Raw genomic sequence first — 288358 nt, 5'->3', positions numbered from 1 at the left:
GTCTAATAAATACCTAATTAAGTGCTGACTGAGTGTATATGTTGTATACTGTTCACAAGTTCAAAAGAACCATGTTGACTACTTATTCTGGTAATATTACACAAATGAACTTGAAAACACCAAGATTTAAATAGTCAGTGGTGTGATATGATTTTGCTGTTGTTTAATCAGTTGTTATAATTAATTATATTACTGGCTTGAATCAGTGTGGAAAAATTCAAGGAATGTGGAAGGCTGAAAAAAAAAACATGATATCTCCACAACCACAGTAGAATTAGTTTGTTTTTATGAAGAAAAAAAAATTCTGTTCCTATTTTTTTTTTTTTTTTGGTGTTCAGATTTACTCATTTGACTTTTTGTCTGCTGCTTACTTTTTCCCATCACGATATGGATAATATGCACAAAAACTAATTGAAGAGCTGGGTTTTCCATGGGTCACTGCAGTTATGCATATAATGCCTCATTGGACACAACAACAATGAACCACACAAAGCTGACAGAAAGCCAAATCATCTGGCTGCCTTCCACATACCATATATACCCCCATCACATTATAACATTATTCAAGCTGACATACTTGGCCTGTCTGGGGGGTCATGGACTTAAGAGGATAATTCTGCATAAGGTGCAATCATCATATAGCTATAGAAGCACAATATTCTCTGGCTGGTGACTGGCAGTAAAACCGTGAAAATAGTCTGCGGTTTTACCATCCAGCTCAGTTGCTCTAAACCAGCCTGTGGTGCCAGGTGAGCTTGGAAAGGAGACGGAAATCTCTTTGAAGAAGGAATAGCATTAGAGCAGTACTGTTTTCAACCTTTCCAAGTCCTATGGAGGGTTGTGCTGAGCATGTGGCAAGCTTACCAAGGACAGGATGTAAGGAGGGTCAACACCTTGGCCAAGACGCCAGTTCACCACAGGGCTTAGACACACAATGTAATGTTTTATTTCTTGATGGGAAGGGTACTGGCCATGTTGCATAGAAATAATAGGATCATATGTCAGAGTTTTGGGACACCACACTTATCTATTATTACTTATCATTTGTTTTACAAACCGGTTTTCACATAATTATATTATTTATGTCTGATCAACTTCATTCATTCCAGAGTACCAAATTATTTTGCCATGAGAGTCATGGGATGGGAGCATAGATGGCATCAATATGTGTATTTACACTCCTAACCACTAGGACATGCAGCTAGAGTGCTCATGCATATACAAACATAAACAGTGCATCTACAAAGAACAACATATAAAGTGAATGTCAGAGCATGAACACCCAGGTACCTGCAACCGGGTGATAGTGTTACCCACACACTGTATCACCATGCAGCTCAATTTTCTTTATTGAATTTATATGTTTTCAAATCCATGGTTCATTCACACCTGTCACATACTTAATGGTGCTGTCAGCAGGTTTCCAGGATCTCAGTTGACATCCGTTGACATCCAACAATGTCTTGGCAATTTGCCACAGCTGTAAATGTTGGTCACAACATCAAACATTGTGGATATTTACAGACAAAACATGACAGAAAACTTCAGAAAGATTGGTCAAGAGCAGAATGAACTTGAGCCAAATACTAATAGCTATCAAAAATATAATATTCATTGATAACTAGGAAAAGTCACCTATTTTGTATGATATCAAAGGCAGCTAACAGCAATTTCACATAGGAGTTCACACAATATACAATGTTGATTGCCAGGTAGCTACATTTTGCAAGATAGCAGTATATTTAGATGTACTCATCACTGTTTTTTTCTGATCTGCCATAGTGCATCTGGAAAAGTAGCCTATGGGCTGTTTTTTCCCCTCTCATTAATTATGAATTTGTAGCACCTGCTCCAAATGGATGCCCAGGAACAAGCAGATTGCAAGTAGAAAAAAGTCCAAAATATATCCATATGTGTTTGTTTATTCAACGTTCCAGTCTATAATATATAATTTATGATTTTGGATCCATATGGGAATACTATAGTTCCCCTTGGCACCAGCATATAAGAAAATGTTTCGCTGCCCCCTGCTGTATGGTAGAATCTATTCCTTTATATGCAAGGCCAGAAAAAGGTATGAAGCATTCACACTTTCCTGTTTCCTACAACCATTAACAATCTTGCAGCCTTGAATTGCTGGAGGCAGACCTGCCATTGTATATGTAGCTTAAAAAATGGTCACATGTGATCATTTAATCCATTAAATTGCTGACAGAATGTGAACAGTTCGTTATTTTTGTTTTAGGAATTAAATCCTGATTCGAATGACAATTCAGTTACACATGCCACCTTTTACAAATATATAAGGCGTATATGTTAACATATGAGATTGTATGGTGAGAAATTAGGATTATGTTTGATGCAGGACAGAGAAGCCTCATAAACTCAGACTTTGGGGTTCCTATAACATATACATATTTTAGTGTCCTGGTATTATACCATTGCAAGTTTTATAAATATCTGAAATTGAAATGTGAAAGCAAACAGCAGTGGAAACTAAATCAGCAGTTTCTCACTGGTCACTATTTTGAATCCGAATGCATTACAAAACAGTATTAAACATGTAATGAGCTGTATTCAGCATATACCAATTAATTTATTCAAAATGCAATACACACATTACATATGATAGTTATATTTTAATTTAATTGTAATGCATCACTTAATCCAACTTCTCAAACTGTAGCATTACTCCTAAAAGCATAATTGTAATAGAAACATATTACTGTAACAACATTCCATGTTTAGATCATGAATTTTTTAGGATAAAGAAATCTATTGACACCAATTACTAGGAAACATGAACCTATTTTATTACATTATTGTTGGATGTAATGTTTTGCCATCATCCCTCACCAGACACTGTTCCTATGGTTGCATGTTCCACTGTTCCAGACAATGTTTTCAGATGTGACAGTATGTATGCAGGCCGTGATGTGATGGGGTGGGACCATGTTAGATACCCTCATGCTGAAGGCCCAGCCTCGGTTTAATACCGTTTCCCCCATACTCTCCTTTTCTCCACCCGACTGAGGAATTCTTCAGCATGGTGGTGGAAGGTTTGCCACCCTCCTTCAGATCATGGATGATGCATGCGGTGACATCACAGCCTATCGCTTTATGCCTTTGCCATGGGAAAGGGTTTTTTGCAAATGAAAATATCCGTTCTGATGTGGATGAGAATCTATGGCCAAATCCACAAGATATGCTTGATGGAAATAACTAACCAATTAATGTAATTTTTTGTTTTGTTTTTCACTGCCTTTGAGGATTGAGAAACACTGCAATTAAAGATTTTTCCCCACTTTGCAGCTATAATTATTTGCTGTGATGATTCAAACCAACCTATGTTTTAGGCCTAAATGCATTTTTTTCTTTCTTTTTTCTGTTTTGTTCAATCATTCCACTCTCTCCTACTGTCTCTTGTCTCTACGATTCCCTTCATTTATAACCACAAAAAGAGCCATATTGAAACTTTACTGCAATAATTAAATAAATAACGAATTTGTGAGGTTTGCGCCAAAGTGATTGTAAAAAAGAAGAAAAGAAAAACCTTTAATAAAGGTGTTGGCTGTTTTGAGGGCGAAGTGTCCCTTTATTTCTAATTTGCATCTCGAAATTCCGTCATAGGGCGTGATTTCACATTCGACCACAGGGCGCAAAAAGTTGAATTCGTAGGTGCTAATTGGTTGCGAATGGTCTGAGAGTGTGGGTTGGTTTTAGGAGGCAGGTTGAAGGGTTGTAATGAAGGAGGTACACAAACCAATTTTACTTCGGACATGGTGTGTTAAGAGCACAGCTTTATTCTGATTTTTTTATGGTTAGGGCCTATATGGAATTTCCGTCACCGGTCGAACGTGGATTTTAAATTTTTAGTTCAATTGGATTGTCTGAAGCGCAACATGGACCAGGAAAGGTTTTTCAGGTAAACTATATTTCAGACCAATCGAATTTACTTGCTTCACAACACAGATTGCAATGTCACGCTTTATGCCTTTAAGTTTGTTTTAACGAGTTGATCTACGCAATAAACAATGCTATTTTCTTTCTCTCAGATTTCTGCTGTCTGCAGTGGTTGCCTCCCATGCCCTACATATTGCAGCAGGTATGTGCGTTTTTAGTGTTATCATCTGGAGGCCTCGACACATATTAATCCGCAGTAATAGGCAGTGTTTAAATGAAGCAGTATTTATTTAGTTTTCAATTTTATATTTAACTATACTTGTTCCATCTAATTCAAGGTTGCGATGGATCAGGATGCAACAAAAAGATACTCGCTGGAAAAACCACTCAACGCGCTGAGTACCTCAACCAATTTAATGAAATGAACTCTCTCTCTGGGGAACAGAAACGCCAAGATGCGGAATCCGTTATTCCATTCGTTGGTCTCACTGGAAGTAAGTTAAGCAAGTTAAATATTATCAGTAGTTTTCTGTATTTATCTCTGAGTCCACAACAAGTATCAATCGAAGTTGGTCCTAAGCTAAGGTGGTGGTATAATTACCTTTTCTAACTAATCTACGACCTGCTTAGTCTATGTTCAACATTAAATACAAACATGAGACATGAGAAGTCAGGGGGCCAAGCTGTTCATGCTACAACATGGCAGGAATTGTAAATTAATGTACACGTGGATCCAAGTCTAGAATGTAATAAAGTAAACGAATGTTTTTTTTACATCAACTTGATATTTGTTTTCCCTTCGTAAGGTGCAAAGCAAAGCCGAAGTTGTTGTCAAAACGGGGGAACCTGTATTTTGGGAAGCTTTTGCGCTTGTCCGAAGCACTACACTGGAAGAAGCTGTGAATATGATGAGCGCATCAGGTATGCCTGTGTGGCGTTTATATTAAACTCTGTTTAATTGTCAGTTTAATTAACTGTAACCTCTGCTTAATTTAACACTGTAGAGTAAAATCAAACTATTTTATAAAAATATTATGTGTTCTAACGATATATTTCCCCATTTAGAAATTGTGGTGTCATTCCTCATGGAGAATGGGTGCAGAAAGGCTGTTCATACTGTAGGTGTGGATATGGCATGCTCCACTGCTTCCCTCAAGTCTTTCAGGAAAACTGTGGTAAGTGGGTTATTTATTTCCACATATATATATATATATATATATATATATATATATATATATATATATATATATATATATATATATATACGTACAGTAGTCATAAAGAAGGCCAAAGTAAGGTGCTGGTAACTATAACCAAGGCCTGCGATGTCACTTATATTTTCTGTTAAAAATATTTAACCATTGAACATTTTACATTTTATTTGGCTTAAGCTATGTTCTAAATAATGAACATAGCTCAAGTTATTCAATAGTATGGTGTCATTATGCTCATCTGTAATTCTAGCAGCTATATGATATTCTGCATGTTTTTCTTGTGAAATGAATCTGGGAAAGGCTGTATGTGGTTTTGGCACCCAGAATGTGCATGGAACTGGTGATATTTCTGTAACTGCTTCAGTGTCTTTATTGAAACTGAAGTGCAGCATCTCCATTTCTACTTGCCCTTATTTGCATTGATAGGTGTTCTGCAGATGCTCTGCAGTTTCCTATGGCTTGAGGCTTCAATAGGGTGTGAATAGACCCTGTGAACTGTCTTTCACACCTCACTGGCTAACAGGATGGAGGGAGGCCTGGTGATCATCACAGATACAGGCTCGGCAGTGTTGTCTGTCAGAGATTATTCAGTGGCTGGGTTTAAAGTCTGAAGATGTGCTAACTACGCTCCCCCACTTCCCCAGGTTTAAATGCAACCCATTCCATCACATCTTTCTAATGCGGAGTTCTCTTTTCTCTTGTAGATGACTCGCAGGAAGTTGTGTGGTTTCGTTCGTATGGAAGCAGGATGGAGCAGCCAAAGTACATTTTGTGTCTAGCACTGCTTGTTGTCCTCTTTATTTGATCTGTGAGGACTTTTCCTGCTCCAATTTCTGAAACAATCTCATGCATGTTAATCAGGCAAACCTGAAGTCCATACGTGGCACTAGCTATGACCTGGCAACTGGACGCAACATGTACTTTCGGGAATCATGAATCTGCAGAACAGAGATGAACCTTTCTTCCAGTGGAAGTTTATTATGTCCTTGTTGCGTGATGCAATTTTTATCTCATGTGGCTATGTAAATAAGATTTAAGTGGAAATATACATTTTATCTTTGTTTTGTGAATAATTTCAGATTTTATGGTTTTTTACCAAGCCATGTACAGTTTTATTAAAATAGAAGCAGCCTGCTTGGTGTATATTTCTAGAAAGCCAACTGCAACTCAAACTGCTTTCATTGGGATATTTTTGGTTCTGTTGTCATTACTTTATCACAGGTTATTTGATGCAATGGTTGGTAGCAGTTGCTAATGTAACTGTAATCAAATCCTTTTTTTAAACTTTCCTTTTTTAAATTACAAACAAAGTTTACTGTCCAAGTAATCATGTAAAGCTGGACCAAATGGAATATTTCACAATGGCTTTAATCCCTGTAATAAAAATAAAAAGGCTGCTTTCTGTTAATTTTGAAGGTTTGTTTATTTTTAATTATTTTTATTTATTGAGGCACTGGTCCTACCAGAGGGGAGTGTATGATAAAGCAGGAATGACACTTGGTTTGTAGGCATTTATGTTTAGCTTAGCTGTCCTATATCTAGCCCCTTATCTAACACACAGTCCCACTCACCATTGCATTAGTCATTGATGTCCTGGCTTGTCCTCGTCATCTGAAGTCAGTTGTTTGTTTTCATTCTGATGGAATTTTATCTGCTTTAACATTATTAAAATTCCCACCATAGCCATATGCTTCAGTCTAAAAGCATTTCAAGTTAGTTATAATCAGTGAAAAATTCAGCCAAAATTAAGTGCAATTGGTGAAAAATTTATATCTGAGTGCATCCTGAAAAATGTTCTATTGGATAATTCTGTATCTTTATTTCCTTTATAAACACAACTTGACATAAACTTGACTATTTACTGACATACATACAAACTTTTATATAGAATTATTATTATTATTATTATTATTTTTTCCACAGACATTTTAATATATACACTCACCGAGCACTTTAATAGGAACATTTTTACTTTACACCTACTTATTCATGTGATTATGTAATCAGCCAATTGTGTGGCAGCAGTGCAAGGCATATAATCATGTAGATACGGGTCAGGAGCTTCAGTTAATGTTCCCATCAACCATCAGAATGGGGGAAAAATGTGATCTAAGTCAAATACCTAATAAAGTGCTCTGTGAGTGTACACAGTGAGTACTTTTATCAGGTATTATACTTATTTTTAAGACTTCTACTGCTGTAGCCTATCCACTTAGAGTTATGATGCATTGTGTGTTCAAAGATGTTCTTCTGTATACCACTGATGTAATGTGTGCTCATTTGCATTACTGTCACCTTCCTGTCAGCTTTGACCAGTCTGGCCATTCTCCTCTGATATCTCTCATTAACAAGGAGTTTCTGTCTGCAGAACTGCTGCTTAATGGATTTCTTTTGCTGCATAGCTCTAGAGACTAGTGTGCATGAAAATCCCAGGACATCAGCAGTTTCTGAGATACTCAAACCATCCTGTCTGCCACCAACAATTAGTCCATGGCCAAAGTTCGATCAATTTTTTTCCCCATTGATGTAAATGTTATTTACAGTGATTTTCCTGTAATTCTTAGTCATGTACTTGGTTAGATGTGAAGAGTCTTTGGTGAAATTAGCCAGGATTTACTGGTCTGTGCCAATATTGATTGCGTGTAAAAATGTAAATTAGGTCATTGCCTTTTGCAGGCCTTTAATGAATTAAACTGAGCTTTGGTCTAATTTTCTGAACAAACAGACCACAGAGTCCATTTGTCTGCTACTCATGGTCCACATAAAGAGAAAATGACTTTTTATGTGAATCCAATCGCACTTGTCTTAACTCAGCTATCCAATTCCTGCACTGATGTTCTTACCCAAAGTGATTTAGTAGTGGCAGGTTAAATAGAGGTGTCAGTGCAGACAAGTCTTTTTAATTGAAATGATTGTACTTAAACTCTTTGTCCAAGTAGATGGGTGGGGCATGTGACATTTACGCCTGTGTGCCACCACTAGGAATTTAAGAGCTCCTCCTTAGCAGTTTCCTGAGATCTCAGCTGAATGTTTATATCCATTAATGCACAGCAAGTAAGGCAACGTGTAAAGCTGTGACTACAAGCAAACTCTTGATCTGATTGCTCAAACCACAATATCCCCAAAGTAGGGTTACAACAGTGAAAATTCAACACAATAAGGGTATGCTAGCGCCACAGTTGGCCTAAAAGTTGTCCCTCTGCTGTTTAGGAATGTGCATTTGAGTTTGTGGTAAAACGAAAGATCCATCACTCTGTATCATAGCAAGTGTAAATAGGACATTGTGATTACACATAAAAATCCCACTTTAGGACATCAACCCAATTATTATTTTACTTAAGTAATTTTGAACAAGTGAAATGGAAAGTGATTCATTTTTTCTTATCTGACAACCCTTTAAACAACAGCTTAGAATGCTAGGTGCATTGAGGTGTGACATTTCTCTTGAATGATCTCTACACAATAAGTGCTGTGCTTACTTGTAGATAGAAAATAAGTTTCCTGGCATGCATGCCTTCATATTTCATTAGAGCAATTTAACATTAAACCATGAATACAGTCCAGTATTTTTCACATGTTCAGCATTTTGAGTTTATCTCAGTAATCATATACACTCAGTGAGCACTTTATTAGGTATTTATTAGACTTTTTTTAAACGTATTGGTCTTCTGCTGCAGTAGCCTGTCCACTTAGAGGTTTGATGCATTGTGTGTTCAGAGATACTCTTCTGCATACCACTGTGTGGTTATATGTGTTACTGTCACCTTCCTGTCAGCTTCAATCAGCCCTTCTCAGACCTCTCAGTAACAAGGCATTTCTACCCGCAGAACTGCTGTTCACTGGATGTTTTTCGCACCATTCTCTGCAAAATGTAGAGTGTTCTGAGTAAAAATCACAGGAGATCAGCAGTTTCTGAGATACTCAAACAACCCTTTCTGGTACCAACAACCATTCCACGGTCAATGTCAGTTACATTTCTTAAAAAGTCACTTACATTTCTTCCCCATTCTGACATTTGGTCTGAACAACAGCTGACCCTCTTGATCACTTGTGCATGCTTTTATGCTTTTCGTTGCTGCTACATTTTTGCTCACTGAGTGTATATAATTATAATAATATAATTATTTTTGTAGAAAATGTGTTTTTTGTGCATTGCCAGTCGGGATGCCAATAATTCTGGAGCCAATTGTAGTATATTCACAATAGCACAATATTTGTTTAGTGTTTTTTTTCTACTTTTAATGCAACGTTAAATGATATGCAGCTAGTATGGGTATACATTTGTTGATGAGGAGACAGGAAAGGCTTTTCCATGTAATCCCTATATACTCTAAACTGATTCAGTGAGTGCCTCCTGTGTAGTTCTGGCACCACTGTTTACTGACCTGGCAGAGAAGAAACACAATCACCAGTTATATAGATCCACCCTCTCTTTGATGGAGTGTAATCCCATTAAAGGCTGGCCTTGTAAATTACAGCCAATCATATATGCATTGTAGATTTCTATTATTCGGACACATTCTCATTTACCCAATGGATTACCAAGTTAACAATTCGTAACACACCAATATGGACAATAATCCCTAAATAAATCCTTGCTCCCGGCTCAGATCCTGCACCCTACTGGCCTTGTTTCAATATAATCAATAAAGATTTACAAACAGGAACTGGTTAACACGATTTTTGAATAGCTCTGAATCCCCTTTTAATTTTGGAAGGTTGGTAGGATAATTATGGGAAAGGATTAGCCTGGTTGGAAACAGAGCATGCAGTGAAGTTGCTTTCAAAAGATCAGAAGCTATCGCTATTACACAGGTAAATCAAACCCAGGAAATACCACAGCCTCGACCCATATTAAATCAGAGTGAACATTTAAAGCTAGAGAATGAGAATGTGCCAGAGAGAACTTGCCAATAATAATAATAATAATAATTTGTTATAATCCAAATAATATGAGCTAATCCAAGATTAATCCAGCACTTTTAAAAGAAAATAATTTAATATAAGGGGTAGATGTAATATTTTGTATGATAATAAGCAAGCATAATAATTAATGTGCCAATATAACAATGCATTGAAAAGTATAACATTTAAGTCTGTTGAATCACATTTAGAAATGAGGCATGCACTTTTAATAATACTTTACACATTTTTGATAGCAATATAAAAAGACTAATTAACTAGAATTACCCAGTTATTTTTCAAAGCATTGGGATAACCAGCTCATTAAAATTAATGATGGAAAAGTTTTAAAAACTTCAAAGAACTCCCATTAGCCTAGGTGTGCAATTTCTCTGCTGTGCCAAGGGTAGACTATAAGTTGAATTTCAGTTTTGGTTCTGTTTTCTACTTCACAGATTGTTCAGATAATAATAGTTTATAAAAATGTCAATTTACAGCAGATATGCTTAAAAGTGAAACATTCAGATTCGATCTGTGAAAGCTTCTACTCACCTAATTAAGATCAGATAATTGTGTGAATTCACAGTTCCTATGCATAATTATATGTTTGTTTATGTATGTAATTACTTTTATATCACTTTTATATACTTTTATATATTTTCTTTAGTGAGATGATTTACAAATTCACTATGTTGTTTCAGAAAGCAAAATAGATTACTGTGAATTTTGCTTCCATACTATAAAATCCTATGTATAGATTCTATAAAAGCATTTATCACAATCACACTCTGTTTACAGCATTTACATCATTTATACAATTTTAAGAAATTGTTTCACATATTTTGAGAAAAGCTTTGTGAAGAGCTAACTGTCATGATGAAAGTGAGCATGTACTAGACAAATCACCAGTGGTCAGTACAAAACTCACACTGGCAGTTTTACACATCAAAAACTGGCTTGGCTTGGCATGGCATGCACCATGTGAGCCTTCATCAAACTTGTGCTGTTTACGTAAAGGTTTGTCTAAATTCTTGCTGTTTGGTTCCAAATGCTCCTTTTTAGCAAAGGCCTTGTTACCAAGAATACCTCTCTGTTTCACATCAAACTGACCACTGACAGTGGCAAATGAATCCAGATTGTGGCAGTAAACACAGTTGAAATCAGTCAACAGGGTATGGCCATTAGGGTCTTCTCAGGAGAAGGCATTCCAGCTGGATGCAGCAAAGGAATCTAAATAATGGAGGGGATACAGAGTGGTTTAGCGAGACTCACACTCACACTCCAGATTTGGGGTGTGTGTGTGTGGGGGGGGGGGGGGGGTTCTTTCTTCCTCCCTCTCCCTCTCTCTCTCACACACACACACACACACACACACACATACTCACTGTCCTGAGGTCTGAGTCAACTCCATGGGGCTATGTATAGTAGTTATCATTTATATATGGCAAAACCAAAGTGTATAAAATAGGTTCTAATAAAAGTTGGGAATGTGCACTGTAACCACATGTGAAATGTTTGATTACTTATCTAAAATTGTGGAGTTGAGAGAAAAATCAACAAAAATATGTTTAATAATGTCCCAAGATCAGTGGTGCTGCCAGTATTATGCAGCTTGCATCATTTCATTAGACTGTGCCAAGCAGGTTTCCCCACAACATATTGCAGATAACTATGTTTTGTTTCTGTGACATCATGAACATACACACAATATATTTATCTTGTATTTTAATAAATAATCATAGTACAGGGATCCACAGATACAAAGTCCATGGGCATAAGATACAATTGAAACATGTAAATTATGCAATCCTATGATTCCTCTCTGATTTTGCAATCTGACTTCAAATATCTTGTTCAGTCAGATAAACCTTTGTGAGATTGTGATATATCTTTGCAGGACATTGTCTTGGGTCTTAGTTTTTTAACAAAGTACCTTTAAAGAAAATGATCCTCTTCAGACAAAACACTGTATTGGAATTCATGTGTGGATAGATTTTAAATTCAGTTTCCAAAAATAGGATGTAATGTCAAACAAATACCATAACAAATGCCATAGCAAGTGTGGAATTTAATAAATGTGTTTTTTGTATTAATAGTAGTCCAACCTGATGTCGATCCAAGGTACACTTCAGACAATGAAATTATAGCCTTCACACACTTCTTAGACTTTTATTTAATCTTAAATGAGGCAGACTGCTAAAAATCATTTTAATTAAACTTGGGGAGGAAAGTGATGCAAAATTAAGCATACTTTGTTCACGTTGAACAATGCAATTAAAGGTCTGAAACTGATTAATATACTGCTGGCAGCACAAAATAGATTCAGTGGAACTCCATTTGATTATGGTGTACATTATCACAGCATATGGGTGTGATGTAAATAAAACATATTTTCTTCCTACATCTCTATACACTAAAGGTTCCTAAGCATATTAACAATGACTACATCACAGATCAAAATAGCATTGTGTTCCAAGGAATTGATAAGAGATAGTCCAAATATTTTATGACAACCTAAATCTGGAATGAAATGCTTAGTTTTTCAACCTGACCCTCATTTTTATGCAGCTCAAGCTAAAAGCAGAGTGGGTTGCCTTTGTAGATCTGTTTCTGAAGTATTCTACAGTCAAGTAGTCACTGACACATCCACGCCTCCTGAAGAGTGTTTCTGGTTTTGGGGGGTTTTTCTTTATGATGACGAGCATTTCTTCAACTGTAGGGATCTTCCTTGGCCTACCAGTCCATTTGCAATTACTGAGCTCACAAATGCTCTCTTTCTTCTTAATGATGTTACAAACAGTTGATTTTGGTAAACCTAATGTTTGGCCAATGTCCCGCCTGTTTTTTTCAGATTATTTGACTGTCATTAGCATCGCTTTGGTCCTCATGTTGACAAACTCCAATAACAGACTCCAAATGCAATCAAATCCTACAATCTAGATGACACAATGAAAGCTTTCTTATACCCACACTAAGGAAGTGATTGAATACACCTGACTAATGAGAAAGAGCTGAAAATCCAACTGTCCAATCACATTTTGTCTCCTAAAATGTAAATACCCTCAAATTAAAGTTGACAGTCTTTTTTTTTTAAAGATATTTTTTAGGCCTTTTTCAGCTTTATTGGACAGTATAGTATAGAGAGAGAGGAAGAATGGGAGCGAGAGAGAGGGAAAGACATACGACAAATGTCAGACGGTTGGATTCAAACCGCCGACGTCGCGGCTCGCAAGGAGCATGCGGTCAGTGCTCTACAGGCTGCGCCACCGAGACACCAACAGCCTGCACTTTAACATTTCATAGTTTTATTTTTAAAATCCAATATGCTGGAGCACAGAGCCAACATAATGGAAATTGTACCACTGTCAAAATACTTATGGACTGTATTGTACATCCATCCATCCATCCATTATCTGAACCCGCTTATCCTGATCAGGGTCGCAGGGGGGCAGGAGCCTATAGCATACATTGGGCGAAAGGCAGGAATACACCCTGGACAGGTCGCCAGTCTATCTCAGGGCACACACACCATTCACTCACACACTCATACCTCCGGGCAATTTAGACTCTCCAATCAGCCTAACGTGCATGTCTTTGGACTGTGGGAGGAAACCGCAGTACCTGGAGGAAACCCACGCAGACACGGGGAGAACATGCAAACTCCGCACAGAGAGGCCCCAGCCGACGGGGATTCGAACCCAGGACCTCCTTGCTGTGAGGCGGCAGTGCTACCCACTGCACCATCCGTGCCGCCACCTGTATTGTACAGTATATAGAATTTTCTTGTACATTGAGAGGGACATTGTTTTACATAGTGACTGCTTTACCAGTACTGATCAGAGAACCTAATACCTGGGCTAATCATGTTCCGATACAAAATGTAGATAATGGCATTCCAGGAACTTTGGTACAAGTATGCAATGGAAAAAACGGAATGTGCCCTGATTCCTATCATCTGTGGGTTTCCAAAATGCAGAGAGATGAGGTCCCCCCACACTTGTTTTGCCACACCACTCTGACCAAGCTATGGGGTTAAATTCAGTAAAATTAGTCAAATCATTGCAGAGAATAGGCCATACAGAGCTAAAGCCCTCTGCTAACTACAAGAAAACGTAAGTGATATTTCATGGTGCACCATTCGTGGTGCTCTATATCTAGTACTGTAATGGTTGCAAATATAGTATATACAGTATTTCCCACAAACTCACTGCAGACAAGGCCTGTACTCATGTAAGAATGGGCCTAGTCCGCATGAAGTTGTAATTATGTTCAATATATCTATTTTAGCTGTACTTGGCTTAAAGTCTGATTTAAAAGCCATAGGCAAGGTTTAAAAAAAAAAAGGTTAACAAAAAACCTTGTTTGACAAGAAGCCAGAAATCATTGAAACTTCAGTTCATGGAGCACAGATTGAATTTTAAAGGAAGTGAAATTCAATCTGTTGTCTCAGCTGTTAAATAATTATAGATCTATTTTTTCAAGGGTGAATTGACTGTGGTTAAGATTAGATGTAAAAAAAAATGTTTAAAAAATCAATAACTTTATGCAGTTCAGTCAGCTCCCTGCTTCCCCTGACTTCTCTGAAAGTATCTACACAAAAAGCAAATACTGTACACAAAACCCTAACCCTAACCCTAATCTCTTAACAGGGGTGTGCACAGGAATTGTAAATCAACCTCTCGTGGGGGGGTTACGCACAAAAAAAAATCACAGCATATTTAACATTAATTAGTAACGTAGATTCTGAACAGAACAACAGGGAAGCAGCTGTTTCCACCGGAAGTTAACGTCTGCTCAATGGTATTTTTCTACTGAGGAATGTAGTTTATGATTATGGTTACTTGTTGACTATTCCAGACACTGAACCACTTTGATTTATGTGAATTGGACCAATAAGTAGGCTATAGAGAAAACAATAAATAACTACACAACTTCCCTGTGTTCGGAAGAATGTGTTAGCTCACAATGTTTTGAACACCTGTTCACAATGTTCCGAACAGCACCAGATGCACAACTACTACAGTTTTGCACAGGTTGATTTGGCTGAGCCGTATAAGCCTGCCCAATTCATAGCCTCTCATTGGAACCGCTTCCCCTCCTCACTGTCACAGGGAAGCACCATTACCTTGTCTAAGGAATTAGACTACACACACACAAAACCAAAACTGATCAGGAAGTAATGTCTTAATTATTTGTCATGAAAGTTGCACTGTTCTTCTGAATGCACTATTCTTGCACTGAATTTGATCTATAAACATAAACTCGGAAATCTTATAGTCCTGAAACAAAGCATATTACTACTCATACTAATATAACTGCAAGTTCAACACAATCACTAAACACAAAAACAACTAAATGTGCCTGGCCAGAAACCATGGTGGTTTCCACACTTAGTTACTGGTGCTATGTCATCAAGCTGTTGTCATGAAAGAGCGCAGACTCAACATTACACAGTAATCACATTCATTAAGATCAGCACTGATATCATATTTAAATTAACAGTGTTTTCATACTTATAATGGAATAAGTTAATAACAAACATAATTAAAACTACTGATCATTTACTATGTAGTCTACATGCAGTCGTTTTTACAAATACACATGCTAATATATGTTTATGATAGATTTAGGCAGCTAGCTAAGTCGATCAGTTTTGCTACTCACATTACTAGCTAGCTAGACAGCACAGCACAGCACAGTGATTACAATTATTTCATAATATTGCATTTGGTATGAATCGCTTTTTGAAGTTCATAGCCTATAGCCAAGCGCTTGGCAGTTAGTGAAACTCTGCAAAGAACTGTTCAGTTCAAAATGTTTTGGGCAAGTTTAAATGAATTGTTTGTATTTTTAACCTCTTCATGCTTTATGTCGCCTCAATTAAATATAAATTTTTGTAATGAATAAAAAACGGTCCTCCTTTTTTCTCGTAATTTATCGAAAATCGGAGGTTGCGGTCATTACAGTGAGGCAGAGTTTTAACAGCATATGTCACTTGAAATAACATGAATTTGTAGAACCATATAACATGTAGCTATCATATCTTATTTCTGTGTTGATTATATTGTATTGTGCATGGACTCTTTTTGTTTGTGTTAAAGACCTTCACCTGCTGACTGTTTAGTGTAAATTCACAAGATTGATTGATTGAAAGGTTGATTTGGAGATAGAACGCATACAGTTAGCCAGATAATTTTATGGATAGCTAGCTAATTTTCATTATAATTTTGAAGGTTTGTGAATTTGACGGGCTTATCATTAGTGTTATGAATGCATGGCTACAACACCAGACCACACATTTGGCACAATGTACAACAGAGCATATTCCCAAAATGAAACCTGTGTTCTTATCTGCAGATCTCCTCTTTTTCATGACCTCGAAAAACTGTTGCATTGCATGTTCTATTTGCCATGGTCCACAGCTTGCTAATTTTATCGGGGTACTGTTAACTAGCTCTCGAAATGTAAATAGATGAGATATACTTCACTGAACCCTGTCGGGTTATTTGTCCTCTGCATTTAACTGATCCTAGCCAATGAACAGCAGTATAAATACCAATTTCCACATAATCCCTCCGTCCACTCCCCTTTAACTCAACTGCTGATATGACATTAAGCATTAGAGCAGCTGCTTATTTCAGGTAAGGATGTTCCCTTTTGTGGAATTAATGTGTTTGTTGTACAGAATTGCCTGTCCAGCTTTTCCAGTTTCAGTTAACAAAGGGGATGGCACTCCCCAGCGTTCAGTGACAAGTCAAACCCTGGTTTTGTCCAACGAGAATCATATTTAGTTTGGTCTATTCCCAATTTTTGTAAGAACATATTCTCTGTCAGGTTCAGTACATGTTCGGTGCACATTCAGTGGCATATATTTAAAATAGTTCATTATATTGTTTGGACTTTTGAACAAGTTACATGCATTGTCCCATTTTGTTTCCTAATCACTACTTCTGTTTAATAGAATTTTTGCCCAGAGTTTTCTATAAATTAATCTGTGACTTAATTTTGTGAACATGGCATAGTCATTATTTAGAGTTAATAAAAACAGTCCATCTGAACCTTTGTTTAAGTTATATTCTTTTTGGCAAAGAGGCTTCAGTAAGATTTATTCAGGCACTTGGAAAATCTCTGGCACTAGCTGAAAGGTCAAGCACATTTAGAAAATGGATAGTTGGGGCAGACCACAGGCAGGATAACACACCAGGAAAACAATTGCCATTACAGGCAAACAATTGGTACATGCCAGAGAAAAGTTTCAGGATATCCCCACTAACAACTATTATTGCCACTGTGTGCACTTGAGTGGGGTCTGGATTACCCTGGTGACACAATGCTCTCACACTGTCTACACTGTGGGTACTTTTCCCTGGCTGAATTGAGGCTGCATTTGCTTCTGGCCTATGAGAATGGAGTACAGCTATTACCCCAAAAAGGACTTTCACAATGATTGCAAGCCTAACAGTGAATGCAGATATAGAGGGAGTTAAAATCCTACCTGCTAGTTATTACTCTGCCACTGTGGTTTGAATTGAGGGTATAAAGGGTGATTTCATTGGATCTCTGCCTGTTATTGATACGACAGGACATGGCTTTGTGCTCTAGCCTTTGGACACCATCAGCAATATTAGCATGCAGACTGCAAAGGCCAGTCCAGGGATAATAGAAGAAACATGTGAGTGTAATAAAAATTGGTGCTGGGACTTATCAGAAATGCTTAGTTCTTTCTGTGTCAGTCACTTCTTTTTTTTTTTTTTCAATATCAATTTTTTCATTGTGGATGCTGTCAATTGATTGATTTTATCCGGCGAGTGCTGGAGAAATTGTACACCATTTCAACACTTCAAATCAATGGTTGTTAATCCTGAAAGACATCCTGCAATAAGTGTGCCAGCTCACACAGTTATCAGCCACCAGACTGGCATGGAGAATTTACTGTGTGAATGTGCTCTGGTTTCAAAATGTTGTACAAATTCACTCAAGGCTCTAGATCCTCATGCTCTTGAGTAGCAGGACAGTGATAAGATAACAGCATCTTGTGCAATGTGCCCAATGTGCAAATTGGGACCATACCATTTGGCATAATATTATCTCCAACTAAACTGTGCCAGAAAACTTTTTCAAGCCAGCCATGAATCCTGGATTGTCATCGCACAGAATAAAGACATGGACACATTTCTAAAAGCCATACCGAAATGCCTTTTCAAGCCCAGTTTTTCTTCTATCCACTTGTGGATTTTGTAATCATTGAACTTGAACAAATGGTTCTCCCACCTAGAAGTGCTTTGCTGCCGATCTGGCTATCCCTATTGTCAGACACATGAGCGCAGTCAAGAGGGGAACCCTGGATGAAGGGCCATGACATCAAACTTGAAATTCCTGATAAGGATGGTGAAAAGATTGGCCCTTGAAGTGCAATCGGCAGTGAATAACCTCCCCAGCCATGTTTCCACTCCGTTGCAGATTCTCAATTAGGAGTAGAGAGAGGACGTGCTGAGCATCGTGCAGTATCTGCTCTTGGCTGCATGGTTTCCTGTCGCCCCTGGCGGCCAGGCATTTCAAACAAAACATGTCTTCCGTCCTAAAATAATACAAGAGCAGCCCCTTGGATTTGTACATGTTGTCATCCCATAAAATGTTTGCAGCACCTTGGAGTGTGATCAAACTGTGGTTGTTTCTGTTGCTTCAGTGCAGAGAAAGGAGTGCTTCTAAAAGTAGTCTGAAGTTGATTGTTTATCTTTTCACCACATGTGCAATGTAGAAAGAACTGTTAATGATTTTGGAATTTTGTTTTAGTCAGAAAGCGAATCTTTGCATCTGTACCAGTTGTACATGGATTTATGGTATTTTCATTAATCCCATTCCATTCCAATATCTACTCTTATCTATGATTTATGATCTATGATCTATGAACTTATCCAGTGGATAGGCATCACATCCTTGAATTTACAGTACATGAACAAAAATATTTTAAACAAAAATACAATAGTTATTTAAATAAGCTTTATTTTCCAACATGTATAAAGTAGCGTGTTTCATTAATGAGTCAATGGAATCAACCATTTTCAAATAAAGAAAATGTTTCCCCAAAAAACAGGTTCCATAATGGCACCCCTGGTTTCTACAAATTTGAGCAAAATCTGATGATCCATGCTATCCCGACATTATTTGACAATGTTACAAAGAGCATCTTGTGATGTTACTGAATACTTTGCTTTTGTCAGCCAAGTGTCTCCATAAATATTCAATGGAGTTGAGGTCAGGTGATTGTGGATTGTGCAGCACTCCTTGCTGTTCTTTGGTCTTCAAGTAGTTATTGCATACCTTTGAAGTCATTTAAATTTGTTTTACATTTTTCTAAATCCTAAAACTTTGTTTATTTCCACATGACAAATAACTCCCAGATTTTCAATGTGGTCTCAGACTATATTATTTGTTATATGCTGCCTTTTTCCCCATTAAAATATAAGTTCCAATAATAATGCATGATTACTGCATATAATGCAATGCAAATCATGAAGAACCAAAACACTTTTGAGGAAAGTCATTAATTAAGGGGGAAGTCACTAAAACTATAATGAAACCAGAGACAGGAAATAAGACATGGGCCTCGTGTAGACTGACACAGCTGATGCAGCTATCCAGTGGAGGGTGAGGGTAGCTGGCACCCGTGTATCGTAAATGGCTACATGAGGAGTTAACAACCTATAAATGAAATTTCAATGATGCAAGGCTCTCTAACAGGAATACACTATGAATACACAAAATCAGCTTACCATGGACAACTGCCTGACTAACTATTTATGGTCATTAGCCTTTGTTATTTCAAAATGAAATCTGACATTTATTTACTTCGGGAGAGAATGTATGATAATTTTTGTAGAGTTGTAGTCATATTCTTTACAGGTTGTCAATCTGAACTCTGTGTGACTTGGATTTTGGTTATACTGAAGCAGTCATTCTACTGGGAATTCTGTGAGCCTGATGGATTGGCAAATCTATGAGAGGACACACATATGCATGGAGAAAAGGAATCTCTCCAGAGGAACAAAAAACATCCCTATGTTTCCCGTCAAACAACTGTATTTTTTATTTATTTTTATTTTTTCATTTTTACATTTTACATTGGATTTATGAGGATCTTTTACCAGCTTTTTAAGTGAATCTCAAAGTTAGGACCCCTGAAATCGAGAAAACACTGACAAGAATATTAACTTTGATCCGCAGAACACTGTTGTAAACGCAAGCCTTAAAATTTCCTATCAAGATTCAGGCTTGGTTACAAATATACAAATATATATATTTTAATTCAGGATATTGTTGGAAATTACTGATTGATGGTAAACATTTTTTGTGCCATCTTATATTGTAAAACATAAATTCTTCCTGTGATGAAATGCAATTCTGACATTTGCTTTTGAAGGATGCCAAGTCTAACTGAATGAGTCACATTCTCCATTATTAAATCCTTTCTTATAAATAATTCCATGCATATTGACTTTAAACATATAGCATATGTTAACCAATGGAAATGTTTACTAGCAGTCCTAAGGAGAAATAAACATTTCTCAGCGTCACTTTCAACTGTCTTCTACAGACAAATCTGTATTTGCGCATTCCCCATTTTAAAATAAATACATAAATTAAGCTGGTTCTGTTTGAAGTGTTCCACAGAATCCTCTTTACAGACAGGAAACTCTTTCTCATGGGGTGCATTGAATCCGAAATCTGCAAGCAATGTCAAACTAAGCAGTCGATAACCACCCACTTCTTTTCCAACTCTGTCTACCTGTGAATCAATACAGCAATGTTATCATTGTTGTACCACAGCGTTCCAGTAATCCCATCCATTTGCCTCCTTCGTTGCATAGTGTCTCTGAGTACACATCACCCTATATTACCTATTTTTGTTGTTGTATTGCGGGTAATAAAATACAAAAAACATCTATTTGATGATGATGATGATGATGATGATGATGATTATTATTATAATTATTATTATTACTATTATTATTATTTTTTTATTATTTTTTTATTATTATTATTATTATTATTATTATTATTATTATTATTATTATTAACCTTTATTTATACATAGTAAATTGATTGAGCACACATGCTCTTTTGCAGCAATACCCTGTTCATGCCCCCCCGAGTAGCCTAACCTGCATGTTTTTGGACTTTGCACATTCTAAAGAGAATGTTCTCAGCAATGTACCCAGCTAACTTACAGAGTGGTAATCCCATGCCATGTTGAAAATAAGTGGGTGTTGAAAAGCACTGTAATGACTTCAAGTAAGACTGCTGTGGTACTCATTTTGAATTTCCCTGCATTCGCAGATTTGTCAGCTTGCCAACATGTGCTTTAAGCAGTTTTTAACTAGGAATATATTTCTGTGTAAACTGGTATTTCACCATCCCCATCAGAACAGAAGAAACAACATATAAATCAGGGAGGTACCGGTTGGCAGGTCATCATGCAGGTCATTGTATGTATGTATATGATAAACGCAATAATACTTTTCAAAGCGATGACATAGAATAACTTCATTTCAGGAATCAAGGCTTGGTACTCCCAAACAATGAGCACTCCCTAACAATGCAGTTAGGGTCTATCTAAATAGGTTATTACAATTACAGTATATAGACTAAACACAATCTAGGCTAATTATTGGATCCATTTTACAAATTTTACAGCTCACACCCAGGGCAAACAAACAAACTCGTCCCCAACTTAGAAAAAAGGCTTCTTATTCTAATTATTGTCATTGATTGCATCTATTGATTATATATTGATGTCTACTGTATAAAGTGCTTCAGTGATGTCAAACCACTTTAAAATGATGGGGAGAACTCATGTGAATCACTACCAATTTGTACCACCCACCTGGAAGTAGCAATGGAAGCTACTTTGGGTACAAATGCTCAACACACTTCAGCTGAGGTTGAGAAGAAGGGAGTTATTGATCCAATTAAATGGAGAGAGGATTAGGTGGGTGGTTCAGACAGTCAGGTTGGGATTCAGGACACTAACCTATATATACACTCACATTCCCTGCCAATACTGCCCTCCACCCCCAGGTAAACCTGTATTCGTGGTGATATGGGATCCTTAATGTTCTCAGAGAGTCTGAACCTAAGGTCTCCTATACCATAGTGCTGCCTTCGCTGTGCTCTGCAATCATGGTTTATTTTTCCCAGGGGGAAGAATGTCCCCTAGCGTCCCACTGAGACTGCTTCCACCAGCAGCTTGGTTTTCTCAGGTCTCCTATCTTTATACAAACTAAGCCAACACCTGTTTCAGCAATGTGTCATCTGTAGGGTGTCCGGTGGTATGACCGCTATTCTCAGCTCTAATGCTCTCTTTAATTTCCAGTCTCTGCAGCATATACTATACCTTCCATAACTGTGTGGACATTTAAAAGGTCAGTGGTTATCAATCACCAATGCTGGCTAAGTTATCATCTAAAGGCTGACCACATACCAAGATTCCAGTTCTAATTATACTTTACCATGCATGTAATCCAATTATCCTCATGTTACAAGCCACAAGAGCTCCCCATGTTCACAACAGGGGCTCTCCAAAGGGCCGAATACTGTGTAAAAGGGGAAAACAAACAACAAAACAGCAATTAAATGCTATGATTAAAACATTATAACATGTTATGAAAAATATCCTGGGGAACTGGTTTTGCACAATATGTATGGGTGTTACCTAAGAGGTCACATCAGATTTATATAGCATTTTTTACAGGAAATTCTTATCTCTTATATTCGTACATTGTAAGAACACATCCACCTGAGCATTAATGTGTGCATTAGTGCCAGAAGCAGACGATTCCGAGATTATAACGCAACAATCAAAATGAACAGAAAAATGGGCCAGTCACATATGCTACAATGAAAAAAAATACCTGGTCTGTTGCCACCCCTGCGTCCAATGTATCTGTCTAAAAAAATTATAATTCATGTTTCTGTGAAGACAAAGGATTAGTGTGCTAAATGTGTGATATTGTTCCAGCATGTGAGGTTTTTGGCATGGAGAGGAGAGTGCTGAATGAGGTGCAGGGGTGTGCATAATGTGTAAGACTATGCATCTGTTGTGTGGTCCCTCATCACAGTTGACTACAAATGAATTTTTACTAAATGTTGCCATCTAGTGGAACAGAGTGCATTAATGACTGTGCTCCGTGCCTCATTTATATTGTAATGTCACTGTTGAATTCAAAGGAGCTGGTAGGAATCTGATCCCAGATTCGGTTCAGTGCCCTTGGCACTGTGCCACTGAAACTTTTAACAACACGGAACTCGAGACTAAACCCCTGGGGCAGAATCTCAGGTCATTCTGAATTCCCCAGGCAACATGAGGAGCAAGCGGGTCTCAGTTCAAATTCATGTGTCAAGCGTAATGCCAGTGTGGTGGGAATGGACCTGAACCTTGCAGAGTATCGCCAGAGGCTTTACATGGTTGTATAGGCTGTACACAAATCACTCAAACAGGGTTAATAAAAATAAAATAAAAGTAATGTTACATGTATGTTTGAGTCTCACAGTCTCGCAGTTTAATGATTAGATGTCGAATTATTATGTTTTAAATCAATTAACTTTTAAGGATTAACTTTAAAAGATTTTTTTCAAGAACAATAACATTTCTTGATATCTTCAAAAAGACATGATTTGTATTAAATTTTTAAAATGGTGGAATCTTTGCTTCCCAGTGCATGCTTTTATCTTTTTTATATGCTGTAATATGATTGGATGACAGACTTTATGCTCTTTATGCTTGAAACACTTGTTTTTCATCAAAGAATGGCATTGTTTTCAGAGCGCCTTTGGAATGGCAGCGAGCTGGAGAATTCACAGGAAACAAATGGAATAATTTGTCTATCATAAGGGGTCCTGCTTCACAAGGAGTGGTGCTATCCGTGGGGAAAAGAGTGAGTGTTTTAGGGATGAAAGTCTACTCATTCTCATTTGTACATAAAAAATAGTTGAACTGACAAAATTTAAGTGCATTTAACTGTCGCAGGCCTTGTAGTTTGCAGCTCAATACTGCCTTCTAGTGTTTATGGTAGTCAGAACATGCCTATTCTTTTCAGTTAGTTCCTGCCATCAAGTTAATGTTAAAAACTGAAAATGAAAGGTATTAATAAATAAATAAAGGCTATTGTCTCATTTGCAAACCATGGACACTCAGTGTGATCAGTGCCTGCAAATTTCAAAGAGGTGTTGTTGTAAAAACAAAGAAATATAATTTATTCATATCCTTATATTCTGTAGTGATCAGTTCTAATTTTGTTCAGTTGTGAGGGCACTATTGAAGTAGAAGGTTGGGAGGGAGGAGGGCAAGATAATATATCTATGAGTAAACAGTCTGAAATATCATCAGGCCATGCTTGCCACCTCTGGCCAAAGTGTCGTCTCTTGCATCTCAAATAGTGCAAAATAGTCTCAGGCGTTTCTTTTCCTTTCACTCCAGTGATTGTTTTGTTGTTTACATTCTGAGGCCAGGCTAGTGGATGTCTGGGCGGGCAGGGAGGACTGAGGATCTATCAGTGCTCCCTGATTAAAGCTATCACTCACCTCTCCCATCACGGCCGTGTTTGTGGAGCCAGTCGTTTGTTTATCAGTGCCCATCACCAGGCTGGCTCCACCTATCAGTAAGGGCCCTGTGTTGTCATCAGCATCTTGATTGGTGCTATTGGAGCCTTCCTGTTTTATGTGGGGGAGGGGGCAGAGGAGGGGTTATATCTATAGTAACCTTTCCCTGCTCTTCAATTTGAAGTCTGGGAAGGCAAAGCAGTTTATGAGTGGGGGCAGATTAGGGGAAATAACGAGGGCAATGACCTACACTATCCATAATCTAGCCATCTTTTAGGTCCATGGCTCAGGTTAAATATACTCACCCATGGCATCAGGAATAAACAGAATTTTTTTTTCCATCCCTGTTGGAGAGGTGAGATATTGACTTTCTATTCCTAGTGGTTTCTCTTCTAGCCTAGTGGTTAAGATGCATGACTGGGATTCACAAGGTTGGTGGTCGATCCCTGGTGTAGCCATAATAAGATCCGCACAGCTGTTGGGCCCTTGAGCAACACCCTTAGCCCCACATTGCCCAGGGGGGGATTGTCTCCTGTTTAGTCTAATATAAGCAGGATAAAAAGCCTCAGCCAAATAACATGCAATGTAGTGTAATAATGGCCATTCATACTAAATGCTTAAAACACAACATTTTGTGAGGGGAAGAAAAATGTTGTGCTTTTTTTCCACACATAAGTGATTCACACATAAGCACACAATAATACAATAATGACTTCTTAATCCCTGAATAGGTGCCTATTAAAATAAAATAGCTTTAAATATGAAATGAACATGTAAAGCCTTACAGCCTCCCTGAGCACTTTACTAGGTAGACCTGTACGCCAGCTTGTTAATGCAAATATTTAATCAGCCAATCATGTGGCAGCAACTAAAGGCATACAAGGTTCAGCTGTTTCTCTAAAGTTTGGTGCAAAAAATCAAGTGAGCAGCAGTTCTGCGGGCAAAATCACCTTGTTAATGAGAGAGGTCAGTGGAGAATGGCCAGACTGGTCAAAGCTGACAGGAAGGTGACCGTAACACAAATAACCACACATTACAACAGTGGTATGCAGAAGAGCATCTCTGAACACACAACGCATCAAACCTCTTCAATGGATAGGCTACAGCAGCAGAAGACCAATAAGTTAAAAAAATAAGTCTAATAAATACCTAATAAAGTGCTCACTGAGCGTATGTCACAGATGCTCAGATGTTCTGAAATATTGCGCACTTCAACATAATCTATTTAATTTCATTGTGTTATCATTGTTATCATACAATAACAACGTAAAATATAAAACGTTGATGTCCACAAAGGGGTTGTACGATATTCTTACACTGAGACAACAAGAGGTAAATAATATTTTGCTAACCAGGTTGGATTTTGCCCCAGATAATCTCACAGTCTTCCTCTCTGGTTTCCTCTGGTTCTATATTTCAGGCGTAAAAGTGCATGGTATGACAGCCGGAAAATAAAGACGCAATGTGTAATATGGCTCCCTACACTCCTCCCTGTGATTGCCAGAGACACATTTTATTGGTCTGCAATGAAATTCCCATGCACTGTAAAGCTGTGAGCTGCTCCATTTCTTGGCTCCACCAGTGTAGCAGTAATCTTCCTCATATTAAACGTCCTTTCCAATATACTGCTCATGTAGAAGGGTATGTAGGCCTGTCAGAGGGGCGCAGGCATCACTGAAGTTATCTGTACAGGAATAACACATTATTTCGGAGAATTTCTGCTTTCTGCGTAAATTAGATTTGCAGCTGGTTGTAAACAACATAAAGCTTGTTATTTAATTATATAAGTGCTTCAGTCCTCCAAGACAGTGCCGAAGAAATGCAAATGAATATTTTAAATTGATTCCAGAATTGTATACTGTGTATTTGCACGGGTTGCTTAACCCATTGCTCACATATAATATAAGTTTGTTTACTTCATGAGTCTATTCCTTCTGCAGTCAAAGAGACCTGAATCTAATCAATGGCAAGGAAGTATAGAAACATGCTATAAACCCAATGGAATGTGTGTGCAGACTAATACCTTTACCGCTCCGCATCCCTTGCACATATTTCCATACAATATATTTTAGGATTTCCCCAGCTGGTACGTTTTGTACCCAAGTGACTCTCCACAAAATCCATGCAGCAGCTGACCACTCGAATGCCAGCACATCAAACAAGGGGTTTGGCGTGCCTTCCGTGACACTTTTGAGTCCGGGGGCTTTAGATAACACTCGCACTTTAAACAACTACCAAAAAGAGAGGTCAGCAATCCCCCGCGGTCACACATTGTGCTCCCCTCTGAGGTCCCTGCTGATCTGGTTGCAAAATGATTGTGACAGGGTCTGGGTCTCTGGACCCTTCACCACATGTGAGAGATGCCTGGAATGTCAGTCCCAGAGGAGATGGTCAGTCTGCTGCAGATGACACTGTTTATGGCCTGAGGTGCTCAACGGTACCCCTTAAATCTCAGCCACACTTCACTGATCTCCTACTCAGCAGACTGCAGCCTCCACCCTCAGTTTAGATGCTGCGAGGGATATATCCATCCCCGCTTGCTGGCTTTGCTTTAAGTTGCACACATTGCAAATCACTAAAGATTATTTTTAATTATTTTTAAGTCTGCTCATTTTACACTCTTGAGATGCTGTTTCACAAGGTTAATAAACAAAATTAATACACTTTTATGCAGAGATTTTATATTGACCCGGACAGCATTCCCCTCACTCAGCAGAAAGTGCTGTTTCATCTGTACCTGGCTCTCTTCTGTGTTTCCTGAAGTTTCTCTCATCTCCATCTGAATACATTTATATCTATGGGCTCTTTAGAAATCTGGGCATCACTATCCATGCTATTTCTGCAGACCCATTGATCTTTGGTGTACCTTGTGCTTGACTTTGTACTCTTACCTTGCTGATGATACTAATGTTTCCTGGAGTAATTCTCAGTACACACTGGCTTGCTAATTCTAGTGATTAGTGTTCTAATCAGTGTTTTCTTATTTTTAATTTGTATTTTTTTTTCCATGGCTTCTCCTGACTTGTCATGCAGAGGATTCACGCTTGTTTAGCTCCTATGTCATTGTGCTTATCAGGTTTCCTTTTGGAATACATTTCAGAATGGGCTCTTGAAGATTTAATCTAGGTACTTCCCCATCAATTTCATCATGGCCATTTTAAACTCAATTTTCCCTATTTGGCTATGAAATATATCACTCCATTGCTTTAGCTTGCAACAAAACTAGAAACCAGACATCACTTCACTCTGCAATATACAGTGATTCTTTCTTTGAGAGATTTGTAAGTCTTTTTATATACACTCATATCTCCTACAACATACTGTATTTCATGCAACTCCTTTCCAAATGTTTCTTGTCACAATCTGAAAATCATACATAACTCTTGGTATGCATATTGTGAGGAGGAAAGAGGGCGTTTTTCACACCGTCCTCCCATAGATAAACAGCACCTCACATGGCGGTTGGTGCTTTTTTTGGGTTGTCTTAATGAAAGGAAATATTACCAGTATTAAGAGGTGTTGAGCAGGCAGTCCATGACAGCTATTTTTATCTTATCTTTATGCAGAGTCAGGTGGTTATTTACTCACTGACTGCTCATGCTCCTCAACTACTAGCTGCTCAAATAAAAGGTGGAACCAATTCAAGCAGCCATTTTATGTACTGTATGAGCTTCTCATGGCTTTTCAGGAGTAAATCTGGAGACAACAAGCAGGTGAATGCTGTACAGGGCCCTGTCACCTTCACGTGTTGTTAGGGAAACATTACCTTTACAAATTAGCTTAATTTTTTTCTAATCATAGAACTGTGAAAAGTAATCTACTTTTTTAAAAGTAATCGGCACAGTATCTCTGCTTTCCACCAAGTAGGTATATTGTCATGTTATTATGGCCGCAGAATAATTGTCATATCAATGACTGTCCTGACAACGTGTCCTCATTGTCCTCACATGACTCATCATTTAAAAATAGGTAGTGTTGGAGTTTGCCGTTACCATACAACAGTTGCCTTGATAATACTGTGTACTGCACCACATAAGGGTATTGGCTAATTAGCCGCAAGAGCACCTTGTGCACAAACTGGAAAGCATAATGGTCCACTGTATGCAAATTTATGTAAATGTAATGCCAGTGTGCATATGCACAGATGTGAATGTATAATATGTATTTTGTTTATTTATTATTATTATTATTATTATTATTATTAGCCTACCATTTCACAGCACATGTTGCCTTTTGTAATTTCTAAATACTGGGTCTCTTTTATTATTATCTTTGAAAGTTTTATGACAATTAAGTTTTATCTAAAGAGGCCAGGCAGCCTGTTATCTGATAGTATTGTAGCTGAATGGTCTTTAAATAATGAATTAATGAAGACAAGTACAAACATCTTCAAATCTTCTTTTACTATAAATTTAATATAAATGGATATTACACTATCTATTTGCCCTTCATTTTTTCTTCTTTTTTGCTTTCATATTCATTTTCTCGTTTTTTGGGATTCACATCACCTGTTAAAATATTTTTTGGATTGCTGTTTTTATTGCACTAATATAAATGACCTTGGATGCCCTTTCTGTGTCATTCTGTTCATATTAAGGCCCCGGTTTAATATTAATGGTCCATGAAGGCCAGATAAAGCTACTCTAGTGTGACCACCTCTAGCTGTTAAGCAGTCCTGTAGATCTGCCCTGCCAGCTCTCCTCTCTACTGTCTTAAATTATGCTGTACTGCGCCCCTGGCTTCCCTGGCCCTGTCTGTGTGATGCATTTACAACTGATTTAAATAGCATGCTAACGGAGATACTTAAATTCACAATGAAAGTTACTGCAGTTATCTCAATCTGCCTGCCCTTGGGAAAGTTTCATGATTTATAGAAATATGATGTTTTCAGAGTTCGGTGTGTGTGTGTGTGTGTGTGTGTGTGCTAGAACTATACAGGGCCTCAATGATTTTGCATTTATTTATTTAACATATTACTTAATAATAGTCTACTATAATATTGTGTCTGGCTTTATATTGTCCAAAGCAAAGAGTAAGCCATTGCAGTTTTGAGGTTTCATCAAACAGGCTTTATGTACCAGTGTGTAAAAAGCTATGACAGACACATATTGAAATTTTAATTGCAGCCCATTCTCATGGCACATACACTATGTACCTCTGAGCACTTTTTTTCTGAGAAATTATTTCTCACTATGTGGTGATGAAGTAACTCATCTGAGAAAGATCTGAGGAAGATGAAGAGTATATATCATACATACTAATAATTGTTTCATGTTGCGATAAAAATGAGCATTAAAATGACAAAAACAACAGTTATTTTTTTATTAGATTTTCATTGCAGATATATACAGGTAGTCGTCGACTTACGACCGTAATTGGTTCCGTCCGACCGGTCGTAAGTGGAACTGGTAGTAAGTCGGCCTATGTTATAATTACCTTACATATATTATACTGTGATACTATGATATTATAATCATCTTTAAGTCATATTTTATCAATATTTTCTTTGTGGTCGCAGTTGTAAAGGCAAACGGTCGTAAGTTGCATAGGTCGTAAGTCGACGACTACCTGCATGCTCAAAATATATACTTGTATTTTGTGATAATAAGCAGTTTGCAATGTTTAGTTTCCTATATGATTAATGAAACAATAATAAAAATGTTAAACATTATTAGTAACTAATATGACATATAAAGACATTACATAAAACACTAATAATAATAATAATAATAATAATAATAATAATAATAATAATAACTAAAAAACGTTCAAGATGTTTTTGGTTCGCCATGAACGTTAGCTAACGTTAGTTAACAGTTCGAAAAGATGGTGCACAGCGAACAAAAATGGCTGCTGATGGGGAAAATGCAGAGAACAAAAGTTGACAATTATTTGGCTGTTATAATGAACTTTAATCAATGTGATATTGGTTCTTACGTTACAAATTAAATAACACGTAAGCAACGAATTTCACTTGTCCCTGGGTTTGATTTGTACTTCACTGTACGTCGCTCTCGATAAGAGTGTCTGCTAAATGCCTGTAGTGTAATGTAAGTCGCATCCATTTGTATTCAAAATGCGTTGGTGGTGAACTAAATGGAATATTCATTTAAAATCGTTCAACTGTAACAAACATAGTTTGCCGTGAACATTCGCTGTCTTGAATGCACGTCTGATTGTCTATGTGAATGGAATGCACCGCCACTTCAGTTATTATAGATTAAATGACCAATAAAATATCCCCATAACCAGTCTGCTCACCATTTTGGCTTTCTGTATACATGGAGCAAAAATGGTCAGATTGCTCACCATGTGTCAGTAGGTTCCATCCTTTTTACCATCAGCACCTAATGAGAGAGTAAAAAGGAAGGAGTTGTGTTTCAGGAAACAGCAGGGAAAGTCTCAGCTTTGCAAAAGATATACAAATATTTAAACATCTGTGAAACTGGTGTGATTTCAATATACAACTTATTCATTTTCCAAGAACCTGCATATGACAAGCAGGGTCTAAAAAAGGTATTTATGCCACAGGCATAACAAAGGATAAAGACTATATGATTTTTACTACAATATTGTGTAAAGTGCAATTAGTGCAAAATTTAAGTGCAATTAACAGTAGTGGTAAGGATATAGCAATATACTGAACATGCTAATATACATGTACAAATCATGTACATATACATTAGTATGCACAGTATATTACTACACTGCACACATCATTGAAATGTTTACATTTTTAAATAAGATTTACGTTTTGACATTTCTACATTTTACAGATTTTTTTTATATAGACATACTTTACATTACTTATACATGGATACAAGTGATTCCATTATTTCATTTTGTCAAAACATTTTTAGTTAAATTGTACTTTTTCATTCTGTACATTGACTGTTAAGTATTTTATCCCTCATTAGAATGACCTTTATAGCTGTACCAGCATGTCTGTGACAATACACTAAAGGAATAATGAATATCAAGCAACACTAGTACATGTGCTGCGATTTCAGCCCTGGTTTATCTCTTTTAGTAACCATTAAGGGCTCTCTGCAGTACTAATTGAGATCCCGTGGGTGTGCTGAAGTGTCAGGTACCTATGTATGACCATACTTGCTCTTCCTCCCACCTGCAGACTGTGAATTGATGAAGCTGTGATTTGAGTTGAAGGTTGCAACTTTGATCAATTCCTGTTTTAGTGAAAGGCTGCGCAAGCAATGGTCCAGCCGGTGAAAAAAAACGAATGGAATAACCCTTTATTGAACATTGTGCCAAAAAAAAGAAACTTTTTTTTTCAGGAGATTTTGAAGGTGTGTTAAATGAGGTTCCCCACTCATTACTGTAAAGCAATGTCAGATGCCCAGTGTGAAAAGCACTATATAAATGCAATGAATTATTCTTATTATTAATATGCTTTCATGTTGAACCATGGAAAAAAAACTGAGAGTGCCATGGAACGAGTACAAATAATTGCATGCAAAAGAAGATTCTACCAAGCAAAAGCTACATTGTGGAGGACGATAAGTAATTTACTGGGCCTTGACTGAAGTATGGTGGTTTATTTAATCCAAGCCGAGACATCTCCTATTACAAACAACAGAAGCACAATAAATTGAAAAGAAAAACTGGGTCTCTCTGAAGACAGACAGTTGGGAACATTGTGTCATGGAGTTCAGAGCTGTATAATCTTATAAGGCAGCACTACACATTAGCGCCTATGGTTAGAAAATCGATGGCAAGTCCAGAGGTGGTGACACTCTGAGTGAGTCCAAATTTTGTTGTGGGTTAGCTCCACCAATTCAGCAGTAACCCACTCACATGGTTCAGGTTCACTCTCACAATACACTTCCTTGTGATTTAGAAAACTTCCAATGCCTGTGCAAGGCTAAAGGAACATTTGCTATGACAACAAGCAACTATTTAGAGCTGTGTAAAGAAAAATATTTTTGTGCTTTTGTAGGTATTTTGAATATATAAATCACCCGTCTCATCTCTTTTGCCTCCCTCAGTTTTATTGTATCTTTAGCCGTATTATACTGTCAGAGACTCTTCTGAGCTGAAAACAACTTCTTAACTTCTATTTATTTAAGCCGAAAGCAACAAAATGACAGAGCACATTTTAATGATCTTTCTGGAACCCTTCTAGCAGTTGCATAGGGACACACAGTAGCAAGCAGAATATAATTAATTCATATTTATTGTTTATGTTTATTTATATATTTAAGGTTTTGGAATGAGTATGGAGTTATGGATTATGCAAAATGTTAAATGTTAAAATTTAAATTGTCTGCACAGTATGGTGTTTACATTATATGATAAAAGCAATAGTATCCTATATTACTTTGAATTTTCCCTATTTTCTTGAGCTTCCTCTCACAATATTCCTGTCAGGTAAAAAAGAAATCGTAGACTAAATTACATAAACGCAATCAAAAGTATAATAGGTAGACTGCAGTCACTGGATAAGAATTAATGTGGTTAGCTGTTAGCTTTTTTTTTTACTTTTTAATGCAGGTTGGACCACAAAGACAAAATACTTATAGGCACATTACATCTACAATACAAATACTACATAAAGCTACACATAGCTTTGATTCTGCTTCATCGCTGAGAGGCTATGCTTGGCTTACTCATAAAATACTCAAGATGCTATTGCAGATGTGCATTTGTAGACATAAGGACCGTTGTGCATGGGTCATGGGCTCGTTTACTGATAGTCTACTCTAAGAATGAATGTTTCTGAACCACAATGCCTCAACTAAAGTACAATCTAGCTGTTCATGTACTGTAAAGAGGGCCTCAGAGAACTCATCAGAAAAAAGAATGAATGTTGAAGGAGAGAGGCTAGAGGCAGGAGGGCTGGGAGAAAATGGTGAATGTAAGGTTTATCACAGAGTGATGCTAAAGCCCTGCAGCTTGAAATGTGAATGGTAGCATAAAATGAACATTGAAATGTTTTCTATCTCTACAATGTCCCTCACATAGTATTTCTTAATAAAACGTTGAGAAATGCACATAAGTTCTAATTTCTATTTTTTTCTGTTGAATTATTATTTATTTTATCATTTTACCATAAGTGTCCACTATGATTAAAAAGTAAATGTTGTATTTACTGGCTGTTAATTCTGTGTAGTACACCTTTCTGTCATTTACTTTCACATCAGAATGAGACGTTTGTTGTAGCAGTGGCATGGAGAGTCAGTGAGCACTTTATTAGGTCGACTTGTACACCTGCTTGTGAATGCAAATATTTAATCTGCCAATCATGTGGCAGTAACTAAATGCATAAAAGCATTCAGACATGGTCAAGAGGTTCAGATGTTTTTCAGACCAAATTTCAGAATGGGGAAGAAATGTGATCTGCGTGACTTTGACAGTGGAATGATTATTAGTGCCAGACAAGGATTGAGTATCTCAGAAACTGCTGATCTCCTGGGATTTTCATACACAGCAGTCTCTAAAGTTTTCAGAGAATGGTGCGAAAAATAAAAAGTCCAGTAGTGCAGCAGTACTGCGGGAAAAAGCGCCTTGTTAATGAGAGACGTCAGATGAGAATGGCCAGACTGGTCAAAGCTAACAAGAAGGTGACAGTAATGCAAATAACCACACACACAACACGTCAACTACAGAAATGCTACAGCAGCAGATGACCAATACGTCAAAAAATTAAGTCTAATAAATACCCAATAAAGTTCTCACTGATTGTATGTCACCTGGAAAATTTGTAATAGGGATGACGACATTGATGTGTGCAATGTGAATATAACATGGCATCAAATACAACATATTTCTTCTGAATTTCTGAAACTCTTTGACTACACTACATTTTTGTAACTTCACTTACACTGGGCTTCTGACACCTCCAATGCATTACATTGCTTAATTATTTAAGTGCAATTGGTTTGGACTGCAAGAGTCCAGTCTGTGTTTGTTCTTCAGAGACAAATAATCGGCAATGATCCGTGAGAAACCTCTGCATTGTGTGTCCTGGACTGACCCTGGTTTGAATGTTCTCATTAATCCTGGTTCCCACTCCTTAGAGTATTGACCGTGCCAGGAAAGACCACTAATCCTGGAGATCTTGATTTACTATATCAATCACTCACCATGTGTATCACAAGCCTCATTATATGACCTGAATAGCTTCCTCATGGGACATTCTCAATTTAGGCAAGAGTACTGCGGCACATTGTTGGATTTTGCCAATGATGTGTTTGCTCATGGGGTATCAAGAACAGTGCCCATATCACTGCCTCTTTTCCCTTTTAGCTTCTATTTTTCTCATAACACCATTTTGTATGCATTCAGTGACTACTTTATTAGGTACACCTTTCTAGTACTGGGTAGGACCGTCCCCAGTACAGCCTGAAAAAATTGCAGCATGGATTTAACAAGGTGCTGGAATACAGTACTTAAATTTAATCATTCCACAGTCAAAGTCATTTAGATCACATTTCTTCCCCATTGTGATGTTTGGTCTGAACAACTCAACCTCTTGACCATGTCTGCATGCTTGTATGCATTGGGTTGCTGCCACTCGGTTGGGTGATTAGATATTTGCATTAAAGAGCTGGTGTACAGGTTTACTTAATAAAGTGTATGTATTGGACCGCATTATTTTCAATTCATTATCATCTTTATAAGTGCTCTGTCTTTTATTTGCTTATGCTGCTACACATCTATTAACTGGCAAAAATATGATAAGTCCTTGGACCAGGAAGCCAATAGCCACAGGCAACACTATACTTATTGCAGCACCTTTACAAACAGCAGCCTGAGATGGTGCTGCATATCTGACAGGCATACATTGTATTTTTAATGACCTCTGACGTTGCTCAGGAGAGGACAGACATGAAGGTGCTGACCAGATCCTGACTTGTGTCTAACTGATGTGGTGCACAGTACAATGCATGAGGAGAATGGAACTGTAAAGTAACAGAGGCAGATTAGTTTACTTTTATGTGGTCAGGTGTGCCTAAAGGCATTTGTACACTACTGGAAACCCCCTGCAGGCCAGCAGAACAGAGAATGTGAATATTTCCTTGAAGGCATACTATATCAACAAGACAACCACAAAAAGCAACAGAAGAACAGTAGCTCAAAGACAGCTGGATCTAGTGTATTGTTTTGTTTTCTGTGTTGCATCGGAGGAGCCTACATTTTTAATGGAGAGATGTGGCCTTATGAAGCTGTACTGGAAACAACATGGTTTTTACAATGGTCTGCAGGAGGAAAAATTTAGGAGACAATTTATCAATCCTTCTGAGTACTTATGCGAACTGTTAAACAGCATTTGTGTTCTCTGACCTCTCTTCCCACAGACTGAATCAACAAAAACACCCTCCCTCATTTTAGACCAAAATGTTTGTGAAATGCCATGCCATAGAAAATCAATTTTCATTAAGTATATACAATTTCAAGCAATTATTAACAAATCTTCTTTAAAAAAATCATAAATCTCATCCTACTAACCATTGACGTATTTTGCCTTTCTATGTCTTGCAAAGAAGCAATATCACCCTGCCAAGAATATAATCTACAAATAATAATGTAATAATCTTTAAACAGAATATGTTGCCTTTCTTTTTTTGCTTTCACATCTGACTGGCAGTTAGTTATAACTATTGACAGCAGTAGCTACAAATAAACTAGTAATTGAAACTTGCTTTAGTGTGATTTGCAGGTGTTGAAATCAGACTAATTTGAGGTTGTTGTGATCTTAAGTGTTACATGCATTTTTATTCTGCTGTATGTTTTCAATTAGAAGAATGTGAAATCATATCTTTATTACATGGTATGCATGGTATATGTGATGTAAAGGGCATGCTACAGCTGATGATACAGTGCACTGGAAGATATTTTGAAATTTGATCATTAACATATGGAATTTTATGGCATGAAAAACATCCATGCTTACTAAACCTAGTCATTAGAGTAATATCACCATAGATGAAAATACATTCTGACAGTCTTACATTTTCTCATGATCTGAAAATTATAATGAAATCTGCAATGTAGAAAATGGACTTCAGATTAAATATAACAAGAAGTCAATTTGATGTCAACCTGAGTAATCTGCTACAGTTAACAAATTGTTGGTTACACATAATGAACAACACCCATAACGATCTATATTTTATAGTTATTGTATACATGCGAGAAAACTATATACTTTTATTTCCATAGATTTGCTCTCATGTTTAATTGTCATTTTTTCTGTATTTTAATTCTGGTAACAAGCATTCAAAATCCCTTTGTCAACCATCAGTATGGGAAAAGTCATAGAACTGTCAATTGAGAAGACACAAATGGTAATTGACCATCCCAAGTCAGGTAATGGATACAAAAAAATACATAAACGATTAAAATAGCACCTCCATATCAGCAAACTCTTTTGAAGAGTGGACAGCGTCTTCAGTTTCCCAAACATTGGAATTATGACTGGAAGAGAGTGCTATGGTCAGACCAAAATGTAATGTTTTTCGGCTATACACACCATCAACATGTTTGGCGGCAAAATGGAATACATACAAGGAGAATCACCTCATACTGTACCTACTGTCAAATATGGGTCATTGATGTTTTGGAAATGGTTTGTTACCAGTGCTTCAGGGGCAACATTTGAGATCAAGGACACAGGAAAATCTCGTACCAGGAAATGTTGGCCGAAAATTTGGTTTCCTCTGCTAGAAAGCTGAGTCGTGGTCATAAGTAGATGATAATGACTCCATGCATACATCAAAAACCAAGTAAAAACAACAACCATGTTCAGCAATGGCCATCTCAGTCTCAGGGGTGCCAATCATTGTGGAACCACAATGTTTTTTGGGAACATGTTCATGTGAAAAATGTAAGACTTTGGTTGATTCCATTGCATCATTAATAAAGTGCACTACACACATGTTGGAAAATAAAGCTTATGTCAATAACTGTATTATTTTTTTGGTTACAGCACTTTGTGATGGGGTGCCAATAATTTTGGAGCCCACTGTATGTTATATACAGGGCATGTAAAGCAGTGCAACATCTAAGCATACTGCATATGTGGTGTGAAAAAGTGTTTGCCCCCTTCCTGATTTCTTATTTTTTTTGCATGTTTGTCACACTTAAATGTTTCAGATCATCAAACAAATTGAAATATTAGTCAAAGACAACACAAGTAAACACAAAATGCAGTTTTTTTTAAATGAAGGTTTTTATTAAGGGAGAAAAAAAATCCAAACCTACATGGCCCTGTGTGAAAAAGTGATTTCCCCCTAAACCTAAGAACTGGTTGGGCCACCCTTAGCAGCAACAACTGCAATCAAGCGTTTGCAATAACTTGCAATGAGTCTCTTACAGCGCTGTGGAAGAATTTTGGCCCACTCATCTTTGCAGAATTGTTGTAATTCAGCCACATTGGAGGGTTTTCGAGCATGAACCGCCTTTTTAAGGTCATGCCACAGCATCTCAATAGGATTCAGGTCAGGACTTTGACTAGGACACTCCAAAGTCTTCATTTTGTTTTTCTTCAGCCATTCAGAGGTGGACTTGCTGGTGTGTTTTGGATCATTGTCCTGCTGCAGAACCCAATCGTTTCAGCTTGAGTTCACGAACAGATGGCCGGACATTCTCCTTCAGGATTTTTTGGTAGACAGCAGAATTCATGGTTCCATTTATCACAGAAAGTCTTCCAGGTCCTGAAGCGGCAAAACAGCCCCAGACCATCACACTACCACCACCATATTTTACTGTTGGTATGATGTTCTTTTTCTGAAATGCGGTGTTACTTTTACACCAGATGTAATGGGACACACACCTTCCAAAAAGTTCAACTTTTGTCTCGTCAGACCACAGAGTATTTTCCCAAAAGTCTTGGGGAACATCAAGATGTTTTCTGGCAAAATTGAGACGAGCCTTAATGTTCTTTTTGCTCAGCAGTGGTTTTCGTCTTGGAACTCAGCCATGCAGGCCATTTTTGCCCAGTCTCTTTCTTATGGTGGAGTCATGAACACTGACCTTAACTGAGGCAAGTGAGGCCTGCAGTTCTTTGGATGTTGTTGTGGGGTCTTTTGTGACCTCTTGGATGAGTCGTCGCTGCGCTCTTGGGGTAATTTTGGTCGGCCGGCCACTCCTGGGAAGGTTCACCATGTTTTCGCCATTTGTGGATAATGGCTCTCACTGTGGTTTGCTGGAGTCCCAAAGCTTTAGAAATGGCTTTATAACCTTTTCCAGACTGATAGATCTCAATTACTTTCTTTCTCATTTGTTCCTGAATTTCTTTAGATCTCGACATGATGTCTGGCTTTTGAGGATCATTTGGTCTACTTCACTTTGTCAGGCAGGTCCTATTTAAGTGATTTCTTAATTGAGAACAGGTGTGGCAGTAATCAGGCCTGGGTGTGGCTAGAGAAATTGAACTCAGGTTTGATAAACCACAGTTAAGTTATGTTTTAACAGGGGGGGCAATCACTTTTTCACACAGGGCCATGTAGGTTTGGATTTTTTTTCTCCCTTAATAATAAAAACCTTCATTTAAAAACTGCATTTTGTGTTTACTTGTGTTGTCTTTGACTAATATTTAAATTTGTTTGATGATCTGGAACATTTAAGTGTGACAAACATGCAAAAAAATAAGAAATCAGGAAGGGGCCAAACACTTTTTCACACCACTGTATGTATTTTTTATGGCCATTTATGACAATTTTGCAGTGCTATGTGCTCTTTCATAAGAGATTTTTTACCTTTATAACAAATGGCTGCTGTTGACTTTTACATTAATGGCAAAGTCGTTTGTGTACCTATTCGTCTAGACTTCTTATTGTTTTTCTATTAATATATGGTACCATATGGCATTTCTATTTTTTTTTTAGATTGGTAATATGTTAATGAGGACAAACCTCAATCTGTTCACCTTCTATTGTGACCAGTTAATGTATGCATGCTTGTGTTTTGTTTCCACAGTGCTGATCCTGCTTGCATCAGAATTCATAAAAATCAAGCCCATTTGGAGTGAATAATATCATTTATTCTGATGTCAAACAGATCAGGATCACAGCCACAATTGACATATCCTTTGTTTTTGCCATCCCAATGAATCTTTTGCAGAACATTACATTGTGGATGAAAACTGTTTCCAAACTTAACTCAATTTTGAATTAACTTAAAGTTCCTTTAAAACCAAATTCAAAATGTGATAGTGACCCCCAGTTGTCAGGAATTAAGGCACCCCCTAGGTTTCTACAATCATGTGGGGCACACATCATTACTGAACCATTTGTATGTGCCCACATGCTCTCTCAGAACATTAAACTTCATTAATGTTAAAAACATTTCTCCCAGCTCATAAATTCAGAGCTCCCATGGCACTGGATCATCTCTACACTGCACTGGCTGCCCATACTTTCCAGTGTAATCTTTAAAAGTCTTCTCCTCCCTTTCAAAGCCCTCTGTGGCTCAGCCGTATCTCTATCTCATTGAACTTCTTCACTCCTACAACCCTTGCCTGCTCCCTCAGATGGTCTTCTGATGGTTCACATTACCAGCCTCAGCTCCATGGGAGACAGAGCCTCTTCTAACTCTTCCCTCCTCCATTCGAGGTCCTTCCCTTCCCACTCAGGGATGCACAAACTTTCAGTGCCAAGGCTTTATTAAGCAAACTTTGACAGTGTAATGAACCTGTTTTCATTATTCTTGAATTATTTGTTTGCTTTACCCATTTTACCATGTTTTATTCTGGCCATTGAATTTTACTGTTTCGTTTTTAAAATCTATCTGTTCAGCATTCGTCCCGGGAAAGTGCTGAATGAATTATTATGGAAGTGTACAGTCTAATGTATAGTGTATAAATGCATAGTTTAATTAAGCCAAACAAATGTTGCCCATGTTACTGATTCAATTATTTTTGTATCATATATCTTTAATATCACGTCAGCATCTTATATGATATGTAATACTTGCTTCTATGACATTCTCAATTATCTTTTTGTGGAGAATGTTCTTTTTCATAGCATTATCTAAACACATTAAAAAGTTTTCTTTTAGGAAAGAATATCCAATTTCATGGACATAAAGTGATATAAACAAAGTGGTATGAGAGCAGTAAGTATTACTTTGTTTTTGTGTAATGATTCACACATTCTCGGGAGAGTTGCAAGTTCAGAAAATTGCAAATATGCCAATATTTTCCACATTTTACCATACTATATTTCTTCTCTCCTGAGAGACATAATCTTCCAAGCCATAGAGACCATTTTGGATTAAATAAACAATTACAATTAAATGATTGTTCTTTTAGAATCCTTTTTCAAATCCATTTAACCTCCTTTCTCCACAATTTGAAATGCTCACTCATCCTCACACTACATCTGCACTACTCTTTATAACTTCTGTTGTGGATTTAGGGGTTTTGTGATCAATTATTTTTCATTTGTAAAGAGCTGGTATCAATATCATCTTCACACACTTTGCTCATAATCTCCAATTGACTAACATAGGTAGTAACCTCATAAAACAACAACACTCAATATCTTAAGCCTTATTTATCTTCCATCTTGTGATTGATGGCATACACAGACTAAACACATTTGTTTATGTTTCTTTTAGGTATCTGAATCTGTTGCAACAATTCTCTTCCTCAAAAATACACGTGTCTGTGTTCTCTTGTCTCTATATCTAAGGCCAAAATCTGGTTTGTGTCCAGTTAAATGTTTCAGAACATTTATTTTGTTCAAACAAACATAAATAATCTCTCAAGCCAATCATCATCAATGGTATGAACAACAAAATGGCTCTGTAAGATGATAAATACTACAGAGCAGACATCTCCAAGCAAGTCTGTCTGTCTATCTATCCCTTTCTCTATCTGTATATCTATTACCTTCTTTTTCAGTCCTGGTCTCTCTCTTGGCCTGCATTTCTTAGTCTGCTTTGTTCTTTGCTATTGCTAATTAGCGCGTGTCAGTCTCGTAGATGTAAATCGCTGTTAGACAAAACAATGGCCATGGTGATTAAGGTATATCAGGAGCGATGAGTCACCCATTGCTGTGACGCTGGAGCCTCCATCTCCAGAGAGCAGAAGCAGCATATTTCCAGGCCGATGAAACCCGCAACAGCCACGGCACACCTTGGTCACATGTCTCCCTCAGCACCCTGACAGGTCGATAGGCATGTCTGTGTCAATGTTCGGCATGCGGTTGTTTCATTTCAGGGCATATATGAAAATCTGATATAGGCCTCAGTTGTTCAGTGGGGTAATATGAGCTACATGACTAGACTCAGTTATACCACTGGTACAGAGTCATGGGTGCCAACATTTGGGAACCTGAATTGAGTCCATAACATCACATTAAACTGGATGATGATGTGTGCCTGACACTCTGGGGGGGATCATTCTCAGTGTTCCCAATGGCAAAATGGAGCGTGGCCTTAAGCCTGTGTGCCACCTGTTGGTGGGCATAAACCAAAATGTTTCACTTTTGCTAAGCCTAGTGTCATTAGAAATTAGCACATCACACACACACAGAGGAGTGGCAAAATTCCCCAATGGGTTTCAGAGATCCCAGGTCACTGGGCTGTACATAACCACACATACAGTAGAGAGAGTTTGGGGTTTGCGGTGGGGGGGGGGTCCTTTAGTTAGAATCAATTTGTCCATCACACCTTGTGACAGCGAGGCAGGGGCCAGTACCCCTCTGCCACTCTGAATCTACGGAGACACCTGCTTTCCCTTCCCTCAGTGAATTTTACCCATTGCAGTAAGTTTTTCTCTGTGTGGCTGTTTTTGTTTATGCTGACATTGGCAGTCTCATTACACATGAGGAGGCCTTAAGTTTGCAGAGGAGATTTGTGGCTCACAGCTGAGATACTGGCTTAGTGTGTATAAAACCATTCTGAAAGTGCATGTGACAATACAATGTGATTGCGTTTGTCATCTCTCTCTTTCTCTCCGTCTTTCTCTCTCTCTCTTTCTCTCTCACTCACTTTTCAGGATTTATCATGAGTAGTGAATTCCTTTTCATTGAAAAGGAACAATTTATGCCGTAATTAATGTTTATGTCTTAACATTACCAGTTGTTCCAGTTTAATCATGTTATTGCCACAGCATTTCAAGAGAGACATAATCAGTTTCATCATCAGGTGCATATCTGTATTTTAATTGGCAAGTGATAAGATGCATGTGTTTTATCAGTCTTTCTCCAGCTGTAGGTTTTTTTCTGAGACATACTATGCAATTAACCACTGAGCTGTATGTAAATTATATCAATATGTCATGGTAATTACTGGCTGTAACATGTAAGAGCCTTCTAATTATGAAGGTATTTTGCATGAATTCCCTGGACATACTGCCGGAGAGTAATACATTTTTAAAAAAACTTCCATGAGGTTGCCACCCATTTCACAATAAGAAAAAAAAAATGTTTTTGCCAGTAATTAAATTGCAATTAAATGTGCCAATTTTCTATAAGAATAATTATATAACATGAGAAAATTAGGCTTGCAATATACTACGTTTTTTGTTTGTTTTTTTCGTAATTTCACATGGATGAAAAATTTCACATTGTAAATCATAAATGACCTGTCCACTCATTTTCAGCAAATGAGTTTGGCACGGATTCATGATAAATACAGATTAAGAAAATTCTGGGAGCAGAAAATTGACAATCACTGCCAGATGGTGGGGAATGAAGAATCCAGGATGAAGAGGAGTGCTTTGTCTAAGTAGGTGTTTTTGGCATGGTCGGAAAATGCTGTGCATTCAATCAAAATGTTTTTTTCTTTAACTTTGATGCAGATGAATGCGATTTTTTCTCCAAGCACAAATAAATAAAAATAACAGCTAAACAATAACCACGGAAAGAAGAAATAAATAACCGTAAAGAAAATGTTGCATTTTACCCATCCAGCAACAATGTCCATAACACTAAAATACAGTTGAAATAGATTTTAGGTAGAATACCTTTTTCATATCTTAGCTAGATTGATTAGATTGATGATTATGAGGTTACACAGTATACAAGTTTTGCATCCTAGTTGTTGGTGTTCTTTACTTTTTTGTTCGCAATATTTATCCAAAATATTTTATGATTGATCATTTGCATTCTAGGTCAGGGGTACATAATCCTGGCCCTGTGGTGTCCTGGTTTTTTTCTCCATCCACTTCATAACTCCATAACTGGATTAATTTTAGTTAATCAGGTTTAAGGAATGTTGGTGACCATGTGCTGGAGCCACTCAGACTGTTGAGCCTGGTCTTACACTAATTTGATGACAGGTGACGGAATGTTCTGACCACTGAAATCAACCTCTGTGTTTCAAAATCTGAACATCTGCCCCTAGCGGTTGAAGTTAACAGTACATTAACTAAAACTGAGGCAATGCAACGCAATCCAAGCTCAGCTGGAAGAAAAAACAAAAATATCACAGATACTCCAAGGCCAGGGTTGCCTACCCCTGGTCTAGATGTATGTGGTCTTGTGTATACTGGGTAAAAGGTGATTTTATAACCAGAAAAGATCTGGCATTTTTCAGGGTTTTATTTCATTATCATACATTTAGGCTAAAAATGTCAGTGTTAACTCTCATTTACAGTGTTAACTGCATTGCTCCATACAATATACATTTTTATATTCAATAATATTGATGCAACAGAGAGAGACAGCCTTTAAATTATCATATTAGAGAAGGCAAACCAATACCTTTAAAAACTAATGAACTATTAAAATTAATGTGTTCACATGCTGACTCCAACTGCTGCTAAATTCTATTTAGTTTTTAAATAGTTGGAAAATGAATCCATATTTTTATATTCCCAGTATTTATCAAGCTCACTGTAAGTTGAGGCCAGCTAGTGTCCTAATTAGTTCAAAAAGTACAAGAGAACTACTTCCCATGAGTAAAATCTAACAGTGAATGCTGTTGCTTGGATGAGATCAGTGAAGGCATATTTTATCTGCAAATAAAGTCTAGAGTCTAAGTTTATTTCCGGATAAAGCTCTCTTTAATTAGCAGCTGTTCTTCTTTATATATGCATTCAAGTGACAATCCTAGTTTCCATGGCAACTGAGCACATATCCAATTGAACCCATGCTTCCTCGGAGCTTAATCGTGAGTAACTGTTAATCCACCTTATACAAAAGCACAGATACAATTCAGCTGAAACAAAATGTATTGTTCCTTTCATTGCAATGTACTTGATTTAAAAGTGGAATCTGTATTAACTGAACCAGACAATTCAGAGTAATATGATGTGATAATCTGTGACTCGGATCATTTTTAATATGTGGCTGTTCCAGACCTGTCTTACTCTAAGGAGAGTGAATTATCGTAGTAGTAAAAGTCCAACACCAAGTACAATTGCACATTAATCCCCTTTATTTGGTCTTCCTTCAAATCAGTAGTCTGTTAATCACAAAAAAAATATGTTTTAAGGGAAATGTTTGCATTTGCCTCAGAAGAAAATTAAATTGATCTGCCCTAATGCTAACATCAGCCATGTAACCACATATCTTGTATCACTCTTTCAACATAGCTTGCCCACAAGGTAGATAGATAGATAGATTAATTGATGCATCCTGCAGTAAAGTGTACTACATTGTAGAGTGTATTGCTCTGATATTGTTTTCAAAGAGTGAGAATTAGTGTAAGTTTTACTAAAAACAAAGTTACAGACGCTCAAACACAGTGGAAGTGGAAGATTGTTTTCTCACTGAAAAGATTTTATGTTTATGTAGGATACAGATTATTGTGGTGGTGCTGGTGCACTTAGAAATACAATAGAGCCACAGCCAAAACACTGGACAAACCCGCTTTCAAATTTGATGACAATATCTCCAAAAATGAGAATTATGCAGTTTCTCTAAGATATGTCTCGGCAGTTTTCCAAAAAGGACATTTTGTGAGGTACTGTTAAAAGAACCCAAACACAGAACGCTGTCTTTAATCAGTTCAATATCAAGCCAGGTAATCAGAGATCAACAATGCCAGAATTGAGATGCAAAAGAATAATCAAGAAACAAAGCAGGGGTCAAAAGATATGTGAAATCAAAAGCTGAGGTACAAAGGGCTAGGCAAAAACAAAGGCAAAAGGCAGACGAAGGCAGAAGGAAAAAGTAAAAAACCAAAGTCAGATGTTCAAACAAATCAGGAAAGGGTAAGGCAAACTGAAAATCAAGGACCAAGGATATCGTTCCAGAATCTCAAATAATCAGGCTTACTAGAAATCGGCAACTGAAAATTGATCAATGTTCTGATAAAGAATAAAGCAGAGACTGGGGTTTTAATACATGAGGGGAAGTGACATACTAGGCGGGGCACGGGAGTGAGGAGGGCTAAGCAAATAAACAACAGGTGAAGAACATAATTCGGAAATGAAACAATAACGAAGGGGAAACGAAAACGCAGACTGGATACACATAGACCAACACGGCTCCAGATTTAGGAGTGGACAATTGCATAGAGTTAAGGAACATAGTGATAGTGAGAGGCAGGTGCGAACACTTCGCTGAATCAAAGCAAGTAATCAGTGATAGAATAGAGAGGCGGAGTTACAGAGCAGACTCAAAACTGGAGATAACTTTAGTAAGTTAGTTACGTGATTAAATATAAATTACCCAAAACAAGTAACTGTTGGTTAATTAGTTAGACAGTAAGTGCGTTAATATAATTAGTACTGCACAATATCTATGTTAGTTGTTATTAATAAGTCGTGCTGTACATCATGAACTAGTGAGAAAGCAGGAAGTAAGAAAACGTGAGGCTGAGAAGGAATCCTTGAAACCTGGAAATTTCCGAAACCACCCGAATAGTGCAACACTCAGAGAGGGGAGTGACTTGGGCTCAGAAACATGCTGACACAGACATAACAGGGGATGACGAAATGTGATGAACAGTAATGGATAATAAACAGAAAACCAGATATGAGAACGAAAAATAATAAATTACAAAAAATAAACAAATAAACTAACAGACAGAACTCGGAACATAACACATTTGGAGACTCCAAAAGGACATATGGAAACTAAATAAAATACTGTATTTTGCTTACTAAAGTATACAACACCTTTTATCTTGAAGAAAAAGTATTTTCACTTCACCCTACCCGTCACCCTCCCCCTACCTCTCACCAGGGCTGGACTGGGGCAAAAAATAGGCCCTGCCATTTGGCTCAGACCGGCCCACCACAATCGGTCGGACACCGCCCATCACTACAACATCCTTGCAGTCTGTTCAATATGCATATGATGGATATCTACCATTCATCAAATCATCAGTGTCATGGACAGATCAAGTATACCAATGCAAGTGTGGACCAGTATATTCACTCACTGTCGACTTATTCCAAGGTGATGAGACATGGCTGCTGAGCAAACAATACCCATACTCATACTGTTAAGTAATTGTTAAAGAAAAAGCTCTGCTTAAAGGAGAATAGGAACATAGAACATTTGTGTAATCTTTCTACATTTTGAGGCATCCTCTGCCAACTTTTGGACTTTCTTGTCTCTAATTTTCTGGGCACCTCCTTTGCGCTTTCGATCCATTTCGATCCATTTCTCAACTGACAACAACTTGACAACAGGGAGGAGGGGTCAGGGTTGAGCCTACCAGATGGGAGGGGTTGGGCTTAAGCATGTGATTGGGCCGGCCCACTGTCAGTATAGAATGAGCCAATGGGCCGCTGTCCATTTTTTGGGGGCCGCTCGATAACAAAAACATTAAAAATATATATTTTTTTTTATAAATAAATAAATCATACCGGCCCAAACCGGCCCAAAACTAGACCGGCCCACATGCCCGCGGGCATGTAGACTATATAGCCAGTCCAGCCCTGCCTCTCGCTCTCTCAGACAGCAACAGGTCAAGAAGATTGTAAAAATAAAACAATAATAACAAAAACTAATATATTGATTGAGGTCCGTTGATTGAAGTTTTGGTGAAATACACAACGTCCATCAACATGTCAAACACATTCCTCAATATCACATGCTTTTTATCACTCAAAAGCAGGCGTGTTCCTAATTTATAAGCATATTGAATAATAAGAAAATATTTTAAGAATTTATTTAGATGCTGACTGATATAAAATGAATCGATCGATGAAAATATTGGAGCCAAAGGTGTTTTCAATGTCTTATACACTTGAGAATACTTCAGAGGCTAGCGAGACGAGAGATTACAACAATATTTTTTGTTGTAAAATGTCAACCTTTTTGGCCGTAAAATCTCAAGAACAGTTTTTGATTTCCAAAATGCAGAGAAGGTGAGGTCCCCACTTGTTTTGCCACCCACATGCTACAAAATAAGGAACTGTTGTCGCTAAAGCTATGGCATCTTAAAATAGGTTATATAGATATAATCATGAGTTTTAACGCTTTCAAATGGTGTAACCCATTACCAGAGTGATTGAAAATTGCACTGCGAAAAAAGGAATTAGGCTAATGTAAAAAATAAAATAAAACCTAAACCGGCCCTGGGCCGAGGAATAGCCTATATTATTTCAATGAAGGGTAAATACCAGTAGACTAGTCTACATGCACGTATTTAGAAATGTTTCTGTTTGAAATGTGCCTTATAGTTTTTATTTGATTCATCTTACAGTAGTATCATATTAAATGATCAGAAACTACTTTTATGAGTCAAATTAGAGTTAGTTAACTAGCTGGTATTAACGTGTAGCTAGCGCTAGCTGGCTAGTAAACTCACTTTGTTCGTGTTGATGACTTAGCTAACATTAGCTAATAAATTAACATAGCTGGCAATTTATCTGTAAGGTTTCTGTTTATGTATGCTGACCTAACTAGTAGCTATAACTGTTATGTTATAACTATACCAAAACCAGTAGTTGGCAAGCCTGTTGCCATTGTAGTTGACCTGCAAAATGGCATTGAGATTTAGAAATGGGTAAGATATTGAGGATTCAATTTTGAACTTTTCAATTGAAAAGGCAACCGATGCAAACATATAGTGAGCTCACTATACTGAATTAGTTAAAAATAGAGCAGCAGAGTGTGCCTATAAAAGCTACCCTCCAATCAAGAACTGAATGTAATAGGTTGTTCTCAGTTGAACAAGTTAAAGGCAATTCTTGGAATTCTATCTTAAAAGGGGAAATGAAAAAAATTTAAAACATTTCCTGAAATATTGTTAACTGTTGACTCAGCATATAGTATCATTGGGCCTCACTCAGAATATTTTTTTGATTTTGAAACCTTTCATTTTGAGTCTAATGCATTTGTATCAGAGGATGAATGCCAATTGTTTGTTACTTGAATGTGCGTGCCTGTTCGTGTTGATCTGCATAAGGAAACCCTAGCAATCCCTTAAAAGGCATACCACCTGTAGGGTTGTGCGCAGCCATTCATCACTCACTGAAAAAGTAACTGTGCCTTGTATATGTGGTCCAAAAAGATGTGCTACCTCCCCAGGGCACGATTAGCCAAGTAAATCAAAAGCAACTAATGCACAGCATTTGGTTGCATGTTCCTGTGTCTTTATAGATCATTATCAATCATCACAGTCACTTTCATCAATAAATTAAATTAATTTCATGCAGTAAATAAAAATGTGAAAATGAAACTAAACTAAAACTACCTGCCTTTAAAACTAAAAGCTGAAACTGAATTTTTAATTATTTAGATACAGTAGGTAAAGTAGATAAAATTAATAGCATATTTTATATTAATACTGTATATCAATTATATTGATAAACACTCAACACAAGGTCTGTGAATACATAAAGTGACTTTGCATGAATAAAGCATTCTAAATAGGAGGGTATGTGTATGCCTATAAGTGTTTCCAAACATTTAGTTTTACCATAGAACAAATTCTTATAAGAAAAATGATTTTCTGAAAAGTTTGTGGAAATGTTCATAACCACAGTTAACGATCAAATTTCACTGTACACATTTTTCCGTGAATGAGGCCCATCGCCACTATTACATTACCTCTCCACAGATTGCGGGAGGAGTGGATCAGGAGACTGGAGGCTCAGACCATGCACCTGAAGTGCATTAACGAGGAGCATGAAGAGGGCTGACATAACATCAGCTGACATTTGCAATCCGGACTGACCCACCCTGGCAGCTGATGCATGCTGACGCCAATTAGAGGTCTTTTTCTTTGCATTCCGATTTCCTTGGTGGCCTCCAATTAAGGGTGTTATTTGACTTGCTCGAAACTTAGTCTGAAATAAAACAAAACTTTTTGGCAGACCATACCTTGTTATTCATAGCTTTTTAACTGACCTCTGGGAAGCCTGATCGTTTGCATTTATTTTAAACTGATATTAATTCTTGCAATGAGGAAAAGTGAACATTTGCAGCAATATGTTGCATATCAGTTGCAAAATAAATTGGTCTTAACTGGTGTTTGCTTCTACATGGCAGCAAAGAGTATGGAATCTGGCAGTATGGCAGAGGTTTAGGAATTGGGTAGACAGCAAGGGCCGATCCGCTTCAGGATTTTGTGCCAACCTCTGCTCTTAATTATTTAATTAGCTAAATAATGTCTTTATCAGATATTTGTATATGCACCAGCTACAGCTGCAGGCTGCAAGTGTGTCCTAAAGATGTTACTCTGCTTAAGTACAGGAGTGAACCAGCATCATTTCTAGAGCTGTCAGAAAGCAGCTCGTAGACCAGCCCTCCAGGACTGGAGTTGTGCAGCCTTGCCGTACATTGACTACTCTTATCAAGAGCGACGTACAGTTGATTAGACTAAGCAGGAGACAGTCCTCCCCTGGAGCATGCCATCATTGGACTCAGCAGAAAATGAAAAACATTTTTATATCCATCTGGATCAGGGAACAAGGGGCAAGTGGTTAAAATATAAAGACCTGTTAAAAACGGACAAGTTAAAAAATGGACCTGTTAAGACACGGAGAGACATGGGCCCTCCTAAACCACAGGCCCCGGTGCAGCTGCACCTGCTGCACCGCCTGTATCACCGCCACTGCACACAACGCATCATAACTCTAAGTGGATTGGCTACAGCAGTAGAAAAAATAATAATTCTACGTTTGATAAATACCTAATAAAGTGCTCATTGAGTGTAAGTGACTGCGACACTGCTTACCTCACCACAAGATGAAAGATTAGTCAATGCACTTTTCATTATGTAAGGAATCACCTAGAATTAAGACTACAAAGACATTGCATGAGTAGTAAAACAAGCACATTTCAAAACAATATCATGCAGAATATTTCCATCATACTTTTCTTGAGGTACTACAGAACACAGATATGGCCATCTGACTAAGAAATAGAGAAATACAGCGACTCTGCCAAATGTCTTCTACAAAGGAATTCAGGTGAATTAAACAGCCACTGTCTATGTTTCATTCTCTGGTGATGCAGAAGAGATACAGTATATTTTGTATATTTTTAGAGATCTCGAATGGTAAGTAGACAATCGTTAAACACAAGTCATGAAAGAACAATTTTCTACTTTTCCCTATAAAGCCACAAAATATGTTGTATCTGTCACTGCATGTTACTCCACCAAAAACAGTGCATGCCCTAGCACAAATGCGCCATTACCATGGATATGACCTTTATTCAAAAGTAAGAGTTTGTTTTTATATCACTATATAATAGAAACCATAACAAGGAGACTGTATTTGTTTGCCTCTTCATCAAAGGAAAAAAATACAAAATCTTCAGGAGATGAAAAATATTAACGCTAAGGGAATTTTTTGCAGGACTGATTGAGAAGTTGAGAAGGGCCTGCCTTTTCAACAAAGAAGAAAAGAAACTGGAGATGACATATTTAAGTCATCAGTTGAATAGAACGAAGTTTTACTTCAAAATGGTCTGACAGTAAACTTCTGAAAACCAAAGAAATGTGAATAGCAGGAGACATCTGAGATATTTTCATTTCGTTTGAGGAAATTTGCCTTTGACAGTAACTTCTTACAGTAAGATGCATTGTTCAAAGAACATGTTCAGTTCACTTGAAACATTAAGGCATTTGTTCTCTATTAATTTGGACAAAGAAAAGTAGGGTACTTCAAGCAAACTACACTTGAACCAGGCAAAATGCAGTTATTTATTTATTTATTTATTTATTTATTATTAGCACAATAAGACAACAATAGAAGTACAAGGCAAAGAATAAAACAAATTGTGCAGGTGACATAAAAATCCCATGGGGGATTATAAAGGCATCTCACCCAAACACATTATGCAAGCAGTAATGAAACAAGTCATTATAATGTAACATCATATAAGACAAGACATGATAAAAAACAACAAATATGCACAGACAAATACATATATACAGTAGTTGTGCTATACCTGTACACACAAATCGACAGAAAAACCAAAACGTATGACAACTTAAGTATTACACAGCTTAGGTACTCCACAGTCCACATACCTAATTTTAGGCACCACAGTCATGCCTTCATGAAAGACCCAAAGAAATTAATAAATAAATAAACCAAAGCACAAGTGCAATATTTACCCTACCACTGAAAACAATGCATTTCATTTCATACAGTTGCTGATAATCTGTTTACTCTGTTTACTGTTTACAGAAACTTTACTCTCGTTTACCAGCAACACTCTCATCCAGAATAACTTATAATGCATGGACTCCATGCATGGAAATTATTTTGGTGTGTGCTTTTACAGGAAAAGGAAAGCCTATCTTTGGGTGCGTACCATTACTTTTCACTCCCACACTACTACTATTACACGTGAAGCATGTGGAGTATGGTGACTCGATTACTGAAATGAAAAACAGGGTTCGGTGGTCAATATACTGCACGTGTATGTGCTTATTCATACTACTACATTGCATTTAAAAGTATTATGTAAACATTGTGACATTTCTCAGAGATTTCACTTCACAAAAGGTCTGCCATCTATTTATGGAATCAAGTCTCCAGTTACTGACACAATGTTGACAGCTTCTCAGCTTTCACTGAACCATTGACCCTGATACAATCTCTTTTGGAAAATTCTAGTGAGCTGCAAATGTGTCGACATTGTGACACACATAAAGCCAAAGTTAGCAGGAGTTGGATTTTCTGCAGGGAATCACATGCTCTTATTCATTTCAAGTGAATTATCTTTGTTCTTGTAAACAGTCTATTATATTTGTTAATAAGCACAATTATAAACAATCAGCTTTCAGTCAACTTATATAATGAAAGATTTTGTTCATGATTCATTATTTTTGGTTCCCACTCTAGTTCACTATGTTAAACAAATGTTTGTCTTCAGGTTTCTGAATATTTATACATTTCTGTTTTGTATGTACTTCAGATCCTGCTATTGTCAGTATGTTTTTGATTATATGAAGATATTTTATTTTAAAGTAACTTAACTATTTGCCCTGGTATGTACAGTGAGGTCCCTGATTATTTGGACAATGGTAAAATGTATTTTCTTTTGGCGCTGTGCATTGGCCTTGTCCTTTAATTTGAGGGTAATTACATCAGTGTAGCAATTCCATCCTTTTTATACATGGTCCCCCCATTTTAGGGGTCTAAAAGTAATTGGACGGTTGGCTTCTCTGCAGTTTCTAATTAGTCATGTGTATTCAATTGCTTCCTTAGTGCATGTATAAGAAATCTTTCCGTATATCGAGTCTTGATTCTTGGCTTTGAGAGCTATTGGAGTCTGTTATTAGGGTTTGTCAACATGAGGACCAGAGTTGTGCCAATTAAAATCAATTAAGCCATTATGAGGCAGAGAAATAAAAAATAACAGTCAGAGACATAGGCCATATAATATGTTTAGCAAAACAAACTGTTCTTTAAGAAGAAAGAGAGCAGTGGTGTATGTTTGGAATCACGGATTTGCTGTGGGATGAAGCACCATCAAAAAAGTTTGGAGGCATTTGATTGACCTTTTGCAGATTAGATGCTACTGTACTCTTCGTAAATTAATTCTACTGCTTCTACATAGTTATCTACACATTATCAATGAAGGCAAGTGACGCAGCACCTGTGGCAGCCATAAATGCCTGAATATATGCTTATAAGACCCCCACCACCAAGCTTCACAGATGAGTGTGGGGGGGGGGGGGTATTTTTGTTCTTGGGCAGTTACTTTTAGCCTCCAGCATGCTTTGCTCTTGCCATCACTCTGAAAAAAGTCAATCTTTTCTCAGAACTCTGCAATTCTTTTAGATACTTCTTAGCAAACTATAATTTGGCCATCCTGTTTTTGCCGCTAACTAGTGATTTGCATCTTGCAGTGTAGCCTCTGTAGATCTGCTTTTTGAAGTCTTCTGTGCAGAGTCGTGAGTTGAGTGTCTGCACTTTAATCTCATATTCATGGTTTCATTTCAAATCCAATGTGCTGAAGTACAGAGCCAAAAGAACAGAAATTGTACCACTGTCCAAAAACATACAGACCTCACTGCGTGTATTGCCATACATTTAGGTATTTATTTACCCTCATCTACAGCAATTTACATTAAATTGCAGTAAAAGAAACATACATCAATTTCTAGTAGTTGCTGAAATAATTCAGGTGAAGTACTTTGCTCAAATGCCCTACAGTATCATTCCAGCTGACAATTTAACCCACACATTTTGCACTGGACCATTATGCTACAGTCTTCGATCCAACATGGAGTGGTAACATTTTATATTGTGTCTTTGTGAGTACTAAAACTGGGAAGTGTTGATTATTTCTCAGTTGGGTTTATTGGGAGATGAAGGCAAAACTAAACAGCCTGATAGCACATGGTCAGGTAATTTGAGTTGGATCGACCTCTCTTCTCAAAACTCCATTCCTCTTCCTCCACAAGCACCCTTATCTATTTGACAAAATTGACCAATTTCTCTTGGCTGAACTAGGTACCCATAGTTTGATGTTAGGATGATGAAAAAAACTTAAAAATGAGCAAAGAGGTTCACACAAGCTGCCGGATGGACAATAGACAGGTTGATATTCGTTGTATTAGCACATGTTAATGATTCCAGGTAAATAAGCAAGAGATGCTAGTTATTATAAATCCATTTTACAAGGTAGCTAGGTCCAATAATGAAATCAATTGTCCTCCACAAAGCACAGTGAGAGGCAATAATATGGATTACATTGGTCATATGTACATTTATAATCCTTACACCTCTGGCTTGACACCCAGAGTGCTGCTAATGACAGACCTGCAGTTTTTCCACAATATGTCTGAAGATGATGTAATGTACAGTATTTATGGAACAACGATAAGGCACTAAACCAAAGAGTGGATGTGGTTTACATGCTCCTGACTGGCCACGGTCTGGTACACTCCAGGATTTACTGAACAACTGCAGCAGCACCACAATGTGTTCACCATTCTGTCAGAACTCATACAGTCTGCTAGTACAAAGCTCATGAGGCTTGAGATGACAGCTGATGTCATGAGACAAAAGCACCTCTCACACACTGTGTGTAAATCCCATTGCGTCCCCATCTTCTCATTTTGTGTTGAATATTGTGGTGTAACAGGATAACACAATGCCTAAAGTCTATTCTTGGCAGGGAACTAATGTCATCAAAGAGCCGCATTTCTCAGCATGCCGTGAATACAAAAGGTAACACAAATGAGGTTAGAGAATACAAGCCAGTCTTCCTTTAAAGCTCTTTTTACATTGAACTCACTGAGAGGGTACAGCACACGTTGTGCTCATTAAACTTTGAATTGTTTATAGTGTTTTTTTCTGTTGTTTATTCAATCATTTAGCAATCGCAATGAAAATGAAGAGAATCCATTACATATGAGACCTGTTACTACACATCAGGTGAAATGGGAGAAGCAAGGATTAATTAGTTAATTATATTGGGGGATGTTTAGCTGGCCAGGGCAGGAATTTTGGAATTAGCCTCTGAACTCACCATGCCCAACTCTTCACAAAGAGCATCACAGGACCTAAAATAATCAGGGTCAGCTTTTTCCCCTCCATAAGTTATTTGAAAGATAGGCAGGTTAAAACAATATTGTTCTTTATTTTTCCCTAAACAAATGCCTCAGCATTTTGTAGACCATGTACAAACATTAGGTTGAATAAAGTAAAATTGATACAAAAATAAACAACTTTGTCATTTCCCATTTCCTGCAAGAAATGTAAGCTGTCTTTTACAACACCTGTCAGGTTTAAAAAAATGTATATGCCTGTACAGATTTCCTCTTGTCAAAAATTAATCAGTACTTACAATCTTCTGTTTTGTCTTGATTTAGAAAATAATAATATAAACCGGCTCATGGACATAATCAGTGGTGTTTATAAAGAAACCCTTTTTTTTTTTTTTTTTTTTTTTTTTTCAGTCTTTTTGAGTATCAAATATCATAGCGGTTCAAGTCAATGAGACAGGGAATATAATACTATTTGTATATCATCATCACAAACATAGTGTGATATTCTATTTATTTTTAATGCGTCTGGGAGATCATAAGACCAAAACAAAGGTGTTTTTCCCCCTCATTTGTGGTGCAATGCATCTGAATGTATTCTTTGTCTCCACTGAAGTCATATACTGTATGTTTGCAGTACCCCAGCACCATCAAGTGGTCACGTAAAGTGACTACAAAATGAAAGAAAGTGTGGAATTAATGTCCGCAGCCCTCTGATTCTAATTAAGCATGAAGGTTTTCTGAAGGAAAACACATAATGTTTTTAACACACTGCACATTTTCTGCAATATACAAGAACTGGAGTAATAGCAATATGATTAGGTTAGAGTGAGAATACTGCAATCAACAACTTTGATTTACAGCAGAAAAGGGCATCTTATTTGTTTAATATTAAATCAGCAATAGCAAGAGATTTAATAGGCTGATAAACTTGGAGTTTACAATTAGCTGTTACTTGTAAATGGAGGGCACAGGATACCTTAGATTGGAAACTACATTATAGACTAAGGAAGAGATGTTTTTTCTCTTAACTGCATGAATTTTTATTTTTATTTTTCCCTCAGGTGGCATTCAGTTTGTAATTCCTACTTATCTTAATATTTGTTTTTAGGACTGTGTTATGGTCACCGTTTACAGCGTAACTTCAGGGCTATGAGTAAAATATTTTCTTGAGTTATCTGGCAACTGGACTTTCTTCCTGTCTACCCAATATAATTGCTGCTAAGTGCAGATGTCCATGAATGCAGAAGTGATTTCACAACTTATTTAAAAAACAAATGTGACAGACAAAGAAAATGGAGAAAATAAATACAAGAGCTGAGAAACAGGAACAGAAATTTCAAAATAGACCAATAGAGGAAGAAGTTCTGAGGCTTTTAATGAAATGTAAACTTAATGTACATGTGGAGGGGTGACTTGGTTATGACGCCATCTGCAGGCAGACATGGAGCGGTTTAACCGGCATGTATACTCAGAGGTAATTTTATTAGGTAGACCAGTAGACCAACTTGTTAATGCAAATATTGAATCATGTGGCAGCAGCTAAATGCATACAAGCATACAGACGTGGTGAGCTGTTTTTCAGACCAAATTTCAGATAGGGAAGAAATGTGATCTAAGTGACTATGACCGTGGAATGATTTTTGATGCCAGACAGGGTGGTTTGAGTATCTCAGAAACTGCTGATCTCCTGGGGTTTTCATGCACAACAGTCTCTACAGTTTGCAGAAAATGGTGTGGAAAACATCCAGCGAGCAGCAGTACTGCAGACAGAAACGCCCTGTTAATAAGAGAGGTCAGAGGAGAAGGGCCAGAACTTACAGAAATGTGACAGGAACTGACAGGAAGGTGACAGTAAAGCAAAAAACCAAAAAAAGACCAAATGCCGATTGGGTTCATGGGTTTATAATACAAAGCAAATAAGCAAATACAATCTGAAAATGCATATAGGATTGAAAAGAATGCACCATGAGAATGTTCAAATACATATTAGATATTACTCAAAGATACAAAAGAAAATTAAAGAAAATACAGAGTAAAACAGCAGCACCTCCAAGCAGGGTATATTTGCTCAAACGGGATGGCTCATTACATTCATAAAAGGGATAAGACTGCTGTTGGCTCCTTTAAAGTATAACAGTATTATATTCTTATTGTTTCACCATGCACTAAAGCAGTGACACTGCCTAGCCAAGGCCTTTCTGTTGACTGAGTATTTCAAGTGTTGAATTTTATTTATTTATTTTTAACACATTTATAACCACAGGAAATGCTGCATTAGATATGATTAAACCAGCACTGGATTTGACCTTGACTTGAAATAGTTTTGCAGTGAATATTTCAGTGAATTAGCTCCAGTTAGTTCTGCATTAGCACTGCGTGAGCTTAAAATGACAAGGTTTTAACTGTCATTTTTTCCAAAGAGTTTGTTTATAGGGCATTAAATTAATGTGTGAGGTTTTATACAAAGTATAACTAAAAGTTGTATCTGCTTGGAGACATCCAATTGGGTGATAAACTTGACATTTACGATTAGCTGTTAAATGGATGGCACTGGATACCTCAGATTGGACTGGATTATAGACCAAGGATGACATGTTTTTTTCCCCTCATAACTACATTCATAGTTTTTTCCCTCAAGTGCCATTCATTTTGTAATTCCTACTTATTTTAATATTTGTTTTTAGTCCTGTTTTATGTCCACAGTTTACAGAGTAACCTCATGGCTATGAGTAAAAAATTTTGTAGTGTCATCTGACAACTGAACTTCCTTCCTGTCCACCCAATATAATTGCTGATAAGTGCAGAAGACCATATATGCAGAAGTAAATTGCACCATTTGGCACATTCGTATGTCTAAACGGAAAGGAAATAATAATGGAGAAAATAAACTGAAGAGGCAAAAATCTCAAAATAGAGCCATAGAGAAGGATGTTCTAGTGCTTTTTATTAAATGTTCACAAGCTTAAAAACACCAAGGTTTTGTTTACTGCATAATGTTACTTTTCATTGGACAGCAGAAAAGTACAGGAACTTAAGCCAGCCTATCACAATAAGGCCATCAGTCATGAAGAATAACATTCATGTTTATGATTGAAGCAAAGATTATTTTTTACTCTTCTAATCATTGCAATTTAAGTTTATACAGTACACGAAATATAAAATGGGCTACTCCCCTTTGATTATCTGCTCCTTTGTTTGCAATTTAAAACCATTGAGTTCAAAATAATTATGAAAAGAAACTTACAGGTACACTTTATAAACTTACAGGTATGTTTAGATTTACAGCATGGTGATTTTGTACTTTTATCTACAGCATGTGCTCACCCATTGTTCTTGCTACATCATCAGCAATGTTCCAACAAACCAGTTCTATAAACTATACAACAACAGTGCATTTAATGGTAGTGACATACTGTCAGTATGACTGCCAGTTATTTTGTGTCACTTTCTTCTATTCCTGGGTTTTCAAAGCTGCACTTCAGATAAATGTGTGGCCCGTGATGGTTGTTCTCTGGAGCACGATGTGGATTTAGTCACATCCTCGTCGAAAGCATTCTCCAGGATACGTCTAAGAGAAAGCCGAACCTTCTCTTTGAAGTCCTGACCCATGAACACATACAGAATGGGGTTCAGACAGCTGTTCATGTATGCCAGGGAGATTGACAGTGGATCAAGGGACTCCATAACAGCATGATCTAAGTCCCCTCCATACTCTAGTATCAGTCCAACCACATGGTATGGGAGCCAGCACACAAAGAATGCTACAATGACCCCAAGAATGAGCTTCATGGCCTTTTGAGATCGGGCGATTGAACTCACTTTTCTGCCGATAAGCGAATAGCATGCAACAATGATAAAGAGAGGAATCACAAACCCAAACACAAACCTACTGATATAGATCTTTTTGACAAAGGATTCTGTCATGAGGCTGCCATACATACAACGGGTCTTGTCGGTAAATTCACTGAAATCCAATTCTCTATAGATCATGGAGGGTATGCTGAGGAGCAGAGCCGCAATCCATGCAGCTCCGCATAGCAGATAGGCCCAAGAGAGCTTACGGTGATTTTGAGCCCAAACAGGCTTGATGACCAGAGCAAACCGGTCCAGGCTGATCAGAGTCAGTGTGAAGACACTGGCAAACATGTTGAGGATGATGATCGTAGGAATGACTTTGCACAATAGGTTTCCGTAGGGCCAGTGGTACTCCAAAACTAATTCCACAATTGAAAAAGGTATGGACAAACAGCAGAGGAAATCTGCACTCGCTAGATTCAAGAACCAGACAGTGTTGACCGTCCTCTTCATCTTGAACCCTGCTATCCATATGACAAAGGCATTGCCAGGGAGACCCAAGAGACACGTCAGGCTGTAGAATACAAGCGATACACTAGTCATGGAGTGGGTGGCATTGTTTGGATCACTTCCATTTAAATTGTTGAAAAGATAATCATATTCCTCATAATTATTGGTTGATTCTTCAGCCATAGCTCTGCAAAAAGAAAGGAGATGTTTTGAGAATGTGTTCTCACACCTGCCCTGTCTTTTTTATTATTTTAGTAAACAGCAGTATTATTCAAAGTAATACTGTATCTGAAAGTGAAACATGCCATTTCGGTTCTTTAAACTTATTTTATGAAAGTTGTGGAGGATGGGTGCTGAGTCAAATTTGTCATCTATGCTTTTAAGATTCAAGATGCTTGTATGAGTATGTGACAAAGTATGTATATTGAAATGCTGGAGTGACAGAATGTGGAATAAACATAGGTAGTAGTTAACTAATATGTAAATTCAGTCATAGGGGAAGGTACTGTAAAAAAAAATAAGGAGTTGGTAGGTAAAAAATATATACACAAAAAAAAAACCATGTTTGAGCTAGTCTTCAAAGCACACTGATGATGATCACCTTAGGTGGCTATGTCAAATAAGTAAAAATTTAAATAGACTTCAAAAGAATTAAAGTTGCTCTGACGATTACTATGCCATTTACAATGCTGACTAATACTATGCCATATGTACCCTCCTTCTGAATGTTTAGTAACATTGGTAATCAATTACGTAATTTGTCTATGGAGAACTGAAGCATTTCTCACATTTCTAACACAGTAGAAGTGTGATCACTGTCATTGTAAGTGGTGAATGAAGACAAATTACAGCAATATAATGCATCATTGTGCCGATCATAGAAACAACAAATTGTTGTAAAACAGTTTAAGTTCTCTCTACACATTAACATCTTTGCTTCATTTTATATCTTACTGCTGAGTTTCAACAGTGTGGTAAACTTACAAATGAGAAATTAGAAAATATAACTTTAAATATAAAATTGCCCACAAAAAAATAGTAGTATTTAGTAGGACTCACAAAGAATAAGGTCAAACAATTTTTGAACAGTAAATATGTGTAACTCCACATTGTATGAATCAGGTGTATAAAATTGCATTTTTGTATGAATGCCTAAATTCAACTAACTGTTAGAATTAAAATCAAACTTACAAACTTACTTTGTTCTCCTCTTCCCACTTGGCCGTGTGTTCAAAAGGATTTTTTCTCAGAGAAGTGAAAAGAACAGAACAGCTCAGAGAACCCAGGAAGCAGGAAGCAGCCAGCAAAAGGAAATGCATATTAAGCAATGCATAAACAGTGTACATTACAGAACATTTAAAGAGCTGCCAAATAAAAACCGCCAATGAAAATATCCAAATATATGCAAACAGTCAAAAAGAAAAAAGCGCAAGTGTATTGAAACAGGAGTGGTGCAGTGAAAACCTACACTCAACCTGAAACTGAAATCTTCCAAGTTTAAATTCCAGATGCTGTATCTGACAAAAACATTCAACATTGGTATCAACATTGGTATCATTTGGTCATTTAAAGTAGGGGAGACCAGGGAACAACAGCAAATATCAGCCAATCATGTGGCAGCAATAAAAGCATGCCGATGCGGTCAAGAGGTGACTTTGACCATGTAATGACATTTGGTGCCAGAAAGGGTGATTTGAGTGTCTCAGAAACTGCTCGATCTCCTGGGATTTTCAAACACAACAGTCTCTAATTTGCAGACAGGAAGGTGACAGTAATGCAAATAACTACACATTACAACAGTGGTATGCAGAAGAGCATCTCTGAACACACAGAATGTCAAACCTTTAATTGGGTAGGCTACAGCAGCAGAAGACTTAAGTCTAAAAAATAAGTCTAATAAATACCTAATAATGTGTTTACTGGGTGTATACACATAATAGAGCAAATATTTGTCATCCAGAAAGAAGATACATGTCTTTGCTATGACTATAGGCCATTGGTAGTTACAGTGCTCAGCGTAAATGAGTACACCCCCTTCGAAAAGTAACATTTTAAACAATATCTCAATGAACACAAAAACAATTTCCAAAATGTTGACAAGACTAAGTTTTATTTAACATCTGTTTAACTTATAACATGAAAGTAAGGTTAATAATATAACTTAGAGAACAACATTTTCAGTTTTACTCAAATTAGGGTGATGCAAAAATGAATAAACCCCACTGAAAGTCTCTGGAGCAAAGCTAAATTTTAGACTACAAATGTCTAATTTAACAATAATAAACCACAGGTGAGTCTCATTATTCATTACACAGGTGTCCAGCAGACTGTTGACTATAAAAGGGTGTTACTTCCCTTCCCATTTCATGTTGTTAGCAATGGCACCACATGGAAGAGAAATGTCGAGAGACCTGAGAAAGAAAATAATTTATTTAGACCGCAAAGGTGAAGGCTACAAAAAGATCAGCAAAGCTTTACTTATCAGTCAGAATACTATAGCAAAAGTGATACAAAAATTTTAAAAAGATGGAACTGCAACCATCTCACAGAGACATCTAGGCCGTCCATGGAAGTTACCACCTCGACAGCAGCGTCTTCTAATGAGAAGGGTCGAAGAAAATCGGCATGCAATTCACTGCAGTTATCTAAGGAAGTAGAAAGCCAAACTGGGGTGACTATTTCTCGTGACACAATACAGCGTACACTGCAGAGGAATGGCATGCGTGGGTGCCGTCCACGAAGGAAGCCTCTCCTAAAGCCCAGGCACAAAAAAGCCCGCCTAGAGTTTGCCAGGGCCAATTCTGACAAAGATGAAGACTACTGGGACTCTATACTATGGAGTGATGAGACCAAGATGAATGTTTTTGGAACTGATGGCTTCAAAACTGTATGGCCTCGCAAAGGTGAGGAATACAAAGAAAAATGCATGGTGCCTACAGTGAAACATGGTGGTGGCAGTGTCCTTATGTGGGGTTGCATGAGTGCTGCTGGTGTCGGGGAGCTGCATTTCACTCATGGCATCATGAATTCACAGATGTATTGCTCTATACTGAAAGAGAAGATGCTACCATCACTCCGTGCCCTTGGTCGTCACGCACTTTTCCAACATGACAAGGATCCTAAACACACATCTAAGGCCACTGTTGGATTTCTGAAGAAGAACAGGGTGAAAGTGATTCAGTGGCCAAGTATGTCTCCTGATCTGAACCCAATTGAACACCTGTGGGGAATTCTGAAGAGACATGTTGAGCATCACTCTCCATCCAGCATCCAGTCTCTAAAAGAGGTCATTCTTGAAGAATGGAAAAAGATCAATGTAGCAAAATGTTGTCAACTTGTTCATTCCATGCCTAGAAGACTTGGTGCTGTCATTAAAAATCATGGGGGCCATACAAAGTACTAGATGTAGTAGTTTCTGTTGTGGGGTGTACTCATTTTTGCATCGCCCTTATTTGAGTAAAACTGAAAAATGTGGAATCTAAGTTATATTATTAACCTTACTTTCATGTTATAAGTTAAACAGATGTTATATTAAACTTGGTCTTGTCAACATTTTGGAAATTGTTTTTGTGTTCATTGAGATATTGTTTAAAATGTTACTTTTCAAAGGGGGTGTACTCATTTACGCTGAGCACTGTATAAGACATTACTGCCGATTACAGTCCAGTCGAAAGGAGCAGGAGTGCAATAGACTATGGGGGAAGTTGAAACTGTTTTCCGACATTTCGGATGCTGACTGGAAAAATCCAAGTCAAAGGTTGGTGAAACCATTTCTTACCATTTACATTTTTCATTTGATAATTATCCTGTAGGAATGGTCTGCATTTTGTCTAAACAAACCGCATATAGCAACATTAATATGTAATTAATGCCTGGGATGAAATGGAGCGAATGCTAAATAGGACCAAATAAGTGGAATATGAGTACACATGGAATATACAATGTTACATTAAAAGTTATTGTGGCTAATTGCTATAATAATGGGTGACTTTTGCTCAGGCGGTAAGAGCAGTCATCTGGCAGTCGGAGGGTTGCCAGTTCTAAGCCACCATGGGTGTGTCCCTGAGCAAGACACTTAACCAAATTGCTCCTGACGAGCTGGTTGGTGCCTGGCATGGCAGCCACTTGGCATTGGTGTGTGAGTGTGTGTATGAATGGCTGAATGAGAAGCATCAATTGTACAGCTCTTTGGATAAATTCCAACCATTTACCATAATAGGGGGCATGTTGGAACACAGCATGTGGTGCTAGTAACGTGCAAAAACAATACGGTCTTATAACTCACAAGAAAATGATTTAAATTAAAGGTACAATAGGTCATTTTGGACTACTAACGGTCAAGAGAGGAACTGCAGCAATAAGCACCCTCAAAGTTGACAGTGACAAACGCGACAGAGCCTGCCGTCTTTTCGTAGTGTTCTAGTAAGAAAATGAACAGGTGACTTCAGTGTGCTGCACAACACTATTTATGTGTTTTGTCTTTTTGAAGTTTTCACTTTAGCTAACCAACTATATTATGAACAAGCAACTTATTTGGCTATGGCACTAAAGCTGGCTATATAACTAACGATGCAAACGATGCAGAGGTTTAGCTAAACATTACATTACATTAATGGCATTTGGCAGACGCCCTTATCCAGAGCGAGGTACAGTTGATTAGACTAAACAGGAGACAATTCACTCGTGGAGCAATGCAGGGTTAAGGGCCTTGCTCAAGGGCCCAATGGCTGTGCGGATCTTATTGTGGCTACACCGGGGTTCGAACCACCAACCTTGCATGTGCCAGTCATGTACCTTAACCACTACGCTACAGGCCACCCGGTTTAGCTAAACATGCATGATTCAACACGTAAAGAGATAAAAGGAATGTGTAGCTGCCCAAATTGCACTCCAGACAAGCTATCACTGAAACTCTGTATACTACAGCTTATTATCCAAGTGAAGAATACATATCCATCCATCCATTATCTTAACCCACTAATCCTGAACTGGGTCACAGGGGGGCTGGAGCCTATCCCTGCATACATTTGGCAAAAGGCAGGAATACACCATGGACAGGTCACCAGGCACACACCATTCACTCACACACTCATACCCAAGGGCAATTTAGACTCTCCAATCAGCCTAACCTGGTCAGTCTTTGGACTGTGGGAGGAAAGCCACACGAACACGGGGAGAACATGCAAACTCCACACAGAGACGCCCCTGCCGACCGGGATTCAAACCCAGGACCTTGCTGTGAGGTGGCAATGCTACCCATTGCACCATCTGTGCTACTCACTGCACCATTAGTTAGCTTGCTAACTTTACAAATATCCACCTGAGACACAATGCATGTGCAACAATGCTTGCTACTATGTTTGTATTGTTCATATTGATATTGGTTAATTCGTCAAACCATCTATGGCTAATTTGCTTTCTGATACCAAGAGCGAACTGGTGATAGCTTGTCTGGAGTGCAATTTGGGCAGCTACACGCAAACAATCTGAATAATCCCCCACGCCATTGGCTGTGGCAATTAGAACCATTTTTCAACCAATGAGCGTGAATTATTGTACAGCTGTGCAGAGTGATGGCCCGTCAACAGTATATTTTGAAACCAGAATTTAAGGACTACAAACGCAGGCAGAGGGTGAGTCTTTTTCAGCAATATGAAGGGATTTAAAATGTTTTAACACAGAAATCTTACCAATTGTCCCTTTAAGTATATTTGGAATCTGTTGCTAAAACACTTATAACTCCTTAAGTTTTCAAATCGCCCTGCCACTCACACACTATAATCGATTGCTATAATACTGAGGTGAAAACAAACCCTTAATTCTTGTGCAAATGCATCTACGCAAAATCATGTTTCAACATTACATTACATTACATTAATGGCATTTGGCAGATGCTCTTATCCAGAGCGACGTACAATAACCAGGGATAAGTGCGCTGAATGACTAGAGGGAAGTACAATTTCAACTGCTACCTGTACAACAAAGATAAGGACCAGGGCCTATTTGAATTTATTTTTTATTATTTTATTTTTTATAAACAAATAAACAAACAAACAACAAAGCAAAAGTGACCAAACTTAACTATCCAAACACTGCTTACCTAGCCAACTAAAAATACCGATACACAAAGTAAATCACAGAAAGAGAACAATTAAGGTTCACAGGGAGGTAGGGAGGGACGGGGAGAGGTGCTGCTTGAAGAGGTGAGTCTTCAGTTTGCGCTTGAAGGTGGGGAGAGATTCTACAGTTCTGACCTCAACGGGGAGTTCATTCCACCACCGTGGAGCCAGAACAGACACTGCCCCGTGTTAGTTTGTGCCCCGGTCTCCCCTATGATAGAAAGAAGGCACTGTGGTCAAATTAAAATTTCAGTCAGATACAGCATCAGTATATTTGGCGTTGAAACAGAGATGCATAAAAGGAGATGCGCATCATACCCACGGTGAAATTTAGTGGTGGGTCAGTGATGTTTTGGGGCTGTTTTAATTCCAGAGGTCATGGGGCACTGGTTAAAATCAATGGTATAATGGATACCACCAAGTATCAGGCAATTCTGTCTTTCCTCTACCACACGACTGAGATTTGACTTTCCAGCAAGAAAAGGACCCAAGCATACCAAAAGAATCCATGTTGTTATCTTTTCAGAGGTATGTACACCAAGCATTGAAACCAGGGGTGCAAATAATTACGTAACTTTGATTATGGTGAAATCAATTTTTCATTAAATTAATGTTTGATTTTGGTTTGCTCCATTGAAACATTAATAAAGTACGCATTTTGAGATCGTCGGTAATCATATTTGTTCGGCTCTATAGTCCACAATTCTAGGCTGACAATCCAGCGAAAGCAGTAACATTTACAATAATTGATATTGTAAATGTTATATGGTGTATTGCCGTTCTTCACTTCAACAGAAAATTTGCAGCTGCACAAGATCACAAGGAAACAATGGGAAGCTCTTGCCCCTCCCTCAGCCTAGTACACTTGAGCGACCTGTCATAGTGTGAACACAGGTGTAGGTACATTTGTTGAATCCGACACCGCACACTCGTGCAATCCCTTTTTTTCAAATGTTCTTGCATGAGGCCCAGCCCAGTACCTAAGGACCACTGGCAGAAAACACCCCCAAAACATTAATGACCCACATACATATTTGACTGAAGGCATGAGGTGCTTCTCCTTGAATGCATTCCTCTTTTGCTGGTGATGTTTATGGTCAGTTAAATTTTGGTCTCATCTGACCATAGCACTCTCTTCCAGTCAGTACAGTAATTCCAATGATGTTTAGCAAACTCCAGGTTGTCTCTTGTGCTCAATAAGGGCTTTCTTCATGAAACCCTTCCAAAGAGTTAGTCACTATGGAGGTGGCATTTTATGGTTGTTTTTGAGACTTCATAACGCCAAGATGACCCCAAGATGCAATTCTTGAACTGTGATCCTTTGGTTCTGTATTGCCTCCCTCATCATCTTCTTCACCATCTGTGGGGGACAATACCCACTTTCATCCACCTCCTGGAATGTTTGTATGCATTCCATACGTTGTAATAATTTTGTTATTATTGCCCTTACAAGTGTTATGTTGAACTGTTTCCGTATATTTTGTACTCATTACCAGACGGCCAATTAGTATCAGTTTCTATGTTACGATGTTATCATTTATATACCCTAGTGAAATGAATGGAATGATGCAATATAGTTAACTTAAACTTAAAATAAACTTAAACATAAATTGCCAATAAAATGTTACTTGATTGATTTTAATTAAGAATAAAATCAATATTTAGGGGTGCATAACATTTTGATATGGTTTTCTGAAAGAAATTAGACTACTTAATAAAAATATATAGCTGGGAGAAAGGGGACCCATATATGGACATGAAGCCCAGTTTGGCCACTCGGTCACAAATCACGCTCTGAAAGGGTGGGGAGGGGGCATGATGTATGATGCAAAGAAGGAAATGATTTATTATAAAATTTGGCATTAAACCACAAAAAACATAGTATTGCACAAAAAGTCTTAGTGTTTATTATGCCACTTTACAGTTTGTAGTTTGAAACATTTCTTAAATATCCATCCATTCACTTTATTTCATGAAAAAAACATGAACTTAGTTATTGGCATACTGTATTTCCATTTTTGGCAGTACAAGACTGATCATATGCTACAACAATGCGTGATTAAAGGAAAATGGAACATTAGTTTTTCTTTTTTTAAACTCAGACCAACACTAAAGCCTACAGTAATTTAATGAATGTTCATTTAGTCCTTCTGAGACCCATTAAAAGAGCAGCCATCGCACACCAATTAACAGAATATACAAGTTAACAGTTTAGCAAACAGTCTACCTTATGATAAAGTCTATGTTCATAGTAAAATAACTCCATTCAAGGGATTCAGAGGTTACACTCAATTCCTTATTTTCAGCACACATAAGTGTGAACTGTTATACTACACCTACCTATAAACATCATGTGACCACAGAAATTATCATTGTTACTTCAAGAAACCAGCAAAAATGGTTCATGCAAGAGCTTAAGGGGAATGTTTAAAATGTTTTTCAGCAATAAAAATTGTTTTATTCTAATGATCTAATACAGATTCATAATTTCTTTAAAAATCAAGGACCAGTTTCACAGACAAAGATTAAGCTTAGTCCTGGATTAAATATATTTTTGTATTTCTAATCTCTATTAAACTTTTTGTTTGGTCAAAAACTACAGTAGGCTGAAACTGTGTCAGTTAAACTGGCCCCATATGTATTAGTAGTTAAGTAAATTAAGTGTTCTTATATCCCAAATTTGTCATTTAGGTGATTATCTTTGTCAAGTCAAGCAAGACACAGGATCACAAGAGGGATTTAAATTAAATACATACATAGTCAATCTATACAGTACAAATACACTTACAATCACCTTCAAACATATCTCCTCCTGATAACCAAGTGTGCCAGCCACATTTATACCAGCAAAGATACTGTGCCTTAAATAAGGCTTTGACAGTAATGCTAAAAAATTATAAAATAAAATATATATTTACATGCTGTCTTTTCTCCACAGTCAACAATGTAGTTGTAACAAGGTATACATTAGTGATCATATCCTTAATCATCTTCCTTTGAAAAAGAAGTTGAAATTTGTGATTTTAAAAAAGTGAATGTGGGATAATCAATAAAGGCATCTGGATTTTCCAATTGGCCTTCAAACAGAAGTCACAATGTATGATCCACTGGGTTCAGCACTTTCTCCTTTGGAGTCTCTTTTCTTTGAGCTGCTGGTCACAGGTGTCGGGATCTGAGAAGGCCGAGCAGTGATGCCGTCTGCACTACTCTTTCTGGGACTTGGGTTGTAATTGAAAGGGGTCACCCTTGCAGCAACAGCACCACTGGGGGAACTATGCTTACTGGAATTTGAGGAGCTAAAAGGAGTGCGTTCAGAAACTGGAATTTCATGAATCTCTGAAGTGGTATTCTGACTACTCAATACAGGCTTAACATCAACTCCTTTGTTATCAAGAGCCTCACTTCTGAGCAAATTCAAATTGTTTTCTGAAACAAGAGTGCAAGCAGTTGTCAAACAATTCTCATTCACTTTGGATTGTTTGTGTTGGGATTCTTTCACATCCAGATCTGCAGCAGGTACTTTGTCAATCACAGAGCCAATGACTGGGGGTGTGTTGCTTGTTGGAGATTTTCCAGAACGGGGGTTGTTTATAGGACAGTCCTCAATTCTCACCCACACATCCTCAGTCTTGGACATTACAGGGATCATCTGATGGAGCACTGGTTTTGAATCTGCATCACTGGATGAATCCTGTGGTTCATGAGCAATTTCATTCTCCTTTACTTTCCGCCATGTTCCCTTTAAAGGGGGGTGCACAGTTTTTTCAGGGGGACTCAATGTTTGCCTCTCATCTTCACTTCTTGCTTTTTCACTTGACTCTGAAGAAGCTGAAAGGATGGATGAGGAGCTCCCTGTTCTTTTCCAAGTGCCAACTCTTGGCAGAGAAGAAGAAATCTTACTATTCTCACGTTTCCATGTCCCAGACCTGTTAACTGGGGGTCTGGACGGGCTTTCAGAATGAGACCGTGCAATGTCATGTTTTCTTTGAGACCTCCCATCCCCATTTTCAGAAGAACTTTGACTTTGAGAGGACTTCTTCCAGCAGTTACCTTGGTCAGGCAAAGTTAATGACATATCTGGCAAAGATGGACTTGACACTGGTGTCTGCAATTGGGATTGATTGGGAGATAAGGGCCTTGATGAGGGAGACAAAGATTCTAATGAAGCAGACTCTTCCAATTTTCTCTTTAGTGTTGGACTCGGAGCTTCTTTAATGAAAGTTGACTGACGAACTAAGGCAGGTTTCTCTGAACGGTCAGACTCACTTCCACTAGACTTTGAGGAAGACATCCTTGATAATTCTGCTCTTTTAGAAGAACTTGTGGCTCCAGACAGATTGAGACCTTTAGAAGCAGACTCACTCCTTGGGATCCCACTTGTACTTCTTGGCAAACCACTTTGCTTAGTTGGATTTTGTTGACCCAAGTGTCTCCCTGTCGAAGTGTATGGCATTCTTCCTGACCCTGAAGATTTTGTTGAAGATGCGCTTGGTGAAGATGTTCGGGGCAACTGAGATAACTTGTTAGATGGACTGATACCACTTCTTCCAGGTGAAACTGAGGTACGACCTGGAGATTGCATAGGTCTGGTTAAAGGTTGTTGAGCAGGTCTAGAAGGTGTGGAGTCTCTTGAGCCAGATCTAGAAGAGGCTTTGCTTGATCCTCCTTGAGAACTTGGCTGCCTACTTGTAGGGCATGGATCTGATTTAACAGGTGTTTTCATGTTACGAGGTGAATTGCAAGAGTTTTGCCCTTGCATAGTTTTTGAGGCAGCACCTCTAGGTGGTGTCTTTTTGGGAACTGGACTAATGCTGGGCGAACTGCTTCTAACACCTGGAACATGAGTAACTGTCCTTCCACGAGAGATCATGGAAACTTGAGCTTGCCTCTGCTGAGAAGAGGCACTGTCAATGTTTGTCCGTGGCTTTCCCGTTATAAGACTTTTATAAACTTTCTTCCCCCCTTTCAGACTTTTAACTTCATCTTCTTTCTTCTTTGACTCCAAAGTGCTCCTTTCCCCTGGCTTCAATATTCTGGGCCCTCTGGAAGATACATTTTCTTCTTGATCCTCAGTAAGATGAAAAGGAGATCCTATCGAAATACCAGACTTTAAAGACAAGATTGAATCCGAATCTGAAGAGCCTTGTCTTGAAAGGCTAGCAGCTGCTTGGTGCAAACTACTCACTATAGAATTGGCACCTTCTTGAATAGCCTTCCAATCAAAAGATTCTGAATCCGGTGAAAGGGCTTGTTCTGAAATAGGACTGTGTGTGTCAGTGAGATCCTGTATTAGATCAGGCTCTTCAGCCAAAATGCCACCCATACTACCATCATCCATTCCATTGTCATCTCCTTTATTTTTAAGTTTCTTCTTTTTTGGCATTGCAGAGCTAATGCATTCTTGCAAAAGATCATCTTCTGAATCAATGCTAAGAGAACTAAGTGAACTATTTCTAGAAAAACAGACAGGGGTATCCTCAACATGAAAGGCCTTTGGGGCATAACCAGAGGCTTGAGGTTTAGGTGTTTCCATAGGACTTGCATTTTCTTTCTGATGGATGTCTTTGTTGTTATTTTCTTGGTCAATGTCACTCAATGAACTAAGGGATGAATTTCTAGAAAAACACACTGGTGTGTCTTCAATGGAAAAGTTTTGCTTCTCGTCAGTGATGGCTCCTGCATTTTCTTTGGGCGCCTGTGGCATACATCCTTGTTTCTGTAGCTGTTTTGAAGGAACCGACGGGAATGTATGTCCATTATTGGCACCAGTGTTTTGAACAGGCTGCCCACCACCACTTTTTGTTTGAGTTTTCCCATGGTCTTTTTCTTTTCGGAGTTCAGCTTTTTCTTTTGAGAAATCAAGATCATCATCTTCAAAGTCTAATGAGCTTAAGGAATCGTTACGGGAAAAGCAATAGGGAGTGCCCTCTATTGGTGTGTAATGGTGGGGTGAATCAAAAGTTAAACCAGGGCGCACTCTCTCATTGATATTTTGAGGCTTATCTGAAACCTTTCTGGATACATTTTGTTGTCGTTTTTTGGCATCCTTGTTTTTATCAGGGCAGGATACCCCAGAGGCAAAACTACTTGCAGGCTCTGGCCGCTTAATCATCCTTGCTCTATATTCACTGCTTTGTGGCATTGGCTTAACAGGGGATGTAGGCTTCTTCTTTTCAATTTCTTGTTGGACAAGATTACCGGGAGATGTAGGTGGGTGCTGCACTTGGTCAGTCATCTTAGTCACTCTAAAAGGCTTGTAAGTTTTGCCTTTTGGCATAGCAGAACTGATGCACTCTGCAAGAATATCATCCCCTTCATTTTTCTCATCCAATGCAGACATTCTTGCAGTGGGACTTCTCCCCAAATCCTTGCCTTGTGCGCTTTTGCCCTCTGGAAAGGTGTCCCTCCTTTGAATAGAGTTATCAGCACCTGGAGCCAGGTTTTCAACATTTTCCAACTCATTAGGAGGAGAATCAATAGTAAGATCACTGAGAGACGTTGCAGTTGAAAAATTAATGGGGGTTCCCTCAACACAATATATTCTTGGCATGTCCTCCCCATGGGTAAAGCTGACATGTTTCTGGGGCTGTCCTCGGTTTTGTGAAGGAGGCAATTTATAAACAGGAAGCTGACTAGGTTTACGGGCCACGGGCGGAGGTATTCGTGAAATGGACGAAGGAGACTTTTTTGGTTTTCTAGAGGACTTTGTAGGCATAGCGGAGTTTATGCAGGCTTCTAGTATTTCATTATCATCATCATCAGAATCATCTAGTATGTCTTTTTCTGGATCACTGGATAACTTGGTCAATTCTTGACTCTTGATTTCATTAGTGTCATCTTTCTCAGGCTCACCCTCATTTCCAAGATCATCTTCTTGAACTGGTGGCATAACTTGAAGCTCGATATCTTTTGGAATGAAAGGTTCATCAAGGCTGAGTGCACTTAAGCTTGAAGCACAAGAGAATCCATCGGGGGTACTTTCAGTGGCAAAATGTAACAGTGTGTCATTATCTGGAAGTACTTGGACCTTCTGAACAGCAGAATTCACATCTGAATGTCTTGGTGCCAAGGCTCTCTTTTCATTGTGAGGCAGCACCTTTGTTTTATGCTTCATTTGGGATTGAAGTGGAGGTGGTGGAGTTTTGCTTCTGCTTGGAGGCATTGTTTGCCCAGGGCTGTCGGGAAGGTCACTTGGACTAATGATTCCACTGACCATACCACTAAACGGTTCACTCTGTACTGAACTTGCAATGGAGTGACTCTCAAAACTGTCAAGGGAGCTCACTGATGTGCATCTGCTGAACATGAGAGGTGTCTCTTGGACATAATGTTCTGGAGGACTTTTAGGAGTCTGTGCACCACTTTTGGATGGGGATTTGGCACCAGATGAAAATTCAACAGCTTTGTGTCTTGAACAATCTGCAATGGAACCCTGGTTTCTCTGTGGCTTCATTCGAATGTACTGAGTATTTGTCTGGTTCTTATTCATGCGCTGATTTGCAACAGTGTCAGTAGACTCTTTATCACAAATTGGCAGAGTTGGATAGTTATTTACAGTGTTTATGGATTGATCACAGCCTTCAATTTCATCTTCCTCAGACGATAAAGAGGATAAGGAACTGCCTCGAGAGAAGCAGATTGGTGTGCCTTCAACACAGTATGTCTGTAGTGTTTCTTGATTAATGGAAGGAGCCTTACATGTCGATGTCTTCGGGAGCATCCCAGTTGGCCCGGACTGTCTCTGAGCTGATGCTGGTTGAAGCTGCTTTTGTCTATTGGAACTCTTTTGTGAGGTTATGGAAGGTGTGGCACCAATCTGGTTCAGATGATCTTTTGCAGAAGTTTTAGAAGGTGACTTTGAATGGCTGAACATGGCCTTTTTCGCAGGGCTTTCAGAATATTTCAAGCTGTAGTCAATAGGCTGTTCGACATGGTGTTCCTCACTGTATTTGATGCTGTAATTTGTTGGCCGGTCCTCATCATGTTGCTCCTCTTCGGAGTATGTCTCACTGTAATTAGTTGGCTTTTCATCACCATAATCCTCAACAGCGCACGTAGTCTGGTTAGCATTTTTAGTAGTCCCATGGCTAGAACTACCTCGACTTTGCTCGGAGCAATTGGAACTCCTTGATCTGAACCCTCCGCAAAGCTCAGGCTGCACGAACCTAGGTTGGTATTTATTGTGTTTTTCCTCAGCATCACTATTGCTTTCGGTGTACATTGGATATCCTGGGCTTTGAGATTGTGCAGGTTTCTGATCTGACCTTTTGATGTCATCCTCAAGATGTTTAGGTCGTGCCCACCTTTCATTCTGACTGGGACTCTGCCGACCAGAATTCAGCTGTTCATCAGAGTACTTCAAGCTGTAATTTATTGGTGTATCCAGATCACCATCATCATCTTCCATATGATTGGCACTGTGTATTTTGTGGGCCAGATCAGCAGGATATTTCCGATAAATGCAACATTTCCCTTCATCTTCAGAGTAGGAGTCAATTGAGGGTTTCATCTGACCTCTTTTGCCATAGCCATCATTGCTGTTAACACTGTTCAGACTGTCATTTGAGGCCCTGTATTCCATTTTTGGCATTGGGCACTTTCTGTTAGGGTGCTCGGTCTTGCTGAAGTTAAACACATTTGAATGAGCGTGTGCAACAGTAGTACGCCTAACACCACTTATTTCATCCTCTGCACAATGCTTTCCTTGTTGCGTTGTTCCACCATTTCCGTCATCTTGGCTTATGTGCATGATTTGCACTTCTTCCATTACCTTGGTAATCTGTGCTGCAGTTGTTATCTGCTTCCCCATTCTTTTGGAGGGGTCATCTGAGGGATGGAACCCCCCAGGTACCCCAGCTCTCCTGTCCCTGTCAAGACTCCGGTCTTTTTCAACCCTGAAACTTTCTCTGGATGAGCTAGAGAGCACTGGAGTGTTCACGTAAGGAGAGAGGACAGTCAAGTTGTTTGAATTAAAGCTCTCTGCCCTACAGACACCATCATCATTGTGACGACCAGGCTCTAGAACATACTCACTGTATATGTTCTGTTTGTGTCTTGGCTTGCTCCGATGTTGAGCTTTTGGGCTCAAATTGTCAATGTTGTCAAATGTCTCTGACAGATGCTGTGCATCTAGTTCCTCAATTAAAGCCTTTTGTTTCCTGACATGGAGAGATGGTAAACTGGACCCTGGGGACATGATGTTAGCATCCTTGAATTTAGCAGGTCTATTAGCCATGAGGTTCCTTAAAGCTGCTGCACTGCCCATTGCTATCATTTTGTGCTTTGAGTGAATGAGGTTCTTCAACATGCTAATGGCTCCCATTTCCCACAAGCTTTCCTGGTCTTTTGTATTCCGAGCTGAAAGGTTCCAGAGAGTTCCACATGCATTGCTGACAATTGTCAAGCTGTGAGACTTCAGGTGCTGAAGGAGGGTCTGGAGACAATTGTTCTCTCTTAATATTTGCCTGGAGAAACAAGAAATTCACTCAGTGTCTGTATTCCATTTAACATTATGAAAGCCACAAAAAACATTAGCAGAGTAAAATAGGTTGCGATAATGCTCCTAAATGGCATGGTTACAGTTAAAATGCTGTGATGCAGTAATTAAATAAATACATGCCTGTGATCTTCATTTGTTGCAATGAGACTGGAAACATTCCGCAAGATGCCTCCACCACTTTCAATAATAGCCAGGGTGTTAGTTTGGCTTCGGTATGTCAGAGTGCTGACCAAGAAGGCCAATGCTCCCTCTACAGCACATATATCAGCTTTGTTTTCAGTGCAGTGTGCTGACAAGTTCCACAGGGCACTAAGAACACTCTTTAAGGTGGATTCCTGCAAAGGGGAAAAAAACATTTGTTTCATCATAATGTGTTTATGCCAGTGGAAATGAGACTCAAATCATATTCACAAGAAAGTGTGAATACTAAACTTGTATAAAACATGTGAAATGGCCTGTTGGGTCTCACCTTCTTGACATCCAGAGCACATTCCATGAGCGCCTTCACACTCCCCACCTCACGTAGCGTCTTCTTACTGTTGACGTCTGCACGCCAGGACAAGTTCCTCAGAACACTGGCAATTACCTGAAAAAATACATACCAATGGAAAATAGGGCTTGTGTAACTCAATCACTAAAAATGAGATATTTATTAACACCATATTGTATATACAGTACATATATACTGCTCACGCTGAGAGAACATTACCTGCTGTAAATCCTCACTGTCTGATTTCAGCTGAGCCACCATTGCCCTCATGCAGCCTTTCATTGAACATAAAGTCGCCTGAGTGTTTAAGAGAGACAGACCGAGGTAAAATTAGTGTATACATACATAACCACTCTGGGAACATCAGTCCTGGCAAACCACCCACCTTATTAGCCACATCCCCGAAGGTCAGGTTTGTGAGGGCCATTCCAGCATACCTCCTCAGCGTTACACTGTAGTGGTCACTAGTCAGCCCGTATATCTCACAGTCAACCTGCAGCAGTTCTCCTATTGCCTGGAGACCACCTAAGATGAAGAAAATTAGAATTGGTAACTAATATACAAGCACTAGTGCACTTATGCTGATACAGACAAAGGCAACATTTGTCCCAATGTCATTTCTTTCGAATAATGCAATTTCCATTTTTCCCCCACCTGGGTAACAGCCTGTAGTAATGACATCATGCCGTAAACACAGAGCCTGGCTATTTTTTCAAAAGCACAGCTAATCGCCAAATCTATGCAAACTCATCACAATCAGAGTTCATTGAGATTGCTTACCTAGTTCATTCATGGCATGCCTGTGTTCCTCATCAAAGGACAGCTTCATTAGCACACAAACGGCAGGGCAGATCTGGTGCTCCACAGGAGAGGGCACTGAAGCAAAGAGAATTAGCCCAATTCAATTCAACGCAAGCCCATTTGGACTACCAAAACAGCATGCTACTAATATCACTGGAAACATTTTAAGGCATGATTAAGGAATCAACAGCAGCAAGGCACATACTGGGGTTTTTGTCTTGGTCGACCCCTCGCTCGTGGGTTTCCTGCCAATCCCAGCAGGTCTCACAGTAGGCCCGAATCTGCTCCAGGAGGTGCAGCACGCGGATTTCCCTGCGCCCGCGCTTGTCGTCAGGCTGCGAGTGGATGATGTTGTGGAGGGCGGCACTGGCCCGGGCCCGGGCCTCCTTGCTGCCCCGTGAGTTTCCCAGGAGCACGGAGTCCTTGTCATTACCATGGAGCAGCTGTATGAGCAGAGGCAAGCAGCCTGACTGCCGCATTGCAATGCAGCTGTCCTGGGAGCTGGACATGGCCAGCAGGGTGCGGGACATATCGTCTTTGTCGTGAGTGCCCAACATTGACAAAAGTGAATACACCATCTCCACCTGAGGGGAAAACACCAGCGACATTAGCATCGTGTTGTCCTCATCAGTGAAGAATCAACTACCATTACAAAAATAATAAAAGCATATGAACCAGTGAGTGGTTCTGTGTTGGCTAACGTATTGTGAAAATGGATTATATGAGGCCAGTCATAAACCCTTTCAAGTACTGTATTAGTAAAAATGTTGTGCAGCAACCTGGAACTTGGAATCTTCAGTTACCTTGGTCCCCAGGTGACTTGTCAGTCTGCGTGGGACAGAGTAACTACTACCACAGCTCATATCACTGGTTGCCTCATGGTCCATTTGAGAAATTGAGCCCTGAAAAACAAATAGTAGGTAGAAAGAAATATAGACAATGAATGAACTTAATTCATACTGAAAAATAATAATACTGGATCTGAATACGGGAACCATAATATACAAGTTCATACAGTCTGCAATTACAGATGACATGTCTTTTGAATAAATAGAAAATTAAGGAATACAGTAGCTCAAGAATTGAACTAGGCATATAAATATACATTTTCCCAGTTGAAATGATCACAGCAATCACAGCTGCGTGCATTTGAAGTTGAACCATCTGCATTCTATGAGTTTGGGAATTTTGCTTTATGAAAACACAATAAATATAAAATGCATTTTAGGTTACAAGATCAAGGTGTCACTAGCAGCAAATAAATGTGCATGCATACTAATCAGCTACTATGTTTAAAAAAAATAAAAAAAATAAAAATAAAACTAAGTTATGCTATATCATTTGAATGAAAAAAGTCAAAAAAGACTGAAGACAGCGAATTAAGTGAATAAGACATCTTAATTAAATACTGCTCCTTAAGAGTAAAGCCAAATATGATTTTCCAATATCCCTGGAGGGGAGGGAGGTAGGGACTGCTACCCCGCCAAGAGGATTAATCACATTCACAGTCATGGGTCCCCCCCATCCATCTCTTTCAGTACCAGTTCAGACAGGCAGGCTAGGAAAGCACCTCAGTGAGAGCAGAATCAGGTCACATCAGCAACATGGCGGCCCTGCAGCTGTGGATCCTGTACAGAGTAGACCGGAGAGGAGCACGTTGGTCCTTACCTGACCACACCCTGGGGCAGCCATGCAGGCCTCGCTGGATACCGGGGTTCCTTCTCTCGACTGCTCACCGTCGAGGGAAGTGGTCTCATGCTTGCTCTGTGACGTCTTCTGAGGGAGGGGGAGGAATGAAGGAGTTGCAGGGTGTGTCGAGCAAAGAGCTGCTAGGCTACAGCCAAAGCAGGAGCATCAAGCTCTCTGCGTGACCTAAATAAGCTACAGATCAGCCTCAGGCTTTACTGGAAGGGAGGGGCAAATTAAATGTGTCCAATGAGCTTTATCTTCACACACATGGCTGGAATCTCTCTCCTCTCTAACTCAGAAATACAATCTGTTCTGTGCACTTCCCCCTCCAAGGGGCAAATCTACTGAAACAGAATAAAAAGGACTCCCCTAGACAGGCTGTGCGCCTGTCAAACCATTAAAGTCACATGAGATGCCTCCATCTCTAAAGGCAAGGTGCTTATGCAAGGATGCACAAAAATGAAAGTGCAAGGATTGAGTGTTATGACAAGAAATTAAATTCCATTTAAAATGCAAAATGTTTTAAATTCCATTTAAAATGTAAAATGTGATGTGCCTAGGAAGTAGGGTCTTGGTTTTAAAGATCACAGCTGTGAGCAAAAGTCAATTGTACTGAAGAAAATAGTGCTGGGACTATGAGGCAAGATTCCACTGACATCGGGACTTGTTATGCATGACTGTTAAATGGCATAGGCCCTTGACAGCCAGGCCAATCTACACAAAATCAACATATGCAATGGAGTCAGTGGAGCATTTAATGGAATTAAATAACAAAATAAATTTAGATTCTCCTTTAGTGGAGTAGATCCTCCTTTAGCGGCGTAGGTTCTCCTTTATTGGAGTCGATTCTCCTTTATTGGAGTCGATCCTCCATTAGTGGCATAGGTTCTCCTTTAGGGGAGTAGGTTCTCCTTTAGGGGAGTAGATTCTCCTTTAGGGGAGTCGAGTCTCTTTTAGGGGAGTAGATTCTCCTGTGGGGGAGTAGATTCTCCTGTAGTGGAGTAGATTCTCCTTTAGGGGAGTCGATTCTCCTTTAGGGGAGTCAATTCTCCTTTAGGGGAGTCGATTCTCCTTTAGGGGAGTCGAGTCTCCTTTTGGGGAGTAGATTCTCCTTTAGTGGCGTAGGATCTCCTTTAGTGGTGTAGGTTCTCCTTTAGTGGCATAGGTTCTCCTTTAGGGGAGTAGATTCTCCTTTAGTGGAGTTGATTCTCCTTTAGGGGAGTCGAGCCTCCTGTAGTGGAGTAGATTCTCCTTTAGGGGAGTCGATTCTCCTTTTGGGGAGTCGAGTCTCCTTTTGGGGAGTCGAGTCTCCTTTTGGGGAGTCGAGTCTCCTTTTGGGGAGTCGAGTCTCCTTTTGGGGAGTAGATTCTCCTTTAGGGGAGTCGAGTCTCCTTTTGGGGAGTAGATTCTCCTTTAGGGGAGTCGATTCTCCAGGCACGTACCTCGGACTCGCCCGGATGGGACTGCAAATGTTGCCGGATCCGCAGCATGTCCTTCTCAATCTGCTGAATCCGTGCCACTCTTGCCTGAAAAGCACATTTCAACAAGGAAAATTGAATCATGCAGGTCTATGTGAAATTAAAGAACTGAGCACTCATAATGAAAAACTTGGTAGACCTAATACCTTAACTTAGACTAAATATGGTTTTGTTTCATTAATGTCTTTTGGGAATAGGGGTTCTAATTTGCAGAAAATTACAATAAAGGAAATGACTAAAATGCTTGCTCTGTCTTTTGGGACACATGTGATTGCTTTGTGCACTTTAATCTGGAGGTACTAAGTACAGGACACCATCCTGGGGCTGGCTTTTGACCCTCTGTTTCCTTGGGGAAGCCAGCAACATCCACTTGTAATTGATGTGATGAAATCATCATCCATACTCTGAGACCATCTAGCCCATGGGTGTCAAACTCTGGCCCGCGGGCCAAATTTGGCCCGCAGTGTAATTATATTTGGCCCGCGAGGCAATATCAAATTACTATTAGAGCTGGCCCGCCGGTATTATACAGCGTATTACTAATACTACAAATCCCATAATGCTCTGCTGTTGTTTTGGCGCGTCAATCAGGACAGGACCCAGACATGCCCTCTCCTCTGTGTCAGTAGTGATCCGTGCTTCGGCAGGAAAGCCCCCGCTCACCCCGCCTCCCCGTGCCTCTCTCCCAGACCACGCCGCGACCTCATACTACAACTGTCACCGTGTTACCCCTTCCCAAAAATGTCGAAAAGAAAGGCAGAAAACAGAACCTTTCTGGACAGGTGGGAGGCAGAATATATGTTTACATATGTAAAAGACAGACCTGTTTGTCTTGTATTAGGGAGGGCAAAGTGGAGCTTTAGAATGTAGACCGCTGTGTGTGCACGTGAGCTCGCCAATACATTTCTCACAGAAAACGTAATTTGTCCACTTTTTTACTTCATAGTAGAGGTGATCAAACTTACAATAACTAAGTGCTAGTGTGTTCTAAGCCTTTACTGGTCCCTGTACGATGTTAGCATGATGTAGCTAGCATACGCGAATAGCACAAAGCCATACAATTTGCTTTTTAACGGCACTTGGTCATTCGAACAATATAAATAAAAGCATTCGATTAAGTTCGACGGCACCGGAATTTTCTGTCGTACCGTCCATAAATGGCAAAAGTCCCACCATCGGATTTATTTAAATCTTTAAAAGTTATACATTTTCTGAATCGTCATTAATTCATCCTGTTTCTATCAGTGATTCGGCGTGATCGGACAGTTCTGTAGCTATGTAAATGACGTCAGAAGGATACAGCACTGTTATTTGCTACCTAAACTTTGACGCACGCTCGAGAGCGTTAACATGATTTAAGTCTGACATGTCTATTGTCAAAATCCATTGAAACTATTAAAAAGTAACCAGGGACTTTGGACTTATAAGGCTGGACATACCGAGTACCCAGCAAAAATATTGACCTGGCTACAGTCACACTTTTGAGAGTTCGAACTGCCATCAACTGCCATGTATGAGCGCGTGAAGTAAACCAGTTAAAGCCATTTTCGATCTCCATAAATGTAAACAATTGAATGTCAGTGAAATCTGCCTGTTTTTCGGTGCCGTCGGGGTCCAGCATTTAACATTGATGGAACCGCCGTGTGTGCACAGTTTGCTGAAAAACTCGGTGTACTCGGCGCTGAGTTTAGCCGGCGATTTGCCGACTTTGATGTCCAGAAATGTAGATTTTGAACAACCTCCAAATGGAGCTGATTGAACTCCAGTGTAATGACACGCTGAAGTCAAAGTATGATGCTGTTGGCGCCCCACAGTTTCCACAGTTCATCCCTGACACAATGCCTCAGCTCCGCACCCAAGCTGCTCAATTGCTCTCCATGTTCGGCAGCACTTATCTATGTGAACAACTTTTCTCCTTGATGAAGATGACGAAAACATCTCACAGGAGACGTCTGACTGATGAACACCTTCGTTCGATACTGAGGGTTTCCTCAGCTCAGAGCCTGAGCCCAGACATTGAGGAACTAGCATCCAAGAAAAGATGCCAGGTATCTGGCTTGGGCACATCAGATTAGATCAGTGTGTCGCAAACTGAGCAATAATTAACGTTTTCTTCATGCACTTTTTCTTGCTACTCCAAGGCCTGAATGGTTGATTCATTCATTGTTGTTATTTTATTTTCAAATTTATTAGCCTGTGGAAAAAGTTTATTTTGATATTTACCTCAGAAGGCTGCAAATAGAAAAGAGGCATACAATTTTTATTTAAATTTTATTTAATATGCCATTGATATGTTTTTTTATTTATTTGAAATTCGAAGTTATATAAGCGTTGCTTGTTCCATATTCAATGTTAAAGCAAAACTTGTTGGGGTCCATATTAAAAGGTTCATTTGTTCAACGTTGGCCCGCGGCTTTGTTTAATTTTAAATTTTGGCCCACTGTGTATTTGAGTTTGACACCCCTGATCTAGCCAGTTAAGCCTAGAGCAAGTGCACACAAGATACCAGATTGGACATGAATTGGTTCCAGCTTGATCATTACAGAGCCACCCATTTGTGCGAATGGTGCCAGGGATCTGGGGTCACATTAATCCAACACCTGGATTTGTGCTAACACAGTGGGAACCTTTCAAGGGCAGGCAGGGAGAAGCATAAGAAGAAACAGTGCCTGCACATCATAAATGGCCCTAAAAACAAACTTGTTGACTAAGTCACAATCAAGTGGCCACTTTTAGAGATCCACCAAAACCATGTGATTTACCAGTAACAGGCCATAAAATAGGAACTAGTTATTCTGAAAATGCTTGTGGAAGCTTGTTCCTGGTCCCAAAGTTGAATCAAACAAGAGTACATTTGAATTCCATACTGTGGCCAAACAGGAAGGAAAAAGAGCCCCGGCTGACCTGTGCCCTCTTTTCCATGTCCTGGCAGGTACCGAGCTGCTCCTCCATGGCAGCTCTGATCTGCCGGGCCTCGTACTCCAGCTGCCGCCGAGTCATGTCAGTCTGCAGAGAAAACTACAGCACAGCCTTGTATGATTGCGGCTGTTTGAAGCCATAATGCTGCTGAAGACTACCAAATCCCCCCACCCACACACACATTAGTGCCTCATCCTTCTGCTGGAGACAACAGCAGATAACTCTGACGTCTCTACGATTAGCACTTTCTAAGCTAATGGGCCACTCATGGACTTATGTCCATGACAGTAAAGCATTCATTTAGGGAACAGAAACATATTATGTGCATATTATGACTTGTTTGAAACAGTGGTCTGTGTTTACATTTATAGAGCTGACTGAGGGACAGGCACACGCTCGCTCACTCACTCACATTTTCTGTCAGAGGAAGGCTGTCGATCCTCTTGGTGAGGTTCTGGAGTTGTGCGTAGTACCAGTCTTTCTCCTTCTCCTCTTTCTCCAGCTCTGCCAAGAGCAAAGACCTACAGGACAAAGACCATATCAGTTAAAAACAAAATCACAATTTATGAACAAGATCATCAGAATAAAAGCCCTATATAATGCCCTGTAATTTAAAAAAGTAAATAAATGACAATTGGATTTCGGGGAATTCCATTGACCACTTTCTTTCAACAACCTCAAGAAAAAAAATAAAATAAAATCGGGCCAACTTTTGTTGGCCATGACCGTGGCCAGAACTTGCCTCAACAATGCATCAAAATCAAAAGAGGACAGCTGATTCTGAACCCAGACTGGAAGTCAGGGAGGCATGTGGCCTGCGAATATGACACATGTTCGACTGCAGTACAGAACCTGACGAGTGATGAATCTAGAAATCCACGTGCCAATCAGCTTAACAAGGAAAACAATGCTCGTGTGGAGTGAGGAAGGGGATTTCCAATGGAAATATATATTGTACAGCACCATAAGATAACGCAATGACACAGCACTAAAAGTCCATGTCACTTAATATTAGAATTCACTTCTATTCAGAAATGCAATGTCGTGTTTTCTTTTTTTTGTGAAGCCTGCAATGCTAAATAAGAACTGATAGATTGTAAAAGTGTAAAGGGTTCAGATCACGTCTTCATCTTGTGCTCACGTGGCCTATAATCAGCCTGATTTGACTATACAGGTCACGACACACCAATGATAGTGCAGCAGGATCTAGGCCATTTTGTAGAACTTCCCTTTAGATCCAATCAAAAGCACTGAATGCAACAGTTAAGTCGACAACACTATTGCATGTTATTGTGGGCCTGGAAATGGGACCAAATTCTGCTCAAATGAAACTGAGCAAAAATAAGACTAACATCTTAAACACATGAGCAAAGGGCTGAGATCGACACAGACACTAAAACCTAAGAATAGACCATCAGTCAGAGGAGGCTACACAAAGAGCACATCTCTGTCATCTGACTGACCCAAACATAAATCTGACCAACACCCCAACAGACTTTGAAGAAGCAAGTGTGTACAAAAACAGTGAGCAGCCTGTTTGGGGATGACGCTGGCATGACTAAATTAGCCGATAACAGCGGTGGAGCACTATGCACATTCTTCCGGGAAACCAAGGGAGAATGAATGACCTAGTCCCATGGAGAGAAAGGAGGACACTTAAAGCTGACTCACAGCACAAAGATGAAGCCAAAACGGAGTGGCCCGGGAATGGGCAGTCTCATTCTGACTCATAGTATACTCATACGCTTAGGGTCAACAAAGATATTTAAAAGGATCTTTTGGTTATGAAGTGCACAAAAATGCTGAGATTGAAATCTACATTTCCTGCACAGTATCTAAATTTATAAAAACAAATTGACAAATTGCAGAGTAAACAACAAGCTGACACATCCCTGGGAGGGAAGAATATTTTAATTTCTTATTCCTGTATAATGATCCATTTACTGTCAGAAAATGACATTGCTGTGTAGTTAAACATAGCAATGTAAAATACAGATTTTTCCTGGATTTAGTCCTGCATTAAGTGCACTGAAAAATCAGTTACAACAAGCCTATAACCAATAAATGGGAAATAACAAGCTTACCCTTTACGTGAGCATAGGCATAGCGGATGAACAGAGATATGCTTTCACCTTCTCTGCAACTGAACAGCCAACTCCTTACTACAAAACTGCAGTTTTGAACACTTCTTGGCATTAGTCAAAGCTACTCTGCACTATTAAACTTGATATATGCCCGAGGAAAAAAAACAAACGAATGCGATGAAGAATCATAACTACTCCATGTATCCAGTGCTGATATCCAGGGCTAGATAAGAAACCAGTGCACTGCAAGAGTAACAAGGGAACTGACCTCTCTTTCTCCAGCTCTTCCAGGTAGCCGGTGCTCTCCCGGCCCCCGTTCACCACCACTCTCCTGGGGAAGGAGCCAGTGGGGACGGGGCTGCTGCCTCCGGACCGCCCCGATCCAGAGCCCTCACGGCTGTCGTAGCGCATGGGCACTTTGGGCCTCATCTTCACGGCAGGGAAGCTGCCGGGATCTAGGTTCATCTCTGCGGGGATAAAGCGGAAATGTGCGGCTTGATCAGATTCTCCACTGCTGAAGCTTTACATGGAAAAGAAAGAATGGCTCAAATCAGGGCAGTGTCACTCGCACACATTGGCAAAACACCCACTTATTTACTTCCTGATAAACAATAATAATGAAATCTACCGTAGAAAGTTTGTTTTAAATTTTTATGCAAAAGTTAAGTTGGGAGGTTGAGGTGTAAACGGCACACAAAAAAATATTAGCCAAATAAATTACTATCCTCTTTCATGAAGCTACAATTAAACCAATTTTGCTTTTATGATTTTTCAAGGATACTCTAGCATTGCCTGGTACACTGACAGGATATTAAGGCATTTTTATTAGTGAACTTGATAATAAAGCTTAGAAAAGATAATTATCTGGAGTATTAGGAATGCATTTGTCATGTGGCTACTAGATAAGTTTTCATTGAAGGAAAATTACTGAAATAATTTGCCAGTATTATACATTGTGGAAATTCCTAAATTTCAAATTGATGCATTAAAAAAATAAAAAATGAGCTATGCAAAAACAAGAGACATTATCCAGTAAATTTGTTGAGGAATGAAAAGGCAAGGGGTAAATTTGGGAGAGTGGAACATGGAAAATCCTCAACATATCAATCAAACGAGTTCAATCGAATATTTCATTGAACGCATTTTCCGAATCGCTATTTATTCACAATACAATTCAGTTTACTCTGGCCTAAACATACCACAGAAAGAGCCAGAGGCTACAAGGGTAAAGAAAAACCTTCCCTCACAATGCCTTGTGAAAGTCAAGTGTGAGAAGCAATTTGCCCTTTGAAATAAAGACACCAAATTGCTGCTTTTCAAGGGAAGCAATACACGCCACTGTTCTAAAATCATCAGTGTTCTATGATGAAATGGGGCCAATATTATCAACTCTGTATAGCCACTTCTATAACCGACGTATAGCTAGACTTGCATGGTAAACTCTTACTAAAACTAATGCACTCATCACTGCTTATACAGGGATGTCTAGAAAGGTAGGCAATGAACAACTACAAATAAAGAATACCTATGTTTATGCCATTCCTAAACCAAAGTGCATACATTTCCAGAATAAAAACATTCAAACCCCTACCTTTAAGTCTCTCTAGAAGGTCAATTTGCCCTGAAGACTCACTGGACTCTTCTTCAACGTTTCCTTGTAGCTGTTTCAGCACCTCCTGGAACAGATAATGAAGCACATTCAGTATTCCTCACTGTGGTAACAGACAGCTGAATGCATTTCTACAGCTCTGCACATGAACATGACTGGCTCACACACGACACCACTTTTTGCAGCAATGCCTGAGCCACTAATGATGTAGTCAAGTGTCATTTCCCCCATTTTCTTGTCCTAGTAGCCTACTTGCACTATGTGCAACAACAAAGTTGATTCTTATTCTGGGGGGGGGGGGGGGGGGGGCAGTATCCTGCCTACTTCAACACACAATTCCTGGCAATAGACATCAACTCCCAAAACTTAGAGTAAATCTGCATCTGAATAAGAGCCAACAATCGTACATTCTTCATGATAGCTCAATAATGTTCTAGAGGAACACCCATGACTAGAACAAGATTGTACTACCAGAATCACAAGGGAGTTTCTGTCTCTTCCAAGGTTCTTAAGGTTGGTGGCACAAAATAATACTCTTAAATGCCATCAAACGACCTCCCTAACAAGCAGAAGCACAAAGACCCCTGAACTGAGCAGATGTATGCGTCCTAAACCTTCTGTTGATCTTTTGCCGCCTCTGAGGGCAGTGGGCATTGATCTTGCTGTCAAAGCTTATTTCCTTTTATCCTGCATTAGACCGTGAACACAGATACAAAGAGATTCAATATCTTCACCATCAAGTTCATATTGCTGTGTTTTGGGTTTAAAGCAAATCTTTGTTCAGAAGGTGGCTGTTATTTCACTGCTGGATATTTAAAATACAAAAACAATTCAGGTGGTGGACAGATTTTACAATTTTATTAAAGTTGTTCACTGTGTAATCAGAGCTTATTCCATTTCAATGTCAAAGTGATGCACTGAAAAAATCCCATCTGCAGGAAATGATGGGCCTGGCAGACAAAACCTTCAATTACAGTCATCAATAACAGCTTTCAACTTAATGGACTTACAATACTGCTTTTGCTTCTTCAATATTTCATAGATGGTAAATGTACAGAAATTGTCAGGAAGTGATTAATGTTGGAGAGTATCACACTGGAGTATAGGTATTTGAAGTCCTTAAATACATAATTATTTTTGGCAGAGACGGATGGTGGTATGTTCAAGCAGAAAGCATCCATCTCAAAACTATGTTAAAAGCATACGAGACAAAAGATTTAGGGGGGATGTATGGGTCCACAATTAAGGGCTAAGCAAATTGCTCACAAATGTCAACTCCTGGGCCTTATTGACAAAAAGCTTAAGATGCTTCCAATAATTTCCCAACTCGACGGCACCTACCTGGTCATATAATGCTCAGGAAAATTGAGATTTTCAAACAATGGGGAACATTGAAACAAAATCTAAAAATGAAACAATGTTTTAATGACTTTCCTTTCCCCATTGTAATTAAGTGAGGAAGGTAGGTCTATTGTGTGACACAGGAGGTTAATGCACAGGAAAAATACTGTTCATGCCAAAATAATTAAACCAGACCCTACTAGCCTGTCCCGTAACTAAAATGCAGGTGATTAAAAAATATTAAAATAAAATATTTCACAGAAAATCATATTGTCACAAGAAATTCATAATTTCTAAGCTTCAATTAGGCTACTTGGGAAGGAGTTATTGTTGAAGGCCAAGTGCTAAACTGTTAACCGTTCTAAAAACATCAGAAGCCCATTTTAAGCCTGGACTGGGACTTTGTTCCAGTTCTGATGCCATGTATTCAACAACTCTTCTCCAATTTCTCGACCGATGATGCGGGTGACCTTCAGTGGTTGTTAAGGGCGCAGTATTACATGTGAGCGAGATCAAACCGTGACCCCATGACAAAAGAGATGTGAGAAAACTAAGCTCCCATCTCTCGCATCTTCAATCCTGCCAGGGGTTGCAATGTCCCTGCAGCCCTGTTTGATGTGGCTGTGACTTCCCATACATTTTTAACCACAAAAGAAAACAACCCTCTTTAATCTCCTGGTCTCTTCTGAAATCCTCTCCCATTACGAGACATCTACTTCATTATTCGCTTTTCTTACTGAACCCGTTGAACATAAAAGTCAGAACGCCCAAGTCTTTAGTTTGCTCTAATCCAAAGGCCTTTTAATGTCAGACCTTTAACAGCCAATTGGTCCGGTAACCATGGAAACTTCAGCCCCCACGAAAGAAGCACCATATTAGTCCCGACATTTCCAGTCCGTGTCAACAACTGCCCATTAAAATCAATGCATCCAAAAGACCCTATTGCACAGAGCGCACTGCTGTGTGACTTACCACGATAAAGGCATGGCGGTCGCTGCAGGCCACGTTTCTGAGAAAGAGCCTCATCCCCACTGGGCGTCCGCAAGATAGCTCTGGGTTGCGAGCTGTGGAGCGGCTGCGGTCAAACAGCGCGGTGTATCCCGGCGATAAGAAGCCGGAACGGCGTCCAACACGCGATCCTCATTCAGGAAACCGGGTGTCATCCCACCCAGCTCCGAACCTATCAGTCTGACGCGCAAGGGAAGACGAGGCGGCTGCAGCCGCCCCCCGTTAACCCAAAACAATACTGCTCCCAGATCCCCCCCCGGGCATCCTGCCCAGGCAATGTGCGAGATGACCTATGGCTGCCTGCCTCAGACATGCAGAGGGGCTGCCCTAAACCTGGACATGTATTCCTACTGGGGGTAATACAGGGGTCACCTTTTATTCTGTGCCTAATGACACCAGGAAATGCACCCACCAGCCATGTGACTGTGGGAGTTTCTTGGGAGGAGTTGTTCAGTGACCAGGCTGGTGTTTATCCCAGAGAGAAGTGACATCTGGGCTGGGAATTGATCGAGCACAATGGCTTTATTATTGTGACAGACCACGAGGTATAGTCCCGCGTTTCTGGTATGATTCACGGCAGAATACAAAGACTAATCAGTAACTCAGACAAAAACAGTGCAGAGAATGTCGCAGCACTAAAAATACAATGTTTCAGTTTCAGTGATGCAAAAATGTTCACCAACAGCTGTTCAAATGTACAAAAAAAATTTAATCTGTTTACACAGTAATTGGAGCCAGTAAATCCCATTTATGTCTGAAAAAAGCCCATCTGTTTTGCAAGTTTAACCAGTTAAGCCCAGTCTACATCAGACTTCAGACGGGTCTAGACAGGACTAGACGGAAGTTAAGTTTAGAGTTTAGTATAGTCTTAGCGGTGTGTAGTGTCGAGTTTTACAATGTCTGATCTTGACGGCCAGCGTTTTCGAAACGGACCATGGCAAGTCTTGTCTCAAGTTGACTTTGCTGGTTTTAGAACATAACCAATCACAAAGCAGCACAACTGGAAAAAATTGTCAAATTTGGACGACAGTTATGTTAAGTTGCTTAAAAAAAATAAAAAAATGAAAAAACATGGTACCAAACAATAAATAGAAAATACAAAGTTAACGTTAGCTAGCTAAACAAAATACACATATAATGGTCACAAGAAGAAACAAACTGTTAAGCACACTGGGTCGTTGGAACCATTTGTTTGTTTACATGGAGCTTTGGGGTGGACTGTTTTTACTTGGACATTCTGAGCTTCCTTCCATCTCGTCTCGTCTCAAGTCCGCTGTTTGATGTAAACTGGGCTTTAGACAAACTGAAATAACTAAGTGCAATATTTTCAGATCAGTCTCTGACTGATTGGATAATTAGGTAATGTTATTCTTATGGTTAATTGTGTTTGGTGTACTTAGAAGGGTCCTAGGTTGTATGTCGTGTGCTGAACTTCAGGATAACTGTTAAGGGCTGCGCTATGCAATTAGTTATGCCTGTATTGTAACTGTTTTTATAAGCTGTAGTGAATCTCCTCGGATATCGCTCTGAAATTGTGTGTCTTCCAAATACATAGTGCTTTTATTCATATAATATATATAATAAAAGCAAGCGATAAGATGGATGCTGAAATATGAGGGCTAATGGCTTAGGCCTATAAGTAAACCCAGCCCACTTGCGAGCGAGATACCAGAGATATCTGAGGCTGGATAGAAGCTTCTTAAAATGACATTTCATACTCCCGGTAACGGAAATCGATGCACTGCCTAAAAAGCATCGGACAAAGTCACAGCCACAACGGATTGCAGGAGTATCCCATTTCTTTCAGCTTGAATTTCCTCTGATCAGACGTCCAAAAAGGCCTCTGCAGCTTTGACCTTCAGCCAGGCTTTTAATGTTCAAAAGGGAAGGGGGTCGGCGGGGTGTTAGGTCCTGCTTTTGTATACTTAAACTGAAGGCAGAACGCCCATGAAACGCAAAACATCACATGACGTACAAATTATGTGAAACAAGAAAAAATACCAACCCCTGTGTCCCAAGCTTGCCAGAGGCCAGAGATCCACTAAAGTTTCTTTTTAAAAGCAAACTGGAACATTGAGTCTAATGTCTACCAAACATGCAAGGACCATTATTGATGGAATGGCAGCACCAAATGTGGCATAGAAACCTCCCTATACATCAAGAATCCTAGTTAGACTGGATTCTGGGTAACAAATCTTCAGTAAGCTAGGATGTCGAAAGATTGAGGCCAATATAAACTGGAAGACCTCAAGTACGTAAAGATTTTTATGAAGATCTTGTCAAATGAGGCTGTTCCACTGCAATATGTGCCAGGAAGGAGTGTTCCAGGGCCGGGCAGGCTGCACCAGACGCCAGGCGGGAAAGTGCAATTCCCTAAACTTGGTCCCATTTCTGCAACAGCTGAGCATATCACTGAATTATCCCCGCTGTCCCTGTTATTGGATCACACTTTCTGCAAATGTGCAACCAGAGCATTCAATGGGGGCCCACAGGTGGCAATCTGCATTATTTTATTTGCCAAAAAAATTCTCCAGCACAGGTAAATATTAATTAATAAAATGAACATGAAGTAAACAAACAACCTGAGCCTACCTTTAAATACCATTTTCAGATCGTAGCTGGGCTTTATGTAGTTATGAACTAACCACAACAGTTACGCTTGTTACAGCATACAAATAAAGGTTTACTGGATAAGATCAGCTGCAGTGTAAACAAGGAATGAGCATTTAAATGATTGACCTTGAATACGAGAGGGGATTTTAATGAAGTACTCAGGGGCTCTTTTACGTTAGAATGCCACTAGAAGTATGAAGTAGCTACACCATCTGTATATGTAACAGTACGATGACAAACTGTTCAGAGGTTAATCAAGAGATCGTGTTCATTTTGCACAATGCATTAGAACTATTGCGTCAACAAAACAAAAAAAGCAGAAATAAGTGGAGATGAGCTGATATCACATACAGAGGATGTCACCTCCTTGTTCCTGTGAATTTCATCAGGGTGGGCAGTGACAGCCTCATGCAATAATCAGTCAATAAACATGAGTGAACTGAATTACTTAAATTAGCAAAATGTTTATCTGGGGAAGCCGATCTTAAAGCAAATGCACAGGAGAGACGTCCGCTGCAGCTGCTGGGCTGTGGCGAGGTTTCCTCGCGTTTGTCCCCAGCCGGGAGGGAAACGCACCACGGCCGGATCTGAGCGGCATTGACAGGGCACAATGGCAGGAAGGAACCATTTCTATAATAAGACACATCCTCCAGGGTCAGAGAGGGAGCTTTTCAGCCTTTGTGCTGGACCAGGTCATCACATGTTTTTTAAAGAGATGTTTGTTTCAGCAGGATACAGCCTTGGGAACCATTTTATGGGGTTGTGACATGCAGATAGGACATTTCTAAGGTCCACACGCCCTGAGAATGCTAAACTGGATTTAGACGCTCCCTATCAGAGAAGGGACAGGAAATATTGAGCTTTGTTAATGATGCCAATTAGTCATCCAGTCTTGGGTCACAATACAGTTTCTGCATAATGGACAAAGAAAACAGACTACACCTGGTATTTACTTGATTGTTTAAAATGGGCAGTTAAGATTCAACATTACATGGAACTGATAAGACTGTTTGCTTGTGTACTTCAGATCAAAAAATAAATGCAAATAAAATGTAAATAATAAAAGATCCTCAGTTATATCTGCAAAACTTCCTGAAATACAACTTGCATTCATTTGACTTCCTTTCTTCTTAAAAAGTATTTCAATGGTTGGACTATCAAGCACAGAGTGGTCACTGAATAGACAGGCAAGCCTAGCTGCATTACCCTCATACTATCGGCAGAGGGAAGCAAACCCTACATAGCCCTCATTAGCTTGGTACATGAATGAAAGGAAATGGAAATGAAGGAATAACACTGCGGCATTGTTCTAGTAAAAATCTACAAATTCAACAAATTACATTTATTTTAAGGGGCTGGGGATTACTGGACCCCACTGAAATTACTAGCTCAGCTCAGAACTAATTAAACCCTGATCCATTTCTGAGGTGCTTTGAAATGACCTTGAAGGAAGAGGAGGTGCTTTCCCTTATTCAGTTAATTGGCTTCTTCTGCTGGTGTCTGAAACAAAAGATTTCATCAACCGTTTCATCACCGCAAACCTGCCTTGATTCACCAGCTATGTATTCATCGCATTTAGCTGGATGTGCAAGTGTTAGACGATACTGAAAACTGAGGCGCTGCCCCTGGGGGAGGAAACAAAGAGAGAGGAGGCAGAATATTCCTCAGGGCAGAGCGGGTAGCACGGCACCGTGCCGTAGAAACGGCCTCTCCAACACGTCCCCCATGGTCTAACCCCGACTGTTACTAACGACCTGCAATCAAACCAGCCGCATGCAGCGGGTGCGGAGAGGCATCTGCCGGTAATGGGGCTGGCGGGATCCCCGGGGTCAGCTCGGCTTCCTGGGAGGGGCCGGCGCCTGGCGGCGTGTCATCGATTCCTCTACGCCGTCGCATTAGCATGCCGGGGATACACCGTCCTGATATGAAACCCTGTCTGACAAAAACAACAGCACAACAGCCTCTTCCCTCTCAGAGCGGGGCCGGAGGGGGCGGGGGACGAGGGCGAAGACATTTGGCTGAAAAGGCTGCATTTAGTGCCAAGTCCTCATAATTACCAAGTAACTAGAGGGAAAGAGCAATGCGTTTAAAAGGACACTGAACAGTGCGTGGAGGGCACAGGCATTGTGAAATCTGCCTTTAGAGGTGATGAATAATGCATGGTAATTAATTTGCTGTAGCTTTCCGCCCAAAATCTGGCTGTATGCTCATTTTCTACAGCCAAAACAAGATACCCAAACACAAGGCCATAACCCGTTCGCATGAAAATGCTCCTTCACTCTGCATTTAACAGCAAACAGAAGGACGAAAATAACATTTCATACATTTCAAGCATTTCGCATAACTGTCATCCTGTAGCTGTCAGGGCTGCAGGAGGTAGCACAGAATGAAATGGTTAGTCTTACCTTGGTTCATCTAAATAAGCTTTTACTACAAGTCAACAGCCTTTCCAACTTGCAATAACTGTTCTTCCTTCTGTTTTCAGCTTCAGCTACAGTACTTCCATAATCAAATCAGTTTGTCCACAGGGACAAAAATGGCCCACCCTCACTGGACCCTGTGTGATAAAGCCGCTTAATTTTATTTTAAGCCCATATCAATATTTTACATGTAGAAACAACCCGTCACTCATCAATAAATCAGTGAATATCCGTTTTCCGACTTCAGAGTCCAGACTGTATTTCTTACGCCTACACCTCTTGTCTTTGCTACAAAACACACATAACTGTGCTTTTATGTGGTGCTTAACTATGATTATGACTTTTTATTTCATTACCCCAGGGTTAAGAGACAGAATAAATAATAAAAATCAATAAAATCAATTTTATTATACACTCACTGAGCACTTTTAGGAACACCTGTACACCTACATTCATGCAATTATCTTATCAGCAAATCATGTACCAGCAGTGCAATGCATAGAATCATGCAGATACGGGTCAGGAGCTTCATTTAATGTGCACATCAACCATCTAAACGGAGAACAGAAAAAGATCTCAATGATATGAACCGTGGCATGATTGTCGGCGCCAGACAGGCTGGTTTGAGTATTTCTGCAAGTGCTGATCTCCGGGGATTTTCACACAGTCTCTAGAGTTTACTCAGAATGGTGTGAAAAACAAAAAACATCAGCCCTGTTGATGAGAGGTCTATGGAGAATGGGCAGACTGGTTCTAGCGGACAAAGGCTACAGTAATTCAGATAACCACTCTGTACAATTATGGTGAGCAGAAAAGTAGCATCTCTGTGGCATCTCAGAATAAGCAACACATCAAACGTCTAAGTGGATAGGCTACAGCAGCAGCAGAAGACCAATAAGTCAAAAAAATAAGTAATAAATATCAAATAAAGCGCTCAGTGAGTGTATACATAATTCACTTTTTCTAATAGAAGAGTCAGTCAAATATCATGCTGAAAGAAATTCCACTGCTGTTAAACTTACAATAAAGCCACATTGACCCTGAGGACAACAAGGAAGGTGAAATCGGGGCTCCAACCAGCAGCACAGAGCCCAAGTAACTTGTCATTTATAGAAGTAATTTATATAGGCTAATAAATCACCCATGCTGCACTGGCAATCTGTCTCACTGTTCACTTCTGCCCAATATTTGCTTATCTGCAGTACCTGAAAATACTACTATCCTGTACAAGTTATGTATGTTTTCCCAGATACTACAGCTTGATTACTACAAACCTAGGTTGCATTTTTCACTAAATTCATACATGGTGAATGTGCGTTAATTCTCGTTGCCACGTGGGTTGGCTGGTAGGCCACAGCCAGGAGGTTCCTTTGCCGACTTCCCCGAATGACTGAAGGGGAAATGTGGAGACCCATCTAGCTACATTAGCTACGTGGTAGTGTAGACATTTACCGCAGTAAATAGACAAAGCTCTGTAAAGGTTGGGGAGCAAATTGACTGGAGCATGTCACTAGAGCATTTTGCCATACTTGCAACTGCTTCACTGGTATGGACTGGTATGAGCTATAGTTGTATTTTTGAAAGAGAGGTGATTCCAGGACTAGCCAGAAGAAAATCTCTAACGTTAAATGTTTTTGGTGGGTGAGCGGCATCTTAGGGGTGTAGGCGAGGTAGAGAACATCGGAGTTATTTTTTGATGGTAAACACAGGAGCGACGCAAGGACAGAAATCTTTCATAGTCTCCTTTATAAACATGACATAGTGTTTGTGCATGTTTCAAAAAAATCTTTTTCTGACAGGTTCAAGTTTTTGGTGACATCTCACTTGGCTTGGCACTTTCCCTTGATTCATGTTTTCCAAACAAAACTGAAAGCTTTCACCCCATCAACACCAGCTCCAGGTCCAAATGATGCATCAAAGCATTAAAATGTCTGAACAAAAAAATTAATAAATTGAACAAATTTTATAATCGTTTTCTAGAAAGGTTTTGTGATGCATAAGTGTGTTGCAATATCCTAATGGTCTAAGTGTTATTTTGAATGCTGCCCAGGAAAGATAAATGCCCCTTTTGCTTCCGCCAGGCAGGCAGTTGCCAAGTTGGGTCCAATTACTGACCACCCAGCCATTTGGCAATTTCAAACCAAGATGGGGCTTGCCAGGGTGTAAGCCTGGAACAAGGTCAAAGTGCGAAGTCCTATGTGTAAAGGGATTCATTTTTACCCAAGAATACTGCCTCTAGTTCCTGAATACTGCCCCTTCATGACTTTATCATTTATTCCTATATCATTGCCTTACTGTTCAATTGTCAGGATGCCAAAAAGTTGTACTTACCTGCCACACAGAATCCTAAAAATCTGTTATTCTGCTCCTGACACAGTGGGAATATTGGCAAGTGAAACAGTGCATCATTCTTCTAGAGCCAAATCAACGTGCAAAATTTGGACCATCTAGAGACGTTCCACACAATAGCCGCAGCCCTGGCTAAGAGCTGGAGCAGGAAAAGGCCAGCTCAGACCCATTTCATCTCCAGTGGCTCAGACAAATCGCCTACAAGAATTTCTGCCTTTGAAAGTGAGACACAAGCTAGGGACATCCATAACACAGTCTTTGCCTCAGTATTGGAGACACTAAAGACAGCCATTTACTCAGGTAACAGATTGGTAGACTGACCTTTTTTGCCAGCATTTCCATCAACACCCTTGCACGCTCAAAGGATTCTGCATGACGTACAGTCACCATTCAGGCCAGCAGATCTTACAGCAGATTGTGCTGAAGTTAGATTTTGATTGGCTTATGTGGCCACTTTAACTGCATCTCTGTCCATACATCAAACTTTGGCTTCTACAATGTGCTTGTTCTAAATATCTACAAAATATAGGCAATATATTAATTGCATACTGCACGTATGGAATGGAAAATGGAATCGCCCTCAACAAAAGGTTTTAGTTACCATAAACTGTGACTGGATGCACATTTGAACGCCCTTCAATTTTAAGGTGCCTCTGAAGAGTATGTCCACCAAGTTACTTTTAAGAAGCAAATGCTTGCTAATGTTAACTCATGTTAGCTAGAACTGGCTAGAACCATGCTTGCCAGTTGTAGCAAACTAATGCTTGGCTGAGACTAATATTACATGAACTCCGAATGAACGGTCTGCCATCATAAGTGACAAGATTCATGATACTTAGATATCCAAATCTGAGTAGGACAAACATACCATGTAGGCTAGGGCAGACTAAGTATTTGGACAGTGGTACACTTTCTGTTCGTTTGGCTCTGTAATCCAGCACAATGGATTTGAAATGAAACAATGAGGTTGAAGCGCAGACTGTCAGCTTTAATTCAATCATTGTCTGTGGAGAGGCTAGCAGCACAAGTCAGCGCAGCTCATCTGGCTCACAGAACTCAGATAAAAGTTTCAAACTAGGCACTGCAGATAAAATTTGAATCAACATTCAGCAACTGCTTATTTCTCGCCTCAAATATTTTTGTTTTGGCAAATGTTCATTTGCCAAAACAAATGAACCACAGTCTACCCAAGAACAGACACCGTGGTAGACTATGTCCCATTGGCCATCTCTCCAACGGAACCCACCAAAAGTACTGCACATACTGTAGTGGACATCTTCACTTAAGACCGTTCTCTGAAGTTGGCACATTCGTACAAACCCTTTGTACAAAGGAAAGTACGAGAAATTTACAATAAATATGAAAATGTTCTTGCATTATGACCATAGAGAAAGTTGGTTACTGCAGCATTAACAACAAAATGCAAAGAATCTATTTAGGATTGAAAATGCAGAATACATTCCGCTTGCCTTCATAGTGGAGGCCTCGGTCTCAAGTTTGGTCAAGTGGTTGGAGTTGTCTTCTAGTTCCTGGCGCAGGTTGGAGTTCTCCATCTTCAGTGCTTCTACTTGCTTCAGCAGCTGATCATAAGAAGCTGCAGCCATCTTTGACTACCTCGTGACCTGAAAATGTAGAGACAAAGATACATTAGTGAATAGCCGCTGCCTGAGTAACATGCCCAATGTGGGGGATAATGACTGAAAATTCTTCAAAAAAATCATGTCACGGTAGACTTAATTGTGCATGTAATTATGCGTTCCGCAAAGTTAACATAGAACCTTTCAATCACAGTCAGAGAATCTTGTATTTTAAGTGGAAAGATAAATCAGTTGATTATGCAGAAAAGCTCAGTGACACCTGGGTGACTCCCATATAAGAGAAATAGGTTTACTGGAAAATAAGCATTTCAAAAGGCTCTAGGGATTGGACCAATTTCTAAAAACATTTAATAAAACCACATACTGCCTTTTTCCACTTTTTACAGCTGGCTTACCTTAGCAGTGTTAATGCTAAATATTTTACTCCAAGCCAATCTCAAAATGTCATTATGTGCCATGAGCAAGTTAATGCAACAAATGGCATGTATGTTATAATTCTGAATACATAAATGCTTCAATAATGCAGACTGCTCAGTCTAAGCACAGTATTTCATAGAACATGAAGTTACAGCTACAAGAAACATCCAGCCTACTCAGATTTCCTCTTCTGCAAAAGCACAGCACTATTGCTTTATAGCTCGCCACTAAAAAAAATCAACAAAGCATTTAAAACAAGGCACAAGTGAAGATTAAGAGCATTAAGTAAACAGACTTATGTCCACTTAAGTATGCAACCAGGCAGTTCTATTCTTAACTAGACAGTCCTTCAAAAGGATAAACATTATCCTCAAGATTAGGCCATGTTAAATGCAGCTCTCTGCAAAAGCTCCAAATGGAGGCTACCGGAAATACTTTGAGATGATAACAACCTCTCGTTCATGCAAGAGATGTTTAAGTGAGTTATGGGAGTCATGACACAGCGCTGTTTGACATCTACAACGCTCCACCCCCTGACTGGCAATCAATCTCACAGCAAAGGTTGGGTCCCCCCAAAATAGCCTACATTTCCATTCATAAGGGCCATTTATCATGTGGGAGGTCATTAGTGGTACAAGCATCATTATGCAATATGCGAAAAAAATCCACATTTGTAACATCAAGAACATAATTTCAGTACATGGTAAAACACCTATTGAATCATTTAAAAGTATTATTGATTTACATGTAAATGTCCTACAGTGAGCTATATTTCTAGGGCCAGGACTTAGCCGACATAAATTTCAGTGGCATATTCAGTGTCATATTTCCACCACATTGCAAGATGCCAAACAGCGTTCTTAGATGACGGTCATTCACAGACTGACAAAACAGCAGTGGGGCATGGCAGTCTTTAAAGCAGACCTGGAAATGTTTGCTGTCAGCCAGCGAGGAGACGTATTGAAAAGAACCAGTACAATGCAGTGAAGACCTTAGAGAGAAAGAACCACAATACACAACAGGCCTCACTGGCAAGGCAGTGCGTGAAAACAGCAGAGAATGGGTAAGCAGAAATAGCATATATACAGACAAAAGGACAAAACTAGGGGAAAGCTGACATTTACCCATTCAAGGACATTTTCAATGAAGGGCACTATGTAGTGATTATGAAAGCAGAGTGCATTTTTTTCTGAAGCGTTGATTTCAGCATTAAAAAAAGAATATGGAAAATGAAGGATGGTTTTGTGGTCACAATACCAAAGATGACAAGTAGTAATTCCCAAAGGTCAGTTCACTTGTCATGGCTGGTAGTGCATAAATAACATTGTGTAGGCTAATGGTCATACGTTACTCTCATTGGACTTTCTCTAGTAGGCTCTCCAAGTGTAAACCCATTCAGTGGTACTACCACTGCACAGTGTCTTTAAATGTATCCCTGTATTCTCCTACTCACTTAGTCAGGATAGGAAAACTGAAACAAAAACCATTCTGTTTGACCACAACATAAGCAGCGTACATTCTGGAGTATGAATTCACATGCATATAAACATACATTTTTCATGCACCCTTGAAAATCACACCCAACATTATCAAGGACCATTACATCTCACATAGCATCACAAAATAAGACGTCAATAAAGGCTGGATTCTTCCCCCTGACAGCAAGTTCTGATGTGTGCACATTCAAAGCAAACGAAAGGAGGGCAATAACACGCTTTAATGCGCGCTTGCACAAGTGGCCCGGTACTTTCTAAATCAGCCTCGGGATGGGGGATGGGGGATGGGGGATGGGGCAGAAGGAAGGGTGGGTGCAGTGGGCCTTGACGGGTGTCCAAAATTCATCATAGGTGAGAAAGCGCACCAAAAGCCCCCCTCCCCATCACCAGCTGATCCCAGCTGCAGGGCTTTTCCATCATGCTACGACCTGCCCATTGGCTCCTGCTTGGTCCCATTTACGCTGCATTGATTTTGTGCAGCCTCGCATTTGCTGGAGGCAGAAAGTATACCCACAGTTAATTAGGCGTGATGAACTGCATCTCAACTGGTTTTAAATGCGAATCCCCATCTACAAGAATTTAGGGTGCTCCCGGTACAGGGCTTTCAACAGTCAGCACTCCAGAATCACTGCTGATGGGGACTGGATTTACTTTTTGGCTTTGACCACAAAGGGCCAGCATTAAGCACCGTTACCGTGGGGAGGAAAGAGCTTTGAAGCAAATGTGCTGGCCTATAATGCATTTTGCTTACAACAGAGAAAGGCAAAGTCATTACATTACATTACATTACGATCACTTAGCAGCTGCCCTCAGCCAGCCTCACAGGAGAGGACATCAGTGTTATTCCAACATATAAAAGGCCATTTTTAGTGTGCCTGGTCTACAGCGGAACTGCTTTGATGAACTGGTCAGCTCCATAAACATCTCTGAACACACTCATCTCACTCCTTCAAAGATGCAGTGTTCAATATGAACATCACTTAATTTCCTAAGGTTTCATATAAAAATTAAAAAACCTTTCCTCTCAAAAATACTATGCTACTTTAAAATGAAGAGGGACATGACACGTCGATACAATTCAGAGAAATTCTCAGTCCTGCACTAGAAGACTACCACAGCAACATCTGTAAGAATTACTTTGAACAAGAGACTCAAGGCAACAATTTTATATATATATATATATTTTTTTTAATGCACACAAGTATAATTGTATAATCATTGTTCCCTTTTGTCTTTCAGGACTGTCTGAGTTCCAGCAGCTTCTGCTATATGTGAAATAGGCCATGCACATCGAAGTGTTGGGTTACTGCAGATCATTTTAAAGTACAAAATGTGACTGAGACTCACTTCGACATTGAGAACTGAAATGTGACGGCAAAGGTCGATTTTGATAGCCAAGCCAGTCAATTATGCATTGGATTCTGAAAATGGCAGCAGGAGAAAAGAGCACTTCTTGCCTTAAAACACACTGACCCATTTACACACTAATTCCGTGCCCTGCATCTACAGCTGTATATTCTAAATGAGTGCAAAAACAATCAATGTTATTTAACACAGCTTCAATTCCTTTCAATTACTATTTCTAAAGGCACATCAACAGAGGTCAGCTATTCTGTAAAAAACAAAAAACAAACCTGCTCTACTGCTGCATTAGGTAACACACTACTACTGCAATACAGACAAAAAAAATTGACATTTTACACATACCAACAACAGTACATTTACCAAAGGTGAGAACATATATCATTAACGCGCAATAAACAATCCAGTTTTGTCTTTCAACTAACACAAGCATTCACTAAGCAAAGTTTCTTTTGTAATTTCAGCTAACAAAGGGTACGGGAAAGAGAACGGAGTGACAAAGGAGGAGGTAAATAAATTATTTATCATGCACAGCGCACATTAAAAATAAGACCGGTTTTGTCCGTCGGATAAAAAAAAAACGGATTGAACAAGCGCACACACCTTTTCCACTGCAACCCCACTTATGAAACACTCGGAATGAGGATGTCATCTTTCCACAGCAAACCCGGGCTCAGTCGGAGAGCGAGCCGAGCGGCGGTGTGCGACTCCCTCCCGGACCACAGCCCTGCAGTCAGCTGCACATCGGGCACGCCGCTCCTCCTCCAGCACAAAGGCACAGTGGGCGAGCACTTACTCGCATTCAGCCCGCGCGGCCGCCGCGTACGGGCGCTCCGCGGAGCAGTTTAGCACGGGATTAAGGACGTTATCGCGGACAAAGGGCCAGATAAAAAAAACACTGCGTTTCCAACAGCTTGCGTGAAAAGGAAACGCTGTAACATCCAGTCTGCTTTGTCTCAGCGCAGCCTGCAGCCCCACGCAACCAAACCACGTCCTCCCCACCTAAACACAGACGCTGCCACCGGTGTCACCCGCAGAAAACACATTATTTCTTCCCTGCGGTCGACTGCCCTTTTCTCCCTACCCTAAAACACAATGCATCCTTTTAGCGTAGCCCAGGCTCTGCACGGATAAAGAGAGCACAGATACAGGCACATCCCCCCACACCCTCCCCAGTTCCTCTTTCACCACCCAGGAAAACAAAAGGCTTAGCTGTGCAGCAGCGCCGGTCGCGTATATCCGCAATTATTTGGCCGTGGACCGCTGTCAGACCTCTGCTGAACCTCCCAGACCCCCTCAGGAGCGAGGCTGCCTTCGTGCTGCCGTTTCGCCTGTGAACCTACCCCATTTCGGTACCAGCGTCAGCCTCCATTCCATCTCCCCTCCGCTGTGGCTGAGCGTAGGCATATCCCAGCCGTCCCGGTCACATGGCCGCGGCCTGGGCCAATGGAAAGCCGGGGCAATCCTGGTACATGGTGCAGTGGGTCGATGCGTGCTGGCCTGCTTCCAGCCGATTACACAGCTGCTTCCCATAGTCAATTACGTCCCTGTGTGGGAGCGGCGGAGGCTGGGGGCGGGGGTGAGGAGGGAACTCACTCTCGCGGATCGCAGGGGCACATGGACGTTCAGCCCAAACGGCTGTGCGGTCACAATCCCCCCCTCCGCTGCCGTCAGCGAACAATAATCATTCATGCCTTCTCAGCTTAAGGCAGACAGTGTCCTTGTGGGGTCAAATACCCCATGACAAAAGGAAGACCACCATTTTTCATACAATGGCCTTGTGGGGGGGGGGGGGGGGGGGGGAGATCACATGTGGGGGAGGTCCTTGGTTTCACAGCAGGTGGCGGATTAGGGATCTTTCAACCCTACGCTCTGGGTCCCAACAGTCAAATGCTAGATGTTATCAGGTAAGTATGCATCCCTGCCTGAGGTGAAAGTAATAGAAAACTGCACCTCCTGAAACCCCAGGTCTCAACATGGTTCTCAGTCATACTGTATGTGTACACACTGCACCGTATTCTTTGCTCATTCCTTTCACATAGCCCAGGAAAGACATATTGGGAAGTAGCCCAAGTGTTATTATTAACAACTCTGAAATGACAAAATAAAAGGATTATACTGTTAGACTGACTGAATAATTTTGTTAATAGGGAGCTACCAATGGTTAATAACGTGACAGACGTGACAGATTTTCTGGCCTACTTTCCTCGTCAGGGGGCGTTAATCATTTACCACTTAATTTACAATAATGATAATAATGGGGTATGAAGCTGAATGAATGTTTCGGCATAATCTCTAAAATCTTTGATATTCACTTTTTCAGCTGCTACTGAATTTATACACACAAACATTGTGCTCACAACAGAATATTACTAGAATTTCTATTACTAGAATAGACTTTAATTGATGAATATTGCTCATCCGTAAAATCAACTTCCTACAATTGTGTAGAAGACGGGGAAAACGGATAACACGGTGTCCTGATGATGACACGATAAATTTGGTTGGGAATCCGACCAAAACAGATAACTGTAAATTTAGTACAGATGGCATAGTCGACTAGTCTAATGACTTTACTTTTATGCCAATGGTTTCTTAACAATTTGTTTATATTTGGCTTACATTTTTAAGTAACAGTCTATTTTGCCAAGACATTCGATTTTTTTTTTTTTTACAGCGCAGAGCAACCTTTAAGGATTTATTTTATGCCAACAATTCTACTTGATTTAAGAAATAGTTGAACTACACGATGCTGGAAAATGTAGGCAAGCCAGCTCTGATCGACATTAGGTATACTAAACAGCAGCTCATCCAGGTCTCTAGCTGCTGAAAGAGTATTTTAGGGTTTGAGAGAAGACATTAGGATGGTAGATTTCCTGAAACAGGGTTGGTTAGCACTACCGTAATAGAGACTGACACTGCTGCCGAAAGTCACTTGTGTGCCGCGTGTGCCGTGTGCAGTCAGTGTGATGGTCAGAAACGGTGAGAAAGCGAAGACAATTCAAACTCTCACGTCGAATACTGTATAACTTATAGCTAATATCGGTAGCAAAATCACAATTTTGGTATCGATCCAACACTACCAATACTCTCTCTACAGAGTTCTACAGTGCACCGGTACTCTTTCTCTTCGGCTGTCTTTCAGGTTTTGAATGGTCATATAATATCATTATGACAGCATAACTACTGTATGTCTTCAATCACTCCCTTGCATTGGCATTTCCCTTGCATTGGCTGGCTATTGTCAATAACATGATCCAATTCTTCTGCCAACCCTGACAAACAGTACTCGCCAACATTCATTCAGAGCAATGCAAACAAAGGCTGGATTGCACTTCATAGCGAACCAGCCGAATAACTGGCTTCTATTCCTTAGCCAAAAAACAGGTGCACAATTTAAAATGAGTGACAAAATTGGTATTTTTTAGAAATTATTTTCAAAAACTGTACACATTAAAAGCAAGAATAATTTAACTCAAAACAAACTGTCAATTAAAACACATTTCAGAAAGTGTTCAGCCATTATTCCAGGAATAGGCTAATTATTGTGCAAATGGCATTAGAATGCGAGTGTGCATACTAATAAACATATAAAGAGGATGAAGTAGCTAAATTGAACAATATTCCAGAGTCCCAGGTTTACAGAATAATTAAAGCCACTGCCACAGCAGCCTACGGAAGAAGCCTGCACTTACACATGGAGCTTCAATGTTTTAGTGCAAGCGGTTTCAAGTTCTCTATTAAACCTTGGGCCAGATGAATAAAGGTGTGTGAAATGGGTGCTTGTACTGTTAAACCATACTTCAAGCAAGCCCTTTTAAGGCAAGACCATGAATGGACTGCCTGTATCAGAGGGAGGAAATATCCTGAATATAAACTTTTTTCATGCAAATAAGGCTGCTTCTGAAAGGCTGAGAAGGCTGGCATTGGCAGAGATCCTTGGTAACTACACTTTGCAGCGTTGTCCTTTTCTGCAATTTCTCACACATTTCACAATTTATGTGGGAAAATGTTTTGTGGATGCCATTCACGGCTTAAGTTCCTGGCAACAGGAGTGTGTGTGTGTGTGTGTGTGTGTGTGTGTGTGTGTGTACGCATGTGGGGGGAGAGGGGGTAACTGTTCCCAATTGAGGAAAGACGAGCTTCGTTTAACATTCAACTGCCAAATTTGGAAGCCTATTTTAAACAGAAAATGTAAATATGCAACATGTGCCTTCAGGAAAATAAATCTTCAAAATGAACAACTTTGTGACCACCCCAACCATGTGTAAATGTTCTTTACATATTCAATAGATTTGTCATTCTAGATATATTGGTTCTTCAAAAAAAGGTGGAGGGTGGGTGGGTGGAGGGTGGGTGAAATTGAGACGTGTGTCGATTTGGAGCGTTATATCTTTGGCATTAAAGGTACAATAGGAGAGATTTTTGTGTTAAAACATTGTTACAAGACCATTGTAAATCCCTTCCTATCATTGAAAAAGGCTCACTGACAGGATGACTCACCCTCTGCCTGGGTTTAGAGTCCTTAAATTGGAGTTTCAAAATATGAAGTTTGTGTGTTGGGTCTGTTTGTTGCTGCAATACCTCTCTTGACCGTTAGAAGTCTGAAATTACCAACTGTACTTTTAAAGCTGGGAAAAACCTGAGAACATGTAATCTGACATAATGTTCGGTCTATTTATAGATTATGACCTCTGGTTTTCATTTTACTCCTCAGAAAGAAAACAAATCACTCAAAATGCCAAATGGTGCTACTTTGCAATTTTGTTTCAATATTTGATGGCTTACTAGATCAGCATTACTGAATGTATGACTTCCAAACTAAGAGTAGGTTGAGAACACCTACAAGGACAATTAAGCCAAATAGATAATCCAGTCAAAAATTTAACAATGTCAAAGTTAAGTCCAGACAGACTATGTCCAAGAAGATTGCATATTCAACTATACAATACAGTGCAGTCCATAACTCTTTGGACAGTGACATGTTTTGTTGTTTGGCTCTGTACTCTAGCACATTGGATAAGAATGAAACAACAAATATGAGGTTAAAGTAAATAATAGTATTTACATCTATAGCCAGAGATGCACGTTGGCATTATATGGGCAATTCCAGCATTATGGATGTGACATCTGGAATTTGTTTGGATAACAAAATTACACCTCTTACATGATAAAAGATGTTAATATTTATTTGAATGCTATGAAACAATGCATTAAGTCTAAAGGATGGGACACAAAAAAAGGGGGAGACTATACACTTTCTAAAAACTGCTGATGACTGATAAATTGTCATCATAATGAAGTCCCCAAACACCTGTCTGACAGATCAGAAACACTCTTCAGGAGGCAGGCATGAATGTGTCAGTGACTATGATGCACAGAAGACCTCACAAACAGAACTACAGAACCTACACTGCAAGATGCAAACCAATAGACAAACAAGACCCAACCAAAGCACCAACCAACCAAGACCCCCCCCCCCCCCCAAATTATTTTACATAATCTTAAAATGTCCCAAAAATGTCCTGAAACGGGGGACTACAGCACAGTCCGTAAGTATTTGGACAGTGGTACAATTTCTGTTCTTTTGGCTCTGTACTCCAGCACATGGGATTTCAAATTAAATGATAAATATGAAGTGCAGACTGTCATCTTTAACTTGAGGGTATTTACAGCCATATTTGGTGATCCATGTAGGAATTACATCCCTTTTTATAGTCCTTCCATTTTAGGGGACCAAAACTAATTGGACAGTTGGATTCTCCACCGTTTCAGATTAGGTGTATTCAAGTACTGCATAGTGCAGGTATAACATTAATGGCATTTGGCAGATGCTCTTTTACAGACTAAGCAGGAGACAAGCCTCCCCTGGAGCAATGCAGGTTTAAGGGCTGTGCGGATCTTATTGTGGCTATCAGGATCTAACCACCAACCTTGCGGGTCCCAGTCATGTACCTTATCCACTACGCTACAGGCTGCCCTTTTAAGAAAGTAAAGAAAGTATAAGAAAGCTTTCAGTATCTAGTCTTGAGTTCAATTGCCTTTGGAGTCAGGTATTGCCATTTGTCAACATGAGGACCAGAGTTGTGCCAATGAGAGTCAAGGCAGTGCAAAAAATTTTTTATAAAGACAGGTGCCTGACATATTGCCATGTGAGGCTCTGCCAGGCTTGTACTGCAGCCATCTTCAGTTCCTGTTTGTTTTTGGGAGATTTTTGCCTTCAGTCTCCTCTTCAGCAAGTGAAATGCAGGTTCAGTTGGATTCAGCTTGGGTGACAGGTTTAGCGAGTCAAGAGCAGTCCCTATTTTGGCCTATTTTGTCCAATGAGTTCTGAGGAATTTGGTCAGATTTGTGTACACTTCTAAATTAATCCTGCTACTGTCAGCAGTCAATAAGACAGTGAGACAGTTTCAGTGACAGCCATACATAGCCATACATACCAAGCTATAAGACTACCTCCACCATGTTTCAAAGATGAAGTGGCATGCTTTATTCCTTTGGCTCAGTTTAACACGCATCTCATCTGTCCATAAGAGTTTCTTGGAGAACTTCAGTGCACTTTAGCAAACTCTAACCTGGCTCCTCTGTTCTTAGAATACCTACAAATTCAAGTTGACAGTCTGCACTTTAACCTCATATTAATTTCATTTGAAACCCTAGACTCATCTCGAATATACTGGATCAAACAGTAAGAAAAAAATTATAATAAAAAAGGGAGTTTATGTAGCTCTCGCTTTCAAGAATAAAAACAGAGCCGACTTCCAAAGAGAAATCAATGCGTTGGACACACAATGTCACCCAAGAGCAAATCTTTTTGATGGAATATTGATGGAACACACATGAATAGCCTATGTAGTCCAAGGGCACCAGGGCTACATGTACGCCTTCCTCTTGTGAACAACAAACCCCGATAACCACTGTCGTTCAATCCAAAAATACATACACCATACACCAATACACCAACCATCAAAAAAAATAAAATGAAAAAATAGCACAAGTCCAAACATAAAAATGAGCGGAACATTGGAGGAGAGGTCCAAGGAGGGGAAGCGCAATAATGATAACTTAGTTTACGATATTATACGTAAATAAATTAAGGACAACAGTTAACGTTGGCTAGCTTAGTTAACGTTACCATGCTTAGACTTGTTTAACAAAGTTAACTTATAGCACTCCGATTCCTTTTGGGGACTTCAGCTGAGGTTGTTTTCAAACTGGTTGATGGCTTCTGGATAGTTAATTAAGTAAGTTACAAGGAATACCATCTTATGATTAGTAACGTTAAGTTAAGTTAAACCAAACCAGTCACGTTAACTTCGCTAGGCTATATGAACTATTTGGCTAACCAACTATATTGCAAACTAACAACCAATCAAAGGCTTGCTAGCTAACTGATGGCTACCAAGCACGTTAGCAATAGCTAAAAACAAATAGCTAGCTAGCTAATGTTAACTGGCTAGCTAGCTGGCTAGCTAATGTTGACGTTAGCCAAGTTACGTTAAGGGAAATAGCATTAGCTAGTTAACCGTTAACATAATGATTGCCCGTTCTTACCTGAAACATCCACCCTCTTCCGTAGTTCACCGCGTGAGAACAATAGTTTAGACGTCTCAAACTTTAAAGGACCATCGTCGGCTTGCAGAACTTTTCCCAACTCTGTTAGGAAAACTTTTCCTTTGTGTCACCCACCGATTTTCTACTCCAAACGGCGATCGCCCTACTGTAATAACGTTAACGCTACGCCATATCACCCGATACAAAAACAATTCGGCGACTGAATGAGTGCAAATCGGGGAGAAATCATTCCATTTGAATAGAAGAATAGGCTCCGTCTGACCGCCTACTAGTTACCTGAGTAGACCCCAGACTGTTAGCTACTAGCTACAAGACAGTAATGAAATAGGTTAAAGTTTAGCTAACGTTAGCCTGTTAGAACAATGATACAGCGGGGTCTCGTAGAGCGCACGCGCCACAAATCGCGGTCAGAGGTCGAGAAGCGAAAAATCAACCGGAAATGTTTTTTACGGTAATAATCGTATGTGGATTTTTAGTGGTCGTCAAGCAATTGGCATAAACACTGGAGTCACTCACCGTGTACAGATATGGAAAAGGAAAAGCTTATATATGACAATGCATGCAACTGTGTGCTAACTTTCCACAGGAAAAGTGGGTCATTGAAATGATTTGCCTGTTTAAACAAGCATATGATAAATGACAGAAGCTCCATCAGATGGACATGTGCCACAGACTTATGCTTCACATGCGCGCGTGCACGCACTCACGCACACACAATCAAAATGAAAGAAATATCACAACAACTGACAGCATATCTGTGGTGATGGTCAGATCAACAGTGTAGCATATTACAATCTTGATCAACTAAAAACTAATACGCAGTTTTGTCAAGCAGCGTAGTGTAACCCGTTCAAGATTTTTAAAAATCCCCAATAAAACAAGCAAATGTGCAGATTCAACATGACAGCACTATACCAATTCCAGAAAATAGCTCTACAATGTCACTGGGTAAATTCTGAGATACGGCTGAAAACATTGCCCATTCCAACCATTTCTGTTGATGCACAAATATGTGTCTCTTCTTGTGGTTTCATGAAAAACAAACAAGACTGTTTATTTATTCATTTTGTGTTTGTGTTTAATGTTATTTTGACACTTTTTTTCACTTTAAGTATTTCCAATTGCTTAAAAACCCTAGCATCCATTGCACAGCACTTCAAAATACTGTTGGGTATCTGCAATCCTAAATAATCAAACTCAATTTAACATGTGCCTTCAGAAAAAGGCTATCCATCTATTGCTGTCAGAAGTTTGAAGTGGATTCAAGAACCTGGTGACCCTAATGCATGCATGATCGTCAAGTCTATGCCCTGGGCATCAAAACAGTTGGTTGTCACAGCCTAGCAGATGGTATCCATGCACTGGTGTTTCACTAAAATACTAAAATCTAAAACAAGTTATTGATGGTAAAGTGCTGAAATTGATGCCAGATAATCTATACTGCTTTGTGTCACTGGATATTACCCAGGTATGGGCCTAAATTACACATTTTAACCAATCTTTCTCCCAAGCACATGGTGAATGATCAAAATAATCAACATTAAGAAAGCAACATCTTATTCACCATTTGAGTTTTTACTTCCTTTAAAAAAACATCAAGGACTATCTGGCTAACAAGGTAACAGTCACATGTTACACAATCTGAGAGATGATCTTGCAAATGCATTTTAAAAATGGCAAATAAGCTATCTTTGCTGTTATCTTTGGCAGGAGAGAGGAGTCAAGTAACCTTGGAGAAATGGTGGGAAACAGAAATACTGCATGTCTTTTTTTAAATGAAACAAATTACTGATGTTATCATTGCAATGTTAATGGGGTAAAACGCCCATGCATACCATGAGACAACACATTGTACATCATCATGATGTACGTTTATTATATATAAATTATCTCTCTGAACATGCTGCAGAAAATGTAGGAGTTGAATGGCCATTGGAATCTGCATCTATTTGATGAGAAAGGTAGCTTTTAGTCTTTAAATTAGTAACTTGATAATTCACTATCTAGTATTGTGTAAATGTATAAAAATAACAAATTGTTGGTTAAGCCATCAAACAAAGAGTTTTTAATAACACATGGGGGGTTTGAAATAACAACTGTTCACAGATATCAAATCTACAATGGATAAAACTCAATGGATAGAGAAATGCAGTGCTCTACAATCATACAATGAGTTTAAAATGGACGTGCAAGCTGATATTTGCATAAAAAATGTGTAGTCTTCTGTACGGTCCTTATATAGATGGGAATCAGATAATATTGAAGCTGTATGAATTAATGATAATCCTTAATATGAAGTACTCCATGTAGGCCTATAGTTGTTCAATAACCAATCGCCGTTAGTGTGTGTATGAATGGGTGAATGAGAAGCATCAACAAAACATAACACAATAATGACATAAGCATAAAGTACACTGCAACTCATTAACAGACATTCATCACCTCCTGCAAACTATTATATTGACCCTATTGTCTGCTAATACACACATCGCTGTCCAAATGTTGCATTTTTGCAACATGGTCAAAATGACCTCAAAGTAACTAAATTAATTTAACTTAAATTCATTATACACATGTAATACACATATTTTGGCATCCCAATGAAAATATTGGAGGCAATTTACTTCAAGTGATAGAAAATCCAGATTTGTGACACAAAGGGGATCTGCTTGATGAGGCTAAGTGCTCGACACTCTCTGTTGAAAAAGTTCCACGCCAAATATGTTTCTACAATCTATATACTATAACAGTATAGGGCCTAAGGAACCGCAAAATTGTTTTGACTGATAATAGACATAAATGCTGTCATTTTTGTAACATATAAGATACAAAATGGCAACACCGGATGGCGCCAAAACTACATTTTAAACAAAATAATTGTAAAAAACTACTGTTCAAGGCAAAGACTGCACACTATGTGAATGTTGTGCTTTTGTTCTTTCCTAAGTTGTTTATAAAATAATGTTTTATAAATTAATATGAAATGCCTATGCATTCGTTTTCTTTTAATGGGCCAGAATACTTCATTCTAAACTAATATAGGCTAATCTGTAGTCTAACAGAGTAAGCTATATCACACAGTCAATAACAACGTTCAAAACTCAAATAAATATAGCAAATAAATAAATAAATAAATAAATAAATAACCACAGACTATATAATGTTATCATAAGAATGATAACTACGTGCTGCATTTAAAACAATATCGTTTCCATGCTCTCAAAATGTAGAGCAGCCGATGCCTCGTATGTGTTACTGAAGCTTTTCAGTTCTGTAGTCATGTGAACATGGACATTACAGTCCCGCAATGATGGTCTAACAGTCTGAGGAATTCTTAATCATACCATCAATAGGCCTAATAGGCATAAATCGATGCAAAGGGCTACAATACATGTTCACATCAGGTTGTTCTATAATATACTGTGGGCATTGGGTTCCGTTTGCACATTACAGCTGTGCATTTCCCCGTCCAGTTGTGTCCGACAGGTGGCAGAATCGTCTCATCGATTGTCCAAGGTGGAAAGTCCACGAAGGCGGAGTTAAGTGTGGGAGAACTACCATCGCCGTGGGAGACGGACACAGCTTCTTAGCAACAGACCTACTGAAATCCTGAAGAGTAAGGTTACATGTTCATACTTCAAGCAGACAGGGGCAAGTGTATTATCAGGGATGAGAGAGGGTAGTACACACAAAATAAGGTAGACTTGGAGAGAAAGAAGGATATCATATTTGAACTCCACTTCTTTTGCATGAAGAAGAATATTGACGGATACGAGTGTGCCTCGCGGATACAGCAAGACAGAGAACCCATGTGCGTATTGAAAATACCACAGCTTGAGGCAAACTCATCGATATAATCCACAACCGTCCTGCGCCTGTGAATCCTACAGATCGGGCTTTTTCTTGACCCCGAAAAAGGAAAATGACTGATTTCCATTTGTTATAACGGCTTTGTTCCTATAAGCTAGGCTACACAATAGTAAAAACAAATTGGATATATATGTTAAAAAATAGATATATGCTATAATTGCTTGGTTGGTTGTATAAATTGGGGGGAAATAACGGGACAAAGAATACATCAAAAACAAAGAATCTGTGCGTATTTTGGAAAGAGCATAAGGTGAGAACCAACACTGAGTATATATATATATATATATATATATATATATATATATATATATATATATATATATATATATATATATAGAGAGAGAGAGAGAGAGAGAGAGAGAGAGAGAGAGAGAGAGAGAGATTGACGTTCTCAATTCATGTTGTTTAATGGCATGTGCTTAATGGTTTGTGTTAGTTAGGTAATTTAAAAAGTGCGCATTCGTGTAATTGTCTTCTTTTTTCTTTTCTTTATTTAGATCCTGTGCCAAATATCTGTTAAAACGTAAGAAGTAGCCTGACCTCCATAAAAACTGCGAAAACTGGATTTCTACAGCCTACATCATCGATAATATCGATGAATTCACGTGAACCCTTTTGATCTTTTCGAATCATCACAGGCGCTTTTGGGTGCGCTTTTACCCAGTTTTAAGCCTTTTGTAGCTAGGCTACTTGCTGCAACCTCTGAAAAATATCCAGAACGCGATGGGTTGCTTCTGTGCTGTTCAAGAAGAATTTTACTGCGAAGTTTTACTCTTGGATGAAACTAAACTGACGCTAACCACTCAACAGCAAGGCATAAAGGTAAGCAAAATGACACGATCGCCGGCACCTGTCGCCCGACTAGGAAGACCGTTTAATGAAAAGGCATATCATTAGTTGGCTACAAGAAATGTAATTATACGTTGCGTTGGAATCGTAATGCTGCTGTTGTCATTGCGACCAGAGAATTCCTTGAGGCTATTAAAGGGGAGTAGCCTTCATTGTTTGACTTCGTTCGAACGACCAGTGGCTTGTTGCACTTGTCAGAAAGCCGACGCATTGGCCTACTGAGAAGATTAAAAAGGAAAATGATATAAAATAAAAACCACACATTACAAATAAATCACCTGACACGATCAGACACAATCTTCAATAGCAATGCATATGTCAACTTATGTCAACAATAAGTCACTTATTTTTATAATGTTAATGTTAATCGTCCTCCAATCGCTCCCCCAGGCCACAACAAGGCGTTTCTAAATAAGTTTTAATTTCCTGAAAAAATCTTAGCTACATTTTAACTAACAATAAGGTGTTTAAGGATCATATTTAAGACGTGTATTACATCATTGAAATTTGAAGAGGGGTCAGATCCTGGAATGTAACATTGCAGTCCAGGAATTACGGGAGACCTGTAGTACCACCATGCATTTTTATTTGGAATGGGGTTAGAATTGTGATGTGTATGTCAAAGTGATTGCTGCATTATATCATATTTTTTCAATTTTCTTTCGAATTATCGTTTATGTGAAAAGCCACACCCACATGCGCATTGATTTGTCGTTAAGCAATTTCTTTTTCTTTTCAACTTTTCCTTTGTAAACTTTCGTGAGACTAGCTGAAAGAATGCTTCAATAAGACTTTAAAGTATTTTTAACACAATGGGAAATGGCAGGATATACTCTATGCTACATACTGTAGCTCCCTTGGGATTCTTTTCTCTCTGTGAAGATATTCATCCATGTACCAATTTTATGTGGCTGTGTATTCGGAATTTGCAATATAAGATGACTGCTTTAGCACCCCCAGGGTCCAAATGCCATTGTATTTGTGTAGTGGCCTTTAGGGGTAGGCCTTTAAATAGTGTGAAATTTAATGAATGTACACTGTGTGGATATAAAGCAAAAATATTTACGAGACATCTTTATAGTCACATTATGTTTACAGCACCTTTTGTCTTAGACCCCTAAAAATGAATTTCAACATCAGAACTGAAAATGATTCATCCAATGGAATGAAACACTGATGTAGTTTTTCCTCTGGCTTCTTGAAAGTGCCTTTGATGTTCTCATGAATTGTATTGCTTTGTAGTACTCACACTGTGTCAACAGGTACATAGAATTAAGTAAGATAACAAGACCAGGTACTGTTTCAGCACAAACCAAAATCATTTGGGGCCCTTACTGGAACCTGTCTGAAACAGTTTTCTTTATCACTGTTGTAGTTTCATGGGTCTTTCTGAACTCAGGCATATTGTTCATAAAAGTATGTCTCTGGCTTAATATGACAAAAATAAGGGCCTTTGCTCCATTCCACCTGGTCTTTATTGTTATACCTTCCAATCTTTCTTACTTCCAAGAATGTACCTGTAAGCATTGGATAACAGAGGGGTGGCCAACCCTAGCCCTGGAGAGCTGCAGCGTATACAGTTTTTTTTGTACTTACATGAACAACTAAAGTAGCTAATTATCCAGTTATATAAAACAAACCTGCATATTTTCTGCCTTTCCAGGACCACCCCTGTTATATTACATATCCTCCAGCCCCCCTGCCCCCGCCTTCTTAAACCATCCCCCAAAATTAAAATATTGTGAAGATCATAGGCTAATTCAAATGTACTGTAAAATCTGAATGATGGCGTGTCAAGTTTGTCCAACATAATTGACAAAATAATCAATAGAATTATTATTTTCATTTGCTGCTTTGGAGGACAGGCCATTGTGCAAATGATGATGGTATTAAAAGCCAACTGGAACCTTGTTTTTCAGGGTAAAAGGTGATTGTTGTGCCACAGTCTTTCTGAACATTAGGAAGTCTAAACCAAGGGCTGGGTGCTTTCATATTGGTCTCATCTGGGATTTATTGTACTGTCACTAATTGATTCATTGGATAAGTCTTTCATCTTCATGGCCCCCATGGTCACCATCATCTCACAGAAAAAGAACAGTGTCTGTGGCGGTGATACACTGTAGTGGCTTCATCGGAGGAGTGCTTTAGGATATTACAGTGCATCATCAGCCACACCTCTGTCTCATTTATCACAGTACAGACTGGGAGACAATAGTCTACGAACAAATGTCATTCAAATTGGATATTCATAAATAGACGATGAAAATATTGAGTTGTAATGTATATATGATATATGCACCCTCTACATGTTTGACAGGCCAAATGAACAGTACACAACTGCACTCCGGAATAATTTCCTAACATTACATTGCAATGGTTATGTTAATTTCAAGATGAAATTCATCATAATCTGTGGTTTCCCACTCTGAAACCTTAATTGACTCAAATACCCACTTACCCATTTTAAAGCCACCTGTTCTAATACGACTATATTGTGCTCTCTGATTGTGCTGACAGAGCTAGGAGTAGCCTAATATTGAGATAGCCTACAGTGAAATTGGCTCTATCTCTACTGTGCATTTGGCCTGCATTTGTCTACTTAATGTGCAGAGTATGGAGGCAACCTTAGCTGAGGAGGTAAGAGCAGGCGTCTGGCAGTCGGAAGGTTGCTGTTTCAATCCTCCTAGGTGTTTATGTCTCTGAGCAAGATGCCTAACCCCAAATTCGTGAGCTGAGAATTAGAAGATAATATCTGCATTCTGAGTAGTTTTGAGATTCAAAAGTGAATGAGCTCCATGCAGATATGACTTTTAAATGTAGATTTGTTGTAGATACTTTTAAACAGCATGTTTGTATGAAATCACACATGTATTTTGTGCCCTACAGATAACATATGTATGACACTGACTCATTTTTGTCAAAAATGTCAGTTAGAACCTTCTAATTCTGAGCTCACAAATTGCTCTCGACGAGCTGATTGGTACCAAACATGGCAGCCTATCGCCGTTGATGTGTGTGTTGGTGTGTGAGTGTGAATGGGTGAATGAGAGACATTCATTTTAAAGCGCTATATAAATGCAGTCCATTTACCATTTTACCATTTAGAGTGCACTCCAGATTCAGAAACCCATTAGCTACATTTGATTGAAGATCTGCAAGGAGAAATATATTTCTAAGGTGGGCACTGCTTTACAATAGGTACAATAAATATATACATAATGAACATTAAATGTAATATAGACTGTGCTTACATATCTGAAGTTCCTTGTGTGTTACAAGCTGTATGGTTGTAACACATCAGGAAGTGACATGATACTGAAATTGATAATTATTATTGAAAATAACATAATATAAGCTAAAATAATATTATTCCATAACAGTGTTAAGTTATTTATATTTATATGTCCATTAAAGCTATGGAAAATATCACAAATTGAATGATAATGAAATCAATAGTGGAAAGTCTTTAATTTTAAATTGCATCTGAAAATTATGAAGCGGGTCATTTGAAATGTCGGGGGATGGCTAGATCTTCCCAAATGTGAAAATAAAACTGCTTCACTGCCAGAAAATTGAGTGTTATCACCTCCCACCACATGAACTGAGTCTATTTCCTCCATTATATGTACGCTTATTTGGGAATACACATTGTGCTGCAAGCCTTATTTGAGTGAAAGATGGGGCATTGACCTCACAGAGTCCGTCTAACCTGTAATCTACTTGAAAGTATTTTCCATTGTATCCAGTGATTGAGGGACTTGCACACACAGTGCACTGCTTGAACTGGCCACACCTTAGGAGACAAATTAGAAATAATATATTTGCTGTAATCCTTTAAGTCTCTCAGCCCTTCTGCATTGGGGAAGAATGGTAGGATACCAAGCAATGTTGTTTGATGGTTTTAACAGTACAATAGGTAATTTCAGACTAACGGTCACGAGAGGAATAGGAGCAACAAACACCTTCAAACCACAACACTGTTTATCCCTCCCTCTTCTATGTGAACACGCTGACGTTGAAACACCATTGGCTGTGGCAGTTAGAACCAATTTTCAACCAATGAGCTTGAATTCTTGTACAGCTATATGATGTTTTGGTACAGAGTGCCGGCCCATCAACTTTATATTAAGTTAATTAATTAACTATAAACACAGGCATAGGGTGAGTCAACATGTCAGTGAGCCTATTTCAATGATAGGAAGGGATTTACAATGGTCTTGTAACAATGTTTTAACACAAAAATCTTACCTATTGTACCTTTAAGGCTGTACCGTTTGCTTATGATACTCCTGAGGCACAGCAATTTCTTAAGCAGATCTATAGCCCACCACATGCAACATTCATTTGACATACAGTATACTGCCGTTGTGTGTTATTGTTATTAAGGTGTTATTGTTAATGCAGAGAGAAAATATATATTTTTTCTAAATCAAGGATTTATTAAATATGTAAAAATGTTTTTTATACTCACAATTCACTGATACTTTCTAAATGCAAAGAATAGTTGAAGTGAAGTGGATCGCTTTTATGCGGGAAAATGAGAGACCACCCCTTATGACATAGGTGGTCTCTCATTTTCAACAGTAAGGTGGTCAGCTACCCTATCTTGACAGAAAACATTTGACTCTTGAAAGCATCTAGGCTTGTACTACCAAACTGTTGTCTCTCTACTCCCCAGTCTTGCTCTTTGTAGTTCTAAATCCACCTTTAACATTGGTGTACATTATCTTCTCTCATTGCGTCCTGCAGTAAAAGCATTGTCAGCTCAGCAGACTAGTTTCTGTGAAGCTTAATAAATGAATTATGAAGTGTGGAAGTGCCTTCTGATATGATTCATTCATTAAAATTCCAAACAGGCTGCCATAGCCACCTCCAGCATCAGTTTTAGACCTTTGCATTCCCACCAAAAAATATATTTTAAATGAGATTACAGTCTAATTTATAAATAATCCACCCTTATTAATTGCATCAGAACATAACCTACAGGAGCACTTTCTCTCATGTGAGATCCCCTTTCATGCACTCCGTGGGTACAGCCCCCGAGTCCGGCCCCTCAATCCAATAACTGACATTCTCTGTGTAGTTTAGGGCAACCCAAGGGACACATGAAAGAGACACAGTTGACGGATGCCTGCCCCGGTGTGGGGAGGGTGTAGCGCAGCAGCTTTGAGGAAATGAATGGGAAATGGATGGAGCACTGCATCTGAGGAAATGTGGTTGTTAAGCACTTTCTAAGTAAGCAAAGTATGCACTTCCCTTGCATATTTATCTTTGATGTCCGGAATAAATTTATTTTCTGTAGGTACTGGTATTCTATGGATAAACACGGGCATAGGCAAGCAGGGGATTTTGTAGTCTCCTTTGTACATTAATGTTATTCATTGTTGGACATAATTAAGTGCAATGTTGTTGTTACTATTGGGGGTATAAAGAGTTCCATAGCCTTTGAAAATACATAAAAGGTTAATAATTGGGTTTGGGGTTAGGGGTAGAGAAGGGGTATGGCTGTGGTCTTGGGTAGAGGTTAGGGCTTTGTTTATAGCTATAGGGCAGATAACATACTGTATAATCAAATTCAGTAAATCATTGAGTCACATTCCACATAATGCACAAATAATAATGGCTGTGCAGCAGTGTATATGTAGTTAACAATTAACATTATGATTTTGTATTCAACATACCTTGCATGTTGTTAAATACCTTGGTCTTTCTGAATGAATAATTCACCAGTTCACAAATGTATCAATGAGTTCAAACGATCACTAATCTCCTATGTGACACATAGTACACAATTTTTATGATACAGAATGCTTAGACTCCCAAAGGGTCAGTACAGTTGTCCCTATATTAATATTGAGGGCATAATATTTGGATCCAGCTGCTCACTGGATGTTTTTTGTATTTCGCACCATTTTCTGTAAACTGTTGTGTGTGAAAGTCCCAGGAGATCAGCAGTTTCTGAGATACTCAAACCAGCCTGCCTGGCACCAGCAATCATTCCACAGTCAAAGTCACATAGATCACATTTTCCCTCCATTCTGATGGTTGATGTGAACATTAACTAAAGCTACTGACCCGTATCTGCATGATTTTATGCATTGCACTGCTGCCACACGACTGACTATAATTGCATTAATAAGTTCCTAATAAAGTGCTCAGTGAGTGTATATAACCCTGTTGAATTGTGATTGGACTTAAAACCATTCCATGGAGTTTTCCAACAGTGTAACATGTACAGACCAAGACTTTTGAGATAACCATGCTCATGTTTTTCTTGGAAAAGGAAGTCCCTGGTATTGTTTTACCTGCCAGGGCAGAGGGGAGATCGCTGTAGGTATTCTTTTGGGTTTACATGAGCCTTGCTTCCCTTGCCAGGTAGGAAACAAGTCCCCCTCTGTCTTTGGTGCGCCAGCTGTCACTCTGACCTCTTGTTGCAAACACCAGTGCCCCTCCCCTTCTGTTCCTATGGCTGGTGTTACTGGGCTTGAGCACATAGCCGTCCCCTCTCCTGTCATTAATCTGCCGGTGTTCCGCTCCTGGCACAAAAGGCCGTCAGTAAGATCGGGTTGCTCATTCACTTTTAGTTAGCTAATGATAACAGAAGCAGATGGGCAGGTCTGGGGTGTCCAGCATTGCATCTGTATCTCCCATCTTTATTTTGCAAAGATCCAGGATGTCCATTACAAATATAGCTGCTAGGGGTCCTAGCAGACATCACAAAAATCGACAGAGAAAACATTATGGAACACAGACATGAGAGACAGACAGGCATATAAGCAAGTTGGTAAGAGTTGACGAGTTGACAGTTGTTTTTGTTAGGCCATGACCTTTCGATGTGTTTATGAATCAAGACCGTCAAACATCAGCTTTTTCCAGCAACTTTCTTGCAGGATCATAGTGTGACAATTTCATTTTCATATGTGGATTTTGAAAGGACAACCTTGTATTTCAAAGGCCTGACCCATATCAACTTTAGGCCACTCCCCAATTTAGTGTGTTGGGCGATAGAGGGGGTTGTAAGGGGCGGAGTGTCATGACCGTCCAAGCCATGTCGAAAGCCTCAGAAGTAAACCATTTGTTAATAACAGCCAAAAAGTTAATGCAGTTTCACATACCCCTTAAGTCTGTTGCACTGTTGCATCCGTTTAATTCGTTTCAGATTCTTAGCCGTGGCTATTCTACATATGGTAGTTGGAGTATAAAGACAAGTAGCATTTATGTAAATGAGAAGCCTGGTCACAGTCAAAGTTTTTAATAAAAACTTTACACTAAGAGGCAACCATGGACAGTCATAATTTATATCTTTTTGCAAACTCCAGAGCTGAATCACCTCCGTGTGGATGTGCCTAGCTTATCTGAAGCTCCAGATCTGCAATATCAATATCAATATGCAAGGTTCCCAGATACATGAATCAGGCTACACTGAAGAGGGAATTCAGCAGAAGTACACTCATTCATACAGTAGGTCTACAGAGGACATTGTGTGATTCAGTCCTTTAAGTGTTATGATTGACTCAGTGCAATGGCATAGAAATATGGTTGATATTTGCTTGATAAGTGCCATTAGACATGCAGTACCTCCAATCATATGGTTTTTGAGAAAATCTCATTCATTCAGCAGGATGAATATAATTGTAATTTGGTATATATAAACATTTATAGCAGTTTTGTCACTTTATAGTTTTCCAAAGCACAATTATACAAAATACAAGCTTTCTGATTAATACTGTTATGTGACTGCGGATGCCACAAGCTTTGCATATGAGATGGGAGACTTATTTATGGAGCCCTGAAGGTGTTTCACAAATGATTTCAACCATGACTTGTCGTGCCATACAGTTTTTCTTTCCTTCAAATTATTATGTATATGATGTGCATTCTTCATCACATATCATGCTAAATACTGCAAAGACAGAACTGAATGTGTATGTATTCTCGCAGTCTTTCACTGCTCTTGTCAGACAGCTGAATATAGACTATTTCAGCCAGCTAGCTTTAAGGAATTTTACACATTTTAATTCATGGATTTCAATCACGTGATGAAACTGCTGTAGTCATATTGATGACCAAATGATGACTGCTTGCCAGCAGAAGGTAGCAAACTAACTATTACTTCTGCACAAAGATATAAACACAAATTAAAATTTTCTGTTGATATGAACCATGTAATTTGCCTTATTCCCCTCCCGATAGCTGACAAATTTCCGACTCTTATTTTTACATTATTTAGGCTACATTTGCCTGATCCCGTGTTTCCGCTAGGCTTGCAGGTCATTGGTGGCAGCTGGGGTAAAGCCATTAACTTTGTTATTGTTGTAATTGAAATGTGATCATGAACCGGCCATAATATGCCAACTCACAATAATAAGACAATCATAATGTATGTCCTTCATACTTTTATTTATGACTCTTGTTACAGGAGCCAAGTGAAATAGTGACATAGTGGGATGAGAATGACAAGTGTAGCCTAGGTCTCATTCTGATTGAAACTAACATTAGCTAATCAACTAGAGCTAGCTAGCTAAGTTAGGTGATCCATTATATTTTTCCTTGATGTGCCACCTAAAATGCAGCTGCCAACCGAAAGTGAAACGTATTTTCAGTTATTATTATTATTTTATTTTATTTACAATTACACCAGATAACTCAGCAGCCTGAGCCAACTAGCTAGCTAAATGACATATCACAAGTTCCAAGTAAGCCAACCACCACTGGCGCTGACTGACAGAAACTGAACTAACTGCCAGCTGTCTTGTGACGACACATGAAATCTATGTATAAGTACTATGGAAGGAAAGGGTATCCTTCTATGCCCAGGATAAAAAGGAACATGGTTTACAGGAAATAGGTTTATTTTGTCCAGTGCTATTATAAGGTATTTCCTGGCTTTTTGTATGAATGTCTGCATCCACAACATTTGGGCCAATATTGACTTTGGCCTAGATCTATTCCTTGCCATATTATGGGGTTTAAATATTTGTATACATTTAGACTAAATATGAAGTACAGGAAGTATTCCAAGCTGAAATACAATGAACACAGTTTGTGTCTGACTACAGCTGCATTCATTATTAGAGATTAGTCTAGTGAAAGAACACTTCTAAGCAGAGGACCTAATGAAAACACAATGGTTGGGTCATGGAGCGAAGTGCCTTTGCTAATGCGCTACATCGTAATTGGCACAGTGAAAGCATCAGAGAATGTCGGCAGCACGTTTTTCTGATTCTGTCACCTTGTCATCCGGAGTTAAGTAACCAGCTCAGACCCTGCTCTGAGTCTTCAGTCTGTCATTGTGAATAAATGAATCCTCCCTGCTGTGAAAGCAGGAAACCCCAGCATAATATGCAGACATTTTATCACTTTCTCTGTCCCCTGGTGTTATTCTCTGAAAAAGATTAGGCTTTATGCTATTTAATGAAGAAGTATGTATCAGGGTGGGTGGGGGTGGGCCTATTTGTGCATTGTGCTGTTGCCTCCTAAAGAAAAACTCCTAAGGCATTTAAACTAGTTCAGGACTTGTAGTAATTGTGGAGCTCATGTTATAATTCACTTATGTCAAATAAGTGTATTTGTGATTTGACACATTTATGATTTTTATTTTTGATTGTACATGGTGATTTATTGTAATCTTGTCGTAGCACTGAGCAATACTTATGTGCTTTGTTGTGTACTCTGTAATCATTGCAATTTTTCAACACCCATTTTCATTCCTTGTTTGCCTGCCACATTTTGTTGGATGCATAATCACAGGAGATACAGTTCACTTAAACATTTTGGCTACACATCTGGATGAACCAGAATATAAATAACTTGGAAAATAATCAGTCCAGTGTTCATTGTGACGGTACCACTGCTACTGTGTTGCAATTACCGTGAATTAGCTAGCAACAATGAAAGACAGCTTCTCTATCTCACACCAGTGACTTCCCACGTGGACAATCCCATTCACACCATTGACATGTTTGGTGGCAAAATGGAATGCATACAAGCAGAACACCTCATACCTACAGTCAAATATGCTAGTGGGTCATTGATGTATTGGAGATTTTTTGCTGCCAGTGGTCCAGGGGCCCTATTTAAGATCAATGGCGTCCATGATATACATCAAAATCCACACAGAAAAGGTTAAGTACAAACAACAACCATGTTCTGCAGTGGCCGTCACAGTCTCCAGACTTAAATCCCATGAAAAAGATGTCTAAACCAGGGCAAATTTCTAACTGAGGTCCAGAAGCATAAGTAGGAGCAGGTTTATTGCTAGTTCTTTGAATCTACAACTTGTCAGCACCTTGTGTAAAACAGAGCATTTGAACATGCTTGCTTCTAAGTGCAATAAAAGAATAATCAAAAGAAGAATACGTTGGTTTTCTTTCTTTTGACAACCATGTATTGCCTGGTTTTTCATAGTAAATACAGTGTATTATATTAGAAGCAATGCTTTCCTGAGTCAAAGCATTTCTAAATAGAAAACTGAATAAATATACAGGACCCCAATGTTTGTATACTTTATCATGTTACTCTCATTCTCTTTTGCATGAGAAACCTGCCTGAGAAAGCAACTGAAATACTCATTACATAGTTAAATGCATAAATACATTCAATATTAAAAGACAAAATAGTTGAAATATCTGTTTATACTTTGAAAGTATATTTTCTTTGTTTTCTACACAAACTTACTAATTAGTAAAAATTTAAGTATATAAAGTTAATTTGGTCTTGAAGCCAACAGGAGATGGCCATGTGGGTTTAGCTGAAAAACTATCGTCATTTCCCAGGGACTATAGACCCTATACAACACATTTATTCATATTCATTCAATGAGGGAAATCTCAGATGAGGGTGCTGTTCATGAGTTATATAATTGACAGACTACATTTAATTAAGTCTTTCACAGGACATGAAACCAATTTTGATCATTTCTGAAAAACACATGTGAATTGTGAATCTAAAATGAATGTAATGGAACAGAATGTAAAATAAATAAAATCCAAAACATCATGCTTCTTCAGGTTGTTATAAATCATATCTACTGCATTATAATCCCTACGCATCCATTGCAGCCCTTGCTGTTGTGCACAATTTGGCTTGGCTATGCACTGCTAATGTATGGGTGAATCTCTGTCTAGCTAGCTAGTCCAGAATAGGTGCTGAAAGCTGAGGAGCTTACATAGACCAGCAGGCGTCAGAGCATTCAGGTGGAAACCTTCTTGCTGAATCTTCTCTGTTGTCACGTGGAGTTTAATTTAGGAAACCGTGACCCTGAGGCAATGATGCTCTGAAAGCACCATCCAATCCAGTGTTTGAGTCAGGCCATGTGACCATAATGTGTCTCCTATGTGCGTGCATGTGCGTGTGTGCATGTGTATGTGTCTGTGCATGTGTGTATGTAGTTGTATGCATAAGGACAGTTTCACATGCAGTCTGTATTCTATTCTGAAAATATTCGGCCAAAATATACTATTGAGGTGTCAATTTTGCTTTTTCAATAGAACTGATGTATTTTGTTTATTTATTTATTTTTAAAAGTCTGGGCTCTGCCTGAGGCACAATGTACTATATAATTACAATGCCATTGTTTGCCATATACACAGTGCTGTGTAGGAAAGAAATCCAATAATGCCCTGTGAATAGTTTTCTTTTTGTTTCATTTTTGTGAAAATGAATGACTAATATTTAGTAAATAATCATTAAGAGGATAAATGACCTTCCCCACAACCACAATGCGTTGCACTAATCTTGTGTAGACTGCCCCCACTCTATTCTAACAGGCTAAATTACCTTGGAGATAATACATGGTGTGTATAAGCTGAAAAGCTACTGAAAGCTGGAAAATAAATATAAACGTGCTTGTTTATAGCATTGCAGCAGTTAAGGCACCAACAAAAGGCCAAGCTCAAATGGAGGAAGAGAAAGTGTACATTCGGGTGACAAAGGCAAAATGGCAGGCATGACCTTTGAGTGTGTGTCCCTAAAGTGTGTGCAAGGCCTTACCAGCTGCCATCCAAAGCAAGCTCTGCTTCAGCCCCTCTCTACAGCAACTTCAAAGAGGTTCAGAAGAGCGCTGAACAAAAGGGTCCCTTGCTTGTGAATTTTATTGCCTTATATTGTTGAACAAACTTATCGACTGAGCTATTTGGCTGGGACATGTCTTAATAAAAAGCTGAAAGGGGGGGAAAATGCTTTTAGCCCATGGTCAGTGGTTTGCCTGTAATACAATGAGACACAACACTGCGTGCTCTGTGCTATAGACAAAGGCACTATTGAGTCTGCCTTTGGGCTGTGTGGGATTTTGCGTGATGCACAAAACCGCTCACGTGTTGCTACCGTAACAAAGCAAAGCAGCGTTAAAACAACATCTCTGACCCAAAAGGGCTTCTTGTGTTTTCTGGCCTTCAGAGTTATTCGGACCTCTCACATTTGACCAGTAATGAATGCAAACACGCATACTTTTGGCACAGGCCACAGCTGTTTTCTTGACTAGATTTATTTGCCCTTTGTTCTGGACTTTCCAGCACACAATCATCGTGTTTTTCCAGCAGGCCACCTTAAAGCGTGGAAAGAATGACTAAATGGCATGCTGTCGTCTGATGATCTAACTTTACAAAACTACATGGTATGTGCCATCAAAATATACCCTGCAGTAAAACAATGCTGTGTAAGGATGCTATAACATTGGTGTGAAAGTTGAACTGTATGTTTTATTTCACTTCACAAGGAAAATGCTCAAATGCAGTAGCTTGAGAAAGAATGAAAAACGAGTAAGATGGTAGTACGGTAGATTTGTAATGACTCCATTATGCAATTACATGAAATGAAGAGAAAATCTTCTTAATCTAAAACTGAACCATGAAAAACATATCTCCTATGGTTATACTGGCAGTCGATAACTCTAAATGAAAAACAGTACATTTAGAGGACAAGTCTTACACAATGCAACATTGAATAAACTGCTCTGTGAAGTAAAGAATACAGTATTTCATTTGAAACCTTTTATTTTAGGAAGCTAAAAGTGTTAAAAACTCCATGGTATGTAAAAGCATTCTTCTGTGAAATGTATGCTTGAAAAATACTGGATTAATATCAACAGCAATTTTCTAATGACAAGACAAGTATAAATTGCAAATATGGTTAGCAGTGCCCTAAAGAATTGCCTAAACATGTTCAAGATGCCTGTCAGATCCATGGCCTGTATTCTGGTCTTGACATGCTTCATCATTAAACCCTGACAGACTTTTAGACTATACACATTTTTATGTCATGTCAGTTATCAGTTTGGCTGAAATTAGATTGGATTTGGAGGAATGGATCACTAAAGTAATGCACTTCCTCATTAGACTACTCTTCCTTTCCGTGCCATCACCAAGGTCATGCAAACTCCTCCTCACCCTCGTGTGTGAAGTGGTAGTCTGGACAAGTGTCCTGAATACCCCCGCTGTTGTGCTGAGGCAGACTGGGTGCTGTATTTTGTTTGGGAGCGTGCCCAGGACTTACAGTACCATGGTTCGGGACTCACACAATTCCACAGACCGTTTAGCATGAACGGTCTAGTGGAACAGATTTCTGAGACAGGAGTTTAGAGCCAAGCTGGTCTGGGCTCTCATTCATTACCATTAAAATTGACAAAGGTTATTTTGTGAACAGATATCCATGGTAGTGACTATGAAATTACAGATTGTTTATTTTGTATTAGTCTGATTGGGATTTAAGTACTTGAAAGGACATTTCCATCAAACATGAATATTTCAAAATATTCCATTTGCACCTGCTTACATTGCAATGTGTTTACTGATTTAAAACCAACATTCATGTTACAAATCCTATTTACTTACACCAATACACCAAACTGGCACATGTAATATGACATCTATTCTAGATGGTAGGCTAATTAAAGATGCATCTCTTTTCTCTACAGATATGAGGAATACAACATTAAGATTTTGTCTTAAAATGGCACTGTGCTCAAGAAGGTGTTCTGACAACTTTTAATTCAGTCATCAGGAATGAAAATACTGTGTTACTTAACTCAGCTGTCTTCAGTGCTATAATTCAGGTTCGTGATAACCATGATAACATTGAGTTTAGTTAGCTTTTGGTTCGGTTTCACTATTTGTCAGTAGTTGTTTTGATGTCATTTTTTAGATAGCCTACATATTTCAGAAGTCAACAAAATGCTGTGATTTATATGCTCATCCAACCCTTTTTTTTCTTGGACAAAAAGTGGTCTGCATTTTTATGATTGCCCTTGAAACAAAAAAATATATATTGGGAATGTGAGATCCACCATTCCCACATCTTGACAGTCTAACACTGTGAGCTTTAATGTGTTGACTACTAACATTATGTGAAAAGGCTGCTCGGTTTATCACTTCTACCCTTAATTTGGCTCTAATGCGATAATGAGGCTGTACGTTGTGCCGCAGGTATGTAGAGGGCTCTCTGCTTACAGCCCTGTTGTGGTGGGAGGTTCTTGCACTGGAGGTAGTTCCCTGGGCTGTACCATCTCATCAATCTAATCTCTGACAGACTATTTTCTGTGGTGTACATCTGGAGGATGCCAGTACCTGTCTCCAACAGATTCAATAAAACTAATGGCTGGGCTTATTTGAATCATGCTGAGAAAATTATACAAAGCAGTCTTCTTTTACGCATTGACAGTCACAAAACCATAATAATATCACAAAACACCAATGACATAAAATACAACATTGGTGTAAATGCCATATCCGAGGCTGTTTTACACCACTTTGGTACTTGCTAATATACTGCTAATATACTGCTGTGGGGCGACATGTCTCAGGCGGTAAAAGCGGTCGTCTGGCAGTCAGAGGGTCATTGGTTCAATTCCCGCCCTGGGTCAAAGTGTACCTGAGCAAGACACCTAACCCCTAAATGCTCCTGACTAGCTTGTTGGTGCCTTGCATGGCAGCCAATCGCCGTGAGTGTGTGTATGAATGTGTGAATGAGAAGCATCAACTCTACAGTACTTTGGATAAAGGCACTCTATGAATTCCAACCATTTACCATCTAATATACACCTTGTGACCACTGTATTAGGTAGACCTGTACACCAGCTTGTTAATGCAAATATTTATTCAGCCAATCTTGTAACAGCAAATAAATGCATAAAAGCATGCAGACGTGGTCAAGGGAAAAAATGTGTTGTTAATGAGAGAGGTCAAAGGAGAAGGGCCAGACTGGTCGAAGCTGACAGGAAAATGACAGTAACGCAAATAACAATGCATTACAAAGTGGTATGCAGAAGAGCATCTCTGAACAGACAACATGCCAAACCTCTAAGTAGATATGCTACATTACATTACATTATTGGCATTTGGCAGACGCTCTTATCCAGAGCGACGTACAACAAAGTGCATACCCATAACCAGGGATAAGTTCGCTGAAAGACCCTAGAGGTAAGTACAATTTCAACTGCTACCTGCACAACAAAGATAAGGACAAGGGCCATTTTTTTTTTTTTTTTTTTTTTTTTTTTTTGAACAAACAAACAAACAGAGCAAAAGTCACCAAAGTTAACTATCCAAACACTGCTTACCTAGCCAACTAAAATACCGATACACAAAGCAAGTCACAGAGACAACAATTAAGGTTCACAGGGAGGTAGGGAGGGATGGGGAGAGGTGCTGCTTGAAGAGGTGTGTCTTCAGCTTGCGCTTGAAGGTGGGGAGAGATTCTATAGTTCTGACCTCAACGGGGAGTTCGTTCCACCACCGTGGAGCCAGAACAGACAGTAGTCGTGAGCGTGAGGTGGAGGTTCTGAGAGGGGGAGGTGCCAAGCGGCCTGTGGAGGCTGAACGAAGAGGTCTGGCAGGGGTGTAGGGTCTGATGATTTTTTGCAGATAAGCTGGGGAAGACCCTTTAACTGCTTGGAAGGCTAGCACCAATGTTTTGAATTTGATGCGAGCCATGACAGGCAGCCAGTGGAGGGAAGTAAGCAGGGGGGTGACGTGTGAGTATTTGGGAAGGTTGAAGACCAGACGAGCTGCTGCATTCTGGATGAGTTGGAGGGGTCTGATGGCGGACGCTGGGAGGCCAGCCAAGAGGGAATTGCAGTAGTCCAGGCGGGACAGAACCATCGCTTGGACCAGGAGCTGGGTCGAGTAGGGGGTGAGAAAGGGGCGGATTCTCCGTATGTTGTATAGGAAGAACCTGCAAGACCGGGTCACCGCCGCAATGTTCTCGGAAAGGGACAGTCTGCTGTCCATCACCACGCCGAGGTTCCTTGCACTGGGTGACGGCGTGAGTGTGGTATCCCCGAGGGAAATGGAGAGATCCAGATGGGGAGAGGCATTAGCAGGGATGAATATCATTTCAGTTTTACCTGGGTTGAGCTTTAGATGGTGGTTGTCCATCCAGCTCTGGATGTCCCTCAGGCAAGCAGAGATACGGGCTGAAACCTGCGTATCAGACGGCGGGAACGAGACGAAGAGTTGGGTATCGTCCGCATAGCAGTGGTAGGATAGCCCATGTGCAGTGATCACAGGGCCAAGGGAGCGAGTGTAGAGAGAAAAAAGAAGTGGGCCAAGGACTGAGCCCTGGGGAACTCCTGTGGCGAGGGGCCGAGGTGTCGATACCGAACCAGCCCAGGCAACCTGGAAGGAGCGACCAGAGAGGTAGGACTCAATCCAGTCCAGGGCTGTGCCACAGATGCCCGTTGCTGACAGGGCAGACAGGAGGATGGAGTGATCCACAGTGTCGAAGGCAGCAGAGAGATCTAGAAGAATGAGGACAGAGGAGAGGGAGGCTGCTCGTGCGGCATGAAGTGACTCACTGACGGAGAGGAGCGCAGTCTCTGTCGAGTGGCCCGATCTGAAGCCAGACTGATGGGGGTCTAGCAGGTTGTTGTTAGAAAAGAAGGAAGAAAGTTGAGTAGAAGCGGCTCGTTCTATAGTTTTAGAAAGGAAAGGAAGAAGAGATACCGGGCGGTAGTTCTGGATGATGGAGGGATCCAGGGTAGGCTTTTTTAGCAGCGGAGTGATGTGGGCCCTCTTGGAGGATGCCGGAAAACAGCCGGAAGACAGGGAGGAGTTGACAAGGGAGGTGACAAATGGGAGAATGTCAGGTGTGATAGTTTGGAGAAGAGAAGAGGGGATAGGGTCAAGGGCACAGGTTGTAGGGCGGTGGCAGAGCAGGAGTTGAGAAACATCAGAGTCTGTAAGGGGGGAGAAAGTGGAAAAGGAAGGGATGGGCCTAGAGGGGGGGAAGGGCACAGTGAGGGGGGCGGTGGTTGTAAAGGATCTGCGGATGACTGTGACCTTCTCATCGAAGAAATCAGCAAAGTCATCAGCAGCGAAGGAGGACTGAGGAGGAGGAGGCGGTGCGTTGAGGAGAGAGGAGAAAATGGAGAAAAGTTTCCGGGGGTTAGAAGCAGAGTTCTGAATTTGCGTTTGATAGTATTTTGCTTTGGCGGCAGTGACATCGGAAGAGAATGCCGCCAGGAGAGACTGGTAAGTCATGAGGTCGGAAGCGTCTCTGGATTTCCCCCACTTCCTCTCCGCTGCGCGGAGGCTGGCCCTGGAGGTACGGAGGGTGTCAGATATCCAAGGACTGGGAGGGGATGTGCGAGGTGGCTTTGAGACAGGGGGACAGAGAGAGTCAAAGGCGGAGGAGAGAGATGAAAGGAGGGTGGCAGATGCAGAGTCAGCGGGGAGTTTGGAGAAGGGTTCGAGAGGAGGGAGTGAGGCGGTGACGGTGCTGGCAAAGGAAGAGGGTGAGAGGGAGCGGAGGTTACGGCGGGCTGAGGAAGTGTGGGTGGGAGGAGGGGGAGGAGGATGGGGAGGAAGAGGGAGGGAGAATGAGATGAAGTGGTGATCAGATGTATGCAGAGGGGTAACCGTGAAATCGGAGCATGAGCAGTTCCTTACAAAGACAAGGTCTAGGACATTGCCCGCCTTGTGGGTCGGAGGAGAGTGTTGCAGGGAGAGGCCGAAGGAGTGGATTAGCGGTAGGAAGGCAGCAGACTGGGAGGCTTCTAGGTGGATGTTGAAGTCTCCAAGGAGAATCAGTGGGGTGCCATCCTCAGGGAAGGAGCTGAGAAGGGTGTCTAGCTCATCAAGGAAGGTTCCCAGGGGCCCTGGAGGATGGTAGATAACTGCAATGAAAAGGTTAGTAGGGTAGGATACTGCAACAGAATGGAATTCAAAAGTGGATATGGACAGGTCAGAGAGGGGGAGAACAGAAAATTTCCACGAGGGGGAAATTAAAAGACCAGTACCACCGCCACGGCCGGAAGGCCGGGGAGTATGCGAGAAGGAGAAGGAGGATGAGAGGGCAGCGGGAGTGGCGGTGTTGTCAGGAGTGATCCAGGTCTCAGTTAGGGCAAGGAATTGTAGGGACTGGAGGGAGGCATACGCAGGGATGAAGTCAGCCTTCCGAGTGGCAGACTGGCAGTTCCATAGTCCCCCTGTGACAGCAAAGTCCTCACAGGGGGTCAGCGGGGGATAGCTGAGGTTTGAGGGGTTCCGACGCCGTGGAGGCCCACGTCGCAGGGGGGGTCTTCGAGGGAGAGAGCAGACTGGGATGGGGAGAAACATAACATCACAAACGGGGACGGAGCGACGCTAGCGTCGCTCTGACACGCCTATTTAAATGGCCTACAATTGCTCGCAAGCAATACCAAATCAAAGCTAATCTACTGATAAATTCCACAGCTATTTAAGTTACTTAAGACAAATGTTCAATCACTCTACAGGTATGCAACCAGTAGAAGTGATTAACAGGTAATAGACAAACAACCTGGCTCAAGCCCTAACCCTTGCTGTTCAAATGAGCAATTTAAAAAAAATCAACGTTACCGCGTGTAGAGGAAACCCGCAGCGATACTAAACACCTGGTCAGAATGATGCACTTACTGACTAAGGACAACTTTCGCCAGTCTAATATACGCTAGCGTCGCTCTGACACGCCTATTTAAATGGCCTACAATTGCTCGCAAGCAATACCAAATCAAAGCTAATCTACTGATAAATTCCACAGCTATTTAAGTTACTTAAGACAAATGTTCAATCACTCTACAGGTATGCAACCAGTAGAAGTGATTAACAGGTAATAGACAAACAACCTGGCTCAAGCCCTAACCCTTGCTGTTCAAATGAGCAATTTAAAAAAAAATCAACGTTACCGCGTGTAGAGGAAACCCGCAGCGATACTAAACACCTGGTCAGAATGATGCACTTACTGACTAAGGACAACTTTCGCCAGTCTAATATACGCTAGCGTCGCTCTGACACGCCTATTTAAATGGCCTACAATTGCTCGCAAGCAATACCAAATCAAAGCTAAGCAGCAGAAGACCAATAAATCTAAAGAATAAGTCTCATACTGTAAATAACTAATAAATTGCTCACTGAGTGTATATTGCTGTGAAATGTATGTTATTTATTATATATTGGTGTGAAATGTGTATGTACAGTATGTATGTATTGTCACAAACCCAATCCTGCAATATTACAGCTAGCAACCCAGTGGCATAAAATCGGGCCCTGACCTTGTGTATGCTGTGCAATGTTTTTGTTGGTTGTAGAAAACAACCAAAAATAACTGTCTTGAGGCCTCATGGCCGACTTTGCTTTTAAGTTTATTTTATTTAATTTTTTTGTCCAAGGGAGGACAATAAATAAAGCACGGGCAGAAATAAGTAAAAAAACATCAATATGCGGGTACATGAGCAAGATGTGTATTGAAGAGTCCTCAACGCAAACAGACAAGTATTTTTCAGAATAATAAAATGACATAAGGGAGCGGCCCCTGTTCAGCCCACAAAATCGTTTGTCGGTCTCCAGTGTTTTGAGAATTTTGGTTTCCACTTTTCCCTTTAAACAAACGCCAAACACCTCTTCAATCTCACACCCCCCTCCCCTTCCGGCTATGACCCTTTTAAGATCTAAAGGCGGAGGAAACATCTTGCAGCCACGTGCCGAATTAAAGACATACAAAAGCAACAAAACATGCGCAACATGGAGTATTTATGTTATCCTATGAAATACCCAAAAGTATGTATGTATTTATTAAATGTATTTTATATATTTATCATATTATCTTAAAAACTGCACATGTACACAGTGTAATGCAGCGTATTCCATTCCCATGAATGAGGACTGTGTTAGCTGCTTATCTTCTTTGGCAGGATTTATTTCTCCAGTGTTTTGCACTGCAGGCATGCTAATTGCCTACCTTTTTCTTCTCTTCCATTATATTTGAAAAGAAAGTATAGTGAAAATAGAGAAATTGTTTGTTTGCCGTATTCTGGATTTGTTAAGTCATTTTCCTCCTGTTACAAAGCTGCACAGTGCCAGTCTGTTATTAAGTGTTTATCTGGTGATTCCATCCACATAATAGGCTTTTCTATCAAAGGCCACTGGTCGGCAGCTCAGGAAAACTGGCATCAGCAGCAAAGGAACGTGTGATTGTGTGAACCGTACCTTCCATCTATGCAAAAGGTCAGGCATGAAGTGTTTGGAGCATGCTTAAGTACCAGGCATTATTAGTTCGATGAACTGATTAATTTAAAAGCAAACTTGAAAACTTGAGTGTGTGAGGCATACCGTAAGATTCCATGTACAGTCAGGGACTAGTCTCTGGAGCTAAAGATGTCATTAAATGCAGATTACTGGCACCCCTTTACACGATGATCATTACGCTTACTACACACTCACAATTATTTTCACTACTGTGGCTACTGGATTACTGATCAAAAATAAACTGTGGTCTTTCTGCTGTTAACCCCCTTGGGTGCTGATATTTCAGCAGACCAGACAACCACCTCTAATGTACTGCATTTTTCATTTCTTCTGAAGATACACTGTACACGAAATGAGCCACCTGGGACAGCAGTATTGTGTGTCTAATGGCAGGGAAATTGTGTTAAAATAAGCAGCAATATTCTTCTATGTATTATTACCGACCTCCCAGACATAAATTATTACTATTGTTGAAAGTATAATTTTAAATTTCTGCTCTGCAGAGGCACAGATTACCCTGCACCATAGTGCCAGAGTTTTTGGAGGTGTCTGCAGTGGCAGACTGCCTTGTTTGAGTCACTGATGGACCTGCTCAGTGCTAAGTGTATTTTCGAGCAGCACAAATTAGCCATAATGACAAAAGGAAAAAAAGCATGATCAATAATGAGTGGAAAGTGAAAAGTCTCTTGGGGTTGGGGAGGGGTTAGCATTGCTTGTGATTTTGGCATAATAAATAGCCGCATTGCCAGATGGGGTTCTGTCAGAACAGAACAGATACTGTTCTGTCAAAGAATATTTCCATTCCTCATTGTTTAATGAAGCCTGAGGACTTCCTTCAAATGTCTGCTTGGCTTTTTGACAATTCCATAGTCCATAGTTTATTTTGCTGCTTTATCATTGTTGCCACTTCCACAAAAATTGCAGGAATACGTACGATGACTTCATAGGGAAAAGGCTAGAGTGGGTAGGTCAGGGAGAGGCCAAAGAATTTCCTGTAGTATTAAATATACACCTGTAAAGAGGTTTTAGTGTATCCTCCTTCTTTTCAATTTCAATTGCAATTGCATTCACAGAAAGCCTCTTATGTTATATCTATATTTTCACATGCCGTACATTAGTCAGAATTGTATATGTCCATGTCAAAATAAAATATCTGACTATTCTTTAACACTATTAAGGCTTTGGCCTCTGTGTTGAAGGTTTTCAGCATTCTCTTTCCTGTTTGTTATGTGTGAATGCCTTTAATGCAAGCTTTCAGTCCTGATTCTGTTGTGCATGTATTTTTCTATGTCGTGCACCCTTTCCCTGGATGTTCATGGGTTGTTTAAATTGTGGTTTACAGCACAAATCTAGTTATCTTGTTTTTATATCAATTCCAATACTGGCCTGTAATGCCAGTGAATGGCTGACCTGCTACGTACAACTAACCAGAACCCCAAAGGAGCCGTTCTTGCACCAGACACCAAACTGGGGAATCTTGAAGAGCTCCTGGGGTTATTGACAAAGTACTGGCTTTAGATTAAACAAACCTGCGCTCCCATGGTGCCAGACAGCCTCTCCTTCTGGCTGAATTTACAGCACCTGTAATTCTACCGTATGCCTTAGCCTAGCATGTTCGAGGGCACCTCCATCTACTCCCACCTGCTAGCTTTAATGGGAGCTGTCTAACCAGGTCCATGGGCCCCCCTCCAAACCCCCTCTGTGAGCTGACCCTTCACCAGCACTTATGTACAGTATTAGCATGCACCGGCACATTACATTACATTACATTACATTACATTTGGCAGACGCCCTTATCCAGAGCGACATACAGTTGATTAGACTAAGCAGGAGACTATCCTCCCCTGGAGCAATGCAGGATTAATGCCCCTTACACTACACTTTACCTTAACCACTACGCTACAGGCCGCCCCGACACCTATGTACAGCATTACGATGCACTGACACCTATGTACAGCATTACGATGCACTGACACCTATGTGCAGCATTACCATGCACTGACACCTATGTACAGTATTACCATGCACTGACACCTATGTACAGCATTACCATGCACTGACACCTATGTACAGTATTACCATGCACTGACACCTATGTACAGTATTAGCATGTACTGACACCTATGTACCTTATTACCCTGCACTGACTCCTATGTACAGTATTACCATGCACTGACACCTATGTACAGTATTACCATGCACTGACACCTATGTACAGTATTACCATGCACTGACACCTATGTACAGTATTACCATGCACTGACACTTATGTACAGTATTACCATGCACTGACACTTATGTACAGCATTACCATGCACTGACACCTATGTACCTCATTACCATGCACTGACTCCTATGTACAGTATTACCATGCACTGACACCTATGTACAGTATTACCATGCACTGACACCTATGTACAGCATTACCATGCACTGACACCTATGTACAGTATTACCATGCACTGACACCTATGTACAGCATTACCATGCACTGACACCTATGTACAGTATTACCATGCACTGACACCTAGGTACAGTATTACCATGCACTGACACTTATGTACAGTATTACCATGCACTGACACCTATGTACAGTATTACCATGCACTGACACCTATGTACAGCATTACCATGCACTGACACTTATGTACAGTATTACCATGCACTGACACCTATGTACAGTATTACCATGCACTGACACCTATGTACAGTATTACCATGCACTGACACTTATGTACAGTATTACCATGCACTGACACCTATGTACAGTATTACCATGCACTGACACTTATGTACAGTATTACCATGCACTGACACTTATGTACAGTATTACCATGCACTAACACCTATGTACAGTATTACCATGCACTGACACCTATGTACAGCATTACCATGCACTGACACTTATGTACAGTATTACCATGCACTGACACTTATGTACAGTATTACCATGCACTGACACTTATGTACAGTATTACCATGCACTGACACCTATGTACAGTATTACCATGCACTGACACCTATGTACAGCATTACCATGCACTGACACTTATGTACAGTATTACCATGCACTGACACCTATGTACAGCATTACCATGCACTGACACTTATGTACAGTATTACCATGCACTGACACCTATGTACAGTATTACCATGCACTGACACCTATGTACAGTATTACCATGCACTGACACTTATGTACAGTATTACCATGCACTGACACCTATGTACAGTATTACCATGCACTGACACTTATGTACAGTATTACCATGCACTGACACCTATGTACAGTATTACCATGCACTGACACTTATGTACAGTATTACCATGCACTGACACCTATGTACAGTATTACCATGCACTGACACTTATGTACAGTATTACCATGCACTGACACTTATGTACAGTATTACCATGCACTGACACCTATGTACAGTATTACCATGCACTGACACCTATGTACAGCATTACCATGCACTGACACTTATGTACAGTATTACCATGCACTGACACTTATGTACAGTATTACCATGCACTGACACTTATGTACAGTATTACCATGCACTGACACTTATGTACAGTATTACCATGCACTGACACTTATGTACAGTATTACCATGCACTGACACTTATGTACAGTATTACCATGCACTGACACCTATGTACAGTATTACCATGCACTGACACTTATGTACAGTATTACCATGCTTCCATGGACAGGGTGTAGCAGACGGTGAGAGCTCCTATTTTCAGACCTGGATACTGAATGCGGGGACATATGCAGATCCGTTGAATATTTCAAAAGTAATGTGTATTTAAGTTTATGCTTATCATATCAATGTGTAAACATTCATACCTGTGAATGTTTTCTAGGATAAGATTGAATTTCTTTTTATTAATTTTGTATTCTACATCCACTCTAACCTGCCTACAGTACCAACACATTTTATTTCCTTCATTCGATAAACAAAGTAAAAATGGTGAAATTCAGTTAGATTGCTCAGGCCCATCTGTCTCCATTATTGCAACCCATTAGCCAAAAGGTCAGTGGCCAGCCTTGCTTTATCCTTGTCGTTTTTCTGACATCGGGCGACATTGAAATTATATTTATATGGAGGCAATGATGAATGAGACCCCATATTTAAGAAGTCTGCTTCTTTCTCAGCACATTATCAACAGTTTATTTATCACCTCATACCTGGATTTGGTCATAGTCTGGTCTAAACAAATGAAAATAAGGATCTATTCGTAATAGAGATTCATATATGATCTCCTGTCAGCTCACATGCTGTGAGAGTTTGACTGATGACATTGTGGCACACATCCGTCCGTCTTGCTGTCATTGCGGGGAAAATTGCATTCCCTAGTCTTCATTAATCTCAGCACATTTGATCACATTGGGGAAATTTTCTGACCAAACATGTCCTTGATACTGGCTAATCAGCATCTGTGATACCGCAGCACTGTGATAAATATGCAGACATGGATGGTAAGCAGTTTCTGACCATTTTCCCATTTGCTCTTGAATGCTGAACCTTACGTTATTTCATGAGGGATTTATATTGCTATGCCTGACAAAATCATTGTAAATGTTTATTTCACACGTTTGCAAAAACCTAGTGGATTCAAGTGGACAGACTGCCTATTGTGTACATGCCATGTTCGAGAAGCCGAAGGCATAATTATTCCTTGCTGATAAAACCTATCAAGATTTATTTTTCCAGTATATTTTGCTGACGCAATGTTATTTTAACAATCTCTCTCTTGCCGGAGCAGCTTATTATCAGTGGGAAAGATATGAGAGGAATTCAGGGTCTGCGTCTGGGAGGAAACCTCATGGTAAACAATCCCCTGTCCGTGCTGGCTGCTGTCCCACAATCCCTTTGGTGTGCCGGCCCTTTCTGATGTCCCTGAGTCAGAGCTTCAGTCTGCGGTTCCTCCCGCCCTGAGGGCGCACCTCCGTGGCAGATTTACTGTTGATGTGAGGACCTAATAACAGAAAGGGTGTGACTCCTCCAGAGCCCGCACGCCTCGGGGAGTGTTCCTAAACACAGGGGAGAGTTCAGGTTCCTCCTCTCATCACCCATGTGGAGGGTTGGGTGTCTTCCACCACGCATGATACCATGTTTCATATTGTGTGAGCGATTTACCTCATGAGTCCCAAGTTACACAAAACGCATGACTAGTGGTGTGTGCATCTGTGTGTGTAAGTATGTGTCACACAGACCACTAGAAACTATTTTGCGACAGATATTTCAGTTTGTTTTGTGTGAGTGTGTGTGTGTGTCACGCAGACTCATAATTTGTGCGCCAACAAACAATTTTGCAACAAATAATTTGCAATTTTTTGCAATGTTTAGCCAGGTTTGCTTTCTGGTTTTCACATGACATTTTGTCCACTGGGAGAAGCGTATTTTGAACTTTCCAGTCTTTGTTTCCATGAGGAAGTGACAGCAGCTGAGCTGGACTCTGTTGCATTTTTCAAAGAGATGTTCTGAAAATGTCATCCCATTATTTTCTGTACTAAGTGTCCTTTTTCAGCAGGGACAAGGTCATTAATAATTAATTAAAGATTCAGTGGATCAGTCTTGACACATGATGCAACGAAAATGAAATGAAAACAGCAGGAGGCATTCTGGGAAGTTCTGTCTGAGAAAGAGTCTGATAAATAAGACATGGCAAAATCTTTTTTTTTTTCTTTTGAAGCAATTTCCTCCCTGTGAGTTTTATTGAGTGAGGGTACCGGAGGAAGGCGGTATAATGCACAATAATGGCAGTAGATTAGATAAGAAATCTCTGGATTTGTAAAGCCCATCTCAGACATTATCCTAACGCTGTAACACTGTTTTGTTATTTCTAGACCATGATTGTTTAATCTCATTAGAGTGGATGTCTCAGAATACAACGCTGTGTGAAGGGTCTGTCCATTATCACATTAGTAATATTCTGAGAGATGATATCCGCACTTTATTGTCACCTGATTTTTCGGTTTTTGCAAAACATGAAACTGTAAAATTGTAATGAAAAGCAGAAACCAGGAAAAGTTTTGCCCAACAAAAAGGATTTATGGAGCCTATAAGAGGAGTAGCCTATATATTAGCAACTATGAATTTATTCTATGAAAGGGAAAATGTATCTCACTTTTCAAAGAAAACAATAAATATCTACACAAACAATTGTGAAACCGTATATAATAAATTCACATGGTAAAAGAAGGCTAATTAATTGGAGAATATGGAAAAGTGTACTAGAAGAGAACCGAACTACACACTTCAAAAATAGGCATTGAAATTATCATGTAAATCAGGTGGTTCTCCCTGGGTGCTGATGCCAAAGATAGATGCAGCCTTTGTGCTTATTTACTGTTATCTATAGCACAGCGAATGGGGAAAGAATAGAAGGGTTTCTAAACACTTGCACGGATGGATTGAATGGCATCCAGCCAGTATGGGTGATTATAAGGGACAAGGGACTAATTGTCATTACAGTACCACACTAGGTAGAGAGCATTGAACTAATGGTCCCAACATATTTTTAAAAAACCTTATTTGTGTAACAAAATAAGCACCCCAGAAGACAGTGAAGCAGCTTTTTGCTCACATCCTTGAAAATATTGTATATTACGATCTTTTAAAATAAGAACCTGTGTCCATTTGAGCATCTGTATTTGAGCCCTGCTAATATGCTTCAGTAGATTTTGATAGGAGTTCATAGTTGGATGATGAATACTGCCTGTAACTATTCTGCCACATATTTCATGCCAAAGCATCGATTATCACCATCTTAATCCTGCTTGCTGATTGGTTTAAACTCATCGGGCATAGGCGAGAGCCATGAATCTAGATTCACAACCAAACTTCTGAGTTGACTTCCTCATTGTATATAGTTAGCTTGGTCTGTGGACTTCAACACAAGTTAGTAAACATGCTTACATAAGGAAGACTACGAAAACATTTTTTGTTCCTACTGAGCAGTGATGGTGTGTCTGTGTAGCTATAATAGTAATAATGCCTATGAGGCTGGATTTCAAATGATATATTTTGGATTGCATTTTTGTATTACATTACAATGTTAAATGTACTTTTTCGTGTCTTGATTGCAAAGGATCATGGAAGGTTTGTGGCCTGTAAAATCATCACAATAAGAGCATTTGTTCTCCCTTGACAATAGTTTAACTATGTCTGAAACCAGTATAATCAAGTTAGGATCATCAGCAAGAACATGTAGGCAGTCCCAAATTTCAGTGCCTTTATTTTTTAGAGAAAATGTCTGGATTGCCTAAACAAGCCCTTTGTTGTTTGTTTGTTTGTTTATTATTCATTAATATATTTTTCATAATTTCTTCATTCTTTTGGGGGCCCTTATCTAGATTTACTTATCCAATATCAGTGAATGCAGCATAGAGTCAATGGCAAACTGTAACGTAATATAGCACAATACTGGGTTTTATGTCATTTGTATTTATGATGGTATACAAATACAGTATGAAGGCAGTTTTGTACTCGGTTATCTGTCACGGGAGAGATGAGATAGCTGTTCCGCCATGATTAATGAGGTGCAGTTGGGGGGTCATCTTGTCATGGTCTCTGAAGTTGGGCAACATTTATGAAAGATTCTACTTTATTATCTGTCCTTAGTGTTCTTGGGGGAGGGCATCAGAGTAAAATGCCTAAAATTGTTTTTTGGTGACACTACAGGCTTTATTTTCTCTTTGCTTTTGTTGCCAACTTTCTGCCCAGGTCAACTCCCATACTGAGCAATTCTCCTTCAGGCAGTCCTGCATAACTGGCAGTTGAGACTAGTGGACACAAAACAGCAAAATAGCTGTCTACAAATCGACAGGATTTAATCTAGGTTGCGAATCAGACAGTGATAACTTCATCAATCAAGCACTTGTAAATCCCTGCAAGACCAGCAGGTCACTGAATGCATGCAAATGACTTCCTACTGCTGACAAGATTTACAGCCCATGAACGGCTGACACTGGAAAATACACAGAATTAATCAACATCGCTCCGAGTGTGCCTTCTCTTTTACAGAATGATTGCCGCTGTTTTTTTGTGGATGTATTTTTCACTTGTAAAGCATGTTAATCAAAGGCTGCATGAAGTTGAATATACAGTCCCCTCCAAAAGTATTGGAACACCTTTGTTTTTCCGAATTTCAGCTTTTATTTCCTGGTATTTTTATCTACATTTGTTAAACAACTTAAAACATATCACTTTTTATATCAGACCACCCAATTTTAAGGTGAGAAAAAGCATTGGAACATGTGTCTGGCAGGTGTTTCTATTGCCCAGATGTGTCCTATTAGATTGATTGGTAAAACAATAAATAATTATGAATGTCTCCTCTTGGTTTTGGCCTTGGGTTTTGCCTGTGAAGACTGCATTTGTGTTAGAAAAGGTAAACTAACATGAAGACCAGAATTGTCTTTGGAAGAAATAAATGCAAGCCATTTTGAAGCTTAGAAAAGAGGGGAAATCCATCGCACTAGCAAGCAAATGAATTAGCCTTGCTGTTCCAATACTTTTGGGGGAGAGTGTATGAATGCAAGTAAGCCCCTCAACATATGTTTATGCGTTGAATCCATACTGTAGCATCTCTTTCAGTTTTGGAAAGTCTCAGTTGAAGTTCATTAAACATTGTGAAGGCTCACCATTTCTTCTGGTGTTTTAACTGCCTGCTGCACTACCACAATGGTAGACTGTGACTGGGTATATTTTATTAAATACTAGAATATCTCACTGTTATTGAAGTATGGATATACTTTTTTCTGCTGGCACAAAGCAAAAAAAAGTTTGGAAATTCTAATAAGAGGGCCAACAGATCTCTGTAAATTATACAGTACTGTGCAAAAGTCTTTTCCATCCTAGATTTTTTATATATCCTATTATATGATATTTGGTTTAGGAGGGGCTCTCATCTTTGCCAGGGGCTGCACTGGCAGCAACTTTCTGGTTGTAATGAATCAGAATTTGGCAGTTAATTACTGTCATGATTTTATTTTATTTATTTACAAATTCAGAAGTGCATTCATTATTATTTCGACAGTGGCTAAAGGTAGGAACTGATCTTCGCGCAGTAATTATTCGACAGCAATCATGTGGTTTACGTGCTGTCACTAGCCGATCAGTAGACATTAAACATGAATATACATCATAATCTTTTACAAACAAATCATTCTAGAAATCATTTGCCTCACACCTGTACAATAAACAAATATGTATTTAATGAATATAAACATGTCAAGTCATGGTACTTGTTTGTTTTTTCTAAATGACTTTGGTTACAGCAGCTTAACGCTGGATTAAGTTATTACACTCTGACAAGGACATCCATATGTCATTCCCTAACGCAATACATTTTGTTCATCCTGTAATGCTGAGAAATTTAAGAATTTGAGGAAAGGAAAATCCTATGTAACTGAATACATGCTGAAAATGGCATTGTCTGAGTGAGGTGCTGTGGGCTCATGTTGTTTGGGTTTAAATCACAGCTACTGTCAGCATGTATGAGTCATGCAATGCTTGGTTTTTGGTTAAAACTAACCTGCCGTGTTTCAGTGCTTAATACAAACCCCCTGCAGATTCATCCTCCATCAACAGCAGCCAATAGAAATGAAATACACCAATTTGTTTGGACAGTAAGGCTGCTATGTGAAATAGATTGATTGAGGCGGTCTGCAACTGAGGACCCAACATTGGACCCAATTCAGACACACCTGGGTAGGAATTATTCACTCGAGGTGTTTGCTTCCTTTATTGATCCTCTCAGGTGCTCAGGGTGTATTGAACTGAAAAAGAAAAATAGTGTTGGTGATAGCCCATGGTGTTGGTCGCTTAGCAATTCAGGTGACGTCCAGCCTCAGTTCACGAATTGTGAAAGACAGTGAAAGTTCCATGTTTGCGACTCGTTTGCGCTGGAAAGGAAAGGTGAAGAGGCCCACCTCTCACTGACGACTGCTGGTTGCAGGATCACAGATAGGGGAAGACAACTGTGATGGGCCCAGGATAAGGGGTATAACTATTTAAAATTTGTTACGAAATATATTGCCTGAGGATTCATCGCTGCGGCCCTAGCTGGTTATATTGGCAGCCTTTAGGCACATGATGAATGGTGGGCGGCTCTTGATGAATTAGGCCCACACTTCCCTGGTAGTATAAAGCCATTTCCCTCCTGCCACAGCATATTCTTACTCATAGATGGCTAATGATATAGCCTGGATTCGGGAGGCAATTATTTTATATTATTATACGTAAAAGAGCCTGTTTTCATTAAATATGCATAATGCCAAGCGGAATAATTAAGGTGCATGTAATTATGCATGTCATTACTGCATGTATTATTTAGCAACTGTTTTACTGAGAAAAGGATGTTGTATATTTAACCACAAATAGGCTAAAGAGATTTCTAGAACTCATATTGCTGCATTAAGCATTCATTGTGCCTATCTTTGGCCGTTTTCCCCCAGCTCTGCTACACAGCATAATGAATACAAATGTTTTAACCACACAACAAAAATAATTGCATCTAACACCTGCAGATCTCGTGTGAGTTGTCTCAGTGCAGTAAATACCCTCTGACAGTTGAGACCTCCCGGTGAGGGTTTGGCAGTGTCTTTAAACATGCACAATTCTTCAGTCTGTCTAGCTCAGCGTATGACACTTTGCCCTTGAAACCTGCTGCTTGGGGTCTGTAATCAGAAAGATTTTCCAGGTCTCACAAGGGACCCCCGAATCCCATCTCATTGTTATTACGACTATGTCCTGTGCTTCCCTGACAACTGAGCTGAATCATACAAACTACATTATATATTCTGTCTCTATAATGCTATTTTAATTGCACCTTTTTTTGTGCATGAGGAGGAGGACTGTGGACAGTACTTTGATGGACCTGATATGACTGTGGGCATGGCAATGTAATCTAATGGATACTCAAGAGGCTGAGAACTTGTCTGGCATTTTCCTTGATGTTCACAGTCCAAATTGTTTCTTTATGTTGTAGCTCCAGAGAGGGACAGATGTGGCCTGAGAATGTAAAATCTGGCAGTCACTCCAGATGATCGAGTCTGTGACTCGACTGCAAAATTACAGTGTTTATGATGCACTTAGTTCCCATTGGGGACATAAAATATGATTAAACAAATGAAATCCTAATAGGCATTAAAATAGCTGATGTTTCCTCTCAATTACTTGGTTTATTTTATTCCAATTTGTTCAACCATTGGCAAATAAACAAAATGGAGGGAAATCGTATTGTTGTTTATGTCAATTAGAAAATTCAATACTCTCCTGCATTCTATCTCTAAATATGATATATTTATTCTCTCTCTCTCTCTCTCTCTCTCTCTCTCTCTGGTGTTGTGAATTAAGGCAAGACTGGAGGACTGCAGATTCCATTAGAAGGGTGTTTTTTCCTTTCCTCATTGACATCTAAAGAGGCTTCACTCTCATGAAGCACAATCTTCAGTATAAAACCATCTCTGATAGACTACTCTAATTGATAGCACACTGTTGTCCCGATTGGACCCTGTTATTGTTGATTAATGTTATGTTACATTAATGACATTACATAAATCAGAGAACATGTGAACCACCAAACCATGTGCCTTAACCACTACACTACATGCCGCCCACCTATGTAGTTTTGCTGTCCAAACTATTGTTTCTTAGTTACACCATCTACTGCCATCATACTTCTTTTCAGTCGGGACAACTCACATATTTAGATAAAATATGTTAATGGCTATGCAATGCAATTATTTTGGTTTGACATTGAATTGATCTGCTTTAGGTACTTCTGTGCATGCACAAGCATGTAGTGACCTATCAAACAGGGATCACAATGCATATCCCCTACTAAACAGAAATATTAAAAAACAGTACCTAAAAGAAGATCTTAAAACCATGTGGAAGCTGGAGTGGTGGAGTGTGAGCAATTCTGTGAGTGACTTAAAAAGAAATGGCTTAAAAAAATTATGGCTTAATTTTTGTGTATTTCAGCTATTTCAGGACAAAATTGTGTGTTGCTTTGAATTTTAATGACGTTTTATAGCGTCATAATGACGTGAATGGAATATTCTGTGTAAAAGAAGGTATTGTGAGAATTTCAGGCAGATGGCAGGAACAGATGCTCCTAGGTAATAAAATGTGGAGGTAGCTTTTCGAGGCTACATTTTGCCTTCCTGACCTCTCAGATGAGCCACTAAGTAAGGATTACTGCACCGTAAAAACATGTTTAGACACATTGGTTTTTGGGAATAGTGTGAATATCTTGCCAACTGTTCCTGCATTACCTTGTTCCTCGTTTCAAAGCCTCACATTTACATCTGATAGATTGGGAATCAGATCATCATGAACGAGACCATCCCGGTCATGCCGTATGAAAGCATGCTGCCAATGCAGCTGTATCTGTTGTTTGGGACTGTAAAAACAATTTGCATATGCATTGAAATAGAGGTTTATTTAGCCAGAAAGTTGGCCTGTGTCTGCCTGTGTCTTGGTCATCGTCTTTTCAAAAGAAAACACTGGCAATTCCATATTTTGCTATATATGTGAACAGCCCATAAAAACGTGTGAGATTACAGACACCAAAATGACACCGGGAGTGGGTAATTGATGAAGGGAATGACTTGGTGGACATTGGTGACAGTGATGATAATCAACACTGGAACAGCACTTCAACTGAAAGTCTGGGCAGTGGGGCTCTTGCATGGTTGATGGGCAGTGTTATTAAAACAAGGTTTTAGTCTAGTGCAGCTGATCAAAACTCTCAAATACCCCAGGTATCCATGTCTCCACTTTTTTTGTCTGCTGTCCACTGCAAGAACTCACTCCTGCTTATGTTCCTGACTGGCTGCCACCAAAGAAAATGTGCTTACTTTCAACATTATTTTCAATAATTGTTGCACACACACGCACTTATAACAATGTATCATGTCTGGGTTCTCTGTAGAGAGTGTTTGTACTCTATGTATGCTGTAGTTAGATTTATTCATATCTATTTTTATTCATATCTAACTAGATACCAGCTATCAAAGTTGTCCGTGCGCAGCATGGAATATGCGCTTCTTAGTATGTGCGCACACGGAGGTAGTTTTGCAGAGCGAAATCCGCAGCTGCGGAAAGCAGGCCATTATTTAACCCTTTGTTATGCTCATTTTTATTGCCTGATGCAAATCAGCCATATGGTGTGAGTTCTGCTCTGAGTGTAATTCCATGAATCTTCCCACATAAAGGCCCAGAAGCACTGCGAATGTGTTTGAAATGCTGTTAGCTCACACTTTTGTGGGAATTAAGTGCACATGTTCAGACATGGTAGACATTTTGACACCTTCATTTTTAATAAAAAGTAATGCAGAAATGAGAAGCTTCAGCTTAATTTGTCTGTAGAAATTAGTTTCCTATCATGCACATGATAATGCACCAGAAATGTCTCCTTTTATCTCCTTAGACTTATAAAGTATATAAATGCAACTCATTTTAATTCAGTCAATAGCCTGACAAAGGATGAAATTCTGACTGGTTAAGGGTATTCTTTTGAATCATATGGCCAAATCCTGCTATTGTTCAGCCTGCAGCACACGTTCACAAGTGGTGTCCCCTCCCAGCCTAGATCAGAGCGCATTGTTTGCCTCCCACAATTACCCACATTCTGAGAAAACAAAGACAACTGTTTGCATTCTTCTCCACAGAAATCAACCAAGGGGTCGGTTGTCCTGGACTACGTATTCAACCACGTGAACCTGCTGGAGACGGACTACTTTGGCCTGCGTTACTGCGACCGCAGCCACCAGACAGTGAGTAGGACGGGGTGGGAGGGTGTGCTGAGCACAGGAGCTCCCTAGCTTTCTTATTCAAATGTGAGGTTTCTACCAGCGCATTCCTGTGGATCGACGTCACACGGCATGCATTTTAAGGGCCCTGACAGGGCACTCGAGGGAGTGCTTGTGTTCCACCCAGTTGCGGCGCGTGATGAATTTGGTGGATTTGTGGAAGATGGGCAGGCTGCTTGCAGAGTTGGATTGCTCAACTCAGGGCCATACCACTCGAGGTGTGGCACCTTCTTGAAGGGGAGGCGAGTGATTACCTTTGCCTGAAGGCTAGACAGGGGTGAGGCAGAGTTTGGACCTGTAAAAAGTGCACAGTTGCTTCCAGGTTCTCGCTGGGAAGAGATACCTTCCTCATGGCTTCAGAGGAAGTCTGCAGTGTTGATTTATAACTGGAGCAGCTCGGGATTAAAGAGGGCTTCTGCACACATAGAATTTGACTCCTGAAAAAGTAAAACTAAGTGAGAGGCTGTGTTCGGCTTCAGAAAAGGTGTTGAGCCACATTACAATTTCATCTGTAACAGCTTCAACTTCATGATAAATGGTACACTAGAGCTCTATTGTGTGGGATAATGCACTTGATTTATAATGCAGTTATATAAAAAGTGATCTTGCATTGCATTTCTCAAAGTGTGCTCAGAAGATAATTAGTTGATGTCTCGAGCTCAGTACTTGTTTACGGAATATATATTAAAGACAAGCTGAAATCAAAATGAACTTTTTCCTCAATTTAGTCAATTCTCCATAGTGTCATTCTTGTATGTTTTCACACCAAAGCTTTTTAAAATCCACTTTGAATAGAGATTTGTTACATCACTGTGTATCAGTGGGCGTGTATGTCAATATAATGTCTGTCAATTTTCCGTTGCCCTCCAATCAATATCCTTTCACACAATGGTGCACGCTCTTCCCTCTCCTCATTTAATGTCAGTCAAATCGACTCCCCGCCTGTAAAAAATTTCGCCCAAAAGATTTGTTTCCCTCCCACAATGCATCATATTGCGGAAGCTAGTGCTGCTCTTGGTTGCATGTCACAGCAAGTTTAATACACATTGGTTTTTATCACATTGTGTGCCATTTTGAGATCCCTTTACAACTATTTTGTTTTTTTTCTTAGATCAATAACTGATAATATTTATTCTGACAGCTATTTATGGTAGAGCAAATTGAACAAATTGTTTTGCAAACTATATTTATGTAAAACGCAATGGGTTCTGAAACCAGATGGTGAAGCACTACCGCACAGAATATCTGATTTGCGCTGAATTACAAATGATCATCTTTGCTCTGTGTGATGCTTGGTGTAGAGAGAAATCTGCGGAATGTTTTTTAAATTGAGATTTACGAACATATTCGCTTGACAGTCTACATAATAAATGATGAGCTTTCTCACACACACCAGTAAGTGCAGCAATTCTTTTGATGTTTGAAATAATGTAATGTTGCTATCAGTTTTGATTTATACGGTCAATTATAGTTTATTGGTTCAACAAGCTAGCATATGCCCACTTAAACATCATTCAGGAATTTACTGTGTATTGGAGTCCAACTGAATGATTAACTGTTCAGTTCTGAAATTACCTTGCATATGGAGTGCACTATACATCTGCAGATTGATGCCATTCTAATTAGATAACGACTGTGAAAAACATGTAGCGACAACATGTAGCACATACTAGTTTAATGTAGGGTGAAACAATTGCTTTTATCAATCAATTATGGTTCAGAAATTACAAGTGAAATGTGTTTACAGTCATGCCAGGGAATTAAAAAGCTATTGCTCTCATTTTGGTTCAGCATTATACTACATTGCATTACAGGCATTTGGCAGACTTACAATACATTTTTATGCAGAGTAACTTACAATAAACTGCAAAACCATAACCAGGGACTCAGGTGCTGAAAACCCTAGAGGGAAGTAGGGTTCTAAGTGACCACATAGATAAAATCGTGAACCCTTGTAAATTATTGCTGCTTCCTGATCCGTTTGTTAAACAGTTTTGGTAACTAAAACACTTTTCGGTCCTCCACAGCATGCCTCTTAGATGTTCCCAGGGCTACCACTAAAATGGGTGATTCTGCTTTCAGTGTTTATGCTGCTAAGCTGTGGAACACCCCCCACACATCAAAGAGGCTAATTCAGTTAGCATTTTTTTTTAATTCCTTGAAAGTATTTGCCTCTTTTCTTGACACAAGCTTAAAAATGACATATCCAAAATAAAATGGTTACTATTCTTGAACCCTTTTGATGACACGCATAATCCTGGTCCGTCTGAAATGTAACCCTTTGGGGTTTGTCAGAAGAGTCAGAATTACTCTAAATACTAATAAAGCTGAGTTACAGAAGCCCAAACACAGCATGGCCAGCATATTTGGCCATAGTGTGTGCCTGGGAAATGTGTCCATCGAGAAAGTTTCCCTGACTCTTTGCATACTCAATAAGTGGCTCTTCAGGTCAATGTGATGCTTGCAATCTGCCTGCACCAGGTGGTTATAAAGTATACTTAATGATTCAGCAGTTCAGCTGGTAGACTACACAGAGACATGAAGTGCCAGCTGGCAGCACACATTTTGGAGAAGAATGATGCGTGTCTGCGCTCTTAAAAATAGATTACAGACAGGCCAATGAATACAGTATGACTGGCACTTAAAATCAATAAAAATAAGGTCCCTGTAAATGTATTTTCATAGACAGACTGAATAATCTACTGAATAGTTTTGCTTTTAGCACATTATTACTGTCTTCGCTGTCCACAGCCACATCCCTGCATTATGAAATCAGTAAATAACATGTCAAATGATTTTGATTACCTTTCAAGCAAATTCACAATTTATATTCTGACAGAAACTGGCAGGTGATGTGGCATGTGGTGCTGAGAGAGCTAAAGCCACTCTTATTTTCCACTGTTCTGTCAGCTTCACAGTTTTCATAGCTGATCTCACCCGCCTTGCCTTTCAACGCTGCATTTCCATCCACAACTTCAGAAAAGCAACTTACTAAAGATATGAGCACAGCTGACGTGACAATGTACGAAGTATTTTAAAGTGACTGCTGTGTTTTAAATGGCTCACCCCAGTCGTGGAAAATGCCTCACCAAAATCAAACTTTACATGGGGAGACTTCAATACCTGAGCATCAATCAAAATAGCCTACTCTGGGCCTTGGCTGAAAATACTGTGGGGTTTATTGTGAATTAATGTTTGATTCTGAGGCAGAATGAAATAATGGCTCCTTTTCTGTCAACACATATTCTCACTTGATCTGCTGTGGAGATACACGCTCAGGGTGTGGTCTTATTGAAAAAAGGATGTAACAGCTATTTTCCACTGCGGCCCACATTCTGACCTTGAGCTGAAGGGTGATTTCCAGTTGAACAGGCTGTACATCCTGGACGTTAACTGTTATGACACATTCCAGAACAGGTTTTGGTTTTAACATATGTAATGTTCTTAGAAAGAACACCAAAGAGACCATTGTTGATAGAACATTGATAGAGCCACCATTTACCAAATTTAAACTTCTGGCTATCTTATAATTTTCTCACCAATGCCTGTTATATGGGAATGTGAAGAAATTAGTGGGGTATTCTGCCACACCTACCAATCATTGTAATCTGAATACATTTCACGCATTGGCTTGCTACTTGATTTGTGAATCTGGTGACATTCTAAAAAAATGGCAGTTGCCTTGAAGCATACCAGTAACTCCTCAATCCAAGTTTAATGCTATGTTGAAGTGTGGGTGCTCAGTAACCCTGATTGTAGACCATAAATAAAACCATAAACAGTTTAATGTTTCACAATAGTTTGCTGCGGAAACATACAGTTCATCACACAGTGTAAGCTCCCACTGAGCGTAGATTTTTCCAAAAAAACGTATGTGGGAGGAAAATGGTCAGCTGTGAATTCTTTATTTGTTTCTCTCAGTGGATTCTAGATATTGCGTTGAAGACATCTTACAAGCTTCTCAATCTGAACACACTTCTCTCTGTGTAATAAAAATAAAGAATTCAATAGGCAGACATAAAGCAACATCAATATCCTACATTTCAGCTTGCCCTTAAACAAGTAAATGGAGCATAGCTTTGGATGTTAGCATTTCACAATATCCCAGACTACGCTTCTACAGTAATAAAAAGTAATTAAAGGGCACTGTCAGTTGAAACAGAAGAAGAGTAAAAATAAACATTGTTTGGACTCATTTAACATTTATCGCCCAATGTCAAATGTTAATTGAATAATAATAACAATAATACAAAGATACTCTCACTCATGCTGCTGATGTGGAAGTGAGTTCCAGTCTGTATCTGCGTCAGTCTGACCATTCTAATCATCTTTTCACCCTGCCATGAAAATGGCCTAACTCTGAGTCATACAGTATGATAGATGATAAACATTTTTATGCCTGTCATTAGCATGAATAAAAGATAACAGCTACCCTTGTTTCTCAGTCACAGTGTCACACACAGTTATCCCAACTTTGTGTTATATCACTCTTTTGACTTCTTGTATCAGTTCTTGTGCCAGCTATTGTATTGTATTGTAATAGCTCCCATAAATCCCTTCTGCAAATTCCCATAACAGTAAGATTACGGATTACAGTTTGCTCGGCTGCCTCAGAGCGAGTGCCCTCTGTTTACTGACTCCCCTTCCTTGTCTAGACTGGTATGAAAGCTAATAGCATTAGTATTACACATTTCCAGTGAGATAATCAATTAGTGGTGACTGTGAACATATCCTGTAACACAACATATTGTCACATTTTAATGCAATGTGATATTGGTCATGAGGACATGTGATCCTAGCACTGCATTTATTTTTTTAATTGATCTGTTCAGCACCAAACTGATGCTTTAACAATCGGAGCACAATCAAATAATGCAGGTTCTTTAAATTGAATAGAACACATCCTGAGTGTACACTATTTCATTAGTGAATTCACAGGGCCTCAACCCACTAATTCACAGGGCCTTGTCGGGGACTACTGTAATTAACAACTGACTTTTTTTTTTTTTTTACCAGCATTAAGATGCATTACACTTTACACATGAAATTAATATTTTTTTAGGGAACATAATAAAAATGTGTTTCTGTTGCATTTTAATGAGATGTCATTAATTTACAAAGCGGGCAGATTTAGAAAGGTGCCTTCCCTGTGGTGGACAGTAGGACACTCTCCTACTTGGTATTTGCATAATTTAGTATGCGCTAGAACCCAGAAGCTGCACTAATGTGATTATTGCAGATAAAATGAGATTTGCTAAATTCAATTACATTTTTACTAATTCAGTCATGCATAATTTTAATCAAATAATACTCTTTTTTTAACCAACATGCTAACAATGTACAAAATAAATGAATAAACGGCTTCAATCCTGTATGTGGGACTCAAACTGGAAAATGGGAAAACAAATGTGAAAACAAATAGCCATGTACAAATAATGTGTGAAGAATCGTATGCAGTATTTTTTTAAATAAATTTGTATTTCATATCATTTCAAAAATGCATTTAGACTCCGAAGTATGAATGCAGTTATTCTCCTCAATTCACAAAACAGCTATTTTTAAATGTAGTGTCACTGATCCTGCAGTAGGAACATTTAAAAGTGTTGATGGGACATAAAATGTGCTCGGCCTTTAATACCGTTCAATGCATGCCTATGTAACAAAGAACAGGTTTCAATGCCTTTTTGATGAATTCACTACAGAACTAAGAAAAGTAAAACTTGTAATTAATTATGCGCCTTTTCATAAAATAGAACCTGCCTCTGCTGTTGTACTGTAGTAAGATGGAATGCATGATTATTCTTAACATGCACAATTACTAAGAGAAAGAACCAACTTTAAAATCTTATAGATAATCTTTTGTTTCTGGGATTTTGTAATGTGTAGTGTAATGTGGGGTCGTATGTTTTCTATAGGCTCCTGTGCTGTACTCATATGTTATTACATTGGGTCACACATGCATGTGTTCTTTTTGTTGTGCTGTAGAAAAGAATATTCTCATTCTAAGCCAATGATGTCATTTAATACAAACTGAATCTATTTGATGATTTAAAATGCCTTATACATGCATGCATATCATTGGTTAAATCTGTGCACACACAAATATGGATGCAGTAGAGTGGAAATAATTCAGCCACAGAAACTTGTTTTTGTTGAAGTCACTTCAATATCAGCAACTGTGATGCTGGGAAAGTGTTTGGATGAATCTGTCGTTCAAGGAAACAGAGAGGAACCTTCTTGTGAGACTGTCTTCAGTAATGATTACGCTCAAGGGAAGTTTGGTTATGGGGCTTTTTATAGCATATCTACCAGGAGAAGGTCAGAAAGCTGGATCACACTCTGCATACAGTAGATGCATTCATATGCTTACATTATGGAAATGATAGTCCCATTTATGCTGGAGGCATTTGCAATTTCTACATACCAATTTTAATTACGATGCATGCTTTATTAATCGCTTTTTACATTGGTTTAAGTAGTTTAAATGTGCTGTTGACAAATGGAATGTCATATACTGGCTTGTGGTTTGTTTAATATAAAACAGATTAATGGTATGTCTATTAATGGTATGACTAATCTGATATAACCGTTATATCCTAAGAAATAAGCGTTTTAAAAGATTTGTTGTAGATGAACATGCACAACCTGTAATATTTACTATGATAAATTGTCAGTGATAAAAACAGGCTGGAATTGGACTGAGAATTAACAAGCCGTATAAACATCTTATGCGTGTATTTTAACTTGTATTATGCAACACTTTGCATTGAAATTGTTTGGAAGGAAAATAGAACTTTGACTCAAACCATTACGAAACTTCATATTAATTAACAAGAAAAGAGCAGTATCAAGGTTCATCATTATGAACATTTTCTGATATATTAAGTTGTTTGAATTTTTTTAGTTGATCAGAAGGGCAAATAGAAATCACCAGAAAATGTGACCTCACATACTTACCCTTTCCTCATTCCCTCATGTCCAGAAATGACCATGGACCTCATATTTTCCATACTACATCAGAGTAACGTGAGAGTACAAAGCCAGCTTCACATGAAAACTGAGTAAGCTGCAAGTGATTCATTTTCAACAGGCATTGTACCTGGAGTTGGCACGCTGATAGACAGATCATTCGGTTTCATATTTTGAGTTTAGAGGTTAGGAGGAATATACTGGTTTGATTTGTACTGGGCTTTCACAAATGTAATTATTATCAGGAAATTAATGCAAATCTGCTTCAATAATCTACTCCAGCTGCCAGCTAATGAACAGAGATGTGTGACAACATCTGGAGTGATATGTGTTCTGACTGTTTTATTTTGAATTCTTGCATCTATATTTTATGCCTGAGATTGTCCATTTATATGTGAAAACATTGCCTTTGCAATAATCTAATCTTTATGTAGATGACCTCACATTACTTAGTTACGTTATTAAATGTATGCCACCCAAATTGGAGTGCTTTCGATAACCATTCGTCATATTTTTGTATTTATGTATTTATTTATTGACATCATTAATTTCATGTTGTCCAATACTTAATAATGAAGCATGATTTTGAACGTACATGATTCTTGTCTCGCCATGTTATAGTTAGAGCTATATAATTAGAGCTGGACGCCTGCTGCACAACAGATTGGTTGTTATGTTTGTGAATCATATTGATTTGTTTGTGAATCATAGTTATTTCTTGTACAGTACACTTATTAAATAAGACTAGCCCCAAATTAAATCTCAGAAAGACACCACAGGAGGGAGGGAGGAAGCAGATAATGTGCATTCAACAAATGAGACTAAAACTGTCTAGCATACAGACAAGTAAACCAACTCAGCACATTAGCAGCAGTTCCATGCAGGTGTTTGATCATTCCATTCCCAGTCAGTGGTACCAAATACAGCAAAATAACAGAGTTAAAACCAATGAAATGTCTCCCATTAGCAGACCATTTCCCGCTAACAGGGAAGTTTTGGTGCTATGGTAACAGTTGAGACCCGAGTGTAATTATGTTACTCAAAAGTGGAACCAACTGCTGAAAATGGATCTCATCTTAAACATTGACAATAAACGGTGGATTTGAAATGGGCCTATAGCTACTAAGAGAGGACATGTCAAGGTTGGATTTCTTGAAAAGTAGTTGAAACTTGGCAGATTTAATGTAAGTGGAACTTGCTCCATTAATACGTGTGCTATTAAAAAGCAGAAGAATATCATTACAGGTTGCATTATGTCAGAAAAGCGAATGAAAGCTCAGTAAGCCTTTTAGGGTGTGAAATTAATCTCCAGTTCCAGCTCCACACTAGTACTGCAACTTACACAATTTTGTTTTTGCAGTTTAACACATTCCACATTTTTATGCAATATGCAGTTGAATTTGTCGTTTTAAATTTTTCTGTCACACACCTGACATTTGCACCTGTTTCCATGTAGCTAAAGTGAAAACGTTATAAAATCAGAAGTAAAATAAATATTTAATAAAATAATATTATGATAGCCTTAGTTTAAATCCCTTAGTTAGTGATTTTATAAATTCACCCATTGCTAGGAGATAAAAACTACAATAGACCCATGCTGCTGATGCAATATTCTACATAATAATATTCTTCACTCTACCACCTAAAGGGTTGTTTAATTAGCAAATTAGATGGTTGATGAACTGAACTTTTTAAGGGGCTTAAAATCCAAAGGGGATTAAAGAAAACTCTACCTTTGTATTTAAAATACAGTTTTGTCCCAAAATTATTATTATTTTGTTTCTACTAAAAACAGTGCATTACACTTATCTTATCCTGTGTGTACACTTTTGAGGGATAGTCCAGCTGGTCCTAATACTCTTTCTGTAATAAGTTAATCAGTAGAGCCCAGTCTATTCGACTGATCTCCCAGCATCTCGGAGTAAGTCGTAAATATTTTAGTTGTGTTTTTTTATATTGGTGTTCCTTTAAGCATCGTACAATATGATACTATAACATGGGCAAGTGGCACAGGCTTTTCTGAAACTTTACAAATTGATTAATCTTACCTGTCTTTCATTTGTTGACTATTGCAGTTTTTATCAGTGAATGCTGTGCAGTTTAAACTGTGGAAAGCCATGGAGTTGAAACTTGATACATATCTTAGGAGTGCCCTCAACATGAACATCGTGCTCCTGCACACTGTGCACCTTGCAAACTTCACAGTTTTATAGCTGCACTGTACAAGCTGTGATGATAACGTATTGAACATTGCAAGATACACAGTGGCTGGAGCTTAATACACAATAGCAAAAGCTATACCCAGATTGCCTGTTTTGTGAGTGGTAACCAATACATTGACTACACTCAGAAAAGAAACAAAGTATTTTGAATCCTTTGTGGGGCTGATGAAATGCCTTTTGCATGTGTTCTCAACCTGCTTTCTGGGGGATATCCAGATATAAACCTGCTGCATGTACAAAGGCTTGCTTAGACACTGTTTGAAGCCATGTCATAGTGTCTTTGTGTGAATGTGATGTACTTGATAGAAGTGCTACTCTTTCAGAATAGCTAAGCTGTAGGCCGAACAAAGAGAATAACAGAAGGACTGCGTGAACAATGGGTTGGTTGCACTTGCAATGCCAATGAAGGCTTTGAGGCTGCAACATTGAAGCGGAACATTTTGAGCTTCTCTCCATCTGCTCCTGAAGGATGTGCAGTGACCTGTTCTGCACCTTCATGTTTTAATGATGCCCATTTTAATAACTCTAATAGTCCTTTTTTGTACAAGATTCTTTGGAGGTCTGTCAGCTTAATTTGAGTTAACAATCCGTTGGTGATACTGTAGCATGGATGAATATCTGTGTGATTGATGTACAGCACCTGAACTGTTCGGTCAAAATCTGTGATTAAAGAACAACATCAGAGCATCGTTTGAGAGGGCAGTCCTTGATTCCTTACTCTATTTCTCTTAGCCTAGAGGAATGAACATGTGCCTCATTGGCACAAGCAATTATAATGTTATGGTTTCAAATCATTCTACCATATGTCCTTTTTTTAACCAATTAACGTTAATCAAAATAGAAAGAAATACCTTTAAGCTAGAATGGATAATTGTGGCTGTTCAGTTTTTAGGAGAAAGTTTAGTACTTGATTTTTGTATTTTTTCTACCCCTTTACAGTATTGGCTAGACTCCTCGAAAACCCTCGCAGAACACAAGGATTTGATAGCAAGTAAGTACACCTTTTCCTCAGTATTTCTGCCCCTAAAGTCGATCATAAGTTCGGCATTTCTCTGATAATCTTTTATGATGTGTTCACATTACTGTTAAGTGAAGCTGTGTGTATGTGTGTGTGTGTTTGTGAAAGGATCTGCTTTCTTTTGCTATGCTAGTACTCATTCTGGCCGGCAGTTTCAGTTTTTTCAACTGTCCACACAAGGAATGTGCATTTTCAAATATTCTGTGATGTGAAATAGGTTTTTCAAAATTTTTATGCATTTATCTAGAAAGAATGTTAATACTGATCAAAGTAATTGATTTGCATAATGGTTGGTAATGAATATGGAATAATGACATTGGAATAATGCAATTATTGGTCTTCAAGCCCAACGACAATACTCTGTGAACACTGATATCCTAGTAACAACATTTTAAAACCAAATACAATCAGGAGGTTTCATGGTGCCATCCCTGCAATTATAGATAACTCACAGAAGGTGTTTAATTTAATCATCATCATGTAATGAATTCTGATTGTCATTCTGCCTCAGTCTTTTCTTGCTGTGCAGCTTGAACTGAAGGTGGCTTGAACTGAGACAGTTCACAATCCAATTTATATCATTCAGTCTTTGAGCAAATTGGTATTTTTAGATTTTTCTTTTTTTTAATTACTTTGGCACCCAACATGGGGCTAAGCATGTCCAATTCTCACCTCAATTTGGAATGGGCAGTCATCTGCAACCACAGCCACACTCATGCTGCGAACCCCATTGCAACACAGGTCCCTAACCGACCGAACCACCCCATGTCCTGGGCAACACCGTGGAGCTAACAGGCTAACAGACACAGTCAGGACAGGCAGGGTCTGGATTCGATCCAAAGCCGTGAGGCCAGAAGCAGAATTAGTGGAGCTGTCGTGTGTGCGCTGCACCCATATGAGCAGCCATGAGCGGGCCCCTGAGGGCCCGAGCACAGACCCTAACTTTGGCTTCATTCATGAAACACATTTTTGAACGTAACACCGTCTATTGTTTGCGTTGATCAGAGTTTACATTGAAATGTACTGGAGGCTATCGCATTCTTTTAAAATAACTGGCTTTTCCTTCGCCTTTTTCTAAGTGGGATGGTTGGAACAGCGCAAGGTCCTCTGTGGCGGCCGTATCGTTTTCGTTGGCCAGCAAAAATATGTGCGAGACCATCTGCTAGCCAAGAGAAAAAAAGCAAAGAGAAAATTAAGAAAGAATTCCAGTAATTACATGTTTTTTTTATATTTATTTTTGTGTTCCAGCACATGCACTGAGATGCTGTTTAGTTTTGGCTTCTAAGCCGCAAGCCACTTAGAACTACTGGTCCATGTGGCCTGTTTGTGCCTTTTTGTGCTTGCCAAGTGCAAAAGGAACTCTTCATATTGAAACCACACAAAGGGTCTCCATTTAAAACAATTATTTAAGGAAGTGATTGATACATGTCCTTGGCCCTACACAGTAACATGCCCAGTGTTAATTCAACTCTAACAAGCAACATACAGGTCCAGCAGGGACCGTATGCTTATAGCATACCAACTATATTCTTACGCAGCTCATACCCAGGTAATCCAGCTTGTGACCAGCTGGTCAATTTTCAAGCTGGTGAAGATTTTACAGCAGTGGGTTATTTTAGATAAAGGTCTCAATCACCGCCTTTGGCATAAGCCAACATAACACACTGTAATAAAAGGTGTGTCCCCTGGTTATTGAGAAAAGGAGGAGAGAGAACATTTACTCAAGAATATAGCTGATGTAGTGACCCAGCCACTAACAGTTCTGCAGCCGACATGGACACTTTTGATGATGTCTTAATCAGTGAAGAGCAACCAAGACTAGCAGCCCTGTGTGGACGAAGTTGAATGAATTCTCTGTTATCGCCTAAATTGATTAGATGTAGATCATATAAGCATCTGCTCCAGACTAGTATTATTCAAGACATGACTATTTTAATGACAGCTCTTGACATTTTTCATTTTCGTCAGCTTGCCTTGCCTTCCCTAGCTCTGGGTCCTCTGGCCCTGAGGTGATTAAGATTCTCGGTCTGGTTTTTAAAATATGTGTTTAGGAGCTCACAAGTCCCACACAGTGTAATTATAATGAATTCTATTTTTCATGTGCTTTGCCATACAGTGCCCTTAGATATGTGACTATTTCAAGGTTGAACAGTTGAATATTCCCTTTTATCACTGGAGCTGTGCAGTCAGTGAGAGGCCCTCTTAACACAGATGACAGTTGATTTCAGATCAGATTAAAAAACAGGTGATATGAATATTTGATCAAAGGGCACTGTTGGCTATTTAAAAAATGTATTGATCTGAATCTATTTAATCTGGGCTTTTATATACCATTTATATTAACTATAGTATACACCACCGTTCAAACGTTTGGGGTCACCTTGTCTTTTTCAGTTTTTTTCTGATTTAATATTTTATTTTCTCTGTTTGTGATCAAACAATTCATATGTGGTCAAATCGCAGTTCATTTGATACCTTGGACCCTTGATGACTTAAGTCAACAAATACTGTTTCAGCATAATTTACAGCTGAATATAGTCCCATCCCTCAATTCCTAGAGATCCATTCAAATGCAAAGAGTTTTGGTATCACTTGTAGGACAACCTGAAAATAAGATTCAGATTCAGATTCACTCCAGACTCTGATTATGTTGATGAGTCACTGAAGTCATTGCAGGATATGCAACCAAATAGAAAACATGACTGTTATTTGGCATTATGTTAATTTGCCTCAAACATTGAAATGGGCCACTACATATAAAAGTGCTGATGGTGAAACCAATATGGATAAAAATATTATTTAATAAAAGCTTTGAGTCTGTGCTTTGACCACGTATGAATTGATTGATTACAGAGAAAATAAAATACTAAATCAGAAAAAGACAAGGTAACCCCAAACATTTAAACGGTAGCGTACTTTTCCTCTACTGCTTTCTGAATGATCATACTGTATGTTTCGGAGATCTACCTGATTGCCTTTCTCTCTGGATATATTTGCTTCAGCATAATGAAACAATGAAACTTTATTTTTTCCCATCTTGGTCCATCTGGGGCTCTTCTCCTTTCAGGTTGATGGCAGGTGTGTGTCTGATTTGTGTGCTTTAGAACATAATCTCAATGTGGTCCCTCAGCAGGACCACCTTATACTCTCTACTTCGGGGTCAAGTTCTATGCAGAGGATCCTTGCAAGCTCAAAGAAGAAATAACAAGGTAGTCATGGATTTCATATGAGGAAAATATGTTGCTGCTTCATGTGTCTCAGTTCTGAGGTCAAAAAGATGACTTGCTGGCTATGGAACCAGATTTTTTCTGAATTTCATTTCACGAGTTATATACTGCACAGAGAGATTAACAGTTTAGGGTTCACTTACAACTATATTGTGTCTTTAACAGTATTATGTTGTTCATAGCATTAATTGTGCCCTGAGTTCTACTGTACCTGAGCAAAAAAGTATTATCCTTCCTAGTTCCTGGTGATGGAGGGGAATTAAGTTTAAGTTAAATTTAAGGTCTCTACGAGATGGTAAGATTGTAGATTATTAATTAAATTCATTTTTAAAATTATATTTCTGTAAATTGTATATCATTATTTTTCCAGCTGTTTAGCCGTTTAAAAGGAATATGTGGCATTTGCCGGCACTGTGTCGTGTTGTCAATGGTTTTACATGAGGGCAGGCTGTTAGTGACACTGACCCGTGACCCGTTCTGTCTGTGCCGTCAGGTACCAGTTCTTCCTGCAGGTGAAGCAGGATGTTCTGCAGGGCCGCCTGCCCTGTTCCTCCACTGTCAGTGCACAGCTGGCGGCTTTCGCCATCCAGTGTGAGTGAGCGCCCCCCTCCCCCCCCGCACTGCGCCGCCCCGCCCAGAGATTAGAGCCGGCTGTACAACATCTGCTCCGTCTCTCTCTGCGCTAAGAGGAAACACTACGCTCAGAGCAGCAATGCCACCTCCGCTAATACAGTCTCTGCCATATGGGCTCACAGGATGGGAAGTGTGTGTGTGTGTGTGTGTGTGTGTGTGTGTATGTGTGTGTGCGTGTGTGCGTGTGTGCTTGTGTGCGTGCGTGCGTGCCTGCGTGCATGCGTGTGTGTGTGCGTGTGTGTGTGTGTGTGTGTGCGTGTGTGTGTATGTGTGTGTGGGTGTGTGTGTGTGTGTTTACGTGGGTGTGTGTGTGTGTGTGTTTTTGTTTGAAGCAGCTGCAGCAGCAACTAGCTGAATCCACTCATGCCACATTAACTGTCTAGTTATATGCACTTTAAATAAAATCATAATCTAGTCTTTACCTGCAGGAGGATTATAATGCTGTTATTGATTTAATGTCATGCTATCTGCTATTTTGAGCTGAATCTATCGGAGATTTTAACCCATGGCCATTGGGTACAAAGTTCAAGAACCTGCCCAGGGATGTAGCATGAATGTCTGGGCCCTGTGCAAATGCAGGCTCAGTGAGTCCCCTTCCCAAAGCAAATATATTAGTCTAGGTTCCACTATCCCCCTCCCCATGATGCCTCTGGACCTGCTACTACAGGTGTGTCCTTTATGTGCCTCTTCTGCCCCTTCCTCCACAGCTGAGCTGGGGGAGTACGATCCCTACAAACACGCAGCAGGCTACGTGTCAGAGTACCGCTTCGTCCCGGATCAAAAGGAGGAGATGGAGGAGGCCATCGAGCAGATTCACAAAACTATAACGTAAGGATCTGATAAAATGCTAATCCAAAACCCTGTCACAGGATTATCGATTATGATTCCCAACAGCCCAACTGAAATGCTGTCATGTCATTTACTGCCCAACATCCGTAATTCAGATAAGTGCATGCGCTATTACAAGTGTCAATGCGCGCTCACGACAGTAACATGAATCCACAACCCAGGGAAGCTATACATCCTACTAACTATCTCAGCCTCTGGCTACAACTGATGTCTTTGTAATACAAGCTATATGCCGACTGCAATTTAAAGATCCTTGTAACATTTACTGGCTTGCCTGATTGGACGTGCAAGAAATAAAGGCCTTCTTAATAATAAAAAAGATTTGGCATAGGCTCACTGGACAGATTCCCTGGCCATGGCTGTGGTTGTTTTATGTTGTGCACTTCTGGACAGCAACTGACCCCAATTCCAAGACAGTCAGGACCTTTAACCCTCATTAACCTACTGTGTTATTACCAGTGCAATGCTCGCTAATTGCAATAAACAGGAAGTGAACATGCGTAGGTTCTGGCTGACACTTCCTCTATCTCCCTCTAGCGAACTGCCCTTGCTACTGCAATTTACTCCCATGGGAGCTAGTGATGGGTGAGTGAGGGGCCATGTACCCTGTAGTGGGTGGCCAAATGTGGTTTCAATCACTGATACAATATGTTTGAATCAATAAAAACACTTTACTCACAACGCAAGGCACAATGATTAGTCACTGATACGGTGAAGCTCTGAAGCCTCGTTCTCCCTCCACAGCACTGCACTCTGCGGGAGTGAGTGACTTAATGAGGGATGCATTTCTAAAGGCATTTCTAAAGCAGACGTACAATGATGGGTGCCTAAATTGAAAGCGCAAAGTACCAATCAAAGACAACAATTCTAATTGTATTTTATAGGATAATTCTGAGAGATGAAATTGCTGTCCAGAATATGTTATCCTAAGCTAACAGAAAATAAATGCGTATTGAAATAGGCAATAACTGACTTAATTACATTCCGTGCTCTGGTTTTCAATTCTCTGTTTATCTGTACTGCGTTATTGTGAAGCAGCCCACTGACAAATTTATATCGCTTCATCGATTTCAAGATATGTGATCTAAGAGGCTGTTTTTCAATGTGACTATATATTCATTTGACTTATTTATGTTATATTTGCTTCACAATTATTGTCTCAGTTTCAAAAAATTGTATTAGAAGGTGATATGGTAAGATGTCAGTAAGATTGTGTCATCTTAACACGATTACTTCAATCAGCGTACTAAATCATTTCTCTTTGTTGAAACTTTTGGAACAAGTGTCATGGGAACACAGTGATCACTATCTTGCTTTGTATCAATGTAAAAGGGAGTTTTTTACATTGGAGCACAGCGCCACACTGCTTACACAGCCCTAAGACAGTAATACAGATCAGCACGAGTCTGGCAGCTTCACACACTCCTAGTGCGGGAACAATCCTGGCAGCACTTCAATGGAGCTTCTCTATTAAGGAGAGGAATACATATAAGGCCTCTGCCCTTGAATGTATTGTATACACTGCCCATGAATATTGATTCCCTGTATGAATTATGAATTAGGAGTGACTGCATTTTATCTCCCCTGACCGACCACCGGCTGCTGAGGAAAAGGGAGAGAGGATGACCTTATCTTCCGCAGAAAAGGTTGCTTGCTTCCTCCAGACCTCCCTTTTGACAGATCTGGAGAGACCTGTTTTAAAAAAAGAAATTTGCGTAGACTTTGCATGAATACTTCATAAAGATCGACCTTGTCCTTTTATGACCATCTCCACTGAGAGTTAAAGAGCAGGTGCTCTTTTATTTCACACGCTTTTATTCCACAATGTTTTCTTTTATTATTTTTTTTCTTTTCCTTTTTTGGCTGCTGGATATGATATGTCAAATTAATTCAGCTGTCTTTTGAAGTTCCTCTGTTCTGTAGGCCTGGATCAAGTCCAGACTCAGAATGAGAATCCGATCAGCCAGCTGACTTGTGCCCACATGGCCAGAAAAACAGCAGAGAGTTGGATTAAACGGGAGCTTCTGGGATATGTTTTAACCACAGGGATCGGAGTTTTAGATTGGATTTCTTTCCCTCCTCACACAGAAGGTTATTTCTGTTGAAGCCTGACTCAGGAAGGGTGGCTCTGGATAGATAATTTCCCTCCTCCTGTATGTTCCCTGCCCTCTGACCTTCCAAAACATTTTCCCAGTGTCCTCCCCATCTTGTGGCATCAGTTTCCAGTTTGGGTGTCTACTTCTGTTGAATCAATCCAGCACACGAAACAGTGAAATATCAATTAACGTCATTTAAGAGTGAACCCAAGAATGACTTGAGTAGTTAATTGATATAATTGCGGTATAATTAAGTTGAAGCCATTGCATATTCAGTGTTGTGAATAAGGTTTATTTTAGCGACAAAAATGCTGGTCCTTACTGGAAAATGTCTGGCAGATAAAGTCATCACGTATGTGGAGAGAATAGGGATGAGCACCACTGCTAAATTTGGCTGAGATTTGGTAGTCACATTCTTGTAGCCAAGATCCCCTATTTTCTCTAGTGCAAATAAATGAATTGCTGTAAAGTTCAATTCTAAAGGCACATTGATCAATGTCTTAAGAAAAAAGACAAAATTCCATTATTCCTCACCATGTATCACAGTGCATTGAGGGCCAGATTCATGAGTGGGTGCTTTATATTTAAGGAAAATAATTAGGCAGAATTGCATGAACTAAAAGGGAATATTCAAATTGAGGCTGCTTTTCACAGAATATGAATACCATTTGTTTTCCTCACTGGTGACAGCATAATAAAGTAGATGCTGCATCTCATCATTTGCTTCTCAACAACAAATGTGGCTGTATTGATTAAATGACTAAAAATAACTGTCATTGAATGTGAGTCCGAAATTGTTCCCTCTCATTTTAAGACCATGCACAGTACAGCAGGGCTATCTATTTATTTATGCTGTGTGGTTTTGTTTTGAGTCACGTTTGTAAATGGAAATTATTGGTGACTCTTGGAGATGAAATCTCCAGGCAATAAACTGCGAAATAAGAATTGATCGACCTTCCGCCAAGGATAATGAACGCGAAACATTAGCATTGAGATCATAATCAGAGATTCAGGGTCTCTCATAATGTCTACAAAAAGCAGAAAGCTAAATCTTCAGCCCTGTAGTTATATGTGGCCATGGTGAAATAATGGCTCATCAGTCCCTCAGACAGTGTTATGGCAGCCTGGCAATGAAGCCCAATGGCCAACCAGTGATAGACATCAAAAATAAATATTCACTGTCAAAAAAAAACTCCTGTGAGATCTGAGCATGTGTGGAAATGTATGGGAAGATGCTCTAATTTACTTGAAGACCTCCGCAGAGTCTCAGAGTCTCCTGGTCTCTGATCAGTAGGTCTGGGTATCCTCCCTTGTTATTCTTTGCTGTCTGACACCGTCTATTTGCTGCACTAGTCACCCAATCAGGCACAGACGTCAAGCCCTGATTAAAGGGATCAATTTTCAGGACTCATGGGTCGACTGAGTTTCAGGAAGCACTCATAAATAACTACCTACTCCTTTCACTACTCTATATTTATAAGAGCACTGAAGAGAGCATCCGTGGTCATTCTCATCCCCTCCTATAACTGGATGGATGGAAATTCATAAAGCTCCAGAGTAGTGGAATAGCATTTTTCGCTGCAAGTAATGAGAAAATGAGGTGTGTAATGTTCTCCAAGGTCGCGCGTCAAGTCATCGCTCAGAGTCGTCACTGCTATTTTAAACATGCGTGGCATGGACGTATGATGCCAGGAAACAAATGGACAATGGAGATCATACTCAACCATAGCGAAAATAATCTGAAGAGGAGACATAGCGGGTCGAGAGACTCACAGCAGGGCTCTAGGCATGGATGACAAGGGCAATTGCCTGAGGATGCAATCTTTCGATGGGATGCCAAACGAAGGAAAAAAAGAAAAGAAAAATCTGCGCATTGCGTCCATGGGAATCTCCCCCCAGTCTGTGATCACATATCACATTCTAGTACCACCCAACCCCTTCCCCCTCCTCGCTCTCAGCACCCAAAATTCCTGCCTAGAGCAGCACAAAGGCAAGAGCTGGGCTGACTCACAGACTGCAAAATAAGCTAAATACTTTCCTCTCACCATAATGCACATGGATAGAAGCAGTACTGCAGAGTGAGTAGATATGGTTTCTAGAGATATGACCTCAATGAGTGTATGAACGCACACCTGTTAATCAGTAATAGCTCAACATGCTCACTCAGACCTAAGGTCTGTTCAATATTTTCTTGAATGGAATTTGAAGAATGGAAGCATACCTTTACCAAAGACAAATAAGTTAATGATTAAGTTGCAAAAAGGTAGAGGTATTTTGTTTTGTGTTTCTTGACTATCGTGAAACTATGCAGCTTGTTTAAACAACTGAAGTGTGGGAGATAAATGCTCTTCAGGTCAGACCCTCCCTTGTCCAAACAGTCACTGTGGAGTCGTGCCTAATGCTGCCTCCTCTGTACCCATAAATATACCCCCATTATTATTATACCCACAGGGCCATATGTGGGAGAAGGGCTGCTGCTCGGGGTGTCAGTCAGTTTCAAGCAGCTCATGAATGATATCGCTTACTAAACTGAATCGTCAGGAATCGGAGATTGCACCTCACCGGGTGACTGTGCCGTGCGAATTGGATTTTTGAAAACATGACCCCAAGTTTCACTGCTGACATCTCGGCAGTTTTGCTATATTTACGAAGCCTTGTGTAAAATTGAATGTGCTTCTGATTTATTTTCTGCTCAGATGTGCCGAAAGATAGCTCCATGTTACAATGCAAAATGTAGTATCTCTCTCATTTTTAACTCAAGTGCCGCGATGGCCCCCTCACCTGTGCCACGGGCGCTGCATCTGAAGAATGTGCAGTCCTCTGGTGCGCTTATCTGTGAGCCAGTTTACACTCAGCCGGCCACACGGCTCACTAAGTGAGAGAGATAAAACTATCAGAGTAACAGCAGTAGTCTGGTACTGTATAAAGTGCACCTGCTGTCTCAGAGAGTACTAACACAGCAGCCTCCAAGGAGTCCTGGCTGAATGAATTCACACTAGCCCTGCTGCAATGAAGTCACCTGTAGCTATGAAGACAAAATGAATTGCATATTATTTAATGCCCCCATTTTAGAAAAATTCTGATGATAGAACAGGCTCTGGCATTCTGCTTGATCTAAGAACCTCTCTTAGTGAGGCTCTTCTTTTGTGGTGCAATCGTTTTGATTGTTTGATTTATTTGATGTGATCTATGTATTTGTCACCATCTGTCCTCTAATAGGGAACTCTGGAGAGAGGAGTTTTCCTGTGGCTTTCTTCTGTCATAAATCACTGTGTCCTAGAATGCATAAAACAGTTACAACTGTTGACGAAGGAAGGTTGGAGCGTGATGGTTTTATTTAGATTGAGAGCGTAATTGGATCTGAGGTAGATGACAGTTAAACTGGATTATTTTCCTGTTATACCATCAAGAACGGTAGTTTGTGTAATGCTGCTACAGCAGGTTCATCACTCAGTATAATTTGCTTTTGTATTAAGTCGCAGACTCCATTGCAACATGATCATATTGTGGTCACAAAGATCATAAAAGTCACAATGTGAGCGTATTATGAAAGAAAAGATTATGAAAATATGTCTATAGTCTGTTTTAAAGATGTTTAGAAGAATGTGCATCAATGCGAGGAGTAGTGTGCTTCTGACAGACTAGCTGTGAGAGGGAGACCAAAGAAGCACAACATGTTTGGAACCGTCCTATGATGTGGTGGGCTCAGTTACTGTAGATACTGCATGCCAATAAGTGGACAATGGCCATACCATCACGTCAACATTGGACCCGTTATTTTTACATACTATGGCCTTGAGTCCACTCAAGATAGCCAAATCATGCTATAGGATCTTACATTTAGCACATCCAATTCAACTGTAAAATGACTTCATGGAAAGTGGTCTATTCAGCGTTTTTTATGGTAATTTACTACTTTGCGTCTCATTATTCCAGTTCTAAAAGGATGAGAAGATAACGGGGAAAAGAATCCGTTCTAGGGGAAAGAAGCCATTTTCAGCCATAAATTTAACTCACTCTGCTGTATACTGGACAGTGGAATCTGTGCTGAGCAATTTAGTATTCCGATTATAAAATGGACATGATTTATACCTGATGTAATCTTATCCTGCCACTCTAATTAATGTAACACTGCTACTAAAATATACAGAACAATCTAATCCTTGAGTGATGCATCTAAAAGGATGACAAAACAATCTAAATAAGAGTAAATTTCAAAAATGTGAATATTTGTTGCAATTTATAAGACAAGATGCCTAAGAAGTCCTAAGAACAGAACACATAGCATGAAATAGTGCTGAAATTTGCTATTTTTTATGTCCATTGAATGTATGTGCGTGCATGGTGTTTAAACTGTTAGCTAAAATTATTTATCAGTCAGCTTTTATATTAAGCTCCAGTGGTGTCTCTACATTAGGGGCTGCTAGTTAAGGTATTACATTCTTATCTCTCATTGACTTTCTTATCTCTGAAGCACTGCAGTTCAGTGAAGAAAATTAGTTTTAAACTGCTCAACCTAGATATTATCTGCAATTCCCCTTTTAAAATGCACTCAAAGTAAAAAAAAAATAGTTTGTGCAGTGCAGCAATTATCTGTCAGTAGGGCCGGCCCCACAACCATAGCCCTGGCAGGGAACCCCTTCTGCACTGGTCATAGCAGATTTTATATGTTGGCCTATCTACACCCGCATGCTGGGTACAGAAATCATAGCTATGTGTCAATTAGCTAGCTATTTCTAGATATTTTCATTGTAGGGGTAGTAGGTCTTGTTATAACTAGGATATTTTCGTAGTAGCCAAATAAATATAACAGCTTGTGAAAATATCACCAAGAATGAAGTTGAAAACATCATCACCCAAGCAGGAAAGGTTAAAAAATGCTATTTCAATCTGGAGTGGTTCCGGAGATCTGTTGGAATGTGATCAAATCCTTAAAACATCCATTTTTACATTTTAGCTAGATGTGCAGCATGTGGTGCTTTTGTACATTTCACCACAGAAAGTAAGATTAATTAGGAGAAAAAACGAACCAATTAAGATTGCTTGCACTGCCCCTTCTGCTGATCTTGTTTTCATTTAATAATTATGTGATATAGCACATTTTATTAATGACAGCTAAGTAGTTTGCTGCGTTATTGTAAAATTAATGAAAATAGTTCACATAATTTAAGGGAGATTGTATCCTATTTAACAATTAATTTGCCGTTCTTACTCTGTGTGGTAGCCTAATATTTGACTGTAATAAAGCATGCAGAAATGACCATTCTTCTTTTTTAATTGGCCATGTTATATCACCTTTTCCACACTGCATAGTGCAGTTGTAGGTAGACCAGTTTCCCCACAATATAAACCGGTACAAGCTAATTGATGAACTGATAATTATGCCAGCTTACCTTCATGTGTGATGAAATACTAAATTGGCAATGATCGAAGCAAACCGTGAACCACTTTTTTATTTTATGTTCCCTCTGAATTTACGCTTGCACATAATAATTTATTTAAAATGCTAGGCCCATCTGTGTTCCTTGGGTAGGTTGCTTTCTTGTAGCCCTATTTTTCAAGTGAGCAGCTAGTGATAGTGTGTTATAAGGGTTTCATCACTGTGTCAAACTAGCACGGTTGAGGCTATAGTCACTGCTAGGCTTGACAAGCTGATTGGTGCGCCACCAGAATTTCTATGCCAAAAACACCACTGTTAAGCTCTACTTTTACTCCTAAGTCTGCATCAGTGTTTCAGTGAAAATATATAAACATGGAAGGCTTGTTACATTGTTAATCATTTGAAACACTAATTATGCCCAACTTCTTCTGAGTTTCCTACTGTGTGGCCCGTGGGCTGGGACCAAATGCAGTTTGTTGAAATGATACAAAGATGTAGTCACTAATGAGATAACCTTTTCTGTTGCAGCGGTCAGGTTCCCTCCGAGGCTGAAATGAATTATTTAGGAATTGCCAAAGCACTGGAAATGTATGGAGTCGACCTTCACCCTGTGTTTGTAAGTCTATTTTCCCAGAGAGCAAAAATTGGAATATAGAATATGTAGACTGTCTTGACTAAAATAATTGCACAACAATTAAAAATAAAACTCAATTTAGGGCTTCAGGTGAAGGCAATTGTGACCATTTTACGAAATCTGTGCATTGATTTTGGACATTTTGAAAAATTATGATTGCCCTTTGTTTGTTTGCATGCTTTTTCAAAGACATTGTGGTGCAATGGTGTAAGTGGCTCATTCATCTTTTGCAGGGAGAGAAGCAGTCCGAATATTTTCTAGGATTAACACCTGTAGGAGTTGTTGTTTACAAGAACAAAACCCAAGTGGGGAAGTACTTCTGGTGGGTATCATTGTGCATGAACAGGTCAGGGAGCTGTCAGTAGAACAATGCGTGATATCATGGCAATTATTCTTACCAGATCTAACTTTTGTTGTAGAACAAAGTGTTGTTTTCTCCATTTAGGTCACATTTAAATGTACTTGCTCAGCAGGTAAATTCGCCTGGTTTACATGTTCATGGGGCTACATAATAAAGATTGTGATTGGTCATTTCTAAATGTACTCAAGGCATTAAAGCTCATTACCTTTTTTCATTTCAGGCCAAGGATCACAAAAGTGCATTTTAAGGAAACACAATTTGAGCTCCGAGTCATGGGGAAAGATGTGAGTTGTATATTAGTTTTTTTGGTTGGTTGGACTTTTTTTTCCAAAATGAGATATCCACCATTTAAAGAAGTGACACCAACTCTTCATGAAATGATTCCAAAACTCTCCTTTGAAGAGATATTAGATATCCTAACATCTTTACTAACTACCTTTAATCACATTTTTTAAGATTTAATATTTTGGGGATTTTGAACTTTTGAGACAATTTTTTTTCTCTTCAGATACAGTGGGCTCCAGAATTATTGATAAAAATTGAAAAAATGTTTTTTATTTCAATACAGTTACTGGTCATTTACCATCACAAGTCCGGTAATGGGTACAAAAGAAAAATACTTAAACGGTTAAACATACCACATAGCACTGGAAGGGCAATAATAAAAAGGCGTAAAACATCAGACACTGAGTAGTCACTGTCTGCTTTGACCACTGGCACTGTGCTGTTGGTTGTTACCAATGGTTTTCTGTAGGTAAGATGATATCATCGCTGTCATATGCCTAGTTGATTGTCCTAGTTGGTTCAGACCTGGATGCACAGGGGATGGAGAGAGAGGATCACAATCCACCCTAAAAGAGAGCTTTTGTTTTGTGCTATGGCTTTGGTAAAACATTATCAAAATGTGCATGTATAGTGCTGTTGGTAGGTGTGTGATGTGTAGGTGATGCACTCCCTCAGTGATGGGAGTGAGTGCATTAGTGCCAGCCTGGCTGGAGGTCACACAGTGGAGGACACACACTCAGCTAGAGCATTGCCTTGGGAGGGCTGCTTTCAGGCAGCAAGGTATACCCAAACCCTCACAATAACAGCTCCTCTGGCTGACTGGGCACCTGTGACGCTGCCCATGCCAGCTGTGCCCCTTCCCCCAGTGTAGTGACTGCTGTCTGTGTGAATTCAGGAGGACACGTCTGCTGGTGAAATCAAGGGAGGACAGCGGAGTGATGAGATGGGCCTGGAATTATGCACAGTGTTTCTAAATGTGGGGAAATGAAAGGGCTTGTTTACAGAGTGAGCGAGAAAGAGAGATACATTAATGACAAAGTAAAGTCACAAGCCAGAAAGAAAAACAGAATCCGTAAAAGCATTCAGGCTTATTTCAAATGAAAATAGTTTTTATTTTGCCTATTCTTCCTCTTGTTTGTTTGAAGTTAATTATTTCCATAGACCCAAGGGCATATTGTAGACCTTGCACAGAAGTATTCTTAGTACGCACATGAATTTCTGCCATTGTGGAACGAAGAAACTGCCTCAGGCTGTTTTTGTGGGAAAAACTGCATATTTGATGATCATTTATTTTTCCCCTTGTTTAGTTATGACAGCAAAACAACCCTCAGTATGATATTAGTGATGTTAAAGTCAGGAAATAATATGTATGTCTCTTAAATCTGATGAAATTTTAATTAAATTAAATTCTATTTTTGGGCTCTGATCCCTACAGTTGAATTCCTGAAGGCTCACTTTGGGTGAAAGATATTTATTTTTTATGCTATGAATCCACCCTATAATAGATAGATTTTTGGGAATGTTTTGTGCTTAATATTTAAAGTAGAGCCTGCACACCCAAACTCATATTCGGGTGTCTACTTTATTATCGCTACTACCCTATTGCCTTGCACCCTGCATTATTTCAATGTTTTGTGCTATCACATAGTGATTCGATCTGCATAACTGTTATTGCCCATCACCATTTGATCTTGTGACCTTCATCAAAAATTAATTGAGGAAACACAGTGGCCATATGTATGTTCCAGTTGTCACCTGATGAAAATACAGTCAAAAGTTAATTGGGTAATTTGCACTTCCTCACAAAAGAAAAAGAAAGAAAACATGAAATAAGCTACACAATTATCGTCATCAATTTGTGGTGTGGCTATGTGTCAAATATTTTTGTATAAGTGCCCTTTGCAGCATTTATAAAACACAGACCTTCCTGTGCATTAACACATATCTGTCTCTGTTTGGACACAGTGCACTGGAATAATTTTATGTTGGACAAAACCAGACATCAGTCTCTTACAAGCAGCACTACCATCAATACCTGTGCTTTTTAAAATATTATTTGGAAAAACTGCAACTGTACAACCATAAACTTCACAAACTTCATTTCCTCAAAGTGAATTTGTTTTGATAGAAACAGAAACTTGGTTATTACACAATAAAAACCATGACTTATTCAGAGGGAGGCATATGACATGCTATTTAAACTTCTGCTTTGAATAAAACCCAAGGGAGATGACAAATGCAAACTCAATTTAATACCTTATTTGTCAGCAGTTCTTTTCCAATTTGAACTTTTATGCATTACTTTCATACCATACACATTTGAACATTTTCAATACATGTCCTAGGGATCCCTAGTTGCTACTGTAGTGGTTTTGTGGTTATTGTTTTAATTCATAAAATGATGCATTTATCTCACTCTAAATGGTTACAGGTAACTGTCATTCTGAGAGAACAGAACCAAACTTCCATTTTGATCGTACAAGTGCCCTAAATCTTCCCACAGGAGGAGAGACTGAGATTGAAACTGAGATACATTGGTAGTGCCATTGCCTTAGCTATCTGAAAGCCTCTGTGTCATTCTCATTTGGCTTTTTTCACTGGACCACACCTTATCACCTTTCTCAAAACGGATAATGGAATACAATAGATTGCAGGTTTCCAGGAGCAAGAACTGTAGTCCCTCACAAATCTATTGTCTGCAATCTGAAATGTCTTGGCACTCTCAAGACCTCCATAATGCATAAGTGACAATGCAGTCAAAATGCAGTACGGTAGCAAAGGGATGCACAGTGGGGATGCCTTTATGAAACCATCTCTCAGTCATAACATAAATTAAACATCCAGTTTTGGGGGGGGGGGGCTGGGTGAGAATTTAAATATTTAATTATAACCCTGTAGCAGGAATAGTTCTTAAATGTAGGCCCACCACGCCCAGTGAAGCAGAAGGAAATCTCATTTTCATAATGTTCACCCTCAAATATTGATTAAGGTTTTTTCTCTGTTAAAAGGTACATTAAAGATTGAAATAGTTTAGCAGGGTTCATGTTCGCTAAGGGGGGACAATATTATATATAAAACATTTGTAAGAAAATGGAAAGATTATCAAATCATTTTAAATAAAAACAGCCCTTGCCCTTTTAAATTGTGAACAATAATCTGTGATCAATGATTGAAAGACCTCTACTTGCGATCTACTGCTTGCAATCAGTAAACATCTGTTCATTAAAATTGTATTTGATGGGAATGTTTAATCAGATGGATTTTCCTTCCCACCAGTCATACAGGTAGACAATATCAGCCAAGGTATTCAGTTCCTACTGTAGGCAGTAAATATTATTTGCCTTGCATTAATGATGAACACAACATCCCAATCAATTTGTAAATAGGACATATTGCAGATGGTATTATAGGCCTAATACACATCCCCCCTGACAATTTAATTGTTTTCTCCACAGAATTAAATAGCAGATGATAATGCTACACACGTTAGTAAACAGTGTTAGATGGATTGGTTCATCTGTTTCTTTTTATTTGCAGTGTAACGAGACATCGTTCTTCTTTGACGCACCCAATAAAACGGCGTGTAAACACCTATGGAAGTGCTGCGTGGAACACCACACGTTCTTCAGGTGAGGGCGAGGACAGTGATCCGCTGCTTTTAATCAGTCCCAAGTGTGCAGGACTCCGGGCCCTGCACAGGCACAAACCGCAGGTGCTGGCCTAATGAAACCAGACTTCTTTGCTTCGAGGAGCCTGCGCTAGCCAGGACCGGCTGGCGATCACGTTATTGCCTTCCCTCACTGTGGATCTGCGGAAGCCAGGATTTGGGTTGTTAATCCAGGCGTGAAATGGTAGATTGGCCGTTAGGTGCTATGGAGGAGGATGAGGTCTTGACAGGTCATACTCTCAGGGCTGCTTTGCCTGCCTGTAGATTACATTACATTACATTACATTAATGGCATTTGGCAGACGCTGTTATCCAGAGCGACGTACAACAAAGTGCATACCCATAACCAGGGCTAAGTGCGCTGAAAGACCCTAGAGGGAAGTACAATTTCAACTGCGATGTGGCCGGCGTCTGGGAGAGCATAACGATGCGATAACTAATGAGGTAATGAGTACGTTGCGAGGTGGCTGAAGGGCTGCCTGTAAGGTGGAGATGTGAAAACCAGGGAAAAGGCTTACTGCTGCATCTTCCGAAGCTTAAAACCTGCTGGAAAGGAGTTATTTAGTGCCACTTTGCCACTTAAGGTGGCCTCTGCTGTGTGTGTGTGCTCACTGGTACTGCAGTACAAACTTTTTGAACAATTAGTTCCGTTTACCAATAGCTAAGCCTAGACAAAAAAAATCACTCAGCCAGACACTGCAATCAGATAAAAAGCTTTCATAAAACATGATTGGTGCGCTTTTGAAATGCTCATTTGTAATTCTACATTTGACACATTCTCTTTAACCAGAGCTGAGCTTTAATGCTTGAATTCATTATAACGAGGGCCAGAAACTCTTACAGATATTTTTCAGTTGTCATCTTTTTGAAGTACTGTATGTGGCAGAACACCATGAAAAATGAAAATCCAATTTCAATGTTGCTATGGATATAAATTTGACAAAATGACAGCACGTTTTTGTTGTTCTTCAGAATGCCTGAAAATGATTCCAACTCATTGACAAGAAAACTCACAAAATTTGGTTCCCTGGGATCAAAGCATCGCTACAGGTGAGCAAGCCGCTTTTCCCTTCAAATAGACGCATGCAAATTGGTTCAGTTTTCTGTTTTGCTTTTCAGGACAAATGGAAGATTATTTCAGGTCATGTTGGAGATGGAATCCACACATTGTACAATAAATGTATTGTATTATACTTATATATTATACTAACTGCTAGCTGATTACTTCAATAGTAGTAATGTGTCCTTTAAAACAAATAAAACATATAATTTTATATTATGTCTGACAGTAAAATCTAATAGGGATTGGGAAGGGATTAGTAGAAACCTGTAAAACAGGAATGTTGCATAGCAACATAATCTGCCAATTCTATCCAAATACTGATTGCGACCATTTAGTTAACCAACATCGATATTGTGATCTTCTGGCTTTTGTGTCAGATAGCACTGACGCAAAAGTAAATCTGGCCCATTCTCTTTGTATGCTTGCATGTTAAAGGGCAACAAATATAGAACCTTATACTCTATACTATAGTGACATGAATTACAGTCATATTCTGAGTGGTTGATCATCATTTTACTGTGATGACCTTGTAAAAATGATCATTTTTGAATACAATTAGAGGAATTCAAGATTGAAATGACTGCAGCATTAAATGTTGGATTCAGTGGTCACCTCACTTCTCCATGAACTAGTTACTGTAACTAGCATGTAGGGGTTTAACAGAATATTTTATTGTCTTCCCTCAAAAGTTTTAAAAAGGTCTGGTGGATGGTTTGTTTGCCTGCTTCATTTTTTTTGCAGCCAGCTTTGCCACCATAATAACAGACAGTTGAATGGTGGAGGAGTAGGTTGCTGAAGAAATGGAGTAGGTTGCTGAAGAAAGGCGTGCGCTTAAGGGGCACCTCCATGTCAGAATATGAGCATGCTCTGCTGTGCAGGGGATGTGTGCCAAATGAGCGCAGTCCAGAATGTCTTCATACGTAACACTGTTCAAGTCTGGATTGTTCCAGAAAGCTCCCTATGTGTGGAGTGATTTAATCCCAGTGGTATGACTGCAGCATTATGGTACTCTTCATTTTCAGTCTGTTTAAATAGCATGGGATAAATTATAAATGGCCATGTTACCCATCACTGTACAGAACCAATTTCTAGAACAGCATATGCATACTTTGTCCTGGCTGATTGTACTTGTTTATACAGTCTTATCAGGTTTGCGCAGTATTTAAAGAAAAGCACTTATTGTAAAGAGCATAGATTAGTCTTTGAATCCCCTTTATTTTCCTTACCACACACAGATATTTACTCATTCAAACTGAAAGTACAGTATATCTAATACTATCACTAGTGAGCATTTCAGCCCTAATCTGTCCCTAGCATGGTGTATGTTTTTCTGTTCCTGGTTGTGATTAAACTCTCTCAGAAGCAGGAATTTATTTTTCTTCCACATGTTAATTGCACCCCTTCAAATAACCATAAAAAACAGTCTTCATGTTGAGGAGGACTGCTCGTTCTTCTAAAGCAGGACAAAAATGTATAAATAATGTCATTTAATTTCTCTTTTTTATTCCAGACCTAAATAGGAGGCAGCAGATATCCACAGAGGAGAGCGAATGATTAAATAATTTACATTTTTCATCATATATGATCACATTTCATTATTGTCTTATACTATAGCTGTTACGTGTATTCAGTGCGGCTTGACAGACTGCACTGAAGGGCCTTGCAGATTTACCTCCTGCATTCAGCTCTGTTTATTACGCCTGCCGTGGTGTGTACGCGACATGAATCCCCGTGCCTGCTCGCCAAGCACAGTAAAGAATGAAAACGGACCTCTCCCCCTCTCTGTGCATACGTAAATCCTCCCGTCTCTTCCTTAGTTGTCTTGTAAGCCGAGCCGGTGGCGTACCCCCATATGCCAGTGCGTCAGCACATATGCCAGTGCGTCTGGGCATGAGTGACAGGGGGAAGCTAATGAAAGCCCCGGGCCTATCTCCCCGTCTCTGTTCCCGGCAGTGGGAAGACAGCCATGCAGATGGGCAGAGATCAGTCCGTGCAGCTGCCCAGGCCCAACCTGCAGGTGCTCAGATCTCGCAGCAAGACGTACCCGAAGAGAGTCCCCGAGCCCGCGGGTGAGCTGCCGTCTCTTCTCATCCTGTCCACTTCGCTGTTTCTCTTTTGTGCGGCTCCGCTGTTAGCCTGCCGCAGGCTCAGATAGCATTCCGCCAGCTGCCATTCCCATTCATTCTGTAGCCCAGCAGGTTAGCATCTCCTGCAGCTGGTAGGCCGCAGGTGCCTGGTTTGACCAAAGGAGTTGGTGTTGCATTGAGGATGGAAAATACCTAGCATTACATTCATTAAGCTGATGCTGTTATCCAGTATAAATGACATGGTAAGATAACATATGTACTATATATTCAGCTGTGTTATACGAGTAATGGTGCCAGACCTGGCAGAGTACATTCTCAGACCAGCAGGTGCATGTACTTGTCTGGTCCATCCTCTCAGGGAAATGAGACCATTTATTTAGCTGGATGTCCCACTCAAGAGCCACAGGAATTCTTTGCTATAGGACAGAGTAACAATTTACTTTTCACGTTTTTTTTAAAATAAAACAGACCAGAACATCTATTTTTATATGTTTGGTGTTCAATAATGTTTGGACACCATATATTGGGATTGATTTAACCAAAGTGCCTCTTAATTTTACAAGGCTATAGTTAAAATATGATGGTTCCTTATAGCTGTAGATTAGCTACAGCTATTTTTTCCTCCACCATATGTCCAGCTTGCTTGCACTAATGTTGAATGATGACAGAATTATGACATTTCATCAAGCTTTATGTTTCACAGTAGAGGGGAAAGCTGTCCTTTGTATAATTACCCAAGTGTGATCCTTCCCAAGTGTGTGGAATTCACACTTTCCAGTTCCTTAACGCTAAATTATAGAAGGCCTTAATAAACATACCAATTATATTCACTTGAACAATTCACATTGTTTACACAGCATCTGTCTCTACCCTGCTGGGAAATGTAGTTTAATATTTCAAATGAACCCAACACATGGCTAGACAGTCAGTTTTAAAGCAATTAAAACAATTGTGATTCTGTTCTGTAATATGCAGACTTTAAAAAAGTAGGAGTTCATATGGTGTCTGTCCATGTCCTCCATTGTAGCCATCCCACCTTCTTTTGTTCCTGGAAATTTCTGCCTTTCATTATATTAGCTTAAATAATTATCCAGGGGTGCTTGCCATAATGAGCTGGAGAAAGACAGACTGTTCCCAATAATGGGAAGCTTCCCAGTAGCCTGTGATATTTTGTGCCTTTTATTTCCCAGAGGGTGGGCTTGGCTAATAACAGAATTAGTTTTGGATCCCTCACTGTCTCTGAGCCTCTGTATGGCTGCGGCAATATTGTGTGGGTTTTATTCGGAGGTCAATAATTACTGTTCTCTCCCCCAGTTTGACCTCAGCCTCCAGCTGGGAACCTTAGCTCATACAGTCACAGCTGGCTTGCTAAATGCAAGTCCTTGGGCAACTCTGCTCATGTACTGCAGTAAATACACACCTGCACCATTTCTCCTCGATCGATAGTCTTTCTTCAGCTGTGGCAGTACTGTATGTCTCCAAATCTTGATCATCCTTCTTTTGTTACCCGAGAGTTTTGCCTGTGTTTCCATGAGACTCTTTCCAAAAAGAAAACATTTTTATAAGATATATTGTTGTTGGTAAAATGTATTTTATTTGTCTGTGCTGAAGTAAACATTACTGAAGGGCAAATTGAGCGAAAAACTCTTTAGATGTTTTTGCTGAAACAGATACTAGCTGTCATTCAACACTTACAGCCTGCTTTTTCTCTGCATGATACTCTCTGACATCAAAAGATTAGATTTAATATCGGGCATGGTTTCAAGATTATTAGTACAAAATGAAAGCGCTGAACAGCTAATTACACTGACTGCTAACACTGACAGTAACTTATGGGGTTTCTTCTGGTTTTCTCAATGTTTAGGCACTGTGCAATCTCACGCTCCCCCTCTGCAAAATCTTTTCCTTTTGATCAGGAACCAACAACATGAATCGATCAAACACAAAGCCTGAGAACAGAGACAGCGAAGGAACAACCAAAATCATTGCGCCCTCCCCAGTAAAAAGGTATCAGACTGGCAAAGTTCGCTTCAGAGTGCACATTTGTTTCAAAACAAAGATTAATATAAATAATACATATTTTTCCAATGGCATTGCATGATTTTAGTTCTAGTGTATTGATAATGGTAAGCACACTGGTTATGGAAGCTTTACTTTCTCTCCTGGAACAGGTAAGAGTAGTAGATTGCTGTTTGCTTTTTATAATGGGCAAAACATACTAATTTATTGTTTATTGAATGCTCCCACTGAATTTATTTGTGAAATTATCTGTTTGTCTCAGTCCTCTTGGTTCCAAAACACCCAAACCAGAGAGCAGTCCAGAGGCACAGCGTGAAAAGCCCAGTGCACCATGGGATGAAAATGCACCACAGAGGTTTGATTTATAGCTCATCCTACTCTTCTCTTTTTCTCTTCTGCATGTGTACCCTTCAGTGTAGCTAACTGGATGTGAAACCACATTATTGCTTACTTGAAAGATAACTCCAAGATAACTTGTTTTCACAAAATTAGAAATCTGAGAACACTACTAAATAAGAAGAACAATTAATATTAAACATACCATGCAAATGAACAGCAAATTAATATTTCACAGTGATGCGATGGCAAATGTTATCCCAATCATTGTACAGCCCTAAAGCCTGAAGCCTTTTGAAACAATGTGGTTTGGACTATCAAAAACCAAAATTGAACTTTTTGGCCACCACCAAAGAAGGTATCTTTTGGAGAAAAAAGGGTGAAGCTTTTGTAGAAAAGAACATCTTGCCAAGTGTTAAACATGGAGGTGGAACCATTATGTGTTGGGGTTGTGTGACAGCTGGGGCCACAGGAAATACTATGCGGGTGGAAGGAACCATGGTTTCCACCAAGTATCAAAAAATTCTAGAGGCTAATGTTCGAAGGTCAGTCCAGACATTGAAGTTGAAGAGAGGTTGGGTATTCCTGCAAGACAATGATACCAAAGCATACCTCGAACCATGAAGTATCTCGAGGAAATTACAAAAGTGAGAATTGAAAGATTCTTAGCTGGCTACAGGAGGTGTTTACAAGCTGTTATAGTTGCCTGAAGTTACAAAGTACTAACTGACAGAGTTCCTAAACTTTGTGTTTGAAATGTGTCATGTTTAATGTTGTACCATTTAGAGGTCAGGTTCGCTGAGTTGGTGGTAGCTTTTTCAAGTTCAGAAGAGCCTGTAAATCCAAATATACTCAAATTGTATATAAAGATTCTGCTTTTCTTCTCAGTTCAGATTTTTCTTGCAGTCAAAATGCACTGATGCCTTTGATATAAAATCTATGAAAATCAATATAAAAATGTAAAAACATTTATTCATCTTTGGGAAGATGGTAATACATGCTTATAAGTGCTGTCTGTGGCGAAAAACTGTGTAGCCCTGTAATGCAGAATAATTCATCACACAAAAATGTGGTTGGGGGAAAAAAGCTTGCTGTGACTGACAGTATACAGACTGTGTTTGGCTTTTTCAGAGCAATGCCTCATTTAAATTTCACAAGTGACCTTGGCATTAAAAATGTAACAGACACATGTCGGAGGCAGTGGGGCTGTACAGGATGGAAGACAGTGCACATGGAACTGTGTGAGTGAGCATTACGAACCTGCCAGTCATGGGGTGTGGGGGCTTCTGTAAAAGCAGAGACATTATCACTCTGTAGGCCTGGCCCTCACTGTGTCCTGCTGCAATAGCATAGAGCTCACACGGAAGGAGGGGGAAGGGGGAGGACATGATGAGAAGGGTATGTGGCATTGGATTAATTGAACACCCCCCCCCCCCCTCCTCCAACCACCACCCAAAAATAAATTGGCAATTCAAATTTTCAAAAAGGGAAGAGAAATTTGAATAACCAGTGAATTGCTTTTAAAGCACTAAAAGCATGATCAGAAATGACTTAATCTAAGCTACAATACTGTGCGGTATTGTAAGTGGCAGCACAGGCTACTTTTCTCCATGTTAAATCCAAATCCTTTAACAGTAGACATGGAGAGACATACAGGTGGCTGCTGAGGATTTTAATAGTAATATGAATCATTTTAAATAAAAAGGTCCTATCAATTTACCGCCACACACTACTCTACACTGCTCTACTTTGTATTTCAGAAAACTACTGTATTTATTATTTAAAATGCATTGTGACTCGGGGATCTATTAAACATAATCACCATGTCCAGATTTGATTTGTATTTCATGTTTTACTTGCTCTGAGCATTTTGTCTCACTAACAGTGGAAAGTTCTAGAATGAACAATGAAAGGGCAAAGTGAGTCATTCCTGGACCCCTTAAATCTGCTTACGACCTGGGGCCTAACTGAATAGCTTTCAGCTACAAGCCTGTGACCCAATCCCTTTGTTGGAAATGGAAGGTCATTCTACCTCTCTGTACCTGTTTTAAAAACAGAAGATCACCTTGCAAGTGGCTTCCTGCCAGGATTGTGCCCTCTGAAATTACTTGCAGTTGGAATGCATTCGCTTTACCCAACCTGGCACTTTTTCAAAGTCATAGATTGAATTCATTTTTATCCCTCTAGAGAATTGACAATTGATCAGACAGATCAGATAATATTTTGACTTTGCATAATACAAAAATCAAAGCTCTAAAGTTGCTATTGCAAATCAGTATTTTATTACATTTAATTCATAGGGTGAACTGGTTGCACATCTTATTCAGGACAATGCCTAGGCTGTGGCCTTGTTACTACAGTCTTGGTTGCTCTTGTAGAAATGCTCCACGGTAACCATCAGCCGACGCACATTTATAAACAAGGAGTGTCTTCCTGTTTCAACTTCCAGACAGGATGTTGACCTGTGTCTCATCCTTGCTGGTTTATGCAATGCACAAAAGCATTGTTTGCATTCTTATTAGGCCAACCTGTTCACCATGTAAATATTTTCCACAGTATTCAGTTCATGCCTTCCGTTGCTATCCAATGATTGTGTATCTGATGTAATTGTTTTGAATATGTTTTTATTTTTGATGATAAGCTAGATTTTAATGAAATAGCTAGTTAGTAACACATTTGCTTAATTTCTGTTTTTTTTAACCGTTTGCACAGTCAAAGTCACTTGAAAAAAATCTTGACCATGTGTGCATGCTTTTATGCATTTAGTTGCTGCCACATGATTGGCTGATTAAATACTTGCATTAATATTGCTGGTGTGCCAGTCTACCTAATAAAGTATATATTTTCTTGTTTTTTACAAATAAAAAATTACTGTTATTGCTAGCTAGAAAATAATTTTGCTTTCCTTTCAGCGGTCTCTACAATTCAGCCAATGAGCGAAACAAATCACCCAAATTCCCAGCTGCAAGAAGGCGGACGCCATCAGGAGGAAGTGAGAACGAGCCATCTCAGCCAGCCAGACGCAGGTATGCAGCCCTGGAGCATGTACACACACACACACACAGGCTATGCTCTCATCTTACTGCCCATGGTACACAGGCCTACCCGCACAATCAGGTGCCCCTAGGAAATGCCTCCTGGGCATGAGGGAGTGTAAACAGGTCTGGTTAACCATACGCCCTACTCCTGTGCCCCATGTACAACAACTCTCACTATCCGCCGTTTTCTGTACATTTTTTCACCCTCACAACATTTAAATGTAAACAATTTCATTTTTGTTTGAATTAAAAATGTCAGAATCTGAGAATCTTTATATAGGAAAATATGTACTGGAGAGTCATCATTATCCATATGTACTGCTGCCCTATTATGAAATGCAGACAGCCAGTGAGTAATTTTACTTGTACTTGTAATACAGATCTGTTCATGTCACACCAGTATTCCCTCAATGCTGAAGTATGATGCGCTAAAACAAATAATAAAAGGTTAAACCAGGAATCTAAAATGTAGAGAAATAAACAGCAAGGGGCAGAAAGAAAACTGGATTCAGCAGCACAAAGGAATATACATACTTTTCATACACGTTCCAATTACTTTATTTGCAGTTGGGAGTAGCAAAATACTGAATCCAAAATATTTTTTGTAGTATTAATATTGCCATGATATTTCATAAAGAACAGCAAGGATCAGTAATTGTAAGTTGGATAGAGTAAGTGCTCAGCTTGATTGAAATAGGACCATTTCCCCCTCTAGTGGTGGCCTATGCAAATAATTACTTCATGATATTATAATATATTATAATATGCAAAACAAAAACATTCTCAATACACACACACACGCATAATGTGCACTATCTCTCATTTCAATAATTTGTTTTTTCTTTTACAATACTTTATGTTCTAAAGCCAGTTTCTCCCAAACAAACAACATCAATTTAATATTTTATGTCAAAACTAATTGCAGTATATGCACAAATAATGTTAGTCTACAAGTTAGCTAGTAATGTTTAGCACAGTAATAATACACTGGTAATGTTGCCATGTTTAGGTACTCCTATTTATATTCTCTAATTTATTTTGTTAATCTATTATTTGCAGAAGGCAAGCCGCACTTAGCATACTTCATCTGTCTTGAGTACTTGATCCATCCACTGCAGTCATTTGCAACATATCAATTCAACATTCAGAGCACAATCCATGCAGAGGCCACAGGTAGTTACTGTACGATCTGAAGGTCTTACAGAACTATTTCCACTACTGACAGGCCCTCATGAATATACTTTAAAGGCTTCATATCTTGTATGAAACGCACATTGAAGCTTTGTTGTTGTTGTTGTTTGAATGGCTAGAGGCAGAGAGTGGGGTTGTTCGTAATGATTATTGTCTCACTTCACACCCATGGCTTCAGGGAGAGATTCTGTCAGATACCACTGAGTCTCAGTGGACTGAAGGCAAGCTTTTAAACATATGTGTGCACTCATGCCCAAAAGTGCTAAATCAGTCCCCCGCTCAAGCCTGAGCACATTGAGACTCTCTGCTCTTGTGTTTCAGGAAAGGCCAGAACAACGATGATCCTGAGTCCAAACAGCAGAGGAGACGGTATGCTGCTCATAGTCATGAGTAATATGTTCATAAAGTCTACTTCCTTGAAAGGAACATAATGTGATTTGGTGCCATAATGCTTTGCAGCATTTTATTTAATGAAATACTATTTTAATTTAATTATAGGGTATGATATATTATATTATTCCCCCAAAAAAATGGGTTTGGTTTAATGGTTTAATACTTTGTGCAAACACCACCTGGCAAAGATGACAGCCATGAGTATTTTTTGTGATAAGGTTAGAGAACACATTTGGTGGGATATTTGACCATCCCTCCATGTAGAACAGAATCTTTCAGATAAAAAAAAAAAACAGTAAAATATGAAAGTACATGTATTTAAATAAAAGTATATTGTTTTCCTATATGTTTGGACATAGCATAAAGATTAGTATCTGTGTGTTTTCATTATATGCAGCCTTTTTTCTTAATTTTATTAAGGGTGCCAATAATTCTGGAGTCCACTGTATATTTTAAGAACATACAATACATTTCTTCCTTCTGAAGGTCTATGAGACATCACGTCGGGAGATCGAGTGACAATTATTCCCAGAGTGTATTAGTGGGACTGCTTCTCGGCTCTGGGATTCATTACGGAGAGCAGCTCTGTATCTTAGTTGACGGTCCGGGGAACACTGTCTTTGCCGTAGGGAAATACCTTTACCGCACACTGTTTCTCTGGCTTTCTTTATCTCCACCTTCTCTGGTCAACTTTTAGCTTTTTTCATTTTGTCCCTAGGTCACGTTCCCGTGGCAACACCAGCAGTGGCAGCGAGTCCGAGAATTCCAGCAGGGATCACCGGAAGAAAAGAAACAGGTAGGCCTCTTCAGTGTTCAATTATTTACCTCTGCCATTCATGGCGAGATAGTCTCATGTAACAACTGACAAACCGCATCCAGAACACGTAACATACGTGTCTCACAGGCAGGTCCAACTGCACACTGTTGGCTATTTTGATTTCTTACACATATTTACTTACCTGAAGAAAGAGTGTTTGACATAAAGTTCTCATGGTCTTTTAATAAAATCTTTCAATAAAACTCTTCCATTTTATGGCAGTAAAAGGCGGAAAAAGGTTTACTCACTCAGAATGGTGTTCATGCAGCTGTCTACTGTTGGCAGAGTCACGTCCGTGTGCGCTAAGAAAATCCTGTGATGTGTGTCAATGTGGGTACCTCAAGGGATAGTGTAATTGTTTTCATTATATATCCAATAGCAGCACATATTGATAATTCCCGTTTTATTACACTCCCATTCTCCCTTCCCAGTAGTGTGCAATAGAGGACAGAGGGTAGAGGAAATGAGATTCCCATGGATCCTCTGGGAGCTCCAGCAGGATGGGATACTATTTGATGTTGGCCATATGTATACATTTCCTAAAGCTTCTATTTTTTATCAACAATTGATCTAAATGTCCTAATATTGCTGAAAAGGGGGCAGAATGTACTGTGTTAAAAACCTGGCGTGCAGTTTTCATCTGCAAATTGTGTGGGGATATTTCAAAAGATGACATAATGCAGTATGTGCAGTGGCAGTGGTGTCAGGCCTGGGATTTCTGTGTGTGTGCATGCATGTGTGTCCATGCATGCTTGTGTGTTCATGTGTGTGTGTGTGTATGTGTGTGCCTGTGTATGTACGCGTGTCAGCGCACACTAACATGGTGCATGCATGTGCGCTTGTGTGTATGTGTATGTGTTTACAGTAAGCTTGTGTGCGTGTGTGTGTGTGTAAGCGTGCAGTAATATGATGCATGCCTGTATACTCATGTGTATGTGTGTTTGTAAATGTGTGTATAAGCGTGTGTGTGTGTAAACGTGTATCTGTGTGTGTGTGTGTATGTGTGTGTATAAGCGTATGTGTGTGTGTGTGTATAAGCGTGTGTGTGTAAACATGTGTATCTGTGTGTATACGCGTGTGTATGTAAATGTGTGTATGTGTATGTATAAGCTTTTGTGTGTGTGTGTGTGTGTGTGTGTATAAGCGTATGTATGTGTGTGGGTGTGTATGTATAAGAGTGTCTGTGTGTGTGTGTGTGTGTGTGTGTATGTATAAGTGTGTGTGTGCGCGCGTGTGTGTGTGTGTGTGTGTGTGAGTATGTGTATATATAAGCGTGTGTGTGCGCGCATGTGTGTGTGTGTATGTGTGTGTATAAGCGTGTGTGTGTGTGTGTGTGTGTGTACGTGTGTGTATAAGCGTATGTGTGTGTGTGTATATATGTGTATGTGTGTGTATAAGCGTGCATGTGTGTGTGTGCACGTGTGTGTGTGTGGGTGTGTATGTGTGTGTATAAGCGTGTGTGTGTATGTGTGAGTATGCAGTAACACGGTGCATGTGTATGCTCGTGTGTGTGTGTGTGTGTGTGTGTATTTATAAGTGTGTGTGTGTGTGTGTATGTATAAGTGTGTGTGTGTGTGTGTGTGTGTGTGTGTGGGTGTGGGTGTGTGAGTATGCAGTAACACGGTGCATGTGTACGCTCGTGTGTGTGTGTGTGTGTGTGTGTGTGTGTATTTATAAGTGTGTGTGTGTGTGTGTGTATGTATAAGTGTGTGTGTGTGGGTGTGTGTGTGTGAGTATGCAGTAACACGGTGGATGTGTACGATCGTGTGTGTGTGTGTATGTATAAGTGTGTGTGTGTGTGGGTGTGTGTGTGTGAGTATGCAGTAACACGGTGCATGTGTACGTTCGTGTGTGTGGGTGTGTGTGTGTGAGTATGCAGTAACACAGTGCATGTGTACGCTCGTGTCTGTGTGTGTGTGTGGGTATGTGTGTGTGAGTATGCAGTAACACGGTGCGTGTGTACGCCTGTATGTGCCGTACAGGTCCAGACAGGAGAATGAGATGGTGGACTCCGCCCCTCAGTGGGAAGCTGTGCTCCGTCGGCAGAAGGAGAGATCACAGAATGACCCCAACTACCGCCGCTCCAGAAACCGGTCACGATCGTAAGCCCCGCATCCCCAGACCCCTTTAGCCCATCAGCTCTCCTCCCCAGCCCACGCCTGACAAACAGTCTGCAGTCCTGCTCAGGCTAATATTGATTCTGTGTCATTTTTCTTTCACTGGTGCTGCGGTTAATAACGCTGAACCCCAGACACGGTGGATGTCTCAGCCACAGGCCTCCACTGCATCTCTTATTCTGCTCACTGCTTTAGTTCTGTGGAAGTGACGAGGTAGAGGAAGAGGAAGAGGAGTGAGAGCGAGGAAGATATAACCATATAAAGAACTGAACATTACACATATGGTCTGTTCATTTTCCAAAAATTAACAGTGGTGTGTAGAGTAAAGAAAATCTGAAACTCCTATGCATTCTACTGCTGCACCAGTAACTAATGGCAAACACTAATGCAACTTAAGGACACACATGTATGGTCATGCTCCTCATAGACTAACATGCTCCCTTGTAATAGAGATTCTTCATCTCTTTTCACTGGGACAGAAAATTCAATATCTTAGCTTTATTTTTGTAATTCCCCCATAATTCCAGTGCCTTTTAAAAAGTTTGAGACTGTTAAAGCCCCATAAAAGACAGGTGGATTTTAGCTGTGCTTTTGAGGCAGGCCTCTTCCCACTCCAACAAAGCTCTTATTGGCAGTGCTTTGAACTTTGATCTGATAGAATAGAACTAAGGTGGGGATTATAAGCCTAACAGTCAACTTCACTTAACTTTTCGCCTTCAACCCACTCAAAGTGGTCATGCAATCAGCATATCTGAAGCCATTAATTGAATTTGACAGGGTTTTAGCGAAGATACTAAATACTTTCATGTGATGCCCTTCCATAATGTGTATAAGTGCACTTGTTTAATTAGTCCCTATGTTATAACACCCTCCTACAAGGCATTTCAGTTGTATAAATGAGTTTTTATATTGAAAATACAGTACATCACAAGTCAAAGGTAAAACCCTTCATTGACACAGCAGAGATAGATTAAGAACAAAATGAGCCTATTTGAAAGGTAAATACAAGTTGTGGTAACAGCCTTTCATTGAAGTGTGGCTTGTATTTTACATGATTTGGTCACATGTTTTGTGTGGTTTTGATCATCACGGTCAGCAAAATTACCTTAATTTCTGTTGTGGCCAACAGAAGCATACCAGTGATCAGTTCTTCATCTACATATGGAGAGATCACAGAATTACACAAAAGACAATTACAAAGGAAGCGCCCAGCGATCAATGGGGCGATTGATGCAGTTAATTGCTCCTCGAGTTGACATCTCATTAACCAAACAAATTGGAAACACCATATGGCCCTGGAATGACCCTGCCTGTGCAAGGGAATATCAAGTCCACTGAACCCGCTTTCTTTCTCACCTCAAAGACAGAAAAACAATAAACCATGAGCTTTCCAGCCAGTCCATCACATAGGATCAGGTTTTTCAACTGTACTGAAAACCAGTCAGGGAATATTATTCATGAAGCTCAGAAGGAAAAGATATGAAGAACAGAGGAGATACAAAGCAGGGCAAGGGCGCTGGGCAAGGGCACAGGGCAAGGCTGCAGCGCTGTTAGCCCTGGAGATTGGCCTTGAATTCCTACAAAGAAGTTTAAATGTATTCATGCGTCGAATGAGAGGGGGCAGCTGCTGTGTGCTGTCAGTGCAGCAGGTGCAGCTTCTGCAAATAGGAAATTACCCACATGAGGGTATGAGTGAATTTGTCTCCCTCGTGTGGGTTGGATAGGGTAGTGCAGCAAACATTAGTAATAAGGATTACATTGGATTTCAGTTAATGTTTCATACCTGCATAGAAAACAATTTACTAGAATTGCACCACCATGTACAGAAATGATCTCATGACATTGCATATCTGCAATGCAGGATCTACGGTGTGGGGCTGTTTCATTTTTCCTGTTTCTCCTCCACTGCCACATTGACACTTCTGTCTATTCCATATGTACCTTTCCTGTGAAGTATACAAATGTTTTTGCTCAAGCAAGAGATAATCTCAGAAATGTTTTATTAAATGCAGAATTTCTATGACCCATTTTCCCTTTATATTGCTCAGGAAAACAACAACCTAGTACAAAGAACTTCTCTTCCTTTACCTTTTACACATCGATCTCTTACAGGAGAAGCCCAGATGTCCAGGCTAAAGAACAACTGTGGAAACACATTCAGTGAGTTTTGTGCCAGTTGGTCAGCAGACTGCAGTATAATCCTGCTTGGGAAATAAAGCGTTGTAAACAGACAGCTTATTCTTCCTCCAGGAAAGAGCTGGTGGATCCCTCTGGTCTCACTGAAGAGCAGCTGAAGGAAATCCCCTATAAGAAAGTCGAGTGAGTGCAATCTTTCTAGCTGTTTAAATGAAACACCAGGAGGCATTCGGGGGAGATAAAACTTCAATCCCTGCGGCTCACGTTGAAACACTAATTCTACCATTCATACACTCCTTTTGGGGCATGTAGAATGCTTGCATAGCTTTTTAAGGAAAAATATGCTTCGTCTCTGATTAGAAGAGACATTATGCTTGTTCTTGGATTGAGTGTAAGCTAATGCTAAGCTAGGGTACAGTTCAGCTGCAAACCTGGTTTCATATGCATATATCTGTCCAAAATGGCAATGCTGAACATTATCATAACCAGAGTGGGTCATTGTATCTGTCATTCCATCTTTACATGCAAAGCAAGACAAAGATATTCATTGCATTGCATGAATTATTCAGAATCATGCTTTTCCAAAACCCTCTCCTCTGTTTCCGAGCTGCTTATAAATGAAGTAATTTGCTGAGCTGTGAACATACAGGGGTGATAATGAATAGGGTGGTCGAACCATGTACCGCTTCGTAAAGGGGTATTTATAAGCAGTCTTACAGTGGGCTGTGTTACAGGACTCAAGGTGACCCCATCCGAATACGACACTCACACTCACCCAGGAGTTTCCGGCAGTACAGGAGGTCACAGTGTTCAGATGGGGAGAGGTCTGTGCTCTCAGAGGTCAAGTAAGTCCTCAGGGATGTACAACAGGAATGTACACCACACAGAAATAGCTCAGCAGTTCACAAGTGCCACTCATTGTAAAAGTTCATTGTGTGTTTGTGTGTTCGGCACCAATTGTAATTAAAAACAGTTTTGTGCATTAATGTTGGCAATATTTCATTCCTTACAAGAAAGTTTTGTTTAGCAGTTGTGGGAATTCAAGGAAAACGTTCGGCCAAAATTAATCATTGACCTATGGTAATTTTGCTACATGAAGTTAAGGACAAAACACACCGAGGTTCCATTGTATCTGGACCTGTAATTGAAGTTACCCGATGCACTGGAGTGCACAGTAACTGCTGTTTCTTGAATCCAGCCATTATCACACGTCCCCCACTGTCATTATTTCTCTGATGTCCACCTCCAGCTCTCGGACAGACCTGGTGCCCCCCCTGCCTGTCACCCGCACGGCCGACGCCCATGGCCCAGCTGTCACTCCTTCTCAGCAGGTGAGTCCTCTGGGCCCCCGCTGTGTACCTCTGCTCCACGTGTGTGTCAGCCATGTAGCATGGAGCACGCTAGATTAAAATCAGAGCTTATTGTAAATGTTAAATAAAATGGAGCTTGGTTGGTAATTGAGTCAGGACTGTCCGTTGGGCAGCTGATTCTCGGCTGATATGAGAACCACCCCCTTCCTCCCCCACTTTGGCCAGGGGCTTGATTCCTTGCCGCAGCACTTTCTGTGCTGTGATCCCATCCTGATCTGTGACCCTCTGCTTTTTCTGTGTAATGCACATGCACAATGCACAGCCTTTCACTTTCCTGAAAGAATGTTCTGGTGGAACGGAATGTGGTCAGGCCTGCAGAAAAAGCAAGCCTGTGTTCTCAGACATTCTGCTGCTGGATCTTATCTTTCCTGGGGCAGATGGTATACCTTTTTCATTCCATTTCTGATGAGAGTTCCACTTTTTTCTTCTCCTCCTTTAGAAAAAGAATGAATCCAAAGACAGCCTCTCGGAAAGCCGAGAGCTGGAGATCAAAGGCAGCTGCAAGGCGGTAAAGAGCGCGCACACTCCCAGAACCAAGACGTGACGGCTGCTCTCTCCCCGAACCGCTGCTCTCTCCCCGAACCGCTGCTCTCTCCCCGACACGTGCCGCAGCTTCAGACCAGAAGCGGAGGGAGAAACGCCCAGCAGGAGGGAAGACGGACTGTACTGGAACCACTGCCGCATTGAAGCGCTTCTCTTTGTCACTGAAGTTTTCCTGTGTATATTTTAGGTAATGCATGGCTGCTCATTGCATCGTTCCAGAGGACTCTATAGTGTAGGGAATGTCTGTATGTTTGGTTGCTTCGTTTCTCAATCCTGTTCCAGTGATCTCGGTGTTGTCAGGACTGCAAGGACTTCGGTAACCCTGGCGGCCTTCCCGCACTGCATCCGACATGCAGCATGACTAACACGAATGGCCGCTAGTGCCCATGAAAAAAAGCACATTCTCTGCATTTCACAGCTTTCGCTCAACAGTCTGCTGTTGTTGTGTGATGCTGTCTGGTCAGTAGCCAAGCTGAGTTCGATTGTGGCTGTGTTGATGTTCAGAAGATGGAATTAAAGGATACCGCAGATGCAGTGTGCCAAAGGACTTAAGGGGGTGTTGCAAAGACCTTAAAGTTCGATACAGTATTAAACATTGTGTTTCATGCAGATGTTACAGCTTCACACCAGGAAGGCCTGAGTGGTTGAGTGTTCCATTACTTTCTCCTGTAGGACCCTTGCTGCTGTAGCCTGACTTTTGCACATTGATGGCTCAGTTTTCTCAGTCGTTTCATTCAAATCACTCAATGTTATGGTTGAAATCACCCTGAATAAATGCATCCCCCTCTGCTGTGTGTAGTCAAATACTTCCCTCAAGACTAATGTGTAAGACTAATTGCTATAACATTTAAATTGCTTGTGCTAAGAGCCAATCTATGGTCTATTGCCATAATGGAAAAAAAATATATTCACTCACTCACAAACCTCACACTACTGAGTCTGGTATAAAACTTTGTTGGAAGCTGTTGAAGAAATAATCTCTAAAAATGTTTCTCTACATCTGACATTTCAAAAGATGCCATGATGAAATAGATCGGTGCAATTAAGAATGGCTCGAGTGCTAAATCATCCTATCAGGTTTCATTTGTGTCTGTAACCTCCATTGAAATATGGACCCATTATTGCTAATTCCTTGTGAAAGAATTATGTCAACATCACATTATTATGGTCAGTTTTAATATAATAATAATAACGTTCCTGTGGCAATTAATTTTATATTTCCTGTGTGCTCCACTTACAGCAATAGTGGAAAGGGAAAACTGCATGCATTTTTACTTACTAGAAAACTCCTTACAAATAATCAGATGAAAAAATGATCATTGTTCATTCTATTATAAATTAAAAACTGGTGGTCCATACCCTCCGGGCTGCAGATTTAATATATTTTCTGGAGTTTCATATGTGAACAGTAGGGGGCATCATTGTGCATATTTCCCTCATACAGACTCTGTAGAGAAACTCACCACATGTTTGCCTGAACACACAGACACACACATATTTCTCACACAAGTTGCCTCAGGTGCATCTCCAGATTCACAACGTTCTCACTAGTTGACTTAGATAAGGGAAAAACCTGAAAAGGCATACAATTATGTTGAATAACCACTGTGCAAGCCTACATTGATAATCATATCTGCTAATAAGCTGTCAGTTATGGCACATGATCTACAGTGAGCTGCATGTCCTGGGACATGGACATGTCTTGATTTGGCTTTTATTACAGGGTATTATTATTATATATTTTGCTTTCACCTTGTATTAATTTCAGCACTTTTTATATCCCAAAACAAGCAGGAGCTGAAGATACAATACAGGCCTGGCAGAGCGTAACCAGAGCAATTGGTGATGTCTGCATTATGGGTCACAGACATTATATACTAAAGGTGACTATTTCTTTTACATAACGTTCACATATTGTAAACATTATGGTCCCCTGAAATGAGTATATATGTATAAATGTGCTGTAAATTTCTACATGGTGAATCCAAAATGCATAAAAAATATGCTTTAATAAAAGCTCAATATCTGTACTTTAACCACATGTGAATTGTTCAGTTTAGCAATATGGTCCCTTACGAGCCAAATTTCCTGTATTTTGAACTGTACTGAAATAACAACACACCCATAAAAAAACAATCATGCTCAAACATGTAATCCTGTACATTTCACTCAAGGAGAAAAAATACATCAATAAAGGGACATCCATACAGCCTAAATCCCCAGGCAATCAGCAAAATCAAGAATTAATTTTGGTCTAATTTGAAGTAACCTAGGTTCTTAAAAAGTGTGACAAGCAGAATAAATCTTTGTGAAGATTGCAAGCCATGTTAAAAATATCACATCATTAAATGAAAAACCCTCAACCAGGAGCCCCCAAACACATTCAAAATATTAGTGCACTGTCTTGTGCAATGTTGATTACTGTTTAATCTTGCAATCTCATTGGTTAATAGCAGTGATAATTCAGCTCAAGACAGGCAGTGTTATAAACAGTTACCAACTATGATAATATACATATTATGGACACAATTCAATCAAAAGCATTTTTTATTAACAAGAAAAAATTACAATGAATAGTTCCTGCTGCAGTAGATAGCTTCTGCATCACGTGGAAGTAGAGGTAATGTGTAGCTCTGTGTGCCTGCTAGCTTGCAAATAGTTTGCAAATCCTGGCCAACATTGTTGCAAGGTGATTGATGAGCATTGGCTAGCATCTAACGGTTTTTCATTTTGACTTGAATGGCTGATTCACCGCAGAGTGGTACTTGAAATAGACGTCTAAACAAGCATTAGAACTCATACTAGTGGTATATAGTAACTTATTTTAACTTATTTTACTCATTTTATAAAATAACTATATATCACTGCAATGAGTTCTAATGTCTGTTGAATTACTGCTTAAATATATTTTTTTATCAGAGCTACCCTCCTATTCTTTCTGTACATAAAACAAAGCTCAGATTATTAGATAGTTATTTTTAATACATCACTCTATACAGGTGCTCATCATATTGTCCATAAAGGCTTCCTGACCTTTGTGACCTATTCCACAACATACCACATTTAACAACATGCATTTATGTGTTTGCATGATTTATACTTTCTCAGAAAGTAGGTTCTGCCTCATTGCTTTTTTTAAATTTTATTTTCCCTTTAACTTACCACTGGCAGATGTTTCAGTAATCAGGTGTCCACACATTCAAAGTGTAGGACTCCAGTTGGATTTTTTCTGTTGATCAATCAATCAGGCCTAAGTGATATAGCTTTATTTACATACTACAGATCACTAAACATTGGAGACAACTATTTCACTTAAACCAACATGGTAGTGCATATGACAAGGAGGTGCCGCATATGATACAAAGGAAATGTTAGCTTGCAAGTCAATGGATTTATGAATTCCAAAAAGTTACATCCCAAACAAATGTCAAACCTGATTAGAAAATATGCATCAGGACAGTCATGCAGAATGACATTATGTTACATAATGGTAATGGTCAAAATATTCTTGACAATCTATGTATTACTAATAAAGTGTTACTTAAAGAAAATCTCATTAGATTCTCACTCAAAACTGCTTTCTCTTCATTATATTGTCGGTCTTGCAGATAGAAAATCAGCCTAACTGCCATTCTGGCACTGACTCAAACTCTCTGGCCTGACCTCATCTAACCCCCAGACATGACTACAGCAGTACAGCACAAGCCCAATAAGCACCATCACTAGGAGGCTTTCTGCTTTTCAACACTTCACATTGTACGGTCTCCTGAAACAGTGTCTTATTTTACACAATATACACAATATACAGTAACTCATCTAAATGTACACTCTTTAGATATAGATGCCAGCAAGTTAAGTAAGGAGTGAAAAGTCTTAGCTTTAGTTCAAATGAATGAAGTGCAATGCCACTTCAGATACTGTAGCCTGCTTTTAGTTTGTGATTAGTGAGTGGTGAATTCCAGGCCTTGTGCAGGTTTATTTCCCTGAACCTTATTTGGCTTCCATTGAACTAATGTACTGGGGGGGACCATAAACACAGCCTTTATTTGGATTTGGTCTGGTCAGTGGAAATATGTTTTTATTTATTTATTCATTGCATGAATTTGCATTGGTTTCTCCTTTACTGCTGGCATTTTCAACCCTTGAGCCCATCGCCTGCTTTACAGTGTATCATGGCATCTGGCCTCCTCAGTCCTCCCGTCAAATGATTTGCACCATGTGATCTCCACACATCTGCCCGAAACCATGGCTACATTGATGTTTTAATGCGATGTGGCAGGGTACCAGCTAACGTTGCCAAATGTACTCACTCACCTCTTTCTAAGAAGGATATGAAATGCTTCCAAGAATCTGCACTGCCAATTGAATCTGAAAAGCTGTACTCTGGCATTTGAACATCTTTAAAGGGAGGGATTTCTTTGTTTTTGTTTGTTAAAGCTTACTGACTCAGATTTTTGCAAATAAATACTCTCAAGTTACAAATACAGTAACAAATGGAACAAACTGCCATTGATTTTTACATGATTATAAAGCAGTAGCATGGCACATTACCAAACACTTGGTAGTCTGCAGTTGGTTACATGAAAATGAAAAGTGTAAGGCATACAGTGAGCTCCAGAATTATTGGCACCCTTGATAAACATGCACAAAAAAGCTGTAAACTAAAAACATAATAGTTATTGACATACACTTCATAGTAAATAGTAATTGGTGCCCCTGGACCACTGCCAGCAAAAGATCTCCAAAACATCAATGACCCACCAGCTTATTTGACAGTAGGTATGAGGTGCTTCTCCTTGCATTCCATTATGCCGCCAAACATGTTGATGGTGCTTATGGCCAAAATGTTCAATTTTGGTCTCACCTGGCCATAGAAGTCTCTTTCAATCATAATTCCAATGAGGTTTGGAAAACTCAAGATGCTACCTCTAAGTAGATAGGCTACAGCAGCAGAAGAGCAAACTAGATCAAATAAATACCTAATTAATGCTCACTGAGTGTAGTTCTCCAGTATGTTCGAACATAAAATATAGATCATTATCAAGGTTGTTTATTATATGCAGCCTTTATTCTCCGTTTTTATTAAGGATGCCAACAATTCTGGAGCACACTGTATATTTATGTCAGAGTTAAAAAGAGATTAGTGTCAGCAGAGCATCATGCCATTGGCAACCTGTTTCACCAGGCCAAAGCTATTCAGTGACTGCTACAGTTCTTTGAAAATATTATTTTGCTGATGCTAATCTGTTCTTTAGTACAGTATACTAAGTAATTAGTGCTTATTTAATGCAGGTTGACAAAGGAGTGTACAGGTCAAATAACTTGGCTCAACAGCAGAAGAGAGCAGGTTTGATTCCAAATTTGATACTTAACCTGATGTACTTGGTCTGTATTCCCAGCTGAATGAAGGGATTGAACAGAACAGTTATGAATTTTGTATGTTATGTTATGACGGCCAGTGATCTGATACTATACAGAACTCATTCATTTTAAAGTTTTACATTTAGTCATGTAGCAGATGCTCTTAACCAGAGTGAATTATATGCATGCATAGAAAAAGGATGGCAACAAAGAGTTGATGCAGAGTTTTTAGGGTCACAACCAGTGGTCAAACCACAATTTACTTCATAGCAGTACATACAAAACACCAAGAAGGAGACTAAGAATGTAGTGCTTGAGAAAATGTGGTTGAGGATATACAGTGCAATATGCAATTATTTGGGCAGTAACACAATTTTTGTTGTTGTTCTGTGCTCCAGCACATCGGATTTGGAACTGTGTCATTGTCCAAATACAGACTGCACTGCAGTTTCAATTAGAGCATAGACTAGACAGCCATTATGATTTAAATGTATCAGGCTTTACAGTACAGAAAAATAAGCAATTCAATTCAGTTATAGTAAGACTATGTGAAACAGGATCCAAGTCACTGCTCTCTCCCATGAAGAAAGCCACCTATGTGGTTTTTGATAAGCTGCAAGTGGAGTGTGTCAAATGTATGTATTGTTAATGTACAGCAAATCATTTATCCCTCTGGTTTTAACAAATTAGGAATTCTGTAACTGCAGGATTTCAATAGAAGATGGAAGTTCTGGATTGTGGCATTTGGTCAGAGGATCTCCCATTTGTCTTGGCCATGGACATGGTCAGTTGTTGGATACATTTCCTTTGGGGCTATATCTTTTGAATGGTGGGATTATGATCTATACAATTCTATATGAATTCTATACATATGATTATGTAATCTATAGAATTCTATCATAGTTGGAATAACAATAACATTGTTTATTGAAAGACTTCCAGCTTTGTCACCCTTGCTCTATAGACTTTGATTTTATTGTGTAGCATAATAATTAATAATATTCATAATGAATTAATTGATAGATCAAGCTGATCATCCCCAATTACTAAAGTATGTGCTTGGAGCTGTTCAAAGGAAAATGGAGAGGGAAGGGGGGAATTGTTGCATTTTTACAATACCGATTTGGACTGGGGCTAGGAGATTAATGTCCTGTGTGTAATGTTTGTGTCACATACAGTATACCTTTTCTTTCCAGGACGTCTGCTTCCCTGACAAACATTTCCTGTTTACCCTAGAGCACCATAGCCGGTAGCAATTGGCCCTGGGTAAACAGGATAACTCCTTACAATCTGCCCATTACAAATGGAACAACTGGCATCATAAGTATCTTCATGGAAAACTCTACTGCCATTACACTTAACTGTACATTTCAAAACTGGAGGTAGACCATACCCTTCACATATGATCTTATATTTCACTGTTGGTAATGCGACCATTTAACATTTACAGTATAAATACTGAAGATTGCTGTTGTCATATTGTAATAAAATGATTATGTGAGTAAGCTATGCATATGTCAGTTGTATCGGGTAGGAAATATGCAACATAGCATCATACTGCATTATATTTTCTGGTTAGTTCTTTTTAAATAGATTTTTGTTAATATGTAGTAATCAGAATAGTCCTACCCCCATTTCCTCCAAACTTGCTTAGTCATTCTGGAACGGTGGAAATGTAAGTGAAGGGATCGTTGTTTTACAAGAGCATCCATTTCACTGCTGTTACACAAAGATACTTGTGAGCCATGCCCTAATCCTGACATTTAATTTAAAACAGTCTCTGAGATCTGAGTCTGCTTTCTGTACACTCAAAAAGATTAGACCCATCCATTAACAGAGAAACAGATACCCAGCAGGTTCCGGTCATGGAGCAAGAATTACAAGCCATCATTTACATAATTCGGTGAGTTCTCATCTAGTGAATCAAAGAACACCATTTAGAATTGCATTCAAGAGGATACTGGGTTCATCCAGCTCAGACTATTTCCATCACCATTCCCTTTGATGGTCATGGTAATGAACCACGAGGGGAAAGAAAGTGGATGAAGAATTAGTAATAATGAAGAATTGCACATTGGCATGTCACATTTTCTGTCATTTCTGTCGATTTCCATGTGCACAGTACAGTACACTCAGGGTTATTCTTCTGCAACATATCTTTTGTGTCACTCTTGGGCACCGGAGAATAAATGAGGATTTTTTTGTTTTGCCTTGCTTAAGAGAATAGGACTATGGAGCGTGAGAATGAATAGTGAATTTGCCTTCAGGGAGCATACATGCCTGAGTATGCTCCAGGGACTATGTTAATGCTGGGTAATAATTTTGAATAAGGAGAAAAAAAGTCTTTTTGTTCTTAATAAAAACGTTAAACCGATGTCTCGTTATAGACAAAGTCAGTCAAGACTAACCTTCTGTTAAATGGAGGAAAAGTAAGAGAGGGATAGTGAGAAGACAATTGTCTGAAGGTGAAGTTTCTTGGTGTGTGCAATGATTACACATTGCTACAATGAGACAAAACCAAAAAAAGAAGGACCGAGGAGCAGGAGAGGAGCATTATTGTTTTCATTAGTTGAAAATGGAATGCAGCAGTTCACTCAAATGTAGAATTTAGATTTTAGCTTCCAGTGACAAACTTGTAAGAATTAGGTCAGTTGGAGGGCCAAAGGAATTTGGGTGTTTTGGGTGTAATCTGAATGTGGCATTTCACTGGTAGAACACCAGCTGTGAGAGGTTAAGCTTGTATTTGTTTTATGCATTCATTCAGTGGACACTCTTAACCAGAGAAACTTGGATGAGATCTGAAAATATAGTGAGATGTTGGCCCCTTGTTGAGGAAAGGGGGTGAGACAAACTACAAGAAGTTTCTGTCGTTGGGGCCAGAACCCAAACTTTTTCCAAAACGTATAATCAAATCTTAATGACCTCAGAGTGGACAGTCAGGAGGTTGGTTTAGTGCAAAGGTGTCTAACACCATTCCTGGAGGGCCAGTGTCTGCAGATATTTGTAGTTTCCTTACAGTCAGCACCCAAATAAGACCTTGGCAAAAAGGTGTGGGCACTCTTTAAGCAATGACTTAAATGAATCAATTGTACGGTAACACACCAAAAACTAGCAGAGGCTCACTCACACCACTTCCAGCATTAAGCTTTTCAAGGCATTCCGAACAAGTATTAACCTAGCCAATGGCTGCTGGTGATAAAATGTTTAAAAATAGTAGTGTCTTTTACTTTTTTCACTTTCTTCAAGTCCTTCAAACTTGCAATTTTTTTGATTTTCAGCTTAGTAAATCATGTCAATCCTGCAAATTGCTTCAGATGCCAGCTACCACAGTAAACAATTGTGGATACCCAGCAGTTTCATTTTATAGTTCTCTAGAGAAGCCGAAGTAAAGAATTTTATCATGATTTTTTTAATACATTGTACATGCACTATTCTTTTCAGTAAACTGTGGATAACTATGTGGATATTGACAGTGATATTCTACAGGCTTATTTTCAGTAAATTGTACCCACAGCCAACTGTTTATTTGTTTGTTTGGCTTAGACTGTGGGATTGCGGACAAACTAGTCCAACTGCATACAAGCACAATAGCAACAACATACACAGTACTTTCATTGCCGATGTAAAAGTAATAGTGGAATATAGAAAGGTGTCGTTTTGATATCAATAACCTTTAATTGTGATGGGCCGCTAAATCAACCTTAATCTCTCTTCAGAGGAGTTGTTGCAAAGCACTGGCTGGATCTAGGTTGTTTTTGGCATTCTGAAGCAAAACTAAATGTTTAAAACACATTAAACATGCATTAATTTCATTTGAGGAAAATACTACACACTTGGGAGGGAAAGGATCAGATAATGTATATTCAATGCAAAAGTCAAATGTTGAAGCAATGTGAGGTTACATGTCCATTGTACATTGGATTCTTTGCCCACAGTATTTTCTGTAGGCTTACAATTGCCTTCAAAATATTTTCTTACCAAATCATGTATGTGGCAACTTGATAATCCCAGCAAACATTTAGTTAGTCAACCTTAACAATTTATACACAATGACTAAATTGTCAAAATAATTCAATGGATTACTTTGGTTTAAGTCACAGAGGAAAAAATAAAACAAATTATAAAAAAGACTGACACCAATTTAAGAGCTTGCATATTTATTTAACTACTGATAAAATAGGCAAAAGTACATAGGATACTTATAGTACTTTTTAAAGATCACAGTTACAAAAGCTGGTATTTATCAACCAAACACAACTTACCTCAGACACAGTATACCTCAACTAACTAATGCAGAACCTGCTTAATATAGTCACTGGCTATGTACAAGTCAGCCGGCATTCCTAATCTAACAAAGACAATTTCAACGAGAAAAAAAAAAATTACAAAAGAAAAAGGGGAAAAAAGCATGCAGTCGAAAATTTAAAAATCAGGGGAAAGATCAGAACAAGCTGGGAGAGTCCCCACTATTGAGGAAAAAAACGGAAGACAGCAAAGAAACTAAGGTGGGCTTTCAAGTTGGTTATCATTTAGAACCGTAGATGGTATGAATTAATAGGAAGCAAAGACAAAACTGCAAATGCTGGATGATATTACTTTGATGTTAAATCACTAGCAAAACAAAATTAAGCTTTTTTGGTTTATTTTTTCCCCCCCTCAAGGATGCTCTTAAGATTACTTACAAAATGATTCAAGTATTGTATATTGGTATGACTGATCACTTAAAAGACATTCATGAAAGGATTGTCCTGTGTTTAGTTCACGCTACATTTTTGCCTTGATTAGAAACTGCATCTTGATCATTTAGTACATCAGTCATACTTCTGGTATGCAAAGCATTGTGCTGGTGTACAAATAGGTGCAGCAATGTGAAAACCCTGAAGTAAGACACACCTGGGACCAAACACACACATCTGGAGTGGATGGCATTATAGATCCTACTTTCATACAGCTTTTAAATGCTATATTTCATAATCACATTTTATTAAATTGCATTAAGCCGCATATTACATTACATGGACAAAGCCATTTAAATCTACTATACTTTCAATTCATAAATGCTGGTGTCTTTCCTAGTTTTCCTTGTGATTGCTTTGTGACAGATTATTGTCTATTAAACAATGTTTCAGAAATGGGACTTGCATTCAATGTAAAAGGGAAAAGAATGCACTCATGGTATCCACATGGTCACTCAACTATGATACTTAAAATAAGAAAAATACATTTTCAAAAAGTGCCTAGTGCTGGGAACTAGATTTCATCCATTTAATTGCACATCTTGGTATTAAAGGGAAAATAGTATTATGATTGCAGTTTTGTGATTGCTCCCACGCCTCACTTATTTCAGTAATAACCTTACATTTACCATTTACATGTAATCCATTTCTTATCTAAACCGCCAGCCTTTCAAAAATCCCTTAATTTTTTTTTTTTTTTTTTACACACCCAATGTGAAAGCCGCACAGAAAACAACAGAAAAACAAGTCAATCCAGACCAAATTACAACAACCAGACAAAGAACCAACACCTTCTTAGAACACGAAATTATAAAATAAAAACCCATCGGAGCTACCTTACCAAGGAGCAGATAAAAGTCCAAAATAGCACCATTCATCAGTGTCTCAAATCCGTGGCAGCATCTCGGTCACTTACCACAAGGAAACAATGCATTTCTACAGCTACTTCTATACATCACAACATACATGTCTAACATATGGATCTATACTAGCAAAGATATATTTTTAAAAAAATTACAAAAACAAAAACGAAAAAGAGATTAACACTACAAAGCGCTTAGTAACTAAATGGAAGGTGGGGACTCTCAGCCTCAGTAAAATACTGTCAAGAGTGTGTACACATAAAGAGAAGGTTCCAGGCATTTGAATGCGAACAGTTGACGAGTGGAAGACATGCTGCTGCAAGGGTTTAGAGGGCCTCAAATGAGGCCCGTCTGTGGGGTCAGTAAACGAACTGTAGGATCGCTGATGCTGTCAGGTCTGTCTCGAGTTTGCGTCATTTGGAGTTTTACCTCTCCCCTCCACAACCAAAAAAAACAATGCATCATCAAGGCTTAGAGTCCCAAATATACCTACACGTTATTTATTACATGAACATAAAGGGAGAGAAGATCCCATGTGTGTCATGATCTCATCTATACTCACACACTACTTTTTTTTTTTTAAGAATTATAATGGAGGATACATGATACAGGAAATAAAAATGTACAGGAGGATACCATTTTTATAGATTTTTTTCTATCTATCGGTGTAGTTGCAGGCCCGTTCATCCAACGTCTTTTGAAAGGAATGTTGATTTTGCGTTGGTGTTCCCCTTCGGTCCGGCAAGCGGAGGGAACCTGAAAACAGCCCTATACATACAAAAAGACACTATGGTTATAAAAGTCCATTAAACACAGTATTTACATTGTCCTATATACAGCAAACTTGTTTTCTAAACTGTAAAAGAATGATATACTGCATATCAGGTAGTTGTGAGGATTATGCAATTACCTTTCACCACAAAACTTCTATACAACTACACAGTAACAAATGGCAAGTTACAGTATTAGCCCTGATCTAGTAGTTTGCTATTACTATAGCAGCAGGATAGAGAAGAGGGAAAACTTGCTTAATAGCCAAACAAACTGATTAGATGCATAGCTAGCAGGCAAGCTAACATAGCTAGCAGGCAAGCTAACCTCCCAATATCTTGTAATCATATCAAAATATGAAGAATTGTTACTTTGTTTGAGAAGTAAGGTCCTTTAAAGTTCTTTAGTATTTTTTTTTTATCATCGACACTTGTACTGTTGGGATATTAAAGCATTCAAGTCATTGTTCTACATTACAATAATGAAGAATGGCAACAGACTAACATGTTATGCAAAAGTAGATGGCTAACAATCAAGCTAAATATTTTATGGCATATTTGTGGAACCAATTTCTTGATTGATTTTTATTTGAAAAATGTAAGACTTTTTTGCATGTTTATCAAGGGTGCCAAAAATTCTGGAGCCACATGATTACACATGATTAAGCTTCCGAATACAGGAGTGAAGAAATTCAGAAAATATTCGTATAAAACACATTTGTGCTTTCCCAAGTACCGTATTCGAAATCGGGAACATCCCTAATGCAGTTAACAGTGAATGTCATTATTAACTTACACAGCCAAGGTGCTGAGTGTCTTTCAGCATGTGCAGTAAGTAACATAAATATTGATCCAACAGAAGGCAGCCAGAAGGACTGTTGAATCAGTCAGGTAGTGCATCAACAGCTAATCATTTCCATGACTTTCCATGTCGGCATCTGTTGTGGTTTAAAGCTTCTGCAATTAAATTCAGCCCATCATGAGCATAATTTACCTCAGGCAATCCTCCATGGTGAGTGCTGGATTCTCTTAGAAGCTGAAGCTTGTGTCTGTAAGGAATTGTTGGAGAAAGATGATGTCAGACGTAGCATTACAAGACAAAGAATTTACAGAGAATATGTGGTTATGAATCCAAGCTACAGAGGTCCTTTTCTTGTAAAGAATGTAGCAGTAAACATGTCTATATCTGCCAAATGCATACACCCACAAAGTTGTTCAAATATACCAGAAACACTCAAAATCATGTCCAGTAGTCAGAAATAGCCTCCTATGTTCCATAAATGGCAGATTCATTGTTGAAAACACATTTTTCACCGTTAAAGCAAGGTCTGGTATTCGAGAAGACAAAGGCTCTTGAATACACTTCTACTGCAGGCCGCAGATAGCCTTGAGCTCAGACCATCTAGCCTAATCTCCAACCAACTGTTGTTTTTTTCTCCCCCCCAAAAACATATGTATTTTACTTTTATTTAACTGAGCAAGGCCAGAAAATAAAAGAGGAAAAGCAGGGACATTCAGGCTTTAAGACCCTGTAAATGCCTACATTGGAGGGAGTCTTGAGATTCCATCTACTTATATAACAGCCATTGAAAATGCACCATGAGGCTTACACAGAAAATGCCCTCCTCATGTGGAATGTGTAGTTATTTAATTTCATTTTTTTAAGTCAATGAATGAGGTCATTGCGCTACGCCTACCACCTGCTCTTAACCAGACTCTATCACTCATGCGAATGCAGTCTGGAGCTGCTCCAAGCCCAGTCAAAGGAGGACACCATTTTTTTCCCCTTCTTTCCACAGTAAGTCTGCCATTTAGGGCGTCTGAACTCAGTGAACTTGCAGCCTTCAGCAGCTCAGCACGCTCAGATACAGGCACATATTTATACAGCTGAGGCGGAGCAGAAACTACACAGAAAGCCAGTAGGTGGGACACTGCAGACCTTGGCTAGTAGCAAACATTCAGTTACACCCTAAAAACTAAATGCAGACATTCCTTAGAATTCCTTTTTTGAATAAGAATGACTGCTCTGTTAAAACACAGCTACGGTTATCCAGTGAAACATTTGTTTGTCTTGTTAGTCCTTCCTTCAGAGTACATACCTTTCAAATCCATTTTGGCTACTTAAGGGTAATAGCAAGGACCTCACAAAGTAGACCGACAAGCACATGAAGCTTGGGATCACATGAAACTCTCCATGACTTTCTACCCAGCATAAAACATGATGTTTAAAATGTTACCTTCTTTAAAAAATAAATAAAAATAAAATACAAAAAACACATTCTATGCTATGGGTTTATAGGTTTAAGGAGTGTTATTGGCGTTCCAAGATAAGCAATGCTGTGAAATCTGATAAGAAATGTGCCACTTGTCTATAATCCAAAGAACACTAGCTCCCAGACTGAGGTCATTAGACTCTGTGAACATCCTCAGATGACCTCTCCTGGCAAAGTGAAGCCAAGCGTTCCTCGGCTGCACGAGGGATTGAGCCCTTTGCTGAAAACGTTTGGAAACGCCCACAGGTTACTGTTTACGTTTCACCGCTCTTTTAAGAAGCACTGCAGCACGTGACACGTCTACTTGTCCTTGTCCTAACCCGATAAAACTGCTTCACTTAAAACTACAATGCACTTCTAATCAAGGGGAACTGGCAGGTTTATCAGGACACTGCAGCCTAATGCAAGCGGTTGGCTGGGGGAAAATTCATACAGCATAGCCTAGACCTGAACGGAAAAACACTGTGTGCATGCAACTGAGCAGGCTCCAAACAGACACAGACATTCCTCGCTTTCAAGTGCAACCATACTCCCCCTAGCAGCCTGTGGGCGCGCAGGCCAGGTGAGGCAAGTAAACCATAAATCACATGTTACTGATCAAATCACTAGTTTTACTGGTGATTAATGGGGGTGGGGTGGGGGGTGGGTGGTAAAATTATGTAAATGCAAATGCAATGTAAATGCAAATCTCCAAATTCCAAGCATGCTACACCCAAATCGTCTCAAAATTATTTTCCCGGGTCACAGATTAATAACCAGAACGAAGAAAACTAAAACTCTGAAAAAAGTTTGGATGCACCAGGACATCACTCAATCTGCTATGCACATCTACTAAGTCTGTAACCGCTAGATCTAAAAGCAGTTATTCACTCAATTAATTTCTTCATTGAGAATATGTCTATCTCTAAATGCATGGATAATTGGAGTGCAAATAAAACCATTATGAGGTGCAATAATAATTTTTTTTTTTTTTAATGTTCAGATCTATGAAGCAGTACAACCTAATGCTTAAACCACAACACAACAAAAACACAAAAAAAAAAAAAAAAAAAGTCTTACCATTATCTTCTGTAGCAGTACAAGGACTGCAGCGTCTTGATTGCAAAGCAGTTGGACAGAATTCTGCAAGACAAAGGAGACGGTATATTTTCAAATCAAAGCCACCGCTAATACGTGTCAGATGTGCCTATAGATGGGAACGTGGGGAAATATGGATTCGTTCCAGAACAGACTGGTCTATGCTGAAATAAAATGCATGCATTTGTGGATGCACTAATGCATAAGCATTTTCAATATGAAATAGATGTAAGCGAGCCATTTAAGAGGTTATGTATGACTTAATCTTTGTCTTTAGTCTTAGTCTGTGTGTCTAAATATAGGACACAACAATCCTTACAAGCACTGCACCTGCCGGGCAAAGACGTGAATTTACACAATAAAAGGCTCCTGACTTTCAATAAACATGACATCGTTGGTTAGCTATAATAATGCTCCTTCATGTTGAACTTGCTCTGAGGACACAGTCAAATGCAGCAACGAGCTATTCGATACTAATGACATCACACAGTTGCACAAATATAGCACCTAGACACCCGTGAATAATACCCATTCACACACTCATGCCAGAAATTACTTCATAATTTTACACATAATGTGTGGCTTAGTAGTCTTATAAATAATTGATGTAGCTAGCTAACGTTAGCTAATAATATACATTGCGTTTACCGAATCGTTTTAAAGAGCAAAATAGCTGGCTTGTGAGCCCGGTTACTAGCTAACCGGCTGTTAGCGAACTAATAATAACCGGCAAGACAGTATATGCATTTAAAGATAAAACGGTAAAAAATCATATTCATATCACACAATCAGCAAATGCACACAATGTCCCTACTATGTAGAACAAAGAATCCAGACCGCTAACATAAGCGGTCATATGAGTATACTGCTAGCTAGCAAGATGGTCTTTGTGGTGACTTTGTAAAGTCGTCTAGCTTGCCATCCACCTAATCTTGCTATTCTTTCTGCACAAAGAAACAGCGATCGAAAGTGACGTTGACTGACTGGCTACATAGCAAAAACATACGGATAACTAGCTGAATCCCCCAGTTCGATAGCTAAAAATAAAGAACTTATGCTCTGTGAAGCGAAACGTAGCCCAAAATCAAGCACCGAAGAGGGCGAGCTATTCGGTAAACTGATTGTAGCTAGCCAACTAGCTAGCAAAAAAAAAAAAAAAAAAAAAAACTAAATCAGCAATGACTTTTCTCTGTCGATATGCTTACAAAGGCACCGGCTCCTTACCTCTCGTTTTACTGCAAGTTAGAAAATGCAGTAGCTACATTACTGACACAGAAAACCGGACAACGCCGGTTGGTAAGAAAAATGACTGCAAATTCAAAAGGGGGCAGCCTGCAGCCTTGGGAGGAAGCACCCATCCCAAGGCTGCGTTTAACCAACTGACTACGTCTGTAGCCAGCCAGCTATATTCTTAACAATGAGCTAATTCTGATGGTTGCTGCTATTGGCTTAAGGCCAAGTCCCCCCTTTTTTTTCTTCTTCTTCTCCTCCTTCTCCTCCTCCTCAGTGGCTGCAGTACTGCTAGACTGCTTACTCGACAATAATCGTCAACTCAAGGTCCCACATTGTCTGATTGCACCGCCTGAACCAATCATATGAAGTGCTAAGGTAAGCCCCGCCCCCTATTCGAGAATCTATTCAAGTGGAAATTATGATAGGGCAACCCAGTGCGAATCATGGTCCAATGGGAAGAAGACTGTATCGTTGCATTCGGCGTTGATTGGTTAATCACTCAGACTGTCTGTCACTAGGTCTTAAAGCAAGGTTATTTGAGGAACAGTAGTGAACTCGAACTCAGGGTACTGCAGAATTTTGAATTTATGCCAAGACTTGAGCCACTAACAACAGACTGTACTTGTTATAGTTAAATACCATTTGAAAAACGCACAGATACATTTTTTTGTTCGGATTCATCCGAAATATTTGTTTTATTCTGCCGTTATTCGGCTGTTTTATGACTGGCCTGTACCAAACAAATAGCCAACACGTGATGAAATTTCAAAAGTTTTCAGTTATAGTTCAGTGTTTATCAGTTTCAAGCCAGACAGCACAGAGCTGTATTTATTTATATGTTGTTGTACAGAATATTGTAACACTGTGACTGGGGTTATGGGACTGTGGGAGAGGGTGGGAGTTCTTGGGGGAGTTCATTTGTATTGTTTTACAGAGGGATTTATGAGGGAGATGCCACTGTAGGGGATTAATGCTATTAGGTATGTGGGTGGGTCATTTTGTGTCTGGAGAGGTTGCAGGGGGGAAGTTTTAGGTGACAGACCAGGTCAGGTCAAGGGAAACAGCCAAAGAAAAATGGCACTTTTGCCATGGCCCACAGTTTTTTATCTGATTGGCCGTGATGTGGTACAGGTTATCCATCCATCCATCCATTATCTGAACCCGCTTATCCCGATCAGGGTCGCAGGGGGGCTGGAGCCTATCCCAGCATACATTGGGCGAAAGGCAGGAATACACCCTGGACAGGTCGCCAGTCCATCGCAGGGCACACGCACCATTCACTCACACACTCTCCAATTTAGACTCTCCAATCGGCCTAACCTGCATGTCTTTGGACTGTGGGAGGAAACCGGAGTACCCGGAGGAAACCCACGCAGACACGGGGAGAACATGCAAACTCCGCACAGAGAGGCCCCGGCCGACGGGGATTCGAACCCAGGACCTCCTTGCTGTGAGGCGGCAGTGCTACCCACTGCACCATCCGTGCCGCCCCGGTACAGGTTATCATAAAGTATATTGATAATACAGCATCGTTTTGAAATAACTGCAAGCCAGTTATAGATGTTGAGTGCTATCTTTGGTGTTATAGTAGTAGTAGTAGTAGTAGTAATAGTAGAAGTAATTTATTTTGGTCATTATTAACAATTTTACAGAAAAAATTCACATAGAAATAATGACCAGAAAGGTGTAACTTTAGGCTGAAGCTTTCACTACTATGTTTCATACAAAATAATAGTCATTACTCAGTTTTATATTTGTTTAACACCTTATTTAAATAAATAAATAAAACAAATTCAGTATTTAATCCACTTTTAGGGGCTAGCGTTCAAGGACCTTTTATCAGACAGGTTCCTTCGCCAACAACGTAAATGTACTTTCAGCCATATATAAAAATAGGTTAAATGTTGGTAACATTGTACCTAGTTATGTAGAAAGAAACATGATTATTATCCTCCGGTAGTTTGTTGTTAATAAAACATATTGTAGCCCTTTAAGGACTAGAAACACAACTGATATGAAAGTTAGGTTTGAGAGACAGTTCAGTGATCACACCTCTTCTTTAGCTACTAGGTATCGATTCAACGAGAGACAGCGAAGGACTGGGGGAAAATTTGGGGTTTATACTGATGAGCTGCACCATTTAGCACAGAAAGCATTCCCTGAGTTAAATGAGGAACAGTGGCAAAAGAGGCTTTTATTTCTGGGTTAACCCCTCACACACTGAGGCTCCAGAGGCGCTGGAGTGTGCACAGGAAGTGGAACAGATCCTCGGGGAAAGAGATGGATCTGAACGCCTTACTGAACGCAATGTCACAAACCAAGCAACCACCCAGGGCACAAGGAACACCTCCACTGGCTGAGAGGGGGGAGGAAACCTAAATGGCCTGAGGTGGCAGTGGATGGTCCGGTAGTAAAGGGTTTATGGGCTCAGTGGGAGAGCCTGAGCCTTCAAGATGGAGTGTTGTGAAGAAGGTGAAAAAAGCCAGACATGGGGAGGGACAGGTGGCATGTAGTGGTGCAGAAGAGTCGGTAGTCTGAGGTGTTGTAATCCAGTCACGGCCAGCTAGGGGTCCACCTGTCTTTTTACTGGGTCACCTGACATTTGGATGTAGAGGCATTCTGTCTGCAATGTGACCCCTGCATGGCCCGTAAAGGTCCCACTGGTCAGAGCAGGGCTCCACTCCAGCAGTATTGTGTTGGGGCCCCCATGGAATGGGTCACGGTTAACATATTGGGACCGTTCACCCGCACATCCAGGAGAAACCACTTCATAATAGTCACTATGGACTATTTCGCTGAATGGCCGGAGGTATATGCTGTACCCTACCAGGAGGCTGCGACTGTGTGTGAGGCTCTCATTGAGGGAATGTTCAACAGATTTGGGGTCCTGGAGGAGTTACACTCTGACCAGGGATGCAATTCTGTGTCATACCTGTTTGCAGAGATTGCCAATCTTGTAAGCAATTGCCAATCTTCAATCTTCCACTCACACACTAAGTCCGCAGAGTCACAACTTAGAAAGGTTTAACAGGACCCTGGGGGCAATGGTAGTCGGTAAGGACCACACAAGAGACTTCAGGCTGTACGCCCAACCTGTTAAAAGTACAGCCAGGAGCCCAGAATGCCACCTTCTCTCCTATTTGGCTAAGACATACCATCTGGGCCTGCAGGTCCTGATTATGCCAATCAGCTGAAAGAGAGGTTAGAAGCAGCACACGCCTTTGCGGAGGCAGCAGGGACACAACAGAAAAGAGCTTATGACCAGCACATAAAAAGGGTACACTTCAGGCGGGTGACCTAGTGTGGGTTTAAGGACAAAGGGGAAGTACCCTAAGCTGCAGAGTGCCTGGGTGGGGCCCTGTGAGGTCCTGGAGCAGCTTTTCTACAGATTGAGGCTTGCTCCACGGAGGTGAACAGTGGTGTTGAACCGCAATCAGTTGGCACCTTACCAGGGTACGGCTCAGCCCTCCTCCAGACGCCCCTCGCCAGACATACCCTCCCAACAATATGTGGGTGGGTAATTTTGTGTGTGGAGAGGTTGCATGGGAGAAGTTTTAGGAGACGGACACATTCAGGTCAGGGCTGAGTTGAAAACAGAGCTTGTAGGTGGAGAGCTAGTTGGTGAGGCAGCATTTACAACCTTGGGTTAGCTGCTAGCTGTCTTTGGCAGGAAATAAATCCAGGCCAGTTGGCTAGCAAAGCAAGCGCTTTGTGTCTAGTCCCTTTATTGCCCGTTAGCTGCTGCCACTCGCCACAACATGCACAGCTATCCAAAAATATTACCACTTTGATTGGCACAAGTTATCTGTATATATAGTCTGTTCTATTCTACTGAAATCACCTGTTATGACTGCAATGCTTTTATTTTTCTTTCCTCAATATAATCACCATTATGTCTGCATGTACTTTTTTGTGTATTGAGCTATGTTTTGTGTTCTCCAAGACATTATCACGCACTGGCTATGAGCTTCAGCCCAAACATTTTCCAAAATCCTTATGCTAGCTCAGCATGCTCACACAACCAGATAGCCCTTGCATACCTGTAGATCCCCATCTCTCCCCATGCCCTGCACATTCCTATCAGTCCTCCATCTGCTCTATGCCCCTATCCTTCAGTGCTCTACAGCTAGGACTACAGTATACTGTATCACACGGACTAGCTCATATTTGGAAATCCACTGGTGAAATAAATAAATAAACGATCACTGCCAAGACAGTAGACTCATTAGCTGCAGTAGCCCTGTAAAACATGCCTCCAAACTAAGCCTATGTGCTGATCCAAGTGCTACATACCATTTAGCACTTGGATCAGTGCTAAATGGTATGTTTACACTCAGGAAATCACTACTTAATCAGTGCTTTTTTTCACCCTAAAGTATTTCTGGTGGGTATGGCTATGTTGGTATTATTTAAATATTTGAACAGAGAAAATGAAAAGTTGGAGAAAGTGGGAGAGAGGACGACACCCTGTGATGCAATCAACATGACTCAGAGCAAAAGTATCTTTTCACTATATTGGGTCTCTTGGTGAAGGATGCTTAAAAAATGCTTAAAAGAGCCAAATAAGAGATATACAGTATAAGGAAAGCAATGTGCACTGTATTGATTTTATTAGACTAAGTTTTGCACTCCATCATTACACAATATGTAACACAAATTCAATGCTGAATTGTTATAGACACAATGCTCTGTATATAAAACAAAGTGCTTTCTGTTTGTGTAAAATCAATATTACTTTCAAACACAGATTGCATTTTACATAAATCAAATGTCTGAATATACCAAATAATGCTAGGTGCAAATATCTATGCTGGCAGACCTGACTGATTAACAAACTTATTTATATGGATTGCAACCAATAATAAAAATGTGGAAATTTAGTTCTTCCTCAAAATAGAAACCTGTCAGGTACAATAATCCCTGAAAGCACTTCACAAGCTGACAGAGGGCCATTAATTACACCAGCAGAGCCAACAGACCAAGCTCAGGGACCAATGATCTTAACATAGTATGACTAAGCACCCTGCTTCAAGACAGAAATATAAAGAAATCTAATTTAGTTGATGAACAATTCATGTTTAAAATTCTAAACAAGCACCAAAGACACCTCTTCTGTCTGCTGTTATGCCGTTTAATGAGAGACCCCAGTGAGTGCAAGGCAGAGTAGGCCAGTGGGAATGTTTGTGTAGTGAGCTCACCCACCAACCCCTTCTCTCCCTGCACACACACACGCTCTTAAAGTTAGGACTGTTTTTTGTTACATGTAGACTGCTTTATAATTTACACATTTGCCTATTTACATTTTTCATTCCCCTATGACGCTGATTTTCAAAAAACAAAAATGTGCACAATGTTTTCAAACCACTTAGTCCAGTAGCAGTTCCAAACGAAGAGATTATAGTGAATATAGACTATTAAGATATTTTAAAATAATGTGTTTTCAGAGTGACAGGAGTTCAACATAAATATCAGGTAATATGTTTATTCACATTTTAATTGAGCATGTTTATGGTGTTTTATTAGCATGCAAGGTTTGGGCAAACCAGGTGGAATTACATGTCAATATAGATTAAGGCAACCTCTGTAGGGAACAAATAAAAAATGACATGCAGCGTATTGCTGTAAATATACATGCATAATTACTTTTTATGTGATGAATTTAACAGATTGAGAAAAATAAAACAGTAAATGATGCATGTGCATACGTTTGGACACCCTGTCAGTCATGTGTTCATGTGTACTCTGCATGTTTTAGATCTCCCCACAGATATATTCAAGTCTGGGGTGTAAGGGTTCACAGAGTTCAAACACAGACTCAGCAAAGAACAATATATATATACAGTCACTGAGCACTTTATTTTGAAACACCTGTACACCTACTTAATCATGTCATTATCAGCCAATTGTGTGCCAGCTGTGCAAAGCATAAAATCATGCAGATAAGTCAGGAGCTTCAGTTAATGTTCACATCAACCATCAGATTGGGGAGAAAATGTGATCTCAGTGATTTCGACCGTGGCATGATTGTTGGTGCCAGACAGGTTGGTTTGGGTAATTCTGTAACTGCTGATCTCCTGGGATTTTCACACAAATCAGTCTCTAGAATTAACTCAAAATGGTGCGAAAAACAAAAAAACATCCAGTGGGCAGCAATTCTACAGACAGAAACGCCTTGTTGATGAGAGAGGTCAACAGAGAATGGCCAGACTGGTTCGAGCTGACAGAAAGGCTACCGTAACTCAGATAACCAGTCTGTACATTTGTGGTGAACAGAAAAGCATCTCAGAGTGCACAACACATAAAACCTTGAGGCGGATGGGCTACAACAGCAGAAGACCACATCGGGTTCTACTTCTGTCAGCCAAGAACAGAACGCTGAGGCTGCAGTGGGCACAGGCTCACCAATTCTTAGGCATACAGATGGTATGGTCAGAATTTGGCGCCAAAAGCATGAATCCATGGACCCAACTGCCTTGTGTCAACAGTCCAGGCTGGTGGTGGTGTAATGGTGTGGGGAATGATTTCTTGGAACACTTTGGACCCGTTAATACCAATGAATCACTTGAATACCAGTTTGAGTATTGTTGCTGACCAGGCACATCCCTTCATGGCCACAATGTATCCATCTTCTAATGGCTACTTTGAGCATGATAATGCACCATGTCACAAAGCAAAAGTCATCTCAAACTGGTTTCATGAATATTATAATGAGTGCAGTGTTCTTCAGTGGCCTTCCCGGTCACAAGATCTGAATCCGAAAGAACACCTTTGGGATGTGGAAATCTCAAAGGGGGCAAAATACTTTTTCACGGCACTGTAATGCTTCTTGGGTGTTTTGATCTTGTGTGCATAGCTTAGCTTAATGTTTAATAGAGTAGATTGAGTTGAGTCTGTGCTTCTTGCATTTGCTGTCTCTCTTGACTATCACCTTCTAGGGACTCACTGCACTTCTTAATTTACTGATTTTTGACTGATGTGTTTGCATTGTTGCTTTGCATGGATGAGAGGTGCTGAATGCCAATAATGTAATGTAATATTTTCTGAAAGCATATCCTCATGAATTGGGCTTACTTGAAGTCAGAATGTCAACCTGGTTACATACATTGTCCTGTATCATTATGAGCCTCAGAAGAAAAGGTATGCTTAAATTAACCCAGCTTCTTCCCATATAGTTAATTGTGATGTTTCTTTGAAGGACATGTGGTTATCTGGCTGAGGGTTTTCCATGGAAAGTACCCATCATCTTTACAAACCAGATAATAAGAAACATATGGACAAATTATAGTTTGGATGTGGAAAAAGATTCAGAAGCAATATGGGAAAATATGCAATGATAGAATTTGGGCAGCAGTGTGAATTGGTCATTATAGCACTAGAACACACTGAAAGGTACACTTGACCTGCAGGGTTGTTACTAAAACATAACTTAAATGCAAGATAGGACTTGCATCAATGTAATTGCCTAGACACTCAATGGTGGTAATTGGTGGTTTTCCAATATGCATTTTTTCTAATGCCCTTTCCATATGATGTCAAGGAAATGTGTGACTCAGAAGACAGCAGAAATAATGGAGGTCTGTGGTCCAGAGCACGCCAGTGCTGCAAGAGAAGGAATGGTTTCCATGGTAACCAGCACATTTGGTGGGAGTGATAACCAGCACAATCAGGTTAACCAAAATGTAACTGCAAAATAACTAAATATTAGACATAGAAACTTTAGGCACTCAAATCACATAAACACTATCAAGAACACTATCTATTCAGCTAATGAACTATTGTGGAGACAAGGAACATATTTAGCCTCAGCAGGTAGGTATTGGCCTTGGCAGTTTTATTGTATGCACTATATTCAGCAACATGCTGGGTTTAAGCTGTTGGATTTTTAACAGTTAGAAATCAAGTGTTGTGCTCGGTGCTACAAATGACAGCCAGGGGTCATGCAGTCCACCAGATATATATAATTTCATCATAAATCACGCATCCAAGGGGAAAATGAGCATCGTCTATATCAGGTGGTGCCTTTGTGGTCAGGACTTCCTCCACATGCTTCTTTCTAATTGTTTTCATTCACTAGTAATCATTTCTCTTTTTTGGAAGTCACAGCAAATCCATTCGATCTGTTGAGCTTTCAGACCCTCCATGTGGGATGTGAACTGTCTTGTTCTCACCCCTGCTTTCCATTGCTTCTCCTTAGTGCTTCTGCAATCCCTGCATGTGCTCACTTTCAGCTCTTACTCAACATTTTACTTCTCTATATTTCACAGTATATCATTATTTGACTCTTCACATTCAACTGCCATTGAATTTTCTTGAGTGTTCAAGATCATATGGTTTCTCTTGCTTTCTCTCTCTCCATCAGCTATCTTCAGTGCTATACTCCAGACAGTGGTTCTCAACCCTAAAACCAGCAAGCATGGTGGTAGTCTTGGACCTTTCTCACATTCTGTCTACCTCCAAGCGTGCAGTCCCAGCATCCATCTACTTTTTCAAATGTTATTTCATCATCCATTTCTTCTTCAGGCATAATGAGGTCTTGACAACGACAATAACCAATTGTCATATCACAAGTATAGGGAATCATAGTTTGGGCAGGGCTGTTTTTTTTCAGTCAAGCACTGTGCCAACTGTATGTGAATGTGCTGGAGATAAAATAAATACATAACCAAAACAGTATTACTCACCTGCCCTTTGCATTTCCAAAAATAATAGTGCGTTGGTAAGGTGAGTAAGGTATGTATGGTACCTTCAGGGTAACATTGTGTACATGTAGAATCATTAGAATATTTAAATGTTCTAGGAATAACAGTTCATATAGGGTTATAGGTAGACCTATTAGTACATAAACTAATTCTTGGTAGAGACATGTAAAACCCTAAAATGATTACACCATTGCAGAACACTTGCAAAGGGTTCTACTTAGAACCATAAAGGGGTCTCCTGCAGGCACAAACAAAATAACTGTATATGACTCTAGTTAGAACCATTTTTTCCAAGAGTGGAAAATGTTCTTGCATTGCTATATGCTATTATGAGAACAAAGCAGCTGTGAAAGTGAAGAACTTGAGATATCTGACGATGTTTCACTGGAGTTTAAAAATCACATGAAATGCCTTGCAAAGGAAAAAAGGGCAAGTAAAAATATTCCATTGAATTTGTACATTGTGGTATTCTAATCCACAAAGCCCCCTTGGTAGGCTCATTGTTATGGGGTTATTTCATCTGCCTGCTTTCAGATGCGCAGTGATGCATGATCCTCATGCTTTCCTTGGCTTTTAGCATGACACAGATTGTGAGACTGCCTTCTCCTGGACCAATATCCAAATCCTACCCCGAGGGCACCATTCTAGACGGGGAAGACTGACTACCGAGTTCAAAGGCTGTAATTTTCCACTCTCTTCTGTCTGTTTCTCAAAGGCTGCCTTCCTCTGGTGTGAATTCTAATATCCTTCTGGAGCAAGCACAGGTTTTTAAATCATGTCACTGTTTTATTAAGTCTTCTTGTTGACATATTGCACATACTGGGATCCATAAACAAAAAGTAGATATATAATACAGGCGCAATTTACAGAGGGGGCGGCGGGTGGGGGGCGCATGTAACCAGCACCTTCATAGACGGCTGTAATATAAAGCCCCCCCCCCCGCACTCACAATACCCATGCATCCCCTCACAATTCTGCCTCTGAATACTGTTTATAGAAAAGCATTAATGTTTTGATATCTGGTAGTTATATTGGATCATCTGTGTCATAGATCTACAAACCATACCAACTAATAGTCAGTAATTGAATTTGATGTAGAATCAATTAACTTTAGTGACATACTGCAACATTTTATTCTATGGATGTAAACACATCTTAGCAAGTGTACAACAGTCAAAAACAAACCCACGGTATGAAAATATTTTCACGGTTTTGTGGATCTTGACTGAAAAAGATATCTTTACTTTCTGGTTCTGCCAGCTAATTAGGCTATTGAGATTGAGCTATTTGATTTATGATTACATTCATTAGACTCACCAAAAAGCTCTCTCCAGACTGAATAGTGATCATAGATGAAGCAAACTGATACTTTTATTTGTCTTACAAAGCAGACATAAAGTAAGAGGATGAGACAGTCTGGAGGCTTGTGGTTCCCCGTCTAGCAGTATATCTACTTAGCACACAACATCAGGAGTGGTGTATTTGCCATGGCACAGGTTGACTCAGCAGTGGGTAAACAGTTAATCAAAACAGACTGACCATCTGCTGCTTAGAGCAACCCCCACCACCCACCCCAGACCATCACCCCCTTGAATAAAGTCTATTATCAAATGTTTACATTACCAACCAACAGATCAGAGCCTGACTGATATTTAAGGACAAATATTGTATTCCTATGTTGCATATATGGTTTTATCAATAAATCTTGGACATACATATATGGGAATGACAGACAATTAAGTGAAAATTGCTTGAATTTTCTGGCTTTGGCAGGACATGAGCTTGTCAGAGAGATAACCATGGCAACACTAGAAACTTTTGCTAAAATACTTTCCACACTTTCTCAGACTTGTGTACTGTACAATCAAATAATTCAATTACATTGTATTAATCTGCTGGAGTTGTTAGAAGGAACCTCACATTTGAAGTCAAATCTTGACTAACATTTTGCAAATATCAATGAAGAGAGTCAGTGAATATCAAATCAGTTGGTAACTTCTGCATGCTGGACAAAATTACTCCAATATCCTGTCCTCATCTACTCTAAATATACTGTAGTTATCAAATATACAACTACATTGTGACATCCTACTGTATGTCTCATCTTCAAGGACAATGCAGAGTCAGCTTTGGCTCTCATGAAGAGATAAATGGCACTACAAAGCCGCGTAGAAAGCACTCTCAGAGATGGCTGCGAATCAATATTTGAAAAGTCGCAGTCATCCACTTAGAAGCAAATGCATTTTGGAGCCATATACTTTCAGAAGGGAGGAACGTCAGTTTAACAGATTACTGGAGGATTCCAGTGTTTGAAAACTGGTTGACATTATTAAACTACGATAATATACTATGTCTGCTCTTAACAAAATCGACTTCATACTTAGCACAGATAGACACTAGAGGAGTTGACGCAGATTAACTGAAGCCCAACTGAATTTGAAAATTCTGAACTGAAATTGAAATTACAACTGAACATTCAACTGAAATTATAAATACACTGAACAAACTCCACCGTAAGGATAGGATACAGAGTATACATTTAAATTATTCTAATTTCATAGAAAAATAATTGTTGCTGATGTATTTCTCAGTTTCTTCTCGCTGAAATAGTCCCTTACATGTGCGCATAAATATCCTGGTTAATCTAATACACTTTGCCAATAAAATACTGAATGTGCTAGCCATGTAGTGTGAAGTCAAAGCAGTGCTGGAACTGTCTGTCTCCAAAACAAAATTAGTCATTCAGGGTGAGTCATATCAAGAGTCTGTGAGGGCCATTTGTAAACATGTGCAGCTTTCAAGAGGTGTAATGCAGATGGTTTCCATCTGGCAATCAGTATCTATGAGCTTAAAATAAAAATAAAAAACTTAGGTTTCAACATGTTACAATTAGGGCACAGAGAGACAATATATTCATAGTAGCTTTAATTATAAAGCTTTTAATTATTTTATTTATTAACCTTAACCCTATGGCACAATGCCTTTATGCTGACTAATGAGTAGGCTGTCTAACAATGTCTAGAAGTACAGAAATAAAAAGCCTGTGAATCACCACACACGTCACCAATGGAAACTCCTTCTGTCTTTTCCCACTGAGTACTTAAAGGACATCTGGGGAAACTATGATGTGGCAGGGATAGGGAATTCCCTTGTATGTGTCTTTGTGAGAGACTAAACATACAATTTTTAAATACTGATGACTACAGGTTACATTTGTGTATACTTTGCTTTATGAGACCAGTGTTCAGTGTTGATCCAGACAGTCTGAATATTTGTGATGCCCAGTCATTTGGTCCCACCAAATTGACCTTCATAATAAGGCACCATTTAAGGTACTGACATACAACACTGATGTAGCTGTTTCTTAGAAGAGAAAATAAAGAAAGAAAAGAAAGTAATTAAACCAAACACATACTGTACTCTTTATTGGAAGAACATTTTGAAAATCTACAGTATAATGTGAGATGAGGTGCATGAAACACAACTGTAAATAATAAATCAGCATCTTGGGCTCAAATAGCTTGGTCAGTAAAAATCCACTTTTGGATTACAGGCTAGGCCCTATAATTGAAGCTTCACAGGTTTAGACTTGAGCAATTGTGTTAGCTAACTAGTATGGGCATCTGTACATTTGGGTACATTTGGTTTATAGGGGCTATAGGGGCATGATTCCTTGGGTTACCAATGTTTGCCCAATGAATGCTAAACAGTTTTGTGTTCATTGTATTTTATAGTGGCATCATTGCATGTTTTATTTACACTCTTAATTCAAAGTAAGTTTTTGTCTCACTCTCCTAAAATGGATATGTGCAAGATATGAAAACAGCTGCATTCACAGATGCGGGTTTTTTATTTATTATTTATTTATTCATAATTCCACACCAGTTCTATATCTAGAAAGGCCCAGAGATGTGTCATCCCAATCACACTTACACTTAGCTCAGCACCTGGAGGTAGTGTCATTTTCTGTAGAATTATCAGCCCAAAATAGGTTAAGATTTACACTGCAGGCCTCAATGTTTCTGGAGATCACATTCTACTCCACACCTCCCCGGGTGCTCTGTGGTATGTGAGGACAGGGTATGGAAATCACACAGCTGGTGGTAGACAACAGGTGTTCACAGCCTGAATAATAATTAGACCTGCATCAATACCAACTCTGTTGGGCAGAAACAGGAGTTTATTGGCTTTTATTGGGTACCTGTGAATAGTCTCTGGTTACACTATATCAGACAGCCAGACTATATTGAAATCCATTGGCCATTTCTCTTTTGCTATTTTTATGAGACAGAGGCCCTGGTTCTAATTTCCCCCATATATTATGCATTTTGGAAACAGGTGTGGTTTTGGGGCCCTACTTGTTGGTGCTTGCCTATCTGTCTACTGACAATTTTCGTAGAAGAACTGTCAATCATACTGAAAACAAAGTACTTCACCTGGAATAACCTGAAGCACTGGTTTAAAAGATATCTGTACAAAAGTAAGCCTAATTAATCACACAACAGCTATGTTTACCATTACATTTTAACTTCTGAGTAAACCACCCCTGACAACTTTTGATTATTCCACTCTCTAATATAAAATGGTGAGATGAACAAAATATTTCAGTTAACTTCTGTTATAATAGTGTGGTTTTGGGTGATTGGATAGAATTTGCAAATCTGCCAGTACTGGCTTGGATAGATATGGCTGAGTTAATAAGAACTGACTGGTCGGTGAGCACAGTATGGTAGTAACATTGTTTATTGGCAGAATCCCCAGTGCCAGAGAAAGCTAGAAAATAGCAACTGAGAAGCAAGGAAAATCAGGATAATGGTTATCACTAAAAGGTGTAGTCTGTAGGCAATTGGGGCTTTCCATGCAAATATCTCCATTCTCAGCTAAATGTTTTGAAACGTATTATTATTTTTTTTAATCTTCTGTTATTTCTTTATTTATTTATATGTTTGCTTGTGTGTGTGTGTGTGTGTGTGTGTGTGTGTGTGTGTACATGCATCCTACAGTTAACTAAAGGACACTTTCATAAGTGGCCTGCCATTGACATTGCTCCCAGTGCAAGTAATGCAATGTTCAGTTTTTATTACCTCTGCCTGTCTCTTGTGCCTCTGTCTGTTTAACTGTCTCTTTGGTTGACAATAAGTCATGAGATATAAACAATATAAATGATCTAATACAATATAATCAGCCCACAGCTGCCAAACATTCTTTCAATTCTATAAACAGAAAACTGAAATTCATGTATTATTAGTCTTCTAAATAAGCCTAAACCAGGGAACGGCAACCCTGGACCTAGAGAGCCTGGCTTTCGTAGCTACTCATTCACTGATAAATGAAAGCAATTGATTACACCATTAACTCACCTCACCGTTTTTCTTGGGTCTGTATTGGTTGCTGATTTTAAGGTGAAAACAAAAACCTGCACCTGGTCCTGTGGCTCTCTGGGATCAGGGTTTCCAACCCTTAGCCTATACATGAAGAAAACAAGATTTAAAGTTGCTATTTTAACATTTTTTTTGAAAATAAGTGTAACTTTATCAACTGACCAATCAATTACTTCTTGTTCCTAGAAAAAATAATGCTTTTTTTTTAAAATAATAAAGAATGAAAATAGGTACACTTCAAAACATGATTCTGCTCCTTTAATCACCATATAAAACATGCTGAAGCATTTCCCATTGAGTGCTTCAGTTGCAGAAAGCTCTTATAATTGCAAGCCAGCTGGTGGCTTATTGTAATAGTGCCACCCTGTGGACAATATCAACTAATAGTTTTAAATCCCCATGAATAAAACATTACTTTTATAGCAGGAATGTAGCCCTGCAAATGTTCTGCTAAGATTGTAAACATGTACGTTTTAGCATTCTTTCAGAGTATGATCTATTTAAGGAGTAAATGTAAAGGAGGGTGGCTCAGTGGTGCATTGAGCAGTACTGTTGGGGTGGCCTGTAGCATAGTGGTTAAGGTAAATGACTGGGACATGCAAGGTCGGTGGTTCTAATCCCGGTGTAGCCACAATAAGATAAGGTAAATGACTGGGACACACAACGTCGGTGGTAGTAATTCCGGTGTAACCACAATAAGATCTGCACAGCCACTGGGCCCTTGAGCAAGGCCCCTAACAATGCATTGCTCCAGGGGAAGATTGTCTCCTGCTTAGTCTAATCAACTGTACATTGCTCTGGATAAGAGCATCTGCCAAATGCCAATAATGTCATCTAGTGTAACATTGCCTCATAACAAGAAGGAAATTAGTTTATTTGTATCATTATATTATACTCATTTTGAAAAATCACACATTTTAGTTACAAAACATTCCTCATCAGGCCTGCTAGTAGACACTAAATGAAATGCTGTTCTGAGGCTATTTAAAACATTATTTCATAAAAAAGAAAACAGAGATGTGCCAGAGAAACATTTTGAGTAGAGTTCTGGAACATTGTTTTTTATGGACAGACCAAAATAAACCCTTAGCAAAGCAATGGAAAGACAAAACCGTGGAGAAAGGAAGGAACAGCCTATGATCCAAAGCTTAACAGCCTGAAATAGGGAGGAGGTATACAGTGACATTTGTTGGGCATGTATGGCTGCTTCAGGAACAGGCTCGCTCATCTTTATTGATGGTGCAACAGGATAGCAGGCAGTATTTGGATGAATTTGGAAGTGTACATGAATTGGCAATAACTAATGAGGCAATAACATGAATTCATTGATGTACAAATAGGCCTACGTTAATTAAGCATTAAATTCACTACTAACTAATGCATTAGTTAGCCTACATTCATATTTTACATAAGAAAACCATACGGTAAACCTATGAATAGTTAACCATTCAATCATTAAATAACTATTAACATATTTATTTTTTTCATTCCAATATGAATTGCCGTTAACTAATGTAGTTACTAACGCAAATTAATAATGTACAACTACATAAACGAACCTGTAAACATTAACTTATCAGTAGTTAGTTTAAAATTGCATTAGTTAATGTCACTTCATGTAACCTTATTCGTGTTGCCGTACAAAGATATTCTATGATTTTCATCCTGCAGCAAGACATTGAGCCCTGAACACTGCCTAAGCAAACAAAACGTTCGTTGTTGGGAACGCTCCAGCCGTCAAAGCTGAAATCTAAATCAGAACAGCATGCGCAGAACAAATTTAAGCGATCATTTGCACAATCGATTTCGTTATCATTTACCAATCCGTTAGCGTACTTCTAAGGTCACGATAATGCTATTAGTTCTATAACGTTCTGAAAGAAAAAAAACCATTTATAATAATAATAATAATAATAATAATAATAATAATAATAATAACTTATTATAAAACATTTTTTATGAACGTTGGCTATGACAAACAGTTCTAACCTTCTGATGTTGTAATTTCCTTTATTTCCTCAGTTTTCCAAAACAAAGGAACATCCGATGGCGTTAAAGCCAATGGGCACCTATGTTGTTTGCATTGGCGAATGAAAAACGTTTTCATCCCAAAAGTGTTAACGCCCTCTCTATAGATTTACCAATCCGTTGCAGGTAAAATACAAATCTGGAGAAACTGAGTACAGGCTCGTAACCAAGAGAAAAAACCTTTTTATCTTATTGGTCTTTTGTTTTGTCAATTTCATCGTGTGTCGCTCACGCGGTATCCGCCTACTTTTACAGTTACAGTGTCGACTTGAGAGTCGAACTAATTGAACGAGAAGGGAATACATTTGGAGATTTGAAAGGTATGGAAAACAAATGTATGATGTCTTTAAAAAGAGCATGGTGGATATTGTGTTATTTTTTCCGTGGCAGGGAGCGGTCTGATAATATGTAAAAACAGAGATCTCGTCTGAATAGATTTTTTAAATTTTTATTTATTTATATAAATATAGGCCACTACATTTTTTACCAGTTAATTGTAGTACGCAATATTCACATTCATAGAAATGGTATACATTTACATTTACATATGCATTTGCATTCATATAAATTAATAGCTAAAATTGAAGCCTGATTAGATCATTATACTCATTAACTGTATTTTATATTATTTTGTATTTTATAGACTGCTGATTAACTGTATGTAGCAATAGCCTAGGCTACCGTACCCTACTGTATCTTCCCGGATTCGATCATAAAGCAGGATTAAGACTAAGAATAAAAAAATACCAACGTGGTTCCGAATTAGAAGTTCCTAGTAATATTTGATTTTGCCAGCTATGTGCGTCTTTTGTTGCATACATAGGCTACATATAGCTAGCTAGATCATAGGCTACACAATAGCAAATATTCTAAGCAATTGAAATGTAATATAAGAAATAGAAGATTTCCACCAAAATGGTTTCAAGCAAAAACGTATGATAAAATAAAAGATAAATAAAAATGCTGGTGGTTCAAACAGAATTTGTTTTTGCTTTTTTGTTGCTGTTGGGCCAGGGCCGAATGGGAAGCCTACCAGATACCAGTGTCCTGACCGGACAGTTGGAGAACACCCTAATATCTTACCATAGCATTGGAGATTGCAAGTGGAGGGTGGCAAAAAAATCGGTGGGTTAAATGTGTTTTCTTCAGTGGAATTTACCAAGCAAATAATCCAAAAGATTTGTTATTATGTGCATTATATTTAATTTCATTATTTTAGTCATTCTTTTACAAAGTTAAATATGTACGTGTTTGGCATTTGACATCAGAAACAGTGGGATATACATGTCACTTGGTTTACATACAAATTAAAGCAAAAACATGCTTTTCCCAAAACAAGCACCAATCCGATTTAGTACCATACAGTAAAGCACAACTTGCTCTTTGCACTTTGTCTTTTACTCTCCCATATCTCTTCAGTCATTTATGATATTGTGTTATTGAAAGCCACAGTAATTATGATGGTTTCTAGCAATACTATATGCACCCAGAGAGTATAAAAATATCTCTCAATTTTCATGATTGCATTCATATTTGACATATTTTTTCACCATTTTACAGAAAGATGTAACAGTATGGAGAAAGCCATCAGAGGAATTCAATGGATTTCTGTAAGCATCTTCAATTATATTCTCTCATACCATTACATTTGACTGATGCCTTTATCCATTCCACTTTCCTGTGTCATTAAATTAATAGGCTATCAGTTTTTTATTTATTAACTGAACTTTGGGCATACTGTACAATTATCATCAAAATAGTGTTGTGTTTCATTTTATTCAGAATGGAATTTATTTTGGATTTTAATAGGTATAAAACCCAAGGTATTGTAAAGGGCACTCCAAAAAGAATTGTTGATTATATTCGGCCTGGACCATTTCGATTGGACTGGGATAGTTTGATGACTTCAATGGACATTGTAAAAACATTTGATAAGGTAAGTTTTCATCTCTTTACTTACATCATTTTCGTAGCATGTAAAATAAAAGTCAATAGCATTTACTGTATGTACAATTTTTATTGTTTTCTACAGCGGGAGTGTTGTGTGATGCGATATACAACAGCCGGACAGCTATGGAACATCATCGCTCCCAGAGAGTTCATTGACTTTTCTTACACTACAGACTACCAAGATGGCCTTCTGTCCTGTGGTTAGTGTACCTGCCAATATTCAACATCTAACAGGAGTCATGAGTCAGTCATTTTAATATGAATCATTGAAGTGAAAGTTTTTTCTTGCACTTTTGTGCAGGGTGGTGGCAGTGGAACCTTAGCATATTTGATGACATTTCATTATTTGAATCATTCATTTTTGATTTTGGTAAAAATTCACATGAGATTACCTTAATTGTTATTGAGTGTCACAACACTCACAACATTCAATCCAATACACATATATATACTTTTTAAAGTGGGGTGCCATGTTTTGGTTCACCACTTGCATAACAAAAGGACTTACTCAGGTCTTCCATCAACTTCTAAATAGAAAACATTCAGCAATGCTTGTATAGGGCCAGTTCTATTTTCATTCTTCCAGACCACCAGAGGCAGTCTAAAGTACTGGATATATTCCACCTTGTATACCAACAAAGTCATGTGTGACATGGAGTGACCTGGGCTATGTCATGTGCCCCACAAAAGCCCAGGTTGCCCCGCCTTTTGCTCTTTTTTTTCATTACTCGTGCAACGTCATGCAATTGCGTTATTAAACACAATATAGTAATATACAATATAAAAATTATATTTGCTGTAATTTAAGATGAGAAAAACGTGGTGGTCGATGGTGACTGAATTGTAGGTGAACGTTTAACCTATAGAAAAGGATGCATCTTTGGATTCAATTAATTTACCTATCTTTTATGACTGGTCACTCTTCAACTCTTTGCGAATTCACGTTGGCCACTACACATAACGGTGACAGCATTAGCTAACCAACTGAACTGTTAGAAATCCAGCTGACTTCCCCTCAGAGCATCCATAGTGTGGTAGTTGAGAAGAATCTCTTTCAGTAACAATAACGGCTAATGTTACTTTGCAATACAAACAAAGACTTGTGCAAAGCGTCAAAGTAGACACGTTAACCAAGACATTGTTTGAATAATCAACACAATAATTATACTGAGCATATTTACCTGCTCACTAAAGTTACATTATTAACTTGCACTGGGTAATGTTAATTTCCAACCAGGAATTGGATTCTCACTAAAAGACCGGAATCATTCAAATTGTACATATAATAAGCATTGTATAGCTTAGCTATGATATTAAGAATGGCCAATTAAATAAATTAAGCTTTGAAAGTTAGGAATACTGTCTTACCCCTTTAGTCTTGCTGTTATTGGTCTGCATTGCGGCTGTTTGAGAGAGCAGTTCGTCTTTAATTAAGAGTGCTTTCTCTCCATCTGACCGAATTTCTGACACCCTGCCTGGCTCTGGAGTGCTTTCGCTCTGCCAGCCTGCATTTGGATGGCACTACTCGATTATTGCCATTAGCTGTAATCAGCTGCGGTTTTGCTTTCTCAGCTTAAAGTGCTCTTAACTATGGTTAACCCTTTGCAAACCACAAGCGACAAGCAAGTGTCCCTTTCTTCAGGAAAACCTGTCTGTGTTTCAGGAAAACCTGTCTGTGGTTCAGGAGTGCTTTGCTCTGCCAGCCTGCGTTTGTATTGCCCTACTTGCTAACTACAAGTCTCCAAGTGGTTTGGTGCTATAAGCCAGGGTTTCCAAAACTGGGGGTCGGGACAGCATGTTGGGTTGCTCGATTTCAGGATGGGGTCACCTGAAAATCTTGTAAAAGATCAAATGTAATTTTTGTCTCTTTAAAATATGTGAATATAGGCCACTACATATTTAACATTACAACAACTCAACTATAATAAAGCAATAAGGCTGGAGAGATTGTGCTCTATTTCCAGTATAGTCGTGGCTAAAGGGTGTCGTTAGGCACAAAATGTGTGTGGGTGGGATGTTAGGGTCATGTCAGTTTGTAAACATTAATTTGGGGTCACATCAGAAAAATGTTTGGGAACCCCTATAGCCTGCTCGCCACCCAGGAGTGCTTCTAACCTGCCGGCCTGCATTTGTATGTTGCTACTTGCTAACTACAATTCCTTGAGACACCGTCTCCAGTATCATGTTCTCAGTCTCAGTGTTTTACGCTATATCTGTTTGCTGCCAACATTCGTATTGTGCTACTTGCTACTTGTTACTATAGTGCTCTTGCTCCTCACATTGAATACAGCAAGCTTTCTCCAGGCTGTTTCAGAAGGGGAATGATCTACATGTCACACGTGACTTTGTTACATGCATTATACTGTAGCACACAGCCATTTCATCACAGACATTTCATGAAATACAGTATTTTTTATAGTTATAGGTTTACCAAAAATGACTAGATCTTACACTCTGGTCAGTAATACAGTGTCGCCCCATTCATCTGGTAGTAATCCAGGAGTGGTATTTCACAACAAACTTTTCCTATCACAGTGGTATGTCAGGAACGCAGATTCTTCTTGTACAAATATGAAGAATGTGCCTCTTCCTCACCAGAAACTCAGAACAGCTTAGTCCAGGCACTGCCCATTTTCCGTCTGAACAACCACAACTCCCCTGCCTCTGCTATCAATATTATTGCTATTGCTCTATAAAAATAGGTTGTTCAGTCAACTCTACACTTTTTGATTATGAAAGGGCCTTGTGATATTGTACTTTTCTATTCCTGACACTCGTGTTCTCCACTTATCTGTATGCTTCTCTGGATAAGAGCATCTGCAAAGTAGCTACTATAACTTTATGTAGAGATACAAACTCATTGAGCTACAATTACATTTCATGCTCACCTTGGTTCGTCAAACAGTTGAGCCTCCATACAAAAAAAACACGATATTCCAAAATCCTATCAAAAGGAGGATTCTGTTAATTCTTCACTCAGAGGCTCCCATATGGTAGGAAGAGGTGTGATGTCAGCTGTGGTCACACAGTTTCTTAGCGCTCCTTTGTTTCTGGGCAGGCATCAGTGTGGAACATGGCGAACAACAGCAGAGCTTCGTCAGGGGCTTCAATCACCCGTGTGGCTGGTTCTGCGTGCCTGACGACACAAGCCCGGGCCAGAGTCTGCTGACGGGCTACATCCAGACTGATCTGCGAGGGATGCTCCCCAAGTCTGCAGTGGACACTGCCATGGCCAGCACCCTGGTCAACTTCTTCACAGACCTGCGACAGGCACTGATGTGATCCCCGAGCCCCCACCATTCCTTCAGTTACCATCACAGCTGTAGCAATATTTAACTCAGGGTTGTTTTGAACAAACATAGACAGTTACCTTTCCTTAACAGTAGTCCATTTCTTTATGGATGTGTGCATCCTGTTGCACTGTTGAATGTTAACGGTTAGCTCAGTGCAATGTATCATTATTATTATGAATCATAATAATAATAATAACAACAATAATAATAATATCATCATCAGCATCACCATAATTAATGCTTTTCTTTATTTGATTGCCAGGTGCTCTGCTCAAAGGGCACCTTACAAAGCATGGCATTTTTGAGACAAAATTACATTAAAAATGTATACTACAAAGAATTATGCCAAAAAATATAAACTGATGGAATACCATGTGATTACTATTTTAAGAAATATCACAGAAATGAAAACTGTAGTTAAGACCTAGTATGCAATCAGATTTTCTTGATAGAAAATAAAGTTTCTGACAATGATATTGGAAAGATAGTGTATGCACTAGCCTATCCAATGATTTATTCAAATTCATTGATGCTAATTTGAGGGTCACTGTGTAAGGAGTTCTGCGTTTTAGTTTTTTAGCTTTAACGTGAATATTGTATAGGATATTTTCTTTCAGTATTATATATAATTGCATATATCATTTTGAAACTTACCTCCATAGATTATATTTATTGAACGCATGATTTTAAATGTTTTAATCATTATATGTTGTGATAAACCCATACAGCCAGCATGAATGTAACAGGGAATGTAACCAAAGTGTAGAGTCAAAAAACAATGTGTGCCGATGTCATACCTATAGTAAGCTGCTGTTTCAGTGCACTTCTTAGCTATAAATGTGACCATGAATCTATAGTACTGTATGTAATCCAGTAGGAACAGTCAGAAGACCTGCAAGGATGCTTGTCCTAAATTTCCACGAAATCAACCTGTCTAAAATTCAGTTTATTCAGAATTATTGAGGATATAGTCAAATAAGTGCTATGCAAATCAAGCTAATCAAAAATGAAACTCCTCGTTTAAATGTAGAAGCAGACATATTCTGGGATAGCATTTGCCCTCTATGACAATGAGTTTAGTAAGCTTACTACTACAACTATGACTACTACTATTCCTACTAGGTTAGTTTATTCTTTTGGCATTTAAGCTTATCCACTTACCAAGCTGTCATTGCATGATGTTGTAGAGCATAGTATAAGAAGGTCAGGTCAGCATTTCAAACTTGAACAAGATCCTCTTTTAAGCAGGATGACAGGAGCCTGTAAATCACTTTTATGTACTTCTTGAACAATATTTATTATTTAGTTAATCGATGAATAAAAAAATCACTTAATTCTGCCAAATTTCATTAAAAATGACTAATACAATTTGTGAAGAAAGGTGCATTTCTTAATGCTATAAGCATATTTTCTATTTTGACTTGAATACATTAATGTCTTTTGTTCCAGTGGTCCAAACTGTAGTCTTTATGTAAAGGGTTCTGTACAGTATATTAAAATTTAAAAGGGAAAAATGTTTATTATATTTTCCTCTGTGTTTTTTGTTTTGATGTATTTGAAACATTCCTATTAAATGCATTTTCTTTGGGTCGGCCAGTATCATTGCAGTGGTAATTTATTCACAGTCTATAGTCTTCCTCTGGAGGCCATGTTTACACCCGATCTGCTGCATGTCACACCACTGTTACTATTGGCTGTTAAGTGCACCAAAATAGTGTAGTTCCCGTTCTAGTTTTGAAGAAACAGAAACACCAGCAACAGTTACACAACACAATAACAATTATTTTCCATAGTTCATGCCAAAAACTTTTGTTTTATGTTTATTTACTGATTTATTTTTTAGTTATTTAATACAGACCAAACCAATCCTAATAATTACCATTTCAGAAGCATTTGTGTTTTTACACTCATTCTCAAATGTTCCCTTGAATACAGAAGCATACTGATATACAAACTGATATGCAAAAGGGAAATCCAGCCATTTTAAACCAGGTTATAACAAAAAGGACATTAAATCTTTAAAACTATTTTCAGGTGATATACATTTGTGTACATCCCATCGACAAACACTGTGATATATTCATGATTCTCGTTAAAGTGGGCATGATCTGGCCAAATCTAAGCCTCTACACGTAGATCCATCTGCATGACCCCTGTAAAATTTTGCTCAACAACTAGAGGGTATACATTTATAAGCCAACAGAAATTATTACATTTTTCAATATTGTACTGTCTGATGTCAAACCAGTTTTAAAGTGTCAGGATGTCCCTTTTAAAAATACAAAATTGACCCTATAATATATTATATGGCCTACAGGTGGCCGCCAACACTGTAGAGTGCTTAACAAAGACTTTCTCATACAAGTACATCCATAAAATATAGTGCATTATTGAAAGACTACTGCAGCAGTTGAACATTCCCACATGCAAAACAGCCATCTTGCCTTCTCTTCCTTTACCCCCTTTAACTAACCACTAACAGAGGGTGGAAATGGGACCTAAAAAACACCTGTTCCACAGCATTCCCTGATGCTAGAATTAAAAACAAACAAACATGCTGATGAGTACATTGCTCAGGTCGAAAAACTTCAATGTCTTTTTTCTTTTACAAATACGCTATAAACATACATTTCTTTTTCCGTAAGCTGCCTGTTATGATACTGTAGATTCAGCCCAATAGCCAATAATAAATATTAATAAACTAAATATTTTCACATGTTAACAAACTCTATGTATAGTCATATTAATATATGGGTAGGGGTACATTTCCATCAAACCAACTTTAAAAAAAAAGCAGGACAGTCCTTAAGAGCAAATGTATTTGGCACTAATGCTGATTATTCGGCTGACATATTTATCTGTTCCCCTACTACTGCAGGCTTTCCAGTAGAAACTGGGGATCAATACTTTTAAATTGTAAACTGGATATTGTGGTATACAAAAGTAAACTCGTTTATGCCAAAGCAAAACTCGCAGATAGTTTACTGAACGTTGATGATGTTCTATACTGTACATGGATGGCTCCTCATACTTGTGCAAAGCATGTGTATTCTACATGCTTTTATAATTTAATAATGAACAAGATATGAAACACCTGTCTCTCATAAAGTGTATAAACCAGTGAATAAGATACAATAAGGCATTCTCTTTACAAGATCTGGTAAAGTTACAATTTATGGCCATTTTGGAAATTGTCTTCCATCTGTTACTCTAATGGAATGTACTTTGCATATAAATCTAAATAAGTTCTGTAAACATTTAAAGTATCTTGTTTCTACTAAAGCAAAATGTTATGGTATTCATAATGAACAGCTTCTGTCCTAGAATGCTTGGTAGTACGTAAGAAGCTATGGTGTCTAATTTGCAAAATAAAAATAAAAATGTAACCTACTGTAAACTCTACTAAAATGCAATCATCACAAAAAGCTGAAAGAAGAGACAAGGATTACTCAGTGAAGCTCCTCGCTGCAGCCTAGGAAACGGGCTTTGTCAGGCAGATTTTCAGCTTTCCGCAGTTTCAAATACTTGTTGGCATGTAATGATACTGCGCCATGTCAAGTTGCGGAGAGTGTCTCGTGCGGGTAGCATTTCATAATCGATAAACAGTCACATGCAATAAAATCTGTGAGAGGTCATCACTGCTCCCAGTCCATGAGATTTGACATAGTCATCTTTGCGCCAGTAGAGTCCACCGTTTTTCGCTATCCCATGGGAAGAGGGTGCCTCCAGTGCAAGGAGCCTGGCCTTGGAGAAGCCTAGGAGTTCTCCTCCTGCGTCTGCTGCTGGTCTCCCTGCGGCTGGCTCTCAGACGCCCCCTCCTGGATGGGAGAGTGGCTACAGCTGTTCTTGCTGCTGTCACTGCTGCCGTGACTGCCAGCGCTGCCCAGCCTGGTGGAGGCCACCACAGCCTTTACCGCTGCCTGCCAAAAGCAGACAAAACATTTACAAAACATTTTATTTTCTCACGTTTCTACTTTTACTTAAAGGTATGTTACACACACACCCTTTCTCATGAACTTTGCAGTGTATCATAAGAACTATCCCGACAAATCATTTCAATTCTGAAAGCAATCCTTGAGATTTCTGAGACATTGGGACGACATTGGTTAAGAGCTGTCGTCTGGCAGTCGGGGGGTTGCCGGTTCGATCCCCGTAGGTGTGTTGAAGTGTCCCTGAGCAAGACACCTAACCCTCAATTGCTCCTGATGAGCTGGTTGGTGCCATGTATGGCAGCCAATCACCGTTGGTGTGTGTCAGTGTGTGTGTGTGTGTATGGGTGTGTGTGTGAATGGGTGAATGAGAAGCGTAAATTGTACAGTGCTTTGTATAAAGGCGCTATATAAATGCAGACATTTACCATTTAAATAATGCATAGAATAATGCATAAAACAAAATATACAATCCTAGACAAAAAATCTCTTCTGAATATTTGTTTTAAAAAATCATCTTTAATCCAAACAAAACTGAAATCCCCCACCCCGTGACGTTCAAAGGAGTATTACCAAACAGAACATATTTATTTTATTAATCCCCTTCAAAAACATGCATTGTAATTCAACACTGTAAGCAATCAGGCATCAAATCTATCTTAGGATCAAATCTACACGGGTACAGTAACAACAAAAAGCAAGAATGTTAATGTAGTGCGTAAAGCCCTCTTAAGAGAACTGGTGTTTCATATTCACAAAGCAGCCAAGCTTATGAGACTAGACCTGCCTTGAGCTTGCGTCGAGCATTGAACTCCTGGAGCTTCTTCTGAGCTGTGTCCATATGGACAAAATTAACTGCCTTCCCAGTCACCCAGGGGTGCTCCAGTGCCTGCAAGGTTGTCAGACGCTTCTTTGGGTCCTGAACAATCAGCTTCTTCACCTTCAAAGGGCACAAATAATACAATGCAATCCCCTGTCAAAATGTGTGGAAAAGCCTGTGTAGCTTGGGGATATTTGATACAATGTCTGTCGCAGCCAATTTCTGGCATTTGAAGAAAATGCATTCCATAAATCATAGGTAAATTCAAATAAATTGTTTAAATTGAAAACAAAGAGATTCAATAGTTCAATAAAACATTAAGTCATACAGGAATAACATGGTCATTGGGGTTAACCTCATTTGTAATTCAAAGCCTTCTCCTGACTCCAGCTGTACATTTTGAATTTACAATACTACTACAGCAACATGCAAACCTACAGGGAATGGAAAAGTAGTAATCGCTAGGGGATTTAATATAGGAACAGAGCTTAAAGCTTCCTTATGACAGTCTTCCATTTTTATGACAAATTAAAACAATTAATATTATATATCAGCATATAACATGCTGTATGTTCACTCAGCTTAGTATTCAACTCTGACTGAGAGTAAATACTCAAAGTATCTGCTCACTGATAAACTATATTGTACTATTAATTCACAGTTTTAAATTATTTAAAATGTTATTGTGATTTGTGACAATGTAATAGCCAAGCCACACCTGCCAGGTACTCACCAGATCCTTGGCATTAAGAGATACATCGTCCCACCAGGGGGAGACAAACTCGTATTCACAATTCAGAATCCTCTTGAACATGTACTGGTCTCCCCTGTCATCAAAGAAGGGCTCAAAGCCGCACAATCTGTTAGGGTACGAGCACATGACAGGATAAGAATGTGGTAGTTCAACCACACGGCTGTAGCAGTAACACAAACTGAAATCCACCCTGCTGGGCATGCATGTGTGTCATACAGCAGGTGTCCTCCTGAGTTGTTGACATGAGCAGTGAGTTGAAGCTCTGATTTCCTGTCAAGCTTGGCAGTGTACTCTCATTGATTAGCCATCTGTAATACTACAGACTTTGCACTGCAGGTCACCTCCCAGACTTGGATACATGCAGCAAATACACCAATGCGATTTTTATTTTCCGCTGCTGTGCGGCTGAATAAAATGAACACACACTGTGCTGCTATGCGTGTGCGCGAAAGGCACTCGCACATGAGCCTAATGTTAGCACACAAAATCAAGCCTGTGACTTTCATCCGTCGCTGAATTTGGCAGGGGCTGTCCAAGGATGTTCACACTTCACTGAGCTTCAGAGGTGCACTGAGTTACCGCAGGATTGTATGGCAAGGCTAATGATGAAGGCCATGATGCGGGCACCTGAGCAGAGCCAACATGGAGCCCAGGGGGCACTCTGTGGTAGGAGAGAGCACATTCCACCCTGCTATGCGTGAAACCGATCCAATGCACTCCCACACAGGTGTAAGGAGAAGGGGGCGGCACTCAACTGGAAACAAAGAACTCACGCAATGAAATAAAATATATTTAAATTAGACAAAACTGCTCTGTGGACAGAGCAAGAACACATTGGCCTGGATTCACTTAAGAATCGTCCCTAAGGCTGACACAGAGATGAATGTAGGTGCCAATGTTTTCCCTGACAAAAACAGGAGGTAGCCTTCACAATCTCACCAAACAGTGCAGTTGTGAGAGCTGGCAAATAAAAGTAGCACCCTCAAAAATTCTCCAACACGTCAAACTAGAAATAGAAGCTGACTGACCTCACTGATAAACGGAAAGCCCTTGCATGTGGAAACATAGTCCATGCTGTACACACAGCTGCCACATTTCCATTTACAGCATTTGGCAGACGTTCTCATCCAGAGCGACTTAGGCAAGAGGCTAGTGTCGATTCATCAGCCTCACAACCTCCCGCCCTACTCTGAGGTTCCTATGAGGGCCTGAGCTCTCCACCAAGGCATTAAGACGGTCTCACTGCCAAGGACACCTGGAGGCTACTCTCCTTCATGTGCTGGCTTCAGTTTCATGGCAGCTGTAATTGGCTATCAGCTTTCCCAGTGAAGCGGCTCATTCCTTATCCCCCACGCTCTCCCCGACATGGACGTCATGACTGACACAAACTGTCCTTGCTATGGAGGCGGAGAGAGAGAGAAAATATTGTGCTTTGCATACAGTCTGTGACTTCTGCGTCATGTCCCCACCGCTATTCATGAAACAGGTAAGAGAGACCCAGGATCTTTTCCCAGCAGACAGATGCACATTGATCAGCTGCTGTCAACAGTGCAGAACACTACTACAAATTGTGCACAGTCGGCTTTTGAAAGCAGTGGCTTTTGAAGGCAGTGAAGTTTTCAGTGTTCATCCACTCAAGCACCAGAGGTACAAGCAAAATAGGGTGGGGGGTTAGAAATTCCAAATCGAGCCAACAAACTTCATAAACTGCAGACCAGAGATTGTTAAGGTGGGGGAGGGTGAAGGATGATTCTGGAGCCGGCAGCATCCACCGTCGTTCAGGTGCTGCATTTCGTGGGTGGAGTGGGGTTCAAACCCATAACACACATCCTGTTCCTGGTTCATTTAACTACGTATACTGTACATAAAATAAAGGCAATTGTCTTCCATACAATTTCACTCAGACATTTATTTGTTGTTTGTTTGAAGCTCCTCGACCAGAAACCAGAAAGAGTTAACGGAACTTGTTAAATGTACTGCAGCCACAGCAGGGATATGGACATGCTCCTCAGCCATCACGTGGGCTGCTCCCACAAGCTGTCTCACTGAAGAAATCTCCATTAACTGCCACATACCGCAGTTTACTGACGAGTGACAGCAAATTTATACAATCTGACGGGGACCACAGGCACACATTTTTTTAGGGAACAGACGTAACTTACAAGATGTACGTAATGACTCCCACAGACCACATGTCCACTTCAGGCCCATAAGCACATCCCCGCAAAATCTCTGGAGCTGCAACGGAAGGAGGAAAGGATAGAGAGAGAGATTAAAATTCACAATAAAATAGGCATTTACCTTTTAAGCAAGCCAGGTTCTCACTTATTCTTTAAATGTATTTATGATTTTATTTTTTAAAGCATATTAGACTATTTGAGGCCTAAAACATTGTATGGTATTGACAATTATTATGTTTTTAAAGTAGCAACTGTGTGGTTTATTTGAATTGGCATTTAGTTTGACTTTTTGGACATATTGTTTTGTTTTGTAGGTGGAATGACCCACCCCAAACAAGACAGGGAGTCAACAATGTCTTTTTTTCCAGCCTTCCAAATTTTATATGATTATACAATATGAATATATGCTAGTAAAGATAATAATGTGATCACTTTACCATAACTTAGAAAGGTGCTTAACAATATGTAAATTGAAAGGAAATATTAATACTGGTAATAAGTTGCAGTAAGCAACGTGGAATACTTTATCAGGAAAGCAAAAAAAGAAAAAAAAGACTGATACAAGAATGCTTGTAACATCTGCTCTAACCTATATACTAACTGCAGTATGAACTACAGTGCTTGGCAACCAATCAGGAAATTGTGGATACTTTCTGCAAAATGCAGCTTTTTACAATAAAATTGCCATCCAGAAAGGAATGGAAAACAATCATAAATCGAACCTCAAGTAAGATTTTCTCTCAAGGCATGGCAGCACACACTGCTTTGGTGAGCGCTACAGCACCATACGTGGGCTCAGTAAAACGTCAGCAGTTCACAGGTCAGCGGTGTTGCTATGGATTCAAGATTCTCTCAACCAGCCAAACAGCTTACTGGCATTGTTCAAGTATATTAATATTACTGCATGCTATTTTTTTTAAATCAGGATGACAAATTAAACACTTACTCCTATACTGTACAGTCATATCATATCATGTCATATTATATAATCTTATATTTCTTTCACAGAGGGAGAGTATATATCTTATTATTCATAAAGTTTTTAGAAATGGTATAGTGACAATATAAGAGAGAGAGAGAGAGAGAGAGAGTGTGAGATAGGCAGAGAGAGAGAAAGAAGCAGAGAGAGAGAAAGAGTGTGAGAGAGAGAAACTGCGAAAAAGCATAAAAAAGTTAAATAAATGTGCAAAATGACTGGTGACTGATGAGCCACTTTTGCAACTGAACTACCTAAGGCACTAGATGTTTTCAAAATTCCATAAACCTGATCACCCCAATGTGGCTTTCCAAACCTCTAGACATTGTGTTGACTGTTCACTCTTATTTTAGATCTTATTTTGAAAACCGTATTTTGGACTTCATTGAACATCATTGACTGTTCAAGTATTCAAACAAGCCTGTGTTTGTGGATTATCATTACTCACCCTCCTTATACTCAGGACAATGCAGGTTTACTGAAGGATTACCGAAATGTCATGTAATTAATCCACTACACCACAGAGATATTGGGTTCAGAGAAAATTAAACATCTGTTGATAAGATACAAGTGGAAATAGTCAACTCACCACAGTACCCTGGAGTCCCACACACTGTCTTCATCGTGACCTGATCATCCACAATTTTTGACAGCCCAAAATCAGCTTAAATAGAAAAAGAAATCATTGCTATAAGATAAACATGAATTGTCCCTTTCCAATGCATAATTACGCTTGAATACAAGCTGATAGTAACATAGATAATATAACCTATGGAACAATTTTGAGCATCCCAACATAAACCAACTGATTTGTCATTATGTCATCTGTACATGAGACTAATTTAATGGAATGGAGTTTAAAAGAAGCAGATACAGCAGGCTAGTCATCTGTGAGGACAGATGAAAGTGAATGACAGCCAAAGCCTGAAGCCATTAATGATCCCTAAGGGGGAGTCTTCAAAGAGGTTAATCAATGATTGTACACATTTCTGAGAATTTATCTGGTGTCACTCACCCATGCTGCCAATTAGAGGCACAGACATTCCACCTGCTCTTGATTATGGAATGTCCTTTTTCTCTCCCCCCCCCCTTACCCGCACCCCCTACATCGAGGCTCATGTGCTCCAAAAATGGCATATTTCAATCAATAGAATTTCTTAAGCATTATACACAGTAAATGCAACTAATACATGTCCTGTGAATCTGCGTTGGCAAAGTCACCTGACCCAAATCTGGAAAGAATGTCTTAACAGGAGGATGATAAAGTATGGTTCTGTCTATCAAACACCGTCTGAGCGTGAGACCCACCGATTTTGAGAGGGGCGTCGGGCGCGGGCGTGGCGTACAGGAGATTCTCTGGCTTCAGGTCGCGGTGCACCACACCATGTTCATGCAGGTACTGCGCAGCACAGAGAGGAGAGAGAAATCAGCGTCCAGCCACTTCCCAGCTACATCAATGATGTCAAGCCTCCAGCTCAGACAAACAAATTATGCCACAATGCTGAATTACAGCCATCATTTTTATCAGCGCTTAGGGGGTAAATACAAGGTATTACACGTTTTCCCACAGACAGGAGATGGATAGATCGCTGGCCAGAGGGTTTCCACTTTGTACTTCTCACAAATACTCAATTCAATCTCCTAGACATTTTATTGCATACATTCAACTCCCTTCCCCTAAATCTGAGAAATTGAAGCTCATGAAATCAACTATATTCTAATACTCTGTGACAACGGAGTTAAGTAAAGTGTACAGGATTGAAGGCAATTAATTATATTATCAGCTTCATTTCATTATCAGCTTCATGTGAGAAACCCCTCTAAACCAATATCCCCCACTTAGCACATCAGTGCACCAGATGTGACATTCCAATTACTATTCTAAAATGAAAAAAAGGGTCTGTCTATTATTAAAAGATCACACTGCTCCTCACCATCTTGTTAATGCCTTGCCAATATGGGCTCGGGGCACCTCCAACAACCTTTAATTACCTGTAGGAACATGCGGCCACTTCCCCTTTCTGTACATCAAGGGCACGCTGGCATGGCGCACACTCTACTTCCTGTTGATCGCTGCACTGCTCACTACTCAAAGGGCAGCAATCTGAACATCTTTCTGCTGTCATTTCCAATGCTCTCCAGACCAGGCTTTGAAGAACCTCCTCGTGTGCACGCAACCCACGTCTGACCTCAAACTGCATTTTTCATAACAGTCGCTGAGAGGCATGGCAGAACAGGTCCAGCCACGCAGGGCTCATTTTTCCTTGCTTTTTCAAAGGTAACAAACTAAAGGCTAAGAATATGTCTAATATATTTGTTGTCTTTTCAATTGTCTTACTAGGTAATAGTATACTGCATGTACTGCCAGGTATAACTGGTCAAGAGTCTAATATTAGCAGCAGTTTTCCAGACATTTTGAGTGACTTCATGTATGCAGCTCACAAGATACTCCAAATCATATCAGAGAGCTCAGAATTGTGACAATCATGGAAAACATACAATACAAATATGTATAACCCCCAGTCTAACACTTTCTGTCAACAACAAATAAACAGAGGCCAATTCAGTCATTTCTACTCTCAGACAGAAAAGCACAATTATAATTCCTGCTTGATGAATGCAAAATCTCTGCAGTATGTCAAGAATAACAATCTTATTATGCAAACTACAGTGCAGCAGCTGTTGCAAACTTGCAAGTCATCCAAACCACCATCAAACATGAGAGAATCTTCTCTAGCGCTGGATGACAATTATTTGAAACATATGGAAAACTTCCAGGATATCACCCATTAGGAGGATATACCTGTCCACCGCTGTACTTCCTGACAGTCCCACAACACCGCACCACTATCATTTTGAAACAACATCACAGTGTTGTGATTTACGTTCTAACTTATCCAGGTGCTGCCTCCAGCTGATGGCATCTCGTGACAGAGACGATATCTTCAGGGAGAAGTAGAATTTTGGTTTCAATAGTGGATGGATGTGTTTGAGTGCTGGAGGGAGAGTCTTGCAACGGTAACTAATTCAACAACGCCTGCTGGGAGAGCAGTGGAAATTTCCCCGGTGTAAATAAATGAATCACCATGACCAAGCTGGCAAAGTTTTTTAAAAGAACAAAGCGTTTACAAAGAGTTACAAAGAGTTAAAATACACATGCAAGTGCACACGTCACATACAGTTCATAACCAAAATGTAACATGCTCCAAAAATGATAGAAATAGCCATTTAACCATTTCCTGTTGCCCTTTCAGAAATTATACAGCTCACAGGTCTTTGACACGGGGACCTAAACCTGAGGGATGAATGAGTTTTCTGTATTAGAAAATCAAACTTTTCGGCAGGCCACATTTATGTCATCTGATTGACAGCAACTGATTTAAGCTCAACCATCATTCCTCACTATGACTTTACCGCTGAATGTGTTTAGAACATAAATCTCAGAAAGCACACAGGAGACCATTTCCATAATTCAATCATAGCCCATGAGGTCATATTTAATCCAGTAAATAGAAACCTCATCAGCACTTGCTGGCTGCAGGCCGGGCTGATTTGTGTGTGCAGACATCCTATTGCTGCATGGAGAGCAATGGACCTCAGACACTAAGAAAAAAAAGGAAATTTAAATTGAATGGACAGTGGCCCTGGCATACAGAAGACTTCCTCATCAGACATGGTAATGAAAAAATATCCAGAGCGAGCAACAGCTTCAGATTCAAGTTATCATTTGGCAAGTTCAGGCATGTTTACCGCAACTATATAGTCCAGAAGGCTTGTGGCAGCAAGAACCTGATGTCATTCTCTGCTCCAAAAACCAGGGAGAAAGCAGAATTATTACTGCATATTTATTGTGAAAAAGACTGCATGCAGCGCAAACAGGTGTGGATACAAAGGATAGAGCAAGAGATACCATATAGACAGTGAGCAGGGAGAGGCTATCTTTAATTCTGAAGGGGGTGTTACATAGTCCCTGATGAGTATCTTATTGACCAATCAGTTCGACCTTCCATCAGGCCTAATCAGGGCCTGTGTACCACGTCCAAAACAGCCTTTCACCATATCTTTCATTCTCAGTGAAATATCTGCGCACTGGAGAGATTTGTACAAGGGAGATTCATTCTTATAAATGCCTAACAGGTTTATGAGTCCAGCCAAATGGGGGCCATTCGTTTCAAGGATTTAATTACTTCTACATTTAATGTACAAAAAACAAGCCTGTAGTAAACCAACCATTCTAACTGACAGGAAAAAAACAGACATGAAACCTTTCCAATTTATTTAAAAGGTTCTTCTGCCACAGTATTTTCTTGACAAAAAAAATGTGAGCCTGTTTTAAGGCACCATGTTCCCTTCACAATTATTGCATGGCTTTGTAATATTTTAGTGATGTCAGAGGGGAATACTTCCAGTTCTGAGAGACTCCGAGGAGCTGACACAGATAAGGTGTCCTATCTCTTCAGATGAGTACAGAACTACAATTCCCATGAGCCCCCTCTGAAGTTTCTCACTGCTGCCAAAGACCACAGGGAAAGATTCATTTCTGTGAAATAACCCAGTTTCACTTACCTAGTTTGTGTTTAATAAACACTTCAGCACTACAAGTGGACACCAACAGTGTCCTCTATTCTCCAAAGGAGTTAAGCCACCTTTCATGGAATTTTCCATATTGGCTCAATAAAAAAAAAAACAACATTTGTTTTCTCCCAATTTGGTGGCCTCAATAAATATATTAGGATACAAGATGCTATTATTGTGATTATTACATTTTTTAATGATCTTCTCCATCTGTTGTTTTCTGAGGACAGTCCAAGGAGAGGAAGGTTGAAAGGGAGAGGTAAGGGGAGGGTGACAGTTTGGGGGACTTGCAAGCTGGATAAAAAGTGTTGTACAATTTAGTTAGCAGAATACCCTAGTTTACACTTCAAAAGAAGCATAATATGATTTTGTTTCCATGTGTCCTTTTGGAGACCCGAAAAATGATTGATTTTGTCATCAATTTTGTGCACCAGGTACAGCCGCAATAATCTGTATCCACCCAAAAAATACATATATTTTCATTGAGAAAAACGTACTTTCACACTCTCACTTCTGTAATTTTGTTTTAGCAATATTTTGAGTAATTCTGTCCATTGGAAAATAAACCCCAAAGGGTTACCTTCCAGAAGAGATCAGGAGATTTTGCCTGTAGTCAAAAGGGATTCAAGAATAGTAAGCATTTTATTTTGGGTATGTCATTTTCAAGCTTGTGTTAAGAAAGGCGTGAATACATTCTACCAAATGCATTTGAAAGCTGGGAATGGTATTTAGCATACAGTAAAAGCATAGCCTTTGCCTCCCTTGCTCTTGCTGGGGTGAACTGCTTTCTTAAGAGCTGTTTAGAACAAGCGGCTGCTGCAAAGATTACTCTCATAAAGCGGTATTGATTTCCCTTGTATCAGCGCCACGCTCAATAAAGACAACCCAAATGGCAGAGTGTTAGGTGACCACGCAGGTCTGCAGAGATGAGAAAAAATCCAGATGGCCTGTGCCGTACCAGCCCCGGCTGCCAAATCTGCAGTTGTGAGAGTTGCCATGCCTCCAGATCTCTCTATTTAAAAACATGGCAACAAGGCTATTTCAACAGCACCAGCGGCTTAAGAGTATAGTACATTCCAGTAATGCGTTCGCAAAAATCATTGGGTTTTGTTTCCTATACAGCCCTTGGGAAACCCATGGACTGTGATTTTGAACAGGACAGTACTTTGTGCGCTCATTTCTTGACTAAGAATTCCCCTTCTGTCATCCTAGTGCATCTCTTTGGCAGCAGCCATCTCAGCGTGGTGATCACGAGCAGGAGGAGCTTTATTAGCAAGCCAGTGTGTGAATTATGATGCCTGAGACCCAAGCCTGTGGAGAGGTTGAGAAATAGAAGGCAGCAGCAGATGTTTCTACCCTTCATATGGCTGAGGTGTAGGGGTGGAGGGGGGTGTAGGTGCTGATCGATGACGCAGAATCACTCTTTTGTTCCCTTCTCACAAGCAAGAGCCGCAATTTCTTTTTTTTGTGCCCCCTAGCTGGTTAACACCTATCAACACTGCCACGCCCTAGGAGACAAAGGACATGCCATTTCTCAATTGGCACGAGATGGATCGGCCAGAAAGTCACCAAAAATAAGTTAAGGCAATGATGCGCAATAGAGGAAAAATAAATTGTGGCCATCTCCTTCAGTTTTTTATCCAAAATATAAACAAGGGCAAATGAAAGGAAAACTGACACACTGTTGAGGGCTGTGAAGTGACATTACAATAGGAGAGCCTCATTGCCCTGAGCCAGGCATCCCAGGCCACACGTGCAGCTATCTCAGCCTCTTCCCCCCTCCTCTTGCTTATAACTGCAAAGCCTTCTTGCCTCTAAAAATAGTATGCTGATATTGGTGGCAGAAGTGCTGAAAAGCAAAACCAAACTCCACATCACTTGCTGTGCCCTCAGTATCAAACGGTGAATGTCACAGTGACAGCGGTGAGTGTGACTGAATTTTTTCATAAAACACCTCTCAACTCAAGGCACGTTTAGAACAAAAATGTACTGGGGCTGGTTGAACCAGCTGGACATAAAAATGGTGGTCTTAACTGTTAAGTTGGTCGCAGCTAGGTCCAGCGTTGTGTTCAATATTTACGCTTTTTGCACCATCTAGAAATACGAGTAGGCGCAGTAGCGTCCAGCCTAGACAATGCACGCTCACATTCATACATTATGTCATGCAAATGTTGCTAAGCAGCGTGTGTTGCTTGGCTACAATAATGTTACTTCTACTGTTTTATTTGTTGACATTAATCGTGTCCCATAAAGTATTCTGAAAAAATATACGATAACATTTTAGTGCTGCTATATGTCCAGGACGGCGCTATCTGGGGGTAAATCACAGAGCAGGACTAACTGAGATTGCCGGATAAGTTCACAGAGTAAAATCCATAACCCTACCAAAAGTGGAAGAGGAAGTGAAACCGTACTCCATGCTGGAGGACAGGCAAAACTACAAAAATGGCGTCACTGTCTTTTGCATTTAACTTGAGATACATTGTCACTGTGCCAAACTATTTGAATGGTTTTAATAATTTGACAGTATATATAATTAGAGCATAGACGATTGATTATCTTGAATTTATTTTAGTGTCTATCATCATGATGTAGAAGTATCATAAAAATGGTGAAGTATTACAAACGGACAGCGTCATTACCCACCCTGTTCATGCGAAAAGCCTTTCTCAGCACATTGACCTCTTTAAAGGTAATTCATATTGCCAGCCTGAACGAATGCACTGTTAATATTTGATAGGACACTATATATAGGTTTTCATGGACTATTTCAGACTAAATGATGCATCAATCATTGGCAGTAAAATAAACCATCACACTATTCCAATGTTTTCAGACAAGGACAGCAAGACTTTAGAGTTTAGGGAGTAACACATTTCATATGTCAATAAACTGATAAAGCAAGAATGTATCAGCAGTCCTGCAAGTCTGATGAAATATGCATACATTAATTCAAATGAGTAGCCTCTATTAGACTCACAATACCCAGCACCGTTTCTCTCCCACACCCTCTGTGATCCACTTATAAGGCTAACACTGGAGGTTTCCAATGAAGGAGCTGTTATCTGAGGTAGGCTGTCTAAATGGTCCCCATTGACCTGAATTCCACTCTGTCAATCTCCATCAATGTCAGGAAAGGTTGTCTTACAATGTCAACTCTTTCTGACCCATTATTTCCATTTCTGTTCCATTCTGCACATAATTCAACCGCTTCCCACCAGAGGTATGATTCCAGGGGCAGGTGTACATTCTGGATGAGCTATAATTAGGTTCCGGTCACTAGTAGTCTAATGTACAATTATTGTTACCATAATGGCTTGATATCTGCGATTATCTGTCCAAAAGTAAAATGTTACAAAAAAATGAATGTGTACTATCAAGAGAAAGAAATAAGAGTCCCTAATCCACTTCCACCAATACCTACATTACCATCTTGATCCTCTTTTGACCTCAATCAACAACAGGTTCTGCTTGGGAGAAAGTGCACAGAAGGCAGCTGTGCTAGTCGTCAGATCTACCTGATCAGATGACATTTTACCACAGCAGTGCACAGAGCACAGCTGCACTGAAATGAATACACAACGAGCATTGACAAGTGTATGGAATAACCAGCACCTTTCAGCACTAAAGAATAAGAGAAATATTGACTCACCGCCACTGCTTCCAGTATTTGTTTGACAGCGTCTGCAGCGTCACGTTCACTGTAGTAGCCCTTCTCCACAATCCTGAATGACAACAATAAATCATGGGCGGCAAATTAATTTAGTCTTACAACAAAATATAGAGTTATTGGTAAGTGAATATAACAACCAGTTTGTCAAGTTTTTCAAATACAGTACAATGTGTAAATAATTAAACATTCAGAAAATCTAGAAACCAAAAAATGAATTCAACTATTTATTTTGAAGACTTCCACATCCATGCGACACATTTTCTCTAACTGAGCACAAAAGGAGGCACATGGAATGTACGGAGCTAGCCAAGTCATTATGTAGGCTTCTCAGACCTCTGCATTGTATTTGAAACAACAAATGTGCACACCTGCAAATTCAAACAACCTGGGCTCAGCCTGGGCGTGCTGCGAGCTGGCCTGCTGTTGATTTAGTATTTTCAGCCTGATCCAGATGCCTCTGGTAATTTCAGGACACCCTGATCGCAGAAGTGGGGGGAGAGCCACTGCTCAGGGTGTGTCAGTAAAGTGCGAACAGCTCGTTGCCATTTAACAGTAGGTAATTAACAGTTTTTGTGGAGTTTATGCTGTTCAGTCTTTGATATAAATCCCTCAAACAGCAAAATGCATCAGCTACATTGTATTTATCGTTCACTGTTCACCTATTCAAACTAAAACAAGTCCATGATAAAAGTTTTGGCAATGTTTTATTGAAATTCTGATAACACTGATAATATAATCAGTATAATCTAGTCCATTTTCCACCTGCCCCATGCACCTTTATCAGTACACCCCTCATGTCTGCTTAATAAGAATGTCACGTAATACAGGTCTAGGAATATCATGAAATGATCCATGTCTTTGTCCAGCACTAAACCTTAACATTATTTCAGTAATACAGTCAAAATCTAGGTTCACACCAGAGGCATCATTTCAAGAAAAATGATCTAAAAACACCAAAGAAGATGTGCATCACTATACATAACACAGGTGTGTAAGCAGCAAGGCTTTCATGATAACACAGTTCTCTCTCCTCTCTGCACAGTGTCAGGGCTACCAGCAGGCCTGTCAGACTGCACAGAAATGCAGGTAAGATTATGTCAGCAGGACTTGAATATACACGTACAATTTATTTTATTTCACAAATCTATTACAGTTCTTTGAGTCCCAGGGGTCCTACCCTCAGTGAGCACTTTATTATGTATTTATTAGACTTATTTTTTTAGACACATGAGAAGTTGAGAAGTTGGCTGGCAGTAAAGACAGCTTGCATAATCAGCTGGAGGTGGATGTTCAGCTTCTTAATTTACAGGATGCATTTCTGAAATCTAGATAATGCAAGTACCTCCCACAAATAAAACATACAGTTTCTTCCTTAATTTATGGACAGAGTAAGCAGTCGGCAAACATAGACACTGGAATTGGACATTGCTCACCAAATGCACACCTTTCCCTTTTTCAATCCCATTGGCATTAGCATTGCTTTGTGTTTAAAACATTAATTTGCTTTTCTCAGTCACCGTGCCCTTCTGAAGATGTCAGGTGCTGCTTTGTAAGTTCCATGATGTGTACAGTGGGGGACAGGAATGGACATTTGGGTAGTATTTCCCCAGAAAGGGTCGAACAGACTGACCTGTCAAATAACTCTCCCCCGGTGACCAGCTCCAAAACCAGACTGATTTCAGCTGGCGTCTCAAAGATCTCTTTCAATTTAATCTGCCAGAGCAAGCAAAGAAGAAGACCAGTATTGTTGTTATTTGCCTTGGTTCTTTACCAAACTTGTGGTAAAAAGAAATTAACACCAAATAAATGAATGAATGAATGAATGAAGATTATGCACAAATATCCTTGCATTATCAGATCAGTTTCAAAATCAATTTTAAAATTATGTGCATAACAGTTTGCAGAAATATGCCATATTTACGTTTATTCCCTGCAGAAGACGATAGCAACGTTTCACTAACAACATCAACCAAACATGCAACAAACTTTTGCATACCACTTTATATGTCATATAGTTATGCAATAAAGTGCTTATTAAAGCTCTGATCCGCCCTCTGGTTTATGGGATCCAGCGCTGCATGGCATATTGAGAGCAAAAGAGGCTCTCTCCTTCCTTATTTACATCCTACCAGCTGCACAGGCCTTATGGTGGCTCTTAGAGAGAAGAGGTTACCAATTTAGATTACAAAGCCACTCATTAATCAAGGCCATTCAATTAGGATAGAGGGTCCATCCTTGTTATAAAGTGCTTCAGCTGTCTGCTGTAAACAACCAGTAGAAATATCAGCCAGTCTGGTTCTGCTCTAAAGCAGGCATACGAATCTATGCGATTTCATTTGAACAGCATCTCCTATAATCAACATCCATTAACTACTATACAAGTGTTGCCAAATCTCTGCCAGTATAACGGAATCGTGCAATGTAGGACATCTTGTGAGAATAACATTAGATGGAATGTGTCTGAACCAAAATACAGAAAAATAACTCAAAGGTGATACTGCATTTAAAATCACAGAGTAATACCAAATTCATCCGAAGGGATTTGTGGAATATCTCTTTGTGGTTGCTGCTGTATTGTCTAACACTGAATGAGAAATCAATCAGTGAGAAACAACCATGGAGAAACAATAACAGAAAAGGAGTAATACATGGAAAGTACAATGGTGCAGCTGGAGATATAAATGTTAAATTAGAAACCTGAATTAAAAATATGTGAAATACTTACGATGTTTGGATGGGAAAGCCGAAGTAAAACCCCAATCTCTGTTCGTACAATCTTCTTGTCAACCTGCCCAAAAGAAATCAACACTTTGGGTACTCTGGTGATATATTCCATAGATAATACAATAGTATATCAAATTAAACTCTCTGAACTGGAAAGTATCGACAGATGACAAATTCAATAATACAATATAATTCGATTATTTACAAGATAAATATTAGGTGGTCAAATCTGATCAAGTTAAGCATTATTGCGAAAAAACTTTTAACCGTCCTATAAATATCATCAAATTAACTTAACACTACAGAATATACAGTATATTAAAAATTTTGGCTTGAAATAGGCCAAAAGTTTCTCGCCAATAGTAGTCCACTTAAGAAATACCCCATAGAAGGCTTATGGTTGATTAGGATTAGAGTATCCAAGAGTAGGATTAGAGTATCCAAAAGTATATAACTCAAGTGCTGACTGACACATTAAATCAATGTGCATGTATAGGCCAGACCTTGAGAGACCAGACGTGAATGCCTCATCCTCCCTACCGAAATGAGCAGACAAAGTAAGTAATCATATTGGCAAAAATTGTCAGCGCAGTGGTCTTGTAAGAGGCTGCAAGTTGAAAGAATTACTCCGCTCAATATGTTTATTATGAATGACCTATTACATTTTGGCAGCAAAATGATCCTGATGTGAAATTCTGTTAGTGAGCATGTAATTGCATTTCCTTCAATGGCAGCACAGCATGCAGGGTATCCACATATCCACAGAACAATAGTGTGCTATTTCAGAGCAAAGCATAGCAGCTGTGGGGGCGGGGGCTTTGAGATGCAACCTAAATTTTCTTCCTTGTGTTTCGTAACGCAGGAAGCTGAAAGAACACAAAGGTAATAGACTGTAGGAGAGAGAAGAGGTCCTGTAGTGTGTTGTGCCTGTTCAGCGTCTCACTCACACACTCCAAGAAACAGGGCATTGATGCACTGCTAGGGCCTGCTGACAATTCAACCATGTTCATGGTTCATCGATCATCACAAGAGTGAGAAGGACATATGCCCCTTTTATTTCTGAGAAAAACAGTTCACTTGTTTTGCATTCCCCAATGCAAAGCCGTGAATTTAGTAGGACAGTTTGATCATCTGTTATATACGTTCCGTTTTTGCAGTATTTAAGTCCCAGGACACCACTCTGGACTTGGAGCACTCCACAGAAAGTAGCTCTGTCTCTTTTTAAATGAAGAAATGAATGTAGGTATAAATTATAGAATAATTCTGGAAAAACAATGGCAGTTTAGGCACACTTAATCACAACATCTTATTATTTGTGTTTATTTAAAGGAGCACTGTCACACTTGTTTAAATTTAGATTATTTGGATTAAATTCTTAAATTTTGTTTGAGTTTGAGCGCCTGTTACCTTCTGGAAAACATGTGATGTCTCTGGACGTGTTTGCCCTCAGAGGTTTTGCCCCATATTTAGGAAACGGCAACACTGACGGTGATTTTAAAAAGGCCTACACACATAATTTAAGCATTTAGTCCAAATAATATCACTGAAACAAGTGTGACAGTGCTCTGTTAAGGGTGCATTATTACCTGCAATGCCTTTAGTAATAATCTGCCTGAGGCAATATACCTCAAATACCACAAATAATAACTTTTTTCATGATTAGCTGGGATAACATGGGGTATAGAATCTTCCCTTGCTTAACACTGTCAGGGGGAAAGACTAACAGCATTATGAGCCACGGTCATATTCTGGATTCCTGAACTGGATAATACTTTTTTTTTATTTCTTTTTTACTTTTTACTGATTTATTGTCTTGTGGAACCACCCAGCTGACCTGTGTTTGCTGGAGATGGAGAGATTGGAGAGAAGTTTGGAGATGTTGTTTATGGAATGCAACTTTGAAGGCTCACGATAAGGTCTCTATTACAATCAAGACTTTTGATAGGGTGATTCAATGGCATTCACCTTCTTTTTAAATCATGCTACTGTATTCGGAATCATTGTCTCACTGAACTGGGAATTTTATACCATTGAAGCACATACCATTTCTGCTTGATATGTTGTACCATACTCAAAGAGAAACTCAATGAGCCAAACCATCTCCTGATCTAATACTTTTTACTTGATTTGTTTCTATTTACAGATATACTGTAGATGCATTTACTCTTCAGTGAAGTTAGACTACTGATTACACAGGCACCGTAACACAATTTTGTGACCTTTTCAAATTATACCTGAACTGTATGTGTTGCCATAGCAACAGGGTGGAATACCTGTGCAACTGAGAATCCTCTAATTCTACTTGACAATCTTGTTTATCTGCATAATATCATACTTTTAGCTTTGTTTCAGAGATTGTATCAGCTGTAAATATAAAATCGTTTCTGCATTACATCATTGCATATATCAACAAAATGGTAAGAGCTGTGTGTTCATGTGTATGTGCGTGTGCATGCATTCTATTATCATATTTTTGTCTCTATGTGATGTAAATCGTTGAATTGATTATTGTCAACTTGTCTGTCCTAACTTGCATATAATAGATCCCCATAAAATCGATTTTTTAGATTTTTTTGCAGTTAATTCTGCATGAATTCTAATTGGCTATGGTCAAATGTACATACTTGCGTTTAATTATAGAGGGTTTCATTGTGTGTGTGCATAATGCATTTGTGTGCATATGCTATATGAACTATATTAAACACTGTGTCAACAGCAAGTATTTAAAATATGTAGTTGACGTGCTTATGAGCTTCAATGGCCTATTCCAATGTATAGCTGTGCTGTGGTATTGTTTGTCTTTTGTCTTGTGGTATTGTATGCAAGTGCGGTTGCTCCTCTAAGTATTTTTTTATATTTCATCATGCATCTAGCTTGCCCACTAATTACAAGTGTGAAATCAATTATGTTCTATACATTTCTAATTCAGTTTGGATTTAATAAGAGAATGTCATTCATCTGTCAAATGTCTAATCAGTGATTGAGTTGCAGAAATGTAAAAGCCTCCATGGCTTTATAAGAAAATCAAGAGGAGCTTATTGGCCTTGGAGCACACAAAAATATTCATTTTATCTTCCTGAGACCCTGCTTCCTTGTCCATAGGTTGACCAGGCTGAACATTCATACAGAATGGGAGAGAGTGCACAGGGACAGGGCACCACTGACTATGCATGAATGTAACAGTTATTTTCTTAAATAGTTCATTCTCACAGTGGTGCAGGAGCAAGCTGGAAGAATGTTTTCTCCTCTAGCTTTTAAGTTCCCATTTTGTTCTTCAATCACATTGATGTGAATTGAACAGACTGCATGTTCATCATAGAGCATGATACTTTTACATTTAGCAATTCTTCTCCTTCTGGCTCAGACAGGGAGAATGTAGGCTATTGTCTGAGTGTGTTTGATAAATCTTGCGGAATTGGATGGTTCAGTTCCGATCACACGTAAATTTGCATGTGGGTTCCGGAAAATATTGACAAATGAGGCCCACTGTAATCAAGCTATTGTTGCAGAAATATCATAAACATCAAAATATCAATATCAAAAATGTGACATGGGGAATAATACAATGGATGGACAACACATACAAATAATACATTTATACTTTTTAACAGATGTAACACTACACTAGACCATTCACATGGTATGTGGAAAAAGCATTTAGCCCTTCTACTGGAGAAAGTAAAAAAGGAAATTGGACACGTGGCAACATAACCAGTTGCTAAGGAAGAAAAAGCTTTGTGGGTGCTGCTTACCAATCCCATCCCCCCACCCCACCCAAAAAAGGAAGAAGAAAAAAACATGATATCATTACACTGAAATCACTCTGCTTAAAAGGATGCCAGCTTTCCATAAGCACTTGACTCTTGACATCATTGCACAGTACGTGAGTTCTGTTCAAGAGAACCTTCCCTGCTCTTTAGATGACTGCACTAGAGCCATTATTCATAGTGATAGCACTCTCACTGGCATGGAGCCGTCTTCAGAGAACAGCAGCACACACACACCCAATGGAGTGAGTCACCCACCCCCAAAAAAATTACAGGAAATCCAGGCTGCTGCCTGGGGGGCATCAATTCTTCATCTCGTTCCAAAGTTTGCTCAAACTTTTTCCCTGGATCGGATTTCCCTTTACAGATCTCACAAACCACAAAATGCAAGATGGTTATGGTGGTATGTTCCGTAGCCAATGGTCCAGTTTATTTATTGTGTATGACAACCATGGTGGAAGATATTTATGTACAGTACTGTGCAAACGTTTTAGGCACATGTAAAATAAAATCTGTAAAGTGGAGATGCTACGGCTGCAATCGGGATACAATGTCTGCAAATGTCATTTTCCATTAAGAAACTGAAATATGCCATACAACCTATTTCTCTAGCAGCTACCATATTTGCTCTGCGAGATGTGGAACAAAACAGGAAGTGGGTTGTCTGGGTTTTGCAATTTACATGCAAAAGAGCAATCGGATTTCAATATGGCTGCAGAGGCAACTGATTACCAAGTGTAAATGTCATGTGTTTACAGTCATCATATCCGGATACTATCTAGATACAAGTCACATGAAATGACCAAGTGTAAACGGCATACTGCATTTATAACATGTTTATAACATGTTTAAGTATAAACTCTGTAAAGTGCCCGTGAAGTCTGCTGGGCTTGTAACTCAGAGCATGTTGTTCAAATCCTATAGCCACTGTGTGCTTGAACAAAGTACTTGTCTTGAATTTCTTCATTAAAATATACTGCTATATGAATGTATTGTTTGAACAAATTGTAGGTCACTATGACTAAGGGGCTCTGGTCATAAATAATCTTTAAAGTACATAATATTATATAGAGTAGCTGCTTCAACTCAGCACATAAGACCTGTGAATAAAGATATTCGAAAGTTGTCACATAAGTCTTATGAAGTGCTTTATGAAGTGCATTGCATATGTTGCAAATGGGTCAAAACTGCAAATGGGTCAAAACATCCTGGATCTCTTTAGTCTAAGCCTAGGCGATTTATATGAATAGGCACCCTTTGGAGCTGCATGAGTGGGTGATGAATGCTGACCCTTTTTACCCAAATCTCTACAGATGTGATCTTAGTGGAACATAAATCAAAGAGCAGCACATGTTGATGTATTTAGAGTACTACCACCTTGTGACAATCCACAGCCTTATCTTTCAAAATGAACCAAAATAAATAGTTATCTACCTATTTTGTGAAATGGTACCAGATCTCTATGCTTCCACTGACAACTAACCACAGACAAATGTCACGCAGTTTGAACTGTGGCCAGTAGGAATTGAGTACCTGCTTGAAGAATATGATTAGTTATTTAGTTGAATCAGGTGTCATAGTACTGGGCTAAAACAAAAAACGGCACCCACACCAGCGCTTTTTGGATAAAACTGGACATCCCTGCTCCAGTTCTATTTCACTGATTAAAATGCCCCCTGGAAAAAGATATGCCAATGGGGCTTTTCACCTGAATAAACAGAAAACCAAGAAAGATTCTTTTTTTATCCACTTCTACTGCGGAATACACTACCTCAAAATATCAAGGACACCATAACCACAACATTTTCAGAGAAAGATAAAATGCACTTTCAGTGTAAAATTAATTATTTTGTTGATAACATTGTGCCGTGACGTGCACGTCAGGCTAAGCTGGGAACACGGCTACGTTGAACCACGTCATAGGCTCTGGGAAAATTCAACGCAGAACTATAAATAAGACTTTAGAGTGCACAACTCTAACAATGTAACAATCGGCAGTGTGCTTGGAAAAATCCAGGGACCACCTAGCACAGTGAATTTGACATGCAAAAGCAGGAGAGACAAAGAGATGTCATCACACCTCAGCAGAGAACTACCTGTTCCTGCACTTGAGTACCAGAGGAAGTCCTCTGTCAATGATAACCTGCAGTGGCTACCTGCACATCGTAGATTGTTGCACTTCCTAAATTACCATTCTCAGAAGAGCTGCATTTTGATGAAATACAGTATTTGTATTAATTGTATTTGGTGTTATTCACAAGTAATGGATATTGCGAATGTATTTATTTCTCAATTTCTTTTATCGTGAAAATGCATGTACTTTATTTACGCATCCATAACTTAATATGTTTGAAAATACATACAACGCGTAAGCAAACATGCAACTCCATTCTGTCATTCTTTCAAACAAAATAGACACAATCTACACTCACCTGGACACGCCCTCCAACACCACTACCCTCTCTGACCCTGAGTTTTTCTCTCCCCCTTTAACTAATCTGTCATTCTCAAATTTTCCTCAATCTCTCGTTCAGTTCTCTCCAAATTGGTGACCGGCATGAAAACTGCTACCTCTGATCCCTGGATCCCATTCCCTCAACTTTTGTTAAAGCCTGTCCCCCTACACTGTGTCCACTGATCATTACAGTAATTAATTCCTCTCTGTCTACTGGCTCTGTCCCCTCCACTCTCAAAATCGCTGCTATTGCCCTCATTCTCAAGAAACCAGGCCTTGACCCTGAAGCAATTTGAGACGCATTTCCAATCTCCCATTTCTATCTAAAATACTGGAATGCTACTCAATTAAAATATAATTTACATTCAAATCAGTATCTCTACGAACCATTTAAATCCAGATTGACATCACAGCACAGCCCCCCTGCTCCTTTCTTCTGACACTGGCTCCCCTAACATTCTTATTCTTCTTGACCTTAGTGCAGCCTTCAACATGATTAATCACTCCATCCTTCACACCCGCCTCAAATCCTCCCTTATATTCACTGGCACTACCCTCTCCTGGTTTAAATCCTACCTCTCTGACAGACACCACTTCCTTTCTATCAATAACTGCAGATCCCACACAGCCCCAATTTCTCATGGTGTTCCCCAAGGTTCGGTGCTTGGTCCCCTCGTCTTCATTCTCTACATGCTTTCCTTTTTCATCCATTCCCACGGCCAATTTGATTGCTTTGCAGACGACACCCAGCTCTACAAAACTCACTGCTCTTACCCACTCCACCATAACCACATGTCTCACTAAAATCAAACCTTGGATCCAAACTAATTTCCTCCTACAAAACTGTAATAAATCTGAAATCATTATTATTGGACCAAAACATCACACCCAATCCACTGACAATTTTTCCCTTGCTATTGATGGCTTCACTGTCTGCACACCCCCTCAAATCCATAACCCCGGGATCATTTTTTATCCCACCCTGTACAGACTCTGCAACAGTATTCTTTACAGAACTTGACTATATGTCCAGAACTCTGCTGCCTGTTTGCTCACACTCCCATACCAGATATCATATTACACCTGTTCTTCAGAACCTCCACTGGCACATCCCCACCTAATAATAATAATAATAATAATAATGCATTTCATTTGTAGTGTACTTTACATTTGGAGACCAAATCTCAAAGTGCTACAGGGTAAAAACAGCCAAAGGCATGTATAAAATGTAAAAACTAAGAAAAATCTTTGGTAAAGAGGTAGGTTTTTAGTCCTCTTTTAAAAGCATCAGTGGTCTGTAGTGCTCTCAGGTAGTCAGGGAGGGCATTCCACAGGCATTCCACCTATAACCTTTGATCTGCTGATGCTATTCTCCTTAACCCTTCCATAAAGACCAAGCATCGGACCTGGGGTAACCAAGCTTTTTCCATCGCTGCCCCCTCTCTCTGGAACTCTCTCCCCAAAAACATTCAAGATTCAAAAAAGCACTTAAAACCCACCTTTTCAAACTTGCTTTTAATGTATGACCTCTGTTTTTTTGGGTTTTTTTTAACCCTTGCTCCGCATCATTTATTCTATGTTCTATTAAGTTTTACCATGTAAATTGTATTTGTGTTCCCTACAAAGCACTAATGAAGGTATTATTATTATTATTATTATTATTATTATTATTATTATTATAATACAGGCATTAGTTTCAGTAACTCACTTCCTTTTAGCTCAGTAATCATTCCCAGCAGGAAGGCACTTATCATTTTAGATGAAAGAATTCTATCAGCAGATGACGCTTTCAAATAAAGTAAAATTTGAATGGAGTGTTACGGAAAAAGCCTGGACTTACCGTCTTCTTTAGCATTTTAACCGCGTAGGGCTTCTGAGTTCCTTTCTGCCGGCATCGGAACACCACCGACGTGGCTCCCCTGTACAAGAAAGAGAAAAATGTTGAAGGTTTTAGACCATTGGAAATTATATTGGGATAAGGAGGCTCATTCATGCACTGACTGTGCTGCTCACTGAAAACACTTTGAATAGGGAGCAGGTTATAGTGAACGTGGTATAATCTGCATGGGCATGCATTGGTTGGCACTTCCATTCAAAACAGCTAATTTTGAACCTCAATGTATCACCCGTTTCAAAACCAATCTCAGGTCTACTACAATGGCAACGGGCTCGCTAACTACTGATTCTGCTGGTGCTACCTTGCGCCATTCTGTGTCACCTCTGTGTCATGGATACCCTTAAAAACTTAGCATAAAGCATTAAAGACTTTTTTTTAACGGCAGCCAGTTTCACTGTCTGTCCAAAGTGGAAACAAGCACTCAAAATGTGTCGATTGCAAGGGCAGCCAGTTTGGTCAGCATACATAAACAGAAAACTTAAAGCCAAATCACCACCTAATTTAGCTAGCTAGTTTATTAGCCTAGTCATAAATACTAACAAATTCAGTTCCCTAGGCTAGCCAGCTTTCTCTAGCTACACGGAAAAACAGTGTTAATGCCAGCTAGTTAACTACCTAGCCAGCCTAAAGTTAGGCTTTTAAAAGTATGTATACCTTGCTCGCTAACTGACTGGTTGATGTGGAATATTTCTGGTATGTACGGTTCCGAAGAGCAAAAGCAGACCAAGGGATATCCAAAAATGTTGTCTTTATTACTGTCCAAGTCACAAGCCAAGAGGTCACAAGACATAGTGCCAAATCGAGATGCAAAAAGGAAAGCAGTAAACAAAGCAAGGGTCAAAAATCCAAAAACGAAGTTGACAAAAGTAGAAAATCAATATCAAAACCAAGTAATCAATGGGCAAACAATCCAAAGGAATCAGGCAAACTCTGAAAAAAAGCCAAAGGGGTGTCTTCAAGAATCTAAATAAAGAAGGTTTACTAGAATTCGGCAACTGAAATATGACTAATGTTCTGACACTGAACAAGGCAGAGATTGAGGTTTAAATACAAGGGAAGTGACAGACTAGGCGGGGCACGGGAGTGAGGAGGGTTAAACAATTAAACAACAGGTGAGGAACATGAATGGGCAATAATACAATAACAAGGGGGAAACGAACTGGGTACACATAGACCAACATGTAAAACATATGGCTCTGGATTAGGCACATAGAATAGAAGACGTATTGATAGCGAGAGGCTGGTGTGAACACTTTGCTGAAACTAAGTAAGTAATCAGTGATAGAACAGGGAGGCAGAGTTACAGGACAGAATTGAAACTGGAGATATGTTAGTATGTTAGTTACGTGCTTAAGTCTATATTACCCCAAACTAGTGACTGTTAGTTAATTAGTTAGACAGACAGTAAGTGTGTTAATATAATTAGTACTGTACACTATGTATGTTAGTCATTATTAGTAAGTTTAGTGCTATACAACATGGACTAGCGAGAAAGCAGAAAGTATGGAAATGCGAGACTGGGAAGGAATCGTTGAAACCCGGAATTTACCGAAACCACCCGAATAGTGCAGCACACAGACAGGGGAATGACTCTAACTTGGAAACATTGAGACACAGACATAACAGGGGAATGACGAATGCAATGAATAGTAATGTCTAAATAAAAAGAAGACCAGATAAGATATGAAAAATAAGAAATGACAAGAATAACAATAATAAACTAACAGACAAAACTCAGGATCATAACAATTTATCATTCCACATAAGAGAACATGCAATCTCGCAAGAAAAATGGAACTTAATAAGCAAATACCGTGTTGATTGAAAAAAGGCATCTGCTTAAGATATGACTGAAGAAATTATCGTGGAATTATCGTTGAATTATCGTTGAAATGTAAAATAATGATGTTAACTAGCTATACCTTTAAATCATGCATCGTTAGGCATGTTAGCTAGAAAAACAGTCACGGTAAATTTTTGCCAGCAGATGCCAATCACATATAAGAATTGGGAAGGAAGGGCTTGCAAGACTAGATTTTGTTTTTGTTTACAGTTTTTCTTAATCACTTTGGCCCATTTCATGCATACTGTACAACTTTATGGTTCACCTCCAAAAGCGCATATCTCTGATACCTTGATGGAGAGCAGGGTGATATTAGCATTAGGGCTGATCAATACCATTTCCTGTCCTTTGAGGCATTCAGAAAATGCAATCATTTCACTTAAAACATATTTTTTGTGATAAATAGAGATAGACAGGCAGACAGGCAGACAAACATACATACAGATGAACTAATGCGCCATATACATTTTTCAATGTTGACATATCCAGAAATACTGCTTTCCTTGCAAACAATTTTTTGACCAATTTTGCTGAGTGCTTTTAATGCCATAGCCCCACCTGATAAATTACTATCTACACCCTAAGTAATTAACTGTAGTTTTTGCCAAGATTACTTAAATAAATGCCAGCACTGAAAAATCTGGAGATTTTCTGAGCTTTACACAGGATCCAAAATAATGGATTTGTTTCCATTGAATCATTGGAAAAGCACACTCATTTTCATGTTGTAAAATAAAGCACAGGTCAATAAATGCATTCTTTTTTAGTTTACAGTATTTTTTGTGCATATTTATCAAGGGTGCCAATAATTCTGGAGCCCACGGTACAATATATCTCAATACCTGTAAATGTGGATTATTTTTTTTAGGATTAAATGATCCACTATACTGAAATATTTAACCTTTAAATAAAAGTTATATCTGGTCATAGTCATTTACTAAAAATATAATGGAGGATCTTAAAACACAATATGCATCTCTGTCAAGAAATTGTATTGTGCTGTTCATACAAAACAAGCATTTCACATACAACAAAGTGATACTCACACTCTCTATCACACATTCAATTTTAGCACTGTGTGAAGAAGTGATTTTTGAACTCAAAGCAAGAAAAAGTAATTTGCTTAATATTATCTACTGGTTAGGATCTGTGTATGAGCAAAAGATGAATGTACTCTATTAAACTATCGTTTTTGACACACCAATACCATACATGCTCTATATGCTTGATAGAACAGTGCAGCTTGGCTGATCTAGAACCAGCATTCACCACCCCCCACCCACCAAACTACTCTCTGTGGGTGATCAGATGTCTTATAAACAGCAGTCTTATAAAAGCTTTACCCCACACTCAAGCTACCATGAATCCAAAAGGCAAATTCAGTGAAAATAGAATGGAATGTAAAGTATGAGGCAAAAAGACTGACTAGACCCACAGTTTACGCTTAAAGGCTTAAACTCCTTTTTTAAATTAAAATTGTACTGGATAAATTGGTGCTGCCTATTTGCCGAGAGTGTAAATCACTGATCTGACAACTATACAACCGGATATATTTTTACTAGCAGCTAGGCTGTGACTTCAGATTGAATTGCTGCCATAGCTTTGCTGTAAGCATATAGTCATGGTCATTCTGTTCTCAATGGACTTCACTGCTGAATTTTTTTACCTATTGCAGAATTTTTGTCCATACTACCCCTCAACCACTCAAACCACACAGATGGTTCTGTAGCATTAGGAGCCTAGCTATCATTTGTTCACTCTTGCCTGTATCCCTCCAGACGTACACATGAGGCGGTTGAGCAGGAATGTTAATAAAGTGGGTGTGATGATTAATAATGGATTTTTCAGTCAAGTCAGTCTGATTACTTTCTTTTAGCCGAACCGAATGCATTTTAATTTAACAGCATTACTTGGACATTAATGCATCTATGCAAATCGATATTCATATATACTACTATTCCCAGACTTGCAGGCAAATCACATCATGAACACAAGCCCTTAGGACCGCATTAGTGCAAATGAAATGTATGATATCTGATATTATTAAGAGCATATATATTGTTTTCACCCACCTAGAAAACATCTTAAAAAACATGACTGAAGAATGTCAGTGTACAATAAAAGTTGTCCAATATAGTCCCTGGCAGCAAGCCCACACTTCCAGTCAGGTGGAAGTATCAGCCTTGTAACACCAAATGTTCCAACCCAACAGTCACCCACTAGGGGTTTGTAGTCCCTTGAATTAATGATACTGATCTTCTTCTGTGAATTTACGGATGGAGAGGAAATGGACTTCTGTCATCTCCATGGTGACTCATATGTATTGAAATGTAACATAATGTCTAAGATTTGTTACAGCAGCTGAGAAAAACAGAAGATCCTACTTGCTGAAAATGCAAAAATAGCAGCTGTCTATTACCTGGACTATCATTGTGTTTTGCAATGACATCTGAGACCAAAAAATGAATGCAATATTTACTGTACATATAAGTAATATTTTACTATAGGGATAATATTTTTAAAATAGTAAAATTCTACAAAATTGAATAATTGTTAATCAATTACATTTTATTACTTAAGAGTACATAGTATTCCATCAAATAACAGCAAGCTAAAATACAGTTCCCTTTCTGGGAGCAGAGAGACTGTTGAAGAACACTTCATATTAAAGTAATTATATGTATAAACATAGTATTTACAAGCAATTAGGCACATTCAGTTACCCTCAGTGTATTCTCTTTAATCATAATAAGTAATTTGCACCCATGAATTATCAATTAAAGGCTTAAAAGGTTTGAATGAATGATTTAAGGTACAGCATACAGGATAAGGTTTAACCCTGTAATTGTCATCATAATAATGGACTGCATTCATATTAGCACTTAACGTGATCTCACACCATCACAGATTACACTATAGTGTAAATGCAGGCTTGATAATAAGTCAAGCTGTTCTATAAAAATTAGGATTTCCAGACATTTTCTATAATGATTATTGTACGCACATTTAGAGATTTTTAGACATTTCCCTTGTCATCAGAGTTGCACAATGCATAATTTCTTCAATCATTAAAATTTTATAGTTGGCTGGGCAGTAGGATTTGTATTAATGAGACCTTGACTCTATGTATGATGTAGAAGAAATACGTAATGGCTGGATTTAGTCATGAGTTCATGAGAAGGTGCTTGAGAAACAATGCTATGGTACCAGTAGCAGAATGCACAATGTCTGTACGGTGCGAATGCTTCTTTGTGAAATGTCACACCCATTTCTGAGAAGTACGCAGAAGAGCATTAAGGATCTGCAGCAGTTACAGTGGTGTGAAAAAGTGTTTGCCCCCTTCCTGATTTCTTTTTTTTTTTGCATGTTTGTCACACTAAAATGTTTCAGATCATCAAACTAATTTAAATATTAGTCAAAGACAACACAAGTAAACACAAAATGCAGTTTTTAAATGAAGGTTTTTATTATTAAGGGAGAAAAAAAATCCAAACCTACATGGCCCTGTGTGAAAAAGTGATTGCCCCCTAAACCTAATAACTGGTTGGGCCACCCTTAGCAGCAACAACTGCAATCAAGCGTTTGCGATAACTTGCAATGAGTCTCTTACAGCGCTGTGGAGGAATTTTGGCCCACTCATCTTTGCAGAATTGTTGTAATTCAGCCACATTGGAGGGTTTTCGAGCATGAACCGCCTTTTTAAGGTCATGCCACAGCATCTCAATAGGATTCAGGTCAGGACTTTGACTAGGCCACTCCAAAGTCTTCATTTTGTTTTTCTTCAGCCATTCAGAGGTGGACTTGCTGGTGTGTTTTGGATCATTGTCCTGCTGCAGAACCCAAGTTCGTTTCAGCTTGAGGTCACAAACAGATGGCCGGACATTCGCCTTCAGGATTTTTTGGTAGACAGCAGAATTCAGGGTTCCATTTATCACAGCAAGTCTTCCAGGTTCTGAAGCAGCAAAACAGCCCCAGACCATCACACTACTACCACCATATTTTACTGTTGGTATGATGTTCTTTTTCTGAAATGTGGTGATACTTTTACGCCAGATGTAACCTTCCAAAAAGTTCAACTTTTGTCTCGTCAGACCACAGAGTATTTTCCCAAAAGTCTTGGGGAACATCAAGATGTTTTCTGGCAAAATTGAGACAAGCCTTAATGTTCTTTTTGCTCAGCAGTGGTTTTCGTCTTGGAACTCTGCCATGCAGGCCATTTTTGCCCAGTCTCTTTCTTATGGTGGAGTCATGAACACTGACCTTAACTGAGGCAAGTGAGGCCTACAGTTCTTTGGATGTTGTTGTGGGGTCTTTTGTGACCTTTGGATGAGTCATTGCTGCGCTCTTGGGGTAATTTTGGTCGGCCGGCCACTCCTGGGAAGGTTCACCACTGTTCCATGTTTTCGCCATTTGTGGATAATGGCTCTCACTGTGGTTCGCTGGAGTGCCAAAGCTTTAGAAATGGCTTTATAACCTTTTCCAGACTGATAGATATCAATTACTTTCTTTCTCATTTGTTCCTGAATTTCTTTAGATCTCGGCATGATGTCTAGCTTTTGAGGATCATTTGGTCTACTTCACTTTGTCAGGCAGGTCCTATTTAAGTGATTTCTTGATTGAGAACAGGTGTGGCAGTAATCAGGCCTGGGTGTGGCTAGAGAAATTGAACTCAGGTTTGATAAACCACAGTTAAGTTATGTTTTAACAGGGGGGGCAATCACTTTTTCACACAGGGCCATGTAGGTTTGGATTTTTTTTCTCCCTTAATAATAAAAACCTTCATTTAAAAACTGCATTTTGTGTTTACTTGTGTTGTCTTTGACTAATATTTAAATTTGTTTGATGATCTGAAAGATTTAAGTGTGACAAACATGCAAAAAAATAAGAAATCAGGAAGGGGGCAAACACTTTTTCACACCACTGTATACACTCATTGAGCACTCTATTAGGTATGTATTAGACTTATTATTTTTTTTTATATATAAATTTTTTCCAGATTTTTCCATTTTTCTCCCAATTTGGTAGCCAATTGTACCTCGTCTGATTCAATTGGAGGTAGTCGTATTAGATGTACCGCCCGTACCCCGTCCCTCGGCGGCCCGAATGAGAGCAACACGCCTTCTTCAAGCCGTCTCGTCTTGTGCCCGTTGCCGTGATTCCGAGGCACCCGAGGTGCTTATTGTGCGGCAATCTAATAACCCTGCCAAGTCCCTCCCTCTGGAGCAGCGAGCCAATTATTGCTGCCCCACGTGAGCCGGCCAAACTTGGCTTTTTGGCAGGATATTACACTTATTTTTGAAGACTTCTACTGCTGTAGCCTATCCACTTAAGAGTTATGAGGCGTTGTGTGTTCAGAGATGCTCTTCTGCATACCACTGTTGTAATGTGTGGTTATTTGCGTTACTATCACCTTCCTGTCAGCTTTGACCAGTCTGGCCATTCTCCTCTGACGTCTCTCATTAACAAGGCATTTCTGTTGCTCACTGGATTCTTTTTTTGTTTGCCACCAACAATCATTCCACAGAACTTAGAACACATTTTTCCCTATTGTGATGATCGATATGAACGTTAGCTGAAGCCGCTGACCCGTATCTACATGGTTGTATGCATTGCACTGGTGCCACACAATTGGCTGATAAGATAACCACACGAATAAGTGGGAGTAATAAAGTAAAAATGTTCCTAATAAAGTGCCCGGTGAGTACAGAAAAAAAAGAAAAGTCATATGAAAATACACAAATTTGCAGTAAATACAGTGTACAAGTAAAGACAGTGACAAAATACAATTATTTTGTCTCCATAATGTTTGGGACAAAATAATTGTTTCTCCTGAATATTTTTTTTCAACACAAAAATTTGTCAGAAGAAACAATTATTTTCGTACCTACTGCATATCTGGCAGCAGCACGGTGGTTTGAGGCTCATTTGATACCTTGGACCCTTGATGATGTAAAGCCATTTAGCCAACAAATGTGTTCTATACTGTTTTGGTGTAATTTACAGCTGAATCTAGTCCCACCCCTCAATTCCCATAGAGATCCATTCAAATGCAAAGAGTTTTAGTATTGCTTGTAGGACAACCTGAAAATAAGATATCCAGACTCTGATGATGTTGATAGGTCACAGAGATCAATAAGTCATAGCATGCAAAGGATATGCAACAAAATACTAAACATGACTACATTCATTTACATAACTTTTCTGTGTCCCAAATGTTATTGTGCCCTGAAATGGGGGAATTACGTATAAACACTGCCATAATTTCTACAAGGTGAAACCTAAATGCATAAAAATCAGACAATGTGCACTTTAACCACATGTGATTTGTTTTTATTACAAATGTATTACAAAAACTGTAGAGTACAGAGGAAAATAAATAAATTATGGGTCTTTGTCCCAAACATCATTGATCACACTATATACAAGAAAATAATTTTTAGAGAACATTTATCGACCCTGTTTATTTCAGTTACACCTGTGTGTATCCTCAAAATTGCAAGGAACATTCTCAGGTCACAGTAAATAGACATGAATTAGTTTTGCAAGGAAACATTTAATTCACTTTACCCTATGCAATTGTATTTACTGTTTATCTGTTTCATTTGAACCTGATTATATTGCATAATTTATAACAGACAATAGAAAAACGGGCAGTCTAGTGATCACCACACCCAAATGAAAGATCCTTTGTCACCTGATCACCATGCATTTTGTCAAGCTCATTTTGTCCAACAATGCAGGAAGGGATCTGCCAATCAGAAATCAGTAGTTAAAACATACAATTAGATTTTGCAGAGTATTTTTTTCAAAGGCCTACTCTGAACAGGCAAAGCCTATCAAGTACTAAGCTCACCACACAACAGATGCCTTCTCATCAAGACCGAAGTCACAGCTCAGCGCATCAACCCATGAAAGAGAGCTGTCCATACCACCATCTCCATAGGAATCACAAGGGATTAAGCAGAGCTTTGGTACTGGTCCAGAATATGAGGCACATAATAGCCAGCATGTCTGTGTATACACTCACACATTCTTTCCCCCTCCTAAGTCCTACATAATGCATTGTGCTTGTGCTGTACAGTTGGACAGTGAATATATTTATAATGTTTTTGATTAAATGAAATAATATATACAGTGGGCGGCACGGATGGTGCAGTGGTTAGCACTGCCGCCTCACAGCAAGGAGGTCCTGGGTTCGAATCCCCGTCGGCCGGGGGCCTCTCTGTGCGGAGTTTGCATGTTCTCCCCGTGTCTGCGTGGGTTTCCTCCGGGTACTCCGGTTTCCTCCCACAGTCAAAAGACATGCAGGTTAGGCTGATTGGAGAGTCTAAATTGCCCATATGTATGAGTGTATGAGTGTATGAGTGCGTGAGTGAATGGTGTGTGTGCCCTGCGATGGACTGGCGACCTGTCCAGGGTGTATTCCTGCCTTTCGCCCAATGTATGCTGGGATAGGCTCCAGCCCCCCTGCGACCCTGTTCAGGATAAGCGGGTTAAGATAATGGATGGATGGATGGAATATATACAGTGCATCCGGAAAGTATTCACAGCGCTTCACTTTTTCCACATTTTGTTATGTCTTATTCCAAAATTGATTAAATTCATTTTTTTCCTCAACATTCTACACACAACAAGCCATAATGACAACATGAAAGAAGTGTTTTTGAAATTTTTGCAAATTTATTAAAAATAAAAAACTGAGAAATCGCATGTACATAAGTATTCACAGCCTTTGCCATGAAGCTCAAAATTGAGCTCAGGTGCATCCTGTTTCCACTGATCAACCTTGAGATGTTTCTACAGCTTAATTGGAGTCCACCTGTGGAAAATTCAGTTGATTGGACATGATTTGGAAACACACCTGTCTATATAAGGCCCCACAGTTGACAGTGCATGTCGGAGCACAAACCAAGCATGAAGTAAAAGGAACTGTCTGTAGACCTCCAAGACAAGATTGTCTCGAGGCACAAATCTGGGGAAGGGTACAGAAAAATTTCTGCTGCTTTAAAGGTCCCAATGAGCACAATAGCCTCCATCATCCGTAAATGGAAGAAGTTTGGAACCACCAGGACTCTTCCTAGAGCTGGCTGCCCGTCTAAACTGAGCAATTGGGGGAGAAAGGCCTTAGTCAGGGAGATGACCAAGAACCCGATGGTCACTCTGTCAGAGCTCCAGCGTTGCTCTGTGGAGAGAGGAGAACCTTCCAGAAGGACAACCATCTCTGCAGCAATCCACCAATCAGGCCTGTATGGTAGAGTGGCCAGACGGAAGCCACTCCTTAGTAAAAGGCACATGGCAGCCCGCCTAGAGTTTGCCAAAAGGCACCTGAAGGACTCTCAGACCATGAGAAACAAAATTCTCTGGTCTGATGAGACAAAGATTGAACTCTTTGGCGTGAATGCCAGGCATCATGTTTGGAGGAAACCAGGCACCGCTCATCACCTGGCCAATACCATCCCTACAGTGAAGCATGAAGGTGGCAGCATCATGCTGTGGGGATGTTTTTCAGCGGCAGGAACTGGGAGACTAGTCAGGATTGAGGGAAAGATGAATGCAGCAATGTACAGAGACATCCCGGATGAAAACCTGCTCCAGAGCGCTCTTGACCTGGGGCGACGGTTCATCTTTCAGCAGGACAACGACCCTAAGCACACAGCCAAGATATCAAAGGAGTGGCTTCAGGACAACTCTGTGAATGTCCTTCAGTGACCCAGCCAGAGCCCAGCCTTGAATCCGATTGAACATCTCTGGAGAGATCTGAAAATGGCTGTGCACTGACGCTCCCCATCCAACCTGATGGAGCTTGAGAGGTGCTGCAAAGAGGAATGGGCGAAACTGCCCAAAGATAGGTGTGCCAAGCTTGTGGCATCTTATTCAAAAAGACTTGAGGCTGTAATTGCTGCCAAAGGTGCATCAACAAAGTATTGAGCAAAGGCTGTGAATACTTATGTACATGTGATTTCTTAGTTTTTTATTTTTAATGCGAAAATTTCAAAAAAACTTGTGTAGAATTTTGAGGAAAAAAATGAATTTATTCAATTTTGGAATAAGGCTGTAACGTAACAAAATGTGGGAAAAGTGAAGCGCTGTGAATACTTTCCGGATGCACTGTATATATTATTAAAAATTAACCGTTTCACTGCGCAGTCAAGTGAAGAACACCAAGCCTGTGTGTTTATCTTTGTATCTGTCACTGCTTACATGAACACGAGTGCCTGACATGAATGAATGAAAGTGCGCTGTTGAAAGTTGCTCTGCTGCTATTTACAGTCACACTTGTTCATATCTTGGATACAGCAAAATAACACTTTAAAAATAAACACTGGCCCCTGGATACCATGTCACAACCAACCATTAAAACCTGTGGACAATGCCGTGCAATAAAACAGAAACAAAGGACTGTTCCGTAAGAGTATCAGTTGACATAGAAACATAGGAACTCCAAGCTTGGTACAGACATGTTCACACTTGCACAATTCCAATTTCACACCCACTAGCTTTCATATCCTTCATTTATCAATTTTGTTCCATATAGATTATGCAGCACTATGCATGGTAATATACGGCCAGATGTCCATAATAGCTTTATGACAGATTTGGACAAACAGAAGTTGCATGAATGTAAATCCTTTTTTTGTTTACAAATTTGTCTTTGCAATTATGTAAATTACATGAATGTTATCAACATTTATTAAGTAGCAGCTTGTAGGCCTAAGGAGAAGAATAGAATGGCATTTTTCACCAAGAACTGACTATGAATAGAACGGTTTTATAGGAATACAGTGACTACATTATACCAATATACAGTATACTATACGTTTAATCTGAAACACAAAAAAAACTAACAAATCTGACCTGATCTACTGTAGTTTAACATGGAAAATAGAACAACAACTTGAGATTTCAATTTAGGCTATTACCCAAATACAAATTAGTCTTCACATACTCAGTAGAATGTTTATTTCCAACAGTTCCAGCCATGCACAAAAAAAGCAAAGGAAAATGTTCAGAATTATCAGACAGGCCAGAGTCAGAGTGGAATGGGCTAAATGATGCATAAATTCATTGTTTGGGAACAATAATGTTGGATCTCTACTTTCACAGTGTTTATTGGGGGCCAAGCAGCAAAGCTGCATTGGCACACATTTTGTTTCTACCTTTTCATTACCATCATCATCTTTTTCTTCTGGCTAGGGTGGCTATGGCAGCCCCTAGCTGGTGAATTGACATCAATTTCCGCCATATTAGATTTTTTGAAAAAGTTTAAAAAATGTTCACAGGCAAGTTTTATCCAATCTTAACCAAATTTGGCACAGATGATGTTCAGACCAAGACTCAAATTAGATTTTAGGTTTTCGAAAAGGGTTTGTCTGTCACAGGCAACCGAAATCGGTGACAAAGTCACCAAACAGGAAGTGAGCTCATATTTCAGCAACGCTTTGATGTATCGACACCAAATTGGTATGTAAACTCAATACCCCTCCCAGACGAGAAGCAAAAAAATGTGAGTCATTTGACTACCGGGGAAGTGAAAACAAAACCAAAAAAAAACAATGTGCAAAATGTTTCGCCCCATAACTGTTGATGTGTTTGCCTTAAAAAGTAATTCTTGTGTGTGATTGCATCTTGCGAGATCCTAAGTCAAAGACAAAAGCATTCGTCTATTATAGGCAATCAAAAATGTTGCCAAACAAGATGCGAGTAAAACCCCATGCTAACCCAACAATGGAATTTAGCGGGGGCCGAAGGCATTTGCATGCTTGTCCTTCTGGTGTTGCTGGAAGAATATTAGTAGGGTTAAATAATAATGGCCGCTATGCAGAGAGTCTAGATCAGCCAATGAATAAACCACGTTACAAAGACAGTAGTACCACTCTGCCTTCCGCTCTATACTGGTCCGGGCTGACCAAGAATCTCCGCAATAGGGCCAATACATCCACCTTTGTTATCTGACTCCATTTAAGATATAATTCAGAAATTTGGTTTTGAAACATACGCAAACCTCGGGAGTGATTACACTTGACTCTTATCTGCGCCACCATTACTCAATATATGCTCCCGGGATTAGCATTATTGCTGAATCTCAGTTTGGCGGAGAACTCAGAGGCTGAGGGTCTAGCCAACACAATAGATGCACTATATTTGACATGATAGTTGCGAGCCCAGGTCGGCGTGCATTTAGAGGGCTCCTTAGAGCTAACTTGACAGGAACCGGCGTAGAAACGCCCATGGGTTCCCTTTGCATCAAATTACAAGAGCCATGCACCACCAATCCTTTTTATGGGCCGAACTTGGCTGCCTTTCCCAGCTTGGAAACACCACTAAAGTACCAAGCTACTGATCAGTTGGTCTTTGGTCAATATTGTCCCCCTGAGTATTCAGTCATAATTTAGGCTGAAAAGGTACAAGATGAATTGGAGTCATGGAGATCACGCAAGTTACAAATAAAATAATTTATTCGCAGACAGGTAGGTTATTAACTATAGAATACCAATACACAAATTAAGAATAGAGACAGAGTAAATAATCATACCTAGCCCGCTTTGGCTACACACAAACACAGAGTATACACAGTGTGGGAAGTTGATCTTCCCCTATACATACTCAGGACATGCAGTGTGGGAAGTCGAATGCGATCTTCCCAGATTGGTCTGTCTCCCTTGCTTTTATGCCAAATCATACGTTTGAACCAGGCGGCAGTGCCATAAATTAACCTGAAGACCCCCACCCTTGGGGGTTGTTGAGATGATTACCAGAGAGGACATGTAGGTTTTCCCTTGAGTTACTAAAACTATGGTTTATTGAACTCCATTTGGTATGAAATGTATCTCATCCGATTCCTTGATTTTACCAGATCACATCCATACCAAACAGTTTATCCTTATGTTTTATTATGATGTAGTTGTCACGAAAAGTCCACCATTAACCCAGGGGAGAAGAGTAGGGTGTAATGACACAAGTGTCCAAATGGGGGCACTGTGGGAGTGTCCTGAGTCTTTTCCATAGGAGGTGTCCAGGAGGTGGGTCACGGACACATCCTTTTGCCATGGCTTACTGACCCCTCAACTAAAACACCCCCAGAACACCCCTACAGCCACAATCCATCTTCCCCTTGTCTCAGTCTCTCTAGACATTCTTGGGAGCCAATGGTCTGAATCTCCCAAAGGAAGTCTGAATCAGAGAGCTTACTGGAGATACCTGGAGAGAGATGTATTTGAGAGTTTTCGTGACAACCGTATTATGTGATAAATATGTTTTGTGCCTCTCATGGTAATATACCTTTTGGATAAACCTGATATGGGTGAATTAAAGGAAAGGAGACAAAACCAGAGATTGCTTGGTTTCTTCTCCATCCATCCATCCATCCATTTTCACCCGCTTATCCGGAGACGGGTCGCGGTGGCAGTAGGCTAAGCTGGGTATTCCAGGTGTCCCTCTCCCCCGCAACGCATTCCAGCTCCTCCTGGGGGATCCCGAGGCCCCCAGTGTGATATATAATCTCTCCAGCGGGTTCTCGGTCTACCTCGGGGTCTCCGCCCAGTTGGATGAGCCCGGAAATCCTCCAAAGGGAGGCACCCGGGAGGCATCCTGATCAGATGCCCGAACCACCTCAATTGGCTCCTTTCGACTTTGGTTTCTTCTCCTTATCTCCAAAATCCAGGCGGGAACAATAATGACCCTAAAAATGGGTCAACCATCTGGAATTTAGAGCCAAACCCCCACCAGGCAGTGTGACCTTGGTCAGGGGGCTAAAGCAAATGGCTTCTACAGAGACAGCTTTCACAGTTTCCCTTCAGCTCCTGGATGGTTATGATATGAAAGGTAGACTGTTACAAAAACTAGACCATTACACCAGTCGCACTGAACCAATCAGAATAACACCAAACATTACTATATTCTGACCTGGGATTATCATGAAACATCTTTATGCCATCTCCAGTACTCCTGTGCTCAAAACCTGTCAGGAATGTCAGAGAAGGGGGGCTCCACAGGGGGCCCAGGAAGACTCCTCCAGGAACCCCACTGTAGTTCTCCCACAATCATGGGTGCCAAAAGGTTGGGGCTAACGATGCCTGCTCCAGGGGGGGGAAGTCAGCCATCTGACCAGCACATGACACCAAATGTTAATTGTTACTGGCTTACAAGATCATAACTCAGCAATGCTTTCATGTATCAAAACCAAACATGGTAGATGGACTTGGGAACCCATTTTGAGGACGCACCAAAAATGTTCCATCACTTGACCACTGGGGGGTGCTACAATAAGCAAAAATGTGTTATGGCTAGTAACTGGTGATAAGTTTGCTTAGAAAAAATTATTCTCATGTCTGGTGAAAAAAATTTCACAGGCCACAAAGTTTGCCCACCAAATTCCGCACAGATGATCCTTGGACCAAGCCTCACAAAAGTTAACAAATGGATTTAGATTTTCAAAATCATTTGTTCAGTACAGCCAATCAAAATCGGCAGCTAAGCCGCCAAACAGGAAGTGATGCATATCTCAGCAATGCTTTCACGTGTTGATACCAAACTAAGTTTATGGACTCAGGACTTTTTAGGGCTGTCCTCAGGATTGTGATAGAAACATCAAGCTTCATCACTTTTTGTCAAACCATGACAACCTAGGAGACACCGGACGGTTTTACCAGAACCACAAAGTTCTACAGAGAAAACACAATATGGTTTCAGCAGCTCTGGTGCCTAGCTGAATATGATGACTATTGAACTAATATAACTGCTATAAGTGAACTGTAATTCAGACTCAATCCATCAAGGGCAATATACCTCTGTGTGTATACAGGGAGCACATAAACTGAGTGGTAAATCATGTACAAATGACAAGGTAGGGAACCCAACAGTTAGCCGCCAAATTATTGCCATCTTTGTCTTTGCATGCCTGGGTACTGCAGTAATTAAGAAGGCCTGCTTCCCTACTCATTAGTACAGAACACTGCATGGGAGCAGTGTGCTGAATAAGAGTAGGACAGCTGCTCAGATACATGTGGGAAGTAACCTCGTTTTCTGCTCTGTGCTCATTACATAATTTAACTGGAAAATCTGCAGCATTGACCGAGATACAATTATGTACATATAATGGTGTCGTTGCTGAACATGGCATCCAATGTTTTTCATTTATACAGGATGATGTTCCCCAAATTTTACATATTCACACACAGCGCATCCATCATTTGCATTTATGTTTTTTTCAATATATTTTTGCTACCGCTGAAATGTAGATTCCTTGGTCATTGCATCATATAATGATAACCAGAAATGAATCTGTGTTAAAGATCCCTTTAAAGATTATTTTATTATTAAAAAAGAATGTTTCAATCAATTAATGAACGACTGGTCAAGAATCATTCCTTTCTTAGAAAAAAAAAATTTCTTCACCAGTCCGTGGACAAATATCAGCGAAGAAAGTCCTCATAGGTTTTCATTTTCCCTGACATTATGTAACAGAATCTAGCATGTGAACTGGAGGTGTTTTTGTTCACAGGATAAGGCAGGCTGAATTATGAATTCAGCTCCTTCTCTCTGCTGTGTCCTGCAGACTGCTATGCATTACTGGCCTCTCAATTAGAGTGCACAGAATTCAGCTGGCGAGAAGCAGCACCTGGAACACCGTGTGTCAGAACGTGATGCTCTGAACCTTTTCAAATCACTGGTTGGGTGAAAGCACCCCCCCCCCCCCCACACACAACCCCGCTCTTCCTCTGGCTCATGTAATCTATGTTCCTGTTGAGTAGAGAAGGAGGTCAGTTTCTAAAGGGAGCGTGGAGGTCAAGCCCACACAGATGCACACAATTAGATCCAACTGTTGGTAAGGAAAACTAAAGTCTTTGCAAACACACCAGCAAATATTGGAAAAGGCGTTACCACCACTTTAAAAGCACGTCCAAAATAAAAGGTAAAATACACAGAAAAGGCGGACATGAATTCAGCACTGTTTTGTCAGGAGTCTCAACTCCGGAATGGTGAGCATTTAATCAAGCTCTCCAGCAACAACTGTTCCTTCCATTCCTCATTATTCTCGCAAGCCTTCAGCATCTGACGGATGATTGTGATGCATTTCAACCCACTTGTGCTTCCCTGGACCGTGCCTGTTTCTTTTCACAATGCTGAAAACAATCACTGTCCACAATGCTGCTGGAAAACAGTTCCGCCAAGAAGCTAATGAATCCTCTGCAATGTCAGCTTTCTCTTTAGTACTGTGCTGATTCATTTTACATCGCATGCAACTTCAAAGTAACCTACGCCCTCCATTATTTTGAGTATTTTTATTGATCATTCCTCAGTGCACCATAAGCCTTATACATACAGAGACAGACAGATATGCAATATAGTAAGTGGCAACATAATAATGTACCCACATAGCAGTTATTCTTACACATCATACTTATTCTTACAACCCTGCCCTCCACCCCAACTTCCACCTACTGTGGTTTCTTTGCAGGGGAATGGCATATACCCTTCCCCTGACTCCCTGGAAGTGAGCTATGCCTATTCTCCTCAGGGTGGGTGAAACTTTAAAACTAAGGGCTCCTGTTTTTAACCCTGCACAAGCCGACCCCAAGCCCAGAGTTAAGCATATTTGTGACCCGTTCTATCACAAGTCACAACCGCCAATGTCACATAAATGGATGTTAATGTAAAAAAAAAAAAAAAAAACACTTTTGGGCAGTCTTAGGCTTTCATCTTAATTTCGTAGAACAATACATTGGCTTTCATAAGCTGCATGTCTTAATTCAGAGTAAACATTTTAAGCTTCTAAGGTGGGTGGCAAAAGGGTGAAATGCAGACCTGTCTGACCAAAATTGCAATAAGCTACCCCAAATTGGCAATGAGCTGCTCACCCTTGACTGCAGGGAGCTCTCCTCCCATTTGCATCAGCATTCCAGAAAATGTGAAATCAACAGCACGCCAGCAGACACCGTTACAGGAGAGTGTATTCATAACGTACATTTTGTACAGCTAATATGACAGAACTGTCATTGGTTAACCAGCCAGTGTGAAGTCCAGTAGCGAAGCTTGGATTGTTTAAAATAGAGGAAATATTGGTGATCAGGAAGCAGGAATATCCAGTGAAGCACCCACATGAAGAAGGCCTGCGACATGCTTCTATGTAGACCTCTTATAATTTCAACACATGGAAGTAATCCTAAAAATCCAAAAAATGATCAATTATTTTGGGGTGGGGTGTCTTTAAATGGGAAAAGACAGATGATCAGCTCGGTCATATACAGTGCATCCAGAAAGTATTCACAGCGCTTCACTTTTCCCACATTTTGTTATGTTACAGCCTTATTCCAAAATGGAATAAATTCATTTTTTTCCTCAAAATTCTACACACGACACCCCATAATGACAACATGAAAGAAGGTTTTTTGAAATTTTTGCGAATTTATTAAAAATAAAAAACTAAGAAATCACATGTACATAAGCATTCACAGCCTTTGCCATGAAGCTCAAAATTGAGCTCAGGTGCATCCTGTTTCCACTGATCAACCTTGAGATGTTTCTACAGCTTAATTGGAGTCCACCTGTGGTAAATTCAGTTGATTGGACATGATTAGGTCCCACAGTTGACAGTGCATGTCGGAGCAAAAACCAAGCATGAAGTCAAAGGAATTGTCTGTAGACCTCCGAGACAGGATTGTCTCGAGGCACAAATCTGGGGAAGGGTAAAGAAAAATGTCTGCTGCTTTGAAGGTCTCAATGAGCACAGTGGCCTCCATCATCCGTAAATGGAAGAAGTTCGGAACCACCAGGACTCTTCCTAGAGCTGGCCGCCCGTCTAAACTGAGCAATCGGGGGAGAAGGGCCTTAGTCAGGGAGGTGACCAAGAACCCGATGGTCACTCTGTCAGAGCTCCAGCGTTCCTCTGTGGAGAGAGGAGAACCTTCCAGAAGGACAACCATCTCTGCAGCAATCCACCAATCAGGCCTGTATGGTAGAGTGGCCAGACGGAAGCCACTCCTTAGTAAAAGGCACATGGCAGCCCACCTAGAGTTTGCCAAAAGGCACCTGAAGGACTCTCAGACCATGAGAAACAAAATTCTCTGGTCTGATGAGACAAAGATTGAACTCTTTGGCGTGAATGCCAGGCGTCATGTTTGGAGGAAACCAGGCACCGCTCATCACCTGGCCAATACCATCCCTACAGTGAAGCATGAAGGTGGCAGCATCATGCTGTGGGGATGTTTTTCAGCGGCAGGAACTGGGAGACTAGTCAGGATTGAGGGAAAGATGAATGCAGCAATGTACAGAGTCATCCTGGATGAAATCCTGCTCCAGAGCGCCCTTGACCTCAGACTGGGGCGACGGTTCATCTTTCAGCAGGACAACGACCCTAAGCACACAGCCAAGATATCAAAGGAGTGGCTTCAGGACAACTCTGTGCATGTCCTTGAGTGGCCCAGCCAGAGCCCAGACTTGAATCCGATTGAACATCTCTGGAGAGATCTGAAAATGGCTGTGCACCGACACTCCCCATCCAACCTGATGGAGCTTGAGAGGTGCTGCAAAGAGGAATGGGCGAAACTGCCCAAAGATAGGTGTGCCAAGCTTGTGGCATCACATTCAAAAAGACTTGCATGGCTGTAATTGCTGCCAAAGGTGCATCAACAAAGTATTGAGCAAAGGCTGTGAATACTTATGTACATGTGATTTCTTAGTTTTTTATTTTTAATAAATTTCCAAAAATTTCCCAAAAACTTATTTCATGTTGTCATGATGGGGTGTTGTGTGTAGAATTTTGAGTAAAAAAATGAATTTATTCAATTTTGGAATAAGGCTGTAACATAACAAAATGTGGGAAAAGTGAAGCGCTGTGAATACTTTCCAGATGCACTGTAATCTAATGCAGTCTCCCCTCACCACATCTAATATAACATAACTTGTTAAGTTAACCCTTTCTACCATTCCACTACATTTTCACTGTTGGGCAAAAAGCTGTGTGTAATTTTGACAACTATAACAATTGCTCCGTCAAAATAGAGACATAAACGTCAAGTTCTCATGGATCAGCAACTGCAAGTTACACTGTCCAAATTCATAAGTTCTTCTGGCTGGATTGCCACCCCAGTTTGTCCCATTTCTTCAAATTCACAATGTTGTTTTCAAACATACATAACTTGTATCCTCAGAGGGCTTGAAATCTAATGGATCAAAAACACTATTTAATGGAGTTGATGAGGAATTTATGTATTATTACTGAAACCCAAGCTGTATGCATCACGGGAGAAGATAAAAGATCGCAAGTGATCCATTTTCAAGAAATTGAACTGTGGCCCTAACCGGGAAATCACCACCATTTCAAATTTCCTGCACACTCAACCCCTGTAGAGATAGGCAGTGGTGGTCAAATACCATATACAGTTTTCCAAGATATAGTACTCTTGCTGTATGCCTGGGTTTGCTTCATGGTTCTCAAGATAACAAAATCTTCTGTGATAAAGGGAATAGATGGATCTCCACTTCAGTGGAAACTTACATGAATGTAGTAGCCTATCTCAACTATAAAAATACCTGTACGTTTTTCCACAAAACAATATCAGAATATTTTTTTGATGAAATATGAATTCATTCGTGGATTTATTTACCAAATTTGTCAATTTGTAGAAGCCCCTTCCCTCAAGCATTCCATAGCATGATGCTGCCACCACCATGCTTCACCATAGGGATGATATTAGCCAGGTGAGGAGTAGTTCACCAGACATAGTGCTTGGAGTTCTGCCCAAAGAGTTCAATCTTCCAAGCGGGCTGTCATAGTATGCCTTTGACTCAAGAGTGGCTACCGTCTAGCCACTGTACCATAAATTGATTCCGTCTAGCCACTCTATTGATTTATGGAGTGCTGCTAAGATGGTTGTCCTTCTGGCAGGTTCTCACATCTGCACAGGACTTCCAAAGCTCTGTTAGAGTGTCCGTTGAGTTCTAGGTCACCTCCCTGAACAATGCCCTTCTTGCCTGGTTACAGAGTTAGCCAGGAAGCCAACTCTAGAAGAGTCCTGTTGGTTCCAAACTTCTCTATTTCACAACTATTGAGACCACTGTGCTCCTGGGAACACTCTAAGCTTTCAAAATGGTTTTATACCCTTGTCCTGATCTATGCTTGGTCACAATTTTATGTCAGAGGTTTACAGAGAATTCTTAGATGATTTTTATCCTGACATGGAGTATGAATTGTGGGACAGGTATGTGCCTTTCTAAACTAAGCCCAATCAATTAAATTTGCCACAGTTGGACTGCAATCAGGTTTTTAGACACATCTCAATGATAATTAAAGCAAACTGGGTGTATCTGACCACAATGATCAGTGCCACGGCAAAGGGTCTGAATACATATGTAAATGAGAGATTTCAGCATTTAATATTTAATAAAAGTACATAGTGTAGAATAGTGTGAATGAATCCCTGTCACAAAATATATTCACTTGTGTGATTTTTCTGGACACCGAAAGAGAGAGTGTCAAATTTAGCAAATTACCCAGTGTATCTGCTGTACTTTAGTTGAGTGATGGAATATTCTCTTGAAGAATGTTCAGTAGAGACAGCAGAATCCGGGAACATCTCACTGGACTTGCACAAGGCTCCCTTGATGTTTACTGCCTTCGCGGTGTTCACACTTCCATCTGTTTCTTGAACCACTGATAATTAAAATCAAATATCCAACCACAACTGAAATGAAAGCTCTGTCATTTCATGGCCAACAATAGATCATTTCACATCAACATACTACACAGTCAATTTCCATGTGTTCTGCAGGCAATCCATTTAGAAATACTCTGATCAGTTTTACTTGTCAGAAGGAAAGGTTATTTTTGCATAAAATATGACAGGCATTTTGAGAAGCAGGATCCCTATGAAAATAATAAAAATGCAGAAATGAACTTGATGTAGAAACTGCAGAGATGTTATCCTTTATATATAAAAACGCTTATATACTGCATTAATTGTGAAGCAATTTTAACATCATAATTCAGAGACGCCTAAGTATTATCATTTGAATGGAAGTTATGACACCCATGTTTGCAAAGAGTGAATTTTTAACCACATTATTATGCAAGGGGGAGAAACATAAATAATTAATAGGTACTTCCCCTCCAAGATGAAAGTGCTCAGAATCCAACACAGTTCTTTCCCATATATGTCCAACTGAAGTAGAGGTGCGCGAGAGACACATATAGGAAATAAGGATGTAGTAAGGATGTATTGCTTGTCAAACTGTGCTTTGCAACCTACAAACATGTATTAAAGTCATCTTGTACTGTACCACCTTCTGCTCACGGAGTTCCTCCTGTAAACACTCTCCCGGCGTTTTGCTTGTCAGGAATTCCAGAAGCAAGAGAGGATCTTGGATTGTGGCAATCCTGATTTATTGCTCTTGTAATTCCTTATGACGCGGTGCACCCTAATGCAGCCGAACGTTGCTCGTTTATTTCTGCCCACACTCTCGAGACAAACGTTACATGGTCAAGGATTCATTCCAGTGCCTGTATCTGGCTTCACAGGACAATGGCAATGTGCAGGCGAAGATACTGCTGTTGTAAATGGGTCAGGATTGACATCATAGGGATTATTAACAATCAAGAGGGAGAAATTAGATGGATAAAGGCTTCAGACTAATCTGATATTGGAATATGGCATAGCACCCGAGTTGAACCCCCTTGTTTTTCCACAATCACTGTGGGGATTATTTATGTGTAAATAATGGCGCCATGCAAAGGATAACAAATTCAAGCAGGGGAAATGATCTGGTCAATATATTATTTTACTCTGGTCTCACAGCACTAAAAAGAGAAAAGAATTCTGCATTTTTAGCTCAATAATCCAGTAAAGGATTGAAATATTTTAATTGCCAAATATATTTAAACCAAATCTATCCTTCTTATTTTTTGGGTGAAGTAGCCATTCAAATCAAAGTAGGCCCAATCAGAGATTATCATTTTCAAATAAAATGTTAATAAATGTTAACATAAAGCTATTTGGATATCAAAAAGAAAATTGACTGCTTTCTGGTTATTTGGTCAAGCCTCCTTCTCACTTAATAAAATCATACTTGAATGAATGACTTCATATAGAGCAAATGAATGGTGTCGCTTTTGAATAATAGCACACTACTCAGTGATACATAAAGTTCCCAAATAATTATCTGTTCTATAATTTTGCATCCATACATTTCCATAGTTCTGCATTGGCTCCATAGTTTCACTGAACTGAAAGGCCAAAGTGACTACAAGGTTTTAAGGGAAGATTGAATGGACAAATTAAACAACTGGATATTCTAGAAGAACACAAATCAAACTGGTGACATAAACCAGGATGTTTTCTATGTAATAAATAACCTTACAGGAGACCATAAGAACCTGCATATTTCATTAATGTTATCTCTTTCCTGCCTTAAAGTTCAAGTAAATGCAGATCTGTCAGTAGGAAGTCATTATTTAGACAGAGGCAGCAGGAGGTTCATGCAGTGTTCAAGGAAAACAAGACACAGCTATTTGAATATCAAGCCAGGTCAGCCACAAAGTATTAACATGTCTTATAATTCAAAATGCACATCCCTAATATCCATCCATCCATCCATTATCTGAACCCGCTTATCCTGATCAGGGTCGCAGGGGGGCTGGAGCCTATCCCAGCATACATTGGGCGAAAGGCAGGAATACACCCTGGACAGGTCGCCAGTCCATCGCAGGGCACACACACCATTCACTCACACACTCACACACTCACACACTCACACCTACGGGCAATTTAGACTCTCCAATCAGCCTAACATGCATGTCTTTGGACTGTGGGAGGAAACCGGAGTGCCCGGAGGAAACCCACGCAGACACGGGGAGAACATGCAAACTCCGCACAGAGAGGCCCCGGCCGACGGGGATTCGAACCCAGGACCTCCTTGCTGTGAGGCGGCAGTGCTACCCACTGCACCATCCGTGCCGCCCACATCCCTAATATTAAGCAGATAAAGTAATCAGCTCTCCCATTAATCATATTATATGGATGCCTGCACTAATTTAAAAAAGCAAAATTGTAAAATATCTGGGATGCTAATGAGTCCAGTTTCTGGGAACCTTGTCACAAGATTCAATTAAAGAACTGATGACTACATCAACAAGACACAGGGCAAATGGTACAGTGCCTTCTGTCTCCTGATACTTATGATGAAGTCTGTTTTTATTGCAATGACAGAACATTTTTACTGTTGCTAGGAAGCTATTCTTGTAAAACATAGCCATGGAATTGAGTAACAAGCGTACAGTCTCTTATATTCAAAGCAATACAACAGCAACATGTTTAGAAGTCATGAGAAAGGGAGTTCTGTGCATAACTTCCCTGCCAAAACAACAAGAACATATTTGGAACTTACAGCCTGTTAAATTAAGATTTTATAGTCCATGTCTGCTTGAATGGCAAAGGGAAAGACTGTACAGTATACTTACTGAATTGACTTTATGTCAAATTTAGTCATTTTTGCAATGTGGCCACAACAGTTGCCAACATTAAAAACATGGAATAAATTTAAAATCACTTGCCCAAGTGCATTGCACATACTGTGCAATATGTCTTATTACAGATTTTGACTTCTCCCTTCACATCAAACTGGAATTGCTTGCACAGCCATCATCTGCCCTATAAACAGATTATAAGCCACAGCCTCATGGAGGCTATATTGCATTAGGGCATACACAGAAATCACCTAACCCAGAGAAATAACTGAATCTAAAGGGGATTGTATTGTAAAAGAGGGGTGGAGTTTGTGCGGTGAAATAGAAGATAACATTTTTATATCATAAATATCATTTTTATATCATCCACCTAGCAACAGCTTAGCAACCACCTAACACATTAGCAACCACCTAACAACAGCTTAGCAACCACCTAGCAACACCCTAGCAACAACCTAGCAACACCTTAGCAACCATCTAGCAACACCTTAGCAACCACCTACCAAAGACCAGGCACACCATAGTATTAGCAGTAGAAGCCACCAAGTTCACCAATTTGCCACTATCACACTCCGCATTTCTTTTAGGAAATTATCTGTAGTTGCAGAAAAAAAAGCATAACTGTGCCACCCCATCCATTTAATATCATGGGCTGACACTGCAAATTGACATTTCAGCATCACAGTACCTGAATTTCAATTTTAATGATTGGAATTGAAGATCGGGTGTCATCCTTTAGGTTGATGATCAAGTTTGGTTTTGTATCCCCTCTTTCCATTTTGCATCTATAATGCATTGTAGGGGAAATGGCCCAAGAATCCAGACTTAAGGAAACTCAGAGGCCAGCACAGGATCAGAATCTCTATTCACAAAACTGCATTATGAGGCTCCAGAGACCCTGTCTGCAGCAGCCTGGTTGGCTATAGGTTCTCACAGTATGAAATTAAATCAACGGTTCCAACAAGGTCTATGTTAGTGTAATGATCAGCAGTCATGTATGAATGAGCTCTTCTTGATTAGTCAACAGTGCCTGAGTGGTCTTTGTTTTCATAGTTCCTGAATGAGTACTGGCTCTTTTTTTTCTTCCTGTCACTGATGCCATCCTTTGTTCTGTCATGCTACATAAGTACAAACATTGTAGCTGCTTCCCCCCAGCTAACACAAAATTGTCAGAATGTTTGTGCTAGCTGGGTATGTACTGGTTCAATGCTGAATCACTTACTGTACCACCTCCCTAAAACACATGTTGGTACCTACTACCAGAATTCATTCCTCTGAGTGTCCAAAACAAGAATATCAATGAGTAGTAATTTGGCAGAAAGATGCCATTAGAGATGTATTATGAATGTATATACCCTCAAATTAAAGGGGGCAGTCTGCAATTTAACCCCACATTTATTGTTTCATTTCAAATCCAATGTGCTGGACTACAGAGTCAAAAGAACAGAAATTGCGCCAACTGATATTACCATTACATTACATTATTGGCATTTGGCAGACGCTCTTATCCAGAGCGACGTACAGTTGATTAGACTAAGAAGGAGACAATCCTCCCCTGGAGCAATACAGGGTTAAGGGCCTTGCTCAAGGGCCCAACGGCTGTGCAGATCTTATTGTGGGATTAGAACCACAAACCTTGCATGTCCCAGTCATTTACCCTAACCACTACGCTACAGGCCGCCATCAATAATATTTGACTTTGTTCGAATAGTGTGATTAAAACTTGAAATATTACCTGACGATATGGCTATACCCTATATTGTTATCTGTTTTTAAGGACTAAGGACGCCATGCGTGCGACGATGCTCCGTAACCCCATCCAGCACAACAATCCTGCCCTGGCCCTGTAAAAACGTTTGAGCGGTAGCTTCCAGAATGAGATTAAACCTAGCTACATAACAGCATAATCATGAGCAATATTTAACGTTAAACTACCTATTCTGGCAGCTCTATTTATAACTGGCCACATCACCATAAAATAATCTTCCAGATTTGGCTTTGACAAACACATTTTTTGCTTTACCAGTTTGTTCGAGATCATTGTAATTCTGTCAGATGAAGCGGTTACATTATAGATGAACACAAGGGATCCACCACCTGTGGCAGCCATACATTCCCAAAATATAACACCCCCACCGCTATGTTTGACAGAGGGCAGGGGGTGGGGGGGGGGGGGGGGATTTGGATGTTGGGCAGTTCCTCTTGGCCTCCAGACCTTTCCCTTGCCATCACTCTGATACAGGTGAATTTTGGTCTCATCTGTCCACAAGCCTTTTTCTGACAGGTCTTTGAGGATTTTTCTTCATTATGGCAAGAGTTATTTGCCTATCAACCTTGGCTAACCAGTGCTCTCTTCTTAACAATGTTCTAATCAGTTGAATTTGGTAAACCTGAGGCTTCGCATATGTCTCCCACTGTTTTGTTTTTCTCATTATTCCTCAGCCTCATACAGGCTTCCTTGACTTCCAATCGCACAACTCCGGTCATCACGTTGACAACATTTCTTAGGCCTCCAAAAGCCAAAACCAAGATCTGACCTGAGTGCTGTCATTTCTACATGGTGATCAAAAGCTTAGAATTAACCACCTATGAATTGTTTGATTAAAAATAATGAAATGGTGGGGTACAGAGAAAAAATGTCTTTGTCCCAAACATTATGGAGCAAACTGTATATGTACAGTGGATTACAGGAAAGCAATGAAGGGTAAATGATTAAATTAAGTATCTGAAGAAGAAACACTGCACCATAAAATGTTCCCATTGCCACGTGTACAGTATATACTCTTTCTTACTCATTCTCACACAGTACAAAGAGACTGAACAGTAAAACGAAACAAACAGGCAAAACACATTCTACACTCTCTTCATGCAACTAAGTTGCAATTGCAGCTGTAGTCTCTATGGCTATGCAATATCTGCTATGTGGCCAATGTTCTACCTGCATTTCTGCTTAAGAGGCCAGGTGCACAGCAGGCAGCATGAATGTGTAGATATAAACCAGCTTCAATGGTAGCAGGGCCCCTTGTCAAGGTTACAAAACAGCATGTAATCACACAGCTTCTATGTTTTTAGATGGGAAACATTCAACAATACCACTCTGACATTATACTTTCAACAAATGCAACATCTGATTCTACTTCAATTTTAAATAGGTTAAATCAACAGAGTGGTATTCAGAAAAAAGGTGACACAGTAATGGTCCTTTTGCCTGAGCAACATCAATCAATTGCATCAAACATACTGTACGAAATGGCATCAGTTACATCCAGTTCTATAATGTCTATTTAGTACATGGAACTGACTCAAACTACACTGACATTTAAACAGTTGATGTCATGGACTAGAGGAACATGATAATAATCATCACAATCATCATCATCATTGTCATTATTTTCATTACAATAATAAAGTTTTAAATACAGAACCAATTGTTTTCAGCAGATCAGCATAAGCTGTCATAAATCAAACCAAGAGGCAAAAAGTAGGCTCTACAAGTGAAGTACACAACATCAGATAAGCTGTATTATTTTAAAGCTGTATATCTTTCATACTGAATCATTTATGGATGTGCTTGAAAGACAGAGCTTGAATAAAGGAAATTTTTTTTTTTGCCTAAAAGGGAAAAAAGCTAACAAGTACCGTAACATCAGGCACACATAGTCATACTCAGGAAATTGTGGTGCATGCAACCTGCAAGCATTGTTTGTGTCTGCTTGTGTGTGCATGAGTGTGTGTGTGTGTGTGTGTGAGAGAGAGAGAGAGAGAGAGAGAGAGAGAGAGAGAGAGAGAGAGAGAGAGAGAGAGAGAGAGAGAGAGAGAGAGAGAGAGAGAGAGAGAGAGAGAGAGAGAGAGAGAGAGAGAGAGAGAGAGCTTCACCTCTAGGATAAAAGAGAAAAAATAACTGAATAACTGATGCAAATCACACAAAAATATTTAAAAAAATTTAAAATGCACTTCAAGTGTTTCAATATAGGCTACATAATTCCTACATAATTCTAGTATACAGTAACTATAGTAGAATCGAAGATATAGAGTAGCCACACTACTGGAGACTGTATGACGAAAAAAACGAGTTAGTTGATAATGAAAATGGTGGAGTTCTTCATAATGAATGCATCTGAGGACATGCCTACAGACAACGTTGTATAGGATTCATAACAGCCGCACTCACCGTCCCAGTTCAGACTCCAGCTCATAGTAGTCAGCCAATGTCTCCTTTTTGGAGCCGTCTATCCAGTATTCCGAAGCAGCCCCTGGTCTGGGCGAGGGCATGGTGACTTTCAGCATCCCCGACTCTTCAGATGGATGACAGCAGCCCGCGAGCTTAAGGCTATTCCCAGTAGCGATTCACGATGTTTTACTCAAACACAGGGATGTAGAAAATTGCCACCTGAAATGTATGTGAAGGATGACTTGAGCAGCAATTGTCGAATGACCAAAAGCGTTATCGATTAGGCATGTAGCATTAAAAATGCTAGTCAGTCAGAAAGTACAATCGAATTAAAGTTGCCACGGGAGCACTGAAAACAAGCGGGGACTTGAAAGGTTGTCAGTCTTGCATACCGTCTGCACCGCTACTTTGCACTTGCAGCACTCTCAATAGCAGAAGCTAGCAGTGTGTGGAGGAAGGGCAGCCAGGGTGCGTTAAGAGCATGAAGTCTTCTGGGTCCTAGTGTCGGCCTAGTATCCACAATAACAAGGATAATCGTGACAGTTAATGAAGTCGCATTTAAATGATTACCTGAAATGATAATCATCATCTACTTGTCCGGCCCTCTTGAATTTAATTACACATTTAAAAATAGCATAGCATATTTTAATATCGCCCCCCCAAAACCCCCTTTGTGGATATTTAATACAATTTGTATTGGGGTCGTTGACAAATGGCATTCAAATGATGCAATGGACAATCCCTGTCATTCATTCACTGGGATTATCTCATGTGATCCATGTTTTATTCAATTGCTTAATGGTCATTACAAAGCTACCTTAACAAAGAGTGACCCTGTTGGCCACTGAGATCTTTCTTTTGTCAGTTGTCACTTCTATTTCTTCTGTTACATAAGCAGTAAACTCAAAAGACTATGAATACAATAGATAGAAATGCACCATGACCTTGTGACCAGAATGCAGTGAATGGATAATCCCACAAAGTTCTTCAGGCAGACCAGGGTTAAATGCTATGTTACAGTAGTGCCTATATTTCCCCTGACATTAAAGGTGGCTTTGGAGTGTCCAGTGTTATGACTTGATCTAGGTTAGACTGTAACAGGAAAAAGGATAGGGAAATGGAGTGGGGAATGGGTAGTGTAAATGAAAACAGACCCACCCAGAGGCACCTTGAAAAATAAAAAGGAAAAATAACAAAGCAAAATAACAACATAGCATCCATATGGAAGGATGATTAGCCCAGCTGGAAATACTATAACCAGGGTCACTATATGGTGAGCCGAGGGGCAAAAAGAAAGTCAAATTTGGCATGATCAAAATCAGGGTCATACACATACAAAATTCATTGGGACAATCTGAACAAAGGGATAAGGCAAGAATCAGTGGTGAATACAATGAGGCAATGGTCAAACACAAAATCCTTGTCCGTGGGTTAAGGTGCGCCAAACCGAGAGTCCAGTGCTGAAGGTAAGAGCCTTGACAAAGTAAGCAGTAATTCCATTGTCCTTCTTTCAACCAATCATACCACTGCCTACCCACAAACCGTTTTCAAATAACTAGTGTTCAACAGTCAAATAATAGTGTCCTCCAATCGGGGGAAGTGGTGGGAACATAATTAGATATTTTATATTACTCTTTGTGGGCTTTTTCCCAGGTCTATTTGATTTGTCCAATATTGTAATCTGAGCAGAACAGGGTATAAATTGTGAATTCTGTTTTTGTATCCAAGAGTACGATTTGAACGGTACAAGAGTATAATCTCAACCTGTTCAGAACAGCCACTTGGATAAGAAAGCAGAATTCACATGAAGGCTAAAAAATGATGTGTATTTCCAGAAGATATAAAGTATCTATATATACAAAGTAGAAATGTTGTCTTGTCACACCGGAAAACAATAGGCAGTGGCTAATAATCAGTTCAGGCACAGTCACTTGAAAGAGTGGACAAGAAAAACACAAATTTAAGGGCCTTATTTAGTTCATAAAGGAAATCAAGGTGGTTTCAACAATACCCTTCATGAACAGAAATCTATCAGGCTTGGGCACTGCATGACTGGCAATTCTTCACAACTCGAGCACTGCATGTGAACAGAGAACCCATCTGTTCAATACTTGTCCAGTAAACCTTCATGTATTGGGCCTAGTCAAAATTTGACATTGAACAGCAAGGACAAAGTGTGCCCATTGAAATACATTTTTTTCTTGTGATGCTCAAAATAATCCTCATAAAAAATATTTGCATTAATTTCTTAGCATTTGCACCTATTAATGGCACGGATGCCTCCACAGCTTTGTTTCCAGCTTTTACAAGTCTCTCGTCTGAAGATATAAATAGATTTCACCATCCATGAACTGCTGGAAACGGCTG

At 39.5% G+C, this 288358-nt stretch overlaps 6 protein-coding genes and 1 long non-coding RNA gene across 9 annotated transcripts; 3 read left to right on the top strand and 4 right to left on the bottom strand.

The window, feature by feature from the left end:
- Positions 1-3689: 3689 nt before the first annotated feature.
- On the top strand, positions 3690-6432 carry tdgf1 (teratocarcinoma-derived growth factor 1). Its single transcript, XM_061215720.1, has 6 exons — positions 3690-3925; positions 4056-4105; positions 4242-4397; positions 4710-4824; positions 4969-5078; positions 5822-6432. Exons 1-6 carry the CDS (start codon positions 3903-3905, stop codon positions 5920-5922), a joined length of 555 nt encoding a protein of 184 aa, XP_061071704.1. The 5' UTR covers positions 3690-3902; the 3' UTR covers positions 5923-6432.
- A 51937-nt stretch (positions 6433-58369) lies between these two features.
- c3ar1 (C3a anaphylatoxin chemotactic receptor) lies at positions 58370-61032 on the bottom strand. 2 transcript variants are annotated; one of them, XM_061263755.1, is made up of 2 exons: positions 60953-61032; positions 58370-59940 (listed from the first exon to the last, which is right to left on the bottom strand). In XM_061263755.1, the coding sequence occupies exon 2, from the start codon at positions 59934-59936 to the stop codon at positions 58914-58916; it is 1023 nt and encodes a 340-aa protein (XP_061119739.1). In that variant the 5' UTR covers positions 59937-59940; positions 60953-61032; the 3' UTR covers positions 58370-58913. The 2 variants fall into 2 exon arrangements, with proteins under 2 accessions (XP_061119739.1, XP_061119738.1); XM_061263754.1 differs by having other exon boundaries at positions 60945-60995.
- Positions 61033-67756: 6724 nt separating this feature from the next.
- On the bottom strand, positions 67757-108841 carry apc (APC regulator of WNT signaling pathway). Its single transcript, XM_061262639.1, has 16 exons — positions 108600-108841; positions 97642-97794; positions 86424-86508; positions 85101-85299; positions 83161-83269; positions 82734-82847; positions 79794-79877; positions 78331-78438; positions 77466-77564; positions 76868-77246; positions 76642-76737; positions 76247-76386; positions 76081-76158; positions 75841-75957; positions 75492-75706; positions 67757-75336 (listed from the first exon to the last, which is right to left on the bottom strand). The coding sequence occupies exons 2-16, from the start codon at positions 97774-97776 to the stop codon at positions 68952-68954; spliced, it is 8343 nt and encodes a 2780-aa protein (XP_061118623.1). The 5' UTR covers positions 97777-97794; positions 108600-108841; the 3' UTR covers positions 67757-68951.
- A 3394-nt stretch (positions 108842-112235) lies between these two features.
- epb41l4a (erythrocyte membrane protein band 4.1 like 4A) lies at positions 112236-192894 on the top strand. Of its 2 annotated transcripts, none has more exons than XM_061263344.1 (24): positions 112236-112740; positions 112988-113312; positions 147513-147617; positions 157784-157835; positions 160996-161071; positions 161583-161680; positions 162430-162550; positions 170576-170663; positions 170915-171003; positions 171263-171326; positions 174865-174956; positions 175967-176044; positions 178011-178126; positions 180061-180151; positions 180426-180518; positions 183412-183525; positions 185050-185097; positions 185840-185917; positions 187921-188040; positions 190168-190215; positions 190306-190374; positions 190926-191036; positions 191441-191522; positions 192001-192894. In XM_061263344.1, the coding sequence occupies exons 2-24, from the start codon at positions 113214-113216 to the stop codon at positions 192103-192105; spliced, it is 2037 nt and encodes a 678-aa protein (XP_061119328.1). In that variant the 5' UTR covers positions 112236-112740; positions 112988-113213; the 3' UTR covers positions 192106-192894. The 2 variants fall into 2 exon arrangements, with proteins under 2 accessions (XP_061119328.1, XP_061119327.1); XM_061263343.1 differs by having other exon boundaries at positions 160993-161071.
- An 8711-nt stretch (positions 192895-201605) lies between these two features.
- LOC133105523 (uncharacterized) lies at positions 201606-208730 on the bottom strand. Its single transcript, XR_009703861.1, has 4 exons — positions 208409-208730; positions 207167-207229; positions 204829-204883; positions 201606-203832 (listed from the first exon to the last, which is right to left on the bottom strand). It is a non-coding gene; the product is annotated as an uncharacterized LOC133105523 (long non-coding RNA).
- Positions 208731-224745: 16015 nt separating this feature from the next.
- stard4 (StAR related lipid transfer domain containing 4) lies at positions 224746-231364 on the top strand. Its single transcript, XM_061215636.1, has 6 exons — positions 224746-224845; positions 225540-225650; positions 226086-226135; positions 226335-226461; positions 226558-226675; positions 229534-231364. Exons 2-6 carry the CDS (start codon positions 225546-225548, stop codon positions 229755-229757), a joined length of 624 nt encoding a protein of 207 aa, XP_061071620.1. The 5' UTR covers positions 224746-224845; positions 225540-225545; the 3' UTR covers positions 229758-231364.
- Positions 231365-231561: 197 nt separating this feature from the next.
- On the bottom strand, positions 231562-286418 carry camk4 (calcium/calmodulin-dependent protein kinase IV). Its single transcript, XM_061215635.1, has 11 exons — positions 285992-286418; positions 257462-257540; positions 249401-249463; positions 248306-248388; positions 246655-246727; positions 239736-239826; positions 239017-239091; positions 237434-237509; positions 235251-235377; positions 234481-234637; positions 231562-233684 (listed from the first exon to the last, which is right to left on the bottom strand). Exons 1-11 carry the CDS (start codon positions 286105-286107, stop codon positions 233524-233526), a joined length of 1101 nt encoding a protein of 366 aa, XP_061071619.1. The 5' UTR covers positions 286108-286418; the 3' UTR covers positions 231562-233523.
- Positions 286419-288358: the final 1940 nt, after the last annotated feature.

This window comes from Conger conger, chromosome 12 (genome assembly GCF_963514075.1).
Source record: "Conger conger chromosome 12, fConCon1.1, whole genome shotgun sequence".
NCBI lineage: Eukaryota > Metazoa > Chordata > Actinopteri > Anguilliformes > Congridae > Conger > Conger conger.
The sequence above is the reverse complement of the archived record's forward strand: the minus strand, read 5'-3'. Positions and strand labels throughout refer to the sequence as shown.

Excerpts from the sequence above, each read along its gene's own strand:
- stard4 (XM_061215636.1), top strand. The coding sequence starts at position 225,546 with ATGGGAAGCCTACCAGATACCAGTGTCCTGACCGGACAGTTGGAGAAC. Across the intron at positions 226,136-226,334 it reads GAGGAATTCAATGGATTTCT|GTATAAAACCCAAGGTATTG; the intron begins GTAAGCATCTTC and ends GGATTTTAATAG. Across the intron at positions 226,676-229,533 it reads AGATGGCCTTCTGTCCTGTG|GCATCAGTGTGGAACATGGC; the intron begins GTTAGTGTACCT and ends GTTTCTGGGCAG.
- epb41l4a (XM_061263343.1), top strand. The coding sequence starts at position 113,214 with ATGGGTTGCTTCTGTGCTGTTCAAGAAGAATTTTACTGCGAAGTTTTA. Across the intron at positions 161,681-162,429 it reads GGCGGCTTTCGCCATCCAGT|CTGAGCTGGGGGAGTACGAT; the intron begins GTGAGTGAGCGC and ends CTTCCTCCACAG. Across the intron at positions 170,664-170,914 it reads TCGACCTTCACCCTGTGTTT|GGAGAGAAGCAGTCCGAATA; the intron begins GTAAGTCTATTT and ends CATCTTTTGCAG.
- apc (XM_061262639.1), bottom strand. The coding sequence starts at position 97,776 with ATGGCTGCAGCTTCTTATGATCAGCTGCTGAAGCAAGTAGAAGCACTG. Across the intron at positions 83,270-85,100 it reads GAAGAGCTGGAGAAAGAGAG|GTCTTTGCTCTTGGCAGAGC; the intron begins GTCAGTTCCCTT and ends TTTGTCCTGTAG. Across the intron at positions 78,439-79,793 it reads CCCATCCGGGCGAGTCCGAG|AAGACGTCACAGAGCAAGCA; the intron begins GTACGTGCCTGG and ends CCCCTCCCTCAG.
- camk4 (XM_061215635.1), bottom strand. The coding sequence starts at position 286,107 with ATGCTGAAAGTCACCATGCCCTCGCCCAGACCAGGGGCTGCTTCGGAA. Across the intron at positions 237,510-239,016 it reads TGGGACTCCAGGGTACTGTG|CTCCAGAGATTTTGCGGGGA; the intron begins GTGAGTTGACTA and ends CTTCCGTTGCAG. Across the intron at positions 233,685-234,480 it reads TCGACGCAAGCTCAAGGCAG|CGGTAAAGGCTGTGGTGGCC; the intron begins GTCTAGTCTCAT and ends TTTGGCAGGCAG.
- c3ar1 (XM_061263755.1), bottom strand. The coding sequence starts at position 59,936 with ATGGCTGAAGAATCAACCAATAATTATGAGGAATATGATTATCTTTTC.
- tdgf1 (XM_061215720.1), top strand. The coding sequence starts at position 3,903 with ATGGACCAGGAAAGGTTTTTCAG. Across the intron at positions 3,926-4,055 it reads GACCAGGAAAGGTTTTTCAG|ATTTCTGCTGTCTGCAGTGG; the intron begins GTAAACTATATT and ends TCTTTCTCTCAG. Across the intron at positions 5,079-5,821 it reads AGTCTTTCAGGAAAACTGTG|ATGACTCGCAGGAAGTTGTG; the intron begins GTAAGTGGGTTA and ends TTTCTCTTGTAG.